This window comes from Rosa rugosa, chromosome 1 (assembly GCF_958449725.1).
Source record: "Rosa rugosa chromosome 1, drRosRugo1.1, whole genome shotgun sequence".
In the NCBI taxonomy this organism is placed as follows: Eukaryota; Viridiplantae; Streptophyta; class Magnoliopsida; order Rosales; family Rosaceae; genus Rosa; species Rosa rugosa.
The window spans coordinates 41,850,506-42,138,192 of record NC_084820.1 but is presented as its reverse complement, the minus strand read 5'-3'; the positions used below and the strand labels follow the sequence as shown (position 1 = coordinate 42,138,192).

The 287,687-nt window shown below is 37.9% G+C and overlaps 15 protein-coding genes, 6 long non-coding RNA genes and 1 pseudogene across 122 annotated transcripts; 17 read left to right on the top strand and 5 right to left on the bottom strand.

Moving 5' to 3' along the window:
• Positions 1–16,696: 16,696 nt before the first annotated feature.
• On the bottom strand, positions 16,697–17,930 carry LOC133737795 (uncharacterized). Its single transcript, XR_009859888.1, has 2 exons — positions 17,206–17,930; positions 16,697–16,860 (listed from the first exon to the last, which is right to left on the bottom strand). It is a non-coding gene; the product is annotated as an uncharacterized LOC133737795 (long non-coding RNA).
• A 20,956-nt stretch (positions 17,931–38,886) lies between these two features.
• On the bottom strand, positions 38,887–39,982 carry LOC133728357 (auxin-responsive protein SAUR68-like). Its single transcript, XM_062155775.1, has 2 exons — positions 39,713–39,982; positions 38,887–39,030 (listed from the first exon to the last, which is right to left on the bottom strand). Exons 1-2 carry the CDS (start codon positions 39,980–39,982, stop codon positions 38,887–38,889), a joined length of 414 nt encoding a protein of 137 aa, XP_062011759.1.
• Positions 39,983–50,731: 10,749 nt separating this feature from the next.
• LOC133724963 (uncharacterized) lies at positions 50,732–54,033 on the bottom strand. Its single transcript, XM_062151947.1, has 2 exons — positions 53,721–54,033; positions 50,732–51,204 (listed from the first exon to the last, which is right to left on the bottom strand). The coding sequence occupies exon 2, from the start codon at positions 51,173–51,175 to the stop codon at positions 50,891–50,893; it is 285 nt and encodes a 94-aa protein (XP_062007931.1). The 5' UTR covers positions 51,176–51,204; positions 53,721–54,033; the 3' UTR covers positions 50,732–50,890.
• Positions 54,034–63,798: 9,765 nt separating this feature from the next.
• On the top strand, positions 63,799–67,302 carry LOC133724962 (uncharacterized). Of its 6 annotated transcripts, none has more exons than XM_062151941.1 (7): positions 63,799–63,950; positions 64,248–64,476; positions 64,564–64,806; positions 65,085–65,196; positions 65,292–65,466; positions 66,291–66,531; positions 66,747–67,302. In XM_062151941.1, exons 2-7 carry the CDS (start codon positions 64,293–64,295, stop codon positions 67,034–67,036), a joined length of 1,245 nt encoding a protein of 414 aa, XP_062007925.1. In that variant the 5' UTR covers positions 63,799–63,950; positions 64,248–64,292; the 3' UTR covers positions 67,037–67,302. The 6 variants fall into 6 exon arrangements, with proteins under 6 accessions (XP_062007925.1, XP_062007924.1, XP_062007929.1 ...); XM_062151940.1 differs by having other exon boundaries at positions 63,803–63,950; positions 64,236–64,476; XM_062151945.1 differs by having other exon boundaries at positions 63,828–63,950; positions 64,273–64,476.
• Positions 67,303–67,508: 206 nt separating this feature from the next.
• LOC133724960 (putative disease resistance protein RGA4) lies at positions 67,509–70,284 on the top strand (annotated as a pseudogene).
• Positions 70,285–70,854: 570 nt separating this feature from the next.
• LOC133724961 (uncharacterized) lies at positions 70,855–76,831 on the top strand. Its single transcript, XR_009854167.1, has 13 exons — positions 70,855–70,953; positions 71,600–71,926; positions 72,154–72,222; positions 72,584–72,761; positions 73,518–73,628; positions 73,897–73,976; positions 74,080–74,151; positions 74,290–74,511; positions 74,868–75,261; positions 75,359–75,510; positions 75,603–75,726; positions 75,904–76,052; positions 76,311–76,831. It is a non-coding gene; the product is annotated as an uncharacterized LOC133724961 (long non-coding RNA).
• A 7,550-nt stretch (positions 76,832–84,381) lies between these two features.
• LOC133728347 (putative disease resistance protein RGA3) lies at positions 84,382–88,248 on the top strand. The gene is made up of 5 exons (XM_062155767.1): positions 84,382–84,433; positions 84,830–85,307; positions 85,481–87,812; positions 87,920–87,976; positions 88,175–88,248. Exons 1-3 carry the CDS (start codon positions 84,382–84,384, stop codon positions 87,768–87,770), a joined length of 2,820 nt encoding a protein of 939 aa, XP_062011751.1. The 3' UTR covers positions 87,771–87,812; positions 87,920–87,976; positions 88,175–88,248.
• LOC133724959 (uncharacterized) lies at positions 88,247–88,632 on the top strand. Its single transcript, XR_009854166.1, has 3 exons — positions 88,247–88,280; positions 88,369–88,453; positions 88,578–88,632. It is a non-coding gene; the product is annotated as an uncharacterized LOC133724959 (long non-coding RNA).
• A 6,456-nt stretch (positions 88,633–95,088) lies between these two features.
• Positions 95,089–99,929, top strand: LOC133724958 (uncharacterized). 24 transcript variants are annotated; one of them, XR_009854162.1, is made up of 13 exons: positions 95,089–95,338; positions 95,548–95,613; positions 95,723–95,841; positions 95,963–96,034; positions 96,667–96,767; positions 96,841–97,508; positions 97,666–97,744; positions 97,857–97,982; positions 98,072–98,195; positions 98,685–98,886; positions 99,058–99,138; positions 99,324–99,357; positions 99,698–99,929. It is a non-coding gene; the product is annotated as an uncharacterized LOC133724958 (long non-coding RNA). The 24 variants fall into 24 exon arrangements; XR_009854158.1 differs by having other exon boundaries at positions 97,840–97,982; XR_009854160.1 differs by having other exon boundaries at positions 97,661–97,744.
• A 735-nt stretch (positions 99,930–100,664) lies between these two features.
• Positions 100,665–126,608, top strand: LOC133724953 (putative disease resistance protein RGA1). 23 transcript variants are annotated; one of them, XM_062151881.1, is made up of 12 exons: positions 100,665–103,776; positions 104,098–104,166; positions 104,526–104,703; positions 105,431–105,543; positions 123,283–123,537; positions 123,698–123,792; positions 124,048–124,145; positions 124,229–124,344; positions 124,731–124,867; positions 125,044–125,383; positions 125,472–125,909; positions 126,168–126,608. In XM_062151881.1, exon 1 carries the CDS (start codon positions 100,815–100,817, stop codon positions 103,758–103,760), a length of 2,946 nt encoding a protein of 981 aa, XP_062007865.1. In that variant the 5' UTR covers positions 100,665–100,814; the 3' UTR covers positions 103,761–103,776; positions 104,098–104,166; positions 104,526–104,703; positions 105,431–105,543; positions 123,283–123,537; positions 123,698–123,792; positions 124,048–124,145; positions 124,229–124,344; positions 124,731–124,867; positions 125,044–125,383; positions 125,472–125,909; positions 126,168–126,608. The 23 variants fall into 23 exon arrangements, with proteins under 23 accessions (XP_062007865.1, XP_062007866.1, XP_062007868.1 ...); XM_062151882.1 differs by having other exon boundaries at positions 123,695–123,792; XM_062151884.1 differs by having other exon boundaries at positions 123,283–123,606.
• LOC133728342 (uncharacterized) lies at positions 105,853–111,108 on the top strand. The gene is made up of 12 exons (XM_062155763.1): positions 105,853–106,113; positions 106,517–106,566; positions 107,843–107,959; positions 108,052–108,107; positions 108,615–108,723; positions 108,875–108,898; positions 108,985–109,179; positions 109,259–109,333; positions 109,419–109,556; positions 109,778–109,828; positions 109,911–110,662; positions 111,097–111,108. Exons 5-12 carry the CDS (start codon positions 108,639–108,641, stop codon positions 111,106–111,108), a joined length of 1,332 nt encoding a protein of 443 aa, XP_062011747.1. The 5' UTR covers positions 105,853–106,113; positions 106,517–106,566; positions 107,843–107,959; positions 108,052–108,107; positions 108,615–108,638.
• On the top strand, positions 118,510–123,026 carry LOC133728333 (uncharacterized). The gene is made up of 8 exons (XM_062155753.1): positions 118,510–118,786; positions 118,984–119,052; positions 119,294–119,391; positions 119,501–119,547; positions 121,806–121,959; positions 122,083–122,183; positions 122,802–122,885; positions 122,976–123,026. The coding sequence occupies exons 2-8, from the start codon at positions 119,027–119,029 to the stop codon at positions 123,024–123,026; spliced, it is 561 nt and encodes a 186-aa protein (XP_062011737.1). The 5' UTR covers positions 118,510–118,786; positions 118,984–119,026.
• Positions 126,609–127,924: 1,316 nt separating the features above from the next.
• LOC133724957 (uncharacterized) lies at positions 127,925–136,448 on the bottom strand. Of its 3 annotated transcripts, none has more exons than XM_062151937.1 (3): positions 136,356–136,448; positions 136,141–136,214; positions 127,925–131,117 (listed from the first exon to the last, which is right to left on the bottom strand). In XM_062151937.1, exon 3 carries the CDS (start codon positions 130,380–130,382, stop codon positions 129,405–129,407), a length of 978 nt encoding a protein of 325 aa, XP_062007921.1. In that variant the 5' UTR covers positions 130,383–131,117; positions 136,141–136,214; positions 136,356–136,448; the 3' UTR covers positions 127,925–129,404. The 3 variants fall into 3 exon arrangements, with proteins under 3 accessions (XP_062007921.1, XP_062007920.1, XP_062007919.1); XM_062151936.1 differs by lacking the exons at positions 136,141–136,214; positions 136,356–136,448 and adding exons at positions 132,421–132,522; positions 132,696–133,127; XM_062151935.1 differs by having other exon boundaries at positions 136,141–136,436.
• A 151-nt stretch (positions 136,449–136,599) lies between these two features.
• On the top strand, positions 136,600–178,809 carry LOC133724954 (putative disease resistance protein RGA3). 34 transcript variants are annotated; one of them, XM_062151915.1, is made up of 24 exons: positions 158,328–158,508; positions 158,753–161,924; positions 162,016–162,063; positions 162,166–165,224; positions 165,337–165,438; positions 165,555–165,606; positions 166,020–166,122; positions 166,299–166,372; positions 166,515–166,658; positions 167,528–167,608; positions 167,754–167,918; positions 168,336–172,374; positions 173,358–173,685; positions 173,906–173,974; positions 174,320–174,430; positions 174,787–174,907; positions 175,107–175,238; positions 175,751–175,884; positions 176,145–176,239; positions 176,323–176,438; positions 176,829–177,477; positions 177,566–177,688; positions 177,881–178,012; positions 178,274–178,809. In XM_062151915.1, the coding sequence occupies exon 12, from the start codon at positions 169,397–169,399 to the stop codon at positions 172,262–172,264; it is 2,868 nt and encodes a 955-aa protein (XP_062007899.1). In that variant the 5' UTR covers positions 158,328–158,508; positions 158,753–161,924; positions 162,016–162,063; positions 162,166–165,224; positions 165,337–165,438; positions 165,555–165,606; positions 166,020–166,122; positions 166,299–166,372; positions 166,515–166,658; positions 167,528–167,608; positions 167,754–167,918; positions 168,336–169,396; the 3' UTR covers positions 172,265–172,374; positions 173,358–173,685; positions 173,906–173,974; positions 174,320–174,430; positions 174,787–174,907; positions 175,107–175,238; positions 175,751–175,884; positions 176,145–176,239; positions 176,323–176,438; positions 176,829–177,477; positions 177,566–177,688; positions 177,881–178,012; positions 178,274–178,809. The 34 variants fall into 34 exon arrangements, 33 of the variants coding, with proteins under 33 accessions (XP_062007909.1, XP_062007890.1, XP_062007894.1 ...); XM_062151909.1 differs by having other exon boundaries at positions 158,753–162,063; positions 162,166–162,256; positions 165,106–165,224; XM_062151903.1 differs by having other exon boundaries at positions 158,753–165,224; positions 176,829–177,009; positions 177,142–177,229; positions 177,394–177,477.
• LOC133737780 (uncharacterized) lies at positions 147,032–148,227 on the top strand. Its single transcript, XR_009859885.1, has 2 exons — positions 147,032–147,090; positions 147,965–148,227. It is a non-coding gene; the product is annotated as an uncharacterized LOC133737780 (long non-coding RNA).
• Positions 178,810–179,944: 1,135 nt separating the features above from the next.
• LOC133724952 (uncharacterized) lies at positions 179,945–183,036 on the top strand. Its single transcript, XR_009854140.1, has 3 exons — positions 179,945–180,011; positions 180,622–180,925; positions 182,656–183,036. It is a non-coding gene; the product is annotated as an uncharacterized LOC133724952 (long non-coding RNA).
• A 1,515-nt stretch (positions 183,037–184,551) lies between these two features.
• On the bottom strand, positions 184,552–190,614 carry LOC133724951 (ubiquitin receptor RAD23b-like). The gene is made up of 12 exons (XM_062151877.1): positions 190,426–190,614; positions 190,050–190,211; positions 187,374–187,412; positions 187,197–187,273; positions 187,081–187,119; positions 186,527–186,704; positions 186,322–186,456; positions 186,180–186,245; positions 185,717–185,764; positions 185,532–185,641; positions 185,017–185,095; positions 184,552–184,933 (listed from the first exon to the last, which is right to left on the bottom strand). The coding sequence occupies exons 1-12, from the start codon at positions 190,489–190,491 to the stop codon at positions 184,817–184,819; spliced, it is 1,116 nt and encodes a 371-aa protein (XP_062007861.1). The 5' UTR covers positions 190,492–190,614; the 3' UTR covers positions 184,552–184,816.
• Positions 190,615–215,772: 25,158 nt separating this feature from the next.
• LOC133724950 (serine/threonine-protein kinase BLUS1) lies at positions 215,773–228,301 on the top strand. Of its 12 annotated transcripts, none has more exons than XM_062151871.1 (21): positions 215,774–216,344; positions 216,698–216,952; positions 217,939–218,063; positions 218,279–218,323; positions 218,430–218,511; positions 218,598–218,666; positions 218,763–218,933; positions 219,037–219,102; positions 219,893–219,961; positions 220,041–220,163; positions 220,329–220,399; positions 220,549–220,785; positions 222,168–222,277; positions 223,783–223,886; positions 223,954–224,010; positions 224,919–225,080; positions 225,161–225,209; positions 225,297–225,355; positions 226,050–226,108; positions 226,200–226,258; positions 227,959–228,301. In XM_062151871.1, the coding sequence occupies exons 1-20, from the start codon at positions 216,186–216,188 to the stop codon at positions 226,249–226,251; spliced, it is 2,124 nt and encodes a 707-aa protein (XP_062007855.1). In that variant the 5' UTR covers positions 215,774–216,185; the 3' UTR covers positions 226,252–226,258; positions 227,959–228,301. The 12 variants fall into 12 exon arrangements, 8 of the variants coding, with proteins under 8 accessions (XP_062007860.1, XP_062007855.1, XP_062007854.1 ...); XM_062151870.1 differs by lacking the exon at positions 227,959–228,301 and adding an exon at positions 226,344–226,611; XM_062151872.1 differs by lacking the exon at positions 227,959–228,301 and having other exon boundaries at positions 223,783–223,877; positions 226,200–226,611.
• A 16,910-nt stretch (positions 228,302–245,211) lies between these two features.
• LOC133737764 (uncharacterized) lies at positions 245,212–247,448 on the top strand. 4 transcript variants are annotated; one of them, XM_062165263.1, is made up of 5 exons: positions 245,212–245,546; positions 245,705–245,819; positions 245,925–246,052; positions 246,330–246,569; positions 247,183–247,448. In XM_062165263.1, the coding sequence occupies exons 3-5, from the start codon at positions 245,939–245,941 to the stop codon at positions 247,279–247,281; spliced, it is 453 nt and encodes a 150-aa protein (XP_062021247.1). In that variant the 5' UTR covers positions 245,212–245,546; positions 245,705–245,819; positions 245,925–245,938; the 3' UTR covers positions 247,282–247,448. The 4 variants fall into 4 exon arrangements, with proteins under 4 accessions (XP_062021247.1, XP_062021245.1, XP_062021256.1 ...); XM_062165261.1 differs by lacking the exons at positions 245,212–245,546; positions 245,705–245,819 and having other exon boundaries at positions 245,826–246,052; XM_062165272.1 differs by lacking the exons at positions 245,212–245,546; positions 245,705–245,819 and having other exon boundaries at positions 245,826–246,052; positions 247,150–247,448.
• A 6,002-nt stretch (positions 247,449–253,450) lies between these two features.
• On the top strand, positions 253,451–259,001 carry LOC133724948 (uncharacterized). 3 transcript variants are annotated; one of them, XR_009854135.1, is made up of 11 exons: positions 253,451–253,753; positions 253,826–253,892; positions 253,981–254,009; positions 254,094–254,302; positions 254,404–254,522; positions 254,688–254,783; positions 254,863–254,938; positions 255,069–255,222; positions 255,392–255,565; positions 257,475–257,615; positions 257,811–258,111. XR_009854135.1 is itself a non-coding variant. In XM_062151866.1 (10 exons), exons 1-9 carry the CDS (start codon positions 253,466–253,468, stop codon positions 255,563–255,565), a joined length of 1,212 nt encoding a protein of 403 aa, XP_062007850.1. In that variant the 5' UTR covers positions 253,451–253,465; the 3' UTR covers positions 258,911–259,001. The 3 variants fall into 3 exon arrangements, 1 of the variants encoding a protein (XP_062007850.1); XR_009854134.1 differs by having other exon boundaries at positions 257,440–257,615; XM_062151866.1 differs by lacking the exons at positions 257,475–257,615; positions 257,811–258,111 and adding an exon at positions 258,911–259,001.
• Positions 257,468–260,890, top strand: LOC133724949 (endo-1,3;1,4-beta-D-glucanase-like). The gene is made up of 7 exons (XM_062151867.1): positions 257,468–257,615; positions 257,811–257,832; positions 258,463–258,586; positions 258,911–259,001; positions 259,221–259,310; positions 260,043–260,143; positions 260,629–260,890. The coding sequence occupies exons 1-7, from the start codon at positions 257,468–257,470 to the stop codon at positions 260,767–260,769; spliced, it is 717 nt and encodes a 238-aa protein (XP_062007851.1). The 3' UTR covers positions 260,770–260,890.
• An 18,813-nt stretch (positions 260,891–279,703) lies between these two features.
• LOC133737756 (fasciclin-like arabinogalactan protein 14) lies at positions 279,704–280,682 on the top strand. Its single transcript, XM_062165255.1, has one exon. It carries the CDS (start codon positions 279,735–279,737, stop codon positions 280,524–280,526), a length of 792 nt encoding a protein of 263 aa, XP_062021239.1. The 5' UTR covers positions 279,704–279,734; the 3' UTR covers positions 280,527–280,682.
• The last annotated feature ends 7,005 nt before the right edge of the window (positions 280,683–287,687 follow it).

Genomic DNA, 287,687 nt, shown 5'->3' with positions numbered 1-287,687 from the left:
AGTTGTCTAAAAAAGTTAAGAGTTGGAAATGATTGATTGAACTCAGTAAGTACCCATGATAAAATTAAAAGTGCAGGCATTTCTTTTTTCTCCATTATGTTTCTACAAAATTTACATTCACTTCAAGTCCCACATAACACTGACATATCCATTAAAAGCTAACAACGCACGACATATTAATATGATCTATTCAAAAACCACAAAGGAGTAATTGTTGGTTGGTCTGTAGTTCTCGATCAAAAGTAGACAAGAAGTAGCTACTAATTATAAGCCTAATGATAGAGTTGAGGATAGCTTTCTTCAATTCTAAACTCATTCCATGCTGGGCAAGTGACACTATATATATATAATTCATGAGGAGATTGCATAGAAGTACGATAGGACCACTACTCGATATTCCAAACTCTTCTTCAAACATCTTGAAAAGCTCTAGGAAAATTTAGTTATAGAGATAGGAAAAAGGAAGCACAAAATGTTTCTTGTCAAGGGTATAGATAACAAAAGTGCCCTTATCTACAATACTACTATTGATCTTGTTACTGCCAACAACTATTGGGTGTGGGGTTCTCTTCCTACCAACAACTAGTACCTTGTACAACTTCTTGATTATTGTGATGAGCTTTTTCTGGATGAACGTCACGTCCATGGTGATTTTATATGTGAAGAGCTTAGCAAAAGGATGGGCTACAAAGAAGGTGAGTCAATCTTTTAAAATGCTGAAATTTTGTTATTGCAATCTTGTAGATGGAAAATAATGCTAGGTGAACCAATTTTTAGATACCATATGTATCTCATCTTATCTAGCAGCTGAAGTACAATAACCACATTATTTAATGAAATTCCTTGATAGGTTAGGCTTTGTACTATATAAGTTGCTACTTAAGATGAGATGTATATGGTATCCAAAAAGATAATTCACCTAGCATTACTCTTTAATTATATATGAGGACATGATCCCCAGTCGCTTTAGACGTATACTATATACAAGAATCATTACGTTTATTGGGAATCGATGCATATTTTGCTACTTACTGTCCTTCATGGAGAAAATTCCTATGGTAAAGGCTGTGATATAGGGGTCATTATGGGCCGGGCTAGGGCCGGCCCTACCCTAAATTTTAGGGCTTAGGGTCGAGCCTGGCCGGGCCTAGTCAAAGTCAACAAAATTTAGGGTCGGGGTTTAAACATGCTAACCCTTACCCGCCCGAAAGGCCCGAGCCACTAGGGCCAGGTCGGGCCGGCCTTCCGAATATGGCCGAAATGGGCCTTAATTTGTTTAACAAAAAGAAATATATTACTTTTATTTTTTATCTCAAAATGTGGCTCAATGGTTATATAGGTAATACAAGACTCATTATTTTTTGTTGATCATATTTAATATAAATATATATATATATATATATATATATATATATATATATTAGAATTAACTTATAAGTTATAACATTTATAAATATTAGTTAAGATGGTTATATTCAATTAACTATCTATCTAAATCTCTCAAAATTAATTGTTGTTTTAACAAAGGAAACAAAAATTAAAGAAAATAAAGCTTAGGAAATCAATTACAAAAAATAGATAAGTTGTATGTTATAGACTAAAGTGAAACATAATTAAAAAATAGAAAATTATTAGGGCTTAATTGGGCGGGTTTAAAGGGTCGGGCCGGGCTACATTTGCATGACCCTTACCCTACCCTATTTGAGAAAGGGTAGGGCCGGCCCGCCCTAATGCAAGAACTGGGTAGGGTTTCGGCCCTACAGGCCGGGCGGGCCTAGGACGGGCTTAGGGCCAAAGGGCTAAATGATGAGGCCTACTGTGATATACTTTGGAGTAAGAGATGCTTCTTATGAGTTTTTTTTTTTTTTGAAAAATATCATGTCGATATATATTAATACTCAGGCCAGAAAGGACCATTACATATCCTCCCTCTACCATCTCTGGGTAGATAAAGAGTTTGTGGAAAACCATAGCGATACATAGATTAGGTCCGATCATTTGACGGTACTCATGCTCACTTATTTAAGCAAGCCTACAAACTATGAAATAACATAGTAAATAAGCAAGCCTAAAGATAAAACTTATAGTAACCTAAAAACAAAGGAAATAGAGTTCCCTAAACAAAGGGAATTATTGAAAAAGACAAATACAACCCAAAATAGCTGCTCAACAGCCTTAAGAAAGAAGCCCAACTCAGGCCCAAACAAAGAATGGCTTGACCCAAGCCCACAGACCATCTGCAGCCTCACTGGTCGATCACCGCAACCGACGCCAGACGCCGCAGTGGCGAAACCGACGCCAGCCTTCCCGACCTTGCTGCCTCAAAACGACAGCGAAACCCGACCGAGCCACGTCGAAACCAGTCCGATCCAGCACGCCGCCACCACCGTCCCGCCCCACCATCACATCCCCAATCATGGAGATGCTTCGACGACGCGACCTACGTTGCACCGCCGCCCACCGAGCCCGCCGACCCGCGTCTGCTGCTTGTTGCCAAATCCATCCCATCCAAAGCCCGAGTCAAAACCCCTCTCGAAGCATCTCTCAAGCCTCTAGAATTTCAGTTCCCGTCCGGCAGCAGCCTCTAGCTGGCGAGGCAAGCTACTGCCGCCGGACAAGAAGAAAATTTGCAAACCCTAGACCAAGAACCGTCCGAGTTTTTAGAGAGATCCACAGCATATGATGCTTCTTATGAGTTGATAACCAGGTTACATATCATATTAGTTAAATATACCAAATACTTCTTATTAAACCTCTGTACCAAATGTGGTTTTATTTAAGAGTAAATTTGGGTGGGTCACTAGGTCGATTTCATTCATTCAGTCGGTAGGATACTTACATTTTCTCAAAGTACTAATTCTGGTAAGATGCTCAATTTATTTATTTATTGGTAAAGATGTTTTCCTTTTAACTAGTACCTTAATATTGAGTTGATAACTAGGTCAGATATCATATTAGATTTTAGTTAAAGTTTCTCTCCTTCTATTGTTTGTACTTTTTCTCAAAGTACAAATTCTGCTAATTAAGATGCTCGATCATTTGATATTTGGTAAGATGCTATTATTTTGTTACAAGTAAGTCTAAAGGGGAGAGTGTTTATCAAAAGAATTTGTCCACGAGCAGCAGTATAAGATTCATTGAGTTTAATAAGAGATTACATCAGTTTTTGGCGATCTTCCTGTACTCCACAAGTGCATATTGAATCTATATAAGAGGCCAATTCATCCCACAGACCTTTTAACTTATTGGTATAGTAGCTGTAACTGAAAGTTATTCTTGTTTGAGGTTAGCAATTTCACACTAAATTTGGAAGATGCGTGGAGTATTGCTCTGAGAAAAAGGTTCATGAAGATCCTCCAAAACTTGACGAGCAGTGGTGTAGTAAATCATGCTGTCAGAGATATCGATATCTGGAGAGATTGAGTTCACAATTCAAGAGTGAACCATATCATTGCAAGGAGACCATGCTGCATAATCATGGGGATTGTTTTCTAATTACTCCAAGTTTATTCTTCACATTCAAGGAGCTCTCCGCCAAGTTGCATAGTTGTTGCCATTGAGTGGTTTTGTGACCAATACCAACCCTGGATGATCATAGTGGTGAATGAAATAGGGATTGGAGATGTCAGGCACTCAGGCTTGCTACTTGCTGCAGAAATAATAGTCAAGAAGAACAAAGGAACAAGAGATTTGGGATTTTCTGATATAATATTTACCTTCTCCAAGAACGGAGTATATATACAAGATACATCAAGACCTATTAGGAAACTAATTACAACAAAATAATCTTAATAATACACAATATTCACAATCCTAATTACATGGCATGACTCACGCCAACACTCCCCCTCAAGTTGGTGCATACAGATCACGGATGCCCAACTTGTCAAGTAAGTCATAGAAGGCTTTACTCGAGAGAGCCTTTGTAAGAATATCCGCCAACTGTTCTTCAGTAGGAACGAAGGGAAACATAATGATCTGTCCATCCAGCTTCTTTTTAATAAAGTGTCGATCTACCTCCACATGCTTCGTGCGATCATGCTGAACAGGATTGTGAGCAATTTCAATTGCAGCCTTATTATCACAATAAAGCGGCATAGCCTTTTTCTGCCTGAATCCCAAATCCCTCAATAAATTTCTCAAGCACAACATCTCACAAAGTCCTCGGGCCATCCCTCTATACTCTGCTTCTGCACTAGAACGAGCCACCACCTTATGTTTCTTGCTCTTCCAAGTAATCAAGTTACCACCTACAAATGTGAAGTAGCCCGAAAGTAGACCTGCGATCTGTAATATTACCAGCCCAGTCCCCGTCTGTGTACCCAGAAACATCCAAGTGACTGTGTTTTGAAAAGAGTAATCCCTTCCCTGGAGCAGACTTTAAATACCGCAAAATACGAAATACAGCATCCATATGAGTCTTACTGGGATTATGCATAAAATGACTCACCACACTAACTGCATAGGCTAAATCTGGTCTAGTGTGGGATAAATGAATCAACCGGTCAACTAACCTCTGGTATCATGCTTTATTTGTAGGTACTTGATCCAAGTACTCTGCTAACCGATGGTTTTGCTCAATATGAGTATCAACAGGTTCACAGTCAAGCATACCTGTTTCTGCCAGCAAGTCGAGAACATACTTCCTCTGACTCAACACAATACAATCCTTCCCACGAGCAACTTCAATTCCCAAGGAATATTTCAAATTACCCAAATCTTTCATCTCAAATTCTAAAGACAACTGACCTTGTAACCTTTGAATCTCCTCAAAGTCATCACCTGTCACAACCATGTCATCAACATAAATAATTAAGGCAGTCACTTTACCACACCGATGTTTAAGAAACAAGGTGTGATCTGAATTGCTCTGTCGGTACCCAATTTTCTTCATGAACTTGGTGAACCTGCCAAACCAAGCTCTGGGAGACTGCTTCAAACCATAAAGAGATTTTTTTTCAATCTGCACACCACCTGCTCTCCAGTAGAAGTACCATATCTAGGAGGCAAATCCATATAAACCTCTTCATGCAGATCACCATGCAAGAATGCATTCTTAACATCAAACTGTTGTAAAGGCCAATCAAGATTAGCAGTTAACGAAAGAAGTACCCGAATTGTGTTAATTTTCGCCACTGGTGCAAATGTCTCATCATAATCCACTCCATACTTCTGAGTATAGCCTTTAGCCACTAGTCTTGCCTTGTACCTGTCCACCGATCCATCTGAATTGTGTTTCACGGTATACACCCACCGACAACCAACTGTCTTCTTCCCGGGTGGTAATGATACTAGCTCCTATGTACAATTCTTCTCACGAGCATCCATTTCGACTGTCATTGCTTGCATCCACTTCTCATCCCTCATTGCATCCTACACTTTACTAGGGAGAGACACAAAAGATAATTGATTCACAAAGGCTACATACGGTTTAGACAGCCTATGGGTCAACATATAATTAGCAACGGGGTATTTAGCTTTTACACTTAGAGTAGGTTCATAGTGCTTTGGGGGTTGACCACGGGTGGAACGACTAAACAGAGTTTTGGTGGGTACAATATCTGACACAGAAGATCGAACACTAGCTGACACAGAAGGGGTATTAGATAAAGAAGGATTAGACCATACCTCGGGTGACGACTGAGTAGGTGAGGCCACTGAAGGAGAGGGAGAGACAGAAGAATTGTTCAAAACAGCATTGGCGATATCGAGAATTTCATCGGGAACTTCCTCTACGGCCAACCGGTCAGATTGATCCGGTAGACTGGTCAGTAGCTGACTACCCAGATTCTCTTCTCCGTTCGGTGGGCTGCTGTCCTCTTTGTCAAGTTCCGTTCCCAAACACTCCAGCCTTGAGAACTCGGATGTCTATCTCTCATCTTGCCCACGAAACAAATCTTCATAATAACAAGACTTCTCCCCTTGACGAGGAGTCACATGAGGTAAAAAATAACATGCATCTTCATTGAACGTAACATCCATGGTGACATAAAACTTCTGGGATTGAGGATGATAACATTTGTAACCTTTCTGATGAGAACCATACCCCACAAACACACACTTAAGGGCTCTAGCATCCAACTTTGACCTATGATTCTTATATAGATGGACATAAGCAATACAACCAAAGACACGAGCAGGAAGAGTATTAGAAGATGAAATAGAAACATAGTTAGACAGAACCTCAAGTGGGACACGACCTTGAAGAGGGACAGACGAAAGACAATTGATTAGATGAGAAGCACACAATACGGCCTCTCCCCAAAGATACTTAGGCATGTTAGCACTAAGTAGAAGAGACTGAGCCATGTCCAAAAGATGACAATTTTTTCGTTCACACACCCCATTTTGCTCAGGTGTTTGTGGGCATGAAGTTGATGTATTGTGCCATGGTGTTGGAAATATTCAAGAAAACAATGATTGACAAACTCACCCCGATTATCAGAACGAAAGACCTTAACATGAGCATCATATTGAGTACGAATAAGCTTATGGAATGCTGTAAAAGCAGAGAAAACAGAATCTTTGGACTTGAGTAAAACCACACAAGATAATCGAGTAAAGTCATCAATGAATAACACAAAATATCGCATTCCAGAAAGGGTAGAATGTTTAGAAGGACCCCATACATCTAAATGAATTAACTCAAAAGGCATAGTACTAGAATGAAAACTAGAAGGATAACTAGACCTATGACTCTTAGCCAAAGCACAAGTTTCACAATGCAGGTTAGACTCACTAACTCCCAGAAACAATGAAGGCATGGACTTCTTCATAACTTCAAAAGATGGATGACCCAAACGCCTATGCCACAACCATAGCTCACTCAATCTGTCAGAATTCAATGTCAGGGCGAAAGGCTGTTCCGATGCTTGTGTTGGCTCTGCGTACATGCAATCCAAGTGAAATAGTCTCCCCCTCAGGTCTCCCTTACCCATGATCACCTTGGTGCACAGATTCTGAAAAATAACATACATTAGATAAAAGGTTACAGAGCATTTATTTTGTGACCCCAACTGAGATACAGACAAAAGATGATGAGACAATGAGGGTACATAAAGCACATTATGCAATACAATGGATGGTGTAACCTGAACAGACCCAATACCTAAGACTGGAAAAGACGCACCATTCGCATTAGAAACATGGGATATAGAAGGGGATGACATAGACATAAAGAAGGACTTATCATAGGTCATATGGTCAGACGCACCAGAATCAATTATCCATGTATCACTACCAGTAAAGTCAGAAACATGTAAAGTAACACGAATTTTACCTCGAGTTTCCTTAGTCAAGGAAACATTACCCTGTGAGGGATCTTGCCCTGCAATGCCGTAGAAGTCAGGTTCTGGCACCAATTGGACTGCCACTTTGCCTCTTTGACCACCACCACGTCCTCCAGTATTATTGCCTCCTCTCCAACCAGAGTTGGTGCCATCGAGCTTTACACCAAAACTTGAATTATCTGTCACATTCTAAACAATCACAACCTCACGGGCCACAGAGTTCACCCCTCCATTCTGAGATCCTCCAGTATTCCCGTCGATAAGAGTCAAATCCACCATCTTCTTCTTTTTTGTCTCTTCTTTTTTTCCTACAAATTGTAACAAAAAGAATACCAAAGAACGATATGGACGGACACAAGAACAAAAAGGATGAACTGATGGACAAAGGATGAAATCAACTTGTAGAAGCAAAAGAACCAATTCACGACTTGAAGAAGCAAAAGAACCAATTCGACAAAAAGAACCAAGGCAAGAGAATCAATCGACCAAAAGAACCAATTCAACCAAATAAAAAAGAACCGAATAAAAAAAACCCTATATTCGCAGCGGAAAGAACAAACCGAGTCTGAATGGATCTCGGCTCTGATACAAAGTGAAGAAGAACAAAGGAACAAGAGATTTGAGATTTTCTGATATAATATTTACCTTCTCCAAGAACGGAGTATATATACAAGATACATCAAGACCTATTAGGAAACTAATTACAACAGAATAATCTTAATAATACACAATATTCACAATCCTAATTACATGGCATGACTCACGCCAACAATAATTTCGTTGTTCATGATGAAAAACATTGGGAAGGACGTCATGCACGAGAAGTTGAGTGCGGAGGCTTAAAACTTTGATACTTGCTTTGGTATCATGAAAAAAAGAGAATATTGCTTGAAGATGATTTTCATTGATTCATACAGAGGACATTTATACAAGAGATATCTTGATCGTCAAGATATCTAATACAATCTAGGAATTAATATAAGATAAGCAATCCTATGTAATCTCTAAATTCAATAACAATTATAATACATGATACTTTCCTATACGCGAAGGACAGTGATAATGTGTATAAACTAAACATATAAATTGTAGAGAACACAAAGAGAAAAAATATGAGGGATGTAGAGGTATCTGTTTTGTTCTCATTAGTCGTCCCTTTTATAATTGGTAGAAGAAATCAATCTAGATTCACTATAACTGGTACATACTTTGTAGTTGTTCCTGAATCAGCATTTAAAGAGACATGATTTAGTTATCAATTGGTTTATGAGCATCATTAGACCCAGAAATACAAGGGTTTTACCCTTCAAATTTGTTTGGGAAAAGCAGGAAGGGTGGTTTTGATACGATTGTTATTCGAAAGAGATAGATGATATCATTGGAGGAGCTAAAGAGATATCACCAGAAACAATGAAGGTGGTGAGTGCTTGCAAGGCTAAGATAACAATGGCAGGAAAATTAGAGCATCTCCTCGATTTGGTAAATTATTGATTCGATAATTGACTTGGCAATCATTCTTTTGAACTACATCATCTTCCTCTGCATTTTCACTTCCATATTTCTTATAACCATTGACTATCATCATTTTTGCTATGGAGAAATGAATAGCTTGAGTGCACAGTCCACGTGTGTGAGGTCCCTTTTTATTGATCGGTGGATGATTCAAGATCGACGATTTTCAAAACATACAAAACAATAGACTATGCCGTAGTTTTGGAAGACAGAAGGAGATCTCGTGGTTTGAGAAACAATAAACCGCTTTCACACACAAACTTCGGTCTACTCTCAATTTATTTCTTTAAAATAAAATATATAATTCATTTCACGCCAAGCCATACACAATTTAGACAAACATAATTATTGTTTTACTTATTTTCCATCAATATCCACTTTACTAATTAATAGTGGATGATTCTACATTGCTAGTTTTGAAAACAAAAACAAGAGACGATGTCGTAGTTTTGGAAAACAGTTGGAGATCATGTGGTTGTAAGAGACAATAAGCTTCTTTTTTCTTTTTTCTTTTTGAAACGAACAATAAGCTTCTTTTACAAATGGGTTTCGGTTTTAATTTTTAATTTTTTTATTTTAGAAGAAATCATAAAAAAATTTCATAAATTGGTAATAATACAAAAAAATCTGCCACATAGTGGTCCGAAAATATAAGTCTTCCAAAGCAATATTACACTACCCAACACATGTCTCCAGGTGGAGCAAGCTGATGAGAAACTAATTAAAGAATGTATGATGTAGTTGTTAATGCTCACGCTCTAGTGGTAGCTAGAACCTTGTTAACGCTTATCCGAGTTCGGACCGCTACTGAGGGTTACATAGCACTACCGTCATTTGTCAAGTAAAATACAAATGGTGTTAGAGGGGAGACCGTTGTTGGTGACCTTCTCTACTCTAATGTCTAAGTTAGTCAATGTATTTATATTGATAGAGTAACGTTAGACAAGTATTTTATGCATAATCAATGAGGAGAGAGAAATGAATCTTTTATAGGTGAAGAGGAGACTGATCTCTTTCTGATTCCCTATGTGGGGCTGATGGGCATCAGTTAGCAACTTCTAATATCTCAGCGAGGTGATCTTGAGTTCTTGACGCGGCGCGTGGCTGCGCACCAAAGGTGATCTCGGCCTGAGCCTAAGCCTGAGCCTGAGGTCAGGTGATAGTCTGTGTGACGGTGTACGTTCCCGGAGGTTACACCCTTAACAGCGCTAGTGCCTTTGGTGGTGATGTGGGACTGACCCAATATATATAGCAAATTCTGTCAAATTCAGTATAGTAGTCACCAATACGCTCTCTGCCGTCCCAAGTAAAACCATAGGGTTTCTCGAGGGAAAGACCCAAAACACTAGAAAATCAACGGCCAAGCCAAACATCCATGTCTCCACATTATCACTACAGAAGGCAGAGGGGTGAAGTTATGGCCGGCCGCTTGAAAAGAAATTTCAAATCCAAGTGTTAAGAGCTGGAGCATGAAATCCTCTTATATGTGAAATCGACTGAATCCGAAGTTCAAATTCAAATAGCCTAGGGCACCAAGAGGACATAAATAATGTCAATGATTGTTGGATCATAATTCATATACATATTTGTCCCCTAAAACATGGAAATTACTTGTTCTAAAGTCCAAATTTAATGTTGACTAATCCAATTTCATTATTTCCCTAATCTTGTACTTTTGCTTAACCTTTGCGTTTATTTATATATATTTATTATGTTTTCTTTATCATGCTAGGAAATGATGGGGAATAATGGAAATGCACTAAAAAGTCAACCTTAGAACATTTCTTACTCCGGCTAGGAGAAAGTGACCTAGACAAGGAAGAAGGAGCGGCCGCCTAACCAAATAAACTGCAAATGAGTTGAAACTCTCCAAATCCATTCTAGACATCCTAAGAAACATTTCTTATGAAGAGTGGAAGTGCCAGATAAAAGTGGAAGGCCTTCAAACAATCAGTCCAATTTTCTGCAGAAGCAAAATTGGAAAACTGGACCTGTAAGGAGTCCAGTAGCGTTTCCGGCCCAACTACTACTCCAAAAGCTCTGAAATTTTAACAGGATGATCTACACTCATAGAGAAACATTTGATATGAAGAAATTGGAGGCCCATGATGAAGTCTTGGTGGAGAAATAATTGAAGGAATAAAGGGGCAGAAACTAACCTAAAACCAACTCAACACCACATGTTCATGTTTCCTACCCACATGAAGAAAGCTAGATGCTTTTCTCTTTTTCCTTGGATATATTTTTCTACTCCAATCTCTTTAATAGATCATCATCACTTCCATATTTCTGCACCTCACTATGCCAAAAAAGCTATCAGACAACAGAGTTCAGACGACAGAATTGTCATTTTCTGTCGTCTGAGTGTTTTAGACTAAACTCAGACGACACATAAATTAAATGTGTTGTCTGAATACAATGAGAAACCATGCTTGTTTCATTTTGAAGATATGGTCAGACTCAGACGACACTTAAATGTCGTCTGAAAAGATGAAAATTTTCTATATTGAACCCTAGCAGAAATTTCAGACTTCCCTCCAACAAGTTTTAGGCTTTTCCCTCTCAAATGCCCAAACCCTATAGCTGAATAGTCGATAGAGTGATATTCAAACAACACAGTTAAGAAATTGTGTTGTCTGAATAAGGTAAGTTATATTTTTTTTCCTTTTCTTTTTGGCTTAGTTGCGAAAGACTTCGCGTGTTTTCCACGGCTCTTCTCTTTCTCTTTTCCCATCTCTGCTCGTTCGCTCTCCCATTCTCTTTCTCTCCTTTACCAACAAAATCCCCTTTCTCTTTGTCTCCATCTCTCCCATAAATTTCTTTCTCAAAACCCTGCAGCCTCCCCAGATTCTCTCTGAATCCCTACCCTTCATCCAGAAGTTCAGGGCCAAGACCAGTGTAGTCAAGTACCACGGTGACGCCATGAAAGAGAACACCGTCCAGGCCATGGACGGCCTTACCTCTACATCGCCTCCGCCTCTTCCTCTTCCTGCTTAACCCTCCGTTCAGATCCAGTCCCCGGAAGGCTTTTCTCTCAAAGACAATGTTTTTTTAATTTGGGCTTTTAGGGTTCTTCTGGTTTTGGGGTTTTTCTGGTTTGATTTTGCTCATGATTTTTATTTTTGCAGAATTGGTTAGAGAGGTAGTGCTAGTTTGGTTCCTCTTTGACCCGCTTTCAGAACATGACAAGGCTTCCTTCTTTAACAATGACCTCCTAATTTTGGATGCCTTCGTGATTCATAAGGTAATATGAAAGCAATTTGCAATACTAATTTGATTCTTTTCTCTCAATTTAATTATAATTAGAAAATGGGATCTTCAATTTTTTCTTTAGATTGGTACAAGTTAACAAAAGCCTGCTTTAAGTATGTTCTGGGTAAAACTAGAAATATACATTGAAAATGATAAGCTTGGTGTGTGTTTATGCTATTTGATTCAGAAATAGCTGTAGGTCTAGACATTTGTATAATAGAAGAATACAAATGCCATTAGTTTGTTTGTTGGTTGGTTTTTCTTGTTGATTAAAGCTTTTTATGGGTTTGGTTTTGATTTTGTTTTCTGTCTCCGTTGGTTTTGAACTAATTGGGGTTTTGATTATTTTTTTTTGTGTTGGAGTGCGATATGTTTCAGTAGTTGATTGGACTGGTTTGAGGTGAGTTGCTTGCTAATTTCAGTTTGATTTTTTTGATTAGATTTTCAGCTAAAGTTATAGTCTTTGGCCATTTGAAAATTCATGGTCTTACTTTCTTCTTTTATTGTTGTTGTTGGAAGTATCTGGAGTTCTGAAGCCTGCATTATCGGTTTAATTTAGTTTAAGCGCATTGGATTTTGTTAACGATTGTGTATTTGATTTGAAGAATGCTTTAATAATTGGAAACAGATCTGGTGAGAATATACATGTGCTGCATATGTGACATTCAGAGATGCTTATGCTCTTGAAACTGCTGTTTTGCTCAGTGTAAGTTGCTGGTCTCTCTACCAATATGCTCTATTTGAAGATATTATTTTTTGGGAAGTGGAGGTGTACGTCAAAACTCAAAGTGTGCAGATATATTTCGTTAAAATAGAGCAACTTTTGGGAGTCAAAATATTAAGTTGCTTATGCTCTTAATGGTTGCTTTGACACTTCCCAAATATGCAGATATATTTCATTAAAATAGAGCAACTACCAAACTATATTCTAAAATAATATAATGAAGGAAGATTGGTTAAAGAACACGGACATTACTTTCAATTTTGTTTTGTTTTTTTGTTTTTTTTTTTTTTTTGATAAGAAATTAACTTCATTCATTAAAGACTACTGCAAAACACAGCACCCATCAGGGTTTACACCAAATGACTAACACTCAGACTAACATCACATATCCTCACTCCGACAAAGAGAAAAGGACGCGTCAATGGATCCAACAACCACAATCGAATTGAGCCGCTGCTCGCGCCAATCGGACCAAAATAAGTAGCACTAACTAGAATAGGTACTAACCAATAGAACACTATTGGGCGGGCTATCCCAGGATCACCCTTTCTCCTCAACACAGGCTGATAATGAAAACCCAGCACAAAGACCAGGTAGGACTGGATCCTGACGACGAGCCAGCAACCCAAATCGATCCGATTGCCGGAAACCACGACGACTACCATAACTCTAAAAAGCATGGACTTATTTGAGATCTGACGAGCAGATCCAACAACTAACAAACTAAAGACTAACAGCAAAACCAGTAAACTAAACAGACTAAACAAAAACCCTAGCCCAAAGGCTCGGCCCAAAAGCCACTCCCCACAAGGATCCGACGCCGTAATCCACCAAGGTCGAGTCCAGTGCCCGCGCGCTCCGCCGTCCCGCCGCCGCAGCGAATCCCACCACCACAACGTCGTCGCACCACAAAGCGGGCCACCCCAGTACCTGGACGCCAACAGAAGCAGAAACCCCAGAGATATCAGATCCCCTCCAGGCCCGCCTCTGCCATGAGATCGAGAACCCAGCCTTCGCCAAGCCTCCAACCTCAGCCCCGCCATCGCCAAGCAACGCCAAGCCACCATCCTCTGCCGTGACACCAGAATCAGCCGGTAAATCGCACCACGCCGAGCCACCTTGACCCCCGAACCAAGAAGAAAGAAAACCGATCGGTCTTCTCTGTCCGAGATCCAGCCGCCATCCCTCCCTAGGCCAAGCCTCCGGCATAGAACTGCACCGATCATCCTCTCCCGGACCGGAACGCTACGGCAGGAGCGCCGGCGGCGTTCGGCCGGGAGAGGCACCACTCGTACTCCCTCTGTTTTTTCGCCGCGCGTGAGGCGCGTTCCTTTAAGTGCACTCCCTTAACGTCACCGAGGCTTCAATTTTGTTTTGTTCTGGAAAGAAGCTATCATTTCTAATCATCAATCAGTATTTCAAAGTTTTGGTATGCAATTCACCTCCTAAGATAACTATTACATTTTTTTTATTATTGTTGATCATGAGCTACAAAAAAAAAATGCTTTATCTATTGCATTAGGCAGATATAGGTGGTGTAATATATTCATACTTATATGTTGTTTCACTAAGAATATACTTATAGCATCTGCTATAGGGAAATTCTAGTATACGTCGATGTATGCCATACATTAACTTTTTTGAATATTTTAGACCGTCGGATATAATTAAACTAAGAATATATCTAACGGTTCAGAATATTCAATGATGGTGACCTGCTCACCTGGTAGCCTTTTTTTTTTTTTTTTTTTTTGCAAAATTCTGAATTACATATCAACCATAAAATTTGAGATTTTCTCAGAAAACCCTAAATTGAAAGGGCACTTAAGAACTCGTTCAATTTCTTCCATACAAATTTTTCTTTTGCTCTGATAAAACCCTAAGTTGAAAAGGAGAAGACTGGAGGAATGAAGAATTGCATTGAGGAATGATAGATTTCCCAATACTCGTAAGTTTTCTGGTACCCAAATCTCTCTCTCTCTTCAACCATACCATCAGATCTTTGACGAGGTCATGATTTATTGTTTATGATTCTCACAATGAGTTCTTGCAGGTTGGACCATCTTGCAGGTATGGCTTAGCATCTTCAAGAGCAATGGATGCCTTTTAGTAAATATCTCATATAATGTTGTAGGCTTTGCGGAAGCAAGGAGAGGTTGCTGTGGCACGGGGATTGTAGAGACCACATCATTGCTGTGCAATTCAAAGTCAATAGGAACTTGTGCTAATGCAACTCAATATGTGTTCTGGGACAGCGTTCATCCATCTGCTGCTAATCAATTTCTTGCTGATGCATTGATTGTCCAAGGGGTTCCCCTCATTTCATGAGGATGGTATATGCATGTTCCTAGAGAACTCTACAAAATGGTGAAAACTGCTATCCCTTTCTTTTGGGTTCTACTATGTTTACAGAGATAGTGATAAAAACTCAAATTCTGTTTATACACTTTATTTTACTTATTCAGAATAATGTTGCTGGTAAATTTTATTTTCCTTTGGGACGTACAAAGGTTGTATGCAATCTGTAATTTATTAATGTAAGAAATTCCTTCAGACCAAAATGGTTTGGAAATTGGAAAATTGTGGTTGACTTGTACTGTTTTACAGTAGTTTGACTCGTTTTTTTTGAAATGTATCCTTGACGAGGTCGGTTGGCTTTGCAGTTGAGGCTTACATTCTAGCTATATGAAATCCGATATTGTGATCAATTCGATCATTAACTATTCCAAATTAAAGGCCTCTTACACTAACTATTCCGAAGGTTATATTGGTTGAAATCCTCTGTCGGCTTCCCTGCAATTAGTTCATTTTGTGATTCAAGTGTGTGTCCAAAGTCCAAACGTTGCTACAGTCTCAAATGGTCAAGGAAGGACAAGGAAGGCAAATTCAAATGGTCAGTCGACCCTGTTACTATAACCTGCAAACATAAGAAGCTCAACCCGGACAAGGTTTGGGTGCGAAGTTTCCACCCAAACAATGAGGATATAGTGCATTTCTCTCACCTTGAAGACTTCTTTCACGTGCAACCTTCGTGGAGGAATGTTAGAGATAGTCACACAGGGTATACGCCATCGTTTATACGAATTCATCTACCCGTCTTTGCTCCCATGGTGGCCTACCCCGGTTCCTCGACTCCAAAACCTCTGGGCTAGCTAGGGTACAATATAGTAATTCTGAAACGTAATTGTGTAATCGAGAAGACGTGGGGCAGAAATAAACTGAAGTACGTCATTCGATCAAAAATAAACATTGGAAGTGCCATATCTAAAATGCTTTTCTTTTTTACTTTCACATTATTATACTTCTATACTTGGTCTCTCAGTTTTGGTGGCTGATCGCTGGAGACAGAAAGAGAGAGCGAAGGGTAAGGCATCCTGACAGCCTTTTGGTTCTTTCCGATTGTTTGTCTCTTCTCAATCAAAACTTGAAGATATAGATGTTTTTGGTTGTTTGCTCCATCTGTACAGAAACAGAGAGAGCGAGTGATTGTTTGACTCTTCTCAATCGAATCGTCAAGTATAGACTCTGCTCTGTCTATTATCAATTCTGGGTTTTCATTTTAAATTGTCTTTCTGGTTATTTTTGTGATGATTATCTTTTGCATGTGTCCCGGTTGTTTTTATATTTTCATTTCAATCATTTCATTTTAAACAAAAAACTGCAGCCGCTGTTTTATGATTGGTTATGGTTGTTCTCTAAGTTTGAATCTTGAAGTTGATTGAAGGTTCTGTCCCTTCTATGTTTTTTGACGTTGTGATTGCTATTTCGTCTCTTTTTTTTACTACATAGATTAGTATTATGGCAAACAAGATTGATATGTTCAATAACAACGGCCAGAAAAATATGTCTGCAAATATAAAGAAATGCAAGATGAAAATCTTAAGCAATGTTTAAAGTACTGTATAAAATTGAGCTTAAATTCATTGAAGAAAATATATATACCAATCAAGAATATATGAATGAAAATGAAATGGAACCAACAAAGTAATGTCGATGGCCTCTGACATTAACAACCCAAATATTATAAGATTCCCCAACATTTCTGATACAGTTTTGTATATTTTCTTGGCAGCCATCAGTGTTCTGTTCAAGTTGTCATGCCAAAGTCAGAAACAAAACAAAGAAGGAACTGATATTCATTGGAGAAAAAGTCTAAAGCTGAGTGATATCAGCACAGAAATTTGACACTCTTAAGTCCCAGCAAACAGCTCAACAACCATCCAGTCATGTAAACCAAGAACAATTCTCCACTTTCAACATAAACCCATTTCACAAAATCATAAACCCATCTCGAATTGAACAAAAGGCCAACTGGGTATCTGATAAACTCGATGATAAACACCAATTTCAGACAAACAATGCAAACTACGGCTATAACACGAGTGTGAACAACTGTAATTGCCTCACAGAAAGAGAGAGAGGATGTACCTGAAAAGACAGCAGCGGGTGAAGAACACAAAGATTTGGGCTTTATGCTCAAATTTCTAGAGAGAGAGAGATTGTCTTTCCCTTCATGTTGATTGCCCCCCTTTTTCGTCTTCTCCTCGATCTGTTCCTCAGGACTCACACGCCCAAATTTCCAGATCTCTACTTCTTCCTCTCAAACTGGTTGCTGTCCCTGGGTGTCGCTCTCTTCAGCGACTCTTATCCCTTTCCTTCTGCCCTGGTTTAGGCCCTGTTGTCTTTCTTTGTTGGTGCGTTCTGAGATATCTCGATCTTCTTGGTCGTGTAGCTTGGTGTTCTCTCCATGGCAGAGACGCAGTCGATGTCACGGTGCTGTCCTCCTTGCTGAGATACTCCTTGGGCGGCTCTTGTGTTGTAGTTTGGGTTTGCTTTATGGTGCTTTGTTCTTTCTTGTTCTTGTTTGTTTGTTGTTCCAACCCAGTTTCTGGGTTCTGTAACCTTTCTTCATTTGAATGTTAGTTGTTTGCTCTTTGCCAAAATCCTCAGTTCTCGAAAAAAAAAACTAACTAACTTAGTTATAATAAGTGTTAATACTTCATTATTACAAGTTTTCAGAACCACTTTACTAATAAAACAACAAATGTGTTGCTATAATAGTAAAACTTCATATATTTAAGTAAATTTGCGGTGAGTCCTTTATGGTGTGACAAGGTTGTCTATTTTGTAACTACTGTCCTTTAGGAGTTATTTACTTATTTGACAATGTTTTTTCTAGATTTTACAGCAATTGAGGTCCAAAGTGATAACCAAGGTTGTATTTGTGGTAATTCTTCAATATTACAAGTTTGACAACGAATTGTTGTAGAAGTAGTAATCAAACTCTTATTTGTGGTAATTTTTTATATTACAAGTCTGAGAACCATTTTACTAATATGAGTATATGACAACGAATTGCTGTCAAAGTGGTAAATTTTATGTATATATTGTAAATGAGGCGTGAGTCCTTAATTGTGTATTAAAGTTCTATATTTTGTAATTGATACTTTTCTTGTGTAAATCTCATCATCCATGAGAGAATTACTCGTTTGACAATGCATTTTACTATAAATTACAACAATTGAGGTATAAAGTGGTAATTATGGTTGTTTTTATGATAATTACATGAAATATGATCCATTTACAAAAAAAAGCGATCCCTTTACCAATGCTACAACAAATGTTTTGTTTATATGGTAAATAATCATATTAGACCTAAAACTTTTCAAGTCCTTATTCTTGTAATCCAGTTGTTCTTTTTGTAATTAGAGTCCTTTCTTTTGTAAATTATATCATCGATGAGACATTTTACAACAAAAGACCACATTGGACGTAATTAATGATAATTATAGTTGTAATAAAAGTAATTACTATATTTACGATATTCATTACAAGTTTTTGAACGATTTACGTATAAAAGAATAAATGAGTACTGTCACGCCCCGAATTTTGAATAACAAATTCAAATCCGAAACATGAATAATAATTATTACAATAACGTTCTGAATTTTTTTCTCAGAACAAACACACCTCACACCACCAATATTACATAACCAAATCCTCAAGGAGTTTATTGATTTCAGCACACTCTCTCCAAATATAAATGTAGCTCAAATGAGCATAACACACCTCACAAAAGAAAGTCAGATTCACACAAATGCAGCTACTCTACGCAGCTCGATCACCTTCCTGATTTTCCTGACCTGTAGGATTACCCGCTACACCGTTTGAATAGTGTACCGGGATTGCAACAACACAAAACCCGGTAAGCTTTTTGCAAAGCTCGTATGGATGCATAGATCATCGCCTAGATAATGAAAACTCGAAATATGGTCTGACGCGCCGCCACAAGCGGTGGTCAGTGGACGGTCAACGCGGCGGTCAACTCCGGGTCAACCACCTCCGATGGCAAAGCGACCAACTACAAACTTGTTCAAAATGAAAGGGTGATCGACTTCCATACCTGGAGCTAAGTCTGGTTTGGCCTAGATCGTCCTAGATCAAGCTTTGAAGTCGGATTATTCCTGTGCGTCCGATCAGATTTCATATTAAATCAGGGACGTCGAAAAAGTCAAACCTTGATCTAGTGTTCTATACTCAAAATCGTGATGAAAGACTTACATGGGGATGATCATGGGGAAGAGGAGATCACGAAAATGGGAAGGATCGGCCCGTGCAACGCCGGCACGGCCAAGATCCGATCGGGTCGAGTTTTAGCTTCGGGGGGGGCTTCGATCCACTTCTGGGGGCAGCGGCGGAGCAACCGGAGGGTACCAGGCGGCTGGGCGGCTTGCGGCGATCACGTAGAGGGTCGGGTCGTGGCCGGAGGACGCCGGAGGCCGGATCTGGGTCCGGGTCGGGTCGGTCGAATAATTCCGGGTCTGAGGGTTTCGATCGAGAGAGAGAGAGAGAACCGGAGGGACTATTTAGCAAAAAGGGAAATGTTTCGTCCTTAATGAAAGAATTTGGAAAATTTCTCTATTTATAGAAAAAACCCAATTTTAAAATATTCATAACTTATTCATACGAACTCCGAATATTACGTTCCACATATGCACGAGATCGTATCGACGAGCTCTACAACTTTCATGAAGGAAGTTTTCCTAAATTCCATACGTATAAAAAGTCAATTTCCACGAGCCCCTAAATAACGTTCGTTTTCGAAAATTAATCGTTCGAACTAATTCCACCACTCCTCCGAGCTTCGTACTTTCTCCCATGACCACAAAATCATTTCCAAAATGTCATCGAAAATTAACTTGAATTTTCGGGGTATTACAATCTACCCTCCTTAAAGAAATTTCGTCCCGAAATTTAAGTGCAAGTTAATTGCTCTCGATTACGGTTAACCTAACCATCGAATCTCCATCTTTCCCAAAACTGTAGTAATCTACAAAGCCACAGCCCTTTGTATAAAAATACATTCCTATAGCCACTAAATCCTTTCATCACGATGTAAATTCACAAAACAACTGCTCAACATCACTCCACATCAATTACACAAAATCATCACGTGGATCATCACATAGATCATCACTTAGATCTTCACAGGGATTATCTCATAGATCGTCACCCTGTACTGGCATACAAGCACAGTAAAGACTCCCACAAAGCGTTTCGCTACTCCATTAGCATCACGGTAAATCTCTATAATAAAACTTAAGCATGCACTATTCTACACAACAATAGAGATGCATCACTCAAAACAAATCATTCTCAAAAGCACTCCAACAAAACATGTCACCCAGTGATGATGACTTGGGCTTGCTCAATCCTTGGGCTAAGCATTAGGGCTGGCCAATTGGGCCGAAGAAACCGAACCATCCACATTTCGAACCGGCCCGAACCAATTTGGGTTTAACATTTGGGCCTACCATTCGGGCCGAACAATTGGGCTTACTATTTGGGCCTACCAATCGGCCGAACAATTGGGCTTACTATTTGGGCCTACAAATCGGGCCGAACAATTGGGCTTACTATTTGGGCCTACAAATCGGGCCGAACAATTGGGCTTACTATTTCCAGCTCGGCTACGGTATGAAATTGTACATACCGTAGGTATACCGTATATACGTATGCATACCGTACAGACCGTATATATGTATGCATACCGAAGCATATACAAAACCAAAAACTTTGTAGGAGGCAAGGTTCGAACTCCAGACCCCAAACACAAGGGTTTTGCTTCTAACCACTGAAGCAAGAGCTGCTTTCATTAATATATGCTCACGTGTTATATTTATTATGTCATAGGCGACATAATTAAAATAACGGGGAAGGCAAGGTTCGAAACCTCAACCTGCTGCACAAAACCTTTGTCCCCAACCACTGGAGCACAAGCTGTGCTTAATATAATGTGTACAAATGTTATACTTATTATGTCATAAGCGAACATAATAAAAATAAACGAGAGGCAAGGTTCGAACCTCTGACCTCTTGTACATGAGCTTTGCTCTTCAACCACTAGAGCACCAGCTGCTCTCGTTACTATCCATGCAACTTCTTTTATTTATTCTATCATAAGCGATAGAATAACAACAAACTGTCGGTACACTCCACGTGCCACGACACGTCTCTTCCGTGATTTACGGAAAGCAAATCACTTTCGGCTAAAGCTGTCTGCCACAGCGTCTCGAGATTCCCTCGGTCCCCTTACACGCTCTCCACGCGCCAACAGCTTTTCCGTGTTTTCGGGTGACTTTAATCCAACGCGTAGAATGAATCTCAGAGATCGTCCATCCAACGGTGGAGATCTGTTCACCTTGTTCTATAAATAGGTGCATTCTGGAGAAAAACTGTTCACTCCAAAGGAAAAGAAATTTTCTTTCGAGCTCAAGTCTTTCTCTCTCAACTCTTCAGCCTTTCTCTTCTCAAATCCCCAGTTTTTCACTCTCAAATCTTCAATCTTTTCCTCCAAATCTTCAATCCTTCTTTCTCAGATCTTTTCTTCCATTTGAAGATTCGATCTCATCTTTCCTCTGAGAATCTCAGATCTCCAATCACCAGTTCAACAACTCCAATCCTTCTAACAAAATCTCCCTCAAACACTAAACCATGTATTCCTCGATTTTCACATCCTCTCACCCCATGACCCAAGAGCCACGAACTCTGCAACTAATGGAGCTCCAAACCCCGCAACAAATGGAACTACAACAACAGCAACCAACAGAGGAGGGAGGAAACACCCAAGCAGCCGGAAGTAGTGCCAACATGGATTTCTGGCGAAGCCGTACCAGGTGGATTCCTACTCCAGATCAAATAAGAATCCTCAAGGATCTTTACTACGACAAGGGAGTTAAGTGCCCAACTACAGAGCACATTCACGAGATCTGTCTCCAGCTGAACCAGTATGGACAGGTTGAGGGCAAGAACATTTACTTTTGGTTCCAGAACGTCAGGGCTCGAGAGAAGCAGATGAAGAGGTGCAATCAGGCTGCTCAAGTGCCCATGGGAACTAGTTCTCTTGGTACTGGTGGATCCATTGATCTCAATTTTGGGTCCACTGGTTCTACTGGTGCTGGTGGATCCATCGACATCAATTTTGGGCCAACTGGTGGATCCATTGACATCAATTTTGGGTCCACTAGTTCTACTGATGATGGTAGATCCATTAATCTCAACTTTGGTTCCACCGATTCTACTGGTAATGAAGGATTTCTTGATTTAAATTTTGTTTCATATTCTTCCTCACACTTCAACACTAATACCAGTACAACACTAATACCAGTACAACTCTTTTGGCACAACAGGAGGACAAACATCCCTGCAACAACGAGGAGGAGATCACCAGGAGGTTGAAACTCTTCCTCTGTTCCCCGTGCACGGCGAGGACGTCTTTGGTAACCCGAAGACTACTTCCGAGGAAGGTAGCGCATTTGGTTACTATTCTGGTGGCTCAGGCGGTTACAACAGTGGCTCTAACGTTTCTCTTGAGCTCAGCCTCAATCCATCCGGAGCTGCTGACTAGGCTTAGCATAGCATAGTCCTCGTTTTCCTTTTTGTAATATAAAATCAATAAGATTGCATGCATGTCGTTTCTTCTTTTTGTTAAACCAACAACAACACCAAGGATCAACCTTGGTCACCCAATACTATTTTCAAAACCATTGACAACTCTGCTGCACACATCAATCATAATGATTTATCACAAACAATCAATTAAGTTGCACATAGGTCTAGCTAGCATCCTCTGAGTCAAACCAAACACAAACAATTTCGTCGCTAGAATTAGGGATTTATAAAGCTAAACACATCCTGAGTTAGCTAGGAAAAACCCACGTCTTTAGAGTTACTCTTACAACTCTTATAGAATCTCGATAATTCCATCTATCAATTGCTTCAACAAAAACTCACCACAATTCAATCCCTAACATTTAGCGATTCAGAAATCGAATCAAACTCCATATCACATAGTAATTCACTTGAACCACTATGGATACCTAACAAAGTCACTAAAATCAATATCCGAAATTGCGTTTAACTATATCACCTAAAATCAATCACCAAAGGCACACACTCTCATCCAACATCATTCACAAGAACTGATTCTAACTCTCCCAATTAATTACACCAAAATCAACTCCATTGCAAAACTTTAAGTGTCCCGCCTACTTAAACTTAAAACACACAACAACTTCAAATTCACTGCAGTCCATCTCCATACTATGATCCAAAACTTAAGAAAACTAGTTCACCACACAAAGGCCACAAAATTCAATTTCATTCACTTGAACAAAACTATATTCACAAGTCACGGTCAGGTCATCAACCCATGGTGTTCAAATGAATAAATTTCAAATCCAGTTTTCCTTGTGAATCGTAACGTATCGTTCCAAAATGATGCAAGCAACATCAACCACGTATATAAGACACATCTCGCGAACTCAATTCAAATTCCGAATCATCAAAACTACTACTAATTCCAATTCTACCAACAATCCTGATTCTGAAGGAATTATAGTACTCAACGACAACCCAAAATAATGGTCTCTCATCTCTAACCATCGAGCACAAAATAAAATTCTTGTCTCGCACCTTAAACCCTGCTTAACAACTTACAAGCACAAGGAAGAAGTAACCACAATAATTTCTTCCCTAACCTCAACCCTACTAACAAACTCCACAAGGACATCTCATTACAAAACAAGATATTTAATCCTTGATACGTACATCCCATCCAAACATCTGTACGTCCAACTTAAGAAGACAAAATTTATAACAATTCATACTCGTATCCACACTAGGTACGTGCATAGGTCAACATCATGCCTTCAACCAACACTTCAACATCCAAAAGGACCTCACTTCCATAAAACAAATCTCACCGACTCATCAGAGTTAAATCTAGAGGTCTCTATTCCTCGAAGATTACAACCTGCGGAAACTAAACTTATTCTAATACGAACTTAGAAGACAACTCTACCGTCCTACAGACATACACGCTGTCTAGACCCCATACTAAGACATACCCAATGATTATACCAGTACCGAAGAGTATATGATGGGGATCCGCTGCAGACGGGCCATCACTCGGGGAGTACTGATTATCACCAAATATGTACCTTACGCTCTGATACCAAACTGTCACGCCCCGAATTTTGAATAACAAATTCAAATCCGAAACATGAATAATAATTATTACAATAACGTTCTGAATTTTTTTCTCAGAACAAACACACCTCACACCACCAATATTACATAACCAAATCCTCAAGGAGTTTATTGATTTCAGCACACTCTCTCCAAATATAAATGTAGCTCAAATGAGCATAACACACCTCACAAAAGAAAGCCAGATTCACACAAATGCAGATACTCTACGCAGCTCGATCACCTTCCTGATTTTCCTGACCTGTAGGATTACCCGCTACACCGTTTGAATAGTGTACCGGGATTGCAACAACACAAAACCCGGTAAGCTTTTTGCAAAGCTCGTATGGATGCATAGATCATCGCCTAGATAATGAAAACTCGAAATATGGTCTGACGCGCCGCCACAAGCGGTGGTCAGTGGACGGTCAACGCGGCGGTCAACTCCGGGTCAACCACCTCCGATGGCAAAGCGACCAACTACAAACTTGTTCAAAATGAAAGGGTGATCGACTTCCATACCTGGAGCTAAGTCTGGTTTGGCCTAGATCGTCCTAGATCAAGCTTTGAAGTCGGATTATTCCTGTGCGTCCGATCAGATTTCATATTAAATCAGGGACGTCGAAAAAGTCAAACCTTGATCTAGTGTTCTATACTCAAAATCGTGATGAAAGACTTACATGGGGATGATCAGGGGGAAGAGGAGATCACGAAAATGGGAAGGATCGGCCCGTGCAACGCCGGCACGGCCAAGATCCGATCGGGTCGAGTTTTAGCTTCGGGGGGGCTTCGATCCACTTCTGGGGGCAGCGGCGGAGCAACCGGAGGGTACCAGGCGGCTGGGCGGCTTGCGGCGATCACGTAGAGGGTCGGGTCGTGGCCGGAGGACGCCGGAGGCCGGAGATGGGTCCGGGTCGGGTCGGAAGAATAATTCCGGGTCTGAGGGTTTCGATCGAGAGAGAGAGAGAGAGAACCGGAGGGACTATTTAGCAAAAAGGGAAATGTTTCGTCCTTAATGAAAGAATTTAGAAAATTTCTCTATTTATAGAAAAAACCCAATTTTAAAATATTCATAACTTATTCATACGAACTCCGAATATTACGTTCCACATATGCACGAGATCGTATCGACGAGCTCTACAACTTTCATGAAGGACGTTTTCCGAAATTCCATACGTATAAAAAGTCAATTTCCACGAGCCCCTAAATAACGTTCGTTTTCGAAAATTAATCGTTCGAACTAATTCCACCACTCCTCCGAGCTTCGTACTTTCTCCCATGACCACAAAATCATTTCTAAAATGTCATCGAAAATTAACTTGAATTTTCGGGGCATTACAAGTACTTAGTATGGTAATTTTTTTTTTTAAGTACACATGTCAAATTATAAGTGGATAACTTGTTGACCTGTACAACAGGTTTCACCAACTAATTTAATTTATTATATTTTAATTAAGGGCAAATTACTGGTCACACCCTCATCTTTGGGTGCGTCGACAGTTCAGTCCTTAACATTCTAATTTTAACAGATAACTCTCTAGACATTCAAATTTCACACAATTTGGTAAAAAATGACCATTTTACCCCTCACTTCCTTTTTTTTTTTTTTTTAATTCTTCTCTCGTTTTTTTTTTTTCTGCTTCTCTCTCTCTCTCTCTCTCTCTGTTTTTTGTTATTCTTCTGCTTCTCTCACTCTCTCGACTGAGAAAGACGGCGTCGTCTCTCCTCTCTCCCTCTCTCTCTCCTTTGCCAAGGTTCGCCTAGGCGCTAGGCGCCTCCACCCCGTCCCTCTGAGCCAAGCTATCCCTACTCGCCTCCACTCCCACCACCTCCTCCTCTTCCTCCTCTTCCTCCACCGGCCTCGTCGTCGCCAACGACTCCTTGACGTTGCCGGAGAAGTTCCCATCCTGGGTCGTCGTCCCAGAGTACAAGCTCCCGGCGTAGCTACTCCCGCTCGACACCCTCGGCAGCGACACCTGCCGGTCAACGCTCCGGTCAGCCTTGAACGACGTCGTATCCGGCACCGCTGACGACACATCGACGGCCTCAAGCGGGAGCAGGAGCTCGCGATCCTCGTCGGGAACGTGGCAGGAGAACGACGACAGCGACGATCTCGTGCTCCTCACTCGGCTGGGTTTGGATCTCCGCTTGTTGTTGTGCTTTTTCTCGGTGACGAACCAGTTGGAAATGGCCGCCAGCTGTTGCTTCTTGGTGGATTGCATGCTGGCGGCGCTGCTGGTACTACTTGTGGTGGTGTTGGTGTTTCGACCGCCCGTGAAATATTGATCAGATACAGCATGCCTGTTGATTTCAGATTCTTCAGGTGGGTTCGATTTCGGATTTCTGGGTAACTTGCTAAGCTTGGTTCGAATTGCATGATTTGCATCCCACAGGGCCATTATTTTACTACCTTTGTCTCATATCTTTTCTGCAATGCCAGAGCTCTAAAGCGGCGATAATTTATGCTTTTTCCAGTTTTCTTCATAGTTGTTATTGCTATCTCTGTCTCTGTGTGTGTGTGTGTGTGATTGTGTATCAGTAGTTGCTTTGAAATCATAGTTGCATTCAAAGCCCCAGAGCATACTATTTGTTGTTTAAGTGTTTGACAGAATTGACAAATGGTTCATTGTATAAATTGAGTGATGATTGGGTTTGTGCAGAGGAGAATGGGAGAGGACTTTGACAGTCAATGGGTTTTCTAAATCCAGTGGTAGGAGGGGGGTTTGTGTGAAGGAGAGTGATGAGGGATAAACTTGTGTTCGAGAGAGAGAGAGAGTGAGAGAGAAGCAGAAAAATAACCCAAAAAAAAAAAAAACAGAGAGAGAGAAGAATTTTTTTTTAAAAAAAGAGAAAAAGAGAAAATGAGGGGTAAAATTGTCATTTTGGATCAAATTGTGTGAAATTTGAATGTCTAGGGAGTTATCTGTTAAAATTAGAATGTTAAGGACTGAACTGTCGACGCACCCAAAGATGAGGGTGTGACCAGTAATTTGCCCTTTAATTAAAAAGTTGATGTATGACAAACATCAACACACTTTAGACTTTCCCTCTGCTATAAATACATAATTTATAAGCAGTAATCTTACAACATCTCCATTATCTCTCAATTTTCCAACTTTTTCTTTACAGATATGAAAAAGTTCGATACTTGAATACTCATATTGGTCAACCTCACTTTAGTCCTCCTACGTTTCTATCTATTCCTGTGCTGCATGAAGTGACTCCAGGTAATTGTGGATACTAATGGTTTTTTTTTTAATTTTTTTATTTATTTATGATGGTAACCTCTTGCACAATTTCCTTTGCCATGTCTTGAAGTCGGATATCTTATTGCACCCCCACTCTTACCATTGTTTTATAATAGTAAAGATATCTTGTATATATAGTCTAGTTTCTTATTTTTAGGGATAATAATGTGTCGACTTTAAACTATCCAAACGAGAACTTAAAATCCATTATTAAACTATAGAGAATTACGTGTACAATATTTTGGCATACAAGATATCCTAATCAAATACGGATTAGGAGATCTACAATATTCTACCCTATTACAACTAGAAGAAATAATCATGTTTAGGTCAGGTACACATAATTTGGGTTTCCATGCATCAACAATTTATTGGACACATTTTTATAGTTATATTTATGACTTCTATATATATTAAGTGACTACATCCAATGACTAAAATATTAAGTGATGAAATCTAAAAATGTATATATAGGATATTGTACCACTCTTGGCATTTCACCTACCCATGGCAAAAATGTGAATCATCACCCTATTTTCAGAAGTAAGTTTTGTTTTGGATATTATTCTGAATTTAGCATTCCACTGGATATTGGATATTGGAAATTGGAATGCTATGCACCGACTACTTTGATAAAAGAAAAATAACAAAAATCAAATTTCTAAAAATAAAAAATTTGATAATTGATTCCACCTTATCTAAAAATTAAGAATCAACTACTATTAATTTTTTTTTATAAAAAAAAAAAAAAAAAACTATTAATTGTTGGTAACAAATTTAGGTTGTAGCTCATTGCATTCCAGTAATGAGAATATTTGTTATGCGACTTGACCGAGCACCTTTTATCTAGGTTAGAATTGAGAGAGAAGTTAGATATATAGAAGACAATAGAAAAGGTTAACCAGCAACGTTGCTACGTACGCGCGGTTCATAGATAATATATACAAAACCAGAATATTCATTTGAATTATAAATAGTTCATTCTCTCACGAAAAGGTCTTCAATATATGCGTTCATAATTTACATCACTCATAACACTATACATATGTGGTCGCACCTAAGTATGCATTACATGTATGGATATGTTAATTAGTAACCAAAGAGGAGTAATTGTTGGCTCGTCTGTTCTCGACCATCAAAAGTAGATATGGAGCAGTTACTTCTGATGATGGAGTTGAGTATAGCTTTCTCCAAATCTGAACTTATTCCAAGTTGGACAAGTGAGACAATGTAATTCATGAGAAGTGAATCGCATGGAACAACAATAGGTCCGTCACTCGGTATTCCAAACTCTTCTTCGGAAATCTTGAAAAGCTCTTGAAAAATGTAGTTGCATAGAAAGGATAAGGGAAGAACAAAACGCCTTTGGTCAAGGGTGTAGATAACAAAAGTACCTTTATCTGTAGACTTAGGGCTATCCATCTTGAAACTAGTACTTACTCCTGCTCTTGGGTATGAGTTCTTTTTCCTTCTGATGACTGGTATCTTCCTAGTCAGTTTGATGAGTTTCTTGGGGCTGAGCATCATATCCATGGCCAGGGGAGTTTTTGGAAAATAAGAGAGCTAGAAAAGTTTGAATTTTCTTTAGAATGCCAAAATGTTGCTATGCTAGTAGATGGAGATCAATGAAGGTGGGTTTCCTATTTATATAAATTCCCCTGGCATTCCAGACAATATATTGTTGGTGTAGCTTTCTATGTAGAAGTACATATTTCGATCAGTTATACATTGGAATAGATGATTAAGTACTTGCTTAGTACATACTTGGTGGAGAAAATTTCAATGTTTGTTTAGCAACAACATATCGAAATAGATGCTTGAATAAATTTGTTGATGAATTAATTTTGTTTTGTGCTTTGAGGACAGAACTAAAAGAACTCAGGGGGGAGGATTCAGTTTCCAATAGCGTCAGTTGTATAAACAAGATAATATTGGTGAGTTGTTAATTACTAGGTTACGCTTGTTGGTTTAGATTCGAAATGACTTTATTATTTGTGTTGGTTGTACGGTTTTTCCTATTAACAAACAATTAAAGAGTATCATTTTGCATAGTAAATCCCTCCCCACTACAAAAAATGGTATAAATAGAAGTTTCCCAAGTTGGAAACTTACTATTTTCATTTCCTTCCTTTTCCGGAAACCTCTCTTTTCTCTCTCGGTCGACACCTTCAGAAACGAAGATTTCCATCTGACCCGACCCGAACCCGGTAACCCGACCCGACTTTTCTGGCTGTTTCCGGCGGTCTCCGGCCGAGAAATTTTCCAGATAGGATCGCCTCCTCCGTCTGGTCGTCCCCGTGGTGTCCTCTAGCACCGATTCTCGGTGGTGGCGGCGGTAGAAGGCGGCGCAGTTGGGTGTTTTCGAACCCGATCGGTTCTCCGATCTCCGACGTCGGCGAGGCTTCAAGCTGGGCTTGGGGAGCTCAGAGCAGTCTCCTTGTGCGAGCTGTGGTGGTTGTTTAGAAGAATTCACGTGAAAACTCGATCAACTCAGTGTGGATTACTGTTCACGGTTTGTGAGGTAGTTTTCGATCCCTGATGGTTGTTTTCTGATTTCGAGCTAGTTATGAGATTTCACAAGCATGCTTAGATGAAGAACTTTGATGTTGGGAGTTTTGTGAAATATTGAGTTTTGGCCCGCTGCGGTGCGCCACTGCCTGTGGCGGCGTTCCGGCAGTGTTCTGGCCATGTATGAGATTGTTTCTGGTATTATATGTCTTCTACTCGTCGATACGAGCGTTTTGATATATAATACGCATATTTTGGAGTTCGTATGAAATTGTTATGATTTTTACGATTTCATACCGGTTGATTTATTCGATCCGTGAGGATCCGAGCGTCCGATCGACTTGTGGTTGGGACGTATCGATCGTGGATGTATTCCGGAGACTTTGGGAGGTTTCGGATGTGGTTTCGCCTCAATTGGCGCCACTTTGAGGATTTTAGTTCAAAACAGGGGTTTCGAACTTAAATCGTTTGTGAATCGTTACTAAGCTGAAACCGTATGTGATTAGGTACTTGGGAAGTATTCTTGGACGGTTGCTTTGTGGTTTGGCTGCTTTGTTCTGTATTGAAGACGCAGCGGGAGTTTCGAGGTGAGTAATCTCACAAGGTTCATTTACGAACGGATTTAATTGGTTGATTTTGATTAGCTTTCGAAATGAACTATAGATGATATTAGTGGCATTTCTGAGTGGATGACTATGTGTGTACATATATATATATATATATATATATATATATATATATATATATACATATGTATTCATGTTTTGGTGGGTTGTGGATTGATGAAAACAATATGCATGAATTGGTGCGTTTTATTGTTTTGGGTTGTGGCTTTTCGGAAAACAAATGGTGAGAAATGGTATTTCTATTGTTTTGAAAAGTGTTTGAGGAATTGAGAGTCACAGGTTGTGATTTCTCATTTTGGGTTGATTTTATGTTTTGATCCGACGACCGGTGGTCTGAGGATGTGAGAGTCACAGGTTGTGATTTCTCTTTTTGATTTGATTTGACATTTGGGGTCCGGTGCGACTCATTTAATATTTTGATCTGAGGGTCAGGTTGGCCTAAAGATCCGGGGTTGCAGGTTGCTTCCTCAGGCAATGTATATTGTAAGGTTGAACCTTGGCCGAGGTGACAGGTTACGATATATTCAGTTAGAGCTCTAGTCTGTCTGCCATGGTACCTCATGGATCCAAGTAGGTTACTTACGATTGCTGGGTACGTATGTGTTCGTCCAGGTTGGACCGATTGATGTGTTTTGTCCAGGTTGGACTGATTTAACGTGTTTTGTCCAGGTTGGACTTATTTGACGTGTTTTGTCCAGGTTGGACTGATTTGACGTGTTTTGTCCAGGTTGGACCGATTTAATGTGTTTGTCCAGGTTGGACTAAAAGAATCATATGCTATTTGTTAGGTTAACAATATGTATGATTGATGTACGTATGTGTTTGTCCAGGTTGGACCGTTTTGATGTGTTTTATCCAGGTTGGATCGATTTATCATATTTGAATTGTTAGGTTAACGATTTATATGATTTTGCCACTGTGTGACTTTTGTGATTTCCTTTTGGGAAAAGAGTATTGTTTTGGGAAGCATGGTATGTTTTCCTTATTCTCGAGTCGAAAGGTTTTCCTCGTGTTTGGCGTGAGTTGTGCGGGCTTTTATCCCGTGATTTGGTGTGAGTTGTTTTGAGTTACTCATACGGGCTTGCAAAAGCTTACCGGGTTTGTTGTGTGACAACCCGATGCACTATTCAAACGGTGTAGGGGTTAATCCTGCAGGTCAGGGTAATCGTGGCTGAAGCTGAGGTAGCTTGTTGGCAGCAGAACTGGTAGGAAGCAAATTTGTTTGGCTTTGCCATTGTTATGACTTCCGCTTTGTAGTAAACTCTGAGGAGCTTTTACGTTTTATCTTGTTGTTGACAATTTAATTCGTAAGCTTATGTAATATATGACTCTGTGGGCGGGTCAATATTGACATAGTGAGTTCAGGGTATCAATATGTATGTTGTATAAGGGGAAAAAGTTTTCCAGGTATTTGGTATTGATGGCTGAACGTTCACGCATGTATAATTATGGGGTATATCGATTTTTAATTTTGTTAAAAATCAGGGGCGTGACATAATTGACTATCATTTTTTAAAGAAAAGTTTTCTTCTGGTTGAAAGGGTTTGAGTATAGGCTCATTTATTTCTTTATTTTTTTCTTTTGAGTCTGGTCTAGGTTCAGACCTAACTCAGGTTTCTATACGATCCAATTGAGTTCCTACCATATCTAAATACTGGTTTGTAAAATTATTTTGTTCCATAAGTTTTTGAATATCTTCTTTTGTTGATTCTTTTTGTCTATCTAGCGCATTTTGCATTTTGTATGGGGAAGCAATAATTGTTTCTTTTCTTACTGGAATTTTTATTTCTTCCATGGATGGTCTCTTGGCTTCTAGAGTTTTCTTATCTGCTAGTGTCACGCCCCGAATTTTGAATAATAAATTCAAATCCGAAACATGAATTAAACCACTTAATCAAATAAACGTTCTGAATTTTTTTCTCAATATAACCTCACCACACGGTACACAAACTCCAAATCTCGAAACCTCGAGTTCATTATTACAATTCACTCTCACAAGCAATATTGTAAAGGTCTAAATGAGCATAATACACCTCACAAAGTAATTTAGATCGACACAATTGCAGCTACTCTACGCAGCTCGATCTCCATCCTGATTCTCTTGACCTGTAGTAGTACCCGCTACACAATTTGAATAGTGTACCGGAATTGCAACAACACCAAACCCGGTAAGCTTTTGACAGCTAGTATGAGTAAACAAGAATGAACTGTTGATTTATTAAAATACATTTCCTTTAACTCAAGTATAGAAATGTAGAATCATCACAATCACAACGACCACACAAAACCACTTCACTTTCTCACTCTCATATATATATATATATATAGACACTTATGAGTTACTCTCAATTTCCCTCATAAGATCACTCAACATTTGGCAGACAGACTAGAGCTCTAACTGATCGTTTCCACCTACCCGGCGCGAGAGCGTGGTTCACGATTTAATACTATTCAGTTCCACCTACCCGGCGCGAGAGCGTGGTTCGCTGATAGTATGCCATGGTCACCCCGTGACCTATTGATCTCCACAGATCACAACAATTTATTGTTCCTCAACAATAAAACTCAACACCTCTCTCAATATATTGTTTCTCAACAATAAACTCAATACCTCTCACAATATATATTGTTTCTCAACAATAAACTCAACACAACTCCAACAATACATATTATTTCACGTAAATAATATATATACATAGACATTCGCACAGGAATGCCTATTAATACCAACTATAGTTCGCACGCATTAAAGCAATAAATTCATTTTATACTTAAATTTATTTTCTTACCTGTGAGCCGCAGCCCTATGAACCGTAGTTGATCAAATTCATATTATTTCAAAACAAATCTTTATTTCATAAACAATTTCCACACAATTACAACAAAAAAATCAATTAATTATATTTGGTTCGTAATATGAACCATGTGAGGTTTACTCACCTCCAATTCCCGCTGCGTCTTCTAAAAGCCAAATATCAATCTGAATCGTCCGCCAAATAAATCCATCGATCACCTAATCCAACAAGATCTTAACTTAGCCAACAACTCACAAGCATACTTATACGACGATCCAACGGTCGGATCGAAATTAAATGATGATCCAACGGTCAGATCCTCACGGATCGCCTTTAGGATCATCCTCCAAAATTATCACGAAGATCCAACGGTCAGATCTTCTTGAATCACTCTAACAAACATCTCCATAAAATTATATGAAAATCTGACGGTCGGATTCTCACGAATCGCCTCCCTAATCACTGTTTTGCATTTATACGAAGATCCAACGGTCGGATCTTCGCCCATGACCACACAAAGCCACTGGGACAGTCATAAGATCATCATATCAAAACTATAATTCCATCGGGCGGTCCGATCTTCACAGATCACAAATCGAACGATCGAAATCGATCGAAATCGTAAAATTCATAACTTAAACATACGATCTCTAAAAATTATGAATTATATCTGCAAACGATCGTATCGACACGTAGAACACAAAAATGGACAGAAACTGTCCTTAAGGTGGCCGGAGGTCGCCGGAAACCACCATCACAGTGGCGGCGCCGCCACCCATCCAAAGTCAAAATTTGACAAAACTCCCAACATCAAAGTCCTTCATCTCAACTCCAATTTCACTTTTCATAACTACACCAAAGTCAGATTATAAGCCAAAAGAGTCGAATTTTACCTCACAAAATTTTCAGATCGGATGAACCCTAGTTTCCAAATCGTGCGAATTCGATCACCACAGCTCGATTTGATGCAACCCACCTTAGGAGAAATGATCTACATCCTCAGGAGTGCAGAATCCCTTCAAGAAAAACGGCAAAAGGTGACCGGAGGAGGGAGAACAATAGTGGCGAAGTGAGGCGATTTCCAACTCGGCTGCACCATGTTCTTCGACTTGCAGAGACCACCACGATGGTTATTTCCCATCGATGTCTTCTTGAAAGTTTTAAAGGACTTCAGGGCGAACGAAATTGCTTTTGGAAGCAAGTCGATTAGAGGTCTCTGGAGGGAGATATGGCCGGACAAAGGAGAGCCCAGAAAACAGTGGGGGAAGAGCGATTTTGTCGTTGGCAGTCCCACTTCTCGGTCTCGATTCTTCTTCTCCAGCTCGTTTCAAGTTCGACTTCATGTATAGACCAAGGCGAGCAAAAGCCCTCCAAGAACTCGGCCAAAGGTGGCCGGAGTTGGGAGAACGATGGAGGCGAAAGGAGGAGGCGCGACTGGGCTCGGGAGAGAACTGGGGAGGGATTTCTGGAATTCTGGAAATTCTGTCCTTGTTTGCAATTTCCGGAAATAGAAATGTATTTATACCAAAATGGAAATATCTTCAAAAATCCATAACTAATTCACACGAACTCCGATTTTCGCGTTCTACATAAGCACGAGTTCGTATCGACAAGCTCTACAACTTTCATGAAGGAAGGTTTCCCAAATTTTGAACGTATAAAAAGTCAACTTTCGCGAGCCTCTAAATAACGTTCGTTTTCGAAAATTAATCGTTCGAACTAATTCCACAACTTCTCCAAGCCTCGTACTTGCTCCCACTATCGTGAAATCATTTCTAAAAATCCACGGAATTTAATTTGGATTTTTCGGGGTATTACAGCTAGAGTCCAAGTTTTTGTGACTTTATTTGTTACGTTAATTTTCTTGTTAGAATTATGTTCAGTTTTGGAAAAGTCAAAGTACCAATCAAAGAAATAAATATTTAATTTGTGCTTATTTAAAAAGGCATAGTATTCTTCTTGAATTTGGTCTCTTTCTTGTTTGTCAAACATTATGAAGAAGACTTTATGTTTGAAACTATTCTTGTCAGAGTAAAAGTCTTTCCTTAGGTATTCTTTGTCTATTTCAAAGGGTTTTAATATTGTAAAGATTTGAGGGTCTCTTATTTCTTCTGCAGCCATTGAGGATTGAGTTGGCGAAGCATGTCTAGTTTCTTGTTCTTCTACTGTGTAGAAAGGTCTTGGTATTGTAGAGGATTCATCTAAGTTTCTTAGATTAAGGTTTCTGAGATTTCTTTCATTTTCATGTGAGATTGGGATTGATTGGGTAGATCTTCTTGAGCTTGAAAATTGTCTGCAGAGCAGATTGTTTCCTGTACTACTTGATGCAAAGCGTATGTTTACACTTGCATTAGAATTTTGGGAAATATAATCTACTTGATGGCTTTCTATGGATTTTGAAGGAATTGCCTCATCAAGTTTCCACTCAGAGGGTAGCTCAATGTCAGTCCACTTTGTCAGTCCCATCAATGCTCATTTTATAAATAGAGTAAAAAATCATTTATTACTATTTATTCATAATTTTCTTTTACTATTATATTTACTAGCAATATGCCCGCATTTCTCGTGGGTGATATTATGATGTTAATGGAAAATAGATCGACTAAAAAGAATAGTTGTTATTTATTTTTTAGACATAAAACAATGGTAGTTTGACTAATTACACTTTGACACTTTTATCTATTTATATTCTATTAATTTAATTTAATAATTATATTATTGAAGGGTATTATAGGTACTTCAAAATTTGGTGAAGCCCTTTGACACTAAAAGTGGGCCTCCATTTGTATATATAGTCTAGTTTCTTATTTTTAGGGATAATAATGTGTCGACTTTAAACTATCCAAACGAGAACTTAAAATCCATTATTAAACTATAGAGAATTACGTGTACAATATTTTGGCATACAAGATATCCTAATCAAATACGGATTAGGAGACCTACAATATTCTACCCTATTACAACTAGAAGAAATAATCATGTTTAGGTCAGGTACACATAATTTGGGTTTCCATGCATCAACAATTTATTGGACACATTTTTATAGTTATATTTATGTCTTCTATATATATTAAGTGACTACATCCAATGACTAAAATATTAAGTGATGAAATCTAAAAATGTATGTTAATGCTTGGATCCGTTGGGGATCTAATTAACGATAAGTAAAGAGAGATAGAGAGTGACACAAGATGTATAGTGGTTCGCCTCCGCATGAGCGGGAGACTACGTCCACTTGAAAGCTATACTAGTGTGTCGAGCCTTGCGGCCTAACAAGATTACAAAGTATGTAATGGGATGAATGAATGTGTTGAGTTGTGGGAGGAGGCATTCCTTTTATAAGTCAAGGAAGCCATCTCCTTTACTTGTTCTTCGATGTGGGACAAGCAACCATACAATTCTAGCTAGTTTCAAGAAGCATGTAGAAAGCCATGTTGTGGAGGCATCTTGGCAAGGGCGGGAAGGTGGCTTCCCAGTGGCGGATTTGCGACTTTCGGATACCGCCAAATCCGCCGCGTAGCCTGAACATAGGGCTACACGATGCATGTCTCGGTTGGGCCTTGTCATGTCTTGTGGATGTCCCAGAGTGGGTGTTACTTATGCTTGGTGAGATAGCAAATACTCCATATTATTGGAGGTATGTACAATGTATATATAGGATATTGTACCACTCTTGGCATTTCACCTACCCATGGCAAAAATGTGAATCATCACCCTATTTTCAGAAGTAAGTTTTGTTTTGGATATTATTCTGAATTTAGCATTCCACTGGATATTGGATATTGGAAATTGGAATGCTATGCACCGACTACTTTGATAAAAGAAAAATAACAAAAATCAAATTTCTAAAAATAAAAAATTTGATAATTGATTCCACCTTATCTAAAAATTAAGAATCAACTACTATTAATTTTTTTTTATAAAAAAAAAAAAAAAAACTATTAATTGTTGGTAACAAATTTAGGTTGTAGCTCATTGCATTCCAGTAATGAGAATATTTGTTATGCGACTTGACCGAGCACCTTTTATCTAGGTTAGAATTGAGAGAGAAGTTAGATATATAGAAGACAATAGAAAAGGTTAACCAGCAACGTTGCTACGTACGCGCGGTTCATAGATAATATATACAAAACCAGAATATTCATTTGAATTATAAATAGTTCATTCTCTCACGAAAAGGTCTTCAATATATGCGTTCATAATTTACATCACTCATAACACTATACATATGTGGTCGCACCTAAGTATGCATTACATGTATGGATATGTTAATTAGTAACCAAAGAGGAGTAATTGTTGGCTCGTCTGTTCTCGACCATCAAAAGTAGATATGGAGCAGTTACTTCTGATGATGGAGTTGAGTATAGCTTTCTCCAAATCTGAACTTATTCCAAGTTGGACAAGTGAGACAATGTAATTCATGAGAAGTGAATCGCATGGAACAACAATAGGTCCGTCACTCGGTATTCCAAACTCTTCTTCGGAAATCTTGAAAAGCTCTTGAAAAATGTAGTTGCATAGAAAGGATAAGGGAAGAACAAAACGCCTTTGGTCAAGGGTGTAGATAACAAAAGTACCTTTATCTGTAGACTTAGGGCTATCCATCTTGAAACTAGTACTTACTCCTGCTCTTGGGTATGAGTTCTTTTTCCTTCTGATGACTGGTATCTTCCTAGTCAGTTTGATGAGTTTCTTGGGGCTGAGCATCATATCCATGGCCAGGGGAGTTTTTGGAAAATAAGAGAGCTAGAAAAGTTTGAATTTTCTTTAGAATGCCAAAATGTTGCTATGCTAGTAGATGGAGATCAATGAAGGTGGGTTTCCTATTTATATAAATTCCCCTGGCATTCCAGACAATATATTGTTGGTGTAGCTTTCTATGTAGAAGTACATATTTCGATCAGTTATACATTGGAATAGATGATTAAGTACTTGCTTAGTACATACTTGGTGGAGAAAATTTCAATGTTTGTTTAGCAACAACATATCGAAATAGATGCTTGAATAAATTTGTTGATGAATTAATTTTGTTTTGTGCTTTGAGGACAGAACTAAAAGAACTCAGGGGGGAGGATTCAGTTTCCAATAGCGTCAGTTGTATAAACAAGATAATATTGGTGAGTTGTTAATTACTAGGTTACGCTTGTTGGTTTAGATTCGAAATGACTTTATTATTTGTGTTGGTTGTACGGTTTTTCCTATTAACAAACAATTAAAGAGTATCATTTTGCATAGTAAATCCCTCCCGTTATCAACAATGACTACAAACTCAGTGTCTTTCTGTTAATTAGCATTATAACCGAAAACAAACTCAGCTCCCAATTATGTCCAGTTGTGTGGAGGTTAGCTAGGTTGCATACACTACCACAAAATTGGCTATAGGACACCATCAGTTAAGGGTGCTTAATGGTGGGCATAGGCCACTGTTTTCTTCATTAGCCACCATGCGGCCACCCATCCAATGTCAGTCCCCATTGCTCCAGTTTCTAATGCAGCATAGAACACCAATAAGTAATCGGTGGCAAAACTTTTAACTTGACAAACAATCTGTCACATCAATTATGTCTTGTCATAGAGCAATCTTTCATAAATTCATCTTTGTTTCTTCATGTTGGTGATCTCGTTCTAATTAAAACTGTCTGACATGCATCGGTTATGAAACATGCATAAATTAGGGTTCATTCGAGGCGCGCACACAAAAAAAAAAAAAAAAAAAGACAAACAAACAAACAAAGATGCTTAATTTTAAGCTAGCAGGGTTCTCAACTTCTCATCATTATTGCTCATATTAGAGTGTGAAACAAAAGACTGCTAGGGTTCTACACAATATTGATGATTTGAATTCTAATACTCGATCTGTTTATCCCACAGAAAAACAGTAAAAGTCATCCAAAATTAAATACATGCATCATGTACTCAACGAAAATATTTATTTTTTCTCCATTACGTTTCTACAAAATTTACATTTACTTCAAGTCCCACATAACACTGACACATATATATCTAGTGAAATCTAACTATATACGTACAACATATTGACCTGATCTATTCAGAAGCCACAAAGGAGTAATTGTTGGTTTGTCTGTAGTTCTTGATCAAAAGTAGACAAGAAGTAGCTACTCCTAAGCCTAATAATAGAATTGAGGATAGCTTTCTCCACTTCTAAACTCATTCCAAGCTGAACAAGTGAGACTATATAATTCATGAGGAGTGAATCGCACGGGAGTACGATAGGACCGCTTCTCGATATTCCTAACTCTTCTTCAGACATCTTAAAGAGCTCTTGGAAAATGTGGTTACAGAGATAGGATAAAGGAAGCATAAAACGTCTCTTGTCAAGGGTGTAGATGACAAAAGTGCCCTTATCTGCTGTAGTACTATTCATCTTGTTACTGCCAATGACTGTTGGGTGTGAAGTTCTCTTCCTCCCAATAACAGGTACCTTCTGCAACTTCTTGGTCATTTTGATGAGCTTCTTCGGGCTGAGCATCACGTCCATGGTGATATTATATGTGATGAGCTTAGCAAAAGGAAGAGCTACAGAAAAGGTGAGTTAATATGTTGACTGCTGAAATTTTGTTATCGCAGTGCTCGTATATGGAGTATATGTGTATGGCCTTCATATATATATATATGAGGAGATTATCCAGCCACTTTAGACGTATACTAAGAATTATTACATTATTAATTAATTGGAATAGATGCATGTTTTGTTACTCAATCTCCTTGGTGGAGAAATCCTTATGTTTGGCAAAAGCTGGGATATGCTTTGGAGTAAGTGATGCTTCTTATGAGTTGATAATTAGGGCAGATATCATATTGGTTAGTTAAATATGCTGGGAACCTCTATATCACTCGTTGACACAAACAATAAGTTACAAGCTTAACTCTTCGATCAGTACTGGTCAACCTTCCAAATAGTACTATATAAATGTTTTATTCAAGACTCAATTTTGGTGCATAGGTGAGTTTCTCTCATTCTGTTATGATCGATTTCATTTATTCAGTCGGTAGGATATGTACTTTTTCTCAAATAACAAATTCTGGTAATATGCTCAATTTTTTTTTTATAAAATTGGTAAAGATGCTTTCTTCTTAATTAGAGTTGATAACTAGGTCAGATATCATATTAGAATTTAGTTAATTAGTTTTTCTCATTCTATTATTTTGTACTTTTTTGTTAAAGTACAAATTCTGGTAAGATGCTCATTTGAGAATTGTTAAGATGCTATTATTTCGTTACAAGAAAGTTCAAAGTGGAGGGATTGAATTTCCAATGTTAGAGCATCTTTAGCAATGCTAGTCATTTTTGTGTTAGGTTTTAGCAACAATAGCTAAAAAGTCATTTTAACTAGTCACCTTATAAATATGTCTGCATCATTGCTCTCTATTTTAGATAGTTTTGAATTTATATTATTTTTTAAATAAAGATTAAATAGTTTAAATGTATTTATAAATTACATAAAATAACTTAAAATGAATGTTTTAAATTATAGAGAGCCTCATCTCACTCGCTATATTTAGGAGCGAGATAGCTAAAAGTTATAATAGAGAGTCACTTAGAGCATCTTTAGCAGACTCTCTATTTTGGCTCCTTAGCTATTTTGGAGAGCATATTTAGCTTTTTATATATTTTAGCAGCTGCACCAGATGCCTAGTGGCTCTCTATTATAACTTTTAGCTATCTTACTCCTAAATATAGAGAGCGAGATGAAATGAGGCTGCTCTCTATAATTTAAAACATTCTTTTTAAGTTATTTTTTGTAATTTATAAATATATTTAAACTATTTAATCTTTATTTAAAAAATAATGTAAATTTAAAACTAGCTAAAATAGAGAGCACTGATGCAGACGTATTTCGAAAGTGGCTAGCCAAAATGACTTTTTAGCTAGTTTGGCTAAAATTTGACTTTAAAATAGCTAGCATTGCTAAAGATGCTCTAGTCTGGTGCAGCTACTAAAATAGATAAAAAGTTAAACATGCTCTCCAAAATAGTTAAGGAGCCAAAATAGAGAGTCTGCTAAAGATGCTCTTAATTACTAGCTTTATCTTAGTGTGAGACAACCCTAGTAATTAACTCCATCTTTGTTTGATCTTCATTAATACGTCTTGTGGTTACAATAAAGAATTGACAATTCTTAGGTTCACCCCTTGGATGAATGAGAATATTCACCATCTCTTGTGATTAATGCATAATAACTTTATAATTTTCTAATCCAACTATTTATGTTGTAAAACGTAAAACGTAATACAAATATTAGCTTTGTAAAAAATTAATCAAATTGAATACCTTTTAGTTATTCATTTCTATAAAATACATGGATGGTTCATCATAATAGTAGCTAGTAAGTGTTGTTAGAATCATCCATTTGTTTTATTCAATTAGATAATTAAACGATTTCCGAGTCGATTGATTTTTTTACATTGATGATCTTTAAAGGCTAATTTAATATATGTTAATCGACAATGGGGTGAATATACACATTCACCCTAAGGGTGAATCTAGCTAAGAATTGTCCATAAAGAATTCTAACTTTTGGTGGCCAAAGACATTTTAGGACAACCTCGGTAAAACACAATATATTCTCGACTCGCAAGAAAGAATACTTCTTCTCCATTTCATAAATTGTTTTTCATTTAAGAGCAAAAAAAATTTATTTGAACTTTTTGAATTTTTTATCCCCACTTCTCTTTGATGCAAGTGAGATATGAATTGATAATTTCTATAATATTAGTTGGGCCAGGTAAGCAAAAAATCACCGGCTGTTTTAGGGAAACAAGAATTGAGAGAAAATTGTTGTGTGTTCTCATTGATAATAGGGGCCTCTTTATATAGAGGATTACAATGCATAGAATCTGAATTGTACAAGGAAAGGTAATCATACAATGAATGGATATCTCTAAGATATTCTCAGAGATTCTCTCTAATTAAAACCCAATAACCACTAGGTCAAGTAACCTAAAGTTTGGGCCAGACACACAAATAGGGATTTACTTGAACACTCCCCCTTGTGTCGCCCAAACACGGTGCTTCTCTCGTTGGCTCGCTAAAAACTTTGCTGAGTAAGAAAAACCCAGTGGAACAAAAATAACCTTGGTTGAAGGGGAAAAAGAGCACAACACACCCTTCACGTTTCGAGACCATACACATAGACATCTCCCCCTGATGTCTGCATCTCCCCCCCTCCCCCCCCCCCCCCCCCGATGACTACGATCATGGGAATTCGGATAACTTCCGTAAATGATGCTACCAACACTTTTCTCGAAAGTGGAATTTAGGCAATGACTTAGTAAGCAAGTCTGCCACACTGTCCTCAGATTGAACCTAGTTCACTTTGATCTTGAGGAGAGTTTGTCGTTGCTGATTATCCTTGGTGTTGTCGCTTTTGATGTAGTCTTGCTTCATTTGTTCAAAACAAGCAGCATTACCCTAAATGCTCATAGGCTCATCTGTGGTAGACTTCAAACCACAATTTTGCGAACATGCGTAATTATGGATCCAATCCATATACATTCATGATCCACTTCACGAAGAGCAATGATCTCTGCATTGTTCGAAGATATAGCAATTAGGGTATGTTCTGTAGACCTCCAAAATATCATGGTCTTTACCCATGGTGAACACTTAACCAATTTGGGAATGACCTTTGTGTGGGTCAGAGAGATAACCAATATCAGCAAAACCTTCCAAAATGCTTATTGTTTGGGGTGGGGATAGTGGACGCAAGCCAGTGTTGGCGGCATTCCTAGTGTGTGATGGGTCCGAATCCATCGTCTCTCTGTAGGGATAGAACAATCCCATATCATTCATGCATCTCAAGTATCGAAAGATATCTTTTACACCAATCCAATGGCATCGCGTTGACGCAAAGCTATACCTTAGCTAACAAGTTCATTACAAATGAGATGTCCAATCTTGTGCATTGAGCTAAGTACAATAATGCACCTATTGTACTTATGTAGGGCACTTCCGCCTCTAGCACATCTTCGCCATCATCCTTCGGACGAAAAGGGTTATTTTCAGGATCAAGACTACGGACGATCATGGGGGTGCTTGAAGGCTTGACCTTGTCAAAACGCCTAAGCATCTATCAACACGATGCTCAAGTTCCAAAACGAGACATCATCGTGTTCTCCCAAAATCCTTCATCTCAAACTCGGATTTCAAGTGTTTAGCGGTTTCCCTTAACACTTTAAAGGCTTCCAATGAATATCATGTCCAACATGAATCGTGATAGAATCCAAAACTTGTTATGAAAATGCGTGGGCATATCCTTTCCCAATCAAGTAGTCATCTTAGTGAGCGTTTCAACCTTATTGTAAACGCGCTCCGTGGTCTAGAGCCACTTGACTTGGGTAAATGAAGTTCACCATGAACCTTCATGTATATTCCATATCTAGATCCCTATAGAGATACGTAGTGACCACATTCGTAAGCTGCATGTTCAGTTATTCGGAAACTACCAAACTGACAGGGTAGTGGAGTGCAATGACATCCATTACGAGAGAATATGACTCATCGTAGTCGATTCTAGGGCGTTTTGTGAGAAGCCTTACACCATAAGGCGAGATTGTCATCTCTTTTTCTCATCACGCTTTCTAACGAAGACCCATTAGTCAATAGGTTTTATGTTAGGAGGTGTTGGCATCACTGGCTCAAAAACCTTCCCCTTCGTTAGAGAATCTATCTTAACCTGGATCGTATCTTTCCATTTAGGCCAAATTTCTCTACGTTGGCATTCATTCATCAACGAAGAGTGGTTCGATATCATCGGACTCAACAAACTCATGCGCAACGAAATGCGTGACTACATCATCAATTATGATGGAGTTTCTATCCCACGTCTCATGTACACTAGTGTAATTTTCAAAGAGCTCTATATTCTCAGGAATAGGGTTCTAACGTTGAGGCGTCCCCTAACGATAACCATAACCTGAAAGATTCTCATGAGACGAATTTTGAGTCTTGATGATCAAAGGATTGGAATGTGCCAAAGTATCCTTCGAATCCACGAGCCTCCCACGCATCCTAGCTGGGGCCATGACCTATAACGCCAGAGTGCCACTCTCTTTGGCGTTGGCGCCATTCCTACCTCCATGTAGGGTGGCGCTATGTCCTCTCGTAGAGACGTCCTTCCTTGCAGGCATATTTGCAGCAAATGTGTGATCTCGTCACTTTAATGGGGATTGAGATGAGACATAGTGGGGACAGGCCACGACAATTTCTGTCGTTCTTGCTGAACATGTGTGTTCTTATCTCCCCCTAATGACGGAAAGACTGTCTCATCAAAGTGACAACCCGCAAATCTAGCGGTAATGAGATCGCCTTGCAAGGGCATTAAGTGGCGGACGATTATCGGAGTCTCAAATCCAACGTAGTTGCCCATTCGTCTGTAAGGACCTGTCTTAGCGCACTGTGGCAGTGCAATTGGCACATAAAATGGCTCACTCAAATGTGCGTAAGTACGATACTTGTACCCAGTCACTAGCTGTAACGCAGATGTAGATTGAGTGGCGGTGGGACGAATTAGCATAGCTACATGCGATATTGCATCACCCCAAGCGGATGTAAGGAGATTGGTGCGCTTTACCAATATCTAGGCTACCATCGTAGTCGTTTCCGCGAGACCATTTGGGTGTGTACATGGGAATATGATGTCCAACATCAGTCCCATTGCAATAACCATCGAAAGTCTTCGATGTACACTCTCTAGCAATGTCAAATCCAATTGACTGAATAGGATGATCCGGGGAGTGAGCCCGTTGTCATATGATAGTTGCTAAGAGTGTAGCATAAGCAGCATTACAAGTAGACAATGGCACAACACGTGACCAGCGTGTTTGCGTGTCAACCAATATCATAAGATATTTAAACGTCCCCAAGTTGGTTCAACTAGTCCACAGAATCTCCGCGGATTCTATGTAAGAACAGAATGAGTATTTTCATATCCTTTGCATAGGATGGTCTTAGTCCTAATTTCTCTAAGGAACGGGCTTTGTAAATGAGCGAGAGGCTTTAGAAGCAACTAATGAGGATTTTGGTTGGGCCTGGGCGTCTGAAACGCTATTTGAAGCAAGTTGGTGATTGCAGCATCACGTGGGGCGCCATCACCATGATGGACGCCATCACCATGATGGACGCCATCCATGGCGTTTATGGATAGGGACTGTGCCAGCCCTAGGCTGGTGGTGGACTGTGGTGGCGGTCACACTTAGTCCAGGAATCAACTTTTGATTCATGCTTCGTTTCGCTCGAGAGAATTGATATCTGTGTGAAGTCTTTAGTAGACGGACCATCATATCATGACTAGGATGATCTATCATGTCGTGACAAAGCCAATATGTGTCTAAATCCAAGAGATATTCTCTCATAACTTTATTGGATTTAATAGCTCGGATAGTGACATAGGGTCCACTAGAGAGACACATAAACTTCTTTAAGATGTGCCTTGTTCGCAATCGTTAGAGGTATTGCAAAGGAACTCATTTCCGTTCTCCACAATGCGTTTTCACATGAAATCCGTTGGCTATTCATAGGTGCGATTGGTCCTAGGAGCGTAGGGAGTTTCTGTGACAGTAATTAAGGTGCCATTTTGCAAGTGGAACTTGGACTATTCCATGTCATTGAATTAATAATGATGACGCAGCCATCATAGTCACAAAGTCATATGCTCAGAATCAAAATGGAGTCATATGAAAAGAACTTGAAATTTTATTCATAAGCCAACGGAGTACATCATTGTCTCTTAACCATTAGGAGAATCTAATCCAAATGCTAGCTAATGCAAATTACATATTACATCTCTTGGAAAAATAAAGACTTAAATAGAATTGACGATCTATTGATCCTAGCCAGATTTGTAGTCTTCAACCTTTCATTCTAGATCACAGAAGCGTAGGCTATGCCATCTCACTTCTAGGTCAGGAAGCAGGGAGTCACAGACGTTGCCAAATCTTTCTTCAAGTGAGACCCACAGCCTTCTGGGGTCTTCTTCATTCATACACTCGTAGTGGAGCGAATCATCCATATGACGAGTCATTAGGATGACGGCTTTCGCCTTATTTGCCTCTAAGGCTGCTCTATTTGCTTCCAAAGCTTGAGCTTGCTCAACAGTTAACACGTCCTGGCTAGGCTCGAGAATCATATCCAGGATTCCATCGGCCTTGAGATGCTGGCGGACATCACGAACCCACCTGTGATATCCAGAGCCAGTTGTTTCCAATGGAGCAAAGTCCAATTTGTTCAGGTTACTCATCCTGAAAGAGAACAAGAAAAAGGGTTAGTTTCGGAGCGTAAAAGGCTACCACGAAAACATATAAAATTCTTGAACGTAATCGCTTTCAAGAAATTAGAAATTTCTGAGCGTAATTGCTTCTAAGAAATTCAATTCCAAGAGGTATTGGATTAGATCGAAACAATGACGTAAGTGGTCGATCATAAATTCTCAACAACTCTAAGTTTGGAGGACTCTACAAGCTCCAAGCTTGGAGTGAGCACGAACCCCCACAGTTTGTCTTTTTGGTTTCCCCTATGAAGAAGAAAGGGGGGTAGAAGAAGGGAGGATGCAAGTCCCCGAGAAAAATAATAAAAACTTCAAAAACGGGAACTTTTAGAAAAGTTTACCTCTTAGGATTGCAAAACATATTTGGTCCTTGTTGTAGGATTGGAGACGAGCTTCAGTCCTAGTGCAAGCAAGCAGACTTTCCGCGGGGGTAGCGAGGTTGCGGGAGTCGCGGGGTTGCGAGGTCGTTAGGTCGCGGGGTCGCGAAGGTTGCAAGGTTGCGAGGTCGCGAGGGCTCGGCAGGTCTCGGCAGGGGCCTGTACGAGGTTGTTGGCAGATATTGACAGAGGCAAGCACAAGGCAGGGGCCGGTCCGATTTTTCCGACAGCCGGTTCAGGTGGATTCCTGTGGTTCCGCCGTCGGTTCTGGGCTCCTTGAGGCTAGGGCTTTTATATGTGAGGCGGTGGATGCTGGGATTTGAAGGCTACGAAATTAGGGTTTCAGGGTTAGGGCTTCGTGCTGATAACTTGTTTTAGGGAAACGAGAATTGAGAGAAAATTGTTGTGTGTTCTCATTGATAATAGGGGCCTCTTTATATAGAGGATTACAATGCATAGAATCTGAATTGTACAAGGAAAGGTAATCATACAATGAATGGATATCTCTAAGATATTCTCAGAGATTCTCTCTAATTAAAACCCTATTACCACTAGGTCAAGTAACCTAGAGTTTGGGTCAGACACACAAATAGAGATTTACTTGAACACCGGCAAATTTAAAAAAAAAAACACTATAAATAGTAAATTACTATTAGAAGTTGTTACAAGTTGTGATTCTAAATGTATATCACAAAATTATCCATGATTAAACCACAAAACATAACAAAAAGGCTATCCCTTCACAAACAGCACCCACGAATACCAACAGTAAGCATATAATTCAATTGAACTACTATAGACATCCATTAACATGCTTCTTTAATCATTCTTCTTCGGTACAAAATCAAGTTCACAATTCAATCAATTTGAGTCCCAAAACTTAATCATTTACAATTCACCATTCAATCCCCAACGTTTAAATACATCTCTAATGATTTCACGACAAACACAATCGTATCAAATTTGAGTCTGAGTTTCACAGCATTACCTTTGTCATTGTAGACACAGTAACTTTAATGAAAATAAAATTCATTAAATGAATTGGTCAATCCTTCAAATTGTGGCCAATCAAACTTAGCTGGCATGCGAGCCCCACAAACGGTATAAGTAGCTCATGCATTACCAAATCTAAATACTCTCAGAGAGTGACATATGTCGAGATACGTGTAGGTTCGTTAAGTAGATGACGTGGAGATGTCAAATTAGCTCATGCATTACCAAATTTAAATATGCTCAAAGAGTGACACATGTCGAGATACGTTAAGGTTCGTTAAGTAGATGACGTGGAGATGTCAAATTAGTGCTAATTGATATTTACTCTTGATACTTATCTTGATGGGTGAATCAAATTGAATCAGTTGATCTCGATTAAAGTCAAGCATTGAATGCATATATCAATCAGATAGAATTTGATTAATATCGAGCATTAAATAAAATCATAATCGATTGACATATTCCTTAAACAAATATAATTAAATCAGTCAATTAAAACCGATTGATTTAGTTAACACAATTAAGGAATATTTTGATTGATTGTATTTGATTGTCATATTCCTTAAACAAATATAATTAAATTAAGTAATTAAAAAAAATTAATTTAATTATACAATTAATGTTGTGTCATGCATTCCAAATTGAGTGAGGCGCCAAGTCGCCAACACTATAAATACCTCATTTGAAATCAAGTAAAGGAGACTTTAGACAGACATAAGAAATCTCTCAAAAGCTCTTAAGTCTCTATGGCTCATGAAGAATCATGAAGCTGCCAAATAACTGGTTCCTTCACCTCACTAACTTCAAATAAATTAGGGAAATAACCTAGAAGCTCACGTACAAGTCATCAAACTCGTGGCCCAAGTTTGATCAAGGTCAAACATCAACCACTCTTGATCAACTATCACCTTCAAGTCCGATCAAGATCAAACCCTTGATCAAGCGCAGACTTCAAGTCATCAACAAAACAAATCCTCTGTCAAGTTCTTCAATATTGGAGAATCAACAAGCATCAAACACACGTGTCAGCTCGTCTCCTACCAAAGCTGAAAAACGCTCACCACATGACACCACTCATGGCCCCAAATTCGATCAAGATCAAGGCTCTACAGTCTTCGATCAATCGTTGTCTTCAAGCTGTCAATACAGCAAATCCTCTACTAAGTTCTTCATTAAGCTCGCGAAAGATCAACAAACACCAAACACATGTGCCGATTCATTTGCTACTAAAGTTGAAGAACACTCACCACATGACACCACTCGTGGTCGAAATCCTATCTAGGTCAAGCCTCTACGGCTTTTGATCAACCTTGATGATCCACCAAATTCTTCAACTCTGTGAACCAAGCATCATCACCTAATATTAATAAAAACCAGAGAAACTAATACCAAAACCCAAAACTGTAACCATGAACAATGAACATAAGAGGACGGGGTTTCCATATGAGTTTAAGCCCATAATCTTGTAAAGCTTGAAGAGTAGATTAATTTCCTTACCTCATTCGTCGTCGATTGTGGCCAGAGTAGCTAGAGAACTCAAGAAAGCTACTAGAAGCACCGACACTTTCAAACTCGAGAAGAAGCCTCTGCTGCCATGAGACACCATGAAGTGCCCAGACGGTGAAGAATCCCCTAGGAAACCTAGAACCTTTAAATCTTCGATACTTCTTTATGGCTTATCAGTCGGAAAAATTGATACCATAACTGCCTTCGCATCGACGAGACAAAATAAAACGTACCCGTTCAACATCGTGAGATTGCTGGAATACGCAAAACCATCGGGGTTGTCGTCACGGCTAGACGGCTCGTCAATTTTGATTTTCGGGTCAAATAGTCTGGGTTTTCCTAGAGCATTTGATTTGATGTCAAAGTATTTATAGACCTCGATCAACGGCCAGGATGAAGCGGTTATGAAACAAACAACTTAGAGTTCACGGCAATTAATTCCTTTTATTCAAAATGAATTTATTCAAATAAATTTCCCAAGTGCCCCTAACATTTATCGAGATCGAATATTTTAATCTTGAATAATCTAGTTTTAATTCCTTAAACTTTCTTGGGACTCACAGAAACGCACTAGATACTTCATCGGAAGTAGGGCAAATAAAGAAAAGCAGGCCAAAAACCCCCAGTGCCAGAAGAAGCCCATGCCAAACACCATGACCTTCAACCTCATGAGAACCCATCCAGGATCAAAATATCCCAACCGCCGTGAAGGAACCCTAGGGAGAACTTAAAGACAGAACATATTTTTTATATTTGTTCCATTACCTTGATGAGCAACGACTGATTATGTTGAAAAATTTATGACATGCATCCTAATAGCATTACAACTAAACCGTCTAAACATCTTATATAAACCTCGATCAGTGATATAAGTTATATTTAATAAATTGAGGGGTTTGAGTTCAACTTATTATTTATCAGTTATCAGTTATCTTTCAGTCAGTAAGTTTGCCGAGTCTGTAGAAGGATCAGGGATCCAGAATGTTATGTTACCAGTTTTTTACTAAATACTGGAATTATAGGTACATTGACAATATGCTTAACATCTTTGGATCAAAATGATCATCAAGGTTAGCCAGAATTTCCATGACACAAATATTACGTATATTTAACTCGATCAATCAATTAAGCAACATCACAAATGCCACTACAAATTTAGAAGTATGGTTTGAATATTTGATTCCCACTAATTGAAAGGAGGAACCAAGAAAAAATTAAACTCCCGAAAGTTTTTATAATCTACATGCTAAAAAAATTTCAATTTTCCATGGGAAACTGAAGTCTTAGCATGCTCCAAATGACACAATGCCTTTTCAGTTCCACTCATCCCAGAACATGACCCATTGGCTCCTAAAGTGACAGCAAAGTAAAGATAAACAGTGCAGAGGAAAGTCAGGAGAACAAGGGCTGTTAAGAGGAACCGGTGCCTTTGAAGGAGCGTTGACCAGCTACCTAACTCATTCTGTGAAAATTGTTTTCTGAATGATGCTGTCCTTCGGACAGGAGAAGACAAAATGCTGTCGATAACCATGGTGTATATACTGACCTTCCTCAGACAACCTGAAATAAAGCACAAACTTTTGGTCAAAATGGCAGGTGACAAAGCTATCTTTTATCACAAGGAGAAAATGTTGCTAGATTAATTGCTATTGATAATGGAATACAAAGATGACGCACAAAGAGATTGTGTATACGGATAAACACAGAGATAGAAAGTAGAGAATTAAGAAAAACATGACTATACCAGCACAAATGATTATACCAAATTTGCTTCAGTCATGATCAACAACACAGTCATGTTCAGGCTGGAAAAAGGGTGTGGCGAATAAACTATCATTGTAAGTAAAACCATCATCCATTCAAAGGTCGTGAGACACACCAACAAGAAATATCAAACAAATTCTAAAGACAAACTAACTGAATTTGTTAAAACAAAGACCTACTAGACAAAAGGATAGAGAATCAAGCAGATGGCATAGTACCTGACTACCAACAAGTAACATATATAACCAAGGGTGTAAAGATCCTCAGCTCAAATTGAAAATGACAGTAGTACTTAGAACATTAGGCTTCCGGCCAAGTGGCGCTGAAGTCAGTTTTGAAGGTTCGACAATTTTTAATTACAAAATATGCGCATCCTCTAACTTAGATTTACAACCTCTAAGCAAGAGCAAATAAGTTCAATCATCAGTCCAAAGACAAATTTTTCTTAGAATATTTGGGAAAAAGAAATATATCTAGATATCTTTATGTGAACACATATCCAACAATATTGGATAAAACTAATATTGGGTTGATCCAGACCTAGCCCGAGATTATATAGAACTGCAATTTGTGCTAAACAATCCAACCAAAATCAGCTTAGTCTGTACACAAATAAAGCTTGAACCAGAAACTTTGGGTCAAACACATTGGTGTTCTGGCTAACCAAGCTCAATAGGCCAGTACTGGTATAATAAGAACTTTTAGGTGACGGCCAACAGAAAATCATATTTATGAAAGAGATACTCAGGATAGCATCAATACAATACTTGAGCAATTGCCATTATAGGAAAAGTAGTAGGAAATGAAAAAATCAAATTGAAATGAGTGCACACAATGAAATTCCAGTTGCCAGCATCTATTTCTTTAGGTGCATACCATGAAATAATTACAACAAGCACTACCCAAGTGCCTGGCGGAAATATTGAGTTCATAACTTCAAATACCCTCCTCTTACTGTAAATATATCATCTTGAATAAAATAATTCAGAAACTATTGCTACTTCCCAATAGAGTATAGGGTAAACACAGTTAACAGTCTTACAGAACCCAAAGACTGAAAAGAGACTTGCAATACTAAAATAGAACCAAGATAACCTCTCAATTTGCACTTGACTAATTGAACCACCTCATGAAGGCTTGAAGCATTAATAGAGGCCTTTCAAGTTCAACACTTCATGTGTGAGTTTGTTCTTGGAAAGTTTGTCCTCAATCAGTCCTTATTTTCTATAAAATAGGAACCGGAGTTTTAAAAGTGCTCCCTTACCTTCATCCGAAGACCATATTCACAATGAGACAGCCTCCCCAGGAAATGACCAGGATAAAAACGTACAATCTCCAATTTAGTATTTGAAAAGGAGGAAGGGGTTAATCCAATTTAGGATGTTCAACCAAAAATCTATTATTTTCATTCATAATAACATTTTATGTGAATTAGATTCAATTTTGAATCCTATCAATTGTAATGTCATAGTTTTACCGCATGTTGCAGTTGTAAATTACATATATACAATCTTCTAATATTTTTGTTCCCAAGGGTAAAAAAACGCACTACAATGAGAAATACCAAAGCGACACCAGTAAAAATGTCAAAGCTTTCAATTGCTTGGAGCTCAACTTCGTCACATATAAATGACCTACAGACACACACATAGGCACGAGAGAAAAGAAGAAAGAAAGAAAAAATATCAACATTTGTAGAGCATTACCATCCACTAAAAGCACATTATCTCAATCAAACTGAATATGAAACACGCTTCAATGCAAGGGCACAATCAAAACAAGACGCAAAAGTCTTCGCTTGCATTAATGCAGGTAAATATCTAGCAATTTATTATACCGTGAGATCCTCAGACAGATCAATCCGAAAACAATCGAAATGGCAGCATCATCAGTACTCTGAAGGCATTAGAAAAAAATAATAATAAATTCAAACAGCAAAATCTCTCTTTCTTTCTCAGTTTTCTGTAGATCATTAACAATTTAGCTGTCTTTCTCACACAGCTTCAATTCAAATCAAGAACTGAGCTCCTACCTAAGGTTTTCCGATACAAACTAATCCAGATCTCTCTTCTTTCATTTTCCTAACAATGCACTAATAATAATTTCTTCAAGAAAACCCATCCCAATCTCACAGACACAATAAACAATCTCTGAATCAACACCACAAATCCAAATCAGGTCATTCTCATAAAAAAAATTTTAAAAAAAAAAACGATAAATGTGTAAAAATGAAATGAAAAGGAAAAGAAGAAGGCGTAGTTAAGCTCAGATCTGAAGGAAATTGAGAAGGAAAAGAAGTAGGGGAGACTTACGGATGAGGCAAGATCGGGATTGAAAGAGAGAAAGGAATTTGACGCCGATCTATTGCGTTTCTTTTTTACGTGTTGTGTGTGCGTTTGGGCTGGGTTGGACTTTGGAGCTGAGGAATTGCGGGAGTGGCCGTCCACGGTGTTTTGACCACTAATAAAATAAACATGTATAAATCCGTTTGATTGAGGGAGTTTCTCGTCGGTGACTTTTGTACGCGCTCAAATGCCGTTGATGCTCTCTGGGGGCGTTATGCTGGGGCGTATGCCTTGCAACGCTGCGTTTTGGCTTCTCTCTCTTTTTTTGGGAGGAAATGTCAATTTGTGAGTCACTATTTTGAGCCTGACAAAAAGAGGCATAATTCAAGTGATTTGTGTTTGTTAAACTAGACGGGAGAGGAATCAGTGGCGTAATTTAGTCCTAACCTAATTTCTAACTCTCACTTGAGCTAATAGCAAGGACAATAAATGTATTCTATCCCTTTTCCATTTTTCGATTGTTCTTTTTACTCTAGGGGACCTTCCATGACTTTGTCCTAGAGAGAGTAACTTGAAACCAAAATCAACATTTGGATTTAACTGAAAGGAAGTGTTCAAAGTGCGAGTAGAAACAGCTTAACTTTTTTGGGCCTAACCACAATCTAGGTCTCACTTGGCCAATTTGCTTCGTACTTAGGGTTAGAATGAGGTTGGTGGGGGCACGGGGCACGCCATAGACAGGTGCAAGCTATACCTCTCCAAATAACTGAAAAATTTGTCATTGATAACCTAAGGTTCCTGAACAAATTGTACATAATATGTTTAGAATCTGAATTCCAAATACCAATTAGCTTGGGAGAGTTAACCCAAAATTGTTCGCAGGACCTCAACCCTAAACTAAGCAACATCAAATGACGACGCTGGACAAGAAGAAAAGGGTTGTGGTGGCAAAGTAGAAACCCTAGCCATCGTCATCCACAATCCTAACCTGCTAGGCTTATTGTCTAGATAAAGACGAAATCCCAGTCGATATTAAACACGTACTGTCAAACATTGTTGCCATCTAAAACAAGCTAAACTCGCTGAAACTAGACAATCAGTTGGCTAGTGCTCCAAGGTCAAAGACACGGAACAAATTGAGATATGTAGTGGTTGTCTCTTTGAATTGAGATATGTAGTGGAAGCTTTTTCAGTTTTGTAGTGGAAGCTATTTGCAGCTTCTTTGAATTGACATTGTGCAGTGGAAGCTTTTTCAATTGTGTGGGGGAAACCTATTCCAAATGAGAATGTGTAGTGCAAGCCGTAGTGATACCCTCTTGATTTCAGATATGTAGTGGAAGCTCTTTCAAATTCTTGGTGGAAGCTGTTTGCAACATCTTTGAATTGATTTTGTGTAGATGAAGATCTTTCAATTGTGTAGGGGAGGCTCCAATGAATTAGAAATGTGTAATGGAAGATGAGCAAAGACACTCATATTGTAAAGGCTTCAAATTGAGGATGACTCAAATCTTCTCATCAAGATGGTGAACGGCAAGTGTTTGGCTCCAATTTTGTTGCAGCTGGTCAACAGTCTCTTTTCTTGCGCGGGCGTGCCAGCACCGTTCGGGTGCGGTCGTCGGGGGTGTCCCTTGACCTGACTTCTATCAAGCAATTGTGGACGAGGAGAGCACAAACCTCGTCGTGGGATTCTTTCTGCCTCGTGGTGAGGACTTTGCTGAAGTTTCTTCTTGTTAACACAATCGATACTCAATGTTGTAGATCGAGCAGAGCGACATCACCGGGAAATGTTGAGATCTTGCTAAAGCGTGACTTTAGCTTGGCTGGGTTGCTAGGGCGTTACCCTTGCTTGGCTGGTTCTGTAACCGTTGTGGTCGCGGCACTACCGTCGGCTCCCGAGGAGACTAGGACCGAAGCACGTTGACAGAGGGTTTGGTGGCACTGAAAGTCGGTTTCTGAGAAGACTAGGACTAGGAGTGAGATCACCGCTAAGAGAAAGAGAAGGAGAGGGAGAGGAGTTGCTCTTAGAGAGGTTTGCTCTAGAGAGAACTTAGATCATCTTAGAGATGTTGTTGTTGTGTTGTGAATGTGTCTTTTAGAATGAGAAGAGAAGGTGTTTATATAGGGAAGAAAAAGAAGAGTGAAATGATGAGTGGAAGAAAAATAATGAAAGTGGAATATGAAAGTGATTTGTAAAATATGGAAAAGATAGAGAAATGATGAAATGAAAGCAAGGCATGAAGGTGCAACAACATGGAAGTGATGATGATCTATTAAAGAGATTGTCTTGAAAAATATATCTAAGGAAAAGAAGAAAAGCATCTAGCTTTCTTCATGTGGGTAGGAAACATGAACATGTGAATATTGAGCTGGTTTTAGGTCAGTTTCTGCCCCTTTATTCCTTCAATTATTTCTCCAACAACCATTCCGAATTTCACTATGACCTCTTCATAAAAAATGTTCCATTATGAGTGTAGATCACCCTGGCAAAATTTCAGAATTTTTGGTATAGTGGTTGGGCCGAAAAAGCTGCTGGACCTCTTACAGGTCCAGTTTTCCAGTTTTGCTTCTGCAAAAGATTGGACTGATTGTTTGAAGGCCTTCCACTCAAAAACATCTCTGGCACTCTTCATAAGAAATGATCCTTGGGCTGTCTAGAATGGATCTGGAAAGTTTCAGCACATTTCGATTTCATTTGGTTAGTCTGCCACCCCTCCTTCCTTGTCTAGCTCGGTTTTTTCCTAGCTGAAGTAGGAAAATATGCTAAAGTTGACTTGTCATACTTCCATAGTAGGCTTTATTTAGCCTCTAAATATATATTTCGAGCTTGTCGACAATATATAGCTTGAGCCACTGACATTGGCTCAATTTCTCCAAGACACGCCTTGTCAGGCCAAAATGTTCATTTTGGGTCCAAACATTGCCCCCCAGACCTCGAAGTCAAAGGTCTTCGTCTTGACTGAAGAGGTCTTGAATCAGCACTCCTCTTATAATGTCGTTGCTCCAAAACCACTTGTATTGGCTTGACTGTTTCCATATAGGCCTCTAAATAGGCCATAAAGCTTGAATGCCACTACTGAATTGCCTTTGTCATGAACTGACGCTTCCTTTGCCAACTTTATTGCCCCCCATGGATCTGGCGAAACTTGGGCAGGTTGTAGGAGATCAGAACTTTAGCGTGCCCCCCATGCGAAGGAGACTGCTTTTGATCGCGAATGAGTATCCTTCTCTTCCTTGGTGGTAGCTTTGCCATGTGTATAGCAGCAAGTATCGGCCTTGTTTGCTAGCTCTCTGTTGAGAATGCAATTGCTGCAAAAGAAGCCCAACTCGATGAACCTTTGGCTGCTTCTGAAGAAATGGGCCGCAACCTGGCCCATCTCAGAGAACGGGCCACTCAGGCCGAAGCTAGTGCTATTGCGGCGAATCTCCGCGTGGAGGAACTTTGCTTGAAATTGAGCTTCATGGGCCAATCTCTGTAGGCCCCCTCGAAAACTGTTCGGTCTCCTTACACGTCAATAATCCCTTCTTTTCCGAGATTTAAGGCATTAATCACTCATTGAAAAACAACGGTCGTGAAAAAATAATCTCGTGAATAGAACAGTTACCTCCTCGAAAACCGCTCCTCACATGCTGCTAGTCCCTTTTTTCCCGAGATTTGGAATCACTAATCTCGATTTATTGACATCGGTTTTGAAATTGAGCTTCATCCAAGGGTGGGGATTTGCCTGAATTTCCTATAAATAGTTGTATTTCGGGAAGGGAATACGCACAACAATTTTTCTGAAATATTCAAGAAATGGCCTTTCAGTCCTTGCTTCTTTTTCTCCTTCTTCACAAATCTTCCCCTCATGAAATGACCTTTAGCCTCTAAATTTTAGGCTTTATGGCGTAATCTTAAGCCTGGGTTAGGCCTCATGGCGTAATCTTAGGCAAACCCTTGTTTCGTCCTTCTGGGAGTCTGTAACAACAATGTCAGGCTTCAGATTGGTTTAGAAACGCGAGGGGGCTCCGAGTGTGGGATCTCCGGTCATGTAATATCATTTTTTGAGAAAATCCCATACGCGGAGCGAAACGGGGAGAGGAGGGAAGCCAAATTGAGGTTCATCTTTCCTCCTATGTTTCCTTTCTTCTGGACCTGGCCCGTGTTGTGCCCTCCAGATGGAAGGAGATTTGGTTCTCACCTCCTTCTCCCCCTTTCTCTTCTTGATAGAATCTTGGAGGGATGAGAAGGGATGGACTCTTTGAAGGAATGGGTTCAAGCTACAGAATGGCTGTTCCTGTACTTCACGTCCAGCTAATGGTGGTTACCAAGGCTAGAGGGGGTGCAGAGACTCAAGCTGATATTTGGTTCCTTCACTCTCTGCCCCTCCTTGAGATAATGGCGCGGCTCAATCCGGCGTTGGATTCCATAGCTGCTTCCACTTGAGAAAAGATTTAGAAGATAATCCGAAGATTCATGTTTTGTATTCTAGCCACTTTTGGCTTTGTAATGAATGTACTGCTTTTGGCCGCAAAGCCACTTTATGAATACAATAATATTTTCTTATCCTGATATTCAAATATCCGTGAGAAGCTGTGTCAACGTGTCTCGCAAGGCCCCAAATATAGGCCCCCATAGTTGTATATTGAAAATAATACGAACTTTTAAATATGCTCCGCATCAAAAAGAGCCTCGCGGCGAGGGTTTTGAGAAAATATGTATCTTTTGGATCCACTTGCTGGCTCCCAACTCAAAACTCTTAGCGCCAATAACTCCTTCTTTTCCGAGATTTAAGGCAACTTTAATCACGCTTTACTGACATCGGTTTGACTCTTTAACCATCCAGCAGGTGGAAATGCTTTTCCGAGACTATCGGCCAAGGGTGGAGATTTGCATGCCCTGTTCCTATAAATAGGTGCATTATGGGGATGGGAACGTTCACGCCAAAAAAAAAAAAAAAAAAAACTTTCCTTTGAGTTTCAGATCCTCAACAATACCCTTCCTTTTTTACGAACATCTCTCTGTCAATTTCAGTCATTCTCTCACAGATCTTCAGTCCTTCCCAATAATTCTAACAGCAATCTTTCTTAATTACTTGTCATTACCATTCTTCAATTCTCGCATTCTCTCAACCCTTCACCAATGGAACCACAAACCCAGCAACCAACCGAGGATGGAGGAAGCAACAAAGCAGCCGGGAGTAGTGCTAACATGCTTTGTAGGCGGAACAGGTGGAATCCCACTACAGATCAGATAAGAATCCTCAAGCAGCTTTTCTACAATAAGGGAGTTAGGTCCCCAACTTTAGAGCAGATTCAGAGGATCTGTCTCCAGCTGAAATGGTACGGCCAGATCGAGTTCAAGAACGTCTATTTTTGGTTCGTGAACCAAAGGGCTCGGGAGAAGCGGAAGAAGAGGTCCACTTCGGATGTTCATGTGCCCATGCAAATATCAGGGCTTGTTGGTGATGACAATGGTACCAATTGGAAACCTGAGGATCAGTATATTAACTTCGAATCTTCTGCATCTGCTTCTGCTTCTTCAGCTGGTGTGATTGCTTTTAACGGGCAGAAGGGGAACTATGGTGGTTATGGATCTATGAACATGGAGATTGAAACCCTTCCTCTGTTCCCAATGCATGGTGAGGACATCTTTGGTAACATGAAGACTACTTCCGATGGAGGTGGCGGTCACGGTGGTGGCTCTCACATTTCCCTTGAGCTCAGCCTTTCCTGCGAGGGCAAAGCTGAAAAAAAAAAAAAAAAAAAAATTCCGGAGCCGCTGACTCGGCTTAGTATTGTATAGTGTTGCCCTCTAGTGTTGATAGGCAAAGCGAAGAAACGATTATGGGCCTCAAAAACAGGCCTTCATGAATGGGCTTCGCGAGTGTAGGAACACTAGAATTTCCCACGAAGGCTTATGCGAAGAGACTGGCTAATAAATTAATCCATCAGTGTTTTGACTCCTCAGTAATTATGGATTGCACTAATTTTTTATTTATTTTTTTTATTTTTTTTTATTTTTTTATTGGATTTTTTTATTGGATTTTTTTTTTTTTTTTTTTATAAGTAGTTGAATTCAATAAGACAATGTGAATCAAGGTTTAGACATGCGGCCCAAGTATAGTCGCCTAGACACAAATTTTCTTTCAAATCCTTTGGGCAACCTTACTGAAATGGCCAGGTGGGGGAGGGCGAACAAGAGAGGCAGAATCCATTTTGGCATGAGCTACTCCCACATAGTGGTTTAGGCCCATTTGCACGCACTTCTGGATTCAAGAACCTGTCATGAACGTTGTCCCCTTTCTAGACACCATTTCACATAGGCTATACTTACTAAGATGAGAAAGGTCATAAGTGTGAAGACAGTTCAACAAGTGTTAATAAAAGCCGCCCTTAACCTTAAGGGACCTGAAATAGGCACCAATAAGGAGTTTAGGCCAATATTAACAAAAGAGACTTCACCTATTCCGTTATGATTCACAACCCCTTACCAAATTCACTAGAAACGAAAAAATTAACAGAAAATTAAAAGCAAAGAAAGAAAGAAGCTAGCATCACCATGTTTGGCTAACCTCTAGAAGACCACGGGGGAGGCCATCTATGCTTCATTCCAAGCTCCGATGTATCAAAATTTGTAGGGTAAAAATCCCTCCTGTGAGAGCTTGTAGGAAAAGAACAAAGATACTTCTCGTTGAAGAATTTGGAGGAATTTGGCTCATGAGAGGGGTAATCTTGCCCCCCAAGTATCCTTGTTGGTTGGTGAAGCATGATCTTCAATTGCAATTGAGGAGATGAAGATGAGTATAGATCGGCTTTGTTACCAACTACCATATCATAGAACATGGTGTCTTCAGGATTAGCCACAGATTGGCCATTATAGACGACCACTTGCTGGTCTGAATTCTTCACATCAAGAGCTTCACTTGCTGGATAATTGTAAACAAGAGTTAACTTGTATTGATGATACTCAAATTTACAGTTGCGAATGACAACTTGGCCACTAGAATAATTGTTCTGGCCATTCTTGCAACGTGGGTTGTAGATGTGCCCTCCACATATATCAAAGCCACCGCTTGGCCTTGAAGAATATATGAAGAACTTCAAGTTGAATTGATTAATAAAGCCACAAATTGGCTTCTGTAGACCACAACTTAATTGATAATTAAGATGACCTTCTCCATGCACAGCCTCTGTGTAAGGCTGTGACTCACCAGTGAGACCCTTAGGTTGATTGCCACCTATAGGCAAGTTAGTCTCAGAAATGACCTCTTCGCGAGCAGGTTTTTGACGTCCCAATTCGTCTTGATGCGAACTGACTTGAGTAGCCAAGCTGGAACCTTCTTTGCACAAGGTCGCGAACTCCGATGAGGTCTGTTTGTGCTGGGTCGCAACGACATTCATCGACTGCTGGTGGTTTTCTTGGGCTGGTTGGGTCACGTCGGCCAGCTGCTCCCAAGTCTGCCACGAATCTTGTTGGGTTGATTGGAAAAGTTCATCCATCCTCTTCTGCTGTGCCGCCAGGACCTTTTTCAAATTCGCATAATACGAAGCAGTGTTCTGTTGAAAGATAGCAAGTCGCTCCTCTATGCTCGCATTCTCCGGAATGGGAATGGGCACATAGCCTTCTATCGTCGCCATGACTTCAGGAATTTCTTTTGGTAAAGATTTTCCTCTGGCATCCCAATGATGGTGAACACAAAAAGACTCTGATGTAGTCCCACTGGGCGTGCCAAAATGTTTGTTTTGAAGCCCGGTGGTTGAATGTCTTCAAGAAAAGAAAAGAAATTCTAACCTGGTCCCACCGGGTGTGCCAAAATGTTTGTTTTGAAGCCCGGTGGTTGAATGTCTTCAAGAAAAAAAAAAAAATTCTAACCTGGTCCCACTGGGCGTGCCAAAATGTTTGGCACCAGTTTTGCTGCAGCTGGTCAACAGTCTCTTTTCTTGCGCGGGCGTGCCAGCACCATTCGAGTGCGGTCGTCGGGGGTGTCCCTTGACCTGACTTCTATCAAGCAATTGTGGACGAGGAGAGCACAAACCTCGTCGTGGGATTCTTTCTGCCTCGTGGTGAGGACTTTGCTGAAGTTTCTTCTTGTTAACACAATCGATACTCAATGTTGTAGATCGAGCAGAGCGACATCACCGGGAAATGTTGAGATCTTGCTAAAGCGTGACTTTAGCTTGGCTGGGTTGCTAGGGCGTTACCCTTGCTTGGCTGGTTCTGTAACCGTTGTGGTCGCGGCACTACCGTCGGCTCCCGAGGAGACTAGGACCGAAGCACGTTGACAGAGGGTTTGGTGGCACTGAAAGTCGGTTTCTGAGAAGACTAGGACTAGGAGTGAGATCACCGCTAAGAGAAAGAGAAGGAGAGGGAGAGGAGTTGCTCTTAGAGAGGTTTGCTCTAGAGAGAACTTAGATCATCTTAGAGATGTTGTTGTTGTGTTGTGAATGTGTCTTTTAGAATGAGAAGAGAAGGTGTTTATATAGGGAAGAAAAAGAAGAGTGAAATGATGAGTGGAAGAAAAATAATGAAAGTGGAATATGAAAGTGATTTGTAAAATATGGAAAAGATAGAGAAATGATGAAATGAAAGCAAGGCATGAAGGTGCAACAACATGGAAGTGATGATGATCTATTAAAGAGATTGTCTTGAAAAATATATCCAAGGAAAAGAAGAAAAGCATCTAGCTTTCTTCATGTGGGTAGGAAACATGAACATGTGAATATTGAGCTGGTTTTAGGTCAGTTTCTGCCCCTTTATTCCTTCAATTATTTCTCCAACAACCATTCCGAATTTCACTATGACCTCTTCATAAAAAATGTTCCATTATGAGTGTAGATCACCCTGGCAAAATTTCAGAATTTTTGGTATAGTGGTTGGGCCGAAAAAGCTGCTGGACCTCTTACAGGTCCAGTTTTCCAGTTTTGCTTCTGCAAAAGATTGGACTGATTGTTTGAAGGCCTTCCACTCAAAAACATCTCTGGCACTCTTCATAAGAAATGATCCTTGGGCTGTCTAGAATGGATCTGGAAAGTTTCAGCACATTTCGATTTCATTTGGTTAGTCTGCCACCCCTCCTTCCTTGTCTAGCTCGGTTTTTTCCTAGCTGAAGTAGGAAAATATGCTAAAGTTGACTTGTCATACTTCCATAGTAGGCTTTATTTAGCCTCTAAATATATATTTCGAGCTTGTCGACAATATATAGCTTGAGCCACTGACATTGGCTCAATTTCTCCAAGACACGCCTTGTCAGGCCAAAATGTTCATTTTGGGTCCAAACAGCAAGTATCAATTCTATTGAGAATTTCTATTATTATCGATGACATAAAACTTCTCAATTCTAGTTTCAACAGCATAACTTTTGCTCATTTTTATCAAGAAACAAATATGGTAACTGATAAACTATCTTCCTTTGGTCTTTAGTTCAATAATTTTCTAGCTTTTATTTCTCACGTTCTTTTTTTCGATGAGATGTTATTAAAGATTCCACGTGGATCTTATTTGGAATGTTTTTTTTTCTTCATAAAAAAAAAACATTATATTTTCGTCCGTTGAGCATCTCTAATAAAGCAACTAAATTTAACTTTTAACTGTATAAGTTTTCGAAACAAAATTCGACTCTAATGAAGTTGTTAAAGTAAAATTAAATTTAACTCTTAATAAATTCATTAATTATATTCAGCTCATGAATCAGAGAAAAGACAGGCGTGTCACGTGGTTGGTACGAATAGCTAATCACGTTTCTCCATCTATTAATTGTATTACGAAATTACTCTTCTTTTATTAAAGTGAAACACCCAACATCCCCATGCCACTACCCCCCTTGCATGAGACTGATTGATTGAGCATACCAGTTACGTGACACGCCTGCTCTATATATCGTTGAGAAACATTTGAGGTTTATGATTTTTGTCAACGAATCATAAATACCTAAAACAAAAGTTATATGTCTTCATGCTCTTTTTGTCTACATGTCACTTTATGATTTGATGAAACATTTGAGTAACTAGTTCTTCTAGAGTAAAATTGTCAACATAATGTTGGAGATGGTGTTATTCCGATTACTGTTCACATTCGGAGTCTACTAATTTAGCCTTCAAGTACTTGCTAAATCTTTCATAACCCGACCCGAATACTTGCTTCGGCCCGAGAGACAGTCAATTAAGACGGTGGACAAATCCGAATCCGACCCAAAAGCGAAAGTCTTCGTAGCTTCTTTATCCCTCTAGTAACAATCATCGCCGACTCTTCATTCTTCGCTCTCCTCCAATTTCCATAAGGTAAACACCGCACCTCGACTTGGATCCTTACGCAATTCCAATTTCACGATCAAATCCACAAACGCTTTAATCTGTACTGGATCAATTGAATTCTCGGTTTTCTTGAGGTTAGGGTTTTGTATCAGTCGCTTTCTATGTAACCCAATTTGTTGCTATATAGATTCTGTTTTGTCAATTCTTGAGCCTAGGATATGTCAATTGTTTGATTGATGAATTGATGAAGATGAGGTTTCTAATTTTAATTTCTTTGTTGCTTAATTTGATAAATTTTTAATTGGTGATCAGTTTAATAATTAGGGATTTTGAAATCGGTGGGGTGAAGTGTGAAGGAAGAAGAAGAAGATGTGGGCAGCTTCGTGCCTTGCGTCGTGTTGTGCCGGCTGTGCTTGCAATTTGTGCCAGTCGGCGGTTTCTAGTATTAGCCGCCGCTCTGCAAGGATTGCATACTGTTTCCTCTTTGCGTTTTCTCTCATTGCTTCATGGATTCTCCGTGACGTCGCGCCGCCTCTACTGGAAAAGATACCTTGTAAGCAACTCGGAAGATATTGTGTTTATAAGAAATTTATGTGTGTGGACGTGAAAATTGATGTGGTAGTGTTGGTTATTGATGCAGGGATTAATCATTTTCATCAGATACCGGACAGGGAGTGGTTTGAAACCGAGGCTGTGCTTCGTGTTAGCTTGGGAAACTTTCTGTTCTTCACCATCCTGTCAGTTGTGATGATTGGTGTGAAGAGTCAAAAGGATCCCCGTGATAGTATCCACCATGGTGGATGGATGATGAAAGTTACTTGCTGGTTCCTTTTGGTGATCTTCTCATTGATTTTCATACCAAATGGGATTATTAGTTTCTATGGTAAGCACTGTTTAAAATTTATTTATTATTATTATTTTTTAATCTTCTTCTTTCAAACATAATGAATTGCATCGTTTAGGGGGTCAATGCACACTGGAATTCGTACAATTTCCTGTAGGAGTTTTGGGCTATTAGGAAATAAATGCTATTATATGTTGAACAGACGACAAGTGTCTTTACAATGCACCTAATTCTTGAATTTACATGAAATTTGTTGTTTGAACATTGTTTATTTGAATTGTTTGGCTAATATTGACAATTATATGTTACTTTTGCAGAGACAATTGCAAAGTTTGGCTCAGGATTCTTTCTTCTCGTACAAGTTGTGCTTCTGTTGGATTTTGTCCATGGATGGAACGACAAATGGGTTGGATATGATGAGCAGTTCTGGTTAGCTTATTTATTTCCAAAAGTATCGTGTATATACACTTTCAGATTTGTACTTTCATCTACTGATTTTAATTCTATCTTTATCATTTATATAGGTATGTTGCTCTTTTTGTTGTTTCTCTAGTTTGTTATCTGGCGACGTTCGTCTTCTCTGGACTTCTTTTCCATTTGTTCACGCCATCTGGACATGACTGCGGGCTGAACACCTTCTTTATTGTCATGACTCTGATATTCGTCTTCGTGTTTCTTATAGTGGCACTGCATCCTACTGTAAGTTTCTGAATCATGTTATATTGCAGTCAATGATAAGGAGTTATAAAGAAAGGAAAAGTAATTTTGCTATACATGCATACAACGATCCGCTAGGGAAAATAAATAAAAATAGATAGAGAATATAAGTTGCAGCAAGGTTGATAGATATGGTCATTATTCAACAAATTGTTTCTTCTATCACTGTGTCTGTAACCTTCTATATTGTTTTAGTAAATCATAATCACTAATATAGATTCCTAATTTCTAGCCCACTTAAATTAAGAGAAGCCCTTTTTATGTTTTATAAGGATAAACCATTGTTAATAGACACACAGAAACAATAAATTTAGTCCCTAGAATGAGTAGAAAGAAAGCTAACATAGATGGAGTGATCAGGAGGAGACTTTGTTTTGGTTTGTTAGAATATTCACATTTTAAGTTTTAATTAGTTAAAATCCAAATGATATAATTAATTTGCATTCCTTTTTGAAGACAGTGGGTCATGCTCTTTAGATCACATAAAACTAACTGCTGGCCAAAAAAAAAAAACAAAGACAATATGAATGGACCAGTTTTACATTGAGTTGGTTTAATCATTTATTTTATCTCAGGATATGAGTCCATCATAAATCCAAAACACTACTTGTAACTTGTAAGAGTATTATGTTGCTTAGCTTTCTGGTTGCATAGAAAATTATTTTTCCGGTAAACAGGTCACACAGATTTTCATATCATGATAAATAGTTTCAGTGCATTCCTGGCTATTGTATGTAGAGATGTGCAAATTCATTGTTAATGTAATGACCTTCAGGATTTCTTAGTCATTATTTTATGTTATGCAGGTAAGTGGCAGCATTTTACCCGCGTCAGTTATATCTGTGTACTGTACATACCTCTGCTACAGTGCACTTGCTAGTGAGCCGAGGGACTATGAGTGCAATGGTCTTCACAAGCATTCTAAAGCTGTTTCCACTGGGACTCTTACCTTAGGTCTGCTTACCACTGTTCTATCTGTGGTTTATTCTGCTGTGCGTGCTGGATCGTCCACTACTCTTCTGTCCCCGCCTAGTTCACCTCGTGCAGGTAATTCTTTGACAGAACCTTTAAAACTCTTGGCTTTTATGAAGTTGCTCTACTTTTAGGAGAAAAATGTGCATCAAAACTGATTTACAACTGAGGTTTTAATTTTTTGAACAAGTGTCCTCGATGTTTGTTTACTAACAGTGAAAGGCTATATCAAGTTTTTTATGTGCAAAGAATTAATTAATTTTTTGTTGAAAACCAATTGCATGGTGAAGGTGCTGGAAAACCACTGCTCCCATTGGATAAGCCAGAAGAACATGAAGAAAATGAGAAATCCAAGTCTGTGTCGTATTCATATGCCTTCTTCCACATCATCTTCTCACTTGCAAGTATGTACTCGGCAATGCTTCTGACAGGGTGGTCAACCTCAGTTGGGGAGAGTGGGAAGTTGATTGACGTGGGGTGGCCGTCCGTCTGGGTGAGGGTCATGACTAGTTGGGCAACTGCAGGTCTCTACATCTGGTCCCTTTTGGCTCCTATTCTGTTCCCTGAGAGGGAATTTTAAAATCCTGCCACCACCAACTTAGAGATAAGAAAAAAAACTTTGCTCACGATCAATGTCCGATCGAGCATGCTTATTGTTTGTAATGTGTATGCCTCTGCTATCCTAAAAAAAGATAACTTTGTGCTCTGTAAATAAAATGATTTGTGTCGACTTTCGGAACAACCAAATTTGCCCCTCTTTAATATTGTCGGGTTTGATGTATTCTGCTTGAAGTTGCTGGGTTTACTGAGAAATAAAGTTAAACCTGATCTTGGATGGAGTCTCAATTTGTTGATTTGTTTGCTATATGGAAGTAGGGGTTTTCTTGGATGGGATAAAGAATTCTCTTTCGGGTGTTTGAAACTCATGCTAAGCAAAAGACATTACAAACCAGGAAAAATGCTTAGCATGGACAAGTGTATTCAATCCAGACTAACTCTTCCTTTCCGTTTGATCGATTTAGGCAAGTTACACTCGCTGGCATTGGTAGGAGAAACACTCCCCTATAATCTTCTGATCTTATATTTAGCTCTAACCATGCACAGAATAAACCAACATCGAAATTGAAACTCCATGGGGAAGCTTAAGATGTAGTAGAGCATAGAAATATTATAAAGAAAAGTAAAGCATAATGACCAAGTGGGGTTCTTGAGAAGGAGATTGCATGGAGTTTATCTAGCAATCTTCATATCTATTTGGTTGCTAACAAGTAAGGAATAAAGTGAAGAGAAAAAGGTTAAAAACAAAGAATAATGTTCTCCCCAGGCATTCAAAAATTCCTTGCTTGTTAATGGTTAACCGCTTGTGTACGGAAAAATGGTGCTTAAATTGTCCACCAAGAATTCTTCAAAGCACATTATATAAAGCTAGTTACGGGGAGTAGCTATATTACCACCACCACATCATCTTGATTTCCTAATCGTGTCATTTGCCCTTTTGTGTATACACCAGAAAACCTTCCTACTTGGAACAAGTTCATTTTCTTGTTTCATATTTTTCTTTCCTCTGTCAATCCAGTTCCAAACACCAAAATGTCTGAAGCACTCGTTTCCTTCCTTGTAGAGCAGTTGGGTTCCATCATCTTCCAACAGGTGGAACAAAACGTGAGACTTGTTGTGAATGTCAAAAAAGAAGTAGCACCTCTTACCCTCAACCTCGAAACTATTCAAGCTGTGCTGGCGGATGCAGAGAGGAGGCAAGTGAAGGAGGCCAACGTGAGACGTTGGCTCAACAATCTAAAAGAAGTGTCGTACGAGATAGACAATGTGGTGGACGAGTGGAGCACTGAAATCCTGAAACAACAAATCGAGAAACAAGGTGAAAATGCTGTTGTACCTAAGAAGAAGGTATGTTTCTCAATCCCCTTCCATTGTCTTTGCAATGGCCAAGTCACTCAGATAATTTTTCGTCATGACATTGCTGTGAGGATAAAAGAGTTGAATGAGAAATTAGCTTTGATTCATGCACAGCGAAAATTTTATAAGTTTCTTGAAAATGAAACTGAATTTGAGCAACCTAAACGATTGAAAAGTTTTTCAATTGTCGATGAATCTGGGACATTTGGTAGAGACTACGAAAGGAATATACTAGTAAGCCAGTTAGTGAGTGAGAATAGTGAAGAAAGGAAGAAGCCTCTTGTGATATCTATTGTAGGTATGGGGGGGATAGGCAAAACAACTCTTGCCCAACTAGCCTATAATGATGAAAGGGTAAAGAATTGTATTGATACAAGAATATGGGTTTGTGTCTCAGAACCATTTGTACAAATCACGGTTGCCAAAGCCATCCTCGAGGGTCTTAAGGTAACTGTCCCAAATTCAAATGAGTTAGAAACTTATGTTCAACATATATCTGACTCTATTAAGGGCAAGAAGTTCCTTCTTGTTCTAGATGATGTCTGGGACTCGAACCATGAAAAGTGGGAGCCCTTCTTGACCACATTAAAATGTGGTGCCTTAGGGAGTAGAATTTTGGTTACAACGCGAATAGCGAAAGTTGCTACTACAATGGGAGCAACCAGTGACCACACAATCCATTTAAAGGAGTTAGGTGAAGAAACTTGTCGGTCATTGTTCTATCACATTGCATTTTTTGATGGTGAAAGAAAAGAACCTAAAAAGTTTGAAGATATTGGCAATCAAATTGTAAAGAGGTGCAAAGGCTTACCTCTTGCTGCGAAGACTTTGGGTAGTCTATTGCGGTATAAGGACACAGTGCAACAATGGGTAGATGTTTTGAATAGTAAGATATGGGAATTTGAGGAGGTTGAGCAATAAGTTTTCCAACCGTTATTTCTAAGTTACCATGATTTAGAACCCCAGTCCAAACCTTGTCTTTTGTATTGTGCTACATTTCCTAAAGATCATAAGATTGTCAAGGATGAGTTGATTGAGTTGTGGATGTCACAAGATTATCTTAAAATTAAAAAGGGAAACAAGGAAGATAAAATAGTTGGTCAAAGGTGTTTTGAGAACTTAGTATTGCGGTCTTTTTTTCAAGATTTTGAGAAAGATTATGAGGGGAACATTAAAAGTTGTAAAATGCACGACATTGTGCATGACTTTGTGCAATATTTGACCAAGGATGAATGCTTTAGTATGGTGGTTAAGGGTGCTAATGAGAGAATGGAGTTACCGGGTGATGAAGTCCGTCATTTGTCTTTAATGTTTGCACCCGAGGGTCCATTTCCTGTTTCTTCTCTCAACTGTAAGAGTTTGCGCACTCTCACAGCTTTTGAATCGAAACTTACTAGCATTGGCGTTGAGTTGATTTCGCAATAAAAAAGCCTTAGGACTTTGAATTTGAGTGAAAACTTGATTCTAGAAGTTCCAAAGGAGATTGGTGGATTGATACATTTGAGATATCTGGACTTGTCTCAAAACCGTGAACTGAAGGAATTGCCCGACAGTTTATGTGATTTATACAATCTGCAAACCTTGCGGCTTGTCGGGTGCAGAGAACTAGTCAAATTTCCCGATGAAGAGGCAATGAGAAAGCTAACCAAGTTAAAGCATCTTTATGTCAAGGGGTCCTGTCGTCTAAAATCAAAAGGGATAGGGAGGTTAACCGGTCTGCAAAAGTTAGATGTGTTTCATCTAAATGGTTATAGGGGTGAGGACAAAGAAGGGACGTTGAAGTTGCAAGATTTGAAAAACTTGAACCAACTTGAAGGGAGACTTTGGATTGCACACTTGGAGTCTGTGGAAGATGCGAGTGAGGGTGTAAAGGCATGTTTGAGTGAGAAACATCTCCTTCGTCATCTGCAACTAGATTTCGCATGTTTCAATGGATGTGGTAAGTTGAGGAGAGAAGAAGGGAGGGGCCAAAATGATAGAGAAATACTGAATGGGCTGCAACCACATGGAGGTTTGGAATCATTGATCATCTGGAACTGCCAGCTGGCTACTTCTCCGTGTCCTGATTGGATCTTGTCTTTACATAATCTGACGAGTCTTGTCCTTTCTGACTTCGGTAATTGTGAGCTGCTTTCGGGTCCATTTGGGAGATTGCCGTCGCTTGAAACACTTGTATTTGGGGAGATGAATAAAGTGAAAAAGGTGGGAGTGGAGTTATTGGGAATTGAAGAAAGAGAATTACAATCATCCTCCTCGTCTTCTCTTATTTTATTCCCCAAATTGAAAAGCCTCCGGTTCGTTGTGATGGAGAACTGGGAAGAGTGGGAAGGAGTGGGAGGGGATTTTCAGAATAATATTACCATAATGCCCTCCCTATCTCGCTTGGTATTTTTCGACTGCTGGAAACTTGGTACGCTGCCCGACTTCCTGCGCAAGACACCACTACTACAGAGCGTGGAAGTCAAGTATTCTCCAAGGCTCGCTAATAAAGTGAGGAGTGGGCCAAGATTTCTCACGTCCCAGACATCCAAGTGGTGAAATTCTGATTTCAGGCGGCGAGTTGTTGAGTGGTCTTGTCTTCTAGTAAGATTTCAATTCAATGTTTCCATTAACTTTATATATATATGAATCACCTTTTTTTTTTTATTTGATTTATGATTTTTTTATTTGTTTCATCAATCCAATATATTACGAATTAGTCGTCAACCCAGTCTTCTGAATGTATTTGAATCGTGTTTGAGTAGAATTTTCTGCATTTTTTGGCAATTTTGGTTTTGGAATAAAAAAAAAATATAAGTTGGTTGTTGTAATTTGGTTACACAGAAACTGCGGCTAACACTTGAGGTTTGGATTTGATTGGTGCATTTCAAAGTTTCAAAGTTTCAAGAACCCAGCACATATAAGGGGAAAGCAATGTTTATAATGTAGTTGTTATGGAATTCATTGGTATGTTTTTCCCCCTTTTACACCAAACACTCATTTGAAATCATCAAACCCAGTTGGCGACTCAGATTTATCTTGCATGCTTCTACTTGGACTTACTTGCATTTTATGCTTAGTAAAATTTTTCTCAAGGGTTAGTGCTAATGAGAAATGAGTTGGTATAATACATTAGCAAAAGAACTGTTGCAGTCTGCTAAAAGCTACTGGATTTTATGTACAACTTATATAAACATATCTTCAAATATATGTTTTCGTAGTTTGGCCTTGATTCTCTTCTATAATTCAGGCAGGCGACAAATCAAGCTGTAGGCTGTGAGCTTTCTTTCTTCCCTACAAATAGTAGCTGTTATACGTACTCTACAAACACTGCCGGACTTCCTGGGCGTTACACTTGACATGAGGTCACTTGAGCTTCTACCTCCTTTAGGGACATTGCCATTCCTTGAATCGCTGGAAATAAAGGTCAATGAAAATGACATTGCCATACCAACTGGCCCTGACTAATGAGGAATTTAGAAATCTTTCTTACATCCCAAACATCCAAATTGATAATGACCTCTGACTATTGAGTGAGGAGCCAGCTTCCACCAATCTCATCCACTCTTATATTCAGGTAATTAAGCTCTTATTCATTAATCCTATGTATATTGATCTAGTGTAGGGCAATGTTCTCTTGTACTTTAACTTTCTATTGCTACTTGCTAGGCATCTATGGACTTACTAAAGACTTAATCATACATTAACTAGCAGTAATGGTCATCTGCAATTCTGTGATTCTTTTTTTTCAATTTAACTTGCTTTCATGTTTTGCATTGAGATTGAAAGCACACCTCTTTGCAGGGATTATGAGGGTCAAGCCTCCAAGTTGTAATGGCTGGATTCCCTAAGACCAAATGCCCCCATCCTCAGGTACTCCTTAATGTAATGCCTCAAGGTTGTAATGGCTTTCAATTTTTTACTTCAGCTGGTGTAATTTTTCATTTACAATTATGTCAAACAGTTGGGCCTCTTTTTCCAAATCTCTTGGAACAAGCAGAGATTTTGCCAAGAGAATAGCCCTAGTGTACAGCTCATTGTTGTACAACTCTTATTGTGACATGATGAGCTTAATGCAGAGGAGCTTCTTATGTACTTTTCAAATTACAAAATATGGAACTATATTTGTCTAGCTGGTTAGTTACTAAATGTTAGGGACGCATATCTGCTTATGGAACTATATTTGTTTGGAACTGACCATCTTCAATTAGCTGACAATGTACCTATTGTACAGGAAATTGCTTTGGCTCCCACAGCAAGCTAAAAGCATTTACAATGGCATTGGAATTTCAAGCTGATGGTTGATATATCAAGTAGTTTACAATCAGGTCCTTACAATCAGTTCTTTCTGTGGTTTATTTCTCTGTCCTTGCCAGATCCTCTTCCGCTCTTCTATCCCCCAAGTTCACTTGGTAAGTCTTGACCAAACTTGTGGAACTTTCGACTTGTTTAATTGGAGATGAGAAATTTGCACGTCTACATGCTACCAGGGAATATGTGCTTTGAAATTAAACTCACCTACAAGAACTTTGGTTTTCCTTTTAATTCTAAACAGTTTTTCTTCAATGTTCTTTTGCTCAAAAAACTAATTTTTACGAAGAAAAGAAAGCTCATGAGAAGACTGTTGGAAATGAGTCCCTCATCCATTAATTAAAAATGCAGAATAATGCATGATTCTGCTAACTGGGGCAACTGAAACACGCCTGCCAGCCATATTCCATCGTAAAGAAATTTCATTGGGTGCATTACTCTTGATGACACAAGTTATCTGTTGGCCATTTTTTTTTTGGTCAACTATACTACTAAACAAATTAAAAAATTCTGAAGGCTATAAAATTCTGTATTAAACAAAAGTCTTTGCTTTTTTTGATTTTTTATCCCAGAGAAATTGTTGGTAGTTGAATTTATATATCAAGCCAGATGTGCATTAAAAATAAATAAAATAAAATAAAACAAAACAATAAAACATAGGCCAAACATCCCACTGGAAAGGCCTGTAATAATTAAGTCACTATATAAAGTGGCTACAGAAATTACCATAGCACACCCCATTCTGCATTTCTTACGTCATTTAATATAGTTCTTCCTTTCTCTTTTTGCTCTCATTCTGTTTCAAACTTACTTGCATCAAGAACATGGCTGAAGCTCTAGTTGACTTTCTCCAACAGTGTTTGGCTTCCATCACCCTTGACAAGATTGAAAGAGAGCTGAGGGCGGTCGTAGGTGTCGACAAAGAAGCTGCAAACATCAATCACAATGCAGATCAGGAAAAAATAAAGGTCAGTGCAGAGCTAATGCTTTAGGCTATAGATGAAAATAGAGCTATAATGTGCCTCTATCAGCTTGTTAGACCTGGCTTTTTTTTTTTTGGGTGGTAAATCAATGAAAATAGTAGACAAAATATCACCCAAAATATTTAGACTTTAGTAATCAAATATTAACTAGCATTAGTAGGCTTCTGCTATTCTGTGATCATCTTTTCCACTTTAACTTGCTATTTTGAATTTATTATAAAATTTCGCAATGAGATTTTTCACCTCTTTGCAGGGATTGGGAAGGTCAACCCTCGAAGTTTTAATGACCGACTCCTTAAGACCAAATACCTTCAGCCTCTGCTACTCCTTAATGTAGTGCACAATTTCCAGATACGAAAGTTCTAATAAATCTTTGGCTAGTGCGGAATCAATAATCTTCTTTTTATCCAAGATTCAAATTTACAACATGCTACAGGTACAGCTCAAATTGAAGCCTAAAGCATTTTGAATGGCATTGGAATTTTCAAGCTGATGAGAAGCTACTCTGGTAAGCTACATATTCTGTAGTAACTGGTATATTGTTCCTTCCCAGAAAATCTTCTATGTACATTAAAAGGTATTTTCTTTCAAATTTTACTTCATCGGGATGTGTAATATTTTGTTTATAATTATTTCAATCATTCAGGCCTCCTCAATTCTTTTGGAACAAGGAGAAATATGCCAAGAGGATGGGCCTAGTGGACAGCTCATTGTAGTACAACTCATATTGTAACATGACGAGCTTAATGTATAAGATCTTCTCAAGTACTTTTGCGCAGGATTTACAATGGCATTGAGACTTTCAAGCTGATGGGTGGATATATGCTTTGGTAAGCTGCACAGATCTTATCATAACTTGAGTTTCTTGGTTAGTAATTATGGCATGCATTGGTGTGGAAGTACATTTTGTGAGTTAAATTTGAAATTGCAAGCGACTTATTTTTCTGAAGATGCATTCAAGTCTATTTCTTCATATATATTCCTCTATATAAACAGCTGCTTATTATATTGTATTAAGATTGTTAACTTTCAAATACTCTATGCATTGTTAGACAGTGAGGAAACAACAAATAGATATTTAGAGATACACATTTAAGATTTTGCAATTGCAAACATTGGTAGTTTCAACTATACATGTTTGATCAATTGCAAATATTAGTATATTCTTATCCATGTCAAACTGAAGTCATTTGCAATTTTCTATTGCAATCCAATCAATTTCAGGTGATGTCATCATAAGATCATTCAACTGTAGTCCAGCTAGAGAAATTGAATCATCTGCAAAACAGCATTTTATTTCAGAGGTTTATCTAACAATGAGAATGCACCATCAAGAAAACTCTGCACCCATTGATGATGAGGTTCTTACTAAACCTAGGCACTTTCTCTTCACGTTTCTCAAGTAGATTCTCATTACTTGACCTTTGTAATCTTTTGGAGGGGCTTGATTATTCGATTGCTTGCTAGTTTGCCCAATTATAACTTTGTCAGAGACATTATTATCTTAATGACTTAATCTTTTCGAGGTATAAAGAGTAGTTAAGAGTGGATGTGACCCTGAATTCCATTCCATGGAAACACTGGGGACGACTCTAAATGGCTTGTAAACATTGAACAGGTAACTCTTGACATATGTAAAACTTGAAGATTAGCAGTTAGTTGAAAGCTCCATATATATTGCTTTTTAAATTTCCGGGTCTGTTGAATGTACCAAGGTCGTTGCCTAGTAAAGAAGATGAGGCATCTCTTCTAGTTTCTGGACTCCAATCAAATGTATTTCAGGAAGCTATGGGAGTTTGTGATCATGAGCCGTCACGCGAGGAAGTTCGACACCAGATTGTTTCGTTGGTTATATATTTGTACCTAGGTTGTGCTTTTGTCGGTTAAACTTGTTCAACTAGCTTTCATCATGTATACTTGCATGTACAGCTATATCACTCTCTTTTTCTCCTTTTGTAGGAAGGAAAATATTTATGGCGACCAAATAGTGGTGAAATTGATACTTACATCATTCATCATCTGGATTGTGATGATATTGTTTTGTGGCTAGTACCCAAGACTGTTCTGTTATGCCACGTAGAAAGTAAGAACAAATGGTCTCATTTTTGTGATGATGTTAAATCTGTCAGAGTCAATCCTAATTAATTCAGCTAGAACATTACTTTCATTTCTTTTGACAGTCGAAACTACTTATTAGTTAAAGCTTCTTGGTTCCACCTATTGCTGTATCACTGATGTTTTTATTGTTTTACATGGACAGCAAATTTTCCGTGGCAGCACTTTCCACTGAACTGAGAGAGTATGCATTGGTCTTGACAGACATTTGAAAGCTGTTCTTTTTGTGGTTCATCTTGCTGTCCCTACCGGATCCTCCTCTGCTGTTCTATCCCCAAAGTTCACCTGGTGATGGTAAGTCCTGACCAAACGTGTAAAACTTTTGCCTTGTTTAATAGGAAATGAGAAATTTGCAAGTCTACAGGCTACTAAGAGAAAAAATGCTTTGAATATAAACTTACCTACAATAATTTTTGGTTTTCCTCTTTGAACATTTTGTTCTCAATTTCTTTTGCTCGAGAAACTTTTGGAAGGGAATATGTTAACATTGAACAACTATCCTGCTTTTCTAAGCAAGAGACTGAGCTCATTTTGGAAATCTATCCTTTGTAGTGGTGCTGGAAACCTGTACATCAATTGCACAATGAGTAGAGGTGAAACTAAATTGGAAAGCAAAGCTACATCTTCGTTTGGGAATTCTATTTATACCAATCTTGATCACTCTAGTATGGTGGTAAACCTCAAACTGCAGAAAACCAAAGTTGCTCTGCCAGACTCCTTTATGAGTAAACTGATCTCTTCTCTTGAGGCTTCTATTGTGTTCCTATAGAGGAAATTCTGAACCAAGCTATCACTCAATTAGACAAAATTGCTGGCTATATCTCATCTCATAGTCTGTAGTTTGCTCTGGAATTAATCAAAGCGGAAGATTTCTGCGTTGGTTCAGCCTGTGAACCATTAATCATTTGCTTAGGTCTCCAAATGCTTTGTAAATAGATGATTTTGTGATGTGGATGAAGAGCATCCTGATTGATTTGCTTGACCACCCACATGTCCAAGCTGATCATTTATGTTGTACATCTTCTGAATAACTTAATAAAGTTTGAGGTATTTCATGAAAATTTGAAAAGAAGGCTTTTTCTTCACTTATTGAGCCAAGTTGTACTGGAAATGTTGCATCATGTATACTGAAACAAACGACAGGGAAAAGCATTTTATGTCAGAGGATTATCTAACAATGAGAATGCACCGTCAAGAAAACTCTGCACCCATTGATGGATTGATGAGGTTTTACCAAAGCTATGTACATAGTTTGATGGTGAAGAAAAAAATATATATACTGAGATACACATTTTCAGATTATGTTGCAAATGTTGGTAGTTTAAATTGTGTTCTACCATTCTGTGTCTTGATCTGTATATGCCTATCCTTGTCAAAGTGTTTAAGTCATTGCATCTTGCTATCGCAGTCCAATCAATTTCAGGTTCTGTCCTGAAAAGTCCATCAAGAGAAATTGAACCTTACGCAAAAACAACTCTAAGTCAAGGGATTATCGAGAAATGATAATGCACCATCAAGAAAACTCTAGCAGATATTGACCATCTGCAAAACAGCAATCTATGTCAGAGGATTATCGAGCAATGATAATGTACCCTCTTAACAAAACTAGTTACTCTTCACCTATCTCAAATAGTTTCTCATCAGTGGTTCTTTGTAGTCTTTTAGAGGGACGTGTTTATTCACTTGCTTGTTTGCCAATTATTATTTTACTAGACAGATATATGATCCCTGTGGCATGAAGTCATGAACTACTCTAATTTTAATTACTTAATCTTCGAGGTATGACAGAATTTAAGAGTGGATGTGACCCTGAATTCCATTCCATGGAAACACTCTGGGGATGATTCTAAATGGCAACATCGAATGGTTAACTTTGGACATAACGAAAACAATGTAGATTAATAGTTAGTTGAATGCACCATAATATATTGCCTTTAACTTTCTTCATTTGTTGAATGTATTAAGGTGAAGCAACCGTGACATCTCTTTTAAGTGTCTGCACTTAAATATATTTCAGGAAGCTATATAGCTATCATGTGAGCAAGTTTGACACCAGACTTTTCTTTGGGGTTGTAACTAACTAGGTTGTGCTTTTGTTGGTTCAACCTTTTTTTTTTTTTAATCAAAAAATCTTAGCTCACCCAACCCTTACATATATCGATGAGAATCGAACCAATGACCTTTATAATGTTGGAATTATAACTTATCAACAGGTCACAGCTCACCGGCTCTGTCTTCATTGTTTATATAGATGTCCTCGGTTTTTTTATTTACATTTTATCTCTTTTTATAGGTTGTCTGGAAGTATATAATTTTGGACAATAAGATAAGCAAAAGAGCTTCACTTGACCGCATTAGATTATTTGAAAACCGTCTTGGAGGAATCAATGCAAGGTCGTCAAGGTTACTGCTACCGTACCTTTGGCTTTGGACTCCACCATAGTACAATGATTGTTGAGCAAACTCCACTACCATACCAGTATGACCAATCCTATGAACATAATCATCTATGCTTTTTGAAAAGTCAAATTTGATGACATGTGCAACATAAGTGATATCAAACTCTCGTGAAGCCACATCTCTTGCCACCATTATTGAAGCAACATGACGAGTCTTGCAAATGTCTTTCTGGAAAAGAGAACCATTGCGACCATTCTTTGTAGATTTCAAGTCTATTTCTGTGCAACGGCGGTCACGTAACTTGTAGCGGACATAAACTGCAGTACTTAGGAACACAAAATTGACCAATATCACAGCAAAGGCAATTGTAGCAAAAATGCACTGAACAACTTTGTAAGACAAACAAATTGGTATGTAAGAAGCAGGCAACCTCAGTAGGAGAAGAAGCAGAACATTAAAGGCCAAGTGTTTGCGATCATGAGATGATGAGAGATGGGATCCCTCAATAATCACCTCGCAGATGCACTGGAAATTCTTTGCAATATTGTCATCAAAAGAGCTAGACCTGCGATTCTTGTTATGTTTCCTTAAGGAATTTGAATTAGTCAGTGCAGCTGCAGCCTGCAAAACTCTATCTGGTAATAGAATGTTTAATAGGACAGACCAAACAATGTGAAAGCGTGGCTGACAGAAGGTAGTTTCCGTTAAACTATTAACAAGAGAAGACAAACGAGCAGCAGAGAACAGATTGCTGGGAATAAATGGGTCTGGCAGAAGTTTCCCAAATCTTGCGCTATCCACATAAACTGTTTCTCCCATTTTCAGAGCCAAAAGCAAAGCATCAGGATTTCCAAATTCAATAGCTTCTTCAAACCATTCATGAAGTCTCGGAGCCTCTAGAACATGATTCAACAAGGCTTCTGATCTTGCAAATACTTGGGCAACACCAAGTCCATCAGGCAAAACTATTAGGTCATTCAAAAGTTTGGCCACTTCATTCAAAAGCACATCTGCTTCCAACCTAACTCTGCGTGAAGCAATAGTTTCTAGCTTGTCTTCTACAGAGGCCGCTACAACAATTGCTTTGACTCGTCATAGAATATCACTGACCATAATAGCTTCCATTTCCTAAGTACCATTAGCTATCGGTACAAAAATCTTTGGGGAATCAGTGAAAGTCCACTTTGTTGGGTTTTGCTCAGGTATGATATATTCATCCTCATATTTGGAACACATCATCAGGGGAACAGAGACTTCATCAGCTGTCTTTTTCCCATACCATCGCTCAACAAGTGCAACATCAAACATTATGGTAGCCAGAGGCAAACTCAAATGCTAGGAATCTGAATTTATCAGTCCACACTCAAAATTCAATGAAGGATAATAGCCAACTATATTGAATGCACTATTATGATCCAAGACATCCTGTGAGAGATGATAACTTATAGATGTGGAATGAGGATTGCAATGCTCGGCATTCTTCAATAGCCAAGGAGATACTGCTCTCACAAAGTGACAATTATCAAATGGAGAAACAATTACCTCAAATTGACTATTCAAGTTTTTCAATCCTCCATTGCCATCACAATTTTTTTCGAAGGGATGACGGTCACAGGCTTCTTTGTCTGCTTCAACGGCCGAGTTGGATGCCCTTCTTTGTGCCACGGTCTGGACAACCTCAACTGGGGAGGAAATCTTCAATGAATCCTCAGCTCCAAGAATAGATGTAGGGCCAGTAACTGATATGAGGGACTCCAGCTGCTCAATTTCGCATGTTTCTGTCCACTTTGTAGCTTGTTCGAGATGAACACCGATAAGTTGAGACCCAATCGGTTCTTGAAAGTCAATTGACGGAGGAAGAGATGAACCAGCTGAGGCTTGTGTGGGAGTGAAGTGGTCTGTGGGTTCGGTTACCGGAACTGAAGACGACGAAGTGCTGCTAGTAGTCGATAGAGTTCCGAACTACACCGCCGGTGGTTCCGATGTATCAATCAGAGTTGTTAGACCCACACGTAGCTGACCCAGCTCCTCCATAATCTCAACTGCCGCCTTGAAGTTGTGACGGGGGAAGGTACCGCCATTTTTGGCCTTGATGGCCCAAAAACCACGCTTGTGGTACATCTTGGACCTCGAGTACTTACCCACACCATGGAGCATAAATGGGTTTTGGGTCTTTTTGGCAACTCTCGCTTTCGCTGCCATGGTGACTCTAATTCTGAAACGTCAAAAGGGCTTGGGATTCAGAGAAAGGTTTGGGATCTGTAAATGGGAGTTGAGGCACAAAAGAGGGGACTGAGGGTGACTGAAAGGTTGGAATTGAAGGATTCATGTGGTACTGGGGTTGCTCACAAGCGGGAGGTGAAGGAGCAGAATGGTAAATAGGTGGTGTAGTCATGGCTTTGGTGAAGATGAACTGAGAATGAACACCGGTAACTGATGGGTCATAGGAATGGCTTTGTGAAATCGATGGATAGATCCAGGGATTTCAGTTAGAATCAGGTGAATGGTAAGTATGGGTTGATGGAAATTGATGAGGGAAAACATACCCATTGATGATTGTTTAGGAAGGTGGTGGTGGTGGTGGTGAGTAACTCGGTTGGAATGGAAATTGAGGAGGAGGTGGGTAGCTAGGGCCACCGTGAGGGTGAGAGTGTGAGACGAATGCGTGCAGTAACAAGCCCCGGACCACTGTAATGCCCCAAACCGCACCTTTCCAGCTTGAGCACGTCACAGTGCCGCGATCTCTAAAACATAAACCGAATTATCGATCTATATTCTAGAGAACCGCAAGACATTTTGTTTGAAAAATCTTTTTGTAAACGCACAGTGGAGCTTAAAAATAATTTTGAGGTGAAATTTTTTAAATCTCTAAATCAGTTTGTTCGTCCAGAACTCGATGTGAGTAACTTCACAAAATAAGGTTTAGCAAAGTTCGACACAAGAGTCGCATCTAACAAGTTCTATAAAACAAAGTTCAGGGAATAGAATTTGGGATAAAACTCGAAACCTGAGTTATGAAAAAGAGTTTATTGAACTTGCTTCCGCACACCCAGCTCCGTCTGCTACTATCCTGTCTCCAGTGCACAGTACCTGCATCCACATTGTTGTATGGGTGAGCTTTCGTCCTCGTTGCTCATTGAGACTTTACCCCGACTAGATTTGAAAACCGACAAGTAAATAAACATTTTGGCTAGCCAGTATGAAAACATGCTTAAACCAAATATTTCAAAGAACGACAAACTTTAATAAATACTTTCTGACTTGAAAATCGATGCATGTTACTTGAACAACCACGCACGCTAAATCTTACCCGATGGTCGGTCCCGTCGACCCACTACACGACCTTACCTCAATTAGTTTGTAAACCAGGTAAGCGTAGCAAGAGCATTCGCTATCTAGCTACACACATGGAATCGGGTCGTCATTGCGACCGCGCACCGTCCGACCGGTGTAGCTAACCCTCCGGAGCCGGGAGGTTTTGGGGATCGAACTGAAGGAAGTCAGTGCCACCCTTCGCTCTCAAGCCATCAACATTTCTCACACGGTTCGGTTAGTATTCTTCGCATTTTAACTTAACCAAGCCACTCAACTTAACATGCATCATTTAAAAAAAAAACAACTTAACATAATAAAATCACACATTGACGAGAGTCCCGAATCCCCTACCTAGATTCCGATGTTTTTCCTCACGTACTCCGAGAGTCTTGAACCTTTCGTTCCTCAGGTAACTGGAGTCTTAAGTCCGACATTATACTCGTTAACAACTCGTTGAATAAATAATAAAGTTTTGACGATCAATAAATCGTTCGACCAACTTTTCCTGATTTGACGAGGATTGACCAGAGTTTGACCAATTTGACTAAACTTAACCAAATCACGACAAATTACAGAACTTGTTACTTATCCACCAATTACGACCATGTCGAAGTAAGTCAAACATCAACTTAATTTCAAACATATTAGGTGCGTCGGAATTTACCAAGGCAACCCAATAATTCCATTCTCTAATGAGGTGTCCCCAAAATACTAAGGGCACCCAATCTCATAACTCGACCCTTTTCAAACCTTCACAACCATTAACATAACAAAATGTCTTAGTATAGCTTAACCAAAACATCAACTTGCAGAACTTGAAACAAACTCAAGCAACCAATTGTAGTGAACATCAATAACAGATTCATTTATCAGATCCAATTTCCTCGAGTATAACTTTAGACCACCGTGACCACAACATCTTGACAAAAATCGGAAACCAAAGAGGTTCAATATCAGCCAACCAAACCAAACTCAGTAGCATAACTTCCGATTACCACCATAAGAATACAACATGATTCAAGAGTCGAAATCTACCTTCGTGAATCGACTGCAACTGAGTCAGCTTCCCAGAATTCCTTGCCGAGACTAGGCTGATGATGAACTGGTGATTCGAAGCCCACAACTCAACGAGCTTCTCTATCTCTGGTCTACAAGCACGGGCGAGCCAGAAACAAACCCAGCAATACCGGAAAAGTCGTGGGTGTCGAGGAACCGCGACGGAGCCGAATCACCCAAAAACCAAAAACAGTGAAAATCGAGCGAGTTGAAAAACTAATTAGACTAACGTGGAGGTCATGACGAAGGGATTGATTTCCATACCACATGCACCCCAGTCGGTGGCCGGAATTTGCCGAAACTCGCCGGAAAATTTTAGAGCTTTCGAGGGTCGTACCGTCGCATTCCGTCTCCGATTGAACAATCCGATGACAGAATAACGTCTGCACGAAGGAGACGAAGCGAACGCCGATGGTCCGTCCCCGAGATATGGCCGGACGGAGGAGTTCCGTCCGGGTCATGCCTTCGGGTCGTCGAGCAGAAACGGGTCGAGAGCTCAGAGAGGAGATCCTTCTGGATCAATCTGGTGCGTTGACTCCATCTCAGCCTTTATATAATGGATTTCAACGGTGCAGATCAAGCGGTGGTTAACTCAACGGCTCTGATCGCATCAGGACAATTTCTTTTTATTTAAATGAATTTCCATAACTCCCAAACTTCGGAAATTCATAATAAAAAATTCGGATGTCCGAAAAACTTCCCGAAAATTTCCACAGACTCGTCGCGTCACGTACTTTATTATGAAGTCCAAATTTTGAAGATTACACTCTGCAAAAAATTTTGATAGTTATTCCCGAGGACTTTAATAATTACCGAGATCGTAGAATTTATTCCGAATGATCTCACCGATAAATTTTTCCGGGGCTCACAATTAGAATCGGCTATTTCAAATAGGGGTGGACTCGTGAAACCGAAACCCGAAAAAAACCGCACCGAAACCCGAACCGAATACTAGAGGGTAGTAGTGTGAATGATATAATAATGAATAACCTCCTCCAGGTCTGTTAACATGATATAACCTCCTTTTAAAATTTCCTTGGTTTCTATTTTGAATGGATTTTGACATGCTACACTTTCTCGTAGGGCAGCATTTGAAAATCAAGGAAACACTATAATGATGGGTTCATCAGTTCTCAGGATCATCAGTTCATCACTACCAGGAGTTAATATTTTTGCTTTTAGGGTCCTTCAATTGTTAATGGGTTGTTCTTTTTATTTTAATTTTATTTTTGTACTAAAAAGGCTCCAATGGCCTTAATTCCTAATTTCATAATTTTTGATCAAAGGGCTTAAAAGGCTAGCAAAAGAGAAAAAGAGTTAACTACTAAAATGGCCTAGGAAAAAAAACGCCATTATTAAATAATTTTTAAAACGAATTCTTACGAAACAGCGTCATTATAACTAGAGCAGAATACTATAAATTCCTACCATGTCTTTTTCGGAAGCATTATCTAGAACACTATCTTCATAAGTGAAACTAGTTCCAAAATCTCTTGTTTTCTGAAATGGCAACAGCATTAGGAAATGCCAATCAATAACATATTGAAGAGAAGAGTAGCACCATGTTAACTCAAACAAAAACAACATAACCATAAGCCGAGTGAAAACCAAAATTCACCACTAATTACAATCATGCATCAGAATTCACTTGCCAAACCCAGAATGACCCAGTACTTTTGATCACCCTGTTCTGTGAATGATGACTTAAAACTGCGAAATCCAGCATATATAGTAACAGCACATGTGATACTTGGACCAAAAAGGACAGAGGTCCTCTCACACAATTTAATGTTTTATCAAATGCCCACATTCAATAAGCATGTGAGAGAAAATACTTGAATCAACAATGCAAATGGCCACATTCAATCTCAAACTCCACACAGTAGAAAACCCAGCAAAACAAAGTAATTAAAACCTGAAATCTGGAAACACTAAATAGCAAAACAGAAATTCAATTTGACTGAACTGAGTTACTAACCGGGTGGATAACGAATACGAAGCTGTCAATCACCCAATGTCGATGTAATTACTTCGAGGCATCAACAACTAGACCTGCAAGATTCAGAGGAGGAACAGACCATCAGAATTTCAATTATCCCCATGAGACTTCCTATGTTGATTCCACTCTCCCCCCACACACATCAATCTCCACACAAAATCCAATTTGCAGTAAAATCAAGGGTGGAAGCTCACAAAATTGACAAGCATATCAATATTCAAAAATCAAAGCAACAAAGAAGAGGCTTCACAGTTGAGTTTCTTCTTAAATTGTGAAGGAGGTGGGTGTTCTTGTCTTTCAGTTTCCAGCTTCTCAGTCTCACCTCGTCCAGAGGTTGCCTCGTGTCGTTGGACCCACAGAGGTTACCTTTCACTTGTATTCTTCCTTGTCGACCAGTTGGGTTCCATCATCTTCCAACAGGTGGAACAAAATGTGAGACTTGTTGTGAATGTCGAAAAAGAAGTACGAAACCTTACCCTCAACCTCGAAGCTATTCTAGCTGTGCTCGCGGATGCAGAGAGGAGGCAAGTGAAGGAGGACAGCGTGAGACGCTGGCTCAACAATCTGAAAGAAGTGTCGTGCGAGATAGACGATGTGGTGGACGAGTGGAGCACTGAAATCCTCAAACAACAAATCGAGAAACAAGGTGAAAATGCTGTTGTTGTACCTAAGAAGAAGGTATGTTTCTCTATTCACTTCCGATGTTTTTGTACTGGCCAAGTCACTCAGATAATTTCTCGTCGTGACATTGCTGTGAAGATAAAGGTGTTGAATAAGAAGTTAGCTTTGATTCATAAACAGCGAAAATTTTATAAGTTTTTGCAAAGTACAACAGAATTTGAGCAACCTGAACGATTGAAAAGTTTCTCAATTGTCGATAAAACTGGGACATTTGGTAGAGACTACGAAAGGAATAAACTAGTAAGCCAGTTAGTGAGTGAGAATAGTGAAGAAAGAAAATTGCATCTTGCCATATCTGTTGTAGGTATGGGGGGATAGGCAAAACAACTCTTGCCCAACTAGCCTATAATGATGAAAAAGTAAAGGATTGTTTTCATACAAGAATATGGGTTTGTGTCTCAGACCCCTTTGTACAAATCACAGTTGCCAAAGCCATCCTTGAGGGTCTTAAAGGAAAAGACCCAAAGTCAAATGAGTTAGAAACTTATCTTCAACATATATCTAACTCCATTGAGGGCAAGAAGTTCCTTCTTGTCCTAGATGATGTTTGGGACTCAAACCATAGAAAGTGGGAGCCCTTCTTGACAACATTACAGTGTGGTGGCTCAGGGAGTAGAATTTTGGTTACAACACGAATAGCGCAAGTTGCTAGTACACTGGGAGCAACTAGTGACCGCACAATCCATTTGAAGGAGTTGGGTGAAGAAAATTGTCGGTCATTGTTCTATCACATTGCATTTTTTGATGGTGGAAGAAAGGAGTCTAAAAAGTTTGAAGACATTGGTAATGAAATCGTGAAAAAGTGCAAAGGTTTGCCTCTTGCTGCTAGGACTTCGGGTAGTCTAATGCGGTGTAAGAAAACAGTGCAGCAATGGGTAGATGTTTTGAATAGTAAAATATGGGAATTACAGGAGTTTGAGCAGCAAGTTTTCCAACCGTTGTTACTAAGTTACTATGATTTGAAACCACTGTCCAAACGTTGTCTTTTGTATTGTGCTACATTTCCTAAAGATTATAGGATTGTGAAAGATGAGTTGATTGAGCTGTGGATGTCACAAGATTATCTTGAAGTGAAAGGAGGAAACCAAGAAAAGAAAATAGTTGGTCAATGGTGTTTTGAGAATTTAGTAATGCAGTCTTTCTTTAAAGATATTGAGGAAGATCTAGAGGGGAATATTAGAAGTTGTAAAATGCATGACATTGTGCATGATTTTTTGCAATATTTGACCAAGGATGAATGTTTTAGTATGGTGGTTAAGGGTGCTAATGAGAGAATGGAGTTACCGGGTGATGAGGTCCGTCATTTGTCTTTAATGTTTGCACCCAAGGGTCCATTTCCTGTTTCTTTTCTCAACTGTAAGAGTTTACGCACTCTCACAACTTTTGAATCAGAACTTACTAGCTACGCCAATGAATTAATTTCTCAATCAAAAAGCCTTAGAACTTTGAATCTGAGTAAAAACTCGATTCTAGAAGTTCCAAAGGAGATTGGTGGATTGATACATTTGAGATATCTGGATTTGTCTCATAACCGTGAATTGAAGGAATTGCCTGACAGTTTATGTGATTTATACAATCTGCAAACCTTGCGACTTGTCAAGTGCTGTGAACTTGTCAAATTTCCTGATGAAGAGGCAATGAGAAAGCTAACTAAGTTAAAGCATCTTTATGTCGAGGGTTCCCCTCGTGTCAAATCAAAAGGGATACGGAGTTTAACCGGTCTGCAAAAGCTAGATGTATTTCATCTAAATGGTTATAAAGGTGTCGACAAAGAAGGGACGTTGAAGTTGCAAGATTTGAAAAACTTGAACCAACTTGAAGGGAGTCTTTCCATTGCACACTTGGAGTCTGTGGAAGATGCAAGTGAGGGTGTAAAGGCATGTTTGAGTGAGAAACATCTCCTTCATCATCTGAAACTAGATTTCGCATGTTTCGATGGATGGCATGTGCCAGAGAGAAAAGGGACGGGACAAAATGATAGAGAAATACTAAATGCATTGCAACCACATGGAGATTTGGAATCATTGAACATCATCAGCGGTCTGGCTACTTGTTTCAGTTGTTTGTGTCCCAATTGGATCTTGTCTTTACATAAGTTGACAAGGCTTGAGCTTCAGTACTTCCGTAATTGTGAGCTGCCTTCGGGTCCATTTGGGAGATTGCCGTCACTTGAATCATTTGCAGTTGGGGGGATGGGCAAAGTGAAAAAGGTGGGAGTCGAGTTTTTGGGACTTGACTCCTCCTCCTCGTCTTTTCTCACTTTATTCCCAAAATTGAAAAACCTCGAGTTCGCTGAAATGCCCAGGTGGGAACAGTGGGAAGGAGTGGGAGGGTATTTTCAGAATAATATTACCATAATGCCCTCGCTGTCTCGCTTACGTTTTTATCGGTGCTCGAAACTTGGTACGCTGCCCGACTTCCTGCACAAGACACCACTACAGAGTGTGACCGTCGAGCATTCTCCATTTCTGACGCCCAAAACAAGTGAGGAGTGGGCCAAGATTTCTCACTCCCCACACATCCAACGTTGTAAGATTGACATGAAGTTTGGTGACATCTGATGACAAAGCTCTGCCGATTTCAGCCACTTCTCTTCTCTTCTAGTAAGATTTCTGATATCCCAAATATGTACCATATTCACATACAAATGTTTCAAAGTTTGCATGAGCCATGACTTTTCTGATTGGTACTTGATATCATGTATCCTCAGGCATTGAACTCAACCCCCTGACAGCTAGCCGTCTACATTCAGCACATCAAAATGCAGGTCAGTGCAGAGCTATAAGCTATAGGGATGAAAATAGATCTATAATGTGCATCTCTCAGCATGTTACTTTATTACTCATACATTAACTAGCACTGATGGTCATCTCCAATGCTGTGATTTTTTTTTTTTCATTTTAACTTGCTTTTATGTTTTTATTATAAAATTTTGCGTTGACATTGAAAGCAAACCTCTTTGCAGGGATTGGGAAGGTCAAGTGACTCAAGTCTCAAAGTTGTAATAGCTGGACTCCCCAAGACTGAATGTTTCCACCTGGACTCCCCAAGACTGAATGTTTCCACCTCAGGTACTCCTAAATGTAGGCAGAATTTTCTGATACAATATTCCCAATAAATCTTCGGTAGTGTGGAATTGATTATCTTCTTTTACTTCAGGATGCAAAATCACAACATGCTACATGTACAGCTTAAAGCATTTCAAATGGAATTGAAATTTTTGAAGCTGACGAGATTCACTCTGGTAAGCTACATACATCTATAATAATTGAGCTCTTGTTTATCATGTAGTCTGTTGATTGATCTGGTTATCTCTTATTCATATCTTCTATGTAAGGGGAAACTGATTTTATTATTGTCACTACTAGCTAGGGGTGATGTTACCAAAGAAGCAATCCAAGTGGTGACCTGCAAGTTGCAAGGCAAGCGACCTACAACTTCTGTATTATTTATCCCCTTTGAAATCTTATATGAAGATTTAAAGGTATTTGCTTTCAATTATCGCTTCATCTGGATGTGTAATTTTTCATGTACAATTATATATGTCAATCTGTTGGGCCTCTTTTTGCAAATCTCTTGGAACAAGCAGAGATTAGCCCTAGTGGACAGCTTATTGTTGTACAACTCTTATTGTAACATGATGAGCTTAATGCAGAGGAGCGTCTGATGTACTTTTCAAATTACAAGATATGGAACTTTATTTGTGTAGCTAATTAGTGCCTAATTAGTGACTAAATTCTAGGGATGCATATATGCTCATAATTCATAAAGAAGTGATTTCTTTCATGGCTTCAGACTGAGTCCTGTTTTCACAGAATTGACAGAATAATCCATGCGGTTACTGCAGGGTTAGAGATATCCTCTGATGCTGAAACCCAACTTCCTTTCAAGTGCGGGTGTCTTTAATCAGTTGGCTTGACTTCTTCAAATGCAGGTAAGTATAGAGCAGTGTGATGATAAGAACACAGAATTGAATTGACAACTATAGTACCTCTTCCAAAATCTAAAGCATTTATGCGTTCAAAGTTTCAAACTTGAAATACTTGAAGCTCAGAAAGGAACTTATATGATTAGTAAAGAGAAGTAAGTCTGCAGTGGTCTAATGTTTCTTTCAACTCTCTGGAGCTATAAACAAAATTAAGTTCTTGAATGAAGTAGCGATGGAGATGATAATATTGGTTATGGAAATAGCAGAAAGGATCGATTGCAAGCATTCTTCTGTGGAGTATTTCAGGATGTTCTCTAGATGGTGCCTAGTTGAATACAGTTATTTGGTAGAGACTCATGATAGTATTTCAGGATGTTCTCTAGATGCTTATTATTGTAATACGGGGTTTAGGCTGTGTTGTTTCCGCCTTCGTCGGTGGAGGTAGTGGTGTCCTCAATTGCAGGGGGTTCGACCTGGGCCGCCGCGAATTGAGGAAGGTGGAGGAGGAGATCGTGGTCATTGTTGGGCAGAGATTTAGTTCTGGTCGGAGTGGTTGGTTGCTGAGGACGCCGTCGCTGGGTTTTGTCACCGGTTGGGTCGGGTTTTGGGTTGTTGCGAGGGCGGTGTCTTAGGGTGCTTGGCGGATCTGGGTTGGCATTATCGTTTTTTACAGATCCAATCTAGAGATGGAGGATATCTGGGCTGGTGGTGACCGGGTTAACAGACGGCGGCAGGTGGTGGTGCGACAGGTTCTGTGGCTTGTCGGCGGGGATGTACGTACCAGAGCTGGGTTGGGCCTGGCATGTTGGCTGACTCTCCTTGCTGCTAGGGCTTGGGCTTGGGCTCACTACTTGGGCTCAAACCAGGCTACTATTTTCTTTATAGTTCTTATTATTTTATGTTGTTTAGTTTTATTGCGCGTTTTGCGAGTAATAAGTGCCTGCATATGTTGTGTAGGGCTAGTCAGGCCTTTTGCCTATGTGTGCACTCAAAGTGCCTTGTCTGCTCTAGGTAGGCGCCGAGTTCCTTGCTTCGTCAAATGGTCGCTACCTCCTAGTGGCAGGGTGAGACTAAGTGTAGTCGGATTTATCCTCCGGCGGCATCATAGTGGGAAAGCTGTGCGTATGGTAATTATGCTACGTTGTAATCGAGTTACATATCGAGTTATCTTTCCGTTATGTCACCGCTATTTCAAAGCAAATAGAGTCGCCAGTAGAGCGCTCTTTGCTAGTTGGTGCCTAGTTGAATACAGTTATTTGGTAGAGACTCATGATAGTATTTCAGGATGTTCTCTAGATGCTTATTATTGTAATACGGGGTTTAGGCTCAATGTCCCCCCCCTTGTATTCGACAGTTTCATTAATCAAGGCTTGAGGGCAGCCGCACCAGCCCTTTATTAAAAATATATATATATACAGCAAGGGACTACGCGTGGTAAAAAGTGTGTTGGTTTTGTAATTAGTGGTAGTTTGCTAAAAAAGGAACTAGGACCAATAGACGAAACCTTTAAAGCAAAGTAGTTTAATTTTGATTTGATGATTTTTGGAGAAAAAGACGAGATCTTTCTAATTTAAGTAGCTGACTAATCCACATGGCGGCATGAGGTGAAGACCTAAATCATGATCCTTTTCCAAAATCAAGCGCGCCTTAGTTGCTTCCATGGCTGTGTGATTAGATCTCATCGTCCACCGCTTCGTCTACTCTATCCTTCGCGAAGCCGTCGACGGTCTTCTTTTGTTCAGGAGTCTTGTTACTCCCTGGGCTTCTGTAGCCTTTGGTGCTGGATTGGGGATTGGATCTACGTAAACAAATTGTTCTCATTTATTTGAGGATCTCCTGGTAGTGCAAAGTTGGCATCTCGTAAGATTGTTGAGACTCTTGTTTCTTAGGATGGACATGATTGAGGTTATGCGAGTGAAGCTAACACACTTTTGGGATTCAGACTAGTGTGTTCCTTTTAAGATTGTTCAACAAAGATTTAACCTGATCTACTATGAAGGAGACATACTAGAGTGTGTTTGGATGAGGGAAAAAATGATGGAATTTAATTGAAAGTGTGGATTTCATAATTCCAAAAAGTTGCTTCCCTCGTTTAGCATTATTAGATAGAAAATTTTAAATTTCTCTGCAGAAGAAAACGAAGGAATTCATTATTTAAATTCCCCACTTCAATTTTCACCAAAGTAGGTGTCTTTTACGAATTTCTTTGCAGTATTCAATTTTCATTTCCAAAACAAGGTTTTTTTCTATTTTATTTTTTTATTTGTTTTAAACTTTCTTAATTTATTACACATTTCAAATCCTAAATAAATACAAGTAAACAATAGAAATTGCAATTAATGGAATTTTGGTTTGATGGAGTTAAAGATTTCATTATTTATAAATTTCTACGGATTTCATAATTTTCTCATTCAAACGCACTCTAGAAGATAGAGAAGTGAGAATATATTGAAAATGAAGATGAGAGAGAAACCGAGGCCGGAGAGGGGGAGAGAATCAAATTTTATTTTGAAATTTTACTTTCCATGTAGACCCCACCTGTATTGAGTTGGTATGACAAATCAGCTGCTTAACCGCTCAATTTAACGGAATTATGATGGAGTGAACTATTGGATGAAAAATGATAGTGTGAGAGTATTTTTGATAAAATTAAAAATACAGAGACTAAATTGATTTTGGATCCAAACCACAAAGATAGTAAACAGTATTTAGCTATTTTCTCTTCTTTTTTCTCTTTGGACACCCAGATTTGTTATGGGCAACCATAAGGAGCTTTCTTGGAGGCCCAGAACTGATAAGGACACCCGGCTGCAATTTTAATTTTAGAAAATTACATATAAGTAACTGACCAAATTTACAAAAACAGAAAACCCATCTTGTATAAGATTTATACAAATAAGGACACAAAGCCCAAGCCCAAAGAGAATGGAGTAGACCTAATCTCTGAGATTTCATGCGTAATTACGAATCAATACAATTTTTCATTAAAATTACTGCAATGCCATTATCAAAAGATTATGATTTTTTTCTCTCAACTCCCTCCGTTCAGACCCAAACTTTTCTCTTCTCTCATCAGCTCCCTCTAGCGACTCAAGACCTCGACTCGTCAACGTCGCCTCGTCCGACTCAGGACACTGCCGCAGCTCCGGTGCCAATCGTCGATCTCAAGTCAGATGTCGGCGAGTCCAACCCGCAGCTCCGATGCCGGTGGTCGATCTCACGTTCTCTCCACCTCCAGCTACTCCTCCTCCTCCTCCTCTTAACTCCGCCGATCCCGAGGCCCCAATCTCCTTCGATCCTTCAATCCTTCTTCTTATTCGGAGGTTTGTCTTTGCTCTCAGCTTCGCATCCACTTCTAATTCCATAGTCTCTGCTATAGCTTTCTCACATTTTGTCGGAAAAATCAAATGCTGGAATGAGGAAGATTTTGACTTCTGATACTGTTGGATTGCTGCTTCTCACTTGCGTCGACTGTTTTTTCAATTTTGTGTTGCATTTTGTGTTGGATCTAATTGGGAATCGAGTGTTTGATTAGCTGTTATTTCCTCATTTGATTAGTACCAATGAAATTGATCACGAAACTAGGGTACTTGTGGTAGCAGTAGCATGCTTAATGTGGAGGTTCAATGAGGCACTTCTTTTCAATCTCTTGATAAACTAAAATTTTCATTAAATATATTTTGGTTTGGATAATTTTTTTTTTTTTTTGGAAGAGTAGTTTAGATAATTTGGATGTTATTAAGTTGGTTTAAGTACTGGTAGCAGTAGCATGCTTATGAAATGTTGTGGATGTTGTTATGGTTATCAAAGGCTATGATATGGGTTCTGCATTACAGACTTCTTTTACAGAACTAGGGTACTGGTCGTAGAAGTAGCATGCAACCATGCGTAATGTGCTAGGTCAAAAAAAGTTGAAGCCATGATAATCGTACCTGAACTGGCATTTCTTTTGTATAGAATGCTTTTCAGAATGAGATGAAGTCAAAAAGCAAAGAAAGAAAGGTATTGATAATGCTATCTTGGATTAGGCACTGAATTTATGGTGGTAGCAGTAGCATGCTTAATGTGGAGGTTTGGTAGGATGCTACATATAATTTCGCCAAATTGTACGAGTGATAACTCTTATGCTCTATGCACATTATAGACTTCTTTTACAGAACTAGGGTACTGGTGGTAGCAGTAGCAGTACTATGTGTGCAGTTTTCAACTTACATACTATTGTTATGTGCTACTGTTCAACTTCCATACTATTGTTATGTGCTACTGTGTTATTCTTGTATTTGTGCTACTGTGCTACTGTGTTATTCTTGTATTTGTGCTACTGTGCTACTGTGTTATTGTTGTATTTGTTATGTGCTACTGTGCTATTGTGTTATTGTTGTTATGTGCTACTGTGTTCAATTGAAGTTTCTTTCTGCAGTTTATTGTTGTTATGTGCTACTGTGTTATTCTTGTATTTGTGCTACTGTGTTATTGTTGTATTTGTTATGTGCTACTATGTTATTGTTGTTATGTGCTACTGTGTTCAATTGAAGTTTCTTTATGCAGTTTATTGTTGTTATGTGCTACTGTGTTAAGTTTATTGTTGTTATGTGCTACTGTGTGCAGTTTATTATTGTTATGTGCTACTGTGTGCAATTTATTTGAAGTTTCGTTCTGCAGTTTATTATTGTTATGTGCTACTGTGTGCAGTTTATTTGATGTTTATTTGTGTGCAGTTTATTTGAAGTTTATTTGTGTAGTTTATTATTGTTATGTGCTACTATGTTTAATTGAAGTTTCTTTCTGCAGTTTATTGTTGTTATGTGCTACTGTGTGCAGTTTATTATGTGCTACTGTGTGCAGTTTATTTGATGTTTATTTGTGTGCAGTTTATTTGAAGTTTCTTTATGCAGTTTATTATTGTTATGTGCTACTGTGTTTAATTGAAGTTTCTTTCTGCAGTTTATTGTTGTTATGTGCTACTGTGTTTAATTGAAGTTTCTTTCTGCAGTTTATTGTTGTTATGTGCTACTGTGTAGTAGCAGAACTGAACGAGTATGAGTGCAGCGAGGGCAGTAGCAGGATTGGACAAGTGCAGTAGCAGAACTGGACGAGTATGAGTGCAGTAGCAGGATTGGGCGATGACGAGTGCAGTAGCAGGATTAGGTGATGACGAGTGCAGTAGCAGAACACGAGTACAAGTGTAGTAGCAGAACTGAACGAGTATGAGTGCAGCGAGGGCAGTAGCAAAACTGGACGAGTACGAGTGCAGTAGCAGGATTGGGCAATGACGAGTGCAGTAGCAGAACTGGACGAGTATGAGTGCAGTAGCAGGATTGGACAAGTACAGTAGCAGGATTGGGCGATGACGAGTGCAGTAGCAGAAAACAAGTAGCAGAACTGGACGAGTATGAGTGCAGTAGCAGGATTGGACGAGTACAGTAGCAGGATTAGATGATGAGATGAGAGTAGTAGGAGAGTGAGATTTTGTGAAGTAACATAAATGGATTATTCTCAAGGAAAAAAAAAGTAACATAAAAAATTATTCTCAGAAAAAAAAAAAAAAAAAGTAACATAAGGGAATTAGAAGTCAAAAGAAGTAGTTAAGGGTAAAAAAGTAAATTAACTCATGGCATGTGGCAAGTGGAGAGCAGATTGTCCTTATTTGTAAGATTTGATCTTTATAAAATGATTAGAAGTTAAAAGAAGTAGTTAAGGATAAAAAAGTAAATTAACTCATGACATGTGGCAAGTGGAGAGCACATTGTCCTTATTTGTAAGATTTAGTCCTTATATGTTTAATTCAATCTTTAGATGATTTATTTGTAAAGTCATATTTTGTCAATAACTTAAATGTAATTTGTTATTTTAATTTTTTTTCACTTTCACTTTTCCTTTGTTTCTTATTCCCTTTTGTCTCCCAGCTGTTGTGCTTCGTTTTATCCCAAACCAGGTAGAACACGAGCTCGAATTACAGAAAAATTTTCTGTAAGACCCTTCTTCACTTAGCTCTTGCTTACCTCATTCGGAAACTCCTTTAATCTGTGGGTGAGCCCAAATTTACTTCAATCAAGCTTTGTGTGCTGCACTCTGAATTGATTGTCTTGATGTTCTTCCTCTGTGTTCACAAGCCCACTACGAAAGCATTTTGCTTTTGTCAGTTTCTGGGTTTGGCTTAATCTCATTTGTTTAATATAGAGCCACCACCAAATGATCAAGGTGAGGGAAGAGAACAAGGCTTAATTAAACTTTAGCACCTGGACAATTTTGGTTCCAATATATGCTTTGATAATACTGTGCTTCAACAAAGGTGTGCCATTGCACACTTGATTGTCAAAGATCAAACTTTTATGATTGAATTAGAATGCCACCGTCAACACTTTATTTTTATTTTATTTATTTCTTTATTTATTTTTTTAATCAAACAGCTACATGTACAGCTCAAATACTGAAGCTTAAAGCATTTCAAATGGAAGCTGATGTGATTCACTCTGGTAAGCTACATATATCTGTAATAACTGAACGTCTTATTTTTATTATGTAGTATGTTGATTGATCTGTTTATCCCTTACTCATATCTTCTAATTTTACTGTCACTAGTAGCTGGGCGTGATGTTACCAAGGAAGTAATCCAAGTGGTGACCTGCAAAGTTGCAAGGCAGGCAGCGTACTTGCTTTCTGTATTATTTATCCCCTTCGAAATCTTCTATGGATATTAACGGGTATTTGCTTTCACTGCATTAGTGGTCATCTGCAGTTCTGTGATCATATTTTCCAGTTTAACTTGCTATTATGAATTTATTTTAGAATTTCGCAATGAGATTGAAAGCACACCTCTTGCAGGGATTGGAGAGGTCAACCCTCAAAGTTTTAATGACCGACTCCCTAAGACAGCTATATACTCTCTTGTAACTGGTATATTATTCATTCACCTTCTATGACATTAAGGGGCATATGCTTTCAATTTTTGCTTCATCTGGATGTGTAATATTTCATTTTTAATTATTTCAATCATTCTGGGCTCCTTTTTTCAGTTATCTTGGAATAAGCATAAATATGCCAAGAGGATGGGCCTAGTGGACAGCTTATGGTAATACAACTCATTTTGTAAAATGATGAACCTAATGTATAAGAGCTTCTTAAGTACTTTGCAAATTAAAATTATGGAACTTTGTTTGTCTACCTAATTAGATACTTTCAGGTTATATAGCCTAGGGAATAGGAATGCATAGCTTCTATCATAAACATAGTACCTTTACCAACATCTAATTCATTCAAAATTTGGGTAAGTACAAAGCAGTGTAATAATAAGAACTAGGAAATTCAATGATAACTATAGTACCTTTACCAACATCTAATTCATTCAACCATTCACTTGAAATACTTGAAGTTCAAAAAGGAGGTTGTGTGAATAGTAAAATTATGCAAGTCTGTAGTGGGTTTAGTGTCTCTATTGTTTAAAGCTATTAACAAAATTAAGTTGCTTGCATGAGATGAGATTGATAATTAAATGCAATAAATGATAATATTTGGTTATGGAAATGCAGAAAGGATTGCAAGCAAACTCCTATGTGGAGGGACTAGGGAGGTGAGGTCTTTTAAGTTCTGATAATTCAAGTCCACAGACAAGATGATCCCCGACCCTCAGGTACTGTTTGTTTTATACTATATAAAATTTCCAGTACCCCTTGGGTAGTTTGGAACTGATTGTCTTCATTTAGTACCTCTTATAGACTATAATTCTTCACAGTACCTCCTGCTGTACCGCTCACATTTAATCTAAAAGCATTTACAATGGCATTGGGATTTTCAAGTTGACGGGTGGGATATGTGCTTTGGTAAGCTGCAAAGATCTTATCATAACTTGAAGTTTCTTGGTTTGTAATTGTGGCATGAACTGGAGTGGAAGTACATTTTGCAAGTTAAATTTGAAATTGCAAGCGACTTATTTTCAGAAGATGTATTCTAGTCTATTTCTTCATATATATATTCCTCTACATAAACAGCCCTTATTATATTATATTTAGATTCTTAACATTCAAGTACTCTATGCATAGTTAGACAGTGAGGAAAAAAAAAAGATATTTAGAGTTACACATTTAAGATTTTGCAATTGCAAATATTGGTAGGTTTAACTGTACATGTTCGATCAATCTGTGTCTTGATATTGCATATATCCATGTCAAACTGAAGTCATTTGCAGTTTTCTATCGCAATCCAATTAATTTCAGATGATGTCATCATAAGATCATTCAACCATAGTCCAGCTAGAGAAATCGAACCATTTGCAGAACAACATTTTATGTCAGAGGATTATCTAACAATGAGAATGCATCGTCAAGAAAACTCTGCACCCATTGTCGGATTGATGATGTTTTACCAAAGCTGGGTACTTTCTTTTCACTTATCTCAAGTAGATTCTCATCAGTTGACCTTTGTAATCTTTGAGGGGCTTGATTATTCACTTGCTAGTTTGGCCACATTATTCTTTGGCATGGGAGACTATTATCTTAATGACTTAATCTTTTTGGGGTATGAAAGAGAAGTTAAGAGTGGACGTGACCCCGAGTTCCATTCCATGGAAACATTGGAAATGACTCTAAGTGGCTTGTAAACATCGAACTGGTAAATTTTGACTTGTGTAAAACTTCGATTAACAGTTAGTTGAAAGCTTCATAATATATTGCTTTTAACTTTCTTGGTTTGTCTAATATACTAAGGTCGTTGCCTAGTAAAGCAGTTGAGTCATCTCTTCGAGTGGTTGGACTTGATCAAATGTATTTTAGGTAGCTATGGGAGGTTGTGACCATGAGCTGTAACGTGAGGAAGTTCCACACCAAATTGTCTCTTTGGTTGTACCTAGGTTGTGCTTTTGTCGGTTAAACTGATTCAACTTATGTCTTCATCGGATATACAGCTATATCACTCTCTTTGTTTTTCCTCCTTTTGTAGGATGGTTGTGGTGTATTTCAGGTGATTAATTGGTGGTGGAATTGATACTAACATCATTCATCATGTGGATTGTGATAATTCTTGTGGCTTGCATCGAAGACTGTTCTGTTATGCCATCTAGAAAGTAAGAACTAATGGCTCATTTTTGTATTAATGTTAAATCTGTCAGAGTTAATAGTTAACATGAAGAGTCTGTTGCATAGTTTATTGGTTGAACCTATTGCTGTGTTAGCAGTGTCGCTGATATTTTCGTTGTTTTACATGGACAGTAAATTTGCCATGTCAGCACTTACCAATTGAGTGAGTGTTCAATGGTATTAGACAGCCGGTTTATGTTAACTTTCAAGTTTCAAGTACTCTATGCATAGTTTATGGGTAAATTAGACATTGTCTACCTCCAAGGAGCTAATATCGCCTAATCTCTTATTCTTTAAAAAAAAAAAAAAAAAGTTACTCTATGCGTAGTTAGACACACACATACTGAGATACACATTTCAGATCTTGCAGTTGCAAATGTTGGTAGTTTAAATTGTGTTCTACCATTCTGTGTCTTCATCTGTATATGCCTATCCTTGTCAAAAGTGTTTTAAGTCATTGCATCTTGCTGTCGCAGTCCAATCAATTTCAGGTTCTGTCATGAAAAGTCCATGAAGAGAAATTGAACCTTCTGCAAAACAGCACTCTATGTCAGAGGATTATCGAGAAATGATAATGCACCATCAAGAAAACTCTAGCAGACATTGAACATCTGCAAAACAGCACTCTATGTCAGAGGATTATCGAGCAATGATAATGCACCCTCTTACCAAAACTAGGTACTCTTCACCTATCTCATGTAGTTTCTCATCAGTGGTTCTTTGTAATTTAGATGGACGTGTTTATTCACTTCTAGTTTAGCCAAATATAATTTTACTAGACAGATATATGATCCCTGCTGGCATAAACTACTCTAATTTTAATTGCTTAATCTTTTCGAGGTATCGCAGAGAATTTAAGAGTGGGTGTGACCCTGAATTCCATTCCATGGAAACACTCTGGGGATGATTCTAAATGGCAACATTGAACAGGTAACTTTGGACATAACGAAAACAATGTAGATTAGCAGTTAGTGGAATGCACCATAATATATTGCTTTTAACTTTCTTCATTTGTTGAATCTATGGAAGGTTGTGGCATCTCTTTAATTGTCTCTTTAATTAAGGTGAAGCAGCCGTGGCATCTCTTTAATTGTCTGCACTTAAATTTATTTCAGGAAGCTATGGAAGGTTGTGACCATGAGCTATCATGTGAGCAAGTTTGACACCAGATTTTTTTTTTTTTTTTTTACCTAGCTAGGTTGTGCTTTTGTTGGTTCAACTTCTGTCTTCATTGTTTATATAGATGTCACTGTTTTATTTTATTTTTACTTTTTTTTATTTTTTATTTTTTTAGAGGAATGTTACAATGCACTTGAGGTGATTAGTTGGTTATGAAATTGGTACTGCCATCTAGCTAGAGCTATCTTATTTATTCTAGCTAGAACATTACTTCCATTTCTATTGGCAGTCAAAATTACTTGATATATAAAGTGTTTCTAGCTTCTTGGTTGCAACTAATACAGTGTCATTGATGTTTCTGTTGTTTTAGATGGACAGAAAAATTGCAGTGCCAGCACTTGCTGTTGAACCAATTGAGTGCAAATGCAGTGGTCCTCACGGACACTTGAAAAGTGTTCTTTCGATGGTCTTCACAGCACCTACAACAATTTTTGGTTTTCTTTTTTGAACAATTTGTCCTTAATTTTCGTTTGCTCGAAAAACTTCAGAAAGGGAATATGTTTAGAACTTAACATTGAATGACCATCATGTTTGCTATTCAAGATGCTGAGTTTCTTTTTAAAAATCTTTGCTATCCTTTGTATAAATCAATTGGGGCAATACAAGAGTAGAAGAAAAACTAAAAAGGAAAGCAAAGCTACATCTCAATTGCCAATCTCACCCTAGCATAAACCAACTAATATGGCGTTCAACCTTGATCAACTACAGAGAAGCAACTAATGTTGGCCAGTGCCGGGCTTTGGATTAGACAGAGTTGCTACACGACGTTGGTCTCTGTAGTTGATTGTGGGCTTGCATGCTTTTTGTCTCTATGGAATCTCCAGTATTAATCATGCGCTTAGGTCTTCGTCAAGCTTTACTCTATTGCATATTCTTTACTCAAGTGGCTCTGAACAGAGAGACGTGAATCATTGATCTGTGATTTGAAGAATTATTGGTGTGCAAATATCTTCAATCACGACAAATTCCCTTCAATTTCTTTCTAGTCATGTAGGAACCCCGAAGGCGACTTGGCGCGCATCAGCAGTCGGCCACATGCAGCAAAGACAATAACACCACATGAATCATTGTTGCTTTTCTGTTTGTCACATTTCTCTTTTTTCTTGCAATCACTTTCCAACTCATGCCCCAAAAAAAAAAAAAAACATTAAAGATAGACTAAAGACTAAGAATAGGTAAACACAGTCATTAGTGTAGTTGTCGTGGGTCAGACCAGAAAAAAAAATAAAGTTGTGGCTAGAAAGAAATTGAAGGGAATTTGTCGTGATTGAAGATAATTGCCCACCAATAATTCTTCAAATCACATCATATAAAGCTGGTTCAGGGGAGTAGCATATCGCCACACCAGAAAACCTTCTTACTTGAAGCAAGTCCATTTTCTCATTTCTCTTTTTCTTTCCTCTGACAATCAATTTCAGAACACCACAATGGCTGAAGCACTTGTGTCCTTCCTTGTAGAGCAGTTGGGTTCCTTCACCTTCCAACATGTGGAACAACATGTGAAACTTGTTGTGAATGTCGAAGAGGAAGTAGCAACTCTTACCCTCAACCTCAAAACTATTGAAGCTGTGCTCGCGGATGCAGAGAGGAGGCAAGTCAAGGAGAACAGCGTGAGACGCTGGCTCAGCAATCTGAAAGAAGTGTCCTACAAGATAGACGATGTGGTGGATGAGTGGAGCACTGAAATCCTGAAACAACAAATCGAGAACCAAGGTGACAATGCTATTGTACCTAAGAAGAAGGTATGTTTCTCTATTCGCTTCCGGTGTCTTTGTACTGGCCAAGTCGCTCAGATAATTTCTCGTCATGACATTGCTGGGAGGGTAAAAGAGTTGAATGGGAGGTTAGCTTTGATTCATGAACAGCGAAAACAATATAAATTTCGTCAAAATGAAATTGAATTTGAGCAACCTGAACGAATCAAAAGTGTTTCAGGTGTCGATGAATCTGAGACATTTGGCAGAGACGATGAAAGGAATAAACTAGTAAGCCAGTTAGTGAGTGAGCATAGTGAAGAAAGGAAGAAGCCTCTTGTCATATCTATTGTAGGTATGGGGGGGATAGGCAAAACAACTCTTGCCAAACTAGCCTATAATGATGTAGATGTAAAGAATTGTTTTCATACAACAATATGGGTTTGTGTCTCAGAACCCTTTGTACAAATTGCGGTTGCCAAAGCCATCCTTGAGAGTCTTGATGTAAGTTATGTCCCAAATTCAAATGAGTTAGAAACTTTTTTTCGACATATAGAGTCAGAAATTAAGGGCAAGAAGTTCCTCCTTGTCCTAGATGATGTCTGGGACTCGAACCATACAAAGTGGGATCCATTCCTGACCACATTACAGTGTGGTGCCTCAGGGAGTAGAATTTTGATTACCACGCGAATAGCTCAGGTTGCTAGTGCAATGGGAACAACTAGTGACCACACAATCGATATAAAGGAGTTAGGTGAAAAAACTTGTCGGTCATTGTTCTATCACATTGCATTTTTTGATGGTGAGAGAAAAGAGTCTAAAAAGTTTGAAGATATTGGTAATGAAATCGTGAAAAAGTGCAAAGGCTTGCCTCTTGCTGCTAAGACTTTGGGTAGTCTAATGCGGTGTAAGAAAACACTGCAACAATGGGTAGATGTTTTGAATAGTAAAATATGGGAATTACAAGAGTTTGAGCAGGAAGTTTTCCAACCGTTATTACTAAGTTACTATGATTTGAAACCATTGTCCAAACGTTGTCTTTTGTATTGTGCTACATTTCCTAAAGATCATGTGATTGTTAAGGATAAGTTGATTGAGTTGTGGATGTCACAAGATTATCTTGAAGTCAAAGGAGGAAATAAAGAAAAGACAACAGTAGGTCAATGGTGTTTTGAGAACTTAGTAACGCGGTCTTTCTTTCAAGATATTGAGGAAGATTCTAAAGGGAATATTAGAAATTGTAAAATGCACGATATTGTGCATGACTTTGTGCAATACTTGACCAAGGATGAATGCTTTAGTATGGTGGTTAAGGGTGCTAATGAGAGAATGGAGTTACCGGGTGATGAGGTCCGTCATTTGTCTTTAATGTTTGCACCCAAGGATCCATTTCCTGTTTCTTCTCTTAATTGTAAGAGTTTGCGCACTCTCACAGCTTTTGAATCAAAACTTACTAGCATTGGGGTTGAGTTGATTTCGCAATCAAAAAGCCTTAGGACTTTGAACTTGAGTGAAAACTCGATTCGAGAAGTTCCAAAGGAGATTGGTGGATTGATACATTTGAGATATCTGGACTTGTCTGAAAACGATAAACTGAAGGAATTGCCCGACAGTTTATGTGATTTATACAATCTGCAAACCTTGCGACTTGTCGGTTGCTGGGAACTTGTCAAATTTCCCGATGAAGAGGCAATGAGAAAGCTAACCAAGTTAAAGCATCTTTATGTTGAGGGGTCCTGTCGTCTAAAATCAAAAGGGATAGGGAGGTTAACCGGTCTGCAAAAGCTAGATGTGTTTCATCTAAATGGTTATAGGGGTGAGGACAAAGAAGGGACGTTGAAGTTGCAAGATTTGAAAAACTTGAAGCAACTTGAAGGGAGTCTTTCCATTGCACACTTGGAGTCTGTGGAAGATGCGAGTGAGGGTGTAAAGGCATGTTTGAGTGAGAAACATCTCCTTTATCATCTGGTTCTAGATTTCATATGTGAGAAGGCATGTGGTAAGTGGTTGAGAGCAGAAGGGACGGGCCAAAATGATAATGATAGAGAAATACTGAATGGGCTGCAACCACATGGAGATTTGGAATCATTGAGCATCTGGAACTGCCAGCTGGCTACTTCTCCGTGTCCTGATTGGATCTTGTCTTTACATAATCTGACATGTCTTGCGCTTGGGTACTATCGTAATTGTGAGCTGCTTTCGGGTCCATTTGGGAGATTGCCGTCGCTTGAATGGCTTTCATTTTGGGAGATGAAGAAAGTGAAAAAGGTGGGAGTGGAGTTTTTGGGAATTGAAGAAAGTGAATTACAATCACCCTCCTCCTCCTCCTCCTCCTCCTCCTCGTCTTCTCTTATTTTATTCCCCAAATTGAAAAGCCTCCAGTTCAATGTGATGCGTGAGTGGGAAGAGTGGGAAGGAGTGGGAGGGGATTTTCAGAATAATATTACCATAATGCCCTCCCTATCTCGCTTGCAATTTTGGACCTGCTCGAAACTTGGTACGCTGCCCGACTTCCTGCGCAAGACACCACTACAGACAATGATCATCGGCTTGGGTTGTCCAATTCTCAGAGATAGAGTCAGGGACAAAACAAGTGAGGAGTGGGCCAAGATTTCTCACGTCCCAGACATCCAAGTGGAGGAATGTAAGCTGTGGCGATTTCAGGCGGCGAGTTGTTGAGTGGTCTTGTCTTCTAGTAAGATTTCAATTCAATGTCTTCTAGTAATGACCTCTGACTATTGAGTGAGGAGCCAGCTTCCACCAATCTCATCCACTCTTATATTCAGGTAATTAAGCTCTTATTCATTAATCCTATGTATATTGATCTAGTGTAGTGCAATGTTGCTCTTGTACTTTAACTTTCTATTGCTACTTGCTAGGCATCTATGGACTTACTAAAGACTTAATCATACATTAACTAGCAGTAATGGTCATCTGCAATTCTGTGATTCTTTTTTCTTTCAATTTAACTTGCTTTCATGTTTTGCATTGAGATTGAAAGAACACCTCTTTGCAGGGATTGGGAGGGTCAAGCCTCCAAGTTGTAATGGCTGGATTCCCTAAGACCGAATGCCCCCATCCTCAGGTACTCCTTAATGTAATGCCTCAAGGTTGTAATGGCTTTCAATTTTTTACTTCAGCTGGTGTAATTTTTCATTTACAATTATGTCAAACAGTTGGGTCTTTTTCCAAATCTGTTGGAACAAGCAGAGATTTTGCCAAGATAATAGCCCTAGTGTACAGCTCATTGTTGTACAACTCTTGTTGTAACATGATGACCTTAATGCAGAGGAGCTTCTTATGTACTTTTCAAATTACAAAATATGGAACTATATTTGTCTAGCTGGTTAGTTACTAAATGTTAGGGATGCATATCTGCTTATGGAACTATATTTGTTTGGAACTGACCATCTTCAATCAGCTGACAATGTACCTATTGTACAGGAAATTGCTTTGGCTCCCACAGCAAGCTAAAAGCATTTACAATGGCATTGGAATTTCAAGCTGATGGTTGATATATCAAGTAGTTTACAATCAGGTCCTTACAATCAGTTCTTTTTGTGGTTTATTTCTCTGTCCTTGCCAGATCCTCTTCCGCTCTTCTATCCCCCAAGTTCACTTGGTAAGTCTTGACCAAACTTGTAGAACTTTTGACTTGTTTAATTGGAGATGAGAAATTTGCACGTCTACATGCTGCCAGGGAATATGTGCTTTGAAATTAGACTCACCTACAAGAACTTTGGTTTTCCTTTTAATTCTGAACAGTTTTTCCTCAATGTTCTTTTGCTCAAAAATATAATTTTTACCAAGAAAAGAAAGCTCATGAGAAGACTGTGGGAAATGAGTCCCTCGTACATTAATTAAAAATGCAGAATATGCATGATTCTGCTAACTCGGGCAACTGAAACACACCTGCCAGCCATATTCCATCGTAAAGAAACTTCATTGGTTGCATTACTCTTGATGACACAAGTTATCTGTTGGCCATTTTTTTTTTGGTCAACTATAATACTAAACAAATTAAAAAATTCTGAAGGCTATAAAATTCTGTATTAAACAAAAGTCTTTGCTCTTTTTGATTTTTTGTCCCAGAGAAATTGTTGGTAGTTGAATTTATATATCAAGCCAGATGTGCATTAAAAATAAATAAATAAATAAAATAAAATAATAAAACATAGGCCAAACACCCCACTGGAAAGGCCTGTGATGATCAAGTCACTAGAGTGGCTACAGCAATTACCATAGCACACCCCATTCTGCATTTCTTACTTCATTTAATATATTTCTTCGTTTCTCTTTTTACTTGCATCAAGAACATGGCTGAAGCTCTAGTTGACTTTCTCCAACAGTGTTTGGCTTCCATCACCCTTGACAAAGGTTGAAAGAGAGCTGAGAGCGGTCGTAGGTGTTGACAAAAGAAGCTGCAAACATCAACCACAATGCAGATCAGGAAAAAATAAAGGTCAGTGCATAACTAATGCTATAGGCTATAGATGAAAATAGAGCTATAATGTGCCTCTATCAGCGCGTTAGACCTGGCTTTTTTTTTTGGTGGTAAATCAATTTTTCTATATATAAAGGATGAAAAATACTGTTTTACTGTTTCTTATAAGGGGCGGAAAAGCCCTATTTGTCCTCACTGTTCCAGGATAATATCAAGAAGGTGGAAAAGTCATTTCTGACCTTGCTCTTCTCTGCGTTGGATATGGATCGTAGCCGCTCAGATCAAGAAATAAAAAAGCAAAAGAAGAGAAAAGAAGGAAAAGAAGAATCGAAGAGAGGGGAAGATCTCGCCGATAACCGTTCGGGTTTGGAACTCAGCCACTTAGATCAAGATCAAAAAAAGCAAAAGAAGAATAGAAAAGAGGAGAAGATCTCGCCGAGAGAAGAGAGCAGAGAGAAAAGAGGAACAGAAGAGACGAAAGCAGAAACGAAAGAAGAGAGAAGAAAGAAAAGAGGGATAGAAGAGAAAAGAAAGACGAACGGAATAGAGGAAAGGAGAAGATCTCGGCGACAATAGATCGGTTGCAAGGTATTTGTAGTTTCAATCGTTCTGGGTTTTTTGTTGTTGGATTTTTCCTTCTTTTGTTGATGTTTTTGAGGGGGATGATAGTTTTGGGATATTTTGAATGAACTGGGGGGATAATTGTTTCTGATTCTTAGATTTGTAATAGCTTTGAAATAATTTTTCAATGATAGGAATCGATTGTTATTTCTGAAAGTGGGTTGTTTTGTGTACTTCCTTATTTATTGCTCTTAAAATCAAAACAATTAGACCGCTACATGTGCAATGAGTTAAAAATTTTGTAGAGGACAATGAATTGTCAAATTATTAAAGATTGGTTCGGCTATCTGTTTCAAATTCATTGCTTATGAAGAATGATCCACAAAGAAATAGAGAGATTGGGTGTGATTGTTTGCTTGGCTTTGCACAGATAGCTGATGTTCAGAAAAGGCAATTTTCACGTCATCATCTGAGTAGGAGGTTAGTTGTTTCTAAGCCAATTTGGTTTTTGTTTTCTGAGCTGTGAGTTTTTTTTTATTATTGTTTGTATTCCTGAATTTGTGATAAACTTATATTTCTGTTTCTAATTGTACTGAAAGAAAGAGTATAGTTGTTTCAAATATTATAAAAACTGATACATTTCATAAATTTTATATCTACGTGTTTCAAAATATTTTGGGTTTAGCATTTTTGGATCAGTTTGTATACATTTGATGTATTTACTTAACTGTTTTCCAAAATAACAACAATGTGCAGCCTATTCTATGGACATGTGAGGAATGGAAGTGATATGTAAATGTGGTTATAATTCACTCAGATTGTGGTTATAAATAAATATTTTGGTTGTAAGATTAACCTGTGCATGTTTAAATGAATGATGGTTGAAATATAAGAAGGTGAGGTCTCTGTTCTTCTAATGTCCCGTCTTTTTTTCATTTTCTTCTGTCATTTTTTCATTTTCATTCAGTCATCTGTAATTAGGAGTGAGTGAAAATTTGACTTTCTTATATTGAGGAGTGATTACTTGGAAATGTGACTTTATTTTTCTGCCTGTAGTTTAACAAGGTTAAATGTTATTTAGCATATCAATTTCTACAGCACAATCTCAGTATGAATTCTTATATTTTTTTTGGCAGCTATATGTTCACACGGCTGTTAAAATTTTATTTTTTAAGTTGTGGGTTAACTTTATTGACATTTATAATTCAACTTTCTGGTGTAGAATTTTTTATAAATTAATTTATTGTCAGGCTTTGCTTGATTTTTTTGGATTTGATTTTATTTCATTTTGAGTCAACAAAACTGCCCCTAAATTTAGAACTAATAACGGTAGAATTTTTAATTATTTGCCCTTTATGTTCATTTGTAGAATGTGCTGGGGATGAGTTTTGTTTTTTTGTTTTGGTTGTCATTGGTTCTCAAAGTGTCCAATTTGGCTAATTTATATTCAGGATTGGCTCACTTTTAATGGGTTATGTTTCTATATAACAGTGTTTAATTAGAGAAAGACCCGCAGGTATATCAAAACAATTTGCCAAATTCTTGAAGTAAGGATTGCATCTCTGCTGTTGTGTTTTTTTTGTCTTAGTATTGTTTGATTGAAACTGTTAAAATATTGGGGGATTTTATTGTAATTGTTTTATCAATTTGAGTAAATATTATAGTTCAATTAATTTTTGTATTCATGAAGAAAAAATCATAGTGATAGGTTTTGAGTAATTTTTATTTGTAATGAGGACCTGTTGTTTTAGAATAGAAAGGATTGGAGCAGGCGAGGCCGATTAAAGGAAGAGGAGAAGAACTTGGTTTGAATTCTGTTTGGATAAATTTTGGGTCGTCCTTTCTGTCGATTTTGAAAGGTTTCAAATTGAAGGTATTGCTTTATTGATTTCTATGTTTTTTTTATTTTCATTGGGGTTTTTTTTTGTGGTTGTGTTTGAATTGATATGAGCTTTGATGTTTTAGGGGTATTGTTTGCGCTCCAGTTTGGGATTTAAGTGATCGATTGGAAAAAGCTGAAGGTGACGCTCTCATATTGATTTCAAAACTTTGCATTTTGACTCATAGGGGTTTTGATGTTTTGGGTCTGTGTGGTTTGGAATCTGAACGATTGATTGAAAAAATTTGAGTTTTAATAAATTACTGTGTCTTTACTTTTATTTTTTTCTGTTTTTCTTTTTAAGTTAACTAATGGCAAATGAAGTGTAGTTTTTTGCCATGTGAGCGCTAATCAATGTCATACATATTTGCAAGTTAAATGAAGCATTAGTTTTAATACAGGAATGTAATGCATGACAATTTTGATGTCCTTATCATTCATATCTATTATGTAAACCAAACCTAACTGGTATGAGCGTGGTTGTTCACATACTTTGAAGAAATTGAAAAAAAAATTTATTGTTGTAAGACAGATTCTTCTCCTTTATTTTTCTTATTTTCTTTTTCTTTTGTTTGTGCTTTAGTTTAACAAATATTGTATTGCTGTTGTTTTCTGTAGTTATATAATTAATTTCATAATTATGTTACAGTTACGGTTGCTTTTTACAGAATTTATGCAAAATAGTCTACATATCATTTGGCTGCCACTGTTCCTTGGTCTACTGTTTAACGTTGTGTGCATCTTTGATTCGTATTCAGGTATGAACTTTGAATTTATGTTTACTCAGTTAGTGGCTTTGTTTGTTTTCATTGTGTGCTGTTTTTGTACAAAATACATGATATAACTATGTTTGTCCGACTAACTATGTTGCATTTTGTAATTGGTTTTTGCTTTCTGTTCATTTTACAGAGCTTTGGGACAGTGTGCACTCAGGTAGTTTTAATGTTTTGGATTGAGATTTGATTATAAGAGTGGTTTTGAGTCATTTGTTATTTTAATTCCCTTTCTTTTCAATGTAGTTATGGCATGTGATATCACGCACAAAAGAGGAAAAAGAATGTTGGAACAAAATGATGCTGAAGGTCTAAATCGTGATGCAGAGATAGAAACAAGAAACAACAGTGAGAATTTTTATGCCATGAGAGGCCAAACTGATAGTGGGGATTTTGGTACAGAGGGAATGCATCAAAGAAGATCAAGAAGACCAAGACGTGGTATGTATAAATTAAAATTGAATGTATTTTGTTCTTCATGAATTCAAATTCTGTAACATTGTGTCAATGTTTTTTATAGTTACTGAACCTGGAATAACAGAGGAAAAATACACTTCTAAACAGTTGAATAGAAGATCAAGAGGGCGAAGACATGGTATATATATATATATATTAAAATTGAATGTATTTTGTTCTTCAATAATTCAAATTGTATAACATTGTCTTAATGTTTTTTATAGTTGCTGAACCTGCAGTAACAGAAAAAAATGACAGCTCTGAACACTTGATTAGAAGAGTTGAACCTGCTGAAGAAAATAACACTCTGTTGTTGAATCAAACTTTTGTTAACAGTGAACATTCGCATGTTAGTCATACAGGTATAGTGGATGAATTTGTATCAGTTTTTAAAAACATTTCATGATATGTTTACAACATTGTTCGATCATTTTGATTTTCCTTTCATCTAAATTAATACAAACCTAATGGAATAAGAGGTATAATTTTTTCTGCATTCATCATGACTTCATATTTACAGTCTGAGTAATTTTTATCATAATTGGCATCATTGTTATTAATTTATGTCATATTTTACATTCAGGTCACTGTTCGTTCTCATTCGGTCAGGCATCATATCAGAAAAGTAGAGCAGGTTATTTTTGTTAAATTTTAGTCTGTGTATCAATCAAATATACATATACATTTGCTTACCAAATATAATATTACTGTTGTAGGATTGATTATGAGATATGAAGATTTGGGTGATAATATTCATGAATGCAATTATTGCAATGCGAATTTTTGGTCTAGAGAGGCTCTTAAACAATCATCTTCAAATGCACCTCTCATTTATACAAATTGCTGTCAAAAAGGTCAAATCCAAGTTCAGTCATCAAAAGAAGCTCCATATTTTCTTGAACAATTATTAGATCCAAATAATGACTCAAATAGCAGAGTATTTAGAGAGAATATTAGAGTCTATAATTCAATGTTTTCTTTTACATCAATGGGAGCAGCAATTGATAAAAATATTAACATTGGTTCAGGTCCCTATGTTTTTAAGATAAGTGGGCAAGTACACCATTTAATGGGTTCTGTTTTACCTTCTGATGGAGAATGTCCTAAATTTGCTCAGCTATACATATATGATACAAAAAATGAGATTTCAAATCGGATTAATGCTATTGATCCTACTCATGTTAATACGAAAATTAAGCCAGATATTGTACAAGGACTGATAAAAATGTTTGATGAAAACAATGATTTAGTAAAAGAATTTCGAACAATGAGAAACAAGTTTGAAGCTCATTCTTTATCTTCGTTTAATATGACTATACTTGATCATCAACCTACTGATAGTAAACAATATGAACAGCCAACAAGTGAAGAAATTGGTGGTTTAATAGTTGGTGACATTGGACAATTTGATTCAAATAGAGATATTATTATTCAATCAAATAGCGGAAATTTACAGCGCATTTCTAAAGTACATCCAAAATACATGTCATTACAGTATCCAATACTTTTTCCTTATGGTGAAAACGGTTATAGAATAAATATACCAATGCATCAAATTGCACAAAGTCGCACAGAAAAAAAACGAAATATATCAATGCGAGCTTTTATTACATATCAACTTCAAGATAGAAATAATAAAATGAGTACTTTGTTAAAAGGTGGACGATTATTTCAACAGTATTTAGTAGATGCTTATGCAACAGTTGAAGAAAGTCGTTTACATTGGATTAGACAAAACCAAAAAAAAATTCGAACTGAGACTTATAAAGATATTTATAACGCACGTTCAGCTGGAATTAACAAAGTCTGCGACTTAGGTCGAAAAATTATTTTATCAAGTTCTCATACAGGAGGTCCAAGAAATATGATTAACAATTATTAAGATGCTATGGCAATTTGCAGAGAATATGGTAATCCTGATTTATTTATAACTTTTACTTGCAATGTTAAATGGGTCGAAATACAACGATATTTAAAAGATAAACCCAACTATAAAGCAGAAGATAGACCAGATATAATTTCACGAATGTTTAAAATCAAATTGCAAGATATGGTTGCTTATATTAAATCCGGACAACCTTTTGGAGAAATTGAAGCAGATGTTCATACAATAGAATTTCAAAAAAGAGGACTTCCTCATGCTCATATGTTATTTTGGTTAAAAAAAGATTACAAATGTTATACAGCAACTGATATAGATTCTATTATTTCCGCTGAATTACCAAATCAAGATACTGATCCAGAACTTTTTGAAATTGTAAGTCAATTTATGATTCATGGACCCTGTGGACAAATAAATACTAAATCTCTTTGCATGCGAAATGGGAAGTGTTCAAAATTTTTTCCAAAACCATATAACATAAATACTATATGCGAAAGAAATGGACCTTCAATATATAAACGTCGTGATGATAATACAAAATTTGTAGTGAAAAACAATATACATATTGGGAATAATTTTATTGTACCTTATAACCGAGATTTATTATTAAGATATAATGCTCATATTAATGTTGAATCATGTTCTCAATCAATGTTGATTAAATATTTATTTAAATATATTAATAAAGGACCAGATCGAGCTTGAATTTTATTACATCAAAACTTAAACGACGAAATTGCTGCCTATCTTAATTGCCGTTATTTAACTCCACACGAATCTGTATGGAGGCTATTTGAATTTTCAATCCATTCTCGACATCCAGCTGTACAACATTTACCTATTCATATGCCTTTAGAACAAAATGTTATATTTAATGAACATCAATCTCTGGAATCAATACTAAAGCAAAAAAGCACAGAAGATACAATGCTAACTGGATGGTTTAAAGCAAATTCAATTTACCCAGCTGGATGTGGACTAACTTATACAGAATTTCCAACTAAATTTGTTTGGGATGATCGTGACAAATATTGGACGCCAAGAAAAAAATATCACACAATTGGTCGAATAGCTTATGTATATCCTGTTGCAGGCGAATTATATTTCATGAGAATGTTGTTAAATATTCAAAAAGGATGTTGCAACTATGATTCAATAAAAACAGTTAATGGCATTACATATAGTTCTTACCAAGAAGCTTGCCAAGTTTTAGGCTTATTAGGTGATGACAAGGAATGGATTGAAGCATTAACAGAATCTTTCCAGACTGCAACATCTTTTGAAATTCGGCAACTTTTTGTTACAATAATATTATTTTGTCATGTTGTAAATCCTGAAATGTTGTTAAATTCATGTTGGATGCATATGTACAACGATATTATCCACAAAGCTAGACTTGAACTTTCAAATCCAGCTTTAATTTTACCAGAAGCAGAATTGAAAAATAAAGTATTATTTGAGTTAGAACAGATATTTAATAAATCTTCAAGTTCATTAAAAGATCATCAATTGCCAATGCCTAATATAAATGAAATATTTGAATTAGATAACAAATTATTGAGAGAAGAACTAAATTATGACCGTCTTCAATTGAAGCTTGAACACGATAATTTGGTGAGTCAGCTATATACAGGTCAAAAAATTATTTATAATGACGTTCTTAAAGCAATTGAAGAAAAGACATGTAATACATTCTTTGTTCATGGTTATGGAGGAACTGGTAAGACATTCTTATGGCATACAATAGCAAATAAATTAAGATGTGAAGGCAAAATTGTTTTAGCTGTTGCTTCATCTGGAATTGCTTCATTATTACTTCCAAACGGTAGAACTGCTCATTCAAGATTTAAAATTCCTCTTACCATTAATAATTTATCAATATGTCCAATAAAAAAAGGCACTCATCTTGCAAAATTAATTGATAGAACAGATTTAATTATTTGGGACGAAGCTCCAATGGCTAATAAATATTGTTTTGAGGCATTAGACAAATGTTTACGTGATATTTTATCTAATTCAAATAATCCACCAATTAATAAACCATTTGCTGGAAAACCAATTTTGTTAGGCGGAGATTTTAGACAAATTTTACCTGTTATTACTGGAGGAGGCAAAGAGCAAATAATTGAAGTCTCCTTAAACAGTTCATATCTTTGGTCATCATTCAAAATATTTCATTTAACTGAAAATATGAGATTATCAAAAAAAAATTTGAGTGATGAGGAAAGAATAAATATTTCAAGTTTTGCAAATTGGTTATTACAAATTGGAGAAGGTAATATATGTTTAATTAATGATGACAATGATAGAGATGCATCTTGGGTTGAAATTCCAGAAGACTTGCTTATTCATACATATAAAGATCCAATAGAAGCAATTTTCCTTGCAACTTATTCTAATTTCAATATTAATTACAATAATTTTAACTATTTACAAGAACGTGCAATTGTTACGCCACGAAATTCTACAGTCAAAGATATAAATGATTATATTATAAATTCGTTACCAGGTGAAAAAAAAAATTATTTAAGTGCTGATAGCATATTGGTCAATTCTGGAAATAATGAAGGTATCAATACTTTGTACCCAATTGAATTTTTAAATACACTTGAATTTAATGGCTTACCATCACATCAATTGATTTTAAAAATTGGAATGCCTGTCATGCTATTACGGAATTTAAATCAAACATCTGGTTTATGCAATGGTACAAGATTAATAATAACAAAATTATATGACAGATTAATAGAAGCAAAAATATTAACTGGAAAAAACATAGGTCAAAATTTTTTCATACCAAGAATTGATCTCAATGTATCTGAAAATAAGTGGCCATTTATTTTTAAAAGACGGCAATTTCCGATAAGACCATGTTATGCTATGACTATTAACAAAAGCCAAGGTCAATCATTAAATCAAGTTGGTATATATTTACCAGAACCTGTTTTTACACACGGACAATTATATGTAGCACTATCAAGAGTCACATCAAGAAATGGTTTAAAAATTTTGATAAACAATGATAATCATATGCCAAACAAATACACTAAAAATATAGTTTATAAAGATGTGCTACAAAATGTATAAATTATGTCTATAATCTTTAAAGAAAATTGAAAAAAAAAAAAAATGCAGTATATTTCGAAAACTATCCCTCACGCGGTTACAGATACTCTGGAATCTGGATAGTCTCCTCCTTCACACTCTCCCTCTCCTCCTTCAATCCACTCAAGTATCTACAATCCAACGAGCCCGCAATAGTTGGCGCCGCGATGGACGAGTCAGCAACCTGCTTCATCGTCCATTTCCCGGTGCCCATCATCCCCGTCTTATCCAATGAGAAAGAGCCCTTCTTTTGTGCTCCTGTTATAATGGTTTTCTGTCTCTAAATTCAACTTTCAAATTTGTGCTGTGAACAAATGGTGGGATAGTTTTCAAATTTGTTTAATAACAGGTGGTTCTTCATGATGGCAGGACAGAGTAGCTCATCTTCGTTCATCAATGACAATTAAAAAGTTCTTAATCCCAGCTGGTAACTGATCTGATACTTAGTCAACAAAAAAAAAGAACAAGAGAAGAGGCCCTCCTTTCAAAGGTAAGCAAAACTTTGAATCCCCAAAGCTCAATTTCCCTGCAATACATTTTGGTTATGAGTTAATTAAGATAGTTGGTTTTCGTAGTGATTTGTGAAGAATTGTTCGGATCGCAATGATTTAGTGTTGTAAATGGTTGAAGTTTTTCATGGTACTTAAATTGCATAAGTAGTTGCATTCCAGAAAGGCACCTTTCTTTCTGTTTTTTGTGTTCATAAGCAATTGGTCATAGTTAAAACAGATATATTGAATTTTGAATTCCATAAGAAGGAGAAATTTGATCAATATTAATCTGTTGCTAATCTGTTGACTTCACCATTTCATATTACTCAAGGGTCAAAACTAAAGTTCAGTCTCTCTGTCTTAACTTCTGAGTTAAACCCATATCACCAGTCTTTGAAACTTTATACTTGAAATTGATATTTGAATCTTTGATGCATGAAGAGATTGAGTCGGAGGCTGAGATTTTAGGAGACATGGGGAAGCTTATATGTTTGGTGGTAAAGTCAGGGGCAGATCCAAAGCAAGTTATTATTAAGAGCATAGATGGGAACACTTGGTTTTCTTACTTCACAAAACTAACAAGTTCTTTTATTCCCCAGGTCCCTCCTTCAAAAAAAAAACGATGCCTGCTCTCTCTTCTTTAGATTAAGGATCAGACTGTTGCCATCTAATATTTTGATTTCATGGATTTAGCATCTCTAATTTTGAACGATGGCCTGAATTTCATCTAGGCATGCAATTTGATCTGCCGCATAATCTTCATTTGATGTATAGGATGAATTGTATTGGTTTTCAATACCTATATGATCAACTGTACATTTCTTGAAATGCAGAAATTTCAGGAATCTGCAGCTGTTGTAAATGATCACACTCAAAAAGAATTGCACGCATTCATTTATGAATAAAAAAGGTACACATTTTTATTAACTTCATATCAATTAGTTTTACTTTGTACTCTCTTCCACTTGATAGACAATTTTATCATTGAAATTGTTATATATAATCATTACATTATCACTTAATTATCATTCAACCATCTGTCTATTTGTCACAGATTACCATATTACTTAAAGACGTTTACAATTCAATAAGAATGACTATACACCACTTAAGCAAAAACTCAACATTCACCATAACCTCAACATTATTGTTCCCTAATTACTCCATAGTCATTCTCAGAGAGCTTAAAAGGTCGAACTTCCTAAATTCATTGCAGATTAAGAGCACCAATTTGTCCATTATTTTTTTTCATAATTAATTTGTATACATTGTATTTTGTTTTCACAGAATACAAAATCAGAAATGAAACAGATTTATCTAATGCAGATAGATGGTAGATCAACTTCTTCATCTCAAATGTAAGTAATTCTTTCTTAATAAACCTCTCCTTCCAAATTTACCTATTTAATCTATATGTCAATTAATCATGATACCTTTTCCTTCATATTATTCTTTAAATGAACCTTACTTTCCTAAACCCAAACACCAACCTCTTTACATCAGACTATCATTTTCAACATCTGAGATAGTAGCGTTCATCGAGAGAATAATACGGAGGAAAAGATATAGTAATTGACACATGTATCTTTTTTTTTTATTCTTCTTTTCTCAAACAATCTTCTACTTATTATACTTCCTCACACACAATATTATTGTTTCTGCATCTGTTATCATACTTCTTCAACTACAAATGTCAGCGAAGTCCACTACAAAAGAAATGTTCAGAGATAAGTAATCCAGCTTCTTAAATATCAAAAACTTCCTTTCTCTTCTTCTTTTACAGCAAATCCAACTTTGTTTAATTCATTTTGTTCTTCTTCTTTTTCCATCTTCATTCTCACAGAATACAAAATCACAGATCCGTTACATTTAACTTCGTCGCCTCAAAGATAAGTCATTCTTCCTTAATTAACCTCTCTTTCCAACATCAATATGCACATTTAAATTCTGCTAATTTCAATATATCACACAATATATTTCTACTTTTCTAAATTGTTAGTTTTCTAAATTAATAGACTTAATTCTTTTTCATAAGTGTTTTCGAAGAGTTAAACACGAGCAACAGAGAGACAAAAACAGAGAGAAACAAAGAAAGAGACAGTGTAAAAAGCAGATAAAGAAGATGCACAGTTTTTTTCTTTAACTAGAAAAACTTCCACAGAGATTAAGGAACGTGAATCTAGAAAGTGGCAGTACTCCAGAACTTTTGCCTTTTAAATTTCCCTCTTTGGACCACATATGAGCTTCATGTATTCATCTAAAATTGAAATCGGATTATATACTTCTCTTTTCTAGCTACTCAAAATTAGAAATCCATAAGCACTTACAGTATTACCATTACAGTTTTGGGTGCTAAACAATTGCTTTCATATTACAAAATATACTAACCTCTGTACATATAACCTGTATCCAAAATTTGAAATATTACAGTTTTCCTTTTATCTCATACTGCATATTATTTTTGTTTCATAACCCTTACTCCAGTCAATTGACAGCTTACCTATTATTTAATATTTAATCTTTACAGGTCCTATTATATCCTACAGATAAGAACTTACCCATCCACGTCAGCCATCAATATTCACTGGCTACCTTGGATGGATAGATTCTTGGCTCTAGCAGATACTACAATTTATGACAAATTCTCACCTCTACGAGCTACTACAATTGATGAGAACCATAAAAAAATTAAATTGCATCAATAAACAAATGATGAAATTAGGAACCAAGTTAGTGGTAGTGGAGATGAGAAGACGAAATTATAGAATGCGATAGAGGTAATCCTTGATCCACAATTACCTCCGTCCCATTCTGTAATTTCTTCTTCTCATCTCCACCACCATTAATTTGCTCCCTCATTTCATCAGTTCCTTACTGATGTAATTTACTTTTTTTATTCTTCTCATCAATAGTCCTATCTCCTACTGTGGAGAACCAATCCATCCAAGCCAGCCAGTAAACTTTAGCTAGAGTTATAATTAATTCTACCAAAATTTTACTGGCTACGTTTGGATGAATTGCTTCTCGACAGTAGCAGATAGAACTATTGATTTTCACGAACAACTACTCTAATTGAGTGTCCATTCTATGATCCATTTCTAAATACAGAAGGTACATGATTTTTTCAACTTAATCCACAAACTAAATTTTAAGTATCCTCTATTTAAATCAATAATATCTATTTATTGACAATTCTTAGTTCACGGTTCAGTATCCTCTGTAAAATTCGGGAAGCCTCCATTAGCATCAAGAATCACTGTTATCTAACCCAAAAGTCGGTAATCAAAATCACCAACTGCTACACCCTTCTTTCGTGATCATTTTTGTTTTAGTCTGACGGTGGTGTTTTTTAGAATACAAAGCAATTACAAGTTTGTAGAAGAACCAGAGTCCAGAGTTTGTTCTCATCATCATCAACTTCGATCCGCTCTGATTCAATAGAAGAAGAAGTCGAAGCAGCTTTATACGATACTGGAGTCTGCGAGATTCAGATCGGTGGAGAGAAGAGCATTTCGTATCAAAGGTATTGTTTCCCAGATTTCTATGTTTATATTTCATTAAACATCACACATGTTTCATTTCTTTCCAATTGGACATACATATCTTCCCTTTTACTTTCACAATTAGTAAGTTCTTTCTTTTTTTCCTTTTTCTCTTTTCAAAGTTCACTAATTTATTTAGTATATCTCAAAATAAATGCCCATTTATTTGAATCTGACATTCTTTATATATATTCACCAATTATAATTTACTTTTCTGAATTTTGTATTAGGATATTCAACAAACAAAGCAATCAAATTAGGCGACAAGTTCATAGTGACGGCAATGAGGAAAATAAATTACAAAATGGGATGAATGTAATTGTTCATCTAAATGAACATAGCTTGGAGGAACATAGGGTGTTTCAACCCATGCTTGAAAACAAGCTGCTGAAATGTCGAAATATTGCACATTCCATTGAAACACCCTATCTTCCTCCAAGTTATCATCATTTAGATCAACAATTACCTCCCTCGCATTCTCTAATTTCTTTTCCTCATTACCGCCACCAATCACTTGCTCCCTAATCATACTACCATTTATGTACATAATAAAGCCACTAAAATCTATAAATGTGAGTATGCTATACAATACATAAATTTCACTGCCCTTTTGTACTCTTATAAATTCTCAAATGTTATTACATTTATCGTATAATTTCACACTTTTTAATAATCGATTGAAACTTTAGATTGTTTGTTTTTGTGGTTTAATTCAAAATTTCTTTCAGGTCTTAAAATACTCTAGAATGGTTATCTCCATTGTCCGCAGAGAAAAGAAGAGTCCGAATTGGACCTAGGCTTTTCAGCGACCAATGGCTCATTTTGAGTTTGGAATCAGGTGTCTAACAGTCTCTCTTTTCTTCTGTTTTTCAAGGTGCCTCAAACATTATAATTGCTAAAAAAAAAATTAACAAAACTTATCTCTGCTCCAATGAAAAACAAATTTATTCTTACTTCCTAAAATTGGTAACTTTTAAAGCTATGATATTGGTATATCACCAGTTTGTCCAGTAATTTTAATTCATTTATTATTATCTAAAATGACAGTCTGATCTTAAATTGGTATCCTTTTCTTGCAGTTGGCTACCATTTGATACAACACAACAATTCCTCTGCAATACATTCATACAGAATTCAGCAAAAGGAAGCTGCTCTTCTATATATTACCAAATTAAAGGTACTATCTTTTCAAACTTTTATTCATTTACATATTTTCTAATAATGTGTTTTTTTAATATCTTCTACAATCTGATTTACATCTCCTTTATTCCTCCACTTTGATTCAGACACACAGATATCAGTTGTCATTGCCACATGGATCCAATTTAATCCAGTAATTCTCTCCCCTTGCCGCTTCTCGCCTCCATTCTTACATGTTTTTGATTATCTTTGAATTACTTTCGGTATCCATGTTTTAGGAATGTTCCAATTTGCCATTCCAATGGTTCATTGAGAGAGGTTGAAGGTGAGACTTCAAATTTGCCTTTTAATTGACATTCAAAATTTTATAAATTCGTACTTGGAAAGTTGGTGAGTTGGGATAAAATTGGGAAAAAAGCAATGCCATTAATTTACAGATGAAAGTTGGGTTTTGTAACATCAAGAGCGCCAAATGATTTCATCTCTGCTGCATATATTTAAACCAATTATTTGTCATTTCTCATAAGAGTAATAATTTGGTGCATTCAATTCTATATTTAAATCAATTTGGTATCCCTTAAAAGGTTCAAAAATTCAAGATTCTACTGATATGCATATTTCTGCGTTATATTATCTGGATATAAAAGATGTCGATTTGATGTCCATTTTCTACCAGTTTTATTTGCATATGTATTAAGAATTTAGTTTCAGCTATAATTAATTCAATTTGTTTGAGGAAAATCAATCACTGCTGCTCAAACATCCTTGATTATAGCAATTTTATTTGTATGAGCGCAAATTTGTTTTAACGGTATATTTTTCTGTGGTGAACATAATTGTGGATGTGGTTAAAGTTGTGTGATACATGCTATATTAAGGGGCCAACATTGTTACTTTGTGTTAATATAGTTGCACTGTTTTAGTTAATCTGTTCATAACTCTCAGTTTCTCTGAATGTGGTCATTATAATCATATATATCTATATCACTATATATATATATGAGTATCAATAGATATACAAAAAGTGAAGTACACACAAAGGGATGAGAATTATAGCCAGCCAACGTGAGAAAGATAGATGGAATATCACCAACAACTTCACATTGACAACACCTCAATTGTGGGAATCAAATAAGCAAATAAAGTTGGCTATCATTTGTGGAAAATTGTTGGCATCAGAGTAATTTACTGTTGTCAATGGTTGAAGCTCTTTATGATACTTAAATTCAATAACCAGCTGAATTCCAAAAACCCACCTTTGTTTTTGTTTTTGGACTTCAAAACCTATTGGTCATATTTGAATTCCAGAAACCCACCTTTCTTTCTGTTTTTGGTCTTCATAATCAATTGAATATAATACTTTTTGATAATAGTTCAATTCCAGAAACCAGCGTTTGTTTCTGTTTTTAGTCTCCAACCATATTGCTGCCAAACAGTTTGGTCTCCAATGGAGGCCCTTCAAAACTGCAGTCCAATTAAACATGAAGAAATATCCTGTCATGTTTACAGAGAATCTTTCTAGCCACTTAAAATTTGAAATCAATAACCAATTTACCAAATTCAGATAAAATCAGATTTCAATTCTAGCTTTTTGATTCGGCTCAAAACAAGTGGAATAGGTGTCATCTTTAGTTGTACTTTTATTTCATTAACTGATTAGTTGAAATTTTTTCAACACTTGATTAATATCAATGATTACAGTAATTGCCGTTGCAACATTTTTAATATTGATTGTTAATGATCCTTGGATTGTCACTTAAATTCAACTTTTCATTGATAGTTAAAAATCATCTAATTCAAATCAACACTACAATATATATATATATATAATTTTTTTTTTTTCCCCTCTTGATCTTCATGTTCTATATTGGCTTCACTACCATGTACTTTTACTTGACACAATGCATTGATAAAAATGTGAACACTAGGAATATTGTTTTATGCTATTGTGGAAAATACTCAGTATTTGGTTGTCAACATTAATTACAGATGTATAACAGTAAATGATTGAAAAAGCTGACAAGTACAGTCCTTTATTTCTCTTTCCTCAAATATGTCCTGGCTCATTCTTGCAAGTCAAACTATACTAATGCACTGTAGACTGCCTTCATCCTGGATTATATCTGATAGCCTGAGTATTGCTGAGTCAAATAATTTCGATGCTTGAAATGAAGCTGACTGCAGATGAGAATAGCTTATCATCAACATTTTATCCGTGACTTTTATTGTCATGATACTCACTTCTTAGATATGTTCACAATCCTGATAAAACCGTTAAATTTCTCCTACTGTTTATAGTTAGTTTTGAAGTTGAAAATCAATGCGAAGATTCAGTTTGTGCCCTGCAAATAATACTTTTGACTGATAGTCCTCAACCAAGTAGATGTTATAATTTCTATGAATTTATGCATGCAAATCTAATGATGTCTTTCCATCTTCCCTTGGTTGCAGTATCAATTTCTGTCTACTCCAACAATGATGTTTTACTGCATGTTCAGTCTCAAACTGAGAAAAGGTGTTGATAATTTCATCAAAGGTTGCTTGAATAGTATCATCCACACCACCATCAGAGCTGACAATTTCAAAAACCATATTTTCCATTTGAGTACCAGCCACGCAAGCGTCAGGCACCTGACATCATGTCCAATACTTTAGAAAGAGTACAAATACCTTGATAACTTAAAAGGCAGTGTTTTAAGTTATTAAGATATTTGTACTCTTTCTAAAGTATTGGACATGATGTCAAGTGTTGATGATAGAAAAAGTGCATCCAAGAATCGACAATTCATAGAAAAAGTGCATCCAAGATTCGACAATTCATTGAAAAAGGTATTTTATTGATTAATATCAATGATTACAGTAATTGCCGTTGCAACATTTTTAATATTGATTGTTAATGATCCTTGGATTGTCACTTAAATTCAACTTTTTATTCATAGTTAAAAATCATCTAATTCAAATCAACACTACAATATATATATATATTTTTTTGCCCTCTTGATCTTCATGTTCTATATTGGCTTCACTACCATGTACTTTTACTTGACACCATGCATTGATCAAAATGTGAACACTAGGAATATTGTTTTATGCTATTGTGGAAAATACTCAGTATTTGGTTGTCAACATTCATTACAAATGTATAACAGTAAATGATTGAAAAAGCTGACAAGTACAGTCCTTCATTTGTCTTTCCTCAAATATGTCCTGCCTCATTCTTGCAAGTCAAACTATACTGATGTACTGTAGACTGCCTTCATCTTGGATTATATCTGATAGCCTGAGTATTGCTGAGTCAAATAATTTCGATGCTTGAAATGAAGCTGACTGCAGATGAGAATAGCTTATCATCAACATTTTATTCGGCACTTTCATTGTCATGAAACTCACTTCTTAGATATGTTTACAATCCTGATAAAAATGTTAAATTTCTCCTACTGTTTATAGTTAGTTTTGAAGTTGAAAATCAATGTGAAAATTCCATGTTCACTTCTTAGTTTTGAAGTTTTGAAGTTGGTACTTGAAAAGTTGGTGAGTTGGGATAAAATTGGGAAAAAAGCAATGCCATGAATTTACAGATGTGTTTTTATGTTTTCATTTCAATCATTTCATTTTAAACAGTACTCTGGATTTTTCACAGATAAAGCTCCAATCTTCTACAATTGTTTGTAAATTTTTCCTCACAACCCGTACCTATATTTCCTACCCTCTTACTCTTCCCTAAACCTCCAAAACCCGCGGCAGAGCGCGGGCCTCCATTCTAGTGAAAATAGTAGACAAAATATCACCCAAAAAAATTAGACTTTAGTAATCAAATATTAACTAGCATTAGTAGGCTTCTGCTATTTTGTGATCATCTTTTCCACTTTAACGTGCTATTTTGAATTTATTATAAAATTTCGCAATGAGATTTTTCACCTCTTTGCAGGGATTGGGGAGGTCAAACCTCGAAGTTTTAATGACTGACTCCTTAAGACCAAATACCTTCAGCCTCAGCTACTCCTTAATGTGGTGCAGAATTTCCAGATACGAAAGTTCTAATAAATCTTTGGCTAGTGCGGAATCAATAATCTTCTTTTTATCCAGGATTCAAATTTACAACATGCTACAGGTACAGCTCAAATTGAAGCCTAAAGCATTTTTAATGGCATTGGAATTTTCAAGCTGATGAGAAGCTACTCTGGTAAGCTACATATTCTGTAGTAACTGGTATATTGTTCCTTCCCTGAAAATCTTCTATGTACATCAAAAGGTAATTTGATCTTCTATCATAAAACATTTTTTTTTTCTTTCCTTTTCATGGCTTCAGGCTAAGTCCTTGATTTTTCCCCAATATCTAGCAGGGTCGAAGATCTAATGCTTCTTCTGATGCTGGAAACCAGCTCTCTATCCAGTGGAGATGTCTTTACTCTGTTGGCTTTATTTCTTCAAGATTTGGGTAAGTACAGGGCAGTGTGATTATAAGAATAGGAAATTGAATGATATAGTTCCTTTTCTAACACCTAATTTATTCATCCATTAACTTGAAATACTTGAAGTTCAGAAAGGCGGTTCTATGAATAGTAAAATTATATAGTATGTAGTGGTTAAGTTTCTCTTTTGTTTAAGGCTATTAACAAATTAAGTTGATTGCTTGAGATGAGATTGATAGTTAAATGCAAGAAAGTGATAATATTTGGTTATGGAAATGCAGAAAGGCTTGCAAGCAAAATCTTATGTGGAGGGAGAATAGGGAGGTCAGGTCTTTTTAGTTCTGATGATTGGAGTCCACTGACGAGATGATCCCCAACCGTCAGTACTCTTTTCGCTGTACTGAATAAAATTTCTAGTACCCCTTTGGGTAGTTTGGAACTGACTGTCTTCATTTAATACAGCTTGTAGACTACAGAGGAATTCTTTACACAACCTCGTACTGTACTGCTCAGATTTAATCTAAAAGGATTTACAATGGCATTGAGACTTTCAAGCTGACGGGTGGATATATGCTTTGGTAAGCTGCACAGATCTTATCATAACTTGAGTTTCTTGGTTATGCCTGCATTGGTGTGGAAGTACATTTTGTGAGTTAAATTTGAAATTGCAAGCGACTTATTTTTCTGAAGATGCATTCAAGTCTATTTCTTCATATATATTCCTGTATTTAAACAGTTGCTTATTATATTGTATTAAGATTGTTAACTTTCAAGTACTCTATGCATTGTTAGACAGTGAGGAAACAACAAATAGATATTTAGAGATACACATTTAAGATTTTGCAATTGCAAACATTGGTAGCTTCAACTGTACATGTTTGATCAATTGCAAATATTAGTATATTCTTATCCATGTCAAACTGAAGTCATTTGCAATTTTCTATTGCAATCCAATCAATTTCAGGTGATGTCATCATAAGATCATTCAACTGTACTCCAGCTAGAGAAATTGAATCATCTGCAAAACAGCATTTTATTTCAGAGGTTTATCTAACAATGAGGATGCACCATCAAGAAAACTCAGCACCCATTGATGATGAGGTTCTTACTAAACCTAGGCACTTTCTTTTCACGTTTCTCATGTAGATTCTCATTACTTGACCATTGTAATCTTTTGGAGGGGCTTGATTTTTCGATTGCTAGCTAGTTTGCCCAATTATAACTTTGTCAGAGACATTATTATTATCTTAATGACTTAATCTTTTCGAGGTATAAAGAGCAGTCAAGAGTGGATGTAACCCTGAATTCCCTTCCATGGAAACACTGGGGACGACTCTAAATGGCTTGTAAACATTGAACAGGTAACTCTTGACATATGTAAAACTTGAAGAGTTGAAGATTAGCAGTTAGTTGAAAGCTCTATATATAGTGCTTTTAAATTTCCGGGTCTGTTGAATGTACTAAGGTCGTTGCCTAGTAAAGCAGATGAGGCATCTCTTCTAGTTTCTGGACTCCAATCAAATGTATTTCAGGAAGCTATGGGAGTTTGTGATCATGAGTCGTCACACGAGGAAGTTCGACACCAGATTGTTTCATTGGATATATATTTGTACCTAGGTTGTGCTTTTGTCAGTTAAACTTGTTCAACTTGCCTTCATCATGTATACTTGTACAGCTATATCACTCTCTTTTCCTCCTTTTGTAGGAAGGAAAATATTCAAGGCAACCAAATAGTGGTGAAATTGATACTTACATCATTCATCATCTGGATTGTGATGATATTGTTTTGTGGCTAGTACCCAAGACTGTTCTGTTTAGTAAGAACAAATGGTCTCATTTTTGTGATGATGTTAAATCTGTCAGAGTCCATCCTAATAAATTCAGCTAGAACATTACTTTCATTTCTTTTGACAGTCGAAACTACTTAATAGTTAAAGCTTCTTGGTTTCACCTATTGCTGTGTCGCTGATGTTTTTATTGTTTCACATGGACAGCAAATTTTCTGTGGCAGCACTTTCCACTGAACTGAGAGAGTATGCAATGGTCTTCACAGACATTTGAAAGCTGTTCTTTCTGTGGTTCATCTTGCTGTCCCCACCGGATCCTCCTCTGCTGTTCTATCCCCAAAGTTCACCTGGTGATGGTAAGTCCTGACCAAACGTGTAAAACTTTTGCCTTGTTTAATAGGAAATGAGAAATTTGCAAGTCTACAGGCTACTAAGAGAAAAAATGCTTTGAATATAAACTTACCTACAATAATTTTTGGTTTTCCTCTTTGAACATTTTGTTCTCAATTTCTTTTGCTCGAGAAACTTTTGAAAGGGAATATGTTAACATTGAACAACTATCCTGCTTTTCTAAGCAAGAGACTGAGCTCATTTTTGAAATCTATCCTTTGTAGTGGTGCTGGAAACCTGTACATCAATTGCACAACGCATGAGTAGGGGTGAAACTAAATTGGAAAGAAAAGCTACATCTTCGTTTGGGAATTCTATTTATACCAATCTCTAGCATGGTGGTAATCCTCAAACTGCAGAAAACCAAAGTTGCTCTGCCAGACTCCTTTATGAGTAAACTGATCTCTTCTCTTGAGGCTTCTATTGTGTTCCTATAGAGGAAATTCTGAACCAAGCTATCACTCAATTAGACATAAAATTAGACAAAATTGCTGGCTATATCTCATCTCATAGTCTGTAGTTTGCTCTGGAATTAATCAAAGCGGAAGATTTCTGCGTTGGTTCAGCCTGTGAACCATTAATCATTTGCTTAGGTCTTCAAATGCTTTGTAAATAGATGATTTTATGATGTGGATGAAGAGCATCCTGATTGATTTGCTTGACCACCCACATGTCCAAGCTGATCATTTATGTTGTACATCTTCTGAATAACTTAATAAAGTTTGAGGTATTTCATGAAAAAATGAAAAGAAGGCTTTTTCTTCACTTATTGAGCCAAGTTGTACTGGAAATGTTGCATCATGTATACTGAAACAAACAACAGGGAAAAGCATTTTATGTCAGAGGATTATCTAACAATGAGAATGCACCGTCAAGAAAACTCTGCACCCATTGATGGATTGATGAGGTTTTACCAAAGCTATGTGCATAGTTTGATGGTGAAGAAAAAAATATATATACTGAGATACACATTTTCAGATTATGTTGCAAATGTTGGTAGTTTAAATTGTGTTCTACCATTCTGTGTCTTGATCTGCATATGCCTATCCTTGTCAAAGTGTTTAAGTCATTGCATCTTGCTATCGCAGTCCAATCAATTTCAGGTTCTGTCCTGAAAAGTTCATCAAGAGAAATTAAACCTTACGCAAAAACAACACCAAGTCAAAGGATTATCGAGAAATGATAATGCACCATCAAGAAAACTCTAGCAGATATTGACCATCTGCAAAACAGCAATCTATGTCAGAGGATTATCGAGCAATGATAATGTACCCTCTTACCAAAACTAGTTACTCTTCACCTATCTCAAATAGTTTCTCATCAGTGGTTCTTTGTAGTCTTTTAGAGGGACGTGTTTATTCACTTGCTTGTTTGCCAATTATTATTTTACTAGACAGATATATGATCCGTGCTGGCATGAAGTCATGAACTACTCTAATTTTAATTACTTAATCTTCGAGGTATGACAAAATGGCAACACTCTGGGGATGATTCTAAATGGCAACATCGAATGGTTAACTTTGGACATAACGAAAACAATGTAGATTAATAGTTAGTTGAATGCACCATAATATATTGCCTTTAACTTTCTTCATTTGTTGAATGTATTAAGGTGAAGCAACCGTGACATCTCTTTTAAGTGTCTGCACTTAAATATATTTCAGGAAGCTATATAGCTATCATGTGAGCAAGTTTGACACCAGACTTTTCTTTGGGGTTGTAACTAACTAGGTTGCGCTTTTGTTGGTTCAACCTTTTTTTTTTTTTTTTTTTTAATAAAAAAATCCTAGCTCACCCAACCCTTACATATATCGATGAGAATCGAACCAATGACCTTTATAATGTTGGAATTATAACTTATCAACAGGTCACAGCTCACCGGCTCTGTCTTCATTGTTTATATAGATGTCCCCGGTTTTTTTATTTACATTTTATCTCTTTTTATAGGTTGTCTGGAAGTATATAATTTTGGACAATAAGATAAGCAAAAGAGCTTCACTTGACCGCATTAGATTATTTGAAAACCGTCTTGGAGGAATCAATGCAAGGTCGTCAAGGTTACTGCTACCGTACCTTTGGCTTTGGACTCCACCATAGTACAATGATTGTTGAGCAAACTCCACTACCATACCAGTATGACCAATCCTATGAACATAATCATCTATGCTTTTTGAAAAGTCAAATTTGATGACATGTGCAACATGAGTGATATCAAACTCTCGTGAAGCCACATCTCTTGCCACCATTATTGAAGCAACATGATGAGTCTTGCAAATGTCTTTCTGGAAAAGAGAACCATTGCGACCATTCTTTGTAGATTTCAAGTCTATTTCTGTGCAACGGCGGTCACGTAACTTGTAGCGGACATAAACTGCAGTACTTAGGAACACAAAACTGACCAATATCACAGCAAAGGCAATTGTAGCAAAAATGCACTGAACAACTTTGTAAGACAAACAAATTGGTATATAAGAAGCAGGCAACCTCAGTAGGAGAAGAAGTAGAACATTAAAGGCCAAGTGTTTGCGATCATGAGATGATGAGAGATGGGATCCCTCAATAATCACCTCGCAGATGCACTGGAAATTCTTTGCAATATTGTCATCAAAAGAGCTAGACCTGCGATTCTTGTTATGTTTCCTTAAGGAATTTGAATTAGTCAGTGCAGCTGTAGCCTGCAAAACTCTATCTGGTAATAGAATGTTTAATAGGACAGACCAAACAATGTGAAAGCGTGGCTGACAGAAGGTAGTTTCCGTTAAACTATTAACAAGAGAAGACAAACGAGCAGCAGAGAACAGATTGCTGGGAATAAATGGGTCTGGCAGAAGTTTCCCAAATCTTGCGCTATCCACATAAACTGTTTCTCCCATTTTCAGAGCCAAAAGCAAAGCATCAGGATTTCCAATTCAATAGCTTCTTCAAACCATTCATGAAGTCTCGGAGCCTCTAGAACATGATTCAACAAGGCTTCTGATCTTGCAAATACTTGGGCAACACCAAGTCCATCAGGCAAAACTATTAGGTCATTCAAAAGTTTGGCCACTTCATTCAAAAGCACATCTGCTTCCAACCTAACTCTGCATGAAGCAATAGTTTCTAGCTTGTCTTCTACAGAGGCCGCTACAACAATTGCTTTGACTCGTCATAGAATATCACTGACCATAATAGCTTCCATTTCCTCAGTACCATTAGCTATCGGTACAAAAATCTTTGGGGAATCAGTGAAAGTCCACTTTGTTGGGTTTTGCTCAGCTATGATATATTCATCCTCATATTTGGAACACATCATCAGGGGAACAGAGACTTCATCAGCTGTCTTTTTCCCATACCATCGCTCAACAAGTGCAACATCAAACATTATGGTAGCCAGAGGCAAACTCAAATGCTAGGAATCCGAATTTATCAGTCCACACTCAAAATTCAATGAAGGATAATAGCCAACTATATTGAATGCACTATTATGATCCAAGACATCCTATGAGAGATGATAACTTAAAGATGTGGAATGAGGATTGCAATGCTCGGCATTCTTCAATAGCTGCTCTCACAAAGTGACAATTATCAAATGGAGAAACAATTACCTCAAATTGACTATACAAGTTTTTCAATCCTCCATTGCCATCACAATTTTTTTCGAAGGGATGACGGTCACAGGCTTCTTTGTCTGCTTCAACGGCCGAGTTGGATGCCCTTCTTTGTGCCACGGTTTGGACAACCTCAACTGGGGAGGAAATCTTCAATGAATCCTCAGCTCCAAGAATAGATGTAGGGCCAGTAACTGATATGAGGGACTCCAGCTGCTCAATTTCGCATCTTTCTGTCCACTTTGTAGCTTGTTCGAGATGAACACCGATAAGCTGAGACCCAATCGGTTCTTGAAAGTCAATTGACGGAGGAAGAGATGAACCAGCTGAGGCTTGTGTGGGAGTGAAGTGGTCTGTGGGTTCGGTTACCGGAACTGAAGACGACGAAGTGCTGCTAGTAGTCGATAGAGTTCCGAACTGCACCGCCGGTGGTTCCGATGTATCAATCAGAGTTGTTAGACCCACACGTAGCTCACCCAGCTCCTCCATAATCTCAACTGCCGCCTTGAAGTTGTGACAGGGGAAGGTACCGCCATTTTTGGCCTTGATGGCCCAAAAACCACGCTTGTGGTACATCTTGGACCTCGAGTACTTACCCACACCATGGAGCATAAATGGGTTTTGGGTCTTTTTGGCAACTCTTGCTTTCGCTGCCATGGTGACTCTAATTCTGAAACGTCGAAAGGGCTTGGGATTCAGAGAAAGAGGTTTGGGATCTGTAAATGGGAGTTGAGGCACAAAAGAGGGGACTGAGGGTGACTGAAAGGTTGGAATTGAAGGATTCATGTGGTACTGCGGTTGCTCACAAGCGGGAGGTGAAGGAGCAGAATGGTAAATAGGTGGTGTAGTCATGGCTTGGGTGAAGATGAACTGAGAATGAACACCGGTAACTGATGGGTCATAGGAATGGCTTTGTGAAATCGATGGATAGATCCAGGGATTTCAGTTAGAATCAGGTGAATGGTAAGTATGGGTTGATGGAAATTGATGAGGGAAAACATACCCATTGATGATTGTTTGGGAATGTGGTGGTGGTGGTGGTGAGTAACTCGGTTGGAATGGAAATTGAGGAGGAGGTGGGTAGCTAGGGCCACCGTGAGGGTGAGAGTGTGAGACGAATGCGTGCAGTAACAAGCCCCGGACCACTGTAATGCCCCAAACCGCACATTTCCAGCTTGAGCACGTCACAGTGCCGCGATCTCTAAAACATAAACCGAATTATCGATCTATATTCTAGAGAACCGCAAGGCATTTTGTTTGAAAAATCTTTTTATAAACGGACAGCGGAGCTTAAAAATAATTTTGAGGTGAAATTTTTTAAATCGCTAAATCAGTTTGTTCGTCCAGAACTCGATGTGAGTAATCACACAAGGGAATAACTAACTTCACGAAATAAGGTTTAGCAAAGTTCGACACAAGAGTCACATCTAACAAGTTCTATAAAACAAAGTTCAGGGAATAGAATTTAAGTTCAGGGAATAGAATTTGGGATAAAACTCGAAACCTGAGTTATGAAAAAGAGTTTATTGAACTTGCTTCCGCACACCCAGCTCCGTCCGCTACTATCCTGTCTCCAGTGCACAGTACCTGCATCCACATTGTTGTATGGGTGAGCTTTCGTCCTCGCTGCTCATTGAGACTTTACCCCGACTAGATTTGAAAACCGACAAGTAAATAAACATTTTGGCTAGCCAGTATGAAAACATACTTAAACCAAATATTTCAAAGAACGACAAACTTTAATAAATACTTTCTGACTTGAAAATCGATGCATGTTACTTGAACAACCACGCACGCTAAATCTTACCCGATGGCCGGTCCCGTCGACCCACTACACGACCTTACCTCAATTAGTTTGTAAACCAGGTAAGCGTAGCAAGAGCATTCGCTATCTAGCTACACACATGGAATTGGGTCGTCATTGCGATCGCGCACCATCCGACCGGTGTAGCTAACCCTCCGGAGCCCGGAGGTTTTGGGGATCGAACCCAAGGAAGTCAGTGTCACCCTTCGCTCTCAAGCCATCAACATTTCTCACACGGTTTGGTTAGTATTCTTCGCATTTTAACTTAACCAAGCCACTCAACTTAACATGCATCATTTAAAAAAAAAACAACTTAACATAATAAAATCACACATTGACGAGAGTCCCGAATCCCCTACCTAGATTCCGATGTTTTTCCTCACGTACTCCGAGAGTCTTGAACCTTTCGTTCCTCAGGTAACTGGAGTCCTAAGTCCGACATTATACTCGTTAACAACTTGTTGAATAAATAATAAAGTTTTGACGATCAATAAATCGTTCGACTAACTTTTCCTGATTTGACGAGGATTGACCAGAGTTTGACCAATTTGACTAAACTTAACCAAATCACGACAAATTACAGAACTTGTTACTTATCCACCAATTACGACCATGTCGAAGTAAGTCAAACATCAACTTAATTTCAAACATATTAGGTGCGTCGGAATTTACCAAGGCCACCCAATAATTCCATTCTCTAATGAGGTGTCCCCAAAATACTAAGGGCACCCAATCTCATAACTCGACCCTTTTCAAACCTTCACAACCATTAACATAACAAAATGTCTTAGTATAGCTTAACCAAAACATCAAGTTGCAGAACTTGAAACAAACTCAAACCACCATTTCCTATTGCACTTTACGTTCAATATACAACACAAGCAACCAATTGTAGTGAACATCAATAACAGATTCATTTGTCAGACCCAATTTCCTCGAGTATAACTTTAGACCACCGTGACCACAACATCTTGACAAAAATCGGAAACCAAAGAGGTTCAATATCAGCCAACCAAACCAAACTCAGTAGCATAACTTCCGATTACCACCATAAGAATACAACATGATTCAAGAGTCGAAATCTACCTTCGTGAATCGACTGCAACTGAGTCAGCTTCCCAGAATTCCTTGCCGAGACTAGGCTGATGATGAACTGGTGATTCGAAGCCCACAACTCATATCTCTGGTCTACAAGCACGGGCGAGCCAGAAACCAAACCCAGCAATACCGGAAAAGTCGTGGGTGTCGAGGAACCGCGACGGAACCGAATCACCCAAAAACCAAAAACAGTGAAAATCGAGCGAGTTGAAAAACTAATTTGACTAACGTGGAGGTCATGACGAAGGGATTGATTTCCATACCACATGCACCCCAGTCGGTGGCCGGAATTTGCCGAAACTCGCCGGAAAATTTTAGAGCTTTCGAGGGTCGTACCGTCGCATTCCGTCGCCGATTGAACAATCCGATGCCAGAATAACGTCGGCGCCAAGGAGACGAAGCGAACGCCGATAGTCCGCCCCAGAGACATGGCCGGACGGAGGAGTTCCGTCCGGGTCATGCCTTCGGATCGTCGAGTTGCAGAAACGGGTCGAGAGCGGAGATCTCCTCTCTATCCTTCTGGATCAATCTGGTGCGTTGACTCCATCTCAGCCTTTATATAATGGATTTCAACGGTGCAGATTAAGCGGTGGTTAACTCAACGGTTCTGATCGCATCAGGACAGTTTCTTTTTATTTAAATGAAATTCCATAACTCCCAAACTTTGGAAATTCATAATAAAAAATTCGGATGTCCGAAAAACTTCCCGAAAATTTCCACAGACTAGTCGCGTCACGTACTTTATTATGAAGTCCAAATTTTGAAGATTACTATATCCAAAAAATTTTTTTTTTTGAAGATTACACTCTGCAAAAATGTTTGATAGTTATTCCCGAGGACTTTAATAATTATCGAGATCGTAGAATTTATTCCGAATGATCTCACCGATAAATTTTTCCGGGGCTCACAATTAGAATCGGCTATTTCAAATAGGGGTGGGCTCGTGAAACCGAAACCCGAAAAAAACCGCACCGAAACCCAAACCGAATACTAGAGGGTAGTAGTGTGAATGATATAATAATGAATAACTTCCTCCAGGTCTGTTAACATGATATAACCTCCTTTTAAAATTTCCTTGGTTTCTATTTTGAATGGATTTTGACATGCTACACTTTCTCGTAGGGCAGCATTTGAAAATCAAGGAAACACTATAATGATGGGTTCATCAGTTCTCAGTCTACCTCTCAGGATCATCAGTTCATCACTACCAGGAGTTAATATTTTGGGGCTGTGACCAGTTACCCATTTTTAGCCCAAAAAATGCCCACTTACTCCACCAAGAGTTTTTAAACCCCATTTACCCAATCTTACATCTATTGACATTTTAGCCCCTGTTAATTAAATTAAAACTCATCCATCTCTTATCAGTCTCTCTCTCCTTCCCAAACTCTCTCTCTCTCCCCCCGATCTCCACCTCCACTCTCTCTCTCTTTCTCTCTCTCTCTCTCTCCTCCCCATGATCTCCACCTCCGGTCTGTCTCTCTCTCTCTGATCGCCGCGCCGGAGATGCAGTCCAAATCTGAACACGACGATGAAGCTCCAGTCGGCGATCCAACGTTCTCGTCGCCGTTCGATTGATCGGCGATCCAGCCACTCCAACGTCCTCGTCGCAGTTCATCGGCAATGTGTCTACTGCCCCTAACGCTGCCCCTAAACCCTAAACTTAACACGAAGACATTATTTGGGGGCAGTAATGTGTCTACTGCCCCCCACTAAACCATTATTACTGCCCCCCACTAAACCATTAAAACTTGCCCTAGTTTTGTGAAGGGTTCTGACTTCGTATGAAGACATTATTTGGGGGCAGTAATGTGTCTACTGCCCCCCACTAAACCATTAAAACTTGCACCAGTTAAGTGAAGGGTTCTGACTTCGTATGAAGACATTATTTGGGGGCAGTAATGTGTCTACTGCCCCCCACTAAACCATTAAAACTTGCACCAGTTTCAAGGATTCACAGTGTATTGCACTTTATCACAAACAAATCAACAAGAGATGATTACTGTCTCCTAAGAAAGACATTATTGGGTGGCACTAATGTGTCTACTGCCCCCCAATAGACCATCAAACATTACACCGCTTCCTATGTTTCGCAGATTATACAAGTTATTCACACTCAAAACAACAGATAATGTCTAAAAACCCACATTATGAGGGTCAATATTCTGTCTACTGCCCCCCACTAGACTGACACAAACAACACAATTTTTTTCATTTATCAACTACTGCAATTTAACACTACATTTACTTTGGAATAGCAGTTTTCAGTCCGTCAATAAATAAAGCAGTCATCATTGGCCCCCAATACAAAGTCTACTGGGGGGCACTAATGTTACAACTTTTATGGTTATGACTGCACAATAGCAGATAGCCATTTTCAGTCCGTCGTCGATTCCTTCAGAAGGTCAACCCCGGCCTCGCCGAGCTTCTCAGCGACGAGGACCGTCGGCTTGGCGTCGAGCCTGGCAGCGGAGAGCACGACGACGAGTTTCGGCGCGGCGATGGCTAGAGCAGGCGTCGTGGGCGACCTGCCGGAGGGATGGAGGGAGGGAGAGAGAGATCCGACGTCTTCTGGAGAGAGAGAGAGAGAGAGAGAGAGAGAGAGAGAGAGAGAGAGAGAGAGAGAGAGAGAGAGAGAGAGAGAGAGAGAGAGAGAGAGAGAGAGAGAGAGAGAGATAGAGAAATCGGTGAGGGGGAGAGAGAGAGAGAGAGAGAAACTGAGAGTAGAGAGATTGAAGGAGAGGGCAAAAAAGTCCCAAAAATTAATAAAAAGAATTAATTGGGTAAAGGGGAAATAATCCCTTAGAGTGTTTTGGGTAAATGGGGTTTAAAAACTCTTAGTCGGGCAAGTGGGCACATTTTAAGCTAAAATTGGGTAAATGAGCATTTCCCCTAATATTTTTGCTTTTAGGGTCCTTCAATTGTTAATGGGTTGTCCTTTTTATTTTAATTTTATTTTTGTACCAAAAAGGCTCCAATGGCCTTAATTCCTAATTTCATAATTTTTGATCAAAGGGCTTAAAAGGCTAGCAAAAGAGAAAAAGAGTTAACTATCAAAATGGCCTAGGAAAAAAACACGCCATTATTAAATAATTTTTAAACCGAATTCTTATGAAACAGCGTCATTATAACTAGAGCAGAATACTATAAATCCCTACCAAGTCTTTTTCGGAAGCAGTATCTAAAAGACTATCTTAAGAAGTGAAACTAGTTCCAAAATCTCTTGTTTTCTGAAATGGCAACAGCATTAGGAAATGCCAATCAATAACATATTGAAGAGAAGAGTAGCACCATGTTAACTCAAACAAAAACAACATAACCATAAGCCGAGTGAAAACCAAAATTCACCACTAATTACAATCATGCATCAGAATTCACTTGCCAAACCCAGAATGACCCAGTACTTTTGATCACCCTGTTCTGTGAATGATGACTTAAAACTGCGAAATCCAGCATATATAGTAACAGCACATGTGATACTTGGACAAAAAAGGACAAAGGTCCTCTCACACAATTTAATGTTTTATCAAATGCCCACATTCAATAAGCCTGTGAGTGAAAATACTTGAATCAACAATGCAAATGGCCACATTCAATCTCAAGCTCCACACAGTAGAAAACCCAGCAAAACAAAGTAATTAAAACCTGAAATCTGGAAACACTAAATAGCAAAACAGAAATCCAATTTGACTGAACTGAGTTACTAACCGGGCGGATAACGAATACGAAGCTGTCAATCACCCAATGTCGATGGAATTACTTGGAGGCATCAACAACTAGACCTGCAAGATTCAGAGGAGGAACAGACCATCAGAATTTCAATTATCCCCATGAGACTTCCTCTGTTGATTCCACTCTCCCCCCACAAACATCAAACTCCACACAAAATCCAATTTGCAGTAAAATCAAGGGTGGAAGCTCACCAAATTGACAAGCATATCAATATTCAAAGATCAAAGCAACAAAGAAGAGGCTTCACAGTTGAGTTTCTTCTTGTCTTTCAGCTTCCAGCTTCTCAGTCTCACCTCAGACTTACCTTTCGTCCAGAGGTTGCCTCGTGTCGTTGGACCCACAAGGGGCCCACTCGGTACATCCTTTGCAAAAAATTCCAAATAAGACAAAAAAGCTTCTTGAAGCAAAAGTCCATTTTCCCATTTCTTTTTTGTTCTTTCCTCTGGCAATCAATTTCCGAACACCACAATGGCTGAAGCACTTGTATTCTTCCTTGTCGAGCAGTTGGGTTCCATCATCTTCCAACAGGTGGAACAAAATGTGAGACTTGTTGTGAATGTCGAAAAAGAAGTACGAAACCTTACCCTCAACCTCGAAGCTATTCTAGCTGTGCTCGCGGATGCAGAGAGGAGGCAAGTCAAGGAGGACAGCGTGAGACGCTGGCTCAACAATCTGAAAGAAGTGTCGTGCGAGATAGACGATGTGGTGGACGAGTGGAGCACTGAAATCCTCAAACAACAAATCGAGAAACAAGGTGAAAATGCTGTTGTTGTACCTAAGAAGAAGGTATGTTTCTCTATTCACTTCCGATGTTTTTGTACTGGCCAACGGGCCAAGTCACTCAGATAATTTCTCGTCGTGACATTGCTGTGAAGATAAAGGTGTTGAATAAGAAGTTAGCTTTGATTCATAAACAGAGAAAATTTTATAAGTTTTTGCAAAGTAAAACAGAATTTGAGCAACCTGAACGATTGAAAAGTTTCTCAATTGTCGATAAAATTGGGACATTTGGTAGAGAATACGAAAGGAATAAACTAGTAAGCCAGTTAGTGAGTGAGAATAGTGAAGAAAGAAAATTGCATCTTGCCATATCTGTTGTAGGTATGGGGGGGATAGGTAAAACAACTCTTGCCCAACTAGCCTATAATGATGAGAAAGTAAAGGATTGTTTTCATACAAGAATATGGGTTTGTGTCTCAGACCCCTTTGTACAAATCACAGTTGCCAGGCAAGCGACCTAGAACTTCTGTATTGTTTATCCCCTTTGAAATCTTATATGAAGATTTAAAGGTATTTGCTTTCAATTATCACTTCATCTGGATGTGTAATTTTTCATTTACAATTATATATGTCAATCTATTGGCCCTCTTTTTAAAAATCTCTTGGAACAAGCAGAGATTAGCCCTAGTGGACAGCTCATTGATGTACAACTCTTATTGTAACATGATGAGCTCAATGCAGAGGAGCGTCTGATGTACTTTTCAAATTACAAGATATGGAACTTTATTTGTGTAGCTGATTAGTGACTAAATTCCATGGATGCATATATGCTCATAATTCATAAAGATGTGATTTCAGATTTCTTTCATGGCTTCAGACTGAGTCCTGTTTTCACAGAATTGACAGAATAATGTTAGTGTGAGTCATCATTCCCTATTAGGAATAGACTACAAGGGAATATATTGTTGTAACTACTTACCTTGTATATATTGTTGTAACTACTTACCTTGTATATATTGTGTAGTACAGTTGTACACAATAGTTGTAGTACGTTGTAGTACAATTGTAATCTGTTTATATACACCACAGAATGGGTGTAATAATATATCAGAAAATTCATTCTCCATAACTTGTCTTCTTGGACTTGGTATCAGAGCAAAGATCCGAAAAGGACTTTGTCTCTTTTTTTCCTTTATTCTTCTCTCAATCCGAGGAAGACAGTTTGCTTAACTGGGTTTTATTTGGGTTAGACGACGTCGTTCTCTACTATTGGTAATAGTAGACGTCGTTCTTCATCTTCGATCGGCTTCGTCTTCAGTCCAAGACCGCCATCTCTCATCTTCGATCGGCCTCGTCTCCAAGACCGCTGTCGCTCGTCTCCACGACTGTTGTCGCTCGTCTCAGATCAGCCCACAGGCCAGTTCGTTGCAGCCCATAGCCCAGTTCACAGTTCGGCCATTCTCTGCTACCGCCCAGTTTTTCCGACGGTCGCTGCTAGTTCATACCAGTCGCACGCCTCCGGTCTGATTGCTTCCATCTCCGGTCAGGGTGCCCCACTCGTCATCCTCAGCCAATTCCAGATCGATCTCGATCTCTTCAGTGAGTCAACCCGCCTCAACTCGGTCAACTCGTCTCAACTCGGTCAACCGAACTCGGTCAAACCACTCAGCTTAGTCAAACAGGTTCCAAAAAAAAAAAAAAAAGGAATTGTTGCACGGTCTGTTTTGTCTTGTTACTTTTTTGGATTCTCTTATTCTTTTTATTCCGCTGCATACTCTGTGTTTTTGTTACTATATTTTTTACGATGGGTGGTGATGAAGGTGAAAATTCTAAGATCAATGAGGTTCAAAAGATTGAGGTTTCTGTTCGAAGTTCAGATGGTGGTTCTTTCGGAGGTCCGAAACTCAATGGTACCAATTTTCGAACATGGAAGAAGATTATGTCTGTCCATCTTCGTGGCATACACAAGATGGGGCATGTAAATGGAACAACCAAAACTCCGGGTGAGGAAGATGTGGTTGCCTATGCTAAATGGGAGGATGATGATGGATCTGTGATGGCTCTCTTGTTCAAAGCCATGACTGAAGATGTGTTACAGTTGGTGGAAGAGTGTGAGACTGCTGAAACAATATGGAAGACATTGGGGGATTTGTATACCAACGAATCTGATTTTATACAGGTTCATGAATTGATGTGTAAAGCTGCTAGTATGCAACAGAATGGGCAACCAGTAGCTGTGTATTTCACCAAGCTGAAGAATGTATGGGCTGAAATTGATCAGAAGCGTCCTTGCAAGATCAAGAATCAGGAAGATCTTGTGTGGTACCAGAAGGAGAAGGAGCTAGAAAGGGTACATGTATTTCTGAGAGGGCTTGATGAGAAGTATAGCAGTGCCAAGGGAGAATTGCTCAGAATGACAGACCCTCCTAGTTTGAACACAGCTTTTACATACATCCGCAAGGATGAGTCTCAGCAGGAGAGTGTCAAACGTGCACAGGTTGAAGTATCTAGCCTAGCCATTCAAGCCAAATCACCGGCACCTTTCCTTCAGCAGCAGAGTTCAGCCCCACTTCATCAACAAGGTTTCCCACAAGGCTTCAACAACCGCCCTCGTCCTCAGTGTTCTTATTGCAACGACCTTGGGCATGTTCGGGAGACTTGTTGGAAGTTGAATCCACACCTTAAACCTAAAAAGCAAGGTTATCGTCCTAAGGCTAAAGCAGCTGCTGTTCAATTGGTCCAAGAACCGGATTTCTATGGAGTGACTGGCCAAGATCATCATACAGCAGGTGGAGCTACTCCTACAGCCTCCATAGCTGGTCGAGGTAAAATTGGTATGGCTTTAAAGGTTTCTAACTTTGTTGGTTCTGATACATGGATTATTGATTCTGGTGCCTCCGATCATATGACTTACGACAAATCATATTTTACTGAATTGTCTTCCCCACCAGTGTCCTATGTAACCAATGTCAATGGTGAGGCCTTTCCTGTGTTAGGGTCAGGGTCAGTTCGTATTACTCCCACCTTAGAACTTCATAATGTGTTATATGTGCCTGACTTGTCTCACCATTTGATATCTGTTCCCCAGTTGAATACTGAGTCTAAATGCTCCGTAACCTTTTATCCTATGTATGTGATTTTTCAGGATCTTCTCACCAGGGAGATAATCGGTCGGGGGTATCTGAGGGGCAGGTTATTCCATCTGGATCAGACGTACGCAGGAGAGAGACCAGGAGCACAGTCCCGCGCCGCTTTGACTTCGAGTTCTGATAAGCTAAGTGAAATTTTGTTACGTCCCGAACCCAAATTCACCCGTTTACTGGTCATTTGGACGGTAAACGACAACTACTTTCACTTTGACTGTCGTTTCAGCACTTTTAGTGGCCCTAAAAGTTGACTTTTTGTTCGGGTCAGAATTTGAGAAAAGTTTCTTCACGAAAGTTGTAGAGGACGTTAAACCGAGCGCATGCATATGTGATACGTAGAAATCGGAGTTCGTATGCGAAAGTTATGAGCGAATTAAGGAAGTTACTGTTCATGATTAGTAGTATATATTTGAAAAAGTTACTATGGCCGGTAAGTTTTTTCTTTCTCTTTCTCTTTCCTTCCTCCCGCGTTTTCTCCCTCTCCTCGGCGCTCTCTGCAACTCCGGCCATCTCCCTCTTCCGGCCACCTGGGAGCGAACAACCGGCACCGGTCGACTCCTCTACTCGTACCCAACCCCCCACGGCGGTAACTCACGGCGGCTTGGCCGGAAAATGACGCATCGAGTCTTTGAAGTTTCACTGTAGCAGTTTGGAATTTCCGTCGATTTCCGACGATGCCGGCCGTCTCCGGCCACCAAACTGGCGTCGAAGGTTGGGTTTTTGCCGGTGATCATTTCCCCTAAGGTCATTCACTTCAACTTGCTGCGTGGAGGACGAATCGAGGAAATTCCCAAACCTAGGGTTTGGAATTTCTGGGTTTTTCTTCACCGGTTGATTTCGACTGTTTCAAGGTAAAATTAGATGATGTTGTAGTTGAATGAATGGTTAGGCTTGTTGAGTAGAAGCTACTGTCCAAATTTGGTGGCCATCGGAGGTGGTGGCCGCCGGCGCGTGGGCCCCACTCGCCGCCACTGTGGGTGGCGCGTGGTGGCGCGTAGGGCTGACATTTAATTCCAATTTTTAGCCCATTAAATCCTATAATTTGAGTAGAGCTTGTTTATGAAGTTTGGTAATTTTTGGAGGAGTTTGGAATTGTTTGTGAATTTTGAAAGTGTGGAGTTTCGGTTGTTGATTTGTGGGAATCCGGCATTCGGATTTCCCTTATTCCGTCATGGAATACCTTAATCGACGGATTGATATAAATGGTGAAGTTTGGCTTGACGTCGAAAGGAGTTGGAGTTGCTAGTTTACGTGGGGTTTTTGGGATTCAATATAGAATCGTATTGTTTTATCGAATTGTTGTTTACGGAATACAATTGTGTACAGGACGGGATACTGACTCATCGCTCGACGAGGATCCTTACGCTTGGATACCACGCTAGCCGTATACTGTGAGTGGACGTTTGTTTTTGAATATTGATGCATGCATTTATTTCTCTAAAGTAATGCTTTATTTAATTATCATCTTTTATATTTTGAGCATATGATGATTTGCTATCCTTACTGATTTTGGTTTTCGGATTCTGAAGTGATTTCAGATTTGTTTGGGTTTTGAGATTTATGAAATATTATAAAGTGATTTCGGAAATGAATTGGTTTCGGATCTTAATTTGGATTTACGAATTATGATGATTGTCGACGAATCATTTTTCCGAGGTGACTTCCGGATTTAAATATTATATTTCTATTCGTCGATTTGAGATTTTTAAAGGATTTTCGAAATGGGATTTCGATGGAGTGATATTTCTTCTTTATTTACCGACTTTCGATTTTGGCATTGGGAATGCCTTATTGATAATCTAGCTATTCTTTTAGCGTGTGGGACACGCTGTTGCTTTATATGACTTTTACGAGAATTTCCGGGTACGGTTGGGAATCGTACCCGTGTTTTCTTTATTCGTGGGACATGGGGAAGCCTTAAGGATTTATTGGATTTTAATAGTTTTTACCCACCATACCTGGGTCGTTATATTTTATTGCTAGCTAGCCTATTAGTACTCCTCCCTGCTTACTATGTGTTTGTGGGTGAGTAAGAGCAGAGCATGGGATGCTCCAGAGTGTGGGACACTCCGACCCGAGCCTGGGAGGCTCCCTTCTCGTATGGTGATAACTTCTTCCCCATACTTTTTCGTGACTTGACTAGCGGGGCTAGTCCGTTATTTTCGTAACCAGCGGGGCTGGTGTGTTTTCACGAGAATTTTGGATTTCGATGTTATCGTAACCAGCGGGGCTGGTGTGCTTTTACGAGAATCTTGGATTTGTTGATAAATGTGTTTTTCTTAAATGTTGCATGCATCGGGTTTTTAAAAGGAATAAATGTGGAAAAGCACAAAACCCACTTTTCTTTACAATTATTTATTTATTTATTTTGTCCACTCACGCTAACGTTTTATGTGCTTTTCCCCTGGGCCCTTCGGTTTCAAATGCCCAGTCTGCAGAGTAGCTGGTTCGGCATAGTAGGATTCGGGGCATAGCATCTGCTGCTGTTGTTTTCATTGTAGGTTAACTGTTGAACCTACCTGTATTGTTATTTTCTTCTTCATCTTTTAGATTGCTCTGATAACCTGTGGGGGATAAATAATGTAAAGGTTGGAAGTTACTTTGGTGTAATTAAGAATATGTTATTTTCGGATTTCAGTTACTTTTGTGAAGTTGTTGGATTTTGGGGAGCAGGGTGGCTCCAGGATATTATGGATGATTGTTAGAAGTGTGATTGTAATTCTACAGGTTGGGTAGTCCATTTTTAGGGGTGACTCTGCTGAATTTTTGGTAGAGTTATTCCTAAGGTGGGCCCCACAGGGCCACCTCGGATTTCAGGGTGAAATTCGGGGCGGGTCCTGTCAAATTTGGTTGTGGCATCGCCGTTTAGGGCATCCCTCTTTTAGTCTTATGAGAAAAATCATGCCTACTTTGTTTATTGGTGTGGCTGAGTCTATTTTACATTGTGAAACATGTGTTTTGGCCAAGAGTCATCGTGCTACTTATTCTCCTAGTATTTCAAATAAAAGTGTTGCTCCTTTTGAATTGATTCATTCTGATGTTTGGGGGCCATCTAGAGAACCCACTGTTTCGGGTATGAGATACTTTGTGTTGTTTATTGATGATTGTACGAGATTGTCATGGGTTGCTCTTCTAAAAACCAAAGATGAAGTCTTTCCAGCTTTTCAAACTTTTCATACTCTCGTTCAAACACAATATCATAGCACCATTAAAGTCCTTCGTTCTGACAACGGAGGGGAATATGTTAATCATGTTTTCCACGAGTTTTTTACAACCCATGGGATTGTTCACCAAACTACATGTCCATAAACACCAGAACAAAATGGAGTGTTTGAACGGAAAAACCGTCATTTACTTGATATGGCTCGTGCCCTTCTCTTTAGTGCTCATATGCCTAAGTATCTTTGGGGCGATGCTGTCCATGCTTCCTCCCATCTTATCAATCGTCTTCCATCTAGCGTCCTTCAGGGAAAAATTCCATTTGAGGTTCTTGCATCTCATGTCTCCTTACCTTCATTTCATAATCTTCCAGCTCGTGTATTTGGTTGTGTTGCCTTTGTCCATGTTCCTAAAAACCAGCGGTCTAAGTTGGATGCCCGGGCACTTAAGTGTGTCTTTGTTGGCTACGGAGGGTATCAAAAGGGGTACAAGTGCTATCATCCACCTACCAGGAAGTACTATGTCACTATGGACGTTACCTTCTTTGAGGACATGAGTTATTTTTCCTCTTCCGATACAGCTCTTCAGGGGGAGAATTCATATTTTGAAGAACTGTATCATGGAGAGGGGGAGGAATCAGAAGAAGGAGAAGGAGTCACACATGCAGGAGGTATTTTGACGGATCCAGTTGAAACCATCAGATCGCCACCTCTTGAAGCAGTAGCTCCAAACATCCAGGCACCAGTTTCTATGGCTGAAAATGAAGTTGAAGACACAACTGCCCCTCCTGCCATCGTTTCTACCCCTGACCCACAGCTTCCTGGTACTGAAGATCACTCATTTGAGGTATGTCCACCCACTAGTACTAGTAGTAGTGAGTCTAGTGTTGACCAATATGTGTTACCAAATAGGACCACTCGGGGTCAATCAGCCAAAAGATATGAACCTACTCTTACTGCCAAATCAAAATACCCAGTAGCCAATTATATGTCCACTAGGAGGTTGTCTAAGTCATATGAATCATTTGTGAATCAAATATCTGCTGTATCAGTACCTAACAAAGTGCAGGATGCGTTGGGGGATCCAAAGTGGAGGAAGGCAATGGAAGAAGAGATGGAGGCGTTGCAGAAGAACAATACTTGGCAACTTGTGCCTCCACCACAAGGCAAGAAGGCTGTAGGTTGTCGTTGGGTGTTTACCGTGAAGCATAATGCAGATGGATCAGTGAATCGATACAAAGCACGCCTTGTAGCAAAGGGGTTTACTCAAACGTATGGTATAGACTATGATGAAACATTTGCCCCTGTTGCCAAGATGAACACTATTCGGGTTCTGCTCTCATTTGCTGCTAGTTTAAACTGGCCACTCCGACAGTTTGATGTCAAGAATGCATTTCTTCATGGAGAGTTAGCTGAGGAAGTGTACATGAGCCTTCCACCTGGGTATGTAGTTGCTTCTCCTGGTGATTTTGTCTGTAGATTGAGAAAATCTCTGTATGGTCTCAAACAGTCACCTCGTGCTTGGTTTGGAAGATTTTCACAGTTCATGCGGAGGGTTGGTTACAGGCAGAGCAACTCAGACCATACCTTGTTTCTCAAGCATCAACAAGGGAAGGTAACAGCTCTGATTATTTATGTGGATGATATGGTAATCACTGGTAATGATACTGTTGAGATGGATAGACTGCAGAGACAGCTAGCCTCTGAGTTTGAGATGAAGGACTTGGGTGAGCTTAAGTACTTCTTAGGAATTGAGGTAGCCAGGGGGAGAGAAGGAATCTATCTGTGCCAGAGGAAGTATGTTCTTGACTTGCTGACAGAGACAGGTTTGTTGGATTGCAGACCTTTTGATACTCCTATTGAACAGAACCATTGTTTAGCTGAGTATCCAGATCAGGTACCTACTGATCGAGCTCGCTATCAGAGGTTAGTTGGGCGCTTGATTTATTTGGCTCATACTAGACCAGACGTTGCATATGCAGTGAGTGTGGTGAGTCAGTTCATGCATAATCCGAGTGAGAGTCATATGGATGCTGTTATGCGAATTCTGAAGTACTTGAAGTCAGCTCCAGGAAGGGGAGTACTGTTTACTAAACACAACAACATTCTTGAGGTTTGTGGTTTCACAGATGCAGATTGGGCTGGAAATATCACAGACAGGAGGTCAACATCAGGTTACTTTACCTTTGTGGGAGGTAATTTAGTTACATGGAAGAGTAAGAAACAGAAAGTTGTGGCACGTTCTAGTGCTGAGGCCGAGTATAGAGGTATGGCTCACGGAGTGTGTGAATTATTGTGGCTGAGAAATCTGTTACGTGATCTGGGTTTCAAACTCAAAAATTCTATGCAGTTGTATTGTGACAACAAGGCAGCTATTGACATATCACATAATCCAGTACAGCATGATCGTACTAAGCATGTGGAGGTTGATCGTCACTTTATAAAGGAGAAGCTAGATGCCAAAATTATTAACTTTCCTTTTGTTCCAACTGAAGAGCAACTTGCAGATGTACTTACCAAAGGAGTTTCCAGGAAGGCGTTTTATGACTCACTAAGCAAGTTGGCCATGGTTGATGTATATGCGCCAACTTGAGGGGGAGTGTTAGTGTGAGTCATCATTCCCTATTAGGAATAGACTACAAGGGAATATATTGTTGTAACTACTTACCTTGTATATATTGTGTAGTACAGTTGTACACAATAGTTGTAGTACGTTGTAGTACAATTGTAATCTGTTTATATACACCACAGAATGGGTGTAATAATATATCAGAAAATTCATTCTCCATAACTTGTCTTCTTTGACTAATAATCCATGTGGTTACTGCAGGGTTAGAGATATCCTCTGATGCTGAAACCCAACTTCCTTTCAAGTGCGGGTGTCTTTAATCAGTTGGCTTGATTTCTTCAAATGCAGGTAAGTATAGAGCAGTGTGATGATAAGAACACAGAATTGAATTGACAACTATAATACCGCTTCCAAAATCTAAAGCATTTATGCGTTCAAAGTTTCAAACTTGAAATACTTGAAGCTCAGAAAGGAACTTATATGATTAGTAAAGACAAGCAAGTCTGCAGTGGTCTATTGTTTCTTTCAACTCTCTGGAGCTATAAACAAAATTAAGTTGCTTGAATGAAGTAGTCGTGGAGATGATAATATTGGTTATGGAAATAGCAGAAAGGATAGATTCGAAGCATTCTTCTGTGGAGTAAATTGCAAGGTTAGGTCTTTAAAGTTCTGATGATTGGAGTCGATAGACAAGATGATCCCAGCCCTCAGATACTCTTTATGTCGTGCAGAATTTTTAGATACAGAATTTCCAGTACCCTTGGGTTGTTTGGAACTGACCCTCTTCATTTTACTGACAATGTATCCAATGTACAGGAAATTTTATTGGCTCTCACATCAAGCTAAAAGCATTTATAATGTCATTGGAATTTCAAGCTGATGGGTTGATATATACTGTGGTAAGCTACACAGATCTAATCATAACTTTAAGTTATTTGGTTTAAAATTTTGATCATCGCATGGAAGTATATTTTGTGAGTTAAATTTGAAATTGCAAGCGCGTATTTTTTGAAGATGTATTCAAGTTTATTTGTTTAATCGGCTATCTTTCAGACTTCCACCATTCTAGATAAGAACATCTATATATTCTTGTTTAAACAGCGGGTATTCAGATTGTTGACTTTCAAATTTACTATATACTAAGCGTCCTACACTGTTCATCACTGTTCCTAAGCACTGTTTATCACTGTTCCTAAGCACTGTTTCAGTTTGGAGACCTTTTAACTACTGGTATACTAACAATTTTACCTCTGCATTCATATGGATCAGCTCTTACTTATTCTGAAAGCACAATTGGAAAGATTGATTTGCTTTATAGACTGCTGCATATAAAGTTTCGACTCTATACCTTTCAATCTTTTATGTACTATTCCAAATGTTTATTCCCTGATAATAATAATAATAATAATAATAATTACTAAGAAAAGCAATTATCATTTAAGACTCACTACAATTATCATATTTGCTTCTACCTTTTCAAATTATACACAACAACCAAAAAAGCAAAATTTTGTTCGACTTACAATGTATGAAATTTTGAAATAAAAAATTACTTCTATGTTATGTCCATGTTGAGTCCTACAATTGAAGGTTTAACCTTCTTCTTCTTCCTTTGTTTTTTTTTTTTCTCTTTTGTTTTTTTTTTGTACAAAATTTGGAATTTATATAAGCGGTTCAAACAAGGTGGGTCTTCTTTAGCTTCAATTTTTAGATAACTTGCTGGAATTGATGCGAGAGAATGAGTTTCAACACCAGTATAATAATCATTAGGTCTGGATTTGTGTGACTGTGGGATTTCTTTTTTCATGATAGATATTGTCAGTAAAGGCTGTCTGATGTATTCGATAATGCAGGGGTTTGCGATTATCATATTGGGTTTGTTATGTTGCATATCTCTTTTGGTGATATTGCTGTACTTATAGACTCAGTAGCTTGACATGTTTGCATGTTGGTTTTGCTCTTTTCTCTTGGAAATATAATGCAGTTATTTATATCATTGCAAAGAAGAAAATCAGTTTTAAATTGATTAGCCTTCTATACTGATTAAAAGGGAGTTAGCAGTTTTGTTTTGATAATTTTGCTATGTTTGTTTTCTTGGTAGTTGCTTTGCTTGGCTCTATTTTTAGCTTCAGTTATCAGTGGTTTGTTGCTAAGCTTTGCATTACAAATCTGTTCATCACCACGTTTTTCTTCTTCCAAATCTGTAGGCAATTGTTTTCAGCAGCGGATGAATGACAACCAAAAAGATGGAAGTGATCTGCGAGACAAGCAAAAAGATGAAGTGGTCTGCCAGTGACATGGTCTGCTCATTATTTTCTTTCTGTAGCTCGGGCGGTGTGTTATACGCGGTCGGCTGTAACGCATGGGGTTTAGCTTAACATACCCAGGGGAAACGAGTGTAGAACAATATATTTTTGACTAGCTATGTCAACAACATTTATATTAATGGTAATGTTAATTCCAAACATAAGTCTCTAGCAGGCGAAACTTGCAGATTTTGTTTGAACACCCGCAGCAACGCGCGGGCACCTATTCTAGTTTACTATATACTAAGCGTCCTACACTGTTCATCACTGTTCCTAAGCACTGTTTATCACTGTTCCTAAGCACTGTTCATCACTGTTCACATGAGAAATTACGGTTTTGCCCTCATTCTTATTTTTTTAACGACTCTGCCATTGACCTACCAGACGCTTCCATTAGTTTCTTCATTGTTCTACAGCCGTGTAACCATATAACCAAGAGATTGTTCTCTCAATTTGGATCTCCGCCGTGAATCTCACTCTCAGCTCTCCCATATCAATATAGTCGACGAACAGGTTTCTTCTACAGCCGTGTAACCATATAACCAAGATTGCTCTCTCAATTTGGATCTCCGCCGTGAATCCCACTGTCAGCTCTCCCTTATCGATATCGTCAATTGTTCGGGAAGCTTCTATTGAACAAAGTTATCGAACGCAGATCGATCTTGATTGTTTCACAGTTTCAACTGCATCCCTCAAGCTGCCAGATACTACGGTTGGGCTGATAACAAGTACAAAAGGTTTGGTTTTCAGTGTTTATGTACTAGATTTGATAGAAAATTTGGGATTTGATCATAGATCGTTGGGGTAGGAAAAAGAAGAGGAGATATTCACGATTTTGGTCCTTTTTTCTGGGGAAGGTTTGGGTTGAGGAAGCTTTCAATAGAAGAAGATGTACGTGTTTGATTTGGTTTTTTTTTTTCAGTTGTCTAATATTGTGGTTTCGAGTGAGTGTTTTGATTTTTGATTTTTTGTGTATTTATATATGTGATTTTGTGTGAAATTTTCTGAGTTATATATATTTTTTTTCAATTATTTTGTGCTGTCAGAATTAGCAGATGTATTGAATATGCTTTTGTTGATATTGGGTTGTGATTGATTGCTTGCAGGTTTTGCTTGCTCCTACTGTTTCTTCGAAGTGATTTATTTGTGAGATCGTCTGTATTCCAGGTGAGTGTTTTTTTTGAAATTTTGTAGATAATTTCATAGCATAGGTGGTTGGATATTGAGTTTCTTAAACGAGATTCAATTAGATTGTGCTGTTTTGTATAGGTTTTATATCGGTCTTGACGTTTTAGGGATTTGGTTTATCTTCGGCTTTGGGAATCTGGTGATTGATTGGAAAGGTTGCAAGGTACGGTTTTGATTTTTACTGTGGATTCACTATGGAATTTAACTGCAAATAAAGGCTATGTCTTAACTTTGATTCATTGCATTGGAGAGAATGATTAGTTTGATTCAAATTTCTTGACAGCATTTTCTTTTGATTAACATGAGAACTGTTGCTCTGATCTGATTCATTATGGGTGATATGTAAGTTTGGTAAAAAGCTAAGCCGGTTTTGCTCATAGATATTTGTCTTGCAGTATAATTTATAAACGTAAAATCTAAATTGCAAAGCTCTGATTTTTGGTGTCGGTGGAGACCTTTAATTGGGTTTCATCACATATATAGACTTACCATGCAGATCTGTATATACTGGTTTCAGGCCTTTAATTGGGTTTTGTAGCTTATAAAGAAAAAATATAACATGAATTGTTTGCATTGTTTTGGTATTCTCATGTCTCTGCTTGAAATTGCTATTCGTATAACCTTAACAATTCGTTTAAAGGCATCTTTGTATCATCATCTTATATAAATTTGTATCCCAAGTTGGAGCATTCATACATCTATACTGGTATATCCTCCCAACCCATGTTCTTTTCATGATATATACCCATGTTCATTTAAAATGCTTTTGTTTCTCTTTGAACTATTTATATATCAGCATTCTATCTTCAGAGGTGAAGTACCCAAGAAACTTCTTTTCATTCATATTCTAATCCCATGAACACGTTGTACTTGCCTTCTTCAAAATTGAGTACTTGATCATAAAGAGTAAGTCTTTGGTCACACTGTTCTTGATGTTGGGCTGTCATTGATTTTGCTTGCAGGTTTCGCTTACTACTACTGTTCCTGTTTGAAGTGATTCATTTCTTAGAAGATCAGTGTTTAAGGTCTGAGTTTTTTCTTTTGTTGGATGTTATTGATTTACTATAGCTGTTTGTAGTTTTTCCTTATTGAAAGGATTGAAGCTTTTGTTTTTTGAATTACACCTAGCTATGAGTTGTGGCTTTTGATATTCTTGAACAACAATAATCTAGAGTATGAATATTTGTGTGGTCTGTGAATCTGTTAGTCAATAATTAATGAATGGATTTTGGCAAGCAGTGTGTATTACTGTTTGTTAGGCTCCTCAAATGAATAAACAGAATAGGAAATTGGTATCATGTTTTTCATATTTTGCAAAGAGCTGACTAAAATACTATAGAATTTTTTTTTTCTTTTTCTTTTTTCAAGTGAGCGACTCCTTCAGCTACCTTTTTCAAGTAATCATAGAAAAGATCTGAGATTTTTGAGTATTTTGGAGGTGTAAATTGAGGAGTCTTTGCTTTTACAAGTACAAATGTTTTATCCAATGTAGATCACACACTGTTCATACTCTGTTACTTTCGTGAATATTAGGTAGTCTACTGGTGTTTGCTAATTCTCTCATTGTCTTTCAGTTTGGAGACCTTTTAACTACTGGTATACTAACAATTTTATCTCTGCATTCATATGGATCAGCTCTTACTTATTCTGAAAGCACAATTGGAAAGATTGATTTGCTTTATAGACTGCTGCATATAAAGTTTCGACTCTATACCTTTCAATCTTTTATGTACTATTCCAAATGTTTATTCCCTGATAATAATAATAATAATAATAATAATAATTACTAAGAAAAGCAATTATCATTTAAGACTCACTACAATTATCATATTTGCTTCTACCTTTTCAAATTATACACAACAACCAAAAAAGCAAAATTTTGTTCGACTTACAATGTATGAAATTTTGAAATAAAAAATTACTTCTATGTTATGTCCATGTTGAGTCCTACAATTGAAGGTTTAACCTTCTTCTTCTTCCTTTGTTTTTTTTTTTCTCTTTTGTTTTTTTTTTTGTACAAAATTTGGAATTTATATAAGCGGTTCAAACAAGGTGGGTCTTCTTTAGCTTCAATTTTTAGATAACTTGCTGGAATTGATGCGAGAGAATGAGTTTCAACACCAGTATAATAATCATTAGGTCTGGATTTGTGTGACTGTGGGATTTCTTTTTTCATGATAGATATTGTCAGTAAAGGCTGTCTGATGTATTCGATAATGCAGGGGTTTGCGATTATCATATTGGGTTTGTTATGTTGCATATCTCTTTTGGTGATATTGCTGTACTTATAGACTCAGTAGCTTGACATGTTTGCATGTTGGTTTTGCTCTTTTCTCTTGGAAATATAATGCAGTTATTTATATCATTGCAAAGAAGAAAATCAGTTTTAAATTGATTAGCCTTCTATACTGATTAAAAGGGAGTTAGCAGTTTTGTTTTGATAATTTTGCTATGTTTGTTTTCTTGGTAGTTGCTTTGCTTGGCTCTATTTTTAGCTTCAGTTATCAGTGGTTTGTTGCTAAGCTTTGCATTACAAATCTGTTCATCACCACGTTTTTCTTCTTCCAAATCTGTAGGCAATTGTTTTCAGCAGCGGATGAATGACAACCAAAAAGATGGAAGTGATCTGCGAGACAAGCAAAAAGATGAAGTGGTCTGCCAGTGACATGGTCTGCTCATTATTTTCTTTCTGTAGCTCGGGCGGTGTGTTATACGCGGTCGGCTGTAACGCATGGGGTTTAGCTTAACATACCCAGGGGAAACGAGTGTAGAACAATATATTTTTGACTAGCTATGTCAACAACATTTATATTAATGGTAATGTTAATTCCAAACATAAGTCTCTAGCAGGCGAAACTTGCAGATTTTGTTTGAACACCCGCAGCAACGCGCGGGCACCTATTCTAGTATTATAGCTATAGGCATAGAATGACGGTGAAGAAAAAATACACACTTCATATTTTGTAATTGCAAATATTGGTAGTTTGAACTATGTTATACCAACCTGTGTCTTGAACTCTCAATTATTATATGTATCCATGTCAAAGTGAAGTCATTGCATCTAGTGATCGCAATCCAATCGATTTCTGGTGCTGTCATCATAAGATGATTCGACTCTAGAGAAATTGAACCCATCTGTAAAACAACATTCTATTGCAGAGTATTATCGAGCAATGATAATATATGCACCATCAAGTAAAACTCTAGCAGACATTGGCTGATTGATCAGGTTCTTCCCAACACTAGGTACTTGCTCTTCACCTATATCAAGTAGTTTTCCATCAGTTGTCTTTGGTAATATTTTTAGAGGGACGTGTTTATTCATTTGCTTGATTGCCCAATTATAATTTTACTAGACGGAAGATATAAGATCCCTGAATTCAGATATACTCTTAACTTTAATCAATTAATCTTTTCGAGGTATGAGAGAGAGTTTAAGATTGGATGTGATCCTGAATTCCATTCCACGGAAACACTCTGGGGATGACTATAGATGCCTTGTAAACATAGAAGATTAGCAGTTCGTTGAATGCTTGGGTAAGTTAGCCGAGGCATCTGTTCATTGCAGTTATTTCAGGAAGCTTTTGTGACCATGAACTCTCATGCGAGGAAGTTCAAAACCAGATTGTTTCTTTTGTCGTACCTAGGTTGTGTTTTTGTCGGTTCAACTTCTGTCTTCATTGTTTATATAGCTATATCACTCTTTGTTTTATCTCTTTTCGTAGGAATGTTATAATAAGGCGATCAGTTGGTGGTGAAATTGATAGTAACATCATTCATTATGTTTGCTATTGGCTTGTACCATAGACTCTTATGTTATCCCATCTCACTAGAAAGTAAGAACGCATGGTCTCATTTTTGAAATAATGTCAAATCTTTCAGAGTCCATGCATCCTAACAAATCCAGCTAGAACATACAAGTATTTTCTTTTGGCAGTCAAAACTACTTAATATTTAACATGAAGAGACTGTTGCATAGCTTCTTGGTTGCACCTATATATTACGGTGTCAGTCATGTTTTTGTTGTTTTACATTGCAGTGTCAGCACTTGCCACTGAACCAATTGAATGCGACTGCAGTGTCACGGAGATTTGGAAGCAGTTCTTTCTGTGGTTTATTTTTCTGTTGCCGATCCTCTTCCGCTCTTCTATCCCGCAAGTTCACTGGGTAAGTCTTGACCGAACTTGTAGAACTTTTGACTTGTTTAATTGGAGATGAGAGATTTGCACTTCTACATGCTGTCGGGGAAAAAGTGATTTGAAACTAAACTCAGCTACAAGAATTTTGCTTTTCCTTTTAATTTTGAATGATTTATCCTCAATTTTCTTTTGCTCAAAATTTTTTTGAAAGCGAATATGTTAACATTGAATGACTATCATGTTTGCTATGCAAGACAGCTGAATTCTTTTTTGAAATCTTTCTTGTCCTTGTATGGGTGCTGGAAATCTAAAAATCAAGTTCACTATTCAGGAGTAGAAGCGAAAGTACAAAGGCTAGCAAAGCTGCATTTGAAAGTTCTACTTGCCTTCAGCAATGCAACTGACACGGTAGAAACCTTGATCAAGTGCAGAAAAGCAACTAATGTTGGTCAATGCCAGGCTCCTATTCTGTTCCTTGACGAGAGATTCTAAATCCAGCCATCGCCAAATTAGACTGACTTGTTGGCTATGTCTTATCTCATGCTCTGTAGAATGCTGTAGATTGTCGGTTGCTTTGTATCTCAATGAACTCAAAGCAGAAGCTTTGGTTCTGCCTGTGCTTAGGTCTTCTCATTCTTCGTATATAGATGATGTCATGATCTGAGTGAAGTGCATCCTGATCGGTTTGCTTGACCACCCAAAGGTCCAACTGATTATTTAGGTTGTACAAATCTTTTGAATACTTTAATAGAGTTTGAGGTATTTCATGAAAAAAATGAAAGATTGGTTTTTCTCGACTTACTGATCGAAATTGTACCGAATATGTTACCTCATATATACTGAAATTAACAAACAACTAGGAAAATGCTTCCATGATGGTGTGAACTCTGAGCAATTAAAGAACTTCACTAAAACTTTGTTTTCTCTATTTGATGTGTACGTGGAGAAGTGGTCTAATCTCGATAATTCAAGTTGTTTCATGAGTGAGAGTTGTTCTCAGACTGAAGGTGAAGACACCATTTTGGAGGTAAACACCATTATTAGTCATCTACTTTCCATTATTAGACATCAAATTGTTTTTGATTACATTATGCCTATGAATTATATACTATCAATTAAACTTGATTCATTGTAGTATGTAGTATGTTAATAGCATACTGTTTGATATTTGGACAACATGAGCTAGCTTGCTTCTTTGTATTGTAGTAGGTAGCTTGCTTCATATTGTGATATAAGTGCATGTCTGGTTTATTTTTGTGTAGGAATTTGATGCTAATTACAAAAATGTTTCAACATCGAGTATGAAAAATGAATTTCACAAGTATCTTGATGAAGAGAGGTTGGAAAGAAAGAAAGAGTAGGATGTTCTTTCTTGGTGGAAAATGGAACAATTTCAGTATTCTATACTTTTCCATATGGCTTGTGATGTGCTAACGATTCCTATTTCTGCTGTTGCATCTGAATCTACATTTAGTATTGTTGGTAGGGTACTAGATCAATATCATAGCTCATTATTGCCTGAAACTGTTCAAACATTGCTATGTACTTGAGATTGGATTTTCGGTAAAAAAAGTAAATTCTATATCACTTGGTTATTGTATTAGTTTCTTATCTTTTCATCATGTGAATATTATTTTATTTTAATTTGCATCTCTTTCTTTTTGTATACTTTAGACCAAGACTGAACTGATTTACACAAACATTTCAACAATAAAAACATACCGAAACCTAGGGTTTCTTGCAGTAGTGCGGCGGTGTCAGTTTCGTTCACTGCCTGCAAGAGGATGTCTTCCGGCGTCGGGCGTGTGCAGCGGCAGGGGTTCTTCCGGTGTTGGGTTTGAAGGCAAGGCGAATCGGGTCTGGATTTGCGGCGCTGGTTGTGGATTTGGGCTTCGAGTTGCAGGGCAGCGGAGGTCTCCGATTCTCTACTGATTGAGCGGTGAGGCTCGACACCGGCTGATTGGGTAACCGAAGGAGACGATTGGATCGTGAGTGAATCAGGCGGTTGTAGCGTCGACAGAGGCAAGCTTTGGGCGGACGGGATGGCAGCCGTGGATCCGTATCTGGGGAGGCCGCCGGACTGAACCAGGGGCGGCAACAACTCTGGCGGTCTTGCTAGGGTTCCGGCGCGAACTGGTCTGAGTGTAGGGATGAGGGCAATGGGAGTGGGTTGGGCCTGTTAGGGCAAGCCCACTTTCCCTCCTCTCTCTGACTTGGGCTGGTTTTGCTGTTAGGCCTTGGCGAGCCCGTTTGGAGCTGGACTCAACACAATCCTATTTTGAAGCTATTTACTGCAGGGTCTGGTGGAAGGGTACACCAAGAGGTCTTAGGCCCCGAGCCAGTCAAGGCAGATGCGGAGAATTAGGGTTGTGTAGGAATAAATTTAGTTGTTAGTTGTGTTTTTTGCATTTTTCTTTTGGATTTTAGTGCTTCGCATTTTCCTTTTTTAGGATTTTAGTTTTTGCATCTTCCTTTGGGTAGTGTGCCTGACTACGGTCAGTGGAGCAGTGAATGTAATATTGGGTGATCTTCAGATCTCCTCGAATGACCTTGTACGGTCGTATGATCTTTTTGATCACAAGAATATATTTTCCTTTCCCCTCAAAAAAAAAAAAAAAAAAAAGACCGAACTGATTTGGAGCAACTCACTGAAGACGTGTTGGATTTAACATTATTTGACGGTCAAAGCCACAGCAACTAAAGATCTTTTCAGTTTCATGTAATGATTTGCTTTGAATTTGTAATATTTTAGTTTCACGTAACATTGGATTTAACCTATTATAAGAATCGTGAGCCTAATATGTATTAACTTTTGATAGTTTGATTTAATGATTTTCTTTGAATTTGTTGATTTTTAAAGGAACAATGAAAAATAGTTTCAATGGGTAATGGGTTGGAAAAGGGTTTAAAAAAAAAAAAAAAGTTAGCGGGTCTTAACGGGTTTCAATGGCCAAATTATTGTTAACGGATATTAACGGGTTTCAACTTTCAATAGGTAATTGATTAGTAAGGAATTTAAAAATGAAAAAAATAAAATAAAAACTTTAGCAGTCTTAATGGGTTTCAACGGATAACCCACGAACCCATCGAGCTCAACCCGTTATAGCCTGTTATCTTATCGGGTTATAACGGGTTGAGCCCGTTAAGACTGCCCGTAACCCGCCCATAACCGCACTGTTACCAGGCCTATTTCCATCCTTCTAGTTGATCAGTCTTATGGAGATATGGAAGATGAAAGGTTCGTCTGTCCACCTTTGGTGATATTGGGTTCAAACAGCTTATGCAACCTCAAAGTCATTCATTTGCTGTAGGTTGTCTTGACAGAACGAATCTATAGAAACTAATCTTTGCTTCTCTGAAAAATAAAATCAACAATTTTCATGTCTGCACCCTACCAAGGAAAGAAAGCTCATGAGAAGACTGTTGGTAATGAGTCCTCATTCATTGATTAAAAATGCAAAATAATATGCATGGTTCTGCTAACTGGGGCAACTGAAATTAATGCGTGAAAGCTTAATACATTGTATCAGGCCAGCCTTATTCCGTTGGATTTATACATACTTCATTGGGTGCACTATTCTTGATGGCACAAGTTATCTGTTGGTCCAAGTGTTTTTTGGTCAACTATAATACTAAACAAATTAGTAAATTCTGAAGCTATAAAATTCTATATTAAACAAAAGTCTTTGCTCTTTTTGACTTTTTGTCCAAAAGAAATTGTTGGTCGTTGAAGTTATAAATCAAGCCAAATATGCATTGAGGCAAAAAATAAATAAATAAATAAATAAATAAATAAATAAAAAATAATAATAATACTAGTAGTAATAAAACATAGGGAAAACACCCCATTGGAAAGGCATGTAGATCAAGTCACTATAGAAAGTGGCTACAGAAATTACCATTGCACACCCCATTCTGCATCTGTTACTTTAATTAATATAGGGATTAGTCACAATTCGTCTCTCAAATTATATCAATTTCTTACCTAAATTTCAAAATGTAATGTTTGCATATCTCAATTTAACTCGATTAGATGCTTTCATAATAACGACAACAACTTGGTTAAAATTTGTCATGTGATGGTGTAGCATGTTAAGTGATGACTTGTCTGTCATCTTCCGAGGTGTCAATTACGTGTGAGAAATTCTTACATATGGCAGCCGTACCACGTGGTAGTGCGGCTGCCTCATAAAAGGTTAGAAAAACTTATATTTATACCGAAATTATTTTTGCTTTTATAAAGTGAAATACTCAAAACACTTCCTTACAGGCTTACATAGACACTAATTGGTTAGACACACCAGACACGTGGTACGGCTAACGTACGCAATATTTTCTCTTACGTGGTTCCCATAGGTTAACAAAAACACCACATGGGTGACAAAATTGTATAAAAAATTACAAAAGTTGGATTTTAGCACAGCTATTTCCATCACAATCATATTGAGCTGCAAATCCCCTTACTAGTTATTACTGGTAAAAAATCATGACAAAACAAATCCCCTTACTAGTTATCACCCCTTTTCTTTGGGTGATAAAATCCTAAGGTCTCCGTAGAATCTTCACAAATAACAACCTTGACCTCAGGGTTCTCTACTTCTCTTTTCCTCTCTTTCCTGCATTGCCCTTCTCCACTACTCCCCCATCAGATTGATAATGATTTGAAGAAAAAGAAGATGACCCAGCTACTAGTCCCGGTTTGAACCTGAACCCGATCGAGGCTTACCCAATTGAGGGTTCGGGGTCCAGCAAAGAAACCAACGGTCTTGTTGCAGTTTCTTCCGGGGCAATTGGGTCAAGCTTATTATTGTTTTTGGGCCTTTTCAGTTATGGCCTAATAAAGAAAAAAAGGCTTCTGGTTTTTGCTGTTGTTGCTTTGTTTCACAGGTATACAATCCCTTCATGATTTTTTGGTTAATTATGATATCAAGCTAATGTCTTTGTGCTTTTTGGGTTATTGTTATGATGAAGTAGCTAGCTATATGCTTTATCTGTGAGTTTGATTGTTGTTTTGTTTGGCCTTTTCAGTTCCCATTCAAAAAAGGAAAAACCTTATTTTTCTGCTACTGTTGCTTTGTTTGGAGTTTTGAGCTATCTCACCCTCTTATGTTTATTCAGGTAGAACTAAAGTGTTCTGATTTTGATATAGAACGAATGAGTTTATGCTTGTTGGGTTATTGGCTTATGATCATTGAATTTTTTTGGTAACTTTTGTGTCATCTTCTGCGGTATAAGTATATTCAGAAGTTTTGAGGATGAGTATTGATCTTCATTTAAAATAAGTTCTTTCAGAATTAGCCTGCATTGGTTCAGTGGACCAATTATCTAATGAATGTTTACATGTAATCAATCTTGGATTCAGAGAAACAAAGGCAAGAAGCTGTGCATCGATCACGCTTCAATACCGGATTCAGTACACTGCTAGCAATGCTGATCGCCCATATTGGCTTGATTTCCCCAACCAAAGACTGCCTCATAAACTGGCAATTAATCAGCCCCAACTCATAAGGTCTTAGACAATAGTATATAGCTCACTGTTTTTGATACATCGACATTGCACCAGTGCTGAATGCTTCATACATAAGATACTGCTTCAATATGAAATCAAGCTTAAATTAATCAACATGAAATCAGAACATGCAAATCAAAGCCATCATGAAATCCATCTTCATAAGCTCGAAGCAGTTTTACCATGAACTTTATAGAAAACTACCCATAATATTACTATCAGTAGTGCTACAGAATTAGATAGCATGTATTTGATATAACTATATATATGCACCGGATGATGCAAAGAAATATTTGGAATTTTGAATCCATTTCTTTTCTTCTTTTTTTCTTCTAATTTTCAAATATTGACATGTATAAATTGCATGTAGTAGTCTAACCAAAGCATTGGTTATAGGCAGTAATGCTTCCTTTCTACCTCAGAACCGATTTTTTGTTCTTCCTTTTTGGTAGGAAGAGGAGGATTAGCAGGCTTAGTCGATTAATGTCTTCTATTTATGAGAGTATGACTATGTATTTAAGTTCTTCTTATGTGCAGCTTTAAGTTGAGTAATAAATTTCAGTTTTCACCAGTTATGTAAACTCAATCTTGATTTTGTTCATGTGTTCAATCTTTGAGGATATGCAGAGCTAACCAGAAATGAACAAGTTTGATATAACATTAAGCTACAGAATGTGGGCTTTTGCCAACTTTTGTAGTGGGTAGGTAGTTGAGGTTGACCCTAACGTTGGTGTAGCTGACTCATGCCATGAAAAAAAGGAAAAGAGAGAAGAAAGAGAAATTGGTGTGGTTGAATATTGATGACTTGAGTACTGAGGAGTCTCTTAAACTTTGTGGCTGTAGGTGCATGGTTTTCAAAATTTCATCAATGTATTTAAGATAACTGAAAAATTGAGTTGATCTTTTGTGACATTTTATGGAATTACTTCAGCTAATTGTTGCAGTCTCTGCTATTGTTCTTATTCTTGTTCTTCTTCTTCTTCTTTTATTTTATTTTATTTTATTTTTTCAAGCCCAATTTTTGTCAAAGGCCTCACATTTTAATTCTTTATTTATCTAATTATTTACTTATTTTCAAGTAGTTATGGATACATATATATTTTGGTCAAAATAACCTTTAGCTTAGGAGATTGAGACCACAGTATATATGTTTACTGGTTATTATAATACTAAAGGGAAAAAAACATAAACCCGCAGCATCACGCGGGCGAGTTGCCTAGTTGAAATGATAACTATATTACTTCTTCCAACATCTAAATCATTCATCCATTCACACTTGAAATACTTGAAGCTCAGAACGGAGCTTTATGATTAGTAAAGACATTCAAGTATGCAGTGGTCTAATATTGTTTCTTTCAAGTCTTTGGAGCTATGGACAAAATTAAGTTTTTTGCATGAAATAGTCATGGAGATGATAATATTGGTTATGGAAATAGCAGAAAAGCTTGCAAGCACTCTTCTGTAGACGAAATTGGGAGGTCAGTTCTTTTAAGTTCTGATGATTGGAGTCGTCAGACAAGATGATCCCTGGCCCTTTGGTACTCTTTATGCTGTGCATAATTTCTGGATACAAATTTCCACTACCCTTAGGTTGTATGGTACAGAGTACAGACTGCCTTCATTTAATTCAGCTTATAGACAATATACGAGTTCTTTAACTATGTATTCATTTGTACAGGAAAATTGCATCAGCTCCCACATCCACTACTCAGATTTAAGCTAAAAGCATCGACAATGTCATTGGAATTTCAAGCTGATGGGTTGATACATACTCTGGTAAGCTACACAGATCTAATCATAACTTGAAGTTTCTCAGTTTATAATTTTGATTTATGAAGGAGTGGAAGTATAGTCTCTGAGTTAAATTTGAAATTGCAAGCAGCTCGTTTTTTGAAGATGCATTGTAAGTCTATTTCTTTTATCCATTATCTTTTACCATTCTAGCTAGATAATGGCTTTTTTATATTCTTGTTTAAACAGTGGGTTTATATTGTATTCAGATCGTTAACTTTCACATACTCTATGCATAGTCAGACGGTGAAGAAAAAGTACATATATTGAGATACACATTTCATATTTTGCAATTGCAAATATTGGTAATTTGAACTGTGTTCTACCATTTTGTGTCTTGATCAAGATATGCCATCCTTCTCAAGGTGTTTAAGTCATTGCATCTTGCCATCACAATCCAATCGATTTCAGGTGCTGTTATCAAAAGATCATTCTATTCTAGTCCTGCTAGAGAAATTGAACCATCTGCAAAACAGCACTTTATGTCAGAGGTTATCGGGCAATGATAATGCAGCATCCAGAAAACTATAGCACCTGTTGATTACTCTTCACCTATCTCAAGTAGTTTCTCATCATTGGTTCTTTGTTATCTTTTAGAGGGACGTGTTTATTCACTGGCTAGTTTGCCAAATTATAATTTTACTACACGGGGGATATAAGATCCCTGCTTTTGTCGGTTCAACTTCTGTCTTCATTGTTTTTATAGCTATATCGATCACTGTTTGTTTGATCTCTTTTTATAGGAATGTTACTATGCACTTGAAGTGATTAATTGGTTATGAAATTGATACTGGCATCGATCATTCATCATGTGGATTGCGATATTGCTTGTGGCTTGTGCCCAAATAGTACTGCACTAGTGCTATGCCATCTAGAAAGTAAGAATGAATTTTTTTGTGATCATACTTTAAAGTTTAAACCTATCAGAGTCCATCTTAATTATTCTAGGTAGAACATTACTTCCATTTCTTTTGGCTGTCAAAATTACTTGATATTTAACATTAAGAATTTGTTGCATAGCTCCATGGTTGCAGCTATTATAGTGTCGCCGATGTTTTTGCTGTTTTACATGGACATAAAATTTGCAGTGCCAGCACTTGCTGTTGAACAAATTCAGTGCAAGTGCAGTGGTCTTCACAGACACTTGAAAGCTCTTCTTTCTGTGGTGTATGTTTCTGTCTCTGCTGGATCCTCTTCCAGTCTTCTACCCCCAAAGTTCACTTAAGTGCACTTGGTAAGTCTTAACTGAACCTGTAGAACTTTTGGCTTGTTTTATTGGAGATATATATTTGCATGTCGAAAGGCAGCCATCACCCGTTTCATAGAAATCTTGCATTGCCGCAAAATACCTTGGATGGATTGAAATTGAAAAGGTATGTCAGTTAACATGGTCAAAGTTGCGTCGATCAGTTCAGTGTGCCAGTGAACATCATATTTATTTGTGGTCATATTCTCTTTGCTCTCTTTTATTTTAGACTTCACTTTGTTGGTAAAAGTCATGTTGGAGGAAAAGCCATGTGTAGTCTGGACAGCTCTCGTTGTAAAATCATATTTCTGACATGCACGGTAAGCTGAATTCGGCAACGCTTATAAGACTCTTATGTAACTTTCGAATCTATAGAAGCTAGATTGGAATTAGCTTACTCATCTATATAATTGGTTGGTGATTTTCAGATTTTATATTATAGGATGTATATATCTGATATCATAAGTATGTGTATGACTCTCTATGATCTAAGATTGTTCCATTTATGTGTTCAAAGTATGGGGATGGTCATATTAAAGCAACTGATTGTTCATGTTATTTATCGTTATGTATATCTCTTATTCATATATTGTATTTAAGGGGAATAATCAGCTGATTTTACTTTCACTTGGAATAATTGCTACTCAGTAGGCATGATATTTCCGAAGACCTTTATGCTTTTGTATATCCGAAAACTAATCATCTGCATTTCTTTAGTCCTTGGGGTTTTGTTATCTGAAAAAATTCTTCTACTCTGAATTGTTCTACTTAGAAATTAGTGATTAGGCTATCACTCTAACATGTTGTTCCCCATAGATTGCTTCTAATTTCTTTTTCTTACGTTAGTTGGTAGTGGCTAGCTAGTTTGAGGCTTAGTTGAGCAACCATCACTATACCACAAAGTTAAACAGACGACAGTTCATTAACTGTCATTTGAATGAAAAAGCTGCTATTGTCTAGTAGCTTGTTGTCTGATTGACCTCATTCAGACGACAGGTAAGAACCATTGTCTATTCAAAATTCACACAACATATATAGGTAAGTATGTGTCATCTGAATATTTCCAAATTAAAATAATTAGGTTAAACTATTGTCTGTTACAAACTCACACAACAGTTCATTAATTGACTGTTGAGAAAAATTATATTACACCAACAGTTTTAGGAAAACTGTGTTGTGTGTGATGAATCTCAGACAAGCGCAACACAACTATATGATGTTTGAAATGAATGTCACACCACATTGTTGGAATGGCTCTGTTGTCTGAAATGAATCTCCAACATCAGAATATTTAGGAATCTCTAGTCCCTATATATATTTACCAACTATTACTAATTTGTTTGTGTTATAGGATTTGCATAAGATATAACAGTGCGCTGATGGTATATGTCGTCTAACAGCAACTCAAACCACAGTTTTTATTATATTTAGCTGTGTTAAATGAATCTTAGTCAACATATCATTGTTACATCTGTTGACTGAATTCAATATCAAATGATAGTAATTTTGTTATATATGTTACCTGAATGTAGGTCACACAATATTAAATTTGTTATTTCTGTTGTATAAAATGAAGTTCAAACCTTCAGACAACATGTATTATTTGCTGTTTTTAGATGTGTTGTATGAGTGAATCTCATACAATGGTTTTGTGAACCCTTCTGTTGTGTGATACCTTTGGAAACTACATTTATCTGACCTATATATGTTGTCTAAATTGACTTTGCACAATTGTTGCAAATATGAACCAAATCTAAAATAAAACATTGTCATATATCAATGTCATATTTCTTACATTGCCAATCCAAAACATTTCCAAAAGTACATATCCATATCCAGATATGATCAAGTCCAACAATCCTAACCAAAAGTAACCTTAATCTAGCAAGTATAACATTTCCAAAAGTATATAGCCACAGTCTTTGCTGGTATGTTGCTCCGGAATACCCTATGAACAGTATAAGAGGAAACTTGTGAGATACATGAAGGAAATAGTAAGTGGAGGATACGAATCTTCCGTAAAGTATGCAGCTTGCCTTACATATCCTCCTATTCTCACTTCCATTGCAACTACTTAGAGCATTCTTTCCCCTGCCAAGTTTGACCAAGGCAATAGAAAAGTTGATTAACTTGATGCATCTAAACGTTGGGGGTTGTAATAAGCTGAGGTACCCACCAACAGGGATTGCATTCATTGCAAGTTTGAAAGAATTACAGAAAACTGTGTGTGATTTATACAATCTAGAAACTCTGGTCCTTGTTGGATGTCGTAGACTTAAGAAACTACCCAATGCCATGGGAAAGTTGACTAGCTTAAAGCATCTATATATTTGGGATTGTGATAAGCTGAGGTACTTACCGACAGGGATTGCAAGTTTGAAAAGTCTGGAAGCACTAGACAGCTTTTATGTATGTGAGGGTGATGATGAAGCATTGAAATTAGGAAATCTCGGAATCATGGACCGGCTTCCGGCATCTATATATTGGGGAGTAATGCGAAAGATGATGCGAGTGAGATTGAGAAAGCACAGCTGGTAATAAGGAGCACCTCTCTCATTTGGGAGTACGTTTCCATGAAGGATATGAAGAGCAGAGAAAAGGTGATGAAGAAATAGTGAAAGCATATTGCAACCACATCAAATTTTTAATCTTTATCCATATAGAATTGCCATGGCACCGCCAAGTCTCTCCATTGGATCAGGCCATTACACAAGTTGAGAGAAGTTAATCTTGAAGGGTGGCAATTTTGTGAACTTTTGCCTCCTCTTGGAAAATTGCCATCTCTTGAAATTCTGGAAATTCAGTGGATGGAATGATGGATAATGTGAAAAAGGTGGGAGTTGAATTTCTGGGAATACAAGAAGAAGTCTCAAGAATTCTATTCCCCAGATTGGAACGACTTTCTTTTCGTCTCATGCCCAACTGGGAAGAGTGGGAAGGAATTGTAAAGGATTCTTCTGAAATCACAATAATGCCAATGCTTTCTTCTGAATTGTAAAGGAATTGTAAAGGATTCAAATACTCTGCAAGTTTGCATTCTGTTCACAATTTGCAATAGGAATATTATCAGTAAAGGATTCAAATACTCTGCAAGTTTGCATTCTGTTCACAATTTGCAATAGGAATATTATCAGTTGTTTACTTTAATCATTGTATCTTCTTTCTGTAGTCCAACGCTTAAAGACTTGTTCAACTGCCATAAGATGATTTAACTCCAATCCAGCTTGATCAACACATCCTATGCAGGCGGTTGCAAACCATAAAGTGCCCCTTCCTTCATCCTCAGAGGTAAATACTATTTCTCCTTTTCTTTTCTGTTTTTCTTATTTCTACTTTCTACATTTCCTATTCTTTCAGTTTCTAATTTAGGTTGGAATTTTGATTATCTGTTTGTTTGCAGCAAATCATTTTGCCTTCGACGATGATATGATCCATCTCTTTACTTGGCGTACTTCTGAATGATGGGCTTCCATGTCATCTGATGGATGCACACTGCACTCAGGTCAGGAGTTGAATCCATGGTTTTGGAGTACTTTCTTGGCAATGTCCATATCAAACTACAATTTTTTTTTTTTTTTGGAAAGTTATGTTGTGTTCTCACTTTAAGAGTGTTTTTAGGTTCTTCATGCAGAACTTGCAAATGGGGTATGTGCAAGTCAATCAGGATATGGTAAGCAACCCAACTTTGGAGGGCTTCTTCATTAAAAATTTCAAGCTGGGAAAGAAACAGAAGCCTCTTAGATAGGCAAACATGATTAAAGGGTCATTTGGTAGAAAAGTGGAGCAAACCTCTTATATATATACCTGTGTAGAATCCGCTTTGGCTGCTATTTGAAATTTCAATTGATATATTATATTCATTCAGTAAAAGACTGGTGCTGTGTCTGTACATGTCATAAGTCACTTCCAATTTATGAGTAGTTAATGAAGCACCACATTGTGTATTCTTAGCATCTCCTTGAATTTTTTTTTTTTTTCTAATACATCTCCTTGAACCATTGTTCTGCTTATTGTAGTTTTTTTATAATTTTTTTCTTATACAATATTCCTTCCTTTGTATCATATCTTCAACCGGAAATGAAGTTCTCCCGACAGAGAATCTTAAGTTACACTTGTGGACCACATTGATGCTTCTAGGACTAAGAATGTCATTGGAGTTGTCAAGCTAATGAAGCTATCTAGATAGGTATGCTAGCTAGATACACCTCTGCCTTCTCTCTCCATTAGATCAAATCTTGAAACTTTTTTTTCTTTATATTCGTGTCTCTTTTCTAACTCCTTATGCCGAGATTAAAAAGAAAATTTCGACCATAAACTGTTATAGCTAATTGATATTGAAACTGTTTGTTCTTCTCTGCAAAGGTCGTGACTGAATTAACTTGTGAAGTTGGAGTTTATCCAATCTGATGTGCTTATGACATGTTGGGGGTATGGAGGTATGGACTATTCTTCAGTAGCTTAAATGCTTATTCTTCAGTAGCTTAAATGTTTCAATGATTTTCAATGCATGTATATTTCAAGTTACAGATTCCATTGAAAGTTTGGTGTCTGAAGGTTTTGTGGAATGCATGCTGACAGGGATTGACTAGTAATTGGGGTTCAGAAGCATTTTCTACAATCTGTATCTTAACAATAAGCAGCAGGCCGGGAGCCTGGTATTTGGTGTTTGTGCAAATGGACCGTTCAAATCCTTCCACCTCAATCGTTGAAGGCTACTTGAAGGTATTTATATGGTTCAGATCCAAAGGACTCTGTGCTGTTAAGCTACACACAAACATAGTCTGGTGCTTTGATCGAACTATATTTCCTAGAATTGGAAATATATTGGTGCATATATATTTTAGTTAACAATTCATGGTAAAAGTTTAGTGTATGAAGCTTGATAAATGTATTTTAGCAGGAGCTACAGGATTCTGTTGGACTATGGAGTTGATTCCTTGTTAAACCACAAATGCAATAGCTTGTCATTTCTCTAGCTAGACCTATCTATATGCTTGTTAACCATGAAAGAAAGAAAATCATCTTTATTTGGTGCACTGGTTGCCAGTTTACAAAATTTTGTACCTCATTTTGTAGGTATTCATTAGATATCATATTTATTGTGATCCTCTGGTAATATGTAGGTATTCATATGATCTGGAATCTTTGAAAAAGAAAAAAACATACCCTAATTATGTTTTGTAATGTTGTTTTTAGGCCACTCCTTTCCCATGCATTTGTCTCAATCTTTACTTGGAAAAGAATAACAGCAGTTCTGGAAAGATTTGTTAAGAATTTTAATGCCGCTGTGTACTTGGTCTGGATTGATGTCTCTTAGTTTCAGTTTATATCGTAGTCCCCAAATCATGTCTATTTCCTACCCCTGTTGTCTCTTTCTAGTTTCTTCTCAGTAAAAGGATATATATTTACATTCAGGCTAGGTATTCAAATTACTTTGCATTTTCTGCAATAAGAACACTATTATTTAGTCACTGTCTTCTCACTGCAATCCAATGTTTATAGTCCCTGGTTGTCAATTTGTTGAACTGTCAAAAGATCTATTTACCTCCAGTTGGAGAAATAAATCTGATTTTGATGAATGTTCTATGTAGGATTATGCATCACAGGGTCTTTCACCATAAAGGAAATTTGGAATGCATTGAACTGATTGAAGTGGTCCTTAGCTAAACTAGGTACATGTTATCGATCAGCATGTTCATTGATCCAATGCCATACTTTAAAGGCTTCAAGTTAGGCACTTTCTAGATATCAAATTATCTAATTTTTATTATGTTTGACAACTAATTTCCATGGCATATATGGGTTTTCTTCTCTTAGGCTGAGGCTTTTTTTGGAATGGACACGATCGCGGATTGGAAGCTTTTCGTACAATCTGCATCCTAACAAAAAACATGGAGCTGGAGAAATGGTGTTTCTGTAGCTGTACTCAGTGGACATCCTCTGCAGTCACTATGAAACCATTCCACCTTACCATCATGAAAGGTAATTCCGTAATAGTCTAGATCCATTGTGTTAGGCTACACCCGCATATACTCTCTCCCCTAAATATTGCAAAATATATGCATGTGTACTGCTTCTTATATATATTTTAGTTACAGATGTTAAAAGGTTTAGGGTCTGAAGCTTGGTAAGTGCATTACTAGGACAAAAGATATGAAGATAGATGTCACAGTTTTTTTTTTTTTTTTTCAGATGAATGTTACAATGCACTTGAGATGATTAGGTGATTAGTTGGTTGTGAAATTGGTACTGCCATTTAGCTAGAGTCTATCTTATTTATTCTAGCTAGAACATTACTTCCATTTCTATTGGCAGTCTATATATATATAAAGTGTTTCTAGCTTCTTGGTTGCAACTATTCCAACTAATACAGTGTCATTGATGTTTTTGTTGTTTTAGATGGACAGAAAAATTGCAGTGCCAGCACTTGCCGTGGAACCAATTAAGTGCAAGTGCAGTGGTCCTCACAGAGACTTGAAAGCTGTTCTTTCGATGGTCTTCACAGTACCTACAACAATTTTTGGTTTTCCTTTTTGCAACAAATTGTCCTTAATTTTCATCTGCTCGAAAAACTTTTATATATAAGGGAATATGTTAACAACTTTAAAATTGAATGACTGTCATGTTTGCTATGCAAGACTAAAATCTTTCCTGTCCTCTGTAAAAATCAATTGCACAATACGAGAGTAGAAGAAAAACTAAAAGGGAAAGCAAAGCTACAACTCAATTGCCATCTCACCCTAGCATAGTGCATAGACCAACTAATATGGCGTTCAATTCAACCTTGATCAACTGGAGAGAAGCAACTAATGTTGGCCAGTGCCAGGCTCCAAATTAGACAGAGTTGCAACACGACCTTGGTCTCTGTAGTTGATTGTGGCTTGCTTTTTGTCTCTATGGAATCAAAAGCATTGGTTCCATTATTAATCATGCGCTTAGGTCCTCGTCAAGCTTTACTCACCAGCATTGCATATTCTTTACTCAAGTGGCTCTGAACAGAGAGACATGATTCATCAATCTGTGGGTCAGCTGGTCAGCAGTCGGCCACATGCAGCAAAGACAATAGCACAGCACCAATAATTGTTGCTTTTCTGCATTTTTTGCTTTTTCGTTTCTCACATTTCTCTTTTTACTTGCAATCACTTTCAAACTCATGCCTGCAACTATGGACCAAAATAATGCCTTACAGATGGAGTAAAGACTAAGAATAGGTAAACACAGTCATTAGTGTAGTTGTCGTGGCTCAGACCAGAAAAAATAAAGTTGTGGCTATGAAGAAATTGCAGGGAATTTGTGGGGATTGAAGATATTTGCCCACCAATAATTCTTCAAACCTCATCATATAAAGCTGGTTCAGGGGAGTAGCATATCGCCACACCAGAAAACCTTCTTACCTGAAGCAAGTCCATTTTCTCATTTCTCTTTTTCTTTCCTCTGACAATCAATTTCCGAACACCACAATGGCTGAAGCACTTGTATCCTTCCTTGTAGAGCAGTTGGGTTCCTTCATCTTCCAACATGTGGAACAAAATGTGAAACTTGTTGTGAATGTCAAAAAAGAAGTAGTCAACCTTACCCTCAACCTCAAAACTATTCAAGCTGTGCTGGCAGATGCAGAGAGGAGGCAAGTCAAGGAGGACAGCGTGAGACGCTGGCTCAACAATCTGAAAGAAGTGTCGTACGAGGTAGACGATGTGGTGGACGAGTGGAGCACTGAAATCCTGAAACAACAAATCGAGAACCAAGGTGACAATGCTATTGTACCTAACAAGAAGGTATATTTCTCTATTCCCTTCCGTTGTCTTGGTACTGGCCAAGTCACTCGGATAATTTCTCGTCGTGACATTGCTGTGAGGATAAAAGAGTTGAATGAGAAGTTAGCTTTGATTCATGAACAGCAAAAATTTTATAAGTTCCTTCAAAATGAAATAGAATTTGAGCAACCTGAACGATTGAAAAGTTTCTCAATTGTCGATAAATCTGGGACATTTGGTAGAGACTACGAAAGGAATAAACTAGTAAGCGAGTTAGTGAGTGAGAATAGTGAAGAAAAGAAGACGCCTCTTGTCAAATCTATTGTAGGTATGGGGGGGATAGGCAAAACAACTCTTGCCCAACTAGCCTATAATGATGAAAAAGTAAATGCTTGTTTTCAGACAAGAATATGGGTTTGTGTCTCAGAACCCTTTGTACAAATTGCGGTTGCCAAAGCCATCCTTGAGGGTCTTAAGGTAACTGCCCCAAATTCAAATGAGTTGGAAACTTTTGTTCAACTTATATCTGACTCGATTAAGGGCAAGAAGTTCCTTCTTGTCCTAGATGATGTTTGGGACTCAGACCATAGAAAGTGGGAGCCCTTCTTGACAACATTAGGGTGTGGTGGCTCAGGGAGTAGAATTTTGGTTACAATGCGAATAACGCAAGTTGCTAGTACACTGGGAGCAACTAGTGACCACACAATCCATTTGAAGGAGTTGGGTGAAGAAACTTGTCGGTCATTATTCTATCACATTGCATTTTTTGATGATGAAAGAAAAGAGTCTAAAAAGTTTGAAGATATTGGTAATGAAATCGTGAAAAAGTGCAAAGGCTTGCCTCTTGCTGCTAAGACTTTGGGTAGTCTAATGCGGTGTAAGAAAACACTGCAACAATGGGTAGAGGTTTTGAATAGTAAGATATGGGAATTACAAGAGTTTGAGCAGCAAGTCTTCCAACCGTTATTACTAAGTTACTATGATTTGAAACCATTGTCCAAACGTTGTCTTTTGTATTGTGCTACATTTCCTAAAGATCATGTGATTGTTAAGGATAAGTTGATTGAGTTGTGGATGTCACAAGATTATCTTGAAGTCAAAGGAGGAAATAAAGAAAAGACAACAGTAGGTCAATGGTGTTTTGAGAACTTAGTAACGCGGTCTTTCTTTCAAGATATTGTGGAAGATTCTGATGGGAACATTGAAAGTTGTAAAATGCACGACATCGTGCATGACTTTGTGCAATATTTGACCAAGGATGAATGCTTTAGTATGGTGGTTAAGGGTGCTAATGAGAGAATGGAGTTACCTGGTGATGAAGTCCGTCATTTGTCTTTAATGTTTGCACCCAAGGGTCCATTTCCTGTTTCTTCTCTCAACTGTAAGAGTTTGCGCACTCTCACAGCTTTTGAATCGAAACTCACTAGCATTGGCGTAGAGTTGATTTCGCAATCAAAAAGCCTTAGGACTTTGAATTTGAGTGAAAACTCGATTCGAGAAGTTCCAAAGGAGATTGGTGGATTGATACATCTGAGATATCTGGACTTGTCTGAAAACCATGAACTGATGGAATTGCCCGACAGTTTATGTGATTTATACAATCTGCAAACGTTGCGAGTTGTCAACTGCAGTGAACTTGTCAAATTTCCCGATGAAGAGGCAATGAGAAAGCTAACCAAGTTAAAGCATCTTTATGTCTATCGGTGCTGTCGTCTAAAATCAAAAGGGATAGGGAGGTTAACCGGTCTGCAAAAGCTAGATGTGTTTCATCTAAATGGTTATAGGGGTGAGGACAAAGAAGGGACGTTGAAGTTGCAAGATTTGGAAAACTTGAACCAACTTGAAGGGAGTCTTGAAATTGCACACTTGGAGTCTGTGGAAGATGCGAGTGAGGGTGTAAAGGCATGTTTGAGTGAGAAACATCTCCTTCATCATCTGCATCTAGATTTCTTATGTTTCGGTCTATGTTATCATCAGGGGAAAGAAGAAGGGAGGGGCCAAAATGATAGAGAAATACTGAATGGGCTGCAACCACATGGAGGTTTGGAATCATTGACCATCCAGAACTGCCAGCTGGCTACTTCTCCGTGTCCTGATTGGATCTTGTCTTTACATAATCTGACAAGTCTTGTCCTTTCTGACTTCGGTAATTGTGAGCTGCTTTCGGGTCCATTTGGGAGATTGCCGTCGCTTGAATCACTTGTATTTCAGGGGATGGAGAAAGTGAAAAAGGTGGGAGTGGAGTTATTGGGAATTGAAGAAAGAGAATTACAATCATCCTCCTCCTCGTCTTCTCTTATTTTATTCCCCAAATTGAAAACCCTCCAGTTCTGGCGGATGAGGAACTGGGAAGAGTGGGAAGGAGTGGGAGGGGATTTTCAGAATAATATTACCATAATGCCCTCCCTATCTCGCTTGGTACTTAACGGGTGCTCCAAACTTGGTACGCTGCCCGACTTCCTGCGCAAGACACCACTACTACAGAGCGTGACCCTCGTGGCTTCTCCAATTCTCGAGGGTAAAGTCGGGGACAAAACAATTGAGGAGTGGGTATTCTCCAATTCTCAGGGGTAAAGTCGGGGACAAAACAAGTGAGGAGTGGGCCAAGATTTCTCACGTCCCAGACATCCAAGTGGAGGAATTCTGATTTCAGGCGGCGAGTTGTTGAGTGGTCTTGTCTTCTAGTAAGATTTCAATTCAATGTTTCCATTAACTTTATATATATATATATGAATCGTATCGTATGGTTTTTTCTCAAGGGATATCCAATAATATAATCATAATCACCTATTTTTTTATTTGATTTATGATTTTTTTTATTTGTTTCATCAATCCAATATATTACGAATTAGTCGTCAACCCAGTCTTCTGAATCGTGTTTTGAGTAGAATTTTCTGCATTTTTGGCAATTTGGTTTTGGAATAAAAAAGAATACAAGTTGGTTGTTGTAATTTGGTTACACAGAAACTGCGGCTAATCCCTTGAGGTTTGGATTTGATTGGTGCATTTCAAAGTTTCAGAATCTGCTCGACTATATATTTGGACCGTATAATGAGCAATTGATTCAGAGTCATTAAATAAGGGGATCGTTTGTTTACTTACATATACTAGTTGTTGCATTTTGGTATCCAATTTTTTTTTTTTTTTTTTTGAGAATTTGGTATGCAATTTCCGATTCATTGAAATTGGAAAACATGAAATTGTTCTGTTGGAGTGAGAGGGTAGTAATTTTATTTAATTTGCGTAACGGAGTTGCACTAAATGTAATACTTGGAAAGCTTAATTATTTTCGATATATATTACATGAACAATAGAGATGAATATTTCAAGAACCCAGCACATATAAGGGGAAAGCAATGTTTATAATGTAGTTGTTATGAAATTCATTGGTATGTTTTACTCCCCCTTTACACCAAACACTCATTTGAAATCATCAAACCCAGTTGGCGACTCAGATTTATCTTGCATGCTTGGACATACTTGCATTTTATGCTTAGTAAAATTTTTCTCAAGGGTTAATGCTAATGGAAATGAGTTGGTATAATACATTTGCAAAAGAATTGTTGCAGTCTGCTAAAAGCTACCGGATTTTATGTATAACTTATATAAACATATCTGCAAATATATGTTTTCGTAGTTTGGCCTTGATTCTCTTCTATTAATTCAGGCAGGCGACAAATCAAGCTGTAGGCTGTGAGCTTTCTTTCTTCCCTACAAAATAGTAGCTGTTATACATACTCTACAAACACTGCCGGACTTCCTGGGCGTTACACTTGACATGAGGTCACTTGAGCTTCTACCTCCTTTAGGGACATTGCCATTCCTTGAAGCGTTGGAAATAAAGGTCAATGATAATGACATTGCCATACCAACTGGCCCTGACTAATGAGGAATTTAGAAATCTTTCTTACATCCCAAACATCCAAATTGATAATGACCTCTGAATATTGAGTGAGGAGCCAGCTTCCACCAATCTCATCCACTCTTATATTCAGGTAATTAAGCTCTTATTCATTAATCCTATGTATATTGATCTAGTGTAGTGCAATGTTGCTCTTGTACTTTAACTTTCTTTTGCTACTTGCTAGGCATCTATGGACTTAATAAAGACTTGATCATACATTAACTAGCAGTAATGGTCATCTGTGATTCTTTTTTTTCAATTTAACTTGCTTTCATGTTTTGCATTGAGATTGAAAGCACATCTCTTTGCAGGGATTGGGAGGGTCAAGCCTCCAAGTTGTAATGGCTGGATTCCCCAAGACCGAATGCCCCCATCCTCAGGTACTCCTTGATGTAATGCCTCAAGGTTGTAATGGCTTTCAATTTTTTACTTCAGCTGGTGTAATTTTTCATTTATAATTATGTCAAACAGTTGGGCCTCTTTTTCCAAATCTCTTGGAACAAGCAGAGATTTTCCAAGAGAATAGCTCTAGTGTACAACTCTTATTGTAACATGATGAGCTTAATGCAGAAGAGCTTCTTATGTACTTTCCAAATTACAAAATATGGAACTATATTTGTCTGGCTCGTTAGTTACTAAATGTTAGGGACGCATATCTGCTTATGGAACTATATTTGTTTGGAACTGACCATCTTCAATTAGCTGACAATGTATCTATTGTACAGGAAATTTCTTTGGCTCCCACAGCAAGCTAAAAGCATTTACAATGGCATTGGAATTTCAAGCTGATGGTTAATATACCAAGTAGTTTACAATCAGGTCCTTACCAACCCTAGGTACTTGCTCTTCACTTATATCAAGTAGTTTCTTATCAGTTGTCCTTTTTAATCTTTCAGTGGGACTTGATTAATCACTTGCTTGTTTGACCAATCATAACTCTACTATATGGTTATATGATCCCTGTTGCCATGGTATACACTAACTTTAATCAATTAATATTTTTGAGGCATGAGAGAGAATTTAAGAGTCCTGAATTCCATTCCACGGAAACACTCTGGGATGTTGTGACCATGAGCTCTCATGCAAGGAAATTCAACACCAGATTTTTTCTTTGGTTGTCTCTAGGTTGTGCTTTTGTCTGTCTTCATTGTTTATATAGCTATATCACTCTTTGTTTTATCTCTTTTTGTAGGAATGTTATAATCTACTTAAGGCGATCAGTGGGTAGTGAAATTAATAGTAACAACATTCATCATGTGGATATTGCTTCTGGCTTGTACCCTAGACTGTTCTGTTATCCCATCTGACTAAAAGTACGAACGAATGGTCTCATTTTTGTAATAATGTCAAATCTGTCAGAGTCCATCCTGATAAATCCAGCTAGAACAATACTTCCATTTCTTTTGGCAAACAAAATTACTTGATATTTAACAGGAAGAGTCTGTTGCATAGCTTCTTGGTTGCACCTATTAATTAGACTGTCAATGATGTTTGTGTTGTTCTACATTGCAGTGTCAGCACTTGCTACTAAACCAGTTGAATGCGACTGCAGTGTCGCAGACATTTGAAAGCTGTTCTTTCTGTGGTTTATTTCTCTGTCCTTGCCGGGTCCTCTTCTGCCCTTCTATCCCCCAAGTTCACTTGGTAAGTCTTGACCGAACTTGTAGAACTTTTGACTTCTTTAATTGGAGACGAGAAATTTGCACGTCAATATGCTGCCAGGGTATATGTGCTTTGAAATTAAACTGACCTGCAAGAACTTTGGTTTTCCATTTAATTCTGAACAGTTTTTCCTCAATGTTCTTTTGCTCAAGAAACTAATTTCTACCAAGAAAATAGAGCTCATGAGAAGACTGTTGGAACCCTCGTCCATTAATTAAAAATGCAGAGTAATACATGATTATGCTAACTGGGGCAACTGAAACACGCCTGCTAGCCATATTCTATTGTAAATTTATATATATTTCATTGGGTGCATCACTCTTGATGACACAGGTTATCTGTTGGGACAAGTTAATGAATTAGATCTTTTTAAGAACTTTTAAAATTACAAAATATGGAACTTTATTTGTCTAGCTAATTAGTTACTTTCAGTTTATATATTCTAGGGATGCATATCTTCTATCATAAACATGTGGTTTTTTTTTTTTTCATAGCTTCAGGCTGAGTCCTTGATCTTTCCCCAATATCTAGCAGGGTTGAAGATCTAATGCTTCTTCTGATGCTGGAACCCAGCTCCCCATCCAGTGGAGATGTCTGTACTCTGTAGCTTTATTTCTTCAAGATTTGGGTAAGTACAGGGCAGTGTGATTCTAAGAATAGGAAATTGAATGATATAGTTCCTTTTCCAACATCTATTTTATTCATCCATTCACTTGAAATACTTGAAATTCAGAAAGGAGGTTCTATGAATGGTAAAATTATGCAAGTATGTAGTGGTTAAGTTTCTCTTTTGTTTAAAGCTATTAACAAATTAAGTTGATTGCTTGAGATGAGATTGATAGTTAAATGCAAGAAAATGATAATATTTGGTTATGGATCGAAATGCAGAAAGGCTTGCAAGCAAACTCTTATGTGGAGGGAATAGGGAGGTCAGGTCTTTTTAGTTCTGATGATTGGAGTCCACTACAAGATGATCCCCAACCGTCAGTATTCTTTGTGCTATATTGAATAAAATTTCCAGTCCACCTTTGGGTAGTTTGGAACTGACTGTCTTCATTTAATACAGCTTATAAACTACGGAGGAATTCTTCACACTATCTCGTACTGTACTGCTTAGATTTAATCTAAAAGCGTTTACAATGGCATTGGGATTTTCAAGCTGACGACTGGATATATGCTTTGGTAAGCTGCAACAGATCATAACTTTAGTTTTTTGGTTAGTAATTATGGCAAGAATTGGTGTGGAAGTACATTTTGCGAGTTAAATTTGAAATTGCAAGTGACTTATCTTCTGAAGATGTATTCAAGTCTATTTCTTCATACATATTCCTCTATATAAACAACCGCTTATTATATTATATTAAGATTGTTGACTTTCGAATACTCTATGCATTGTTAGACAGTGAGGAAACAAAAAACAGATAGTTAGAGATAAACATTTAAGATTTTTCAATTGCAAACATTGGTAATTTCAACTGTACATGCTTGATCAATTGCAAATATTAGTATATTCTTATCCATGTCAAACTGAAGTCATTTGCATTTTTCTATTACAATCCAATCAATTTCAAGGGATGTCATCATAAGATCATTCAACTGTAGTCCATCTAGAGAAATTGAACCATCTGCAAAACAGCATTTTATGTCAGAGGTTTATCTGACAATGAGAATGCACCATCAAGAAAACTCTGCACACATTGATGGATTGATGAGGTTCTTACTAAAGCAAGGCATTTTGCTTCACGTATCTCAGGTAGATTCTCATTATTTGACCTTTGTAATCTTTTGGAGGGGCTTGATTATTCGATTTCTTGCTAGTTTGCGCAATTATAACGTTCGCACATACATTATTATCTTAATGACTTAATCTTTTCGAGGTATAAAGAGAAGTTAATTAAGAGTGGATGTGTCCCTGAATTCCATTCCATGGAAACACTGGGGATGACCCTAAATGGCTTGTAAACATTGAACAGGTAAACTCCTGACATATGTAAAACTTGAAGATTAGCAGTTAGTTCAAAGCTCCATATATATTGCTTTTAACTTTCTGGTTCCGTTGAATGTACTAAGGTCGTTGCCTAGTAAAGCAGACGAGGCATATCTTCTAGTGTCTGGACTTAAATCAAATGTATTTCAGGAAGCTATGGAGTTTGTGATCATGAGCCGTCACACGAGGAAGTTCGACACCAGATTGTTTCGTTGGTTATATATTTGTACCTAGGTTGTGCTTTTGTCAGTTAAACTGGTTCAACTTGCCTTCATCATGTATACTTGTATGGCTATATCACTCTCTTTTTCTCCTTTTGTAGGAAGGAAAATATTTAAGGTGACTAAATAGTGGTGAAATTGATACTTACATCATTCATCATCAGGATTGTGATGATATTGTTTGTGGCTAGTACCCAAGACTGTTCTGTTATGCCATCTAGAAAGTGAGAACAAATGGTCTCATTTTTGTGATGATGTTAAATCTGTCCGAGTCCATCCTAATAAATTCAGCTAGAACATTATTTCCATTTCTTTTGACAGTCGAACTACTTAATGGTTAAAGCTTCTTGGTTCCACTAATTGTTGTGTCGCTGATGTTCTATTGTTTTACATGGACGGTAAATTTTCTGCACCAGCACTTTCCACTGAACTGAGTGAATGTGCAATGATCTTCAGAGACATTTCAAAGCTGTTCTTTCTGTGATTCATCTTGCTGTCCCTACCGGATCCTCCTCTGCTCTTCTATCCCCAAAGTTCACTTGGTGATGGTAAGTCTTGACCAAACGTGTAAAACTTTTATCTTGTTTAATAGGAGATGAAAAATTTGCAAGTCTACAGGCTACCAAGAAAAAAAAATGCTTTGAAAATAAACTTACCTATAATAATTTTTGGTTTTCTTTCGAAAAACAATTTGTTCTCAATTTTCTTTTGCTCAAGAAACTTTTGAAAGGAAATATGTTAACATTGAACAACTATCCTGCTTTTCTATGCAAGACACCGAGTTGATTTTTGAAATCTGTCCTTTGTAGTGGTGCTGAAAACCTATACAGCAATTGCACAATACATGAGTAGAGGTGAAACTAAATTGGAAAGCAAAGCTACATCTTCATTGGGAATTCTTTTTATGCCAATCTCACTCTAGTATGGTGGTAAACCTCAAACTGCAGAAAACCAAAGTGGCTCTGCCAGACTCCTTTATGAGTAAACTGATCTCTTCTCTTGAGGCTTCTGTTGTGTTCCTAGAGAGGAAATTATGAACCCAGCTATCACTCAATTAGACAAAGTTGCTGGCTATGTCTCATCTCATAGTCTGTAGTTTTCTGTGGAATTAATCAAAGCAGAAAATTTCTGCGTTGGTTCAGCCTGTGAACCATTAATTATTTGCTTAGGTCATCAAATGCTTTGTAAATAGATGATTTTGTGATGTGGATGAAGAGCATCCTGATTGATTTGCTTGACTACCCACCGGTCCAGGCTGATTATTTCTGTTGTACATCTTATGAATAACTTAATAAAGTTTGAGGTATTTCATGAAAAAATGAAAAGAAGGCTTTTTCTTTACTTATTGATCCAAGTTGTACTGGAAATGTTACATCATATATACTTTATTTTGCTCTCTAATATTGTTGGGTTTGAATTTGCAACATCAAACTGGTAACTTTGGACTTTTGTTAAACTTAGATTAGCAGTTAGTTTAAAGTTCCATAATATATTGCTTTTAACTTTCTACTGAAGTTGCTTGGTTTACATATCTTCTGAATAACTTGATAAAGTTTGAGGTATTTCAGGAAAAAATGAAAACAATGGTTTTTCACTTTTTCTTGACTTATTGATCCAAATTGTACTGGAAAAAAATGTTACATCATATATAATGAAACAAACAACCGGGATATTCTTCCAACCTTGTAGTCCTATGGAGATCTGGAAGATGAGAGCGTCATCTGTCCACCTTTCACCTTTGGTTATATTGGGTTCAGTGTTCAAACAGCTTATGCGGGTGCAAATATAACCTTTTTCTTTGCTTCTAGCAACCTCCAATTTTAGATGTGCATGGAGTAATTCATATTATCGACCTAGTCAGGGGCGGAGCTAGTATGGCTGCAGAGTACGCGCAGCTGCACACCCTCACTGTAGTTTGTGTCATTACTTTACATGTCTATCAAGTTTTAACAGTTTACTCCTTCAGTTTTGTTTTTTCTTTAATTCTACTTGTGCAACAAGGAGCTCTACTGCTCTGTTTTCTTTCTTGTTGGTTTTCTAATTATTTCTCGGTATCAAATTCATTTTGACACCTCTCTCTCTTCTCTCTTTGGTTTCTATTGGTGCTTCATCTGGTCTAATTAACATAATACATTTCTCTACAAAAATGCTAATTTTATTTTGTTTCTGCTTCTGCTTTCATTTTCCTATCAACATTGTGTCATTGGGATTTTGCTTGGTTTGAGCTGTTTAGCTCAAAAATTTGGGAACTTCACGAGTATTATGACTAATGGAAAAAAAAAATTAGGATTTCGCACCCCTTGGTATGAAATCCTAACTTCGCCACTGGACCCTGTTTATGCACATTGTGACATTGATATCTATGAGGCCTGGATCGTTGTCTATTTATTGAAAGTACACTAGTGGCTTTATTCTATCATTTTGAAGTTCCCTCAGCTCTGCATGTCATGCAGATAAATACTGGAAGCATTAGTTTGCTATTCTTTATTCTGCTGTCAAGGATGCTGCTGCTTACAGCTCTTCTCTCCCCAAGTTCATTTGGTGCGGGTAAGTCTTGTCAGATCAAATCTGTAGGCGCTTTTGCTTGTTTTTAAATTGAAGTGTTAACAAATTTCATATGAACACTACCAAGAAAAGATGGCTCAGGAGAAGCCTGTTGGTAATGAGTTCATCATCTATCCATTAATTAAAATGATAGAAAAAAAAAGTTGAAAATATAGATTGGTTGTGCTAACTGGGGAAACTGAAACGCGCCTGAGCTTAATAAATTATCACTGGCCGGCTGCCAACCATATTCATCGGATTTATATATACTTCAACAGGTGCATTATTCTTGATGATACAAATTATCTGTTAGGTTAAGTGCATTGTTTTTTGTTGGTCAGCTATATTATTAAACAAATTATGGAGTTAGGTAGTTGAAGCCTTGAAGGTATATATCAAGCCAGATGTGCATTATGGAAAAATACACCAGGCAAATACCCCACTTGAAGGGCTTAAGATAGTCAAGTCATTATATAAACTTATAAAGTGGTACAGCAAAGACCATAGTGTGCCCCATTCTGCATTTCATACTTCAATTCTCCCTTTTCTCTGCTCACTCTAATTCTGTTATCAAATTTGTTTGCATTAAGAACATGTCTGAAGCTCTATATAGTTGACATTCCTCTGCAGAGTTTGGCTTCCATCACCCTAGATAATGTTGAAAGAGAGCTGAGACCGGTCAAAGGTGTTGACACAGAAGCTGCAAACATCACCCGCAATCTTGAAGCAGTTCGAGCTGTGCTTGAGGATGCTGAGAGCAGACAACTGAAGGAGGACACTGTGAGGCTTTGGCTGAATGATCTTACACACCTTTGCTATGAGATGGAAGATGTGTAAGATGAGAACACTGAAGTTCAAAAAGAAGAATGGAGAAACAAGAAAATGGAGGTGAAGATGGCATTGTTGCCAAGAAGGAGGTATGTTTCTCCATTCCTTCCTCTTGCTTCTCTTTTGGCCAAGTCAATCAAGTAGTTCATCGCTGTATGGATATTGCTGTCAGGATAAAAGAACTAAATGAAGAGTTCATTTTGATTGCTAGTCAAAAACAAAATTATAGCTTTCAAAAGAGACTTGGAACAACTTGAACCAAAACTTTCTTCCCCTGTTGATATAGTATTTGGTCGAGAAAACAAAAAGAATATTTTACTACATAAGTTGTTGACTGCAACTTGTCATGAACTTAGGGGTCCCCTTATGATCCCTATGATAGGGATGCGAGGAATTGGAAAGACAACTCTTTCCAAACTAGTCTATAATGATGAAAAGGTCAAGGCTCATTTTGACAAGAGAATGGGTCTCTGTCTCAGACCCTCTTGATGAGATCAAAGTTGCCAAAGCCATCATTGAAGGTCTTGGTAGTACTAGTACCCCAAATTCAACTGAGTTGCAAACTCTTCTAGAATGCATACATCAATCGTTTGAGGAAAAGAAACTCCTCCTTGTTTTAGGTGATGTGTGGAATCCAAATCTTAGTGGGTGGAAACAATTAAGCAGATCTTTATTTAACGGGGATATAGGCAGTATAATATTGGTGACATCACAAAATGAGGAGGTTGCTATCATGATGGGAGCGGTCGCTCCCATGATCCATTTGAAGGAGTTTAAGTGAAGAAAATTGTCGGTCATTGTTCTATCACATTGCATTCACTGATAGGGAAAGAAACAAGTCTGGAATGTTTGAAGTTGTTGCTAATTATATTGTCAAATTATGCAAAGGTTTCCCACTTGCTGCAAAGACTCTAGGTAGCCTAATGCGCAATAAGAAAACATCACTTCTTTTTCTCTCTCTTTTTTATAGGAAGGTTATTTTGTATTTGGCAAAGTTCTTGAAGAGATTGCTTGTGGCTTGTTGCCCTTTTCCCAGGACATCACTATTCTGGCATCATAAGTATGAAGCATTGTGATAGGTTTTGGTGATCCAATTTTTTTATCTCACATATATCAGTAGCCATCCTAAATCCAGAACTGTGATAGTTTAGCATAAAAGCTTTTGGAGGAGAAGGGTCAGGCAATGATAATATCATCAAGGAAACTTTTTCCACCAGCCATTGACCGGTTGATGAGGCTCTTCCCTGAACTAGGTAATTAACTTTTGACATATGATAAACTTGGAGATCAGCAATCAAAATGGATCTCTTTTATCTCTTTTGGCTTGTTCCACCAGGGTTAGAGTTTAGTCAAGAAGCCGATATCAGTTCAACTATCTTGACTTCATTGCTGTGAAGTTCTATGAGGGTTGACCATGAACTGTCATATGAGGAAGTTGGTTGATTATTTCCTTGGTTTTACATGTACAGGTTGGTGCTTTTGTCTGTTCAATTTATTTGAACTTTAGTCTTCATTATTTATACATATACATCACTTTTTTTTCTCTCTTTTTTTATAGAAAGGTTATTTTGTATTTGGCAAAGTTCTTGAAGAGATTGCTTGTGGCTTGTTGCCCTGTTCCCAGGACATCACTATTCTGGCATCATAAGTATGAAGCATTGTGTCTATGTTTTGGTGATCCAATTTTTTATCTCACATATATCAGTAGCCATCCTAAATCCTGAGATAGTTAGCATAAAAGCTTTTGGTTGCACATAAACTCAAACTTGATAAATCTTGTTACAGTGTCACTGATGTTTTTGTTGTTTTACGTGGAAAGCATTTTGCTGCATTTGGTTACTTACCAGTGAACCAATGGATTACGAGTGCAAAGGGTCTTCACAAACATTTCACAAGCTGTTCTTCCTTTGGTTTACTTTGCTATCTGTGCTGGATCTTCTATCACTCTTATTGCCCCTCAAGTTCATTTGGCAATGGTAAGTCTTGACTGCAGGGCCCCGTTTGGATGACAGGAAATCATGGTATGGAATAGAAATTAATTTCATTTTCCATTTAGATGTGCCGTTTGGTTGCAATTAGAGATAGGAAAGGAAATAAAAAATGAGATTTGACTGGAAATTGACTCCCTCTTAAAGCCTGAATAGAATTACCGAGTTAAGGGTGGTATTCTATTTCCATTTCCCACTGTCAAAGGCAAAATTACATTAATTATCCCTCTGAAAATTTATACTCCCCCACTAATATTCCTTATAAGTTGATCTCATATATGTACTTTAATTAGTGAAAGGGCGTTATTGAAAATTATAATTTTATATTTCATTCTTATGACTTACCAAACACTACAATAAAAATGGAAAATTAATTCTAGAATTTAATTTTCAGTAATGCTCCAAACACCCACATGGAAATACCAAAACATATTCCATTCCACATTGGTCTGGAAAGGAAAATAAATCCTTTTCTTATTTTGACATTCATGCTAACCAAACGGAGCCTAGGAGTGAATTGTATAATTGGAAATGAGCAATTTCTATGTCAACACAGTACCAACAAAAATGTGCTTTGGAACTAGACTGTCCTGCAATAATATGTTTTTGGTTTCTGAACAATTATCCTCAGTTTTACACTTATACTCCAGAAAAATTTGAAAGGGAATATGTTAACATGTATCGGCTATCCTGTTTTACTATGCAAGGCACATCATTCTCTTTTTTCTTTTCATTTCCATGGTGACGGTGCAGCAAAGCGGGCAAACACCCCTATGTCAATTACAGCAGACAAAAGGTCAGCTGATCAGGAGGGAGACTAAAAGAGGAAAGCAAAGCCTGTAACATCTGCATATTCCTTAAAAAGTTCTGTGGTATGCCTCCAGCAATGCTTCTGAGATGGCGGTGAATCTGAACTGGGGAGACGAAGTTTGTCAATGTCGGGCGAGCCCTCTGTGTGATTTAGTGTTCTCTTGAGGCTTCTATTTTGAGAGAACTCTATGTCCAGCCATCACTAAGATAGAGTTGCTGCCTGTGTCTTGTGTCATTCCTGTGGATTGTAGCTTCTTTTGTGTCAATGTGAAGTCAAACCCACAAGCTTTGGTTCCTCCTATGGAGCATTATTTATGTATTGAATTGGATGTTATTTGGTTCCTTAGATTCTCGTGGTCTGTATTTCAATTATGTAGTGATTTGGATGAAGAACATCCTAAATAGGCTTGCTTGACCCACTTGTCCAGGCTGATATCTTCTGAATAACTTGATAAATCTCGAGGTATTTCATGAAGAAAAAAAAAAAAAAACTGACCGGATTGTACATAGAACGGTATCTATCGACCTTTGGAATGTAAGTTGTGCTGGAAAAGTCGCATTATACTAGAAGAAACAACAGGGAAAATTATTTCATCCCTTTAGTCCTATGGAGACCTGGAAGCTGGAAGCTCTGAGCTTCGTTTGCTGACTTCAGTAGTACTGGGTTCAATGAGCGACTCAAACAGACCCCTGCGTGGAAACATAGCCCTCTGAAGCGAAATTAGTGCTCAGATTGACTGTTGTAGCTCATCCCGTTGGTCATTCTCAAGTCAGGACTCATTCAGCAGCTCTATTTCTTGGTTTGTAATCGCATGCTTTGTATCGTGCTAAGGGTTCCGTTTGATAAAGACTACTGGTATGTTAGTTTGTCAGGTTGGTTTGCAAAGTTTCAGTGCAATAAGCTAAACAAAACCAGATGAAACAAAAACTGGAACTGAAAACTTTTCCTTTAGCAGCGAACTCTACTCAAAAAGTTACAAGAAATAAGCCTTAGCAAAGTAGAAAGGTGTCACACACTTCAAATGAACTTTTAGGAAAAGCAATCAATTAAATTCATTAATATCTGGCACACAAGTTACTCCAAACACTACCAGAGTGAAGATACTGCAAGTGTCAAGAATGCGGATCCAAAAGAAAAACTATGAATCCAATGGGGTATCCGTTAACTGGGGAAGGAGTCATTCAATCTTCGAAATCTCCAGCATTCTCCAATAGATAGTTGGCTGCCAGCTCTTCATTACGGTCACATGCCAAAAACGCCTCAATCACCAAGGCTCTATCAAATCCCATTGCCTCAAGCTACAGGGAAAAGTACACAACTAATGAGCCAATATAAACAGATTACACAAATGATTCTCTCAAAGAATAAGAAGAATACATACTCGTTCAATGGCCTCCTGTTCCGCTGGAGTTACATTGATAGCATGTGGCATTTCTTGATCAGGCTGTTCAAACATGTCACTGGAGGAGGAGAGTAATTTTGTGTAAATGAAACGTCAGGATTATAACAAGTTCTATGTGTGAAAAACAGATACCAGGGACATGCATCTTCAACAAAGACAAAAGAGAATCCTTCCTAGGCTTTGGCTCGGTCGATAAGTGGGGTGGGACAGTGTATCTTATGCCACAGTTTTGCCACAAAAAAAAAAAAAAAATGCCACAGAAGGGGCAAAAGAAACTAGAATACAGCAAAACAATGGAAGATAAATGGAAATTAATAGATCGATTCTCAGAGATGCTCATATGACTCGTGCTGGCCAGGTTTCTCAGTGAGATTAACTTGTAGCACTTCCTTCTTTTTAATTTTTTTTCTTTTTCAGGTCTGCTAAGTTTTTTGAGGATTAATTAGGCATTTTGATGACTATGGTTTAAGAAATTTGCATGTATAAATGCTCACCCTTCAGAACCCTCAAGAGGTTCATTTATTAACTGAAGGAACTCGGCATGGTGCTCCTGAATTAATCTTAAAAGCTGGGGGTTTTGCTTTCCAAGTTCCTGCAGCATGGGCTGTAACAAAAGCAGAATGCTTAAAAATAAACCACCGCATTTACTAATGTGAAAAGATGCAATTCATATGCATACCTGTAAAATTTGTGGGTTGGCTTGTACCATTGAGCGCAACGTTTGGAACTGTAATGGAAACAAAATAAGTAAATCAAAATCCTCATCATGAACAACTTAATAAAGCAAACAAACATCTAAATCAGACATGATCTCCCACATTTCCCATTCATTAGACACATATAAAGACCAGCATGCAGTTGACTTTAGTGAAACGTAGATGCTACAGTGGTGATAATATGTGCTCAACCTTTTTCATTGGCTTCTATACTTCCACAAAAAAATAAAATAAAATAAAAAATAAGAAAGTGAAAAGAGCACACAACATCAAAATGTCAAATAAAATCATACTATGCAGATTGTGATGGTTCGTAACTTCATACAATATATTTGCAAAAATTTGATATGATCCAATCATGTCAATTTAATGATTTGTACAACAATGATAAGAACATGTTAGAAAGTATTGTAACAGGATGCTTACCTGATGATTGTTTCTAAGGAAGTCGAGGGATCCAAGTGCACCAGCGCCAGCACCGGACAGTGCTTCCTGGAGAATTCCAACTTAGATAAACATACAGCCGCATAAAATTAAAAGAAAGTCCTTCCACAATCATAAGACTTACCTGCGGAAACATATTCAGGGGAGCTGAATTAGGTGCTCCGGAGACAGGTGGAGCATTGGCTATGCCTGTTTCAGATGCCTGACTTCCAGGGAAATGAGCCACAGGCACTGCAACTTCCGCTGTTTCTGGAATACTCTGAACAACACGATGTCAACAGCTGAATACATCAATATAATAGCTAAGAGTTAAAGAAATGTAGACATACAGAGTACAAGTAGTCCACTGCTCGCTCTGGGTTGTTATAAGCCGCTCGAAGTGCACGTGTAACTGTTTCTCTGTCCCAATTTCCACCACCCATATCCATTATCTGTTGAATAGTCTCATCAAGATTAGTTCCGGCAACTAAATTTGACGCAGCTTGACCATAGGTATCAGTATGCACACTGCAATTGAAACACAAGAGTTAACATCATTAGGTTCTATACCAAATAAGTAACATATTAAGGCAAGCATAATCCAACGGTGTTATTTAAATTGTATAGAACAAAGCAGAAGCTCCACACCCCCCCCCCCCCCCCCAAAAAAAAGTGTTATATATAGGGCACATATAGGATGTCAAGATAACTGCACCTAACTAAGGTCACAACATGGATAGCACACATCCACCATATTATTGTATATTCACATAAGTAGCACATCCCAGCTACATTAACTGATTCAACATGGAACACACAAACCAAATCTAACTCAGGAACTTTTCTTCTAGGCTCAAATCACATGCATCAAATATCATTATAGGATCTGCAGAAAGAAGCATACTTAGCGGTGTCTGAAGCAGGAGTGGTACTCTCTGAGGGCCTGCAAAGCAGAATAGGAAAAATATATTAGAGTAATGTAAATACTAGTTCAAAAGGCTTCTTGTCATGTAAACTCACGGTGCTTGTATGGGAGCTTCGGCTCTGGAAGTAGAATTTGTGATTGGTGCAGTTGTAGGTGGAATTGTAGAAGCAGGCTGTGACACAGATATACAGAATAGCTTATACATGATTAAGACAACATAAAAACTGGACATATGCCCAGTAAAACTTTAAAAGAAAGTGCAAGTATAGTACCTGAGCAGATGAAGCCCCTGCTAAGCCTGTAGTTTTACTCTGTCAAAATAACAAAACAAGAAATGGAACAGGGTACAGCAGTAAGAACGAGGGCTTATGCAAACAAAGTAAACCATAAAACAAAGGGTTCCCACAACTGCTGCCTATCTGGGTTATGTACTTATGTTTAATAGATAGATATCATCTTGGACCAATGTTTTATTAGTGCAAAAACACACTAAATAGATGTCGGCTTTAGCAAAATACAGGTATACAACTGAACCAAACCAATAGCAGCATACAAAGAGATAACACCAGATACCATGTCCCATGCAAAATTCAAATTGAGTGAGCCAATAACTAAAAAGATCAAAAGGAAAAAGAAAAAAAAGCATGTGTCTACACACACACACACACACCCACGCACACACACATATATATATATATATATATATATATATATATATATATATATATAACTTTGCTCAGGTGCAGATATCCGCACCTAAGAAAAAAGGTACGGATTTTAGGTTTTGACCCACTTTTCGATCATAGTTTCACATCTTAACCGTTCAGTTTTTAGGTCCTAATGTATAGATCACCTCTGCAAAATTTCAGCCAAATTGGTGATCATTAAGGCATCCAAAACTGCAATTTACACGAACGAACCGAATCTGCCAAACCGGAACCGTTCGTGTACATTGTTGTAAATTGCAGTTTTGGATGCCTTAACGATCACCAATTTGGCTGAAATTTTGCAGAGGTGATCTATACATTAGGACCTAAAAACTGAACGGTTAAGATGTGAAAATATGATCGAAAAGTGGGTCAAAACCTAAAATCCATACCTAAGAAAAACTGCGGACGTCCGCAGTGGAGAAGCGCTATATATATATATATATATAGAGAGAGAGAGAGAGAGAGAGAGAGAGAGAGAGAGAATTTAAAACACCTTAATAAGGGATACAACCACCAGTCTTAGAACAAAAATGTAAATGTGCCAAAAGAAAATAGACATTGTTTCTCATGAGAGATATGAGTAGCTACTTTCCTTGCATAACATAGCAGCTGAAAAGATTAACGTATGCAAAAACTTGCCTTAATACAATCTGGCCCTGTCTAATTTCTATTTACCCTTCTCGTAGTAGTAATAATATCTTATGTGGTTCAGTTTTAAAAAAGTACTATTTCTCTCTAATTTTTTACATTTTTTATATTGAAGCAAGCAGAAAATGAGTTGATGCCCTGCAATGTGTTTCCAAAGACTTCACCGTGAACCTCAACCTCAAAGCACTGTATTAGAATCCCAGGCATTTGTATTCAGCCCATATTTGAAGAATCATGGTCGGCTCCCTTGTGGTCTTGTTCGGACACCCTTAGGATACCTTCCTAGCTATTGTTAGTTTCCTGTCCCCTAATGATTGTAGGGTTCAGCAGGACCACCACAGTTTCAAGCTCGGTCCGCAAGGTGAGTTTGGGGGATTCTGGGTATCGAAAAGAAGAAGAAATATATATATATATATATATATATATATATATATATATATATATATATATATATATATATAATACTAAAAGAAAACGATAACTTTCCTTATGCAATCCGCATAACCATTACCTAATAGACTTTTTTTTTTTTTTTTTTTTTACCAGATTCCCACCCCAAAAACACCTTGCGCCAATTCCCATTTGATTAACTGGTCTCAATTCCTTCCTCCACCCCTTCCCATGAAGACACTATCATTCTCAGTATCCTCTTTGCCACACAGGAAAGGATCTAAAAAGAAAACAGTAAATAATGGTAAGCAGCGCGAGACCAACTGAACCACAGTTAATCTTCTTCTCTTGATAAAAAGGCTTCCATCCAACCTTTAACTTCCTCTCCATTTCTTCCACCACCAGATCCCAAGCTCACTGTCCTAAGAGGCAGCCTCCATGTTCCATTGTCCACCTTGATATCCACATCCTAAAATTGCAGATAACCCCTCCAATCTATACTCAGAGTACCCAGTTGCAGCACTTACTGAATCGTTAAAAGACACGGGTACCTCCAGCTTCAAAATAAGAGCCATATAAGTTCTCTTTTAGGCACACATACATGAAAGCTCTGCTAAACCTAATTATTGTAAGCTTTACACTCCAATACATACCTCAAAATATTATTCACAAGTATCATCGTATTTTGATAAAATCACTCTTGTATCCTCGCCATTATTAGACTAGCCAACTTAATAAAACCAAAATATCTATATATAACAAACTTATTATCCTAAACCGGCAGTGGGTAGCTACTAAATTAGAGAAGAATATAACAACAAAAAACCCTAAACAAAAAAGTCGTGGGCAAACTCAGTGTACGTAAGTTCAATTACAAACATGAAAAATAAAACAAAGCATTCGCTTTACCAAGTATGGTTATATGCAAGTTGAAAACTTCATAAGAAGGAAAACAAGGGTATAACAAAGTTACAATATCGAAGCATACAAAAGCGCTAGTCACAAAATCTCCATACTTATAGTCTTCCCTAACACTCGAGTTAGGCCGACAGCACATAATAAGACACTTATTCACCTACTACCCAACATTACCAAAACTCCAATCACAATTGATCATAACATTCAACGACATAAATCGTTTCCATCTTCGAACAAGACCAATCGTCAGCACATTTCCGAGAGAGAGAGAGAGAGGTATACCTTACTAAGCATGACAACAAGAAAACCATCTTCAGTGACCTTGTTGTCGGCCAAGGTAGTTTCGTCTTTCAAGACCTTCCCATTGTGTATCAGTAACTGCTGCCCACAAGGGTAATTATCTTTCCCTTGTATATCCTCAATGTTCTTCTTAACACCCATCACCTTCATTTTCAAAACAAAAAAAAACCAACATTTTTTTCACATCAAATTTCAATTCAAACTTGTCTATAACTAAACCAACTCTTCTACATCACAACATTTCCATCATTCCTAATTGGGCATTGTGCTCAATTACTTGACTCACGATTACAAAAGAAACAACGCGAAATTTCAAAATTTGAATTGAAAAAAAAAAAAAAAGGAGAAAGGTGCTCACGGTGTCAGTGGGCTGAACCCTAATTTCGAAATGGCTGCCCTTGAGGGTCTTTACAGTGAGCTTCATGTCGGCGCGTGGGGGCGATTGGGCGAGAGGAGAGAGGGGGGAAACCCTAGAAAAAAATCGAAGGCCGAAGCCTCTAAGGGAGGAAGGAGTGCAGGGAAGAGGAGAGAGCACAACTTTAGTCACTTTTCCATTTCCTTTCCTAATAAATAGTCCACCGCACGAGAGTGGCACGTGACTTCTATGGATCCCATTGAGGTGAAAATACCACTAAAATAAACTCAGACTCAAGCTCAAGCTCGGCTTTGCTTAATTGTGTAATAATGAGTTCAATCTTTTACTAGTTTAACTTGATTTGTTTTACTCGATCAGGTGTGTTTAAGAAAAGGATGTTGAGAAAGATGAAACAGAAAATATAAAGAGATGTGATCAATTATTGTATAACTAATTATTATATAACAAGAAAAAAAACAAAATAGACGCGTCATTTGACCATCTATTCTAGTAGGCATTAATCTTCCTTTTAAAGAGAGAAGGGGGTCATTAGTTCAATTCACGGGCAACTAGTTGTTGTATAATCAAACAGACGTAACAATTGTCTTTTCTTTTTTTGAGAAGTTACGATAAACTTTATTATCAATAATGACAATAATATAAAGAAACCGTCATGTAAAACGATAATGACGTGCCATGATGACATGATAGATGATACATCACCTATTGATCAATAATGACGTGGTAGATGATACATCACCATGTCTGAAACTATTGGAGTAGAATTGTAGAAGTGAGGACTGGGATCTCAAACAACTTCTTAGAGTTTAACTAACATTGTCAGTTGAGCTTTAAAAATAAACGAACCACATAGCAGTGGCCAATTGTCAATGATGTACAAGTTCAAAACATGTACTAGTTTATGTGTGGATGTCTATTTGTCTTATAATTCATATTCCAAATATAATGTGAGGATTTTACTCTAAAATCACTATAATAAAAAGACACAAAAAAAAAAAAGAACAACGTAACCCTTGTTATTTATTAACTTTACAAAATTAACTGGTAGTTTATTCAATAAAGCTAGAACACTTGGTTACAAATCCTAGGAGACATTAACTTTTGGGCAAAAGTTTGACCTCTGAAAGTTGGTGAGAGCCTCCAGGTGTGGAACACCCCACACCCGGGTTCGAATCCCCCTGACGCTTATTGGAGTTAAATCCCAATATATTCTTGATGGCCGGGGGGGAGGAAGCGTTTTGACATGATCCCCCAACACGGATTAGTCTCTGGGCCTAGGAAGCCTTTGAGGAACCGTGTGATCTTGATCAACAAAAAAAAAAGGAACAAGTAAAATCGCCCATCATTGAAACTCATTTTTATGTATTGAAAAAAACGAACTTACAAATTGAAATTAATGTTCCCTTCCCCAACCAGCGAAAATACAATCGTGAATTGCCAAGACTGATAAAACTTGAGGTGGACCGATACTAAATTCACTTCAAGGAGTTAAGATCCAATTCATACCGAGGCATGGAAAGGGCCCCAGCAACCTCCATCTTAGGAGAAATTCTTAGGTGGGGGTTTCCCCACCACGTGGCTTTAGGGCCACCCAATCAGAAGAAATAAAAATTTTCCTCTTTTCCGAAACTGCCCCTGCTCCCTAGATGTACAATACCCAAAAGACCCCCCTGCTGGGCAGTGATTGGTATGCCGCACTACGTGGAGGTGCGGGTGCCCCACGCAAGTCTTTCTCCCATCTTAGTAATCCCCGATACCAATTGATATGCAAGGATGACAAAATACCTTCTCCCCTCCCCATAATAAACAAAGATGCAACAACTCATTTTCGAGGCCTTAAATGCCAAAATTTAAACGCCAAAAGGGCATCAAAGACTTCAAAGGCTCAAGCCCCATCACAACCTTCAACCTACAAAGATGCATCTTGATGAGGAATAGTTAGTAAAGATTTTAGCGGACAATCATAGTGCCAACCCATTAAAAAGAACTAGCACCGTTGTAAATCTCCAAGCAAAGCAACTATGATGTAAGATAATATATTAAGGGAAAAAAAAAAGCGTCGTCATATTAAGAAGAACGATTTAAATATTGAAAATTTGTATTCAAATAGGCTTCTTAATAATAGTGAAATTGCTTGTAAATGGCTCTTTTGGATATATCAGGTTTCTTAAGCGAAAATTTGATTGGGATTACAAATAGGGGGTTAATTCCTGTTTATCCAGAAATCACTAGTATTGTGCCCATTTACACAAATCTTAGAGGAAAAAACCTATAAGGGTAGTCTTTTCTATCCTAGTGCCTAATATGTCCTATGATGACTTTTGGGTCTAACCTTTACTTTTTTCTTCGAAAATCTTATTCAGGCTCTTGAGAAAAACAAATCTAGCCTTCAACATGCCCAAGTTTTTCACCTAACGGCTCCCTGCCTAGCGGTTACTTTAACAGGCGGAATCACTGCTGCTTGTTTTTATCTTAAGCTGAGGCAATTTTTTCTAAGAAAAGAAAGCTTAAACCTAAAACTAGTACAGGAGTAAATGCAGAAACAAATATAAACGTTTAAAAATCAAACTAAAAATTTAGAACATACTGGCAAGGTGGTGAGTAATATGAAATTATTTATTCAAACATAATTACAGACTAAAATTCAGAGCCTCATTCTCAGGTAAATAGCTAAGAAGCTGTTTAGCTATCCATAAGAATGATTTACAGATACTTACTTGCAAAGAAAGTACTCCACCCTTTAGACAGGAAGGAAGGAGCAAACTGCTACTATGGCTATCTTATTTCTTGAGAGAAGACTCTTCTACTCAATTTTCTGATCTAGAACTCATATGAAAATTTTCTGATTCTTTACAACTGAAACTAAAGCTCCTTATATAGGGAGCGGAACTCAAACCAAAATTCAAAACATAAAAATGTACAGCACAACTCTCTTCTTGTCTACTTCTGTGAGTGCTCCTGATAATGGAGGTCGGTTGGCGAAAAACAGATTCCTTTAGATGAAATGTTTTTCACCTTGTTCTTTTCTGAAAAGCAAAAGCAGCTTTAGGAAAAGCCAAAGTTGCTTTCGGTGCATTTTTTACACCTACTGCTTCACATGTTTTCGTCTATTTCAGAATTGTGGCCTAGGACAAGAGAGTTGTCATCCATCCTGGCTTTAATTTCGTTATCTTCTACATCTGTATCTGCATACATCTTGTAGTGGTTGTCATTTTCAAGCTTCTGGATCCACTGCAAGCATGCCAGCGTAGAGTCGATTTCCTTTCTCTTGAGAGATAGAAAAATGTCACTGCTTTCCACTTTTGGGTGATCATAGGCAGTGATTAAGATTTTCTCTCCTGCTGCCAGGAACGTATTTTCTTTATCTTCTTCGATGATCTTTTGGATATAGTATAGGGACATGGCTTTCATCCAGGGGATGCTAGAGTTTGGCTGGCCATTATATCCCACACAGGCAGCCTTGAGATATCTTCCCTGTATAATTCTCACATAATGATATGGGGAAATATATTCAACTTCACCATTTCTGTTCTGAATCCATTCTGGAGGAGTTGATCTGAATTTTAGCTTGAGGATACAGTCGTTTTTCCTGACATTTTTGACTGTATTGACTATGATGGGTGGTAAACCCTTGAGATCATCATTGGTCTTAGTCCAGAGATTATGGACAAAACCATTTTCGACAAGCCAAAGCTTGTGTTCTTGAGGATGCTCACTCTGAACATTGACCACATATCTTCCAACATAAGGTCCAGGGATAACAAAGAGAGTTGGAGGAAATGAGGCAGAATTCTGACTCCCAATAAGATTATGAAAGTCATGCCATTCTGGTTCTATTAGTGCTAAAACAGGAACTCTAGCACTTTCCGGATCTTCAAGATACCGAATTTTTTCATTCTGGACAGCACTCTGCTGTGTATTTTCATGAACTTCTTCAAACTGTGGTCTAGCATTTTCATGGAGTTCTTCAGCTAATGCGAACAGAGCTGGGAACATGATGCCACTGTTTCTTTCTTGAAAGGCAAATAAGAGGTTATCTAAGATTGCCTTCTGATGGTATGCTAGCCTCCTGCCAGTTCTGAACACAGGATCAGCAGAGGTTTTTAGTTCATAATTAAAAACATTTATAACTCCAGTTGGAGTTGATTTGCTTTTTGGCAAAGCAACAGCCTTCAACGGTCTTGATGAGCTTTACCGTCTGCCGTTTGAGACGGGCTAGCCAATCCTTTTGTTTGGCTCCAATTTTGCTGCAGCTGGTCAACAGTCTCTTTTCTGCGCGGGCGTGCCAGCACCGTTCTGGTGCGGTCGTTGGGGGTATCCCTTGACCTGACTTCTTTTGAGCGACTGTAGACGAGGAGAGCACCAACCTCGTCGCAGGATTCTTTGTGCCTCGTGCTGGAGGACTTTGTCTTGTGTCACCAAGTCGATACTCAACGTTGTAGGTTAAGCAGAGCGAAATCACCGGGAAGTAGAGAGAACTTGCTAAAGCGTGACTTTAGCTTGGTTGGTTTGCGACGGCGTTACCCTTGCTTGGCTGGTTCCGTAACCGTTGTGGTCGCGGTACTATAGTCGGCTCCCGAGGAGACTAGGACCGAAGTACGTTGACAGAGGGTTTGGTGGCACTGAAAGTCTGCTTCTGAGAAGACTAGGACTAGGAGTGTGATCACCGGTAAGAAAAAGAGAAGGAGAGGAGTTGCTCTTAGAGAGGTTTGCTCTAGAGAGACTTAGATCATCTTAGAGATGAATTGATGAGTGAATTGTGTGTTTAAGTGTTTCATTGTAACCTCTATTTATAGGCTACCATGCCAAAGTGTTTAGCATTAAACAAATGATAGTGGAGCATTAATAGAAATGATGAATTTTGGAGATAAGGAAGCATAATTGGAGATAAAGAATGATGAATTTCGGAGATAAGGAGATAAGGAGGCATAATTGGAGATAAGGAATGATGAATTTTGGAGATAAGGAAGCACTTTCGGCTCCTTTATTCCTTCAATTATATCTCCATCAAGCATTTCGATTTTGACCGTGACTTCTTCATAACAAATGTTCCACTATGAGTGTAGATCATCCTGGTCAAATTTCAGAGCTTTTGATATAGTAGTTGGGCCGGAAACGCTGCTGGACCTCTTATAGGTCCAGTTTTCCAGTTTTGCTTCTACAAAAGATTGGACTGATTGTTTGAAGGCCTTCCACTCAAAACTAGCTCTGGCACTCTTCATAAGAAATGATCCTTGGGATGTCTAGATTTAATCTGGACAGTTTTAGCTCATTTGAATTTCATTTGGTTAGTCTTCTGCCCCTCCTTCCTTGTTTAGCTCGGTTTCTCCTAGCCGAAGTAGGAAAATGTGCTAAAGTTGACTTTTCATGCTTCCATGCTTCCATAGTAGGCTATATTTAGCCTCTAAATATATATTTCGAACTTGTTGACAATATATAGCTTGAGCCACTGACATTGGCTCAATTTCTCCAAGACGTGCCTTGTCAGGCCAAAATGCTCATTTTGGGTCCAAACACCTTTACCCTGGGATTGATCAGTTGTGGCTAGTTCTTTTGGACTTAGCAGAAACCTTTTGAGGATTTTTTCTTGAGGATCCTCAGCAGTTTCATGTTCTTTCCCAGTTCTTCTGCTTCTGGGATTGCGACCTTCGTCTTCATCTCTTCGATTGAACGTTGTCATTTCTCTGGTTAGGGCGTCTGGAAGGTAGTTCTTGTTTCCTGCAATTAACTCAACATTATAATCATATTGGTTAAGAAATAATTGCCAGTTTGCTAATCTTCCTCTATCAGCAACTTTATCAAGTTTAAAATTTTTAAAATTCTTTACTCTAGCACAATCGGTGCGGACAGTAAAGGGTTTTCCAAGAAAGGCTGGGGAGTTTTAAATTGTTTTCTTGACATCCAAAATTTCTTTTTCTCCAGTAGGATAATTCTGTTCTACAGGGCTAAACTTGTCGCTACAAAATTTACAGATCTTTTCAATGTTAGTTCCAGGCGTTTTTGCCAGAACAACACCTGACCAGTAATTATCACTAGCATCTGTTTGGAGAATGATTTCATCATTTTCCTCTGGTTGTTGTAGATGATGGAGATTTTTGCAGAGAGCTTTTATCTGCTTCACAATTTTTTCATCATCTTCTGTGAAGTTCCATTTTCTTTTGGAACTTGTTTTAGGAGATAACATTGCTGTTAGTCCTGAGATTTTGGGAATGAAATCCCTTCCATAGTTGATGACTCCTAAGAATCTCTCTAGACTTTTAGCATCAGGAATTTTATCTGGGAATTTCTAGATTTTCTCAAGGATGTGGGGTTGGAGTTTTATCACTCCATTCTTGATGTTTATTCCAAGAATTTCCATCCAGGATAAAGAAAATTTTCTTTTCTCCTAAGATGATTTCATGCTGAACTATCAGCTTTACAACCTCATAGAGGTGTTTCATATGTTCTTCTCTATTTTTGGAGAAGACAAGAATGTCATCAATGTAGACGACGCAGAATTCAGCAACATGTTTGAAGATGTCATCCATCTTTCTCTGGAAGATTGAAGGGGCTTGTTTTAGGCCAAAGGGCATTACTAACCATTCGTAATGACCTTGTGGTGTTCCAAATGCAGTGAGAGGAACACTATCTGGATGCATCTTGACTTGCCAAAATCCAGACTTTGCATCGAATTTTGAAAAGACTTTAGCTCCTCTGAGCTGGTTGATCAGTACTCGTACTTGAGCAATTTGATAACCGTCTTTAACGGTCTTCTTATTGACATCTCTGTAGTCAATTACCATTCTAGCTTTTCCTCTGAGATTTTCTGCATGATTTCTCACATAGAATGTTGGAGCCTGATGAGGGCTAGTGGATGGTTGAATTAATCCCTTGTTCAGGAGATCTTCAATATCTTTTCTGAATTCCTTTTGATGCTCTTTGTACTGAGGAATGTCTTTGACATGACAGATGGCATTCATATCATGTAATCGCAATTCACAGACCACTGGGTCTTTTTCCCAAAATTTCTGAGGGTCAACACATCGATATTATGTTCGAGCATTTTCTTGATTTTATCAAGAGTATGAATTTTCTGAGACTCAAGCTTATTCTGGAAGTGCTTGAGGTTATGCTCATGGATGAAACTAGCTTCTTCATCTTCACTAGTTTCTTCTTCTTCTTCTTCAGAAGATTCTTCGATAAGCAATTCTTATTGTTGCTTGATTTGAAGCACATGTTCAAATTTGGGTTTGTAGGGCTCATGATCACCACTATTCTGTTGCGTTCTCTGATATTGAGTAGTAAAGTTTGGGCCTACTACACTTTTTGCTTGAGTAAACCGGTCTGCCCAGAACACCCGTTCTCCTTTTCTGAAGCCTATTGCTTCTTCATCTTGAATAAATCTCTGTTGGAGAATAAAATCATTTCCCAACAAGAAATCTGATCCTTGGCCTTCTGATTGCCAAAGGGTTTTGATAACAAATGTTCCTCCACCAATGGTGATGTGAACATTTCTAGCTACCTTATTCATGGTTAGGTGGCTTCCATCAAACTGAACACCAGTAGCTATTCTTTTCTTATCTTCTTTCCAGAGTTCTTTTGAAATTGCAAATCTCTTTGCAACTGTGAATCCCGATCCATTATCTACAAATGCATGTAGATGATACTTTCTGTGATCAGGGAATTTTAATCCAATCTCTATGTAGTTGCTGTATCTACTAGTAGAGACGATTTTCGATTGTTGAAGCTCTTTTTCATGAGCTTGTTCCTGTGGTATGAATGGTTTGCATTCTTCTGGAACATTTTCTGGTGGTTCAACCAGTTCTATAATTTCATCGATTTTTTCTTCATCGATTTTTTCTTCCTTTTTTTGTGAGGAAGAGGGTTCCACAATTTCTTGGAACAAAGTTTCTATTTCTTTCTCTTTTTGCTCAGAGAAATATTCTTCATATTCTTATTCTACCAATTGGCTGATAAGGCCATTCTTGGTTTTTCTTCTTGCTTCAGCTATGAAGCATTCTTTGTGATAAGTCTTTTTTGACTCTTCACAAAACATAGGAAGTCCATTCTTTTCATGACATGAGCAGTAGTCACAAACGAATGTACTAGGGTTTACCTGATAAGAAGACGTTATTGCTTCTGTCTTACTTTCTTCCCAGTTTTTGACTTTTAGAACATTCATCTGTCTAGATTCTAAGTATTCTTCTTCAAAATCTATTTCAGAATCAGATGATTCTTCTTCTTCAGACCAGGCAGAGTAAACTGACCTGTCATCATCTTCTTCATCAGAATAGGCTATTTCGTAGCCTTTCATATTTGTTGTTTCTACTATGGGCTCATATTCTTCAAATAGAGCTTTAGTAGATCTTTTACCCTTTTCTGGGCATTTGTTGGCATAGTGCCCTTCAGCTTTACATAACCAGCATCTGCAAGCTTTCTTGCCTGGTTATTTGTTCTGATGGTTGGTTTGATGATTCTTCTTTTTCTTGAAGAATTTCTTTTTTGGATCTTCATCCTGTTGTTTCTTGAAATTGGAACTTTTCTTGAATTTCCAATCTTTTTTCTTATTACTCGTTCTGAATTTTTTCGAGTAATATTTTTCTTTTCTTTTTCTATGGAACTTGGATTCATGACATCCCCAGTTGGTAGGCATATCCAGTATTCTATAACAGAAATTTTCAACTCCTTTGAGTTGTTTCTTGGCCATTTTGGCTCTAAGATTTGCTTTGCATTGTTCTTTCAGTAATTGCCTGATTCTGTCGGCAATTCCTCCAACTGAAAATCTTTCAATTGGATTTTCGATCAGCTATGCTTTCTCTCACAGCTGTTCTCCGTGGTTCAGGGAGTTTTCTGTGCAACAGATTAACTAGATCAGTATTCTCTAGTTCACCTATCGTGCAATAGTATTCTTGAAATTCATTCAAGTATTCTTCGAAATATCTCATGTCACAAATTTTGAGAGCATAGATATTTGATTTGGCCGTTTCTTTAGCCTTCTCACTCAGATTTGAGAGATCTCTACAGAATTGATCGTACAGGGGTACTGCAAAATCATACGGAGATTTTGAATTTTTTATCTCTTCTAACCAGTCTCTTCCTCTAGCAGTTTCTTTGAAGGACATATTGTAGTTTTTTGCTACTCCGGTGAGAGTAGTTTCATAGTACACCTGAAGATCTGGTGCTTCGAATTTTCCGAGAGTGAGAGCAGAGGCCATCATCAGGCTATCTACCCATTGGTCAATGACTTTTCTTTTATCTAGAGCTTTGTCTAGATTTAACCATATGCCATAGTTTGTGATTGGCACCCTAGGCATATTGTCCTCTGGGACAAATCTTTGAGAATTTCTTTCTTCTTTTCTACCCGTAGGGGCTTTCTATACAGCGAGTTTCAGTTTTCCCTTTTCTCTAATGATGAAAGTTTTGGAGCTTTCTCCGTCTTCCATTTCTATATCTTGATAAGGAAGGATTTTTCTTTCCTTTCCTGGTTTGAAGTTTTTCATTTCTTCGATTAGTTTTTCTAATCGTTCAGGATTTTCGCAGGATTCTGCTTCATCATAGAGTTGATAGAGCTTTCTTGCTCTAAGCATATTCATTGGTCTATTTAGATCAGCTTCTAATTCTTCTTCAGTAATAGGCTCTGTTGGTTCTTCAGAGTATTTAGTACCACTAACACTAGTCTCTCTAGTGCTGTAGCTTCTTCTGAGAAGATTTTTGTTTATCCTGACATTTTCAGGACAGACGTCACTTTTTCTGTGATCGTCGAATTTGAGACTGATATCTCCAGTCTTTCTGCTTTCATAAATTGCCGCTTTGGCATTCTCTGGTGGTTTCTTTGGACCAGATAATTTCCATTCAATAGGAAAAGTTACTTCATTCCAAGTAACCTTATGGATCTGTTGTGAATGGTTCTTCTGACTGGTGAAGAATCCAGTAGTAAGACCTGGGATATTTGATATCCTTGTCTTAGGTTCTACTGTGGTACTCATCAGTTTATAGTATATTCTGTATACTATTGCGAGTTCTTGCATATCCTTTTTCATTGATATGCCATATGTCTTGACTCTCAGTCTTAGACAGTGGGCTGCATCTTTCAAGCTGGTTGAGAAATTTGGGAAGCAATTGAAATATGCCACTTGATTGCATAAAGATGCTTCAAGTGTTCCCAACAGACTAGCTTGAAAATCTATTAGTCTATTATCTTGTAGGACACATAGAACTGAACAGTTTATGCCTTCTCGGGCAAGAAGTTTTATGCCTACTTGGACTGCTCCAATATGCATAAATTGATAATTCTTCATTCTTTCTCTGGCAACTTCATCAGGAGTGATCATCAAGAGATCTGTTTCTCCTGTAGTAGAGGGGGTTGTAAATTCTAATAGTTTGAAGTGATGGCTATCCAGCAGTTCAAACTTCCCTTTTTGTAGATTTGTTTAAAATCTAACTTTGGAATTGAGGAGTTTTTTACCTCCTGTTCAATTTCATTGTATTCAAATTCTTCAGCATTTAGGAGTTGTACTCCTTTCTTTTTCCCAAAGATGCTCATCTTTTTTACATCTCTTGCTACCAAGTGCTTTGGTTTTTCATACCTGATACTAGTCAGACTAGTAGAATGCTCTAGAAAAATCATGCTTGGCGTAGGATTCTTCTCAGGTTTTTCTAATGGTTTGAATCCATTAGCTTTCTTTGATTTTACTGGAGACTTTTTCTTATCCTTCAGTATATCTTTCATAGAATCCAGCGTTTTTTGCTGTTCAGTGATTTTTCTGCCAACACTTGTTAGCTGTTCTTCTTCCCTTTTAGGAAGTTCTTTGATATAATCTATTTTGTGCTCCAATTTTTCTAATTGGGCGATTATATCTGGTACTTTTTCTAGATGATTTTGACATCTAGATACTTCTTGTATCAAATTCTGATGTTTCTCATCAGAAGATTTTAGTAGAGAATTCAACTTCTCTAATAGCAATTCAGACATTGTCCCCATTGGGGATTCCCCGTTTTAGCTCTTTGCAAGCTCTGATACCAGTGATTTGCGGATCTAACCAATGCTCAAATAGTCAAGAGGTTTTTGTTCCTCTGTAACCATGAATTTTAGATCTTCGATATTTTTCTCGATCTTGTAGATTCTTTTCTGTACTAGGAATATTCTATCCCAGTAATTAGGAGTGGCTCGGCTGAGTCTAGCTCTGTAGTCTTTTGCTCTTCTTAGCTTTTCTCTTTCTTCTTCTAGCTCTTTTTCAAATTTTCTACAATTTGCAAGTAAATCCAATCTAGACAGAATAATATCTAAATGTGCGATTATGGATAATAAAGTTTTAACTGCTCACCGTTGAATATAGAGGATGAAACTTAGCTGCAACTAACATTTAAACAGATAATTTCAAGATATGGGCCCACCACGCTTTACCAAAATATATAAATTGTTTTAAGATAAGAGAAAAAGATGATGGAGAGGGGTATTAGTGGGATGAATAGTGAGTGGTTTTGAAAAGTAGGGAGAAAAAGTAGAAAGTTTTGTGTGAGTGGAAATGAAAATAAGTTGGTGGGGTGTATGGAAAGTATATTGGTAGATTTGGGGTGTATGAGAATTTCCTCTTACAAATATAGTTTGGCATAATTTGGGTAAAATTGTCTAATTTAGGCAAGTTCGATATTTTTCTAGAATCTATAATTAAATTTTTTGTTTTAGTTAAATTAGATTTCCTTGTCGTAGTCTACAAGGAATAGATATTTACTTTAGAGTTGATCATATCAAATTCAATAAAATCAGAGAATTTATAAGCACCAGACATGTGTTGTATTATGGAATAGTTTATCATATCAAATTCAAAAAAATCAAAGAATTTTCTGTTGTTAAAAAATGATGTTAGAGCTCTCGTCTCTCTCCTCTAGTTCATGCTGCCGCCTAGGGTTTGGCCTGGGCTCGGCCTTGATTTATTGACAGATCGATCACGATTCTTTTCTGAGAGGCGGCTCTGTCAGTGCTCTAGCACGGAGGCTCTTTGGCTTCCTGTTTTCATTGGCGTCTTCTTCTTCTGGAAGAGGAGGGCTACTAGGTTGGTGGTACGGCGCTGAGCGGTACAGTTCTGCGGCGGCAACCTTCGGGCGTTTGCCGGAAAGCTGGCGCTGGTCTAGGCATGGGCGGCGTGATGATCCAGACTTCTTTCGTCTGGTAGAGGCGGACGGAAGGACAAGCCTAGGTATTGTTCAAAGGTTGTCGATGCTGCCGGGGATGATGGACAGATCATGATGGCGCTGTGGCTAGTAGCTGTTGCATCCAGGCGGGTGGTCGATCGTGGTGCAGGTGCCATGGCTGACGGCGGGGAAGCTAGGGCTTGGGCTTCCGGGTTGGTTTCCTATGTGATTGGGCTTGGGCCATGTGATGTTGGGCCTGGGCTCGCTGCTGATGGGTTGGGGTTCTCCCCAATCTAGCTAGGTTCTTTTGTTTTTCAAGAATATTGTAGGGTGCATTGTCTTCGAATTGCGACCCTACTCGTCTGGTTACTTTATCAGTGCTTATTCTTATAGCGACATTCATCTAGGCTAGCTTTTAGTCTAGGTAGTGATTCAATATTGACGTAGCCCTACTGGGGTGGGTCATTGTGTAATGTTGCTTACTGTTTCATTATAATGGATTGACGCCCTCCCTCTCAAAAAAATCAAAAAATTTTCTCTATTTTCGCTGGTTTTTACTTGTATTTACCTTCGAGACTTTTAATGCTTGTTTAGCCTATTTTATCAAGTGATCGACTACTGTTGCGTCAAACTAGCTAATGAATAACTTAGACTTTACGCAACAGCTAAGAGAAGCACAATACTCATCATCCCATTAAGATGGAGAATCCATTGTGGCACTTCAAACCTATGTTTCCAACCGTATATTTAACTGATCAACCCCATATAAAATTCTACAAAATATTTAGGTTTCTAAAACCCAAAATGTAAGTCTTCAAAACAGTTTTTTAGAATAAGTTTTAGATTAAAATGCATGGTTACTCAAAGTTCTAAATGACCTTTTATCAATTTATATGAATTGCAGAATCTGAACCTTAAAATTTTAAACATGGTTCCAATCGTGTAAGGCTCCTAGTGTGGCATAACTTATACTTTGTAAAAAGCTACTTAATTAACTTATAAGTTAAGTAGCAAGATAAGTTTGGTAAAATTAAATAAAACAACTAATGTTAAAAGTTACACCATTAAGCTGCTTATAGAAGTGGATATATAAAAAGTAGTTTTCTAAATCAAAAGCTATATCTGCTTACGATTTAAGCTCCCATATTTGGCCTAAGTTTGATGGCCAAATAAGAACTTGATCGAATCTGGTCTCTCTATTCTAGCTATAATAAGGTGAACAACATTTTCCCTCCTTTTTTTTAGCAATCGTCATTATTACAGTGGAGTGCCTAATTGAACAAAGTCAACAGTGGGATGGCTAAAAATCTATAAGGTTGATGTGTTGCGAATACTTTTTGTATCCTATTTTCCCTTTGAGAAGATGCAACCATAATGCTTCTTCTATGTGCTTCACACATTTATGTCATTCTTAAAAGGGTATATCATTCATTGTTAAAATCAAGTGACGATTTCCAAATTCCCTTTGTGTTATTGTGATATTCAGTATTCAAAACTTACATCGAGCTTTCTAAAAAAAGAGGTAATGGAGGTGTTTTTATTTTATTTTTATTTTCTCTCTTATTATAAAGGAACAAAAAGTGATGTGTGTTGAAAGAAAGAAAGAAAAACTAGAATTGTCTTTTTATTTTCTATTTTTATAAATAAAATAGAGGATCAGATGATATCAGCCGCTCATTAGTGATTTTTGTGCAATGTGCGTACCTTCTCCCTTTCGGGAGAGAACCACTACACTTGAGAACTCACCGCCAATCCCTATATCTAAGAATTTATTAATAAAAGAAGAATAAATAAATTAAGAGAAAATGTTTTTTTTTTGGGTTGGGGGGGGGTGTGCATCAACCAAAACTTTTCCCTAAAATTGATAAAAAAAAAAATATGAAACACTGGAAAAATAAAGAGAAAACTACACCTACCTCCTTGACCAAACTCCAAAACACAAAAACCTCCACTGCATTTGTTTTTAGACACTTAAGGACATTTTGTCTTTTCTTCCTCTTAATTATTTACCTTTCCTTCAGTAAAACTAAAAATTGACGGAGCGTAGTGGGCCCATGCTTTTGAATTTGTTTGTTTAACCATATTGCAGGTATAAATCTATCCTCTATGCTCAAAGGTAAACAGTTATTTTTACTATTCATAATTTCGATCATTGACAGACTTGAGTTAAATGCTATCTGTAAAAATACTAGCAAAGAATTGAACAAGGAGAGAGAAAAGTTGAAAAAATTAACAGACTATAGAGAGCGTCTTCCTAGAGAGACTCCTAATTATTGGGATATCCTCTATAGACTTCAAACCAGAATCTATAGAATAGAACAAGATATTGATAATCTCTTATATGTTCTGGAAGAGGAACAAAAACCTCTTGATTATTTGAGCATTGGTTAGATCCGCAAATCACTGGTATCAGAGCTTGTAAAGAGCTCAGCAGGGGAATCCCCGATGGGGACAATGTCTGATTTAATAATAGAGAGACTGAATTCTCTATTAAAATCTTCTGATGAAAAATATCAGATCCTGCAGAAAGAATTGTCTAGATGTCAAGATCATCTAGAAAAAATCCCTGTTATAATCCACCAATTAGAAAAATTGGAAAACAAACTGGATTATATCAAAGATCTTCCAAAAACGGAAGAAGAAAAACTAACGAGTGTTAGTAGAAAAATCAATGAACAGCAAAAAACGCTGGATTCTATGAAAAATATACTGAAGGACAGGAAAGTGCCTACAGTAAAACCAAAAAAGGCTAATGGATTCAAACCATTAGAAAGGCCAGAAAAGAATCCTGTTCCAAATATGATTTTTCTTGATCCCTCAACTAGTTCTACTAGTATTCGGTATGAAAAATCGAAAGAAACAAGAGATGTCAATATGTTAAGCATCTTTGGGAAAAAGAAAGGAGTGCAACTCCTAAATGCTGAAGAATTTGAATATACTGAAATCGAGCATGAGGTAAAAAACGCCTCAATTCCAAAGCTAGATTTCAAACAAATCTACAGAAGGGGAACCTTTGACCTGAAGGGGAACCTTTGACCTGATGGATAGCCATCATTTCAAAGTATTGGAATTTACAACCCCCTCCACAACAGGAGAAACAGATCTATTGATGATCACTCCAACCGAAGTCGCCAGAGCAAGATCAAAAAATTATCAATTTATGCATATTGGAGCAGTCCAAGTAGGCATAAAACTTCTAGCTCGTGAAGGCATAAACTGTTCAGTTCTATGTGTCTTACAAGATAATAGACTAACAGATTTTCAAGCTAGTTTGCTGGGAACCCTTGAAGCATCTTTGTGCAACCAGGTGGCATATTTCAACTGCTTCCCCAACTTCTCAACCAGCTTGAAGGATGCAGCCCACTGTCTCCGACTGAGAGTCAAGACAGATGGCATATCTATGAAAAATGATATGCAAGAATTGGCAATAGTATACAGGATATACTACAAACTGATGAGTACTACAGTAGAGCCAAAGACAAGGATATCAAACATCCCTGGTCTTACTACTGGATTCCTCACCAGTCAAAAGAACCATTCACAACAGATTCACAAAGTTACCTGGAAAGACGTAACTTTTCCTATTGAATGGAAATTATCTGGTCCGAAGCTACCAGCAGAAAGTGCAAAAGCTAAAATTTATGAAAGTAGAAAGACTGGAGAAATCAATCTAAATTTTGACAATCACAGAAAAAGTGATGTCTGTCTTGAGAACCTCAGAATAAATAGAAATCTTCTCAGAAGAAGCTATAGCACTAGAGAGGCTAGTGTTAGTGGAACGAAGAACTCTGAAGAACCTTCAGAATCCATACCCATCACTGAGGAAGAATTAGAAGTTGATCTGAACAGACCAGTTAATATGCTTAGAGCACAAAAGCTCTATGACCTCTATGAAGAAGCAGATCTCTGCGAAAATCCTGAACGATTAGAAAAACTAATCGAAGAGATGGAAAAGTTCAAACCAGGAAAGGAAAGAAAACTCCTTCCCTATCAGGACATTGAAATGGAAGAAGGAGATAGCTCTAGTTCCAAAACAGTCATCATTAGAGAAAAAGGAAAAATCAAACTCCCTGTACAGAAGGCCCCTACGGGCAGAAATGGAGAAAGAAATTCTCAAAGATTTGTCCTAGAGGACAAGATTCCCAGAGTACCAATTTCCAACTATGGTATCTGGTTAGATCTAGACAAAGCTCTAGACAAGAGAAAAACTCTTGACCAATGGGTAGACAGCCTGATGATGGCATCCGCTCTAACCCTTGGGAAATTTGAAGCTCCAGATCTTCAGATATACTTTGAAACTACCCTCACTGGAGTAGCAAAGAAGTTTTACTTCTCTTTCAAAGAAACAGTCAGAGGAAAAGAATGGCTGGAAGAGATCAAAACTTCAAAATCTTCGTATGATTTTGCAGCTCCTATGTATGATCAATTCTGTGGAGATCTTACAAATTTCAGTGAAAAGGCTAAAGAAATGACCAAATCAAATATCTATGCACTAAAGATTTGTGACATGAGATATTTTGAAGAATACTTGAATGAATTTCAAGAATATTACTGTACGATTGGTGATCTAGAGAATACTGATCTAGTCAACCTGTTGCACAGGAAGCTCCCTGAACCATGGAGAACAGCTGTGAGAGAAAACATAGCTGAAAAACCAATTGAAAGATTTTCAGTTGGAGGAATTGCCGACAGAATCCGGCAATTACTAAAAGAACAATGCAAAGCCAATCTGAGAGCAAAGATGGCTAAGAAACAACTCAAAGGAGTTGAAAATTTCTGCTATGGCATATTGGATATACCCACAAACTGGGGATGTCATGAATCCAAATTCCACAGAAAAAGAAAAGAAAAATATTACCCCAAAAGATTCAACAAGGGTAATAGGAAAAGAAATTGGAGATTCAAGAAAAGCTCCAATCACAAGAAACAACAGGAGGAAAATCCTAAAAAGAAATTCTTCAAGAAAAAGAAGAATACTCACCAGCATAAACAACAACCCAGCAAGAAAGCTTGCCGATGTTGGTTATGTAAAGCTGAAGGGCACTATGCCAATGAATGCCCAGAAAAGGGTAAAAGATCTACTAAAGCTCTCTTTGAAGAATATGAGCATATAGTAGAATCAGCAAACATGAAGGGCTACGAAATAGCCTATTCTGATGATGAAGAAGACGACAGGTCAGTTTACTCTGCCTGGTCTGACGAAGAATCTTCATCTGAGTCTGAGACAGATTCTGAAGTAGAGTACTTCGAATCCAGACAAATGAATGTTTTGAGAATCAAAAACTGGGAAGAAAGTAAGACAGAATCCTTAATGTCTTCTTATCAGGTGAACCCTGGTACATTCGTTTGTGACTACTGCTTATGTCATGAAAAGAATGGCCTCCCTATATTTTGTGAAGAATCAAAAAAGACTTATCACAAAGAATGCTTCATAGCTGAAGCAAGAAGAAAAACCAAGAATGGTCTTGTCAGCCAGTTGGTTGAACAAGAATATGAAGAATATTTCTCTGAGAAAAAAGAGAAAAAAGTAGAAACTTTGTTCCAAGAAATCATGGAACCTTCTTCCTCAAAAATAGAAGAAGAAAAAATAATCGATGAAGAAAAAATCGATGAAGATATTTAACTGGTTGAAATACCAGAAATTGCTGAACTGGTGCAACCACCAGAAACTGTTCATCTCTTGGAAAGACAAGAGGCAGCTCTTGAAAATACTACTGAAACATGGGATCTACTTGGCCAACCCTCTGGCAAGTTTGATTATAAAGTCAAATATGACCCTCCGTCATGGTTCAGTAATCCAGACTGCAAAGAAATAATTCCTACAGGCTGGGATGATACAAAACCCTCTAGTTTTGATAAATCTCCCACTCAGGAAAATGTTCCAGAAGAATGTAAACCATTCATTCCAAAGGAGGAACAAGCTCAAGAAAATGAGCTTCAACAATCGAAGGTCGTCTCTACTAGTAGATACAGCAACTACTTAGAGATTGGACTAAAATTCCCTGATCATAAAAAATATCATCTACATGCTTTTGTAGATAATGGATCAGGATTTACAGTTGCAAAAAAATTTGCAATCCCAGAAGAGTTCTGGAAAGAAGATAAGAAAACAGCTACTGGTGTTACTTTTGATGGAAGCCATCTCACCATGAATAAAGTAGCAAAAAATGTTCATGTCACCATCAGTGGAGGAACATTTATCATCCATAATGTCTGGCAATCTGAAGGCCAAGGCTCAGATTTCTTGTTGGGAAATGATTTTATTCTCCAACAGAGATTTATTCAGGATGAAGAAGCGATAGGCTTCAGAAAAGGAGAACGGGTGTTCTGGGCAGATAGGCTTACTCAAGCCAAAAGTGTGGTAGGACCAAATTTTACTACCCAATATCAGAGATCGCAACAGAATAGTGGTGATCTTACTACCTACAAACCCAAATTTGAACCCATACTCCAAATCAAACAACAAGAAGAATTGCTTGTTGAAGAATCTTCTGAAGAAGAAGAAGAAGAAACTAGTGAAGAAGAAGAAGCTAGTTTCATCCATGAGCATAATCTCAAGCACTTTCAGAATAAGCTTGAGTCTCAGAAAATTCCCACTCTTGAAAAAATCAAGAAACTCCTTGAAGAGAACATCGACACAGATCCTCAGAAGTTTTGGGAAAAAGACCCAGCGGTCTGTGAATTGAGATTGCATGACATGAATGCTATCTGTCATGTCAAAGCCATTCCTCAGTACAAAGAAGAAGATAAAAAAGAATTCAGAAAAGATATTGAAGATCTCCTGAACAAGAGATTAATTCAACCTTCCACTAGCCCTCATCATGCTCCAGCATTCTACGTGAGAAATCATGCAGAAACCCTTAGAGGAAAAGCTAGAATGGTTATTGACTACAGAGATGTCAATAAGAAGACTGTCAAAGACGGCTATCAAATTGATCAAGTACGAGTATTGATCAACCAGCTCAGAGGAGCCAAGGTCTTTTCAAAATTCGATGCAAAGTCGGGGTTTTGGCAAGTCAAGATGCACCCTGTGAGTGTACCTCTCACTGCATTTGGAACACCACAAGGACATTACGAATGGTTAGTAATGTCTTTTGGTCTCAAGCAAGCTCCCTCAATCTTCCAGAGAAAGATGGACAACATCTTCAAGCATGTAGCGGAGTTCTGCGTCGTCTACATAGATGACATTCTGGTCTTCTCCAAAAACAGAGAAGAACACATTAAACACCTCTATGAGGTTGTAAAGCTAATAGTTCAGCATGGAATTATCCTAGGAGAAAAGAAAATCTTCTTTATCCTCGATGAAGTCGATTTCCTAGGAATAAACATAAAAAATGGGGTAATAAAACTCCAACCTCATATCCTTGAGAAGATCTGGAAATTCCCAGATAGAATTCTTGATGCTAAGAGTCTAGAGAGATTCCTTGGTGTCATAAATTATGGGAGAGATTTCATCCCTAAAATCTCAGGGTTAACAGCAATGTTATCTCCCAAGACAAGTTCCAAAAGAAAATGGAACTTCACAGAAGATGATGAAAAAACGGTGAAGCAGATAAAAAATATCTGCAAAAACCTCCCTCCTCTTCAACAACCAGAAGAGAATGATGAGATTATCCTCCAGACAGATGCGAGTGATAATTATTGGTCCGGTGTAGTTCTAGCGAAAGCGCCTGGAACTAACATTGAAAAGATCTGTAAATTTTGTAGTGGCAAGTTCAGCCCTACAGAACTGAATTATCCCACAGGGGAAAAAGAAATTTTGGCTGTTAAGAAAACTATTTTAAATTCTCCAGCTTTTCTTGGAAAACCCTTTACTGTTCGCACTGATTGTGCCAGAGTAAAGAATTTCAAAATTTTCAAACTTGATAAAGCTGCTGATAGAGGAAGATTAGCCAACTGGCAATTATTTCTTAACCAATACGATTATGTTGTTGAATTAATTGCAGGAAACAAGAACTATCTTCCAGACGCATTAACAAGGGAATTAGCCATGTTCAATAGAAGAGATGACGACGACGAAGGTCGCAATCCCAGAAGCAGAAGAGCTGGGAAAGAACATGATGACACTGAGGACCCCAAAGAAAAATCCTCAAAAGATTCTTGCTAGGTCCAAAAAGACCAGCCACAACTGATCAATCCCAGGGTAAAGGATTGGCTAGCCCGTCTCAAACGGCAGACGGTAAAGGCTCATCAAGACCGTTGACGGCTGTTGCTTTGCCAAAAAGCAAACCTACTCCAACCGGAGTAATAAATGTTTTTAACTATGAACTTCGAACGTTCGATATTCCTGTGTTCAGAACTGGCAGGAGACTTGCTTACCACCAGAAGGCAATTCTGGATAACCTTTTATTTTCCTTTCAGGAAAGAAGCAGTGGTCTAATGTTCCCAGCTCTCTTTGCCTTAGCTGAGGAACTCTATGAAAATGGCAGGCCACAGTTCGAAGAAATACAGCAGAGTGCTGTCAAGAAAGAAAAAATAAACTTCCTTGAAAGCCCAGAAAGTGCTAGAGTCCCTATCATGGCACTCAATGAATCAGATTGGCATGAATTTCACAAGCTGATAGGAAGGCACAATTCTGAAGACCTAGTTCCTCCAACCCTCTTCATTGTCTCAGGATCATATGTTGGAAGATACTTGGTAAATGTTCCGAGTGAACATCCCCAAGAACACAAGCTTTGGCTTGTTGAAAACGGTTTTATCCATAACCTGTGGACTAAAACCAATGATGATCTAAAAGGATTGCCGCCCATCATCGACAACACAGTCAGAAATATCAGAAAGAATGACTGTACACTTCGACTGAAGTTCAGATCCACTCCTCCAGAATGGATCCAGAAGGCAAACGGTGAGGTTGAATATATTCCCCCATATCATTATGTGAGAATTATTCAAAGGAAATATCTTCAACCAGCCTGTGTAGCATACAATGGCCAACCAAACTCAAGCATCCCGTGGATGAAGGCCATGGCATTGGACTACATCAAGAAGATCATCTCTGAAGATGTCAACAATACCTTCCTGGCGGCAGGAGAAAAGACAATCATCACTGCTTACGATCATCCTGACGTAGTCAGCAGTGACCTATTCCTATCTCTCACCAGAAAAGAGATAGACTCGACGATGGCATGCATGCAGTGGGTGGAAAAACTTGAAAATAACAACCACTACAAGATGTATGTTGATACAGACGTCGAGGACAATGCGACAACTACTCGTATGGCCCAGGCAGATAACAACTCCTTTGTCTTTGGCCACCACTCTGAAACAGACGAGAACATGTGAAGCAGCAGGTGAAGAGTCAGCACCAAAATAGCAACTGTAGACCTTTAGACTTTTCTAAAAGCTACTTTTCCTTTTTCCTTTTCAAAAAAAAGACAAGGATAAGTAAAAAACACTTCACTTCTCACCTAACAAGCTTTTGCTTTTCCCGAACGACCTCCACCAGCAGGAGCACTCAGAAAAGCAGAAGGTCACGGAGTTGTCCTGTACATTATTAAGTTTTGAATTCCAGTTTGAGTTCCGCTCTCTATATAAAGAGCTTTAGTTTCATTTGTAAGGCATTCGAAAAAAAGAGCAGAATCATATTCTCTCAAAGTAAGAAAGCCATAGTAGCAGTGTGCTCTTTCCTTCCTGTTGAGTGTGAAGTAGTGTGCTTTCATTACAAGTAAGTATATGTAATCATTATTATGGATAGCTAAACAGCTTCTTAGCTGTTTACCTAAGAGTGAGGCTCTAGATTCTGTATCTGAAGTATATGTTTGAATAAATAAATTCAGTTTGTGCCCAGTACCCTGTCACAAAAATATTTTGTTATTTCTGCACTTATGTTTTGGTAACAGTAGCAGTTAAGAAACAGTAGTAGTCTTTATGTTTTGCTATAGAGACTGAACCCTTTATCATACTAAGCCAGCAGTGATTCCGCCCTGTTAGTAGCCGCTTAGACAGGAAGTCGTTAGGTGAAATTGTGGCATGTTGAAGGCTAGTCCTTAGGCTGATACTGTGTTTAGTCTGGAAAAGTAAAAATTAAGCTGATACTGTGTAAGAGTTGATACTGTGTAGAAAGTAAAAGGAGATAAAAAGAGAATAGTGAGTGTCCTTAATTGTATAAGGGAAAAGGTTGTGGACTTTGTTGTCAAAAAACTTGTTGTCTGGTAGTACTTTGTAGTTAACCCAAAAATAAATATACTAGAAGTTGTGGGTGGCCTTAGAGACGAATGCACCTTCTGCTAACTTGGCCGTCATGGTGGCTAACCAATGGCAGTGCGACTCGTTGGCAACAACGTTTATCTGGTGGTCTTGGGTGCAAGCTACTTGGAGTGCAGCCGCAACGCTAATGGAAACAATCTGGTCGACCATCGACTAGTGGTTGGGACTGCTTAGTTGGTGGTATGGTCCTGCAAGTTGATGGCTATCTAGTGGGCTAGGGTTGTTTTTCTAGGTCGAGAGCCTCAGCGTATATGCAGTTGGGCTTGGATTATTTTGCTTGGGCTTTACTTTTTAATTTTTCTTTTTATTATGTAAAAATTCCTCCTCTTAAGAGGAATGAGTTGGTTTGAGTCTTTGAGATATGTCGCTAAGAGTACCGACATTTTTTGTGCCTCTTTTTATTATTCCATGTCACCCATGGCCTAGTTTTGGGTGCGTTTCATTTCCCCCTAAAAAAAATGAATTACATAATTACACTTTTGATAACCCAATTGATCGAGTGGGTATTCAATAAATGAGTTGACATCAATCCTAATAAATAAAAATTTGATTGGCTTTATCAAATTTGAATCACAGCTACATATTAAAACCAGCCAAGATTGTGAATCGGAGGTCCTAGCTAGGGTTTTCAATAAAGGTTTGGGGAGGTGATTTTCTTCTTGGCAGCGCTTGTCCGGTGGCGCCCCAATGTCGGTGAGGGCCTACGGCTTCGTCGGCGATTAGAGGCTGCTACTGGACAGGAGTGTGATGGGTTGGTGGTGGAGGATGTGATGCTGATGAGATTTATTACCCCTGCTTTAATTTGGGTGGCGGCGGCTGTGCTCCTTAGGATGTTTCATGCCGGATCTGGGCAGCTATGGTTGTGTTACACGGGGTGTGGTTGTGCAGGTGGTTGTTGGAAGGTGGTTCGATGGCGAAGGTTTGGGTGGTAGCAGCTTTGGTGCTTCTCGATTTTGATATTAGTAAATTGGTACTGGCGCCGATCCGGCAGGGAATGATCTTGGTAGTAAGGCGGTGGTTCATCTCTGTTGATCTTTGGATTCCGATGTTATCTATTTGCATTTTAGAGCTGTTTAGTTTTTGGTTTAGTTTTTTGGCTTAGTCTAGTAAGTCCTTACTCTTTCGAGCTAGGTTTTAGAGTCTTGGCATGGTAGTAGCGTCATGTCATTCTCAAGAATTCAATTTACCTTCTTGTGGTCAAAGTAATGGGGGGAAAGCTCCTATACGTGGTCTGGTGGTTTTGGGTCATTGTGTCAAATGGAGTATTTTTCTTCTTAAGGTTGGCTGTGAGGATGTACTTTGACTCCTGGGTCTGTGTGAATGAAGTGACGTTGATATGGCGTTATTTCTGGAGATTACATGTTTTACTCTCGGTGTTTTCTTGTTGTCAATGTGGTAGTGACTTGCTCTTGCTTGTGGTCTGGTTAGTTTGGGACATGGTGTTGATGAAGGGGGGAAGTGGCTGTTCGTAATGTTGGTTGCAGGGATTTATCGAGACTCTCGGAAGTGGTCTTATTCTGTAGCCCGAGTTGATGGGCGATTAGTTTGGTTAGAAGTTGGGTCCGTTTGGCTCATAGATGTCATTGTGGATGACGAACTCGTAACTGAGGTTGTTGTTAGGGAGGAGAGTGGGGAACTTATGTCCAGCACCAGTCATTCTTTTTTTTTTTTGTAATCTTGTTATTCTTGAATGAGTGGTTCTAGTTGGACCTCCAAATTTGTTATTTGGACCTCGTATACTTAGTACACCTCTAATTTACTTTTTAGAATACTTGAAAAGCTAAGTAGACCTCCTTATTTTTACTGAAACACCCTTGAACATAAGATACAATAATCTATTAATCTACTTTTTATCTCTATCTTCAACCACGAGAATAAGAATGAATCAAAATCACATGATATTGCTCTCTTATGAGTATGTCTCTCCTCCACCAAAATTAATCAGAGGGTTGGTTCTTGATCTTGATATGTTGCTAGAATCCCTTTGAATTTGCTAAAAGAAGGATTTCAAAGGTTTTGGGTTAGAAGATTGAGTAATAACTATATCATAATATTCAATTAATTTAGTTTAAGAAAATTTCAAATAAGATTGTTTTGAATTTACTTTTGTATTAAATGATGGGCTATGTATATAAATTATTATTTTTACTTAGTTGTTTTAGGTAAATTATAAAATTATATAGTAATATAAGGAAATTCCAGAAAAAGAAAAAACCAATTTAATTGAATGTTATATTTGGGGAGGTAAGAAAAGTAATTTTTTTCTTCATTTTTCTCACTCTGTCCTTATTTGTCTTTTCATATGACTTGACAAAGTCTATTAATAACTTAAAAAAGTTGGAGGTCCAAATATCAAATTTGGAGGTCCAACTAGAACCACCCTTCTTGAATACAAGGTTTTTTTTTTTTTTTTTTGCATTCTCAAAAAAAAAAAAAAAAAAAAAAAAAAACAGTCATAAGAAACAAAACCAAAAGAACCATATTTGAATCAAATGCTTCAGCAAAGCAACTGAATGGTGAAAAGAACCCATCAGCAAGACCACCACAATGAGCCTCTTGAATCCTAGCTTCTGCAAACCAGCACCCCTTCTCCCCCTTTTTCTTGGCCAAAAAAAAAAAAAAAAAACTGAAGAGGAAATGGAAAACAGATAACACATGTTTACAGAGAAATTATCCAGGTTGCTGGTTTGGACACTGACATTGGAGTGCACTTCATGGAGGAACCACCTCCACAAGTGATGCCCTTCCTGCCTGATGACTCGTGTGGAAGTCCTAGATTTAGGAACATAAGTTTCTGGTTAATTTGTAGTTTTCTTTGTGTCTGGGTCTTTTGGCTCCCAATCATCCAAAAAAATGCAAAAAATAAATGAAAAACACAACTAACACGCAGAAGTCACGTGCTACCCGATTTTTTCCAGAGAAAATTGACTGTCAACAAGTGGCGGGATGGTGCATACAAACGTAAGGAAGTCTCTCTCTCTCTCTCTCTCTCTCTCTCTCCACCGTTTTAGCGGCGATCCGATACCTTCGTTTCTTCCATTACTTCTCTTTCCAAACCCAAATCAACAAACTGGAAAAAAGGAAAAAAAGGAAAACAAGAAAGAAAAAAGAAAATTAAAATAAAAAATAAAAGGAAACCTTTTCATTCACGAGAAAGCGTTTGACAACAACACAAACACCCCCCAAAACACAACAACCTCGTCGTCATATCATCGTTTTCTTGTATTCAATGTCTTTCTTTACCTTTTCCTCGTCTTTTCCTTCGCTCCTGTGACCGTCATTAAAACACACTCAAGATGCATCTCTCTTATTCTTCTCTGCTTCTGGCTCTCTGTGCCATCCATATGATGAGCTGCTGCATTGGTATCTCTGATTTGGTTTAATCCAGAAGAAGAAGAAGAGGAAGAACATTTTGGTCAGGATCGATGGAGAAGAAGAAGTATCCGATAGGACCCGAGCACTACACGCTCTACGAGGAGGTCGGCCAAGGTGTAAGCGCCTCCGTACACCGTGCTGTATGTAAGCCCTTCAATGAGGTTGTTGCCATCAAAATCCTCGACTTCGAAAGAGACAATTGTGATCTGGTACCAAATTCAATGCTTTTCTTTATTTTCTAATATTTCTTTTGTTATTGGTAATTTGATCCATGAATGATAACCACTATATATGTGAGCAATAAAGAATTGATTCAGCTATTGCCTATGAAGCTGGTTTCATTTTATCATTTGGTTTGGGAATTGGAATTGTTCACGGGTTACTAACTATGCAATAATGAATGGATACTTAGAGAAGTTGATGTAGTGTGTAGTTTGGAGATACAGAAACATTTAGCTTAGTTATATTGATAATGATCCAATTGCAAATGAGATTAGGTATTTGGATAGATGATCCATGAAATATCTTGTAACATTGTTTCACATGTGCTTGCTTTCTACAGAATAATATATCACGTGAAGCGCAAACAATGATCCTAGTTGATCATCCTAATGTCCTCAAATCACATTGTTCCTTTGTTAGTGATCATAATTTGTGGGTTGTCATGCCATTCATGGCCGGGGGTTCTTGTCTTCACATTTTGAAAGCTGCATACCCTGATGGTTTTGAGGAAGTAGTTATAGCCACTATATTACGCGAGATTTTGAAGGGTTTAGAGTATCTGCACCATCATGGCCACATTCATCGAGATGTCAAAGTAAGCTTGTTTTTCTTCTACCCTTATTTTGATAATAATATGTATGAAATATGAGTCGGTGTTTACTTGGTTCTAGAGTTTTATTTATGCTTTGACTGCATGACTAGTATGACAAGTGTGGCAAGTTGTTTTGTTGTTTCATTACCTTGAAGTTGGTAGTTCTTGTTAAAACCCATCATATATATGACTGTCTTCAAGTTGCATTTATGTTTCAAAAAATATCGAATCTTTGTTTCCTGGAACATTTATGATTATTATGACCAAAGAAAAAAATGCACAAGCGTTGTGCCAAGTTTGTTACCTTGTCATTTTAGATTTACTATGAATTTTTCAATGAGAATTTTACAAGATGCCTCAGTTTATTTGTGATGGTTTTTCAAGAAGTAAGTTGCCATCAATGTATCTTTGTATCGTGATAATTAAGTGTTTATGCCGGTTGAAAGTCTCAATATTCAAAATCAATGGGAACTAAGCTAAATGCTCTTTTTTTCGTTTTACTTGTAAATAGATGGTTAGTTTTTTATGGTACAGTGAGACAGGTACAAAATACTCTTCTTTATCCATTTCTATACTACTAATTGAAAATGATACCCTTTTCTTGTCTCCAATATGTCAACAACCAATCTTTCATTTGTGTAAGTATCATTTTATTTCACTCCCGTTATTGCTGTAAATTATTTCTCATCACTACTTAATGCCTGCAACCCATTTGTACCAGTATACAATTCCATTAAACTGTAGATCAATAGAGTCATCTCCAACAGAGTTGTTGCATATTACCCAAATACATATTTAGTTTCAATCTGTATACATAAGGATTTTACTTCTTTATTTAGTTGTGCCAAAATAACACACTTAATTTTCTACTGGTGAAGACCATTTGTTTTTTTTTTTTTTTCCTTTTTTGTTTCTAATTTTAATGTAATTATTATACAATTGCACACCTCAGCTCCTTTTCTTTGCACTATCTCTAAATTCTTCTATAGGCTGGGAATATTTTGATTGATTCACGCGGTGCAATCAAGCTTGGAGACTTCGGTGTCTCTGCTTGCCTTTTTGATAACGGTGATAGGCAACGGATGCGGAATACATTTGTGGGAACACCTTGTTGGTATGCTTGCTTTAGCTACTTTATGAGATTTCCATTGGTGATAACTTAAACTATCTCACCAGAGGAAGTCACTAATAGCTTCGATTATATGAATCATGCATAAATAAGAAACTTTAATTTAAATGGTCCAGAAAGAATAAGCTTGATTCCTTCGTCTTACTTTTCTCAATACCTTTTGTTTTACGAGTAACAGATTGTTCCATTTTCTCTTGTAGGATGGCACCAGAGGTTATGGAGCAACTACATGGTTATGATTTCAAGTCTGTCTGTTTAAAATTGTTTCAACTCTTACCGTCTTTTTTTTAAATCTTTTGCCTTTTTTATATTTTTTTTGGTGTTAAGGTTTGGTTTGGCTTAATCATGTAGGGCTGACATCTGGTCTTTTGGTATAACTGCATTGGAGCTTGCCCATGGTCATGCTCCTTTCTCAAAGTATCCTCCAATGAAGGTGCTTATCAATTGATACTGTATCCTTCTATGAGCATCTTTGAGCACATTATGAGTTCATTGAACTTAAAGATCTGCTGGTGGTAGGTACTGCTTATGACCTTGCAAAATGCACCGCCTGGTCTTGATTATGAAAGGGACAGGAAATTCTCCAAGGTATCTACTGAACAATTTTGTATTGATTTTCCTCCTCAGATTGTGGTTACGTTACAAGAAATGCTCATTTGTTGTTCTAATTTTCCTCGTCTATAGTCTTTTAAGCAAATGATTGCTAGTTGCTTGGTAAAGGATCCTTCAAAACGACCTTCTGCCAAGAAGTTGCTGAAGCATTCTTTCTTCAAGCAAGCTCGGTCAAATGATTATATTGCACGAACACTTCTGGAGGGGCTGCCCGCTCTTGGTGATCGCATTAAGGAATTAAAGGTTAGAAAATCATTTTTGCTGATGTGACTCTTGAAACTTATTAGTTATTTCATGCTATGTTGATGGATATTTTGTACTAAAAAATGTGTCTTCCCAATTACAGAGAAAGGAAGAATATATGCTTGCCCAAAAGAAAATGCCAGATGGTCAAAAGGAGGAACTTTCGCAGGCAAGAATTTGCTTTCTTTAATCAATGAGAATAATAATGGATAGCAAAATTGAAACTGTGAATATTGTTTGTTATTGTGCTTACTTTCATTAAGGTAATGTTCCTTAACAAGGTTAGATTACATCACTTTTTAAATCATATTTTCATTACCATGACTAAATTAGTTGGTTATATAAAATTAGATATGTTGTTTATCTGTTAAGCTTTCTTTATAGGTTAGATACTTTTTGTGATAAACTGAATCCTTTACATGATATTCTTGAAAAAATCATCATTAATGGGTGATTAAGTAATATGGGCTTCACAATCAAAACCAATTGACAATGGATGTTGTTGATCCTTGAACATTTTTTTTTTTTTAAGATTTTATGAATCTAGATCACTATTAGCATTTTACATATGTTTTTTAAGTAGGATCACCAAATCATCACTACTAGATTTATGCTATATATTGGAAGTCTTTCAATTTTTCATGTCAATTTGCGGTTGGCTTACTTTGAATAGCTTGTAGAATAAATATAAATGAGCAATTAGTGGTCGGAACTTCAACCTTGAGGATATGGTTGTAATTGTATCGTAATGTTAAATTTCAATCACCAATAACAGGTGACAGTTGAGCATGATCATACATTTCGTTGTGTATTTTTTTTTTTCCAGATTTTATGCATCTCAATTAATGTTAACAATTTCCTGTGTGTTTTCTATTTAAGATCACTAGGCTCAGATTCTTGATATTGACTGTCTTTTGATTCTTGCCATTTTATTGTGGTTGTCTTTGAATTGTTTGTAGAATGAATACAAAAGAGGAATTAGTGGTTGGAACTTCAATCTTGAGGATATGAAGGCTCAAGCTTCTCTGGTAAACATCCATTTAGTGATCATTGTACGATTACTAAAACTTTGAATGGTGGTTTTAAGTATGTTTTTCTTTATATTAGATCCAAGATGTTGATGAGCCTACTCCTGATAGTAGTCAGATGGGGAGTTCTAACTCTCTGAGTACTCTTGATACGCAACAAAAGCAATCACAATGTCAAAACTTATACCCAGTTGCAGATACGGTATTTTCTTAGATTTGATTGAATTAGTTTAGCGTTTTCTATTTTTTTTCTTATTCTTTTCTGTAAACAGTTCTCATACAGATATATAATTTGCATACATATCTGTAGTAGTTTTATGTTTTTTCTTTTTGTGTGTGATATTGCTTATGAATTGTTGTTTCACAGGAAGATAATGATGTGATTCCGAACCAACAAGCTTCTCTTGCATTTGTTAACACGACTTTTTATGATGCCAGGTATTATTCACCTAAAAATTCTATACTATAGTTTGTCTTCCTAACGTAAGATTTTTGAGTTTTGATTCTGACAAACAGAAACAAAAGTTGATGTATGAGTGAGTTGCAAGACCTATTATCCATAATGTTTGAATATTTTCATATACCAGAGTTAGAAATGACAAATCGGATGATGACTCTAGCATAGCCAGTTCTGGCCATGAACTACATATGTCAAGGAATTCTTCACCTCATAGCCTTGAAAGCAATTTGAGTGAAAAGCCTAATGTAGATAACATTGGAAGAATGATGGATCCTATGGCTGGGAATACTCATCATAAAAGGCAATTCTCAACGGGCAGTTTTATTTTGTCAGAAGTCAATGATACAGTTACAAAAGGAGAGAGGTATCTCTCTCTCTCTCTCTAATTATTGTTTGATTTTTACTGAATGACCTAGTTACCTTGTAATTTATGATTACCATGTTCAGAGCCCACACTTTTCCCCCCTGATTCCCTACTCAAATTTTGGTCCCACATCTTGCCAAGTAAACACAAATACTATACCCCATATCTAACTGTAAAATAAGTTTCATTTTTGTGAGGTCACCATGAATTGCTATTTGCCATTTATACTATCATGCTAATAGAGTTATGTGAAGTTGTTGTTATGGTGTAAAATGGTACTTTTGGTAAGGGTCAAATCAGTTGGTAGCAGATCACTCTGAAATTCTTTCCACCTTTTCATAGGAACCAGAAATTTATAATATTCACTAGACATTGGATCAATAGGAAATTCAACAAATGATCACTTATTATAAGTGATCACTCTGAGATCTAATTATTTCACATCCTTTTTTAACAGCTATAGCCTTATAACCATCCTTGATATTTATTGTTCAGCAACTTTGTAGGTCAATTTTGTATATCAGTATCTGCCAACCTACTATGAATTCTTTAGTCATTTATTGTAGAGTTTTTATCACCACTAGATTCAAAACTTTCTTGCACCGGACAAAATGATACCCAATTTTCAAAAGTGATCAAAATGATACCTAAATTTTTAAAAACAAATCAACTTGATACCCAACTTTCATAAGTGATCAAAATGATACCTAAAGTTTTAAAAAACAAATCAACTTGATACCTCGGTTTACTTTTTGTAACTTTTTGTTAAAATTGATTATGTGTGGTGCGGTGTTTTGTGGGGTTATAATAATATTTTACACAAAAACTGTTTTTCAATTATTTTTTATTTTACTTTGCTAATTCTCTTGTTCTTCTATCTCTCTCTCTCTCCCCCCCCCCCCCCCCCCCCCCCCAATTTTTCTTTGTTTCTTTAGAAGTTGGGAAACATCCAATTTTATTTGTTTCTACGATCGATGGAAGAAATTGAAATTGCATGGAAGATTTTTTTAATTCTATAGAAGAAGAAGATTTGGTTATAGATGGTTGATGGCCCTTTGACCACAAATCACTTCAATTTTTGGGCTTGATTTTGCATTTGATTTAACAAAGAAGTTAGAAAAAATAAACCGAGGTATCAAGTTGATTTGTTTTTAAAACTTTAGGTACTATTTTGATCACTTATGAAAGTTGGCTATCAAGTTGATTTGTTTTTAAAAATTTAGGTATCATTTTGATCACTTTTGAAAGTTGGGTATCATTTTGTCCGGTGCAAGAAAGTTTTGACCCTAGTGGTGATAAAAACTCTTTATTGTATTTTCTATTTACTATGACATGTATGTGTGTATATATTTTAAGTTAACTTGAATTGGTGGAATCTTCAGTGAGAAATTGCAAAACCAGCCTCAAAGTCATTCAGATGGCATTGCAGCAGTTCCACAACCAGCAGATGATATGCTTTCAGAGGTTCCTCTTAAAGCATCTAAATCACCAGGCATGTTTTAAGACTTTAAGTATATGGATTTTCTCTTGCATTTATATAGGGGGGTGTGTATGTGGGTGTGTGTGTACTATATGCATACTTTTGAAAGAAACCTAAGGAATTATTTCTCAACTGTTATGTCAAATGTAGACGATGTAGATGCATTCCATGTGAGGCACGCTCCATATCTGATCTAATATCTCAGAAATAGGTATAGAATCTCATAATGCATTAGACAAAGGGTTTTAGAGGCTTTTGTTTAGAAATAGAAAGCTACAGCTTCTTGAGCTACAAGATAGCATGGTAATTTGGTACAAGAGGATTTTGGTAACTTGCTAGGTCTTTCTCTCTTAAGATAACTTTTTACGGAGGATGCCGTTGCATCTGTTGGTATGAGATAAACAAGGCCCTAATGCTAATGGGACTGTTGTGGTGATTTGGGATCAAATTGGTCCTTAGAGTAGTGTGTGTGTGTGTATATATTTACATATATATGATCTATTTTTTCGGGGAATTAGTTCCTTTACTACTAGCATTCATTTAGCTCTGGGAAATGAGAAGAAAAATTTGGGGAGCTAGCTCAATAGATTAAGGAGTGTTCTGTGTACCTATTATATCCATGTCCGTATAGGTGTATCCTGTCCACAATGTGGAAGTTGCTGCCTCTTTGGTCTCTTTTCATTTCCAATGGGCTGAAATTTTAATTTCTGGAAAAATTTAAAGGCTATTCGAAGTGGTGATTTTTTTGTCCTTCTAATTTAAAAGATTTAATTGAATATTTTTTGACCTAATAAAGGTCCTGGTAAGTTCGGTTCTATTTGGTTGATTCATAAACTATCCCTTTCTTGTTCAATCCATCTGAGACGAGAGTGGCTCAAGTAATTTTTAAGTCACAAATTCTTAGTTGGACTATTGCTTATGGAAGGGCTAGTAACTTAGTACATGTGACTATTTTCTATGGGGAGGTCTAGTAGTAGTGTCACCGTCTGGTTTATTTAGTGCGTAAAGATGTAAAGAGGAAGCTACTATGCTGACCACTTTTGTTCATGGTCCAATCACAGCGAGATTGTGGCATGAACATGCAAGGTTGATTGAGAATTTCTGGCCTCTTACATATGCATCCTCATGAGAGGTTTGTGCAGTTATTGTGTATTTAATGTCTCTGGTTGAGTTTTACGATTTCTGAAGGAAAATTTTTGGAATAGGTAGACTTGGTGGAGAGTTTATTTTGGACTTCATTGTGGGCATTTTTGTAGAGATATTTGTTTTTCCAGACTAGGGGTCTAACCATGTCTTCTGTGATTTTGTGCTTTCGTATTATGTATTTGCTTTTTAGTTTTATGTAGCTAGCTGTTATAGATTTTCGAGTGCCTTTAGCTTTATGAAACAAGTCCTTTTTATAATGTAAACATCATAGAATAATTATTCCTTGAACTATTGTACACAAACAAATGTGTATGTGTGTATCAAACCCCTAATTTCATTCTTAAATAATAAGATTATTGTTATTGATGCAGCAAATACTGATGAACTAGATGAGAAAGCAAAGGCACCAGTTGTTCAGCAGAAAGGACGCTTCAAAGTCACATCCGAGAATGTTGAACTGGAAAAGGTTGTTTCAGTAAGTACCCGACTTTAAACTTTGTTTGCATGTGAAGACTGTAAATAATTTGGCTTTTTGTTTTCAGGTCGTTCCTATTCCTTTATTGCAAAAGAGTCACAGCTTGCAGGTTCGTAGTTTTGAGGTTAGCACAATTGTGCCAAAATACCTGTTAAGTTCTTGTATCAGCTGCTTTGTCTATGCTTTTTGTCATTTACATTTTAGACATAAACCTCAAACTAATATAATGGGTAACAACTTAATTGTAACTTCGCCACACTAAAACAAACAGACAAATAAAGTATCATCGCTACTCCTATGCAAGGCATCTGAACCTCTTTATCCACGTTATGGATACCTGACCCTATGAGAGCACCTGACAACTCCTTCAGGCACATGCAATTCTCTTATTGCGGGTATATCATTTTTTTTTGGTGGGGGGGGGGGGGGGGGGGTGTGGTTGGTTTACATCTAAGATGTTTCCATGATTCAAATTCAGAGCTCTGTCATATAACCTCATGGTATTAGAAGTGTGACAGAAAAGCTTTTTGAGATAATATTTAAGGTTGCTATTTCCTGATGACTGCTACCTTGATTAAAAAAAAAAAAATTAGGGTGCATAATCTTATTTTAACATGAAAATCCTCTCTTTTGGTTTACTTTGTCAATGATCATATAATTCTTACCTTAGACTGCATTTTCGATCATAGTTTTCATATATCAATGGAACGTTTCTCTGAATCTAGCGTTGCTGAGTTAGTTAATAAGAATATCTTTGTAAAAGGAGTAAAGCTATCATTGTATATGTCGAAGTTAGAATGGTTGTGACATTATGATTTGTTTTCACCATAAACTAGAACTCAAATCTGCGTACTAATGCAGCTTCAGAGTATTATGGTCGGTTTCGGACCAGTTCCCTATCAAAATTCTTTGGATACGAAAGTCTTGGTTCTAGAATATAAGATGGCCTACATGCCTATTAAAAATCATCAGAAGAATATTGTAGATACTACTTTTACTGAATGTCCTATGGAAATGTTCCTTGTTATGTAGGTGATTAGCATGAATCCTGCAAATTCTCTGCAATCAGCTCTTCCATCACCCTTACCACCATCACCACTAACATCACCTTCTGATGTCATCTCACCAGCTCTCTCGGGCTATTCTCTTTTCCCTTTGTTAAACTCTATTTTGCAGACAAATATTATACAAAGGGTATGTGTTGGCCAATTATTTTGTACTTCTCTATATCTCAAGTATGATACACATTAATTCCTCTATATTCCGCTCAACAGGAGAATATTCTTACTTTAATGAAGCAAATTGCTCCCGGAGATTTCACAGGTTCAACCCAGTGTTGCCAATTCATTTTAAACATTTTTCAATTACTTTAGGCTTATCCTAACTTACTGTTTCAATAATTGACTTCAGCCAACCGTTCAGCTGATGGAGGATCCACCCAGGCTACTAATGGGATAGAGAAACCTTTGGTACGTCCTAAAGGCTTTCATGCTCTCCCTTCCAATATAATTTATAAAACCTAATATAAATGCCAAATGAATTAATATAAGAAGTGAAAGATAAATAAAACTATACACTCACTTACCCAACGTTCCATTTTTTCTATTTTATATTAATAAAATCTGGGAGTAGAAAGTCCAATTAGCTGGTGAATGACTATAGAATTTCTTGTGGTCTCATACTCTATAGAGTGCTAGTGCTTAACATTCTTGGGCTCGGTGGCTACTTAGCTAGGCCATGGGGTCAAGGAACTTTAACAGTGACATACAGAAATAAAGAAATTGTGTTATAAATTTACAATTGAAGCCAAATTTCACCATCAGTATGTTCTTTCTCAGTGGGGGAGCTAAGGGGTACTGCCGCTCGGTAAATTTTTTTCAGAAAAACCAAAAACCTTATACATTACCTGCATGAAGAGTCGAATCACTGACCTTTGGTGTGAAAGAAGCTGGGCAAACCATTATGCTGCATATGTTGCTATTAAGGACAAACAATATAATTATAGCTTAACATAGGAATTTAGCTCACCTAAATTTCTTTTCTTAGCTCCCCCACTGTTTTTTCTTTTCTATATTAGAGCATAGTTGTTATTTAGCTTTACTGAGTTGATGTTAGGTGATTTTTCTATACTACACACACTAACCTGTGTGTGTTTGGTTGCAGCCTCAAGCTAATGAAAGGGAGACGGAGTTAGTTAATGAAATATCTGAGTTGCATAAGAGGTATAAATAATAACAAACGTACACATGCAGATTCATTGTTTTGTTCTTCAAATGCTAATAGTTTTGGATGTTGGTTTGGTGTATTGTGTAGGCTCATGATTGCCCAAGACGAGCTACAAAAATTAAAATTAGATCCGGCTTAATACTGAGGTTAATATTTTACATGCTTTACTCAAACATCTCAAAAAATCTCATGTTTTAGTCATGGATATAGTTTCTAACGCATTACTTTCAGGTTCCATTATCCAAGTGCTGGGACTCAAGTAAAACAATACTGAAAACTGTAAGCAAAAAGAAAAAAGAAATAATATATGACTAGCTAACAGGTGTATCATTAAAGATAAGAGGCATATGTCGTTAAGGTGCTGTTAATCTCCTTTTTATAGGTTTCCCTCTAATTTAATTAGCTTCACTGATGATGTTAGCTGTTTTATAGTTGATCTGGATGTAAAGTTGTATATATAGATTACGTTAATTATGTAGCATTTGTTTTTCTTCTATCATACATTTAGTTTTCATTTTCACCTAAAAACCTGCCTCTTCATTTCCTTCGACTTCTGATGATAAATGTTGTCAAATTCATCTTTGCTTTACTTGATTCTAGTAAAAGTTATATTAAGTTATATTTTATTCCAAACACCATTTATTTATTTTTTGTAAAATCCCTACTAATGAGGAGCCATGTAGGAGATGGATAATTATAGACTTCAAACTGTAACTTTACGTGAGATATCAATAATGTACTTGTATATCCAATTGTTTTCGGATCGTGACATTACCAGTCTCATACTTCTATTTAGTTTTCTAATTTCTATATATTTTCATATCTTTCTTATTTTTAGCCTCTCCCTTGATCGCAAGTAACTCTTACTTATCTCATTTACTTGCAATGTTTGTGTTTCATGTTTCTAGGCGCCTTATATTTTGCATGTTTTTGTTTCATGTTTCCAGTAGACCTATAGATCATGGAACATAGGGTGGTTTTAGTTTTGGTTTGTGGTTTTAGTTTATCAATTACGGATATTTCTCTTAGCTAATTTCATTTTTGACCTCCCATTCCTCTGACTCTAGGTTGTTTATGTCCCTGAACTTTTAATCTTAACATGTATGCATTTATACTTATCAATTTTAATCAATGATCTCTGACCAATAAGTTTTTCATTATTCAGATCATCGATCCCACCCATGAAATTCCAGCAAAAAATATAAAAATTTGTCCTACAAAATAGTCCAAAGTGCAAACCAAAGTTTCCACCCAACCATATATAATGTCGTTATTAGGTTTGTCCATGACCATCAAATAACGGATGATTAAGGTGGCAAACGGGCAGCTAGGCCCGGCATGGCATGAGCGCGACACGTTTAAAATCGGCACGGTCCATTCTAGTGTGCTGGGATGAGCTGAGTTATATTAGCTTATGGACTTGGTACGGCTCGAGTACGACATATTGCAGGCTGGCCTATTACCGACATGAAACTTCCTTCCATTTTTAATAATATAAAAAAAAATTAAAATGATGAGATTTGAACATTAGATCTATTTATTCAAAATTTCTTGACAATTTCACCCTTGCAATTCCATTAATATTGACATAGTGAAAGAAAACATTATATCCTTGTTTTAACATAAGTATTTTTTTTCCGATTATATTTGAAAAGAGAGAAAACCCTAGCTTTGCTCTCCATATCGCCGCACATTTCTACTCCCCAATTTCTATCAATGCTCGTCTGGTGGTGGCTGCGCATTGATTACACGTATTTCTATGCGCATATTGCACTATAAATATTAGAATTAAGCTAATCTTTAAGTCAATTATTATGTAATTAATTCATTTTTATTTATTGTGTAGGAAATAAGCGGATTTGCTGAAATCGAGAGAAAATGATACAAAAATAGAGCAATTCGGAGTTTCAGACAAAAATACGAAATAGTCGGTGCTGGTCAACCGTGGTCAATGCCATTAGTGAAGCATAATCCCACTGCCTCTGAGAATATGTGCGAAAGTGCATGGAGAAGAGAAAAGAGCTTCTTAAAGGAGTACAAAGGAAGAAGAAAGAAAGGAAGAAAGGGGAAGAAGAATGACGTCATGCACCACCATCATTTTCTTCTCTTCTGCGCAGCCTTTTTTTTTTCCTTTCTTTTTCTTTCTCTCCCTCTTTCTTCTTCCTTTGTACTCATTTTCGCTTCTTTTCTTTTCTCCATGCACTTTTGCATGTATTCTCGGAGGCAATAAGATTACGCTTCATTAATGGCATTGACCACGATTGACTGGCACTGTCTATTTCGTCTTTTTGTCGGAAACTCCGAATTGCTCCATTTTTGTATCATTTTCTCTCGATTTCAGCAAATCCGCTTATTTCCTACACAATAAATAAAAATGACGTAATTACATAATAATTGACTTAAAGATTAGCTTAATTCTAGTATTTAGAGTGCAATTACGCGCATAGAAATGCATGTAATCTCCAACGTTGGTCAGGCTGACGTTGTGGTGTCGTTGCCGGACAAGTGATGTTTCTAGGGCGTGCTTCTTAGTTTTGAGACAGTTTGGCTTAGAGGCTGGACAGGGATGGTGTCATCAGGTTCGAGTTGCTGTAGATCTGGGATGGATGGGGTCATGGGCTCTAGTTCAAAGGGCGACTTTAGGTGGCGTGGCCGGTTTTGGTATTGTTCCAGGCGGCAGCTCGATGGCATCATGGGTTTTCTATGTAGCTTAGGATGCTGGGGACTTGTTCCGGGTAGGTTCTAGCCTCGTGCTGGTGGTTTCTGGCAATGTCAGGGTGTCGACGGATCTGGTGGTGGTGCCGAGAGCGTGGTCTCTTGTTCTGTGGCTCCAACGGCAGTGGCAGTCGTGGCCAGCTGTTTAGGCTTTAGGTTGGATTGTTTCTTTGGAACATTAGGCTGCTAATTTAGTTAGTTGTTTTTATTTCTAATAATTCCCTACTTGTGTCGGGAGCTATGCTTAGTATTTAGTGAACGTCAATGAGTCTCGATTAATTCGCCTAAATCTTTTGAGTTTTCTCTCTTTCTTTCTTATAGTGGAATGTAAAAATCATTAGGAAACTATATTTACTAAGATTAAAAAAGTATTTGAGATTTATTTATTTTATTTTTCTAAGTAGTTAAATAAAATTAATTTTTAATTATAAATAAATAAATTTAAATACATAAATTAAAAATTTTAAATCGTGCTTAATATTAGGATGGCCTAGCACGAGCACGGCTCGGGCCATGGGCTGGGCCGGGTTGACATTCAAGTAAATGGGCCTGCACGAGCCCTAACACGATAATGAATGGGCCGTGTCATCCCAAAATTAGGCACGATTGTAAACTCGTCTCCACTTCATCTTTCATTTGGTTTAGCATTGCACATCATCTACTATACGCAGAGAACCAAGTGAAAATGTTTTAGGGTATTTCTAGCATATTTACTTTTTCTTCACCTTCAAAAGACCATCATAACCTATAGTCAGCAATAAATTTGCCATAATTACGAGAGAAAATTGTCAAAGTCAAACCCCCTTTTTTTAGATTAATTTTTTTTTTTGCAAATCTAAAAGTTATTTTTATGTGCTTTGGACAAAAATTTCCTCATTTTAATGGTTAGTAACTGTACATTTAATAGTAGATACCAAAGTGTAACACTGTGCTGAAAATGAGTCACTGTAATGATGTTAATCAACGTTTAGTGAGTTAAAGTGTCAATTAACAAGTCAAACATAAGGATTAGAATTTAAAAAATTAAAGAAAAAATCAAACAAATATTTGAAACCTTCTCAAAGGAGAAAAATTTTGATTGAAAAAAAGGATGGAAAATTCCTCATTTAACGATGTTATGGTGTAAATTAGTAATTTGTGCCAACTGCCAAGTAAAAGGTACTAATTTTCACAATTGTAAGTTTGGGATGCAGATCGACAAATACGGCCAACTTCAAGGGCATATTGACAATTAAGCCTTTGTGATTTTATGCCAAATATAAATATAAAATTGTAAAGAGTAATTTATACACATATCTATTTTATCAATACACACCCTTTAATTTTTTTGTCGATTTTTTCCCAAATTTTTCTTGTTTACCATTCCTCTCCCATCCTTCTCCTCCTTTCTCTTCTCACATCAAATCACCGCGATTCTACTATTTTGATTTACTCTTTTTGCAAATTCTTAAGGCCATGCTTTAGTTATGTTTTTTTTTTTTTTTTTTTGATTTTGAGTTAGTATTTGGGTTTGAAGTGATATTAATCTCTAAAGAAAAAAAGAACTAATGCATCTCCCACATGGGAGAAGTTAATTCCAACAATGCTGCTTTTAATTTTCAAACCATATCTATGATGATTTGCAATCCTAAAATATATTTTGTTCCTCAATGTCAATTTTTTTTTTTTTAGACAAAATCTTCAACTTCTATTTGAAATTTAAAACAACCAAATTTGTAGTGGTTTCATTTCTTCTTAATTTGGATCTCTCTCTCTCTCTCTCCCCTCCCTCTCTTTCTCTCTCCCCCTCCCTCCCTCTCTCTCTCTCACCCTGTCGGTCCCTCCCTTCCCGCCTTCTCCATCGTTATTGCACGCTTGTCATGGAATAGATCAGAAGTAGAGGTTGGGGACTTAATTTTTCTTATTTAGAAGGGTGAAATAAGGATAAAAAATTTAAAAAAAAATTGTGATGTGTATCAAGTAAAAAGGAATGTTTAAATAAAATTTATTAATTGTAAAAGAATATGGTTTGTTCATATTTGTAAGACCCTAACCAATTTGGTGGTCGCTGTCAACTTTATTTTATTTTATCCACCAACGGATGAAATAGTCACAGCCAAGATGGTTGGAACTTGGAAGCCGATATCTTTTGGTTCATTTTGTTAAGATGAGAATAAATTAGATTTGGTTTATGACTCTGTACCAAAATATATTCTATTCCGCCCTTTTGTTAATGGGCTTATACTTATCCCTCAGCTCGGTCTAACTTTGGTGAGGAACCACTTGGCCCAAGGCCAAATTTCGGACTATTGGGTTTTCTTCTCTCCTATGTCCACTTCAGGAAAAAGATGAGAGCTCCCTCCAGGAAGCTAGAATGAACTAAAGAACGATCCCGATGTGCATCAACCTTCTTCCGGAGACAATCAATAATTCCAACTCTTGCTCTTCATTATTTTAGGGATATAATTAGGATAGTTATATTAAAGATTTAATTTCTTTTACCTCTTTACTTTTACATCTTAATGATTTGTGTTCTTGCAATTCTAGTGTTATCAGAAATGTCCTTGTACTCACCACTTTTAACCAATGTTGTCCAATCATTAGTTATCTTTTGTTAACCTTTTTATTATTTGAAAACATAACTCTTCTGGATTCCCTTTTATGATAAATTTTGGGAATGCATAATCATATCGTACCAATTAATTGATAGCTAGAAAAACTATCAGTTGGAAATTGGTGAGCAAATGGGCACACATGATTTGCAACGTCACAAATGATTTAATGTGTAAAGGTTTGGAAAGTGAAATAAAATTTACCCTTAAATAATGTGGTGGAGTTGGAGTCTCCAAATCTCCACCTCTATAAATTTGAGCATTAGGCGAGCATCTGCATTAGGGGTCTAGTGGTCTCCACTTTATCTTTTACAGGATTCTAGGTCCCTACCCGATAATTTTGTTTATAGTCAACTTTATTTTGGAGTTTATAAAGAAAGAATTATGACTGTTACATATAAAAAGGCTTATATATCCTTGAATTATGCATAGACTCTTTTTAATACTAATCGATAATTTATATGACTATTCTGTTCAAGTAAACCCTAATTTGTGTTTAGCCCAGACTCTAGGTTACTTGACATAGTGGTAATAGGGTTAAATTAGAAGGATCTAGATTCCTATTCAATGTACGATTACTTTCCTTGTATGATTGAGATTCTATACTTTGTAATCCTCTATATAAAGAGGCCCCTATTATCAATGAGAATACACAACAAATTTCTCTCAATTTCTGATTCCCTAAAACACGTTATCAGCACGAAGCCCTAACCCTGAAACCCTAAATTCGTAGCCTTCAAATCCCAGGAACCACCGCCACCCACCTTGAAGCTTTCACCTCCAGGAGCCCAAAATCGGCAGCGCTGCCCCCAAAACCGGCCGGAATCGACCTGAACCGGTCGCCAGAAGTGACCAAACCGGCCTCCCAAGAAGAATCTGAAGATCTCCTGCCTGGTTTGCCATCTTCTCGTCCACCCTCCATGGCCACCTTTTGTGAGTAGCTGCACCTCGTCCCCAGATTCCGGGAACCTAAAAAACCATCATCGGAACTGGCCTAGAAATACCCAAACCGCCTGCCTGAAGCACCTGCACCCCAAACCGCCTGCAACCCTATTTTGTTCAGAGCCCAATCCAGCCCAAAGCCCATAAGCAAGGAGCCGGACCCGCGTGTAGCAGCCCACAGTCAAACCCACGAGCAGCAGCCCACGTGCGAGCCCAGAGACAGACAGAAGCCCAGCAGCCCAAGGCCCACTGACGTCAGCCCAGAACTCGAGCCACGTCATCATCCATTCAGCACCTAGTCAGCCTGCCACGTCAGCAACTGATCTGCCATGTCAGCAACCGTGCCACGTCAGCAGATCGGTCAACCTCGTCGGTCAACCTTTTTCCGACGACTTTTCCGCCGACTTCCGGCCACTTTCCGGTGACTTTTCCGGCCATCTACATTAACTTTTCCGGTCAAGAATTTCCGACCACTTTTCAAGGAATGGATGAACTACAATGTCTTGCGGATAGTGCGACTACGCACACCATTCTACGACATAGGCAATTATTCTTAGAGATGTTGCCTACATATTCCTCTGTAACTACGATGGCTGGGCCATCAGGTTTAGTTCAAGGACATGGGATGGCCCAATTCCTATTGCCAAATGGCACCTTGATTAAAGTCACTGAAGCTCTCTACGCTCCTAAGGCAAATCGAACTTTATTGAGCTTTAAGGATATAAGAGCCAACGGATTCCATGCGGAAACGCATACTGAGAACGGAAAGGAGTTCATTTGCATTACCTCTAATGATTGCGGACGAAAGCGCATCTTAGAGAAGCTTATGTGTCAATCTAGTGGACTTTATGTCACTACAATTCGACCTATTGAATCCAATAATGTAATAAGAGAAGATCTCTTGGATTCTGAAACATATTGGCTTTGGCATGATCGACTAGGACACCCTGGTCGTGATATGATGCTCCGTATACTAAAGACTTCACACGGACATCCATTCTTCAGAGTGAGAAGAAGCAAGAATCGAAAATTGATTCCTGGACTTAGCAAGACCGCAACAATTGCAGCATCTGGCGCTGCAGCCGTCTTGGGGCGCCATAGGGCCGCCCAAGTCCCATGTGATGACGCCATCAATGGCGCCAACCATGAGCATGACGCCATGGTTGTTCCTCCCAATGGCCATGACGCCATACATACTAATTCCCATGGCTCCAACGCCATGTTGGGAGATGTAGTCACACACTTTGCTTCTAATAGCGCTACAGACGCATAGGCCCAACCAAAATCCTCATTGGTTGCTTCTAGGGCCCCTCGCTCATTTTGTAAAGCCTGTTCCTTCGGGAAATTAGGACCGAGACTGTCCTACGCAAAGGATCCTAAAATACTCGATCCGTTCTTACAGAGAATCCAAGGGGATATCTGTGGACCAATTCAACCATCATGCGGACCTTTTAAATACTTTATGGTATTGATTGATGCGTCGACACGCTGGTCACATGTCGCGCTATTGTCCACTCGAAATGCTGCTTATGCTAAACTCCTCGCCCAGATTATCCGTCTACGGGCTCACTACCCCGACCATCCCATTAAGTCGATTCGACTTAATAATGCTGGGGAGTTTACATCGAAAACGTTCGATGACTATTGCATGTCACTGGGGATTGATGTAGAGCATCCAGTTCCTTATGTTCATACTCAAAATGGTCTCGCATAAGCCGCTATCAAACGACTACAGATGATAGCACGGGCATTGGTTATGCGCACCAATCTCCCTGTTTCTGCTTGGGGATATGCAATATTGCATGCAGAGACGCTAATTCGTCTACGACCCACTGCAACCCAATCTTACTCTACGTTACAGCTAGTGACTGGGTACGAGACTGATATCTCGCACTTACGCATTTTTGGGTGTGCCATTTATGTGCCTATTACGCCGCCACAGCGTACTAAGATGGGTCCACAACGACGAATGGGCATTTACGTTGGATATGAATCTCCAACCATCGTCCGCTATCTTGAACCCTTGACAGGCGATCTCTTTACTGCAAGATTTGCGGATTGTCACTTTGATGAGACAGTCTTCCCATCGTTAGGGGGAGATAAGAACACAGATGTTCAACAGGAACGACATGAATTGTCGTGGTCTGTCCCCACTATGTCTCATCTCAATCCCCGTACCGCACAGTCCGAACTTAAAGTACGAAGAATAATCGAGCTTCAGAACGTAGCAGACACTCTGCCTGATGCGTTTTCTGATGTTGCCAAAGTGACGAGATCACATATACCTGCTGCAAACGTGCCTGCAAGGATTAATGTCCCGAATAATGGACATAACGCCACTCCTGTGACACCAGGAGATGGCGCCATTGCCCAGGATGGCAATGATGCGGCGTCTATGGCCGCAGGTCTCGCTAGGAAGCGCGGTAGACCAATTGGTTCGAAGGATACTCGCCCTAGAAAGAGAGCGAATGAGGCACAAACAAATCCTTTGATCATCGATACTCAAAATCCGTCCCATGAGAATGTTCCGGATTATGGTTATGTCCAAGAGACATCATTGGGGGACGCCTCAATGTCAGAACCTATCCCTGAGAACGTAGAGATCTCTGTAAATTACACTAGTGTACATGGGACGTGGGAAAGAAGCTCCATCATCATTGATGATGTATTCGCGTATTCAGTGGCGCGTGAGATTATTGAGACCGATGATATCGAACCACGCTCCGTTGATGAATGCCAACGTAGAGCTGACTGGCCAAAATGGAAAGATGCGATCCAGGCAGAACTTGATTCGCTAGCGAAAAGAAAGGTATTTGGCAAAGTTGTATCGATACCACACAACACCAAACCAGTTGGTCACAAATGGGTATTCGTTAGAAAGCGTAATGAGAGAAACAAGATTGTAAAGTACAAAGCTCGCCTTGTGGCACAAGGCTTCTCACAACGCCCTGGAATCGACTACGAGGAGACATATTCTCCCGTAATGAACGTTATAACGTTCCACTACCTTGTCAGTTTGGTAGTTTCCGAAAAACTGAACATGCAACTTATGGATGTGGTTACTGTGTATCTATATGGGGATCTAGATACAGAGATATACATGAAAATTCCAGATGGAATTCAGTTACCCAAATTAAGTGGCTCTAAATCACGGAGCGCGTTTGCGATTAGATTGAAACGCTCACTATATGGATTGAAACAATCCAGACGGATGTGGTATAACCGTCTAAATGACTACTTGATTGGGAAGGGATATGTCAACAATGAACTATGCCCATGTGTGTTCATAAAAAGGACAAGTTCCGGATTTGCAATAGTAGCGGTTTATGTCGATGACATGAACATAATTGGCACCCTTAAAGAGTTAAGGGAAACCGCTGAACACTTGAAATCCGAGTTTGAGATGAAAGATCTTGGGAAAACACGGTTTTGCCTCGATTTAGAACTTGAGCACCGTAGAGATAGTATCCTGATTCATCAATCGGCTTATACCCAAAAGATGCTTAGGCGTTTCAACACTGACAAGATTAAGCCTTCAAGCACCCCAATGGTCGTTCGTAGTCTTGATCCAAAGAATGATCCATTTCGTCAAAAAGATGACGACGAAGAAGTGCTAGAGGCAGAAGTGCCCTACCTAAGTGCAATAGGCGCATTATTGTACTTAGCACAATGCACAAGACCGAACATCTCATTCGCTGTGAACTTGCTAGCTAGATATAGCTCTGCGCCAACACGACGCCATTGGACTGGTGTTAAAGATATCTTTCGATACCTAAGTGGTACGATTGATATGGGCTTGTTCTATCCTTACAAAGAGAAGATGGATTCGGACCCATCAAGTGCCAGGGACGCCACACATGATGGACTTCGTTCCCTCTCCCCATCCCAAAACGATATAAGTGTTTTGGAAGGTTTTGCTGATGCTGGGTACCTCTCTGACCCACACAAAGGTCGCTCCCAAACTGGTTATGTTTTCACCATGGGAAAGACCGCGATATCTTGGAGGTCTACAAAGCAGACCTTAGTCGCTACCTCTTCGAATCATGCAGAGATTATTGCTCTTCACGAAGCAGTTCATGAATGTATATGGCTTCGATCCATAGTTACGCATATTCGAAGCAATTGTGGTCTGAAGTCTAACACAGATGAGCCAACGAGCATTTATGAGGATAATGCTGCTTGCATTGAACAAATGAAGCAAGGCTACATCAAAGGCGATAACACCAAGCATATATCACCCAAATTCTTCTACAATCAGCAACAACAGAAGCTCCTCAAGATCAAAGTGAACCAGGTTCGATTTGAGGACAATGTGGCAGACTTGTTCGCTAAGTCATTGCCCAAATCCACGTTCGAGAAACATGTGGCAAGAATTGGCTTGCGGAAATTATCTGAACTCTCATGATCGTAGTCATCAGGGGGAGGCACAGACATCAGGGGGAGATGTCTACATGTTCGTCTCGAAGCGTGAAGGGTGTGTTGTGCTCTTTTTCCCCTTCGACCGAGGTTATTGTTGTCCCACTGGGTTTTTGTTACTCGGCAAGGTTTTTAGCGAGGCAACGAGAGAAGCACCGCGTTTGGGCAACACAAGGGGGAGTGTTCAAGTAAACCCTAATTTGTGTTTAGCCCAAACTCTAGGTTACTTGACCTAGTGGTAATAGAGTTTAATTAGAAGGATCTAGATTCCTATTCAATGTACGATTACTTTCCTTGTATGATTGAGATTCTATACTTTGTAATCCTCTATATAAAGAGGCCCCTATTATCAATGAGAATACACAGCAAATTTCTTTCAATTTCTGATTCCCTAAAACATATTCAAAGTTTTACGTAAAAATATATTTTTTCTATAGTTTAAAAATGTATTTGGGTTTGACCCTCGTTATCGACATTTTTAACTATGCTATTGGTTGCACATAAACCCCATGAAATAACAACTTTCAACGTACCTATACAAAATTGCAACTTATGATCGAGTCAAATAAATCTAAGTGAACAAAAATGAATGCCATAAATATAGCTTTCACATAATAGATCAATTGAGAATAGTAAAATATTGTTACCACTTTAATTCGAGAATGGATTTAAGTTTCTCAAAACACCTTTTTTTGTTTTTTTTTTTTTTAAAGATAGAAAACTTTTAAACTCAATAGTTGAAATTTCTATGAACTACCTCTACTCATCGACCTCATGTTAGTCAAATAACATGAGGTCGTTATCGACATTTTTAGCTATGCTACTGGTTGCACATAAACCCCATGAAAAACAACTTTCCACTTAACTATACAAAATTGCAACTTATGATCGAGTCAAATAAATCTAAGTGAACAAAAATGAATGCCATAAATATAAATTTCAGTATTTCACATAATAGCTTGAGGTTAATTTTCTTTGATCAAAACACTTTCCCAAACTTCTCAAAATTAAAATTTGATAGATCAATTGAGAATAGTAAAATATTGTTACCACTTTAATTCGAGAATGGATTTAAGTTTCTCAAAACAGAGCTTTTTTTTTTTTTTTTTTTTTTTTTTTAAGATAGAAAACTTTTAAACTCACAAATTGAAATTTCTATGAGCTACATCTAGTCATCGACCTCATATTAGTCAAATATGAGGTCGATGATATTGGGCAGTCAAATAACATGAGGTCGATAGCATGGCAAACGACCGCTAGGCCCGGCACGTTTAAAATTGGCACGGACCATTCTAGTGAGTTGGGATGGGTCAAGGTATTTTACCCATGGGTTGGGCCTAGTTTTAGCTTAAAAGATTTCAGTACAATTGGGTGTGAGTCACCTACTTATAAATTATATTATTTGTTGTTTTGTAATGTGAGATCTTTTTTTCTTTAATATATTACTTACGTGTAACCAAAGTTATGTCTGCATGTGCAATCAATCAACAAATTCAATTACCATATTAGAGTGTGGGCCAATCAAGTAACAATCCAATCAAAATTTTTTCGATGACCAATTTAAGAAATCCAAATTGAGTCTATAACGACATGGTTGGAGAAGGACTCGCTCTGATACCAAATCAAGAAAAATAAAGAAAATATGATGAATATTCAACATAATCTTATTCATCTCTCTTAGAGGTAATTTATACTAATATATCGATGTATAATATGAGTAAAATAATATATTACAACATATACTAATTCTAGTTACAATAAATAATAATTAGTTCAAGGCTTGAGGGCAGCCGCACCAGACCTTTATTTCAAAAAAAAAAAAAAATTAGTACATTCTTAATATCAATTAATAGTTGACTCACTCCATCACAATCAACATTGGTATAACCATTTTAGGTCAATTATTGAAGAGGGAATGTCGAGGTCATGGCCAGTGGTTCATTTAACCAGGAGTGGTGGAAGGGATTTGAGTGGAAATAAGCGGACGAATAAGAAACAGAGTAAAGATCAAGAGCTCACACATATGAATAAGGCAGTCAAGTTTAAGTTGCCGAATGGGTTACCCTGTTCAAGCAGTTAGTGCTCTTCATATGCACCAAGAGAAGAGGTAGTGCGATACAGAAATGAGAAATATTGGCGGAAGAAGGGAACCCATGCCAGGGTTTAAGGTATGCGGATATCTTTTCATGAGATGTGACAACGAACCTGCTCCTTGGACATATGGTGTTTAGTGGGGACCGTCCAAGGCCTCTCCCAGTTGTTAGGAAGTTGAAAAATGCCATTGATATAACAAAAAGAAAATGATCTCCGTCATGGGACTATGATTGAGGAAAAGATGTACTAGATGTGAAAAGAGCCTCCACCACTTAGCAAGTGAAAGTGAAGAGAGTTTATCAGCGGAGACAGAACATGGAAGAGATTCTGACAGGGTTTGGCTGCCTCATATGTCAGAAGGTTTTGACTACCCCAGTTACGATACCATGTACTCATAACTTCTGTAAAGCTTGGATGGAAGGTGCCTTTGCTGGTATAATTAAGTTATATAAAGAGAGGACCTGCCAGGGTAAAAGAACACTGCCACAGAAAGTGAAAAATTAGAATAAGGCAAATCAAAAGAAAAGTTTTCTAATTACTATAATACTTGATTTGATAAATTATTATTAATTAATATAGGAATAATAAATTCTCTACTAAAGAGATTGTTTTTGAATATTAATTTTGTCCCCATCCCCACCTTGCCCCATCCCGTTTGTCCATGAGATTCAAATTCATAATACGTCCATGAGATTCAAATTCATAATATGGTGTTGGTTATTTAACCAAAAATTCACAACTCACCAGCTTATATACATAAAGCTCCAAAATAACAAAAAAATTATTTTTATATAAAATATAAATAAAAGGAGCTTTCGTGGAGATGGGTACCATGCATAATTTGGTAAAACGTTGATTCGATAGATTAGTGAGACACTTATATGTAATTTGAAATGAAGCATCATCATGATTTTCTTCAATCACAATCTTAGAGAATGGCTACAAAAAAGAGAGGAGATATGTTAGGCCAAAAGAAAATAAAAAGAAAAGTCGCTGAAAAATCAAATTGCAAACCAGAGGAAGAACATTCTCACATTCTAGATATGTTTTGGAAAAATGATATAATCTTACCATGGAAAGAAGTATTAGGATTGAGAACTTAACAGTTAACACCTTGAAAAAGAAATCAAATGGACAAAAATATCTACTTAATTCCGAATGGCACATTGTCTGCAGTTGACAAATTTTTGATGTCGAACAAGGCCTGGAATTTCAATTCATTTATAGCGAGAATTCTAATAACACTATGGAATGGTAATTAATATCGTATCCAATACATAAATGTTTTTCAAATCATAGTTACAGAATTTATAAAATTAGTCAAATACGATTTAATTACATACTACATTTCAAGAAAGAAAAATGATGAATGACATGGTGCATCAAGAGAAAATAATATAGATGAAATTTATCGTGCAAACATGATCCACTTTTTTTCCAAATCATATTTATGAAATTTATAAATTAGTAAATACGGTTTAATTACATACTAACTTGAGGAAAATAAGATTGATTAAAAGAAAAATGAGAAAAATAATAATGACGAATAACTTGGTGCATGAACATAAAATAATATAGACAAAATTTATTGTATAAACATGATCCACTTGTTTTTCAAATCATATTTATAGAAGTTATAAATTATTAAATACGGTTTTGATTACATACTAAATTGAGAAAAAGAATAATGACGAATGACTTGGTGCATGAACAGAAAATAATAGGAGAAATGATCATTTACCCAATTTTAGCTTAAAAATTGCCCACTTACCCAAACACTCTAAGAGATTGCCCACTTACCCAAACACTCTAAGAGATTATTTCCCTAATACCCAATTAAGTATTTTTTTTATTCCTTTTTATTTATTTTTGGGATAATTTTGCCCTCTCCTTCTTTGTCACTTAGTGAGAGAAGTCATCGGAGACATTGCCGGACTCCGGTGACTTGTGGCCGGCCGGGGACTCAGGTGACAGACTCCGGCGACCGGTCACCGGAATCCCGAATCCGACTACCGGACTAGTGACCGGATTCCGGCGTCTGAATTTATTGCCCCTAATAATACCCAGTAACCATATTATTGCCTCCCAATAATCACCGGAATCCCGAATCCGACTACCGGACTGGTGACCGGATTTCGGCGTATGATTTTATTTCCCCCTAACAATACCCAGTAATCATATTATTGTCTCCCAATAAACATATTATTGCCCCCCAATACTCATATTATTGCCTCTCAATAATCATATTATTGCCCCTAATAATCATATTATTGCCCATCGGTGAATTGCATAAATTCGCAAAATCAAAATGAATACACTACAGGCACAATTGATCAATTTATATGTTCAATTTTACATGTTCACTCCACGTGTTATCATAAGCATTCATTTTTTTTTTCCCTCTTTTCTTTCATTATTGACCTTCTGCCACCATTTAAAAAAAAAAAAAAAAAAATCAGAACGGTGCGGTTCGCGAGCTCCGACCGGAAACAAAGCCCCGACCAGAACTCCCGTGCTGCAGGACTTGCAGAGGCAGCAATTGCGAACATCCGGTCACCTGGCGGAGGTCGATGGACGTATTACGCGCGGTCGGAGTTCAAAGCATCAGCGAGATTGACGCCCACCAAATCCAAAGAGTTCTCTCGAAGCAGCCCCACCGCGTCCTCCACCTCGACGACGCCGGCAAGCTCCACCGTGAGCTCGACTTCCCGCGCAGCCGCAAGGTCTCCCAGTCTCTCCAGTGCCCCCCTTGATCTTCGAAACGTACCGGCGACGACAATAGGCTATGGATTGGATTCACGGAGTTCATGGAAGGTTTGATGGAAGAGGAGGTGGCAGTGAAGGAGGTGATGGAAGCTTTCAGGTGAAACAGAGATCTGAGGCACAGAGAGAGAGAGAGAGAGAGATAGAGAGAGCAGATCGGGGAGAGTGGAGAGAGACAGGGAGATGCACATGTAATTAAATAATTGAGTTAAGGGCAAAACTGTACTTAAATATTAAATTGGGTAAATGGGAGTAAAAAAACTCTTAGTGGAGTAAGTGGGAGTATATTGGCCCAAATTTGGGTAAGTGGTCACGGCCCCTGGTACAAACATGATCCACTTGTTTTTCAAATCATATTTATAGAATTTATAAATTAGTAAATACGGTTTAATTACATACTAAATTGAGAAAAAGAATAATGACGAATGACTTGGTGCATGAAGAGAAAATAATATAGACGAAATTTATTGTACAAACATGATCCACTTTAACATGGCCAACGCAGATTATTGTTTTCATAGTCCTTGGTTTTCAATTGAATCAAATATTTCATTGTCCATAACAAATAATATGAAGCTAACCGGTTAATTTTAGAATATAACTTTAGAACTTGAGAAGTTGTTTCTAGCACAAGACTTGGAGAAGAAAGAAAAATAACATCCAAATAAAGAAAACCCTAGCTGAGGGTGTCCAATGGCGATGTCCTCCTTGCCTAGCCTTGGATTTCGTTTTAGTCGGGTCAAGGCGATTTCAATCTTCCACTGTGAGGAGCAAGACGATGTTCAGTTGCCTTTTGCTTTATTCCAAGATCGTGAAGCAGTTGGTTGGATGACTTTGTAGGATGAGGAAGATTCTGATTAACTGGGCGGCGAACTAATCTGAGGCTGATTGTGATCGCCTTGCATCTGGTAAGGTGGACGTGGTGTGAGGATTGACGTTAGTTTCGTTGACACACACATGGCCGACCTGGTTTTCCTCTCGATTAGGTCTGAGAAGAAAGTTGGGGATGTTGGGTCGATCTATGGTTTGCAAGTACTAGTCTATATACATTTGGGTCATGATTCTAATAAGAATTGATAACCATCTTAGATGTTGACCGGGGCAAACCAAGCGGCTTATGAATAAGGAGTTACTCCTATTTGTTGCCTAGGAAGTGACATTATGTTGGTACCACAATTGCATGTAGGCGAATAGAGGGTTAGTTAATGATTTTTCCTTAGAAGACACGGAGTTGTTCTTTGTATGTAAGTTCGCTATAACAATGAGCTCAAAATAGACTTGTAATGAGTAGCATTACTTAGAATATGGTTTCAGATTTTCTTGCTGTCATCTTGTTATAAGTACATGTAGACTCCAGCCAACAGATATTGATTCTAATGATATGAATTTCTATTAATAAAATAACTTCAAGACTTGAGTAGTTATGCCAACTAACACGTTGGGCTTTTTAAAAGTGACAAATGACCCTATTTAAAAATGGAAAGAACAACGATAAATGTCAAGTTTGGTGACATTTAGTCATCCATCGGAGATGACAAGAGAGGTATAGAAGGCGATTACTTGTCTAAGAAACCCTAACAAAGCAAACCCTCAGGTCCAAACTATTCTTCTCTGTGGGCCCACAAAATTAAAACACTATTAGACATTGGGTACTTTTAATTGTATTCGGCAAAAATCTTAGGGGAATGAAATTTACTCCTCATTTTACAATATATACTTCATGTCTCCTTCTTTTAATATCTTAAGTTTTGTCTTTTTGTAGTGTGGATTGTAAAAATGTGATGTTACGATACTAAAAAAGAAAACATGGAGTGTGGATTGTAAAATGGGGAGTGTGAATTTCACTCCCCAAATTTTGATACAACCAGCCCTAAAAATTCATCTGTAATATTTTAGTTTTAGTACCCTTTTTTTTTAATCAAAGGTGGTCAGTCCGATTTATAATTCAGCAAGCAGTACCAGAAACGACACATCCCATAGGGGCCGACAGAAAGAGCCGTCCTTTAGGACATACAAAAGACCCATACTAAGACAGAGTCTCGCACTCCCGGGTACACCCACCTTTTAAGGACAAATAAACACCTTTATTCTAACAAGACCTAGAGACTCAGAAGCAAATAAAATAAAAAGTGACAACCGAGCGACTAGACCTTGCGACCCATAGGGAAATTAAACATTGCAATAAGAGGATGCAACACTTGCATCCCCAACAGAACCATCGTTTGCATGTAGTTCCTCCATAAGTGTCTCAGAGTTCTTGCATGCCTTCTCCACCGAAGCTTGAATCACACGATCAGTGTCATGAAGCCTTCACTTCTTGGATTTTCTTCCCTGTAATTCTTTCTTAAGAGCTCTTACACATTTAGGCCTATTCTTACTTCCCTTAGGCCTTCCCAATTTCTTCTTCCTTGGCAAGACAATAAGCTGCCCATTTTTGTGTTGCAAAACAAGCTTCATACCATCATCAACCTGAAGCAGAGGTTCCGAGTTAGAGCCATACCTCTTACCTACACGATCTAAAGCTTTCACAGCCTTTCGCTTGGACCCAATCACCAAATCTGGTTTCCAAAATGATTCCAGATCCATTGTAACACTGCCACCATCCAGCTTCGACTTCTGAACCACAGACAGAGGTAGTCCACACCCCATTTTCACCGATCTCATAGTTTTATGAACCTGGGACGTCCAATTCTCTAGGAAAGCAGAGAGATTCAAACCTGCAAACAAAGGTGCAACGTGCATGATAGCTCCACTCCCCGTAAGCTAAACCTGAGGAAACTCCATCTCCACCGGCTCTCCAAACTTGCTACTCGATCCCGTGTCCACTAGCGTAAGCATACCCTTAGAAACCTAGTTTCCTTCCCTCTTAGACTTAGGGTTTGGCTATTTTTCCGATAATGAAAGTCCAGCCAAAGCAGAGGCTTGTAATTGAGCCAAGATTTCATCCTTCTCTTTTGTTAACAAACCATCGCAACCTGTCTCTCCATGCTCAAAAAAGCCACAGCTAGGACAGAAGCCTCTAACTTTTTCATAGGTGAAAGACAGCTCCTGCGCTACTGCCGGTGAAAATTCAAAGAGTTTCCAAACCCTAAGCCTTCGCCGGACATCAAGCACCAAATGAATCCTCTGTTTTCGCTCTCTCCTATGCAGCGCAGACTGGTCAAATCGGATCACCCTACCCAGGGTCAATCCCACTATGTTCAGAGCCGCCTTGTTTCGTAGCCCTACCGGAAGGCCCATGATAGCAACCCAAGTTTCCACTAGATTCAGGGAGACATCAGCCACCGGGCTTATCCCATTGTACCCACCCAGCATGAGCATTGTATTTATGAAAAACCAAGGCCCTCCATGCAAGGTTTTGTTACGCTCAGCCTCCCTATCAAACTGAAACACAAATCGATCTCCCATATCTTAAATCGAAAGCCCCGATTTCATATGCCAAATCGTATAAATAGTACCTTTAAAGCCTGGGAATTTGGATTTAGGGCCAAGAAGTCGACCCACCATGGCTGCGTTTGGGGGGGCTTTTTTGCTCCCCTGCTTATAAGCACCTCGACATCTTGCGTTTGGTAAACCAGCTTCTTCCCTACTTTTTCTAGAAGCCAGAGCTTTTTTGATGGAAAAGCCAAAGCCGCTAGTACCTTGCTTTTAGAAGCAGGGGCTGGCTTTTATCACTGTAGCGGTGATTACTGTAGTTTAATGAACTTTCAGAAATACCGATTTCTATCCTCCCCTTGTTTCAGTAATTACACAATCCTTCTCTTCTGTGTTCACATCTCTCCGTTTCGGAAATACCACTTCATAACTGGTTTGATCTCTCTCTCTCTCTGACTGCTTTCATCTGGCCTCTCATCTGTGTTCGAAATCGAAGCCTCAATCCTTGATTGCTGGCTGCTTGGCAATTTGATTCATGGTTAGTCTTGTATCTATTTCGGTTTCAATTTCTTTGAATTTGATGAATGTTTGAGATGACATTGTTCTGGGTTTGACGGATATGAGATCAAATATGCTTGAGTATAGTTCATTAATTTAGATCAATTATGCTTGGGTACTGAATCAATGTGGGTTTAGGTTGATTTGGAAAAATGGAACCAAATCGAGCAGTTTTCTTCCAGTAGCTTCAATTTCTTCTTCCTCTTCCCCCCTTTGTTCACTCAATTCAAACATGGCTGACTCTCCTAGACGGGTATGATTTATATAGCATATGTTCTTTGCATAGTTTCTGAGAAACATTTAGTTTCTTGGAATTGTGATGATTATAACTTAATGGGATTTGAACCGCATTTTATAGGTTTCAAATCAAAAATGGCTTCAAACTCAAAGCGTCTCAAATTATGCTCACACAATGAAGACAGGATCAGTGCGTTGCCAGATGCAATTCTTTGCCACATTCTTTCTTTCTTTTCAATCAGACAGGCGGTAAAGACTAGCATTTTATCACATAAATGGAGGAATGTCTGGGCTTAAGTTCCCAATCTAGATTTCAATGAATATGATTATTACATGGCTATGTTTTCCGTACTTTGCCACAACCAGTAAGATATGAGTCGGATTGGTTTGCACAGTTTGTGAATCGTGTCTTACTGTGTTTTGAGATGATTATTACACATGATTATTACATGGCTCCTTTCTTACTGTTTTTTGAGATTCCGAGATGTCCTTTCTTACATTGGTTAGTTTGAAGTTGTTTCTGCAGAAAAATATTAATTCCGTTACTCCCCCCTCACATTGTTTCCCCTGTCTCAAGTTGCTACATGTTACATTTTGGTTTCCTTATCCTCACACAGTGGAGAAGCTGTTTTCTTCTTTCCCTGTACTTGAAGATCTTATTATAGATGGAGAAGATTCAGATGCATCAGCTTTCAACTTGTTATATCTGCACCCAAATTTGGAACATCTCAAGATATTATCAAAAAGGGAACACCTGTATGTCAATGTAAGTATATCCGGAATTACCTTTATGTCAAATGAAACCAGTACAATTTAGAAATATTTCAATTTAACTCGCTTATTTTAACTGTTGTTATCTTATATTTTCTTTATGGTCTCTTCTGTCCATCTCAGCCCTGGCTAGGTGGCTGCTCCTAATTATTGAAGTGATGGTATTTACCACCTAATCTGTGAGGAGCTTCAAGAGTTGCTTTGCCTATTTATGTGACTTAATATGTTTGTTCAGAGGAAAGTCTGGGACTGTTTTCACTTGGATCACAGTTTGAAATTTCACTACAACAAATAGTTATATATATTTTTTTTTTTGAAAAAAATAGTTATAAAATATATGAGTGCATGGAAACTACGATCATAGACATACATCTAATTTGCAACAGATCCTCAGAAAGCGACTATAATTTGTATTATGTATGGAGAGTACAAATTATTTAAATGTATATGTAATTTATACATGTATCAGAGACCTACATCAAGCATGCAACATCATCATTTTACTTCAGCAACTGTGGATTGTGTTTAGGATTTGCTTGCTTAGTAACTGTGGATTGTGTTTTGTTCTCATTCAGCAATAACTCAAGCACTATATGGTGTTTTGTCAGTGTACAAGATATACTTACTGCATTGCTGGTTCACTCTCAGATAAGTGGCAAAGTGACTCAACATCAAATGTACGTTTTGGAGCTGTTTTAGAGAAGTAATATAGAGTAGTTTTATTTTATCATTATTATTTGTATTCTATTAAGATTTGTATCACAGTACACAAGTTAGGAAACTTGTTGGCAGAGACAATGCAGTATGTGTAATTTTATGAACGCCACAATGTATTTAGATTGTTTTGAAATTATTAATGAAAATTATGACTTATCAAATATTTGAGGACTTATTATTGTACTTTCATGGTATAGTAATAATGCATTGCATCCAGCATCTGAGTTCCTCCATGTTATAGTGTCTATCCTGATTAACTGATTCTGATTCTCAAATTATTTCCTGTGCCCAAACTAATTAATTAGACTGCATATAAGTTCCAAGGTCCATGCATCAGAAGCAGATATGCTGCAAATAATTTTGTAAATTATGAGTTGATGGTCAAGATCTTAGAGGTTTGATTTCTTGGTGATCTTGTAAGCAATGAGAACATTGCTTTCTCACAAGAATATTTGTACAAGTTATTTTTAAAATTGTTCAATAATAATCATACAATCACCATGATTTATTAATATTACTATTAATGTTGCTAATATATTTGTATAAGTTATTTTTAAAATTGTCCAATATTAATCATATGCTCACCATAATTTATAAAAATTGAAAGTTGACAAAAATGAATAAGGACATAATAAATATTAAAAATAATAACAAAAGCATTTGATGAACATTGTATTACCAAACAATCAAGGCAAAATAATCTCTCATGTCCAATTTGGTCATTCCACAAACAAAAAACACAAGCCAGTTTGAGTTTACCAAACATTTTGCCACTGACAGCACTTAAAAAAAGCCAGTTTACCAAACAATCAGCTGCTTTGCTTTTCAGCTACTTTTTCTAAAAAATAAGCAGAAGCCAGCTTTTCTGAAAAGCACAGCCATACCAAACACACCCCATATACCATTGATCAGCTTGCAGCGTTGCAAGTCCCGCCGATCCCAAAGAAACACGCGTAGAGTCCTCGAGACGAAGACCGACTAGATTGTTCTCCTCCATCTAAGCCATGACGACATGAAGGATTGATAATATTTTCTCAATGATAGACCACGAAGAAACCCTAGCAGATGGCTAGGTCAGATAGCAAAATACGAGACGTGTTCAGTTTTAGTACCCTTTATCTAAAACATAACAAATAAAAAACTACTAAACTAGACTTTGCAATAGCTGTTTATAGTAGATTGTGATTCTGTTTGTGATCTATAATATCTATACAATAACATCTTCCCATAAGGCCATAACTATACAATCCACACCATATTAATATTTTATGTTCTTGGCCTCTATCACACACCACAGAGTCCAAAAGAGAGAAGAGGTTTGAGAAAAAAATATATGTATCCTTTGTTGTATTGTTATTCTTGCCTAGGTTTGTTCTTTTGAAATTGGAGAATTGATGTCCTTTTGTTTTATCTGTGAAAGTCAATAGTTGTCTATCGTATAGTATATAATGTATATGAGCAATCAATGGAACCAAATGTGGCATTGCAATGCAAAGCTGATTCCATTCACTAATTGAATAAAACATGCAATTCATAGTTCACCTATGATAAGCTATTCTCCTTGAAAATTTTATCATATATTATATAGAGACCTAGAAATGGAGAAAGGTGAAGGGGTAGGGGTAGGGATTGCAAAAAATATGCGTCAGCGAAAGAAGTCGGAGGAAGCACGATAAGGCTGGGTGTGATCACTACTATGTTGCATTTTTTTCTCTCCTAAAAGTGGGTAAAATTGAAAAGTAAGGTATAAATTGTTAATTACTGGGTGTACTAAGATATTTGTCAGATACATTTAACAAGACCGTACCCTTAGACATTTGTACAGGATTGACAAATATGAATGTCAACATTACTAGAAACTTTTAAAGCATCGTTAAATATGAATGTCACTCCAAAAGGCCAAAACTAGATGGACCACTTGATTTCAGAGCTCTAACTTGAATTCCATATTGCCCTAACATTTCAAAAGGTCCTTTTCTTATTTAAAAAAAAAAAAAAAATTTCAAAAGGTCAAAACCCAATGAGTGTTAAAAGCTCAACTCTTCGTAGTGGGTGTCCAAATCACATGATCTCAAGTCAAATGTGTTTGTCAATGGAGAAGATGTTAAGTCAAAATCTCTTATTCGGTACAAAACTGAAAATTCAAATGCAATGAACAACGGTCCATTTGATCCACTAAATGAAACCATAAATCCAAACAGAATCCCTGACTCCACCAGTCAAATCCAATCTCAAATTGAATCACTAACTCCAAATTCATTCCCAAATCCCATAAACTACCAAAATAAAATTCAATGGCTCTAAAATTTTCTCAAACACAGATTCAAAATAAAGGGATCTTGTACCCATTTAGTCTCAAATGTTGAACTACAATAGTTTGATCCATTCACAGGGTATGTAGGCAATCTAGATTTAAATCTATATGCAACCACAATTTAAACCGTCTCCTAGTTTCCTGCTAACCCCCTTCATCAAACTTACCATTAAAATGACCACAAAGTCACTCCAGATGACCACCAAGTCACTCCAGATGACCACCAAGTCATCCAAATTTTCAATTCCAAATTACCTCGAGTCACCAAAAATTCACCCAAACACTACTCTCATCCCAAAATCAAAGTCCTCTAATGAGTCATTCACCTATTGAAACTCTTGACCTACGAGTAGCTTGATCCCTCTCAAAGGGTATGTAGACAACCCATTCAATTATCCAAGTGCAGCAGCAAAAACAAACACTCACACACCCCACAATTGATTTCTTCATAAGTGGTTTCAAAAGGTGTTTCCATGTAGTAATGGATTATAATTAAGAGACGCATTCTCTCTTGAATGGATAAACCCGAAATAATTAAAACTCTATTTTCTTAATGAATATGAGTGAAATTATGTTGGGTGACAGGTTCGCTCACTGTGTGCAATTTTTACTCAACATCCTTTGCGTTTGACTTACCCAACAGTGGACGATGGTCCTACTTTCTCCAGCTACAAGGGTAAGACAAAAATTTAACTTTCTTAGTCGTTTTTTCTTGCCTACAAAATGAACCTCTACCATCTATTTTAGCTTGATTTTTTTTGAAGGTGGTGACAATCCATTATAAAACTGAAAGTATGTAACATTATACAATGATTCACCTCAAAGGACTCTGTTAGAATTGAATCACTGCCTAGGAAACCCTACGGGACCCTAACATAATATCACTATGAGATAACGCTCCAAGAAACAAAGTAAACTGACAATACTAAGGCTAAAAAAACCAATCAATTTAAGTTATAGTCTCAATTTATTCTTAACCTGAAAAAGAAACCGCCCTACATAGAACTATAGAAGGGGTATCCCCTAACATCTCTTTCAACTCTGACACCACCAATGCATTAGGCTTAGTGACCACCTTCACCCTGTCTAAAGTCTTCAAAAAATTCTTCTTAGGCTTTTTTGCTTCCAAAGACAATTTTTAGGAGACCTTCGTCCTCTTAGGCTTGTTCTCACTACCTAACGGACATCCCACTTTGGTCTTCTTGGCCAGAGAGACTATCAGCACTCCTTCCTTCACAGGAAGAGATAGAACCGATTCAAAATCAAGCTTAACATGCATACTCATTGCAGAATCAATACACTTGGTGTGCTTGTAGTAGGGCACCAATGCCATCGGTGTTGTCCTATTTCCTCCAATGATAGGCATCGTTGCCGTTGTGGTTTCGGCCCCTACATTTGATGAATGGATTTGCCACCACCACAAGTTTGGATCGAAACCTCTCCAGTTGCTCAGCCAATGGTGCGTCGATATTTTCAGAATGGTGAACATTAGAGGCTTAAATTAGGCGCCGCCGTGAACAAGCCCCTTTGAAATCACCATTGATCCTCCTAAAACCCTAGTAGTAGGGTTAGAGTTACCACTTCCAACCTCCACATCTGGTGGCTCCAAACAGCCGATGGCTGGGTGCTCCAACAGCCCGCATACGTGGCATAAGTTGACCATCTTCTCATACTAGAAACATACAGTTGTGTTCGCCTTTGACGCAAACACAAACAATATCGGCTGATAGGCCTGCGTCAACGAAACCAGAATGTTTTGAAGGATCCGTACTCTCGCCATCGTATCACACCAGATTGTAGGCTTAACGAGGTTCAGCACCATCCCCAGCGTCGACCTGATTATGAGGACTGCTCCCTCAATGAATAGCGCCAATTGTAGAACCATAATCTCTATCTAAACTGGTATCCATATGATCGGAACCCTAGCAGCCTCAGTAAGGCCATCAAACTCCTTCAGCGCTAACAAAGCCTTTCCGAAGAACCATGAGTCGCCCAAAACAACTTGTTTCTTCTTCTCTTCCCTCGAAAACCTGAAATGAACCTGTCATCTTATGCCCTAATCGATAGGCGATTCTGAGGACCCCGGACCTTCCCCATAAAAGTTTTCGGGTTCGCCTTCTTTTAAGCTTACTGCAGTCGCCCTACCACATAGTAGTGGTTCAAAATGGTAGAGCCGCCAACAGAATCGAAAGAGATCTTTCCCTTTTCAGAGATAGCCAAAGATGCTGCCAGCCTAGCTAAGACTTCGTTCACCATTGTTTAACGGCGGAGGTGCTAAGAAACCATGAGAAAATCCCTACAAGAAGTTTTCTCCTAAAGATGTTATCCAATAGTGATAGCAATTTTATTTTAACTTGATTCTTAGTAGTCCAATTGTACTTTAGGCGACTAGATTTTTTGCTTTTGAGAGTTATGTTTTGAATTCGGTTTTTGTCCTTTTGTAGGTTCGATTGTTTTGTTAGATAGACAAGTTTTTTTTTTTTTGAAAAAAGAGCTTGTGCGGCTGCCCTCAAGCCTTGATTAATGAAACTGTCGAATACAAGGGGGGGGGGGACATTGAGCCTAAACCCCTGATTACCATAAGCATCTAGAAAAATTTCCGAAATAATATCAGAAATCTCTACAGGGGAGACTTGTATTCTAACAAACACCAACTAGCAAAGAGTGCAATAGCTACTCCATTTGCTTTACCATAGCAGTGACATAGCGGAAAGATAACTATGTACCCCGCGTACAACCTAGCATAAATACCTGCTTTAGCACAGCTTTCCTCCTATGTTGCCGCCGAAAAATAGATCCGACGACCCTTAGTCTCATCCTGCCGCTAGGCGGTAGCGCCCATTTGACGAAGCAAATAAGTCTCCACGGACCTAGAGCAGACAAGGCACGTAAAGTGCATACCCAGGCACAGAGCCCTATTAGGCCTACACAATGTATGTAGGATTTTATTGGACGCATAAAACGCAACCAACCTAGACAATATAACAAAATAAAAATTGTTAAAAATAAAAATAAAACAGCTTGGGCCAGACCCAAAAAGTGGGCCCAAACCCAAGCATGATCCCAGGAGACAATGATACCGCAGCCACAGTTGAAGGCCCAGCCCAATTCTTTTCGGACCCAAGTAGTGGGCCGCCACCACCAGCGCCGAGTCACCGCCGCCCGAGAGAGACCGCGCCCGCCTGCATCAGACCACCCTCCCCTGTGTAGATAGACAAGTTTATTAGTCATAATAATCGGTGTTCGTCAATTGTGTTTAACTTACTCGGATCTTAGAGATATGGTCCAAGTCTAAGAATTAATGTATGTGTCATTCTAATTTTTTTTTTTTTCAATTGAAAGAAAGAAATTACAAACTATTCCATGATAAAAGCATTAAGAACATTAAAAGGCAACCCCTGATTCCAACTTGCAACATCAATTGAATGGCCTAGATTGGCAAGAACCTCAGCCATAAAGTTCGCCTCTCTCCATACATGTTTGAATGATTGAATCCAATATCCTGGAACTGACTAGCCAAGTATTTCATATCTAGAACAAAGACTTGGATACGCCATGCCATAACAATAATGTTGTTGACACGGTCGATAAATATCTTGGAATCTCCTTCTACTTCAGTAAAAGTGTAAAACCATGGATGACAGCAGCATGGAGAGCAGTCCTTTAACTTTGATAATCAATGATGTTGTATGTTAGTATTATTAGATTCCAAAATTATGTTGTATGTTTGATATTAAAAAAAAAAAAAAAAAAAAAACTCTATGTTCTTTTCACTTGTACACGGGTGTCCTATCTTCCTCCTTTGGATTAACGTTGATGACGTGACAGCACAGCGACTCCACAAATAGGGTAACGTATAAATGGCCCAGAGTGGAGGGAGCTCTAAACCCAGTCCCACAAATCGCCATAGAAAGCCGTCAGCAAGCTCTCTTCGACGCTCAGTCTCGGCTTCAATTCAAGAAATTTACAAGACGATGAAGGAGGCATTGGATTTTGTACTGTCCATGGAATTCTGGAGAATGGCCCTGCGATGGAGTCTCAGTCTTCTCATCTCTTACTGGCACCTCCTCTTCGCCTCGACTGCTACTCCTCCTTCCAGATCACCGCCTCCCTCATCTCCGTCGAGGCCCGTCTGCATCATCACCGGTGTAAGTAAACCCTATACAATCGTCTCTTTTTCTCTTCCTTGCTCTTCAATTTGACTCTGAAGAAATTTGCAGGCGACTTCTGGATTGGGCGCCGCCGCGGCCCATGCTCTCTCCGCTCGTGGCTTCTTTGTGGTTCTCGGTAATCATATTATTCGATTTAATCACTTCTTTTTTCGTTCGTAATTTATAGGCAATGTGTATAGCTCATAATCCAATTCTGTATGCAGTTGGACGCTCATCTCGCTTGTTAGAAAAGGTAGCTAATCTACTCGACTTTAAAATTTTGTATTGGTTTTCGAAGAGGTGAAAATTTGGTTTAGTGATGCTATTTTGTATGCAGACGATGATGGAAATTAAGAGGAAGAATGAGAGTGCACAGTTGAAAGCTTTCGAGGTTGATCTCTCATCATTCCAGTCGATTCTTCGGTTTAAAGCCTCCCTACAGCAGTGGCTTTCCGACTCGCAAATGCACTCTTCGATCCAACTCCTAATTAACAATGCTGGAATACTTGCTACGTCGTCTAGATTCACCTCTGAAGGCTATGATCAGTAATGAGTTCATTTCTCTTTTATCTGTGTTCTGATTCAAGGAGTGTGGCCTTGTTTGGTGATTATTAGCTCACCTTGTTTCTTCTTATTTTGTTTTCTAGGATGATGGCTACAAATTACTTGAGTGCATTTTTTCTTAGTAAACTATTGTTACCGCTTCTCAGAAACAGCTCGATTCCTTCCCGTATAGTGAATGTCACATCTTTCACACATCGAAGTGGTGAGGGAGAATCTTTATAATATGTTAGAATTCCTGGATATGACTCAATTTCAGTAGAATTTGGTTTTAAAAAGTGTCTTCATCTTCTATTTCACTGAATTCTTTTACGAATTTAGGTGCTTTTTTCTGAATCCTTTTTCTCCACTGATGTTCTCCCCCCTTCAGTATCGAATATACAGGTTGACAAGGAGACTGTATCTGGGAAGTGCTTCAGCAGATTAAAAAGATACCCATATGCTCATGTATATGAGTATTCCAAATGTAAGTTCTAGATGTCATTATTATAGAAAAGCTCCTAGTTTTCCTATTCTAATTTTGAGCTGCCCCATTTTGTTGACAGTGTTCCTACTGCTCTTCTCCTATGAGCTTCATCGCCAACTTGGCTTGATGGACATATCTCGTCACGTCTCCGTCATGTATGTGTTTAGTGGTCACAAGTTTTTTTTTTTTTCCTGGGAAGAGTCGTGCAGAATTCTTTTCTAGGATCATGCATTAGATGCTATTTTCAGAATCTCATGTTAAATACGGTTTTGTTTGGTTATGAAGTGCTGTGGATCCTGGTGTTGTTGAAACCAACATCTTGCGAGAAGTTCCTCCATGCCTATCCAGTTTGGCCTATAAAGTTTTGAGAAGTCTTTGGTTCTTGCAGTCACCTGAAGTTGGAATCAGTTCCATTCTCGATGCAGCATTTGCTCCACCAGTAAGCTTATTCTAATTCTATACTTATGCAGCTTGTTTATGTGTTGTGAATGTCCATGATGGTTTAACTTGGTAAGAAGTTCTATGCCAAGGGATCTCATTAACTATCCCCTTAATATTTTATAGATCTCCAAAGATTCCTCATCTGATCCACTCTCTGTTAATTTTAGGAAACATCTGGAGTTTACTTTTTTGGTGGAAAGGGCAACACTGTCAGCTCTTCTATGCTTTCATATGATGCCAAACTTGCACAGGAACTTTGGAGTACATCGTCTGATCTATTTTTAGAGTCACAGCTTGCTTTCAAGGAAACCTCCACTTCTGTATCAAACTTTGTATCATAGGTAAGAAAACAGTTTACATATAATGGATGTGTCAATTAAAAGATGTTTGAGTTGGTCTTGAGTGGGTTCCTTTAGTTGTTAGTAATTAGACAAACTTTAATATGTCTCTTCCAATGCCTCCTCCATATGACCTGTTCATTTCTATGCCTAGCTCACTAGTTTGCCTTTCTTAGATTGTATTATAACAGCATGGAGTGCATTAGCTTAGGCAACCTTGGCCTAACTTTATTGAGTGGATAGCTAACCAATGGAGAGGCAAACACATCTCAAAAATTACAAAGAAGTTATATTTGGCTGTGGCTCATTGAAGGAAAGAAACCATATGTATTTTAGAAATGTGATTAGTCCTCCAAAAGTCGTACCTATGTCTGTTATTACCCCTAGTGAGAGCAGACTTTGCTCCTTCAAGCTAAAACCATAATCTTTCACTTATCCCTAATTAGGCCATGTTTGTTTCCCGGAAAGTGGGTGTTGGGAAAGGAAATATTTTCCTTTCCTGCGTTTGGGGACAGCCAAGGAAGGGAAACACTTTCCCAAAGCAAAGGAAAAAGTGGAGGAATTTGGTTCCCTCCCCCCCCCCCCCCCTCCGGAAACACTTTCCCAAAGGAAAGGAAAGGGATTCCTTTCCTTTCCAGTCAACCAAACATGGCCTAAGTGTCATCTCCCTTATGAAAGTCAGCTTTTTGTCGATTGTTGTGTGGTTTCTGTGCTCCAAAATGACAGACATGTACTGAATCCTAACTGTCAGTAATTCATTTTGGCAGACTTCTAGTGATAAATCAATGACATGAGGTAGCATTTGGAGAAACAAGCCTTCATATTTTTGCTCTAAATGCATTCCAATTTTCTTTTCTTTACACTAATTTATCATTTTTGCAAATTTTCAGCCAAATTGATAATCATTAAGGCATTCATAATTGCGATTTACAATTATGAACATGAACGGTTAAGGTTGGACAGATTCGGTTCATCCATTGATTTAATCTAGTTCGATACCTTAACGATCATCAATTTGGCTGAAAATTTGCAGAAATGATCTATACATTAGGACTTAAAAACTAAACGGTCAAGATGCTGAAATACGATAAAAAAGTGGGTCTTACAAATGATCCCTTAAAATGGCCAAAAAAAGGGATCCCTCACTAGAAGGGCTATATATATATATATATATATATCAGTTTAGTCAGACCTTGTTTAATAGATATCTTCTTCTTCAAGATGAAGAAACATGTCAAGGAAGAAAAACTTAATCTGATTTGTGAAATAGTTGACTGAGCAAAGTGTAAAAGAAAGTGCATATAAAAATATTATCAATGAAAATGTATGGACTTGGTCAAACTAACTTGGCCAACAAGCTGAGCAGCAACCATCGAAAGAATAAAAAATGCTTAACTTTGAGCATTTTTTCAAAGTTGAGCATTAACAAGTTAAGACAGTGGGCCTGCTGGGTAGATCACAGCCCCCTTTTCTCCTTTTTTTTTTTTCGATGCGATTAGGAAGTCTTCAAATAAAATTATATTCTGATTATTTTATCAAATTATGAAAAAATTTGCAGACGAATCTAGCATCTGCTATTACAACTGTTAGTGTAGATGAATGACTGAAAAGATTTAAAAGCATTTTCTAATATATTATATACTTTCTCTAACTTGGTATATCATGTTGTATAAGTGATCATCTTTTGAACACTTCCCTCACAAAATCATGTATTTATAGCATATAGTGGGTGTCTGAATAAGAGGGTGGTTGAGTCCAATACACCTTTTACTCCTTTATTTTGGTACCAGCCCCATTAGTTCCAATACCCATATGCTCTCCTGAAAGTCGTATCTGTGAAGAGTGTTTTCACCTCTTTTCTTACTTTAAATTTGAAGGTTTTAGTCTCCACTGATCAGAGAAGCAATGTCAGGCCCTCAGTGCTGTTCTAACCCACCAATTATCAAGACAAGCTGTGGTTCAGACTCTGCTGAAAAATTTGGAGGCCTTACTGTCTATGTCACAGGATCTCCTAACTCCAAGCGTGCTATTCTTCTTATCTCTGATGTTTTTGGTACTTGTCTAGACCTTCAAAATTTCTTCTCTTTGGCTCAAATTTTATATAGCTATTGTCTCTTTTATGTTTCAGTGAAGTATTAGGAAGGAAGTAGAATCATAAGTCCTTGTATTTGTTTGTTGATGGAGAGACGAGGAGTAAAATATTATATCATGGTTAACTTATAATATACTTATTTGACTTTCCCTGCAGGATATGGAGCTCCCAACTTGAGGTATTGAGCTATGTCTACATGGATTCTGCTATAACTTGACCTGTTTCTTCTTATTTTTGAGAGAACTTGATGTCTCAATACATTGTAACAAGTACATGGAGGTGTTATAGAATTATGTTCTGTTGTATGCATGAAAACAAATACTCTGTGATCAGGATCCAGGATATTTTATTCTGCTCCAAACTTATTAGAACTAGAGGTTGCAGAAATCAGTATTAATGGCAATATCTCTCGTTATTTTGGATTTCATTTATTGAAGATGATAAAGTGGAAGCGGTATTTACGTGCAGCTTGCCCTGGAAATTTATGGTGTTCATTTTTTGTCCCAATCACATAACTTATGTAGAAGTTCCTTTCTCTTAGCAAATAATTATTCTTAAATATACAAAACCTCCAACTATGTCAGAATAATTGAATTATGAAAAGGAGATTAAGTGCAACGAAGAAGTCTTGTGCCAAACTCATGGATGATGAAAAATTATATCAGTTAAGGACATTTCTGATTGCGGTGGACTGCCTTTCTAGTTTGTGATTGAAGCAATAGTTTGCATTGTTAAAATCTCATCATCTATATGCTGAAATGAAATTTGATTACACACTTCCTGAGAACTAATGCATTTCCACTTTAAGGAAGCTTGCAGGAAGAGTTGCCACTTCTGGATTCTATGTTGTAGTTCCAGACTTCTTCTATGGAGATGCGTTTGTGTATGACAATAACAGGCCTCTAGCAGTCTGGTTAAAAGATCATGGAACGGTTTGTTCTTGCTCTTTCATGGATTCCCGGATTTCGTTTTTTAATTAACTTATGCTCAGCTGTCATGTTGAGGCGTGAATCAGGTTTATACATTTTTGGGCTGCATGCAAAATTATTTGTATCCTGCTGCCTGGTTTTCTTGTTTTTCCTTTACACCTAGATCTATTCTAGCAAAAATGAAAACATTTAAGGCTCACATATAGTTTAACTATTTTAGAAGTTGGTGGCCCTAATATTGCAAACTTATGCATATATACTTTTGCATAGTTTAGTTATAGATTCATGTTAAAGTTTAATGTCTGAAGCTTGCTAAGCATTGATCAGGATAAGGGATTTGAAGATGCAAAATCAGTGATTGACGCTCTTATACGTCAAGGTTTTTCTGCAATTGGAGCTGCAGGCTTCTGTTGGGGTGGTGAGTGTAGTTGATATTCTTTTTGTACAGATTTCTTGTCCCTTTTCTCTGTTTTGTTAACTTTCAATTTATTAGTCATCATTTCCACTATGTATCCTATTGTCAACCAGAAATATAGTTCCACTTGCAGTTTCCCCTATTTTTAATTCTTCAGCCACAGAAATGAGGAAACTTCAAATATAGTAGCTGACTAAACTAAAAAAACTATGTTTTTCTCAGGCAAGGTCGTGACCGAACTTGCGAAGTCTGAGTTCATCCAAGCTGCTGTGCTGTTGCATCCTTCATTTATATCTGTGGATGATATTGAGGGTATGGGTTCCGCTGCTTAAATTTTTTAAAGCAATATTGTAGTTGCATTATGTCAGGTCTGCACTTCAGGTAGTGTTTGCGTAGGTGCTAGCTTAAGAAGAACTGTACAAAATGTTAGATAAGTCTGAACAGCAGGATCATGTTCTTTAATCTCTATATAAATCAATTCATTGAACTTGCAGAGAAATTAAGACATTACTGGGTTACAGCAGTGTCTGTCTTAAGCACTCTGCCAATAAAATAGCGAGTCATATGTCATTGTATAATATAGTACTTGACCAAGTCAGTTGGAATGACAAGCATGATAATATGAAGTTGGATCATACTCAAGTAAGTTCCAGTGCTTGGCTTGTCATACCTAGAATAGGAAATTGATCCAGGATCATGGATCAGAGAATCAAAAGAGAGGTTAAATAATACTCACCAAGATAATAGTCAGTCTAATGGAAGCTGGAGATGTTGTAGTTCATAATGGAATTGGGGATCAACCAACACCATTCATGTTATAGTCAGTCACTTGACTGTTTGGTTTGGTTGAGGTTTTGAGAATGCTATGTTTACAGTGCATCCTATCATTGGTTGACAATTGTTGACCTATAATTTACTGAGAAAACAATACTCTTCAGACTCGCAGTTCACTGTTATTGCAATTATGACAGGATTATCATTTTCTCACAGGTCAAAAGCCAATTTTGCCACCACTAAATGGTAAATGTTTTCATTGATCAACAGGGGTTAAATCTCCAATTGCCGTACTAGGAGCTGAGATTGACAACTACTCTCCACCAGAACTCGTGAAAGAGTTTGAGGAGATATTAAATGCTAAACCCGAGGTGCAGAGGCCTTCTTTCTTTATTTTATTTATTTATTTTTTTTTATTTCCTTAGTGAGGACTTTTTTCATGTTGAAAGACTTGAAGCTGCTTATCCTACATTAATTGATGCACATTTAGTCTAGGAACTGGGACTGTTTGAAAGTAGTAATTGTATCTGGGGAGTTTAATTACATTATATAATTAATTAGTTTGAGAATCATATTATATAAGCCATAAAAAAGAGAAATATTATAATCCATATATCAGGATTTGGATTAGAAGGGGGGGGGGGGTTGGAAGAGAATAAAAGAATGAATTTTAGATCATTTCTTGCACTATTGCATATAGTATTTCAAACCTGTCTCCATTGTATTGAATTTAGTACATTCATTTGCAATCTATCTAGTGTTTTGGCATTTTGGTTTAACTAGTTTACCAATTGTTGTCCAATTTCAATATTTTCATTCCAAACTCCCTTGAGCAATTTTGTTCTCTTAACTATAGGTTGATAGCTATGTGAAGATATTTCCAAAAGTTGCACATGGTTGGGCTCTGAGGTATGATGTTGATGATGAAGCAGCTGCAAAGAGTGCAGAGGAAGCTCATAATGACATGTTGCAGTGGTTTGCTAAGCATGTAAAGTAATTACCTCCTCGTTCTGTTTCTGATGAGAACAATATGGATTCTTAAAATGGTTGAATAATTCTTGGAACTCTGATCCAATTCGAAGTCATGATATATTAAGTATGATATATTTGATACCCTGCATCCGAATGGTCAATTTATTTTACGGGTGGTTCTAGTTGGACCTCCAAATCCATCATGCAATCTCGGCCCCAGTTCGGCAGGTTTTCCCTCCCGTGGCTTACTAGTTTGTAGTGGGAGTAGAGGTCACTGTTCGCTTCAAGTATGAGCGATTGGTTGGGTTTTGCAGGGTTTTTTGGATCATCTTGCCTTGGGTTGCTCGGGGTCTCATCAGGTTACAATGAGGGTGGGGATGAACCCTAACCCTAGCCCTAACCCTACAATCGAACAGCTCATCCAATACTTGGGCTACGAAAAGATTGAACTATCCTTAGAAAGCCTTATGGCTGAAACCAGAAAGAAAAAAAATTAACCAGGGCAACCTAACCTGCAATATTATCTTAAAGACTTAAGACCAAACTAACCAGTAACCTGACACTACTAGGGAGATTTCCGAAACAGCTCAAAAGCTAACCTTAATTTATTCCTGCTATCGAGAAGCCACCTAGGGGTTTCCCAGATCATTTAAAAAAAAAAAAAAAAGCACTAGGCCCAAAGCAGAGTCCTAGGTCCAACAGAGAACCCTGCTAGCCCAAAAGCAAATATGGAACAAGGAGCCCTGGATGAGTAGTGCCTGCACCGCCATCGCCGTGGGTCATTGCCCTGTCCACTGCATCGCCAAAGCCGTCAGCAGCCACCAACCTTGTTGCTTCCCCGCAGCAAAACCCAAACCAGGGGAGGGTTGATTCCGGAGCCCACAAGCTCTATCACTGGCAGGCTCACCTTTTGCCTAAACCCTGTTAGCACGGGCGTCCCCAGCACGGGCATCACCGTCTGCAAAAACCCCGTGAACACGGGCATCCCCAGTAGCGCGCCTCCACCTCCGGATCGCCAACAGCATTGACCTCGCTCTGACCACGATCTAGACATACCACCATCAAAACCAGGCCACCAAGGCTGCCATAGGCCCGCCTTGCCCTTAGAACTAGAATACAGAGGACTCAGAATCGAGTCCTTCACTGTGCCGCCTCCCACTTGAGTCGTCAAGCATGAACGAGTTAATTTGTGTTCAGAAATTATGAATTTAAAGAAATCCCATCTTTTTTTTTTTTTTTCCTTTATGCAAAACACCTTAAGATCAAGGGTTTTTAAAGCATTTCCTTTATTTCTTTTGCATATTTCTTAGGCAAGGCTAGGCCTGCTCTATTTTTTATTATTATGAACTGTCTTGGGGCGGTCCAAACTCTAAAAGCGTGGCCCAAGTCCTGCCCTTCATAAAATGAGTTGGGCTAATACCCCCATTTGCTTGGGCAAGGCTAGTAGCCTATAGCCCAAAAAAAATAAGGCTGATTTTAAGGCCTAGTTTTAAACTTAAAAGACTTTAGCACAAATGGATGTGAGTCACCCACTTATAAATTATATTATTTGTCATTTTTGTAATATGAGATATAACTTATATTTGCAACCTACCTTACGTTTGCATGTGCAATCAACGAACAAATCTAATTACCACACATTATAGACTTGGCTAATCAATTAACAATTCAATCAAAGTTTTTCTAATGCCCAATTTAAGGAATCCAAATATAGTCCATAACGACATGATTGGAGAGGGAACCGCTTTGATACCAAGTCAAGAAAAGAGAGCAAGTAAGATGAATATTTAGCTCAATCTTATTCATCTCTCTTTGAGGCAATATTTACTGATTTATAGATGTATAATATGTGTAGAATAATATATTACAATGAATAATAATTCTAGTTATAGTAAATAATAATTAGTACATTCTGAATATGAACTAATAATTGACTCTTGCCAGGGCCGTCCTTGTAAATTTGGAGGCTCAAAGGGAACGAAATTACGAGGCTCAAAGAAAATACTTAAATAAACTTACAATCGACTAGGCTAGCAAGCCTCTTGATTCAAAATATTCTTCTTTTGCCGTCTTCTAATCTTTAGGCCTTTTGGTCTTCACTCTTCAACCATGAGCCACTGACTTCTCTTCTTCCGGAATCTGGGTTTTTGAATTCTTGGGTCTTTGATTTTGGGTAGTTAGATTTTTGTTGAGATTTTGAAGTGTTTGGGGTTGAATAGAATTAGAGAAGGTGAGGAGGAGGAGGAAGAAGATGAAGAGGGAGCAGCAGGTGTCGCATGAACTTCTTCTAAGTTCATGTCTTCTTTTTATTTTTTTGGGCTGGGCAACATAATACTTGAGGCCCATAAAATCTGAGGCCCTAGGCCTGGGCCTAGTTTGCCTAGGCTCAGGGTCGACCCTGACTCGTTCCAACATGATCAACATTGGTTCATCCATTTTAGGCTGATTATTCTCATAGCTATTGCAATGAATACTAGGTACTCATTACTCGACACATTAAAAGTCGCTAGCTCTTAAAACTTTGAGCATTTTGTAGTCTCATAAGTCTATGCAAATAATGAATCATCTACTTTCTCCTTTTGTTCACATATGTATTGTACCAATTATCATAACAGATTACATGTTATCATAATCTTTTTTGGGGGTTGTGACAAGAACAAGTCCTTAGGAGTTGAAATACCAATTGGCACCATTTTCTCGGCCATCTTTATTTACAACTCAGGTGGAAAGAAATCATCCCAAGAGGTTATATTCTTCACAATGAGGGAATCGAAAGTGAAAAATTAGTTATCTGATTACAATAATACTTGATTAGTTAAACTATTGTTAATGTAGGAATAGTAAATTCTCTACTAAAGATACTGTTTTTGAATATATTATTAATTCTATCCCAAGCTCCATCCCCATCCCCACCCCCACCCACACCCCTAACCCATATACCCATGAGATTCAAATCCAGAACCTTATATGGTGTCGGTTATATAAGCAAAATATCACATCTTACCGGCCTATCTATATAAAAGCTACATATATAACAAAAAAATTTACTTTTATATAATAATTATTATTATAATAATAACAACAATAAAAGTATTAAATTATAAATAAAAAGAGTTTCTTTGCATATGGGTATCTATCATACCATAATTTGGTAAATCGTTGATTCGATTACTTATATGTTACTTGAAATGAAGCATCATCATGATGTTCTTCAATCACAATCTTGGAGGATGTCTACAAAAAAGAGAGGAAATATGTTAGGCCAAAAGAAAATAAAACAAAAATTGAATCACAAACCAGAGGAAGAACATTCTATCATTCTAGTTAAGCTTTGGAAAAATTATCTAATCTTATCATGGAAAGACTTATTAGGATTGAGAACTTCACACCTTGAAAAAAAAAATCAAATAGACAAAACTCTCTACTTATCTACGAATGGCGCATTATTTCCAGTTGACAAATTTTTGATGTTGGACAAAGCCTGGAATTCAAGTTCATTTATATGGAGAATTCTAATAACATTATGGAATGTGATTAATATTGTATCCATTACATAGATTTTTTTCAAATCATATTTATAGAATTTATAAAATTAGTCAAATACGGTTTAATTATATACTAAATATCAGGAAAAGAAAAATGATGAATGACGTGGTGCATGATGTAACGCCCAAATTGCACCTCACCAGCTTGAGCACATCACAATGCCGTGCATCTATAAGACATAAACTGAATGTTCGATTTACATCCTAGAAACCCACAAGTCATTTAGTAATATAATATTTTCCGTAAAACGCCCAACAGAAAGGTTAAAATACTTTTGAGGTGAAAACTTTTTTAAAAATCATTAAGTTCATTTGGGTTCGTCTAAAACTTATCATTTTCGAAAAATTGAGAGACAGTGGACTTAGCAGCAATAATTAACTTTCTTCAAGTTTCGGAATAATAACTTCAAGGAATAAAGGTTGAGATTTAAAAACTGGAACCTAGTTATCGTTACAACGCGTTATCGAATGCGGTTAGTACATTCGAGACAAACTTAGTACACAACTAAAACGAATGCGGTTACGGTTCGAATAGAGCACTCGAACCAAAAACGTAAGATTTGGTCGATCGAGACAAAACTTCCTTCGAGACCTCCCAAGGTTTCTGAAACACTTCTAGGATAAATTTCTCAAAATTATACGACAATCCAACTGTCAGATCCTCACGGATCGCAAACCGTACATGCTTCAAATGGTCACAACATGATCCTATAATATATCAACATGCCCGTATTGATGATTAGAAGACAACTATGAAAACAGAAGAACAAAAACCAAGTTGATCCAACCGTCCAGAATGTAGAGTACAATAAGAGGAGCAACTTTCATACATGGAGCTAAGGCCAAATCAGCCAAGGTCGGCCTAGATCACCGTCGAAAGTTGCTCCATGTATTGTACTCTACATTCGGGATTCCAAGCTCCACACTTGGATTCGACTTGCAAGGCTTGTATGGATTTTACTAGCAAGAGTAGGGCTTCAAAACCCGGTAAAAATCGAGCCCAGCCACCTCCGGAATCTGAAGTTCCGATCGGGTCAGCGCCTCCATGGATATTGGCCCTCGATCAGATGCTTCCAACTTGATTCGGTAGAAACCAGCCTGGTAAGGACTACGACTAGTCGGCCTGCGGTTATGGCGTCTCTAGAAAATGTCGGGAGTCACCGGAAAATTCGGGTCAGGTCTTGGGTTTTTGGAGAGAGTTTGGGTTTCCGGATTTGGAAATTTAGATTTTCAGATTTTCTTTTTTCAAAAATTCAATATTTATAGAACTTTTTAAAAATGAAAACTTCTTCTGCTGACCATAACTTTTTCATACGAACTTTGATTTTCGCGTACCGCTTATCTACAAACTCATATCGACGCGCTCGCCGTAGAATGTTGAACAAGTTAATTTGTGTTAAGAAATTATGAATTTAAAGAAATCCCATCTTTTTTTCCTTTATGCAAAACACCGTAAGATCAAAATCAAGGGTTTTTAAAGCATTTCCTCTATTTGTTTTGCATATTTCTTAGGTGGGGCTAGGCCTGCCCTATATTTTACTATTATGGTTGGCTTGGGCCGGCCCAAACTTTAAAAGCATGACCCAAGCCCTTCATAAAATGGGTTGGGCTAATACCCCAATTTGCTTGGCAATGCTAGCCCATAGCCTAAAAAATGAGGCTAATTTTAAGGCCTAGTTTTAACGTAAAAGACTTTAGTACAATTGGATGTGAGTTGCACCCAGTTATAAATTATATATTATTTGTCATTTTTGTAATGTGGGATCTAACTTAAGTTTGCAACCTATCTTACGTTTTTGCATGTGCAATCATGAACAAATCTAATTACCACACATTAGATATTGGCTTGGCCAATCAAGTAACAATTCAATCAAAATTTTTCTGATGCCCAATTTAAGGAATCCAAATAGAGTCCATAATGACATGATTGGAGAGGGAACCGCTTTGATACCAAGTCATGAAAAGAGAGCAAATAGGACGAATATTCAGCACAATCTTATTTATCTCTCTTTCAGGCAATATTTACTGATTTATTGATGTATAATATGGGTAGAATAATATATTACAATGAATACTAAGTCTAGTTACAGTAAATAATAATTAGTACATTATGAATATGAACTAAAAGTTGACTCTTGCCAACACGATCAACATTGGTTCATCCATTTTAGGTTGATTATTCTCATAGTTATTGCAATGAATACTAGGTGCTCATTACTCGACTCCTTAAAAGTCGCTAGGTCTTAAAACTTTGAGCATAATTTTTTTTGGGAGTTGTGACAAGAACAAGTCATTGGGGGTTGTTACAGTTCATAATTAGAGAATCATAATCTTTTTTGGGAGTTGTGACAAGAACAAGTCCTTGGGAGTCGGAATAGCAACTGGTACCATTTTTTCGGCCATTTTATTTACAACTCCATGCCCGAAAGAAATCCATCCCAAGAAGTAATACTGCACAATGAGGGAAAGTGAAAAATTAGAAGAAGGCAAATCAAAAGAAAGTTATCTGATTACATAATACTTGATTAGTTAAACTAATGTTAATGTAGGAATAGTAAGTTCTCTACTAAAGATATTTATTTTGAATATATTATTGATTTTATCCCAAGCTCCATCCGTTCCCCCCCCACCACCCCCAACCCATATGCCCATGATATTCAAATCCAGAACCTTATACGGTGTTGGTTATATAAGCAAAATATCACAGCTTACCGGCCTATCTATATAAAAGCTACATATATAACAAAAAGAAAAATTATTTTTATATAATAATAATTATTAGTATAATAACAATAACAATAAAAGTAATAAATTATAAATAAAAAGAGTTTCTTTGCATATGGGTATCTATCATACCATAATTTGGTAAATCATTGATTCGATGGATCAATGAGACGCTTATATGTTACTTGAAATGAAGCATCATCATGATGTTTTTCAATCACAATCTTGGAGGATGGCTACAAAAAAGAGAGGAAATATTTTAGGCCAAAATAAAATAGAAAGAAAAATTGAATTGCAAACCAGAGGAAGAACATTCTCTCATTCTAGATAAGCTTTGAAAAAATGATCTAATCTTACCATGCAAAGACGTATTAGGATTGAGAATTTCACACCTTGAAAAATAAATCAAATGGACAAAACTCTCTACTTATCTATGAATGACGCATTATTTTCAGTTGACAAATTTTTGATGTTGGACAAAGCCTGGAATCCAAATTCATTTATATAGAGAATTCTAATAACATTATGGAATGTGATTAATATCGTATCCAATACATAATTTTTTTTCAAATCATATTTATAGAATTTATAAAATTAGTCAAATGTGGTTTAATTACATATTAAATATCAGGAAAAGAAAAATGATGAATGACGTGGTGCATGAGGTAACACCCAAATTATGGAATGTGATTAATATAGTATCCAATACATAGATTTTTTTATAATTATATTTATAGAATTTATAAAATTAGTCAAATACGGTTTAATTACATACTAAATATCAAGAAAAGAAAAATTATGAATGATGTGGTGCATTGTAACACCCCAAAAATTCGTTATTAATTCCTAATGGTTTTTGGGAATTAATAGTGTTCGTTAATAGGATTTCGTGGTTCGAGGGTCGAGCGAAAGTGTTTCAGACGAATAATTACTCGAAACGTTTTATTTTCGAGGGGTCAAGGGGTTGACTTTTTATTCGTTGGGTTTCTCCAAAAACTTCCTTCATGAAAGTCGTAGAGCGCGTCGATACGAGTTCATGCATATGTGGAACGAAAAAATCCGAGTTCGTATGAAGAAGTTATGGGTTTTTTTGAAAAAAGTTTCAATTTTGGTATAAAGGACGAAACTTTGTAAAAATTGGAAAGAAGAGACGGGTTTCCAATTTTGGAAACCCGATCCGCGTTTTCTCTCTCCCCGACGGAAATCGCCACTCCCCTTCATCTGTAGATTTCTTCGTCGTCCGGCGACCGTTGGCCACGCCACCGATCGAAAAATCTTCGCCTCATCCTCCTCTAGAAGTCTGTGGGAGAATTGGAGCAAGAATCGAGTTGTAGACGACGCAACAAGGAAGGGAAAGACCGTGGGGGGGCTGGATCTGAGCTTGGTCGGAACTCACAACTCTGGCCACCATAGCCGGGGACTCTTGGGGGCTTTTGTAGCCCAGAGGACGTAGATACTTCCCTCCAAGCGGCTTGCAACGATTCAACTTGTGGAGATCAAATTCTGAAGATTGAGATTCTAGGGTTCATCGGATTTCAAATCTTTTGAGGTAAATTCCGGCCAAATGGCTTTGTTTAGACTTTGTGCTAGTTATGAATGTTGATGTACATGTTGAGAGGAAGAGTTTAGCATAGGTCTCTCCACCTAATTTGGAGGTTCGCGGCAGCATTGCCATTTTCTATGGCGGCGTTTTCCGGCGGCTTCCGGCCACCTCAGGGACACTTTATGTCCCTCATTACGATCTACTCGTCGATACGAGCATTTCGATATATAGTTTGTAATTTTTGGAGATCGTATGAGCATGTTAGGGTTTTAGGGTTTTTGGTTAGATCGGTTTTCGATCCATGAGGATTCGGCCGTCCGATCGACCTGTAGTTTTGATACATTGACCGTAGAAGTGTTCCGGAGACTTTGGGTGGTCTCGGATGAGGTTTCGCCTCGATTGGCGTCACTTTCGGATTTTTTGGATTGATTTGAGAGCTTCAGAATTTAATTGTTTTTGGTGATTCGTGTACTGAATCGAGGCTGTAATTTCTTTAGGTGATTGACAGTATGTTCGGTAATTTATCTTGGCTGTTAGTGAAGACACAGCGGGATTTAAAGGTGAGTAAATCTCACGTGGTTCATTTATGAACGGATATACTTATTATTCGGACTTAATTGATAAATTGGAGAATTCCTCAAATGGTCACTCAACTATGACTCATTTGACACTTTGGTCACTCAAGTTTCAAATATATCACTTTGGTCACTCAACTATTACACTGTCAATCACTTTAGTCACCCAAGGAGTATTTTTTCTCACTTTAATCACTTCTCCCAATAATTCTAATACATATTTCTCAATTTTTCACAATTGGTTGGATGAAAATATCATTAATATTGTGGAAAATAATTTTTTTTTAATGAAAAAAATTAACAAAGTGACTAAAGTGATTGATAGTGTAATAATTGAGTGACCAAAGTGATATATTTGAAATTTCAGTGACCAAAGTGTCGAATGAGTCAAATTGAGTGACCATTTGTGGAATTTTCCCTTGATAAATTGTGTATCGTTTTCGAAAATGAATATTTGTTTTAAATGATATGAACTCAATCGACTATGGTTCATAAGACTGCGGTTCACAGGTATGAAAAATGAGATTTTAAGTATAAAAATGATTTTCTCGATTTTTACGATTGTAAACTATAGTTGGTATTAGTGGCATTCTTGAGTGAATGACTATGTATATATATATTTACGTGAAATATATATGTATTGGTAGATTAATTGAATGTAAGCAATATTTGTGAGTGAGTTCTTATTATTGTTTTGGGAATGACTTTTCAGGAAACAATATGTTGTGGAAAATGGTATTTCTATTGTTTTGAAAAGTGATTGAAGAGTTGGGAGTCACAGGCTGTGATTTCTTCGTTTTTGAGATTTGGGTAACATTTTCGGTTCAGTGCGACTCGTTTAAAGGTTTTGATCTAAGGGTCGGGTTGACCTAAGGATCCGGGGTTGCAGGTTGTAACCTCAGTGACGGAATATCGGGATTTCACACCTTTGGCCGGGCGAGTGGATACGATCAGTTAGAGCTCTAGTCTGTCTACCGTTGTACTGTCATGGGGCATAACTTTGTATTATGGCACTTGTGGGTATATGTTTTTGAAAGAGAGTTTCAGGGTGTACTTTCTTTTATTGTCCAGGTTAGACTGGAGTTTCATATTGAATTGTTAGGTTAACGATTTATATGATTTTGTCACGGTGTGACTTATATTGTTTCTTTTGGGAAAAGAGTCTTGAGTTTTAAGGAATCATGGTGTGTGTTTCTTTTCCTTGAGTTGAAAGGTTTTCCTCGGGATTTGTGTGTGTTGCTTCCTTAAATTGAATCGGTGGATACCTTGTGAATTTGGTGTGAGTTATTTTCTTCGAGTTGAAAGGTTTTCCTCGTTATTCGCGTGAGTTGTTTGACTTCCTTATTTATTCCCCTTTTTCATTCTATTTTTTGATTTTACGTAATCTCATTAACTAAACTATATGCAGGGATTACTATGAATTTGTTTGTGTGCCTTTCGGTGATCTTCTGAACTAATTTCTACGCAGGGATTATTGGTTGTATTTAATTTATGTTGTGAGTACAATTGTGGTTATTTAGGTTTACTCACATGAGCTTGCAAAAGCTTACCGGGTTTGTTGTTTCAATCCGGTGAACTATTCCATGGTGTAGGGGTTATTATGTAGGTCAAAGTAATCGTCGTTGAAGCTGAGGTTTTGTTGCTGTCGTAGCTTGGACGTAGTAGGGTACTTTTGGTTTTAGTCTTCTGCTGTGTAGTGAGTGTGTCACTTATTGAATTATTCTTCGATTTAATTTGTAAACACTTGGTGATGTGATATGTGACTTTAGAGAACGAGTCGGTATTGACAGTTATGAGTTCGATTTGTTTTATTGCTTATATTAAATCAAAAATATTATGTTTATTCTTCTTGTGCTTGTTGGGTTTTCGCGTTTCATATTTGAATTCCTTTAGTCAAAATTCGGGGCGTGATATGCATGATGTAATGCCCAAATTGCACCTCACCAGCTTGAGCACATCACAGTGCTGCGTATCTATAAGACATAAACTGAAGGTTCATATTACATCCTAAAAACGTGCAAGGCATTTAATTAAATACTATTTTCCGTAAAATGTCCAACGGAAACTTAAAAATACTTTTGAGGTGAAAACTTTTTTAAAAATCATTAAGTTCACTTTGTTTGTCTAAGGGAGGTGTAGGAATCTGTCAGATTGTTTTGCATTTTAAGAATCCTTTAGAATCTCGTGGTATTCAATAAAGATTTTAAAAAGTCTTTTGAAATCTAGTGTTATTGAATCTAGATTTGAAAAAGTCCTCTAAAATCTGATGGTATTTATAAGTCTAATGATTTTCAAAGATTTTATTAGATGCTGGATTGTGTAGGATTTTAGGGTACTTGGTATAAATACCAAACTCTTTCAGAAATCCGATCTCCGGAGGTGAGATTTTGACATCTTATTTTTTGTCTCTCATTTTGAAACTGTAGAAGACGAACTGACTTGACATCGAGCTTTGACGTCGAACTGACCTGAACCTTCCTTGAACATTATGTGCCTCGCCGATTTTTACAAAGAGGTTGGTTCTTCAAGCCTCAAATTTCTTGTTTCAATTTAGTTGTAATTCATAAAATGGATTGAACTGAAATTTGGATTCGAGGAGATAGAGAGCCCAAACTTTTGGGAATTCAAGCTGATATGGCTTAATTTGAGTTCAGATTTTTTCTATGCACCTTGTCGAGAGGAACCAAACTTACCAGCTTCCTGAAGGACCCTGCAACACCATGTCACCGGTTGCCGACCCGAGCCACCTTCTCAGTGGTCACCATATCTACTTCTCTGTCTCCAATTTTGAATCTTTTGTGCAAACACTGGAGTTATGCATCCTTTCTTTGATTACCCTTTTAGATTTTGTATGGTTTGGAGTTTTATTTGATGATTATTACTGTTTGATTTCATTTAATTTGGCCTCAACAAGAGTTGTACTTTGTGTAGTTCATTGAAACCATAAGATAGGCAAAGATCCCTAAAAGATTGAAAAGATTTAAATATTTTTGTTAAAGCGTTACAAAAAACATGGCCAATGTTAGCCCTTGTCCCAAATTATACTGATTAGCTAGTATGTATCCTGGACATGAACAATTCTGTGCAATAAAATTGCATCTCTTGATCCATAAGCCAGAAGCATCACAGACCAATCCATGCGCTGCTTAGGTATCATTCTATATTTGAGTGAAGTGAACTTATAAACCTATCATTGTCTATCAAAGGTCAATTGGATTCTTTGATCTAAACATTTCTCAAGTGACCACTGCCTCCAAATCAAATAACTGCAACTGTTTTATGGAAATGTGAGATTCCGCTTCCTAAGGACTCTATATAATTTCACACATGATTTGATTGACTAGTGACACAAAGTTTACCTCGACATTCATAGCTGACCACTTGACATTTTCTATCTAAATGTTGTTGTTTAGTTGTTTATAGTTGGAATTTCTGAAAGCATAGTTGGAAAGTTCGCATACCCCTATTTTTTTACATCCAGACACCCAGATAGTTCATCTTTCAGATTGTTTCTCCCATATAACAAAATAATTGCAAATAATAGTTTCCGACAAATTTGCTCTGTGAGACATAGATACTACTACAAGTCTACAATAATCCACTGTCTTTATGTTTTTCCACTGTCATTGGCAGTTTCAGTGAGTCCTCACTACTACAAAAATTGAATCAGATGAAGGCTAAAAACCGTCGTCTAATATGGACGCTAACCGTCGTATATCGAGGCGCCGTCTGATGAAGGTCGATTGTAGGGAACCGTCGTGTGAACGGCTCGGCAGTATGCTGGCAGCCTGTCGATAGCATTAGCTGTTGTGTGACTGTTATTTAGACAACGGGCAGCTTTAGCAGCTGTTATGTGATTGTGATTCAGAGGTCGCTTTATTTTATGGCAGTTGTGTGAGTTTTATTCACACAACTGTTTTTTCATATAATCTGTTATCTGTTTTGAGTTCAGACGACAGTTTTTATTTTGAGATTGTTGTGAATATTGTGTACATACGACATTTTTTTTGTGGTTATTGTTGTCATAATAGAATGATTCAACGCATTATATTTGCTGGATGTGGAATTAAAAATGACCAAATTAACAGTAAGTGATCAATATATATATATAGAAGAAATTGTTATAATCCACATCATGCACCAAAATGGTTTGTGCAAAGATAATCTTTGATCCACAAAAGGAGTACATCTACTAGTACTCTCCTAGCAAATACATCCAAAAATTTACTTAGTGTCTAGCTTTGCAAGCTTTGCAGTTCTCATGGCCTCATTGGAGTCTGAGAATCTTGAAGTTTGAGGAGCTCCCAGACTCTTACACTCTCAATATCTTCTGGAGTTTCTTCAATAGCATCAGAACTAAATTCAACTTTTCTTTTAGCATGTGCTTTAAGCAACTCAAGGTCTTGTTCCAGCTATTCTGAATGTGCTTCCTTACTACTCGAAGGCCATCCATATGCTTTGATTTATCCAAAGCCTATAAGGGGCAGGAGAGAACAAAAGGAGAAAAATGAGAATTAATGATGGACAGAGTCTGAAGTATATAATTAAGGGCTCTAGTTTTAATTTCAACATCAGTAAGTATCTAACCAGTGTTTAGTGATCAAAAATAAAAATAAAAATTAAGAATGAACTGCCTCCATAGGCTACCTGCAATCACGTAGTCACTAGTTTACTATTTATGGAGCATGATACATAGACAAAAAGTGAAGATTGTCTACTCACCTGTTTTCCAGTCCTATCCAGTTCTAGCTCCAATTGCGCCAGTTTTAAACGGCTTGTTTCTAGTTGCTGGACATAAGCCTATGATAGTGCAGAACAAAATTATTGCATTAGTAGACAATTTTAGCTATGAAATACGTGAAGATGAACTGTAAGGGATTCATATTCACCTTTTTCCTCATATGACTTTTGCCACCAGCTTCACGATTTTGCTCTAAGCTTCTCTGTACCTGTATATATAGATACTTGCACTTTCAAAATCATAAAATTGCATCTTTGATTGTCAAACTGACCATATATAGTGTAATAATGTACCCTTATGGGGATGAAACGGATTCTTTAGGACAATATATTGAACAATTAATAATTGAACATTTGAATAAGTTTATAAAAGACAATATACTGTATAGGGCTAAATACTGTTTAGTACCCTGTGGTTTGGGTCGAACATCAATTCAGTCCCTCGACTTTCAATTTCATCAAAAACACCCATGCGTTATCAAAATCTCATCCAATAGATCATTCCGTCATCATTCCGTTAATTGAAGCTGTTAAGCTGCTGACATGGAGTTCTGACTCAGCACAAGTGGGTCCCATATGGAAGCGAAATTCCCAAAACGACCCTGACTCTATTCTAACCCATATCACAGCCCCAAATCCGCGGGTCAACCCTTGTCAAGCCCTTATCACCATCCCACTGGACTGCTCCGCTCTCCTTTTTGAGCTCACAAACCAGAGTGTCAATCTCCTCCACCTTGGCGTAGAAGGGTCACGGAAACCACCCACCACTCTTTCTTCTTCTTCTTCTTCTTCAGCACAAACCCATACACAGATAAGGGAGAGAGTTGCTCCTAGTCTTCCACAATCCCAGACCCTCAAAGAGAAAGGGATGTCTCGAGGCTCCATCATATCCAGTTAACCAGTCTCACCAGTAGCAGCAGTAACTCTTCATGCCCTCGATCTTCTTGTTCTTTGCCTTCCTCTTCCTCACCAACTCCGACCTCCACTTCGCCCCCCTCTGGCAACGTGTTCCTCTCCACTCCTTCCTCTACGTCTATCGCTCCCTCTTCGCCTCCTCCACTTTCAACAAGTCCCGGCACACCACCGAGTCCGACGCGGAGTTGACTCGGATGGGAGTCAAGGTCAGGTACAAGAGCTTTATCGAAATCCTCTCCAAATCGACCAGTCTCTGGAAGCGGTACCTCGCCAGGGGAAGGTACGCCATGATGCCGGAGGTCCGTTTCGATCAGTTCCGGGTCGGGTCGCAGTTCTTTTTGCTCACGCGCCATCACGCATTGGTGGCCGCACCGTACAGGAACGCCGACTATGGTGGGGGTGGGCGTGGTTGTGAGTGATCCGGATACGGGTCTGAGGAAGTTCGTCGGGTTTGGGTGAAGAGAGGACGCCATGGATGAGGTAGGTGAAACTGAAGAGCTAAAGGAAAGGGTGGGTCTTAAAATTGCTGGGTTTTGATGGGTTTATGGGTAATGATGATTTTAAAGGAAATCCAAATACATTATTACCTTAATCCAAAGAGAGGCAATTTCTCAACCCCCTGCAGCAGGACGACGCTGGATCTGAAGGTGGAATAGAAGCAGGGGCAATTTTGGAATTTTGCCTGAGAGGTGGACCCCACATGATCTGACATGGCATGCCTCGTCAGCAGCTTAACGGCTTCAATTGACAGAATGATGACGGAAGGATCTATTGGATGAGATTTTGATAACGCAGGGGTGTTTTTGATGAAATTGAAAGTCGAGGGACTGAATTGATGTTCGACCCAAACCACAAGGTACTAAATAGTATTTAGCCCTACTGTATATATGGACATGGATGTGGGAAGATGATCGCACCATAGATTTATTTGGTGGGGTTTCTCAATGCTCTATCACCTTTATTAATCCTGAAATGCAAGAACCATTATATAATGCGTCTATAATTCAATACCTCATTAAGTTAAAAGCAAAATTACATAGAGATTTATGCCAAGTTTACAACCTCGATCAGGGGAGGATTTAGGGATGACATCGTTTTTTTGTCACATAGAGATGCAAATGGACCACCAATTTGGTATCTTGAACTAGAGTCAGCATCAATATATTTTGGAAATCTTGATCTTCTTTGATTAATCACTGAAGAAAGCTGTAAGCAAAACTTATACTCATTACAAAAACTTTACTTCTTGCATTACAATTGTTGTCAGAATTTACTTAGACTATGCACTACTGAGGATTTTGTTTGCACATTGACAAGGATGTATACCTAGAATACAGGAATAATCAAGTCCCACCAGTTCAACTTTCCTCAAGAATATTTCTCATATGAAAGAGAACATAAGTAAAGTTTCTTCGGTCCAAAGTAAAGACTAAATAGCAAGCAATAGTTAAACTTGAAGTTTAAGCATAAACTGACATGTCACTGCACATATTGGCCGCGTTTGTTTGCCCGGATTAGTAGCTGGATAGGACAAATTAATATCTAAGCTGGTGTTTGGTTGGTCAGATTAGCCTAGGATTGGAAATTTAAATATTGTCAGAGTAGGATATCAATTCCTGTTGGAGAGGTAGGATATGCATAGCAGTACAGGATTACGACTAACTACAAGAATGGATCTTGACCAATTGACCACCATCCTTCTTCAAACAATTAATCATCCTCTACGTCTGTGTCTGTGTCTCCGCCGTGAACCCGAAATCGAACACGAAAACATAGCATCCTAATCAGATTGATCGACAAGTCAGGGTTGATGGTCTGCGTCTGCGTCACCAAAACCGCCGGACCTGTTTTACTCAGCGGCTGATCTGCCAAATTCGCCATTATCTTCAACCGGAGAGCCGCGACGCCGTGGTTTTGGCCTCGAAGAGAGAGCTCCGCTGGGTTGTTGGGCTTGAAGAGTGAAGCTTTAGTGGTGGGCTTGGAGGAGAGTGAGATGGGGAAGGGGTTGGCTGTGGAGGTCATGGACTAGGGTATAGGCAGAGAAGAGGAGGTGAGTTTGTGTCTGAGTGTTGACAACGGAGGTTTGAGGACGGATTTGATTCTTGTACTTATCCATTCCAGCTCTAATCCACTTATACCAAACAGATGAGAACATTAAAACAAATCCAATCTTATTCTAATCCAATCCAATTATTATCCTACTTCATTCCTATCCGGGCAAACAAACGCGGCCATTGTATTTCAATGCAGCATTCAATCAATCTTGCACTCTGATGAGACCAACCCATTCCAGTATGCATAACTAAAGCATCAGGAAAAAAAAGTTGCTGAAAGATACCAAAATATTTCTGTCGAAAATTTTTGATATGAAGGATCTAGGAGAGGCTTCTTATGTATTAGGAATTGAGATAAAGAGAGACAGAGCACGAGGGTTATTGGGATTATCTCAAAAAGCCTGCATTTCAAAAATACTTTAGAGGTTTGAAATGGCTACTTGTGCTCATGGGGAGGTTCCAATATCTAAGGGAGATAAATTAATTAAGGATCAATACCCTAAAACAAGTGTTGAGAAAAGGGAAATGGAATATGTACCATATGCTAGATTAGTTGGTAGTCTCATGTATGCACAAGTGTGCGCGCACTAGGCCAGATCTATCCTTTGTAGTTGGCATGTTATCCAGGTTTCAATCTGATCCTGGACACAAGCATTGGATTGCTGGTAAAAAGGTATTGAGATACCTTTAGAGGACTAAGAGTCACATGCTTGTGTATTAGCGTGTTAAGAAGCTTGAACTCATAGGCTTTACAGATTCAGACTTTGCAGGCAACTATCCTGCATCAATGAAATCTACTTGTGGCTATGTGTATATATTGGCAGGTGGTGCAGTGGCTTGGAAAACAATGAAACAGTCATTGATAGCCAAATCCACCATGCAAGCAGAAATAATAGCCATATATGAAGGTGTATGTGAAGGCCTATGGATCAGAAATTTTCTTTTAGAAACAAAGATTTTAAGTAATCTTGTTGATGGAAAACTGAAGGTTTATTATGACAATGAAGCTGCTGTGTTCTTCAGCAAGAATAGTAAGAGGTCCAACAATTCAAAACACATAGACTTGAAGTTCTACAGTATAAGAAAGAGGGTAAAAGATGGAGAAGTTGATATAGCTAGCTGCTATTAGTACAGATGCACAACTTGCGAACCCTTTTACCAAAGCATTACCAGTTTCAGTCTTCAAGAAGCATGTTGAAGACATGGGAATTTTGCCTAGTTTAAATTCCTGAGTTCAGTAGGAGCAAAAGTTATAAAGATCATGTTTTCAGTTTCTTAGTTTGAAAAGTTTCAATTTTATTTCAGTTTGCAGTTCATGTTCGAAACAACGTGTATTCATGTTTTGATAAATAGAACTCGAGGTATACAGATATATTGTTTCACAGCTTGATCTTATTTTGAAAATATTTGATTTCTGTTACTTTAGTTTGTTGATTATCAGGTGGATGGAAATATGCATATATTCAGTAAGAAGCAAATATATAATCCACTGGTGCTTAAGTGAAAATGTTTGCATTGTGATTTTAATATTCAAAATTTTTAGTTGGACTATGATCAAGTGATTACTACAGATTGACATACATTATCACTTGATTTCATCATATCTATATTATAGTTCATGTGAGGTGCAAAGGTTTCTATAAGTGATTTGGAACAAGTATGCTTGCACAAGCATGTTTATTTCCAAGTTCTATTTTAGTTGTTGCATTCTTGACCGAACTGAATGGACCTTGAAAAGTCATATATTTCAGTGCACAGTTTGGCTATTTTCTGGAATGAGTTTTGGTTCAGTTGTTATGTAGGCAATATTGGTCCAAAAGGGAGATTGTAAAATATTAATTGGACCTAATATTATCTACATTAAGTAAATAACAAAATGATTAAACTTGTTACAATAAATAGAAAATATATTAATTATCTACCTAGTTACCTAATGAGTTTTGGTATGTCACTCTTGGGTTAGGAATCCATTTTAATAAAGATAAATACAGAATTGTTGATATGATAACTATAGCATCTTTAAAGATAACTCATAGGCTTGCATAAGACTCTTTTATGGGAAGGCCTATCTAGCTTGTATATATAGGTGCTTGAAGTCCTTATTCACTGTGTGACAAAACATTTAGTCTTGCCCCATAGAGAGGAGTTAAACACATAGTTGAGTAGAAGACTTTTGATGTGTGGCTGCTTGAGGATTGGAGCTTGGAGCCTTGTGTTGAGTAGCTGTGTTGTTGTTGCTGCTGTGGAAGAAATGACTATTGTCAATGAAGCAGGTGATCGATGAATCTTCTCTTGATGTGTTCTAGTTCATGTTGTATTGATCATTTTGGTTGTGTTTATGTTCCTTATGAAATGATCCTTGGATTGCTCATTAAGTTAACATAATGGAGTTTTTAGGGCAATCTAAACAATTCACCCAATTAATGTAGCTCTCATATCAATGACTAACTATAATTTCTTTTCAGAGATACACCCTAATAGTCTAGAAAAGACTATTCTTAAATTCGAAACAAAAATTTCATATATAAACTACCATTTTTGAAAATGTCAACTGATATAATCTATAAGTACACACTCATGTCAACTCACTTAAATTATGTGGTTCGAGAATTGATAATGTGATCTAAAATTGCGGTTCTTTTTGCACTTTGAGAGATAATATCTATTTTTGACACTAGTACGAAAACATTGTCAACTGTCCGAGAATCGGTTAGTACTCTTTGTACAAACGTAGAAATCAACTTTACCATCATATTCTCCCTCATTTCCAACCAAACAAAAGTATGTTCCCGCAAATTTGGTGAAGACTCACTCTTCCCTTCAAACATATATATACATCCTTTCAATTCCACTTGAAAGGCACCTTTCACATTCTCGATCTCTTTTGCTTCTGTATGTTCAATAGTCCTCAGTTTGCCAAGATGTATTTTCCAATTTCTACTCTCTTGCTCTCCTCCTTCCTTTTCTCCTGTTCATATGCTTTCAACATCACCAACATATTAAACGACCACAAAGATTTCAGCACCTTCAATGACTACTTAACTCGAACCACAGTTGCCGACCAGATCAACAAACGCGAAAGCCTCACAATCTTCGTAGTCGACAATGGTGGGATGGGCTCGGTCACTGGAAAATCATTGGACATGGTCGCAAAGATTTTGAGCCTCCACGTTGCTCTAGAGTACTTTGACACCTCAAAGCTCCAACACTTGCCGACAGACCAGCCAACCGTTATGACCACACTGCTTCAAGCCAACGGCCAAGCAACTGGCGAACAGGGTTTCTTGAAAGCCACAATCGGTGGTAACAGCAGCGAAGGAGGAGTCACGATTTCTTCAGCTTCTAGTTCTGATCAGAGCGCACATGTAGTCAGTAGTGTTGCGAGTCAGCCGTATAACATATCCGTGATCCAAATTAGCAATGCAATAATGCCTAATATCATCTCTCCACCAACTGCAGCTCCTACTAGTTTGCCTTCGAAAAGCCCAGCCAACTCTCCGAAATCAGCTTCGCCAAAGGGCTTGTTGGACTCTCCAAATGCGGCTCCAGGTACCGGTACTGCAGATGGTTCCACTGCAGCCTCTCCAGATGCTAAGTCATCTGGGACATCAGTGTTTTCCGTTACCTATGCTTTTGTCATCTCTGTAGTTTTGTTGTCCACTTTGTCTTTGATGAGACTTCCATGATATCCTGATATAAGCCAGTAAGCAAAATCAGGTTTTTCATCATAGAATAAGGAGTGTCACATGGTGAAGTATGTGACATGAACTTTTCTTTCGGTTAGTTAATTCTGTTAGTTGATCTGTTCAAATAATAAACTTTTCCTCAGTGCTTTTCATCAATCTCTTCGATCAAACTTCGTTTTTCTAATTGCTTGCTTATATTGTTTGAAAACCGAGAACAAAAATCTCTTCAATCAATTGCCTCAATCAATCCGACTTACATCGATGTTCATAGTTCAATTCTTGTTTTTCTTTTGTGATGTTTACTACAACTTATACAAAGGTAGAAAAGAAAATAACTTGCTAGATTCATCAAAGTGCAACCTATCTCTTAATTAGTAACTAACTAGTACAAGAAGAGAGAGAGAGAGAGATATCCCCTAGGGTATCCATAATTGAGCATATCAAACAAAGCGGCATTAGCTGTAGAATGATCACGGTTTCACACACCACTTGCACTAAAATTATGACCAATTTACATGTGATATCTGCAAAATACGAGGCAAGCTTGCTAACATCTCCAATTCTCCAAGGATTGACTTGAGCCTTTAGGCGATCAAAAAACTACCATTGATTCTACTTATTAGAGTTTTGGAATTAACCACTCCATTAGGACTTGTTTGATACCAATTTCAAGGCTTGAAAGAGACCATCACAAAAATTTGGCTTTCAGTGAGCAGGACATTGGCTAACTTTTTATAGTTCCTGACTTCCTGCCAATAAAGAACTATATATATCATTGCAGGCTCTGATGATAAAACCATTAGCATATATCTTTGTTTTCGTGAATGTCAGAGCCATCAAACTTAAGTCTGACCATTTGAGGTCTTGAAGAATTCTGCCTTATCCACTGAGAAGTAGTAGAAGGATTCTTAATAGATGTAGAATTCTCTTTCTATAAGTTATAACCTATAGAAGCAGGAGCCATAAGAACTTTGGATGGATGATGTCTTATCTGGTGGAAAACAAGATTGTTTCTTGCTTCGCATGACAACACGTAACAAAGCAGTACTCGATTATTGCTTCTCTACAAGATTCATCAACCATTTCAAAAAAAAAAAAAAAAAAAAAAAAAAAAAAACAGAGAGAGAGATTCATCAACAAAGTTTCTTTGGACCAAGAAACTTTTTTTTTTTTGGACCAAAAGAATATATATCGTCATTTTCATTTGGTTTCGGACCATACTAAAGCTCCTTAACAAATGAATTAGCCTTTTAAAAAAAAAAAAACAAATGAATTAGCAAATATAATAGGGAGGTTCTAGTTGGACATCCAAATTTGATATTTGGACCTCTCCTACTTATTAAACCTCCAATTTACTTTTTTGAATACTTAAATAACTAAGTAGACCTCCTTAATTTTACCAAAACACCCTTGAACAATTAAATATGTATCTTCAACAATTTGTTGTTGTTGTTTTTTTTCCTTATCTCTATCAATTCAATCATGAAGAATTGTGTGAATATGCTGCCTATATTTTTGGTGTACTTTCAGTGATGGAACCAGAAAGTGATTCTTGGAGGATCCGAACAAGTAGACAATTATAAAAAATTTTCTATTAATCCAGATCATAGTTTTTGTTTGTTTGTTTTGCAATATGGATGGTTCTGGAAAAGACTTTGGTTCTCAAAAAAATAATATATATACATTGATTAAATCTAATTAAAAGCTTGGATCTTAATTAGTAATAACTACACCAAGATCGATATTCAATAAATTTAGTTTAAGGAAATTTCAAATTCATATTGTTTTTAATTTACTTTTGTGTTAAATGATGGGGCCATGTATAGAAATTAATAATCTTTACTTAATTATTTTAGGTAAATTATAAAGTTATATAGGTAATATAAGGAATTTTGAAAAAAAAGAAATGAATGCTATATTAATATGGGAGGTACGAAGAGTTTTTTTTTTTTTTTTTCATTTTCTCTCTGTCTTTATTTGTCTTTTCATATGAGTTGACAAAATCTATTGATAATTAAAAAAAGATGGAGGTCCAAATATCAAATTTGGAGGTCCAACTAGAACCACCCAATATAATATGGTTGTAATTTTCATTAACATTATGGCAAAAAGCACATGACGGATCTTAATCTATTGATTTTAATTTTTCCCTAGTTCTCAAACGTTTTCTAGTTAGAAGCCAAGCAAAAGTGTTAATATATAGGTCTTTGTGTGTTGGCATTCCCTTTGTACAAAACCATCAAGGCCTAGATCTCAGTGTCTTTAAGTGAGTAGAAGGAGTGTGAAGATCAAGCTTGAAGAACAAGTCAACCTCAACTGAATCGTGCGAAACTTCCGGTAAGTTTCATTCATTGTAATTTACATGATAATATGTAGGGATTGATGATTGGCTCCGATCTCAAAGGGCTTTGTGTGGTATTAGTACACAGTGACGACCCTGAGAATGTGTGGTTAGTGCGGTCTCACAACGCCTCTGAAAATCAGAGGCCTCCGAGTTTTGAACACACACACACACACAGATGTGTGTGTTTGTGTGTGTGTGTGTGTGGGCGCGCGCGCGTGCGTGCATGTGTGTGTGTGTGCGCGTGCGTGTGTGTGTTCTCTGAACTTACATATGCATATGTGCCTTTATAGTCTAGTTGGTAAGGCACGAACCTAGGTGTTCCTTTTTTTTTTTTCATCTTTTTTCTTTTAGTAAGTTGTGTTTTTAGGTTTTTGTCTAATTACCATAAATTTCTTGTATTAGGAACCTAACGAGTGTAGTTTGGCTTGTCTATTCGCTATGGTTATTTTCCATAGCTTATAGGCTTGCTTTTTAAGTGAGCGATAAGTTCAAATATAGTTGGTCTATCCTATGTGCCACTGTGGCTCCTCCACGAAACCTTGTTCTGGCCATTATTATGTGTCAGCGGGTGGGTATGTAATGGCCTTCTTGGTATGCGCTATTATCAATGGAATTACCATTATTTCAAAAAAAAAAATTGTGTTTTTTTTATAGGTACTGTTGTAGAGAAACTGAAATTGAGAGTAATTTGCTGTGCATTCTCATTGATAATAGGGGCCTCTTTATATAGAGGATTACAATGCATAGAATCTCAATCATACAAGGAAAGGAATTCTACATTGATTAGGATTCTAGATCATTCTAATTAAATCCTATTACCACTAGGTCAAGTAACCTAGAGTTTGGGCCAAACACATAAAAGAGAGATTTCCTTAAACACTTCCCCTTGTGTTGCCCAAACGCGGTGCTTCTCTCGTTGCCTCGTTAAAAACCTTGCCGAGTAACAAAAACCCAGTGGGACAAAAATAACCTCGGTCGAAGGGGAAAAAGAGCACAACACACCCTTCACGTTTCGAGACCATACATGTAGACATCTCCCCCTGATGTCTGCATCTCCCCTGATGACTACGGTCATGGGAGTTCGGATAACTTCCGTAAACGATGCTACCAACATGTTTCTCGAAAGTGGAATTTAGGCAATGACTTAGTGAGCAAGTCTGCCACACTGTCCTCAGATCGAACCTAGTTCATTTTGATCTTGAGGAGAGTCTGTTATTGCTGATTAAGCTTGGTGTTGTCGCTTTGGTGTAGCCTTACTTCATTTGTTCAAAACAAGCTGCATTATCCTAAATGTTCGTAGGCTCATCTATGGTAGACTTCAAACCACAATTCTTCGAATATGCGTAATTATGGATCCAATCCATATACATTCACGAATCTCTTCGTGAAGAGCAATAGTCTCTGCATGGTCCGAAGATATAGCGACTAGGGTCTATTCTGTAGACCTCCAAGATATCGCAGTCTTTACCCATGGTGAACACTTAACCAGTTTGGGAATGACCTTTGTGTGGGTCAGAGAGATACCCAGCATCAGCAAAACCTTCCAAAACGCTAACTTCGTTTTGGGATGGGGAGAGGGGACGCAGGCCAGTGTTGGCGGCGTTCCTGGTGTGTGATGGGTCCGTATCCATCATCTCTCTGTAGGGATAGAACAAGCCCATATCAATCGTACATCTCAAGTATCGAAAGATATCTTTTACACCAATCCAATGGCGTCGCGTTGGCGCAGAGCTATATCTAGCTAACAAGTTCACAATATATGAGATGTCCGGTCTTGTGCATGGAGCTAAGTACAATAATGCGCATATTGTACTTAACTAGGGCATTTCTGCCCCTAGCGCATCTTCGTCATCATCCTTTGAACGAAGAGGATCCTTTTCAGGATCAAGACTACGGACGATCATGGGGGTGCTTGAAGGTTTGACCTTGTCAAAATGCCTAAGCATCTATCAACACGATGCTCAAGTTCCAAACCGAGACATAATCGTGTTCTCCCAAAATCCTTCATCTCAAACTCGGATTTCTAGTGTTCAGCGGTTTCCCTTAACTCTTTAAGGGCTTCTAATGAAGATCATGTCCAACATGAACCGCGATAGAATCCGAAACTTGTTATGGAAACGCGTGGGCATATCCCTTCCCAATCAAGTAGTCACTTTAGTGAGCGTTTCAACCTCTTTGTAACGCGCTCCGTGGTCTAGAGCCACTTGACTTGGGTAAATGAAGTTCACCATGAACCTTCATGTATATTCCGTATCTAGATCCCCATAGAGATACGTAGTGACCACATTTGTAAGCTGCATGTTCAGTTATTCGAAAACTACCAAACTGACAAGGTAGTGGAGTGCAATGACATCCATTATGAGAGAATATGTCTCATCGTAGTCGATTCCAGGGCGTTTTGTGAGAAGCCTTGCGCCATAAGGCGAGATTACCATCTCTTTTTCTCATCACGCTTTCTAACGAAGACCCATTAGTCAATAGGTTTTATGTCAGGAGGTGTTGGCATCACTAGCTCAGAAAACCTTCCTCTTCGTTAGAGAATCCATCTTAACCTGGATCGCATCTTTCCATTTGGGCCAAATCTCTCTACGTTGGCATTCATTCATCAACGGAGCGTGGTTCGATATCATCAGACTCAACAAACTCATGCGCGACTACATCATCAATTATGATTGAGTTTCTATCCCACATCTCATGTACACTAGTGTAAGTTTCATAGAGCTCTATATTCTCAGGAATAGGGTTCTAACGTTGAGGCGTCCCCCAACGATAACCATAACCCGGAAGATACTCATGAGACGGATTTTGAGTCTTGATGATCAAAGGATTGGAATGTGCCAAAGTATCCTTTGAACCCACGGGCCTCCCATGCATCCTAGCTGGGGCCATGGCCTGTAACGCCAGAGTGCCACTCTCTATGGCGTTGGCGCCATGTCTACCTCTGTGTAGGGTGGTGCTACGTCCTCTCGTAGGGACGTCCATCCTTGCAGGCATGTTTGCAGCATATTTGTGTGATCTCGTCACTTTAACAGGGATCGAGATGAGACATAGTGGGGACAGACTACGACAATTCCTGTCGTTCCTGTTGAACATTCGTGTTCGTATCTCCCCCTAACGACGGGAAGACTGTCTCATCAAAGTGACATCCGCAAATCTAGCGGTAAGGAGATCGCCTAGCAAGGGCATTAAGTGGCGGACGATTGTTGGAGTCTCAAATCCAACTGAGTTGCTCATTCGTCTGTAAGGACCCATTATAGAGCGTTGTGGCGGCGCAATTGGCACATAAATGGCTCACTCAAATGTGCGTAAGTACAAAATACTTGTACCCAGTCACTAGCTGTAACGCAGAGAGACATTGAGTGGCAGTAGGTCGTAGGCGAATTAGCATAGCTGCATGCGATATTGCATCACCCCAGGCGGATATTGGTGCGCATTACCAATGTCCGGACTACCATCGTAGTCGTTTCCGCGAGACCATTTGGGTGTGCTCATGGGAATATGATGTCCAACATCAGTCCCAAATGCAATAACTATCGAAAGTCTTCGATGTAAACTCACTAGCATAGTCAAATCCAATTGACTGAATAGGATGATTCGGGGAGTGAGCCCGTTGTCATATGATGTGTGCTAGGAGTGTTTCATAAGCAGCATTACAAGTGGACAATGGCACAACACGTGACCAGCGTGTTTGCATATCAACCAACATCATGAGATATTTAAACGTCCGCAAGTTGGTGGAATCAGTCCACAGAATCCCTACGGATTCTATGTAAGAACATAATGAGTATTTTCATATCCTTTGCATAGGACGGTCTCAGTCCTAATTTTCCTAAGGAAGTGGCTTTGTAAAATGAGCGAGAGTCCTTAGAAGCAACCAAGGAGAGTTTTGGTTGGGCCTGAGCGTTTGAAACGCATATTGAAGCAAAGTTTGTGACTACATCACCCATCATGGTGTCATGACCATGGGAAGTGGCATCCATGGCTTTATAACCATAGGGATTGACATCCATGGCGTCATGGCCATGGGTAGCGCCATATATGGCGTTGTCATGAGGGACTTGGGCGGCCATATGGCGCTCCAAGACAGCTGCAGTGCCAGATGCTGCAATTGTTGCAGTCTTGCTAAGTCCAGGAATCAATTTTTGATTCTTGATTCATTTCGCTCGAGGGTGTCCATGTGAAGTCTTTAGTAGACGGATCACCATATCATGACCAGGGTGACTTATCCTGTCGAGACGAAGCCAATATGTGTCTAAATCCAAGAGATCTTCTCTCATAACTTTATTGGATTTAATAGCTCGAATAGTGACATAGAGTCCACTAGAGAGACACATAAACTTCTCTAAGATGCGCCTTCGTTCGCAATCATTAGAGGCATTACAAAGGAACTCATTTCTGTTCTCTACATGCGTTTTCGCATGGAATCCGTTGGCTATCCATAGGTGCGAGTTGCCCTAGGAGCGTAGAGAGTTTCTGTGACATTAATCAAGGTGCCATTTGGCAAAGAGAACTTGGGCTATTCCATGTCCTTGAATTAATACTGATGGGCCAGCCATCGTAGTCACAAAGTAACATGCTCATGAATCAAAATGGAGTCATAATGAAAAGAACTCAAAATTTTATTCATAAGCCAACGGAGTACATCATTGTCCCTTAATCATTAGGAGAATCTAATCCAAATGCTAGCTAATGCAAAACAATGGTAGTCGTCTAACTTCTTTCGGTAATTCCAACGCAAATGTGACCAGGTGAGTAGGGAGATGTCGGTGGAGCAAAGCTCGCTTAATTACCACTTATCTCAAAACCTTCTTAGACAT

Bases quoted from the DNA above. Each gene is read 5' to 3' on its own strand.
- LOC133728347 (XM_062155767.1), top strand. From the start codon at position 84,382: ATGGCCACATTCAATCTCAAACTCCACACAGTAGAAAACCCAGCAAAA. The intron at 84,434-84,829 runs GTAATTAAAACC...CTTGTCTTTCAG, and splicing joins AGAAAACCCAGCAAAACAAA to TTTCCAGCTTCTCAGTCTCA. The intron at 85,308-85,480 runs GTTAGCTTTGAT...AGAATAGTGAAG, and splicing joins ATAAAGGTGTTGAATAAGAA to AAAGAAAATTGCATCTTGCC.
- LOC133724953 (XM_062151881.1), top strand. From the start codon at position 100,815: ATGGCTGAAGCACTTGTGTCCTTCCTTGTAGAGCAGTTGGGTTCCTTC.
- LOC133724950 (XM_062151871.1), top strand. From the start codon at position 216,186: ATGGAGAAGAAGAAGTATCCGATAGGACCCGAGCACTACACGCTCTAC. The intron at 219,103-219,892 runs GCAAGAATTTGC...AATTGTTTGTAG, and splicing joins AAAAGGAGGAACTTTCGCAG to AATGAATACAAAAGAGGAAT. The intron at 226,109-226,199 runs GTATAAATAATA...TGTATTGTGTAG, and splicing joins ATATCTGAGTTGCATAAGAG to GCTCATGATTGCCCAAGACG.
- LOC133724963 (XM_062151947.1), bottom strand. From the start codon at position 51,175: ATGGTTATCGACAGCATTTTGTCTTCTCCTGTCCGAAGGACAGCATCA.
- LOC133724951 (XM_062151877.1), bottom strand. From the start codon at position 190,491: ATGAAGCTCACTGTAAAGACCCTCAAGGGCAGCCATTTCGAAATTAGG. The intron at 186,457-186,526 runs GTATGTCTACAT...CGTGTTGTTCAG, and splicing joins CAGTGGACTACTTGTACTCT to AGTATTCCAGAAACAGCGGA. The intron at 185,765-186,179 runs GTAAGCATCCTG...TTTCCATTACAG, and splicing joins TCCTTAGAAACAATCATCAG to TTCCAAACGTTGCGCTCAAT.
- LOC133728342 (XM_062155763.1), top strand. From the start codon at position 108,639: ATGCAAAATAGTCTACATATCATTTGGCTGCCACTGTTCCTTGGTCTA. The intron at 108,724-108,874 runs GTATGAACTTTG...TTCATTTTACAG, and splicing joins CATCTTTGATTCGTATTCAG to AGCTTTGGGACAGTGTGCAC. The intron at 109,557-109,777 runs GTATAGTGGATG...TTTTACATTCAG, and splicing joins TTCGCATGTTAGTCATACAG to GTCACTGTTCGTTCTCATTC.
- LOC133724948 (XM_062151866.1), top strand. From the start codon at position 253,466: ATGGCCCAGAGTGGAGGGAGCTCTAAACCCAGTCCCACAAATCGCCAT. The intron at 253,754-253,825 runs GTAAGTAAACCC...AGAAATTTGCAG, and splicing joins CCGTCTGCATCATCACCGGT to GCGACTTCTGGATTGGGCGC. The intron at 254,010-254,093 runs GTAGCTAATCTA...TTTTGTATGCAG, and splicing joins CATCTCGCTTGTTAGAAAAG to ACGATGATGGAAATTAAGAG.
- LOC133737756 (XM_062165255.1), top strand. From the start codon at position 279,735: ATGTTCAATAGTCCTCAGTTTGCCAAGATGTATTTTCCAATTTCTACT.
- LOC133724954 (XM_062151925.1), top strand. From the start codon at position 169,397: ATGGCTGAAGCACTTGTATCCTTCCTTGTAGAGCAGTTGGGTTCCTTC.
- LOC133737764 (XM_062165261.1), top strand. From the start codon at position 245,900: ATGGGATTTGAACCGCATTTTATAGGTTTCAAATCAAAAATGGCTTCA. The intron at 246,053-246,329 runs GTAAAGACTAGC...TTGTTTCTGCAG, and splicing joins TCTTTTCAATCAGACAGGCG to AAAAATATTAATTCCGTTAC. The intron at 246,570-247,182 runs GTAAGTATATCC...GTGTTTTGTCAG, and splicing joins GGGAACACCTGTATGTCAAT to TGTACAAGATATACTTACTG.
- LOC133724949 (XM_062151867.1), top strand. From the start codon at position 257,468: ATGTCAGGCCCTCAGTGCTGTTCTAACCCACCAATTATCAAGACAAGC. The intron at 258,587-258,910 runs GTTTGTTCTTGC...AGCATTGATCAG, and splicing joins GGTTAAAAGATCATGGAACG to GATAAGGGATTTGAAGATGC. The intron at 259,002-259,220 runs GTGAGTGTAGTT...TGTTTTTCTCAG, and splicing joins TGCAGGCTTCTGTTGGGGTG to GCAAGGTCGTGACCGAACTT.
- LOC133724957 (XM_062151937.1), bottom strand. From the start codon at position 130,382: ATGACTACACCACCTATTTACCATTCTGCTCCTTCACCTCCCGCTTGT.
- LOC133728357 (XM_062155775.1), bottom strand. From the start codon at position 39,982: ATGGACGTGATGCTCAGCCCGAAGAAGCTCATCAAAATGACCAAGAAG. The intron at 39,031-39,712 runs GTACTCCCGTGC...TTGATGTGACAG, and splicing joins TATCGAGAAGCGGTCCTATC to ATTGTTTGTCAAGTTAAAAG.
- LOC133724962 (XM_062151941.1), top strand. From the start codon at position 64,293: ATGTGGGCAGCTTCGTGCCTTGCGTCGTGTTGTGCCGGCTGTGCTTGC. The intron at 64,477-64,563 runs GTAAGCAACTCG...TTATTGATGCAG, and splicing joins TCTACTGGAAAAGATACCTT to GGATTAATCATTTTCATCAG. The intron at 66,532-66,746 runs GTAATTCTTTGA...TGCATGGTGAAG, and splicing joins GCCTAGTTCACCTCGTGCAG to GTGCTGGAAAACCACTGCTC.
- LOC133728333 (XM_062155753.1), top strand. From the start codon at position 119,027: ATGGCTCATTTTGAGTTTGGAATCAG. The intron at 119,053-119,293 runs GTGTCTAACAGT...CTTTTCTTGCAG, and splicing joins CATTTTGAGTTTGGAATCAG to TTGGCTACCATTTGATACAA. The intron at 121,960-122,082 runs GTACCAGCCACG...CTCTTTCTAAAG, and splicing joins AAACCATATTTTCCATTTGA to TATTGGACATGATGTCAAGT.